Here is a 288,358-nt window from a genome sequence, read left to right on the forward strand (position 1 = left end):
GAATTGCTCTCTGGTGCCCTCACCTTTCCGAAAGCCAACTGATCGTCATCTAATACGTCCTCAGTTTTATTTTCCATTCTACAGTATATTATTCTTGTAAGCAACCTGGATGCTCGAGATGTTGAGCTGATTGTGCGATAATTCTAATACTGGTCAGCTCTTGCGGTCTTCGGAATTGTGCGGATGATTTTTTTCGAAAGTATATCATCAGACTCATACATTCTGCACACCAGTGTGAATGGTCTTTTTGTTGCCAATTCCCTCAATGATTTTAGAAATTCTGACGGAATATTATCTATCCCTTCTGCCTTATTTGATTTTAAGTCCTCCAAAGCTCTCTTAAGTCCTGATCCTTATATTGGGTCCCCAATTTCTTCTAAATCGACTCCTGTTTCTTCTTCTGTCACATCAGACAAGTCTTCCCCCTCACAGAGGCCTTTAATGTACTCATTTCACCTGTCCACTCTTTCCTCTGCATTTAACAGTGGAATTCCCGTTCCACTCTTAATGTTACCACCCTTGCTTTTAATGTCACCGAAGATTGTTTTGTCTTTCCTGTATGCTGAGACTGCCCTTCCGACAATCATTTCTTTTTCGATTTCTTCACACTTTTCATGCAGCCATTTCGTCTTAGCTTCCCTATACTTTCTATTTATTCATTCCTCAGCGACTTGCATTTCTGAATTTCTGAATTTCCCTGAACATTTTTGTACTTCTTTCTTTCATAGATCAACTGAAATATTTCCTTTGTTGCCCGTGGTTTCTCCGCAGTTACCTTCTTTGTACCTATGTTTTTCTTTTTAACTTCTGTGATGGCCCTTTTTAGAGATTTCCAGTCCTCTTCAACTGCACTGCCTACTGGGCTATTCCTTATTGCTGTTTCCATAGCCTTAGTACTTCCGTATCACACTTCTTTGCGTATTGATTCTCCTTTACTGATATTTTAAATTTCAGCCTTCTCTTCATCACTACTATATTGTGATCTGAGTCTATATCTTCTCCTGGGCACTCATTACAACCCAGTATCTGATTTCGGAATCTCTGTGTGACCATGATGTGATCTAACTGAAACATACCCGTATCACCCGGCCTTTTCCAAGTATGACTGCCTCCTCTTGTGATTATTGACCATTATTTATTTAGCGTATGGCTAATACAGACATATCATAAAATTTAATTACATATACATATGTACATATTTACATACAAGAAACTTAAGTTTGTCTTACAACTGAATATCCATCGTTCAATCCAGCGCACTGTATCTGGAGTTGCTAGCAGAAGTCCCCTTCGGCTCCGCGATAGGCTCGAATCCTGCATTCACTGACACTGTGGTGAACAGTCTGGTATGGAACCCCGCAGTCACAGGCTGGTTTAGACAGCTTCTTCCATTTAGAGAGCATCCCTACATCGGCCATGGCCGGTACAGAATCTGTTGACGGTAGTCCAGGTCTTGCGTGGTAGCTCGAATTCACTTGGAAGTTTAGCACCTGAGAAGATGTTATGCAGGCACACATCAGTCAGTGTTTCCCACCGACATTTCTGTTCTTCAAGGGGTTTGAAATCCTTAGCAACCATGTCAGCAGCATCGCACAGAGATGGATGGCGTGATTTCAGTCTGTTACGATTTAAAAGTGGCAAGTCGCTATGAATGGGTAGGTTAGAATTCCTTGAGATATTGTGGAATGCCCTCAAAAGGGCAGTACATCTGCGTAGATCAGGAGGCATCATACCGGTTAACAGTGGAGGCCAATAAACTATGGTGGATCTGATTGCGCCAGATGTTATGTGCATTGTCATATTCAGCTGGGTGTCAACAAGCCTTGTATGATGACTGTTCATCCAAACTGGTGCACAATACTCAGCACTTGAGTACAACATACCAAGACCTGAAGATCGCAGGGTGGTTGCTGAAGATCCCCAGCTATTTCCGCTTAGCTTATGGAGGATGTTATTTAGAGTCCTCAGCTTTTGAGTTAAGTTAAGAAGGCGTTGCTTGAAGCATAGTGTACGGTCCAGCATGACACCAATATATTTTGGGTTCCCATTATGACGAAGAATTCTGTCTCTGAAACTTACTTCCAGTTTTACGTTCGCCAGCCGATTATTTAAATAGAAGCAACACACTTCTGCTTTACTCACACTGGGTTGGAGTCTCCAGATTTTGAAGTAATTGTCTAATACAGACAGGACAGTGGTTAGAATATTTTCTGTTGTCATCATTTCCTGGTGTTGTACAGCTAAAGACAGGCATAGGCGTAGCAGAATTTTCAGGACGAAGTGTCAGGTAGATCAGATATATATAGATTGAACAGTAATGGTGGGAGACCTGATCCTTGGGGCAATCCGCTGTTTAGCTTTCTCTCCTTACTTATTTCGCTTCCCATGAGTACCTCGAACTTCCGATCGCTTAGCATGCTGTTAACCAGTCGAACCATTGTTCTGCAGGGTATAATGCGGAGAAATTGGTAGATAAGGCGTTCCGTCCACACAGTGTCGAAGGCGGCAGTTAGGTCAACAAACGCCACAGATGTTTTCTGCTTCATTTGGTATCCTGACTCGATGAGAGATGTGAGAGACAATACTTGGTCAACGCCCTGGTCTGAAGCGTGCCTGATCAACTGGAACATTCTCTAGGATAGCGCAACTTATTCTGTTATGTACTAGCCTTTCAAAAAACTTTTAGCTATGCAGCAGCTAAGTAGGGCATTGGGGAGATAGCTTTCTACCACGCTGCTGGGTTAGCCAGGTTTCAGAACATATATTATCTTCGCCTTTTTAAACTCCAATGGAAGCTGACCAGTCATTAGGCTGTGAGTGAAGAATTCTGCCAGACATTTCTTAGATTTTCCTCCCATATGCATTAGGAATTCTGGATGGATACCACCGAATCCAGGCACACTAAAAGGTTTGAGGTCCTTGAGTCCAGAGTCAGTACCTGAAACTGTGAAGAGACGGGCATACTCAGATGAGCAAGATGCCGTCTTTTTCAGGTCACGAAGCTGTCGTCTGATATGTCTTGCATGTTTCTTGTCGGGAGGCACTATTGAGGTAGTAACGATGTGGGAAGCAATTTGGTCTGATTGTTTCTGCATACTGGTGCACTTTCTCGCAGTCTTCTCAGAAGGCTCCATGCTCCCTGCTCGAGTGGGTGAAGTCCATGTTTTCGACTGTTTCTGCCCATTTCTGCCTCCGAGACATGTCCAAGCTGGACAATACTTCCGTGCGTCTGTCTCTGGGTCACCACTTTGCTGGAAGTGTTGGTACAATGTTTCACTTTCATCATTCCATCCTGGAACATATTCTTTTCGGTATCCTCTTGGCACACACTTTTTAGGTGTTGCTGTTACTGAACCAATGAAGCGTTGATAGTTCTTATGTGGTCGAGGGATCCAGCAAATGGTCTTCTCCAGCCCGGTCGCAAACTTCGTCCAGTCAGCTTCATGGAAATTCCATCGAGTATGCGGGGTTGATCGTATGACAAGAACCGTGCAGCCAGTTTGTATTGTTACAGGTCTGTGTTGGCTGTGAGGAAAGGCATCTACCACTTTTCTTGTGGCGTTGATGGGAAAGCCACTTTCGTTGCAGCTAACAAAGCATAAGTCAAGATCTTAATCCTTGCTCCAAGCAGCTGACTTGAAAGTACCTTGATCTTTGGCAACAAACACTAGATGAAGATTATTCACTTCAACCTATTCTGCAAGCATATTCCCATTTTCATCATTCCGTGAGTACTTCCAAAGTTCATGGTGACTGTTGAAGTCTCCTGTGTAAATTGCAGGATGTTCTGCTGAGTGTAGGACAAAATCGGGACATGTTGTTTTGGGCAGTTTGTAAACATTTGTAATAGTATTACGTGCAATTTATGACAACTGTATGTATATCTGCCTCCACACTTACAGAAATCAGTGAAGCTTCGTTTATGTTGTTACGGACATACATAGCATTTCCATACACCAAGTGTAGAATATCCAGGAATTCGACCTCGGCTTCGAAATATTTCTTTGCTGGAAATGCGAGTTTCCTGAATGGCGACGACATCGATATTGTTGTCGAGCAAAAATGTTGATAGGTAGTCTTGCCCTGCTAATGCTTTCGATATTCAGTTGATAGTTGGTTCAATGTTTCTTATTAATGGGCTTTGGAAAGAGTTTTTTCTCCAATTTAGTTGATATGTCATTTCCAGGAGATCCTATGGACAGTCTGGCAGCCTGTATTCACAGTTGCTCAATTAGCACCACCCAGGAGGCACGTGTAGGGTATTTTAAGGTTGAACTAGGGACGTGAGCAACGCTACCTCCCATTCTTGAACAGAGTATTCGCTATTACTAGCTGAAATTTATTGCAGAACTCAATTAGTCTTTCTTATCTCTCATTCCTTGTCCCAAGCCCATATTGTCTTGTAACCTTTTCTTCTTCTCCTTTCTCAACAGCTGGATTCCTGTCCTCCATGAGTATTAGACTTTCATCTCTCTTTACGTACTGTATTACCCTTTCAACATCCTTATATAGTTTCTCTAACTCTTCATCTTCAGCATAACGTCGGAATGAATACATTTTCTATCATTGTCGTTGTTTGCTGTAGAACATCGTATCACTGAACTGTTCGCAGTAACACACTCTCTATCCTACCATCCTATTCATAACGAATCATACTAGCGTTGTACCATTTTCTGCTGCTGTTGATAGTACCCTTTTCTTTCTGACCAGAAATACTTCTCTTCTTTCCATTTCATTTGACTGAGCCCTAACATATCAAGATTGAGCATTTGCATTTCCCTTTTCAGATTTTTTAGCTACCCTACCCCACTATCAAGCTTCTGACATTCCACGTACCGACTTGTAGAACGTTATCCTTTCATTGATTATTCAATCTGTTTCTCATGGTCACCTCCCCTTTAGCTGTCCCCTCCCGAAGATCCGAATAGGGGTCTATTCCGGAATCTTTTGCCATTGGATAGATCATCATGACACTTTTTCAGTTACAGGCCAGATGCCCTGTCTTTAATGCAGCGGTTTCCATTGCCCTCTGCATCTCATGCCTTTGATCGTCAGTGATGAACAGAGCCTTAGCTACTGTCCCAATCCAAAGAGGAAGACAATCCATAATTTCCTCCGGGTGTGCCAAGTGCAACTGAAGCCACTCATATATCAATAGATCCCATTATGATACCAAAGCATTTCACCACATCCACAGAGAGAACCTCTGTTCAGTAACGAAGAAAATAATTTTCCTCAGGTACCTGATAAAAGTATGTAGATGTGTATGTGTGATGGTTATACATAAAGTGAACCTGTTCATAGAGATGCAGTGTGGTAGTGACGCTTGGTAGATATTGTAATACGTTAACGCAGAACTGATTTACCATGGAAGAAAGTTACTATCAATTACGGCCACGAGGTGCAAATCTGGCGCAGTGAATGTAAGAGAGATGTATAGTAATATTTCCACATTTCGTGGATTAGGAACAGGACATAGGCGGAAGAAGTCAAACCAGTGAGAAAGGCACAATATTGATCTTATTATTAACTGCAGTCGCACAGTTTTTTCAATACAAGCACCAGAGACGTCGATTAGATGCTGTACACTGCAAGATTTGCGCCTGGTGACCAAAATCAGAACTATTTTTTTCCAGATGATTTGGCTCCATGTTAACGCATTAGCATATCCATGAAGTTTCGCTACCATCCGATAGTTACACCCCACATGGGACCTCCATGGATATCTGCACTTTAATTATACACTCCTGGAAATTGAAATAAGAACACCGTGAATTCCTTGTCCCAGGAAGGGGAAACTTTATTGACACATTCCTGGGGTCAGATACATCACATGATCACACTGACAGAACCACAGGCACATAGACACAGGCAACAGAACATGCACAATGTCGGCACTAGTACAGTGTATATCCACCTTTCGCAGCAATGCAGGCTGCTATTCTCCCATGGAGACGATCGTAGAGATGCTGGATGTAGTCCTGTGGAACGGCTTGCCATGCCATTTCCACCTGGCGCCTCAGTTGGACCAGCGTTCGTGCTGGACTTGCAGACCGCGTGAGACGACGCTTCATCCAGTCCCAAACATGCTCAATGGGGGACAGATCCGGAGATCTCGCTGGCCAGGGTAGTTGACTTACACCTTCTAGAGCACGTTGGGTGGCACGGGATACATGCGGACGTGCATTGTCCTGTTGGAACAGCAAGTTCCCTTGCCGGTCTAGGAATGGTAGAACGATGGGTTCGATGACGGTTTGGATGTACCGTGCACTATTCAGTGTCCCCTCGACGATCACCAGTGGTGTACGGCCAGTGTAGGAGATCGCTCCCCACACCATGATGCCGGGTGTTGGCCCTGTGTGCCTCGGTCGTATGCAGTCCTGATTGTGGCGCTCACCTGCACGGCGCCAAACACGCATACGACCATCATTGGCACCAAGGCAGAAGCGACTCTCATCGCTGAAGACGACACGTCTCCATTCGTCCCTCCATTCACGCCGGTCGCGACACCACTGGAGGCGGGCTGCACGATGTTGGGGCGTTAGCGGAAGACGGCCTAACGGTGTGCGGGACCGTAGCCCAGCTTCATGGAGACGGTTGCGAATGGTCCTCGCCGATACCCCAGGAGCAACAGTGTCCCTAATTTGCTGGGAAGTGGCGGTGCGGTCCCCTACGGCACTGCGTAGGATCCTACGGTCTTGGCGTGCATCCGTGCGTCGCTGCGGTCCGGTCCCAGGTCGACGGGCACGTGCACCTTCCGCCGACCACTGGCGACAACATCGATGTACTGTGGAGACCTCACGCCCCACGTGTTGAGCAATTCGGCGGTACGTCCACCCGGCCTCCCGCATGCCCACTATACGCCCTCGCTCAAAGTCCGTCAACTGCACATACGGTTCACGTCCACGCTGTCGCGGCATGCTACCAGTGTTAAAGACTGCGATGGAGCTCCGTATGCCACGGCAAACTGGCTGACACTGACGGCGGCGGTGCACAAATGCTGCGCAGCTAGCGCCATTCGACGGCCAACACCGCGGTTCCTGGTGTGTCCGCTGTGCCGTGCGTGTGATCATTGCTTGTACAGCCCTCTCGCAGTGTCCGGAGCAAGTATGGTGGGTCTGACACACCGGTGTCAATGTGTTCTTTTTTCCATTTCCAGGAGTGTATAAAACGAACTAAAAACTAAATTACGTCCGAACAGGCCATAAAGGCCCAACGGTACATACTGGCCGCCGTATCATCCTCAGCCCACAGGTGTCACTGAATGCTAATATGGAGGGATGTGTGGACAGCACAGCGCTCTCCCAGCCGTATGTGAGTTTACGAGACCAGAGCCGCTACTTCTCAATCAAGTAGCTCCTCAGTTTGCCTCACAAGGGCTGAGTGCACCCCGCTTTCCAACAGAGCTGGGCAGACGATGGTCACCCATCCGACAGCGCGTAACTTCGTTGATCTGATGGGAATCGGTGTTACCACTGCGGCAAGGCCTTTGGCTTTAACTGTATCGACCCTGAATAAAAACAGCAAAATAACAATAAATACTGGGAAAGATCTCACACACCGGTATTGACAGTTTTTCAATTGATCACACCCAGAATGCTGCATGCTGCTAAGGACAATGAGAGAGATGCGCATCGCCAGGCAAGACCACCCTTCCATCACGCACTCTCTCCGATGAGGTGTGCCACGCATATACAGCACCAGAGAGCTCTCAAATTACATGATCTCAGTGCACGAACACCTGATTGGCTTTTGCATCTCTTAGGCAGCCGCAATTCTGACTCCCCCTCCCCATAGCCCATTCCCTCCCCCTCCCCCCCCCTCCAGATAAAGTGCATCTGTAGTTTTATGAACATTAGTATGGGAGACTGCAGTAAGGATCATTACATCTAAGGAGCATGATGTTACTAGGTATTATTAATATTCAGAAATTTATACAGGCTTGTAGGGGTATAGGTACAGATATTGTGAATACTCATTCGTCAATATGTACGCACTTCAGTATGTTACTTGTTTTTTATTTGTGTCTAACAGTCTTCCCGCAGACACATCACATAATTTACGACTCGATATTTTCTGCATGGTCGTAACTGTGCCACGAAGTGAACTACACTTGTCTGTATAGACCTCCCGTTTTGCTTCCACGCATCCGTCCTTCAGAAAAAATGGCTCTGAGCACTATGGGACTTAACTTCTGAAGTCATCAGTCCCCTAGAACTTAGAACTACTTAAACCTAACTAACCTAAGGACATCACACACATCCATGCCCGAGGCAGGATTCGAACGTGCGATCTTAGCGGTCGCGCGGTTCCACACTGAAGCGCCTAGAACCGCTCGGCCACACCGGCCGGCTCGTCCTTCAGAACCTGTCCTGCTACGCAGGAGAAAATAAACATTTATGGCTTGCTTGTGCGTTGCATACTTACAGGCACTAACTATACTGAAAACATACCACTCATAACAGCTACAATGATGAGTCTGTAAATTAAGGAAATACCGATGTAAAGTTGTTTGGTGTACTGCCAGTCATCAATAGATATTCCATACTTATACCCCTGACACCATGTATATGTGAATCAGTATTCAAGATTATTTTGTCTACAAAAGACGTAAGATCATTATACAAGTCCATCATCATTATCATTAATCAGTGCAGTTGTCCCTCTTGATCGCTATTATATCTATATTTTACTTCTTTATTTATTCACTTTTTAAGTACACCTTAACGCATTTTGACCGTCGCTACCTCAGAATCACATTTAAAAGCTCGATACGCTGTATCCCGTCGGTTGTACATGCACGTGTACCATATATACTGGCGTCCATAATTAAAGTTCCAGTTTCAAAACGCTGTAGAAAGAGGTCCACAACTCAAAATTACGTCAGATTTGAACGCTTGTTATTGACACGGGGGGAAACGTCACGGAAAAGAAGATGCGAAAATTTAAGCAATAGAGAGCGCTGCCTGCGTCAGAGTATGCACACTAACAGAAGCACGGCACATCACTTTGCCTTCTGAGATACTTGAAATGACTGTCTCCACAAAGGAGCGGGTGCTGCTGATAAGAACGGTGATTGTGAGCCAGTAAACCTGAAGAAGTTCTGGACATTCAAGGGTACAAAGAAATACATTTGTCCAATGTCTGTTAAGGATCTGAAGAAAATGATTAGAAAATTCTAAAAGACATGTTCCTTTGAAGTGCAAGGGAACAGAGGAAGGAAAGCAGTTGATGCGACTTCTGTCGAAGATGTGGCCGCAGCATTGCAGGAAGAGTCGTGTGGTGATGAACAAATATGCAGTGCATGGATAATTGCCCGGATGTTTGACATGCCTGGGAGTATGGCGCATAAAATGCTACGCAACATGCTTCATTACTATCCATAAAAAATTACCAATGTTCAGGAGTTGCTTCCTGCTGACCAAGTCGATTTCTTGCTCGCATGGAAGTGGACAGTGAATGGCCATGGAACATTTTGTGGACAGATGAAGTCCATTCCCATATATGGGCAAAGGAAAATCTGAACGCACACCGACCGGTACCACATCATTCTGCAAAAGTGGCTATGGTGCGGTTTGACGGCACAGCTTTTTGTAAGGCAATATTTTTTGGAGGAGATGAGTCCTGCAGATCCTGCTACCTGTACCGTCACTGGTAAACCCAATGAGAGTCTTTTGCGCATCAAAGTCATTCCAATCCTCGACCAGCGTGGATGTCTGGGTAGAATAATCTTTATGCAATATGGCGCTTCCCCGCACATTGCACAGCCAGTGAAGCACCTTCTACAGATGCATTTCGTAAACTCTAGAATTACCAGCCACCATTGCCCTAAAGGAAAATCCATATCACCTGCTCTTCATCGGTGTGTCTTATGGTTGTGGGTTTATCTTTTCACTGCTCCAAGTATGATCGTAGCTGAACTGAAGGCACGCATTGAGCAACAGATTCTCAACGTTACCCCCTAGACACACCATTCGGAACATATATGAAATTTTTAGTCTCTTTTTCTGAGCACTCTGTATTAGATATATGCAGGTTATTGGGTAGTTTATTCACTGAAATACAGATGAAATGACGAAAGAGACAGAGGAAGTGTTGGGAGCGAGGCAGCGGCAGATCACGTCCATGAATTCTTCTACTGGGATGAGAGAGCGGGATTAATAACCTGTCCTCCCCGCTCCCAACTACATAGCTATTTAATGACAGCGGAACAGATTTTGGCTTTGAAGGCTCAATGCGATATGAAACAGACCAGACATCGACACAGCGAAGACGTCGGATGTACTGTGACAGAGTTCGCTTCCTATTGTGTAATTTCTTGGTGTTGATTTGATAATAGTCCCTGTTTTGTGAATTGAATTTTCAATGCAAAATTAGTACATTTTGTTTACCGATTTTCTTAATACAAATACAGTGAAGCTTTATTTGTAAATGAATTCTTTCCTCGTAAATGTACGTAATTCAAAAATTAACTGCTGTGTTTCGTAATCGCGGTAGGAAAAGAGAGAAAGTTGATGGCGAACCGAGGTTGACGGTTGTACTTCAGCGGAGGAGCGGTTCATGCAACGAGGAAGGACGCTATACTTTCATATAATATTTATAGTGTGCGTGGAACTACTTTAACGAAAAAGAGTTAAAGTGAATATATTTCAAGAAATTGCAGATGGCAGCAAAGTCAAGTTGAATTTTAAATAACTACCTGTACTCTGAAGACGTGTATACGAAAGGAATGAAACAAGAGTAAAACGACGAGTACGCTCACAAGTAAAACTTTATTTGTTTTAATTGTATGAAGGCAGTGTTGTGCAAATGCACTGTGACAGATCAACGAACTATTTATCTGAATCAGTGACTACTGTGTTTACTTCCGTAAATGATGGCCAATTTAGAACTTTTTCATCATTTGTGCGTCTCTGTCTGTGGAGTGCGAGGTTTCAATGAATGTGCACTTCGTTCACCAAATGTATCAATAGTGCGAGCGCTCATAGTTAGAAAATAACTTCTGTTTCACCGGTGTACTCCATCTAAATTCATTGTGAAGTATTCTCTGGCCCATTCAAGATGTCGATGTACATAAAAATATTGATGGGAGTGGAATCTTCACTGTACGAATTTTAAATAAATTTTGTTTATTTGAGCTGGAGACGCCGACATTTTCTCAGCTGTCTCCGGTCAGCGACGGAAGACTGGTTACGCTGAACCGCCGATCCTGTCGCAGCAACTCAGCAACGAAGTCTGCAGCAGGGGAAAGAAAGGCGATCTGCAGACCAACAGGCTTCACAACAGCCTAACCGTGTACCCAATATCGACGGTCCACCGCAGATCAAATTATAAGTTCTTTTCCTAGTTACTTGAAAAATCCATAAAGAAAAACATTAAGCTGTAGCAGACTCAACCTAGAAGATAAGGATGGACGCAGCAAAATTCACCAGTCCCTGTTGTTTAAAAGTTTTATAATAAAAAAATTTTTGACAGTTCAACAAAGTCACAGAGTTTCTGTATGTTCTTTGTGCGGTCTGACACTCCTTGCTATCTTTGCCAGAATAAATTGAAATTCTCCTAATTTTTCCTTAAATAATTAATTAATGTCACTAAAGAATCAATCTTGTTCTCATTTAATGAAATATTCCACTTTAAAACCGATATTCTTGACCACAATCGCCGATAAAGTTTTAAAACAGAATTTTAGTACACTTCACAGTATCGATTATTTTCAAAATATCAATACGTGTCGACTTCTCATTAATAAAACTTTAAACTAGTTAATTATTGAAGATCGTCCACACTCCTGAAAAAATTCTGCGAGAATCTCTTCAAGAAGTCTGACTTTTAATAAAATTTGCAAATTTCGCACATAAGTAATATTTACGATGTATGTCGTAACAACAGAGTCAACTGACTGTTTTATCTTCCAACTCGAAGTTTATTTAACAGTTGATAACCAATTGACATCCAATTACAGACTTTATCATTCCACATTCAACATTGAACTCCCTTTTCTTTTATAAAAAAACATAAAACATATTTTAATAATGGTCAGCATGATGTTTCAACGGTTCTTCCAGCCGCCGGCCGTCGACTACTATGCAATAGTGGTTAGCTCTCGTCGTCCGCCGCGTCTGGAGTCCCCACTGGATCATCTCAAGCGGTAAAGAAACGCGATGTTTCCTGATTAGATTTTTGAAACACCACATGGTCCAGAGATACACCACACGGCATCCTGCTACAGTCAACTGTCGTCAGTTAGAGGTAGGAGCTTCACAGGAATGCATCTTTGTCAGCAGACTGATAACGACAATAAAACCATATTTACGATGATTCCCAACATTGCGATCGTCACTAAATCAGTCTGGCTCAACGAATTAACTGCGCCTCAAAATATTATGCAGCCCGAAATGAAATAATAAAAATGAATTAAACTTACAGTACAAAACATTGAAAATAGGCTCCGATTAACAGCAGCCAATCCAACTTCAGTAGTGTGAGTGTAACGGCAGCCGCCAAGCCGAGAGGACGCGCAGTAGAGAAGCAGCAGCGCTTGTCTGATGAACTGTAGATTAATTCAGTCTTTGTTTTCTTGTTCACCTACTTCTACAAAGAAGTAAATTGTACTTGTGTATTTTACTGTGTAGATTAATGGTTAGAAAATTAATCGTTGTTTCTCTTGTTGCATAAGTCTTGTGTATATCCTTGCGTAGGGCGGATTGGTTCAAATGGCTCTAAGAACTATGGGACTTAACATCTGAGGTCATCAGTCCCCTAGACCTAGAACTACTTAAACCTAATTAACCTAAGGACATCACACACATCCATGCCCGAGGCAGGATTCGAACCTGCGACCGTAGAAGCAGCGTGATTCCGGACTGAAGCTCCTAGAACCGCTCGGAAACAGCGGCCGATGTAGGGCGGATTGCTAGCGTAAATTTTCCCGTCGCCAGAAACTCCGCCTCGCCACTGAGTTTTAATTTTGTGCTAGTAGGCAGCATACAGTTTAGATCAGTGCATTCTAGTTTGAATGTTTATCTCGTGCAGTAGCTTTTCGGCAAACAGGATTTCAAATAACAGGTATGTGTAAATACATCAACTTCAGCAGAGATATTTATTTCTGTTTAATAAAAAACGTTTCAAATGGCTCTGAGCACTATGGGACTTAACTTCTGAGGTCATCCGTCCCTTAGAACTTAGAACTACTTAAGCCTAACGAACCTAAGGACATCACAAACATCAATGCCCGTGGCAGGATTCGAACCTGCGACCGTAGCGGTCGCGCGGTTCCAGACTGTAGCGCCTAGAACCGCTCGGCCACTCCGGCCGGCTCTGTCCAATAGCTTGCGGTCGCAGAGTACAGTGATAAATCTGCACACCAACTTTTAGTGTTACTTTATTCTCCTTTTGTATATTTTCAAAATCAGTAGCGCCATTTGAGACCTTATATCTCTTTTGTACACAGTACGATATGGCTAGGGACTGTGATTGTTGTGAGCGGACTTCAAGGAGAGCTTGCTGCTGTCCATAAACAGCTGCAGGCTGCGTTGGCTACCGTCGACGAGCTTCTAGCTAATGCTCAAAGTTGCGGTGACGTCGGGGCGCCATTGACGAGACCTGCGATACCTTTGGTGCCAATGAAATACCCTGTGATCCGGACGTCGCTATGGCTTACGATAAGCGACATCTGACCGGCCCGTCCTCACTCCAGAGTGGGTGGCAGACAGTGGTGGGTTCGACTGGGCGGAAGGCGAAAGAGGGAGCAGGCCGTGCGGCTGGCTCCCTACGTCTTAGCAACAGGTACGAGGTGCTTCCCAGTGTTGATGATAACTCTGAGCCAGCACGGGATGCCTCTCCAGAGGGTGGGTGTGTTAGTCATTGGGAGCTCCAATGTTAGGCAGGTGATGGAGCCCCTCAGGGAGATAGCAGAGAAGGAGAGAAAAAATTCTAGTGTGCATTCGATATTTTTGCCGGGAGGTCTCATCTGTGATGTAGAGGAGGCCCGGCCGGCGGCTATCGAGCGCACAGGGTGCAGCCGGCTGCGTGTAGTGGCACATGTCGGCACGAATGAGGCCTGCCGCTTGGGTTCTGAGGCCATCCTCGGCTCCTTTCAGTGGTTGGCTGATTTGGTGAAGGCAACTACCAATGCATGCGGGGTGCAGGCTAAGCTGTGTATTTGTAGCATCGTAGCCAAGGTTGATCGCGATCCTCTAGTTTGGAGCAGAGTGGAAGGTCTAAACCAGAGGTTCAGACGACTCTGCGACTCTGCGAATTTCTCGACCTCCTCAATCGGGTGCAGAATTGTAGGGAAGAGGCTACTAGGGTAGCGGAGTACGTGTGGTATGCACACGGGACTGTTTTAGGTTAGAGAACCCCTCCCTTGGGAGCAAACACGATTTGACTGTTAAATCAGCCACGGCGACCTCAGAGAATCTTGGTACTCGCAGATCTGAGATAGAAAAGGTTAATATGATTTTAGTAAACTGCAGGAGCATCCAAGGAAAGGTCCCAGAACTAGTATCGCTTGTTGAAGGTTGTAATTGACAGATGGTATTGGGAACAGCAAGCTGGTTGGAACCAGACGTCAGTGACAACGAAATCCTAAGTACAGACTTGAATGTTTATCGTTAGGATAAGTTAGTCGCCACTGGTGGCAGCGTCTTTATTGCAGTAAAAAATTCGATAAAAATCTATCGAGGTTATCATGGATTCCGAATGTGAATCAATCTGGGCGCAACTGAGTATAAAAGAACGGTCAAAAATGGTGATCGGATGCTTTTATAGACCAGCTGGGTCAGGATCTGTAATTGTAGAGCTCAGAATATCATTAGTAATTTTGTAAGTAGGCTGTTTAGGTTTTTATGTTGGTAATGCCATGTAGCGCTCTATATGAAAATCACTGACTGTGCTATGTGCAGTCTGTGGCTGGTTTGCATTGTTGGAATTTGCTAATTTAGTGTTGGGCAGTTGGCTGTTAACAGCGCGTAGCGTTGCGCAGTTGGGGGTGAGCCGCCAGCAGTGGTGGATGTGGGGAGTTTTGAGAGCGGATGATCTGGACGTGTGTCCATCAGAGAGAGTAAATTGATAAGACTGTATGTCATGAACTGATATATATATTATGACTTTTGAACACTATTAAGGTAAATACATTGTCCGTTCTCTATCAAAATCTTTCATTTGCTGACTACGCCAATCAGTAGTTAGTGCCTTCAGTAGTTAGAATCTTTTATTCAACTGGCAGTATTGGCGCACGCTGTATTGCAGTAGTTTTGAGTACCGAAGATTTTTGTGAGGTAAGTGATTCATGAAAGCTATAGGTTATTGTAAGTCAGGGCCATTCTTTTGTAGGGTTTTTTGAAAGTCAGATTGCGTTGCGCTAGAAATATTGTGTACCAGTTTAAACACAGTCATTTATAATTTTTCTAAGGGGACGTTTCACATGTCAACCCTTAGTCGAGGGTTTGTGTAATTAGTGTAGCTATTGTTTATTGCTAGAGTGTAATTATAGAGAGAATTTCCTTTGAGTTGTAGTATTTCACTATTGTACAGTAAAACAGTTGTGGCATGCATGTAGATTTGCACCAGTTATTTCGCAGCTGCGTTTGCAATTAACTAGATATTATTTTAAGTGCTATGTTAATGTGTTTTCTTATTTTTGCTCTTCAAATTGTGCTTTTCTAGTTATCGTGTGATAATTATGGCGTGTAAAAAACGTTACACTAGGCTCCAAAGTAAATTGAGAAATTATAGTGATGATGAGAGTAGCTTATCAGCACCACCGTGTAATGAATTAACAGACGGGCGGCCGGAATGGCCGTGCGGTTCTAGGCGCTACAGTCTGGAGCCGAGCGACCGCTCCAGTCGCAGGTTCGAATCCTGCCTCGGGCATGGATGTGTGTGATGTCCTTAGGTTAGTTAGGTTTAATTAGTTCTAAGTTCTAGGCGACTGATGACCTCAGAAGTTAAGTCGCATAGTGCTCAGAGCCATTTGAACCAATTAACAGACATTCAAAGTAGTAATTTGGTAATTGTGCATAAGGAAATGGAGCGGGCGGCAAATAATGGTGTACACAGTGAATCAATTAGTGAATAGGGAAGCATTATCGATCGATCGGTCGGCAACAGCTCGCCTCACGATTCCGAAATGACAGGACAGAATCTTGCAAATACTGTAGATTCAGGTTTTGCGTCCTCACCGTTTTCTCAAATAAGTCAAGACACCTTTTCTGCTTTTCGAAATGCTAGTAATGCCGGTTCAAATGCACTGCCGAATAGCCCTGCCGAACATGTTTCAGACACCAGTGCGTTGTTATTACAATTAATGCAACAAATGGGACAAAAGCTTCAAAAGTTAGACACAATGGAACAAAATCTTCAAAAGTTAGACACGATGGAACAAAACCAGAGACAAACACAGCAACAGCTTGAAAAGTTAGACTCAATGGAACATACGCTTGAACAAACACGTGAAGGTTTAACTGCTGAGTTACTTAAAATCGAATCGAAATGTCAAAAAGTCTGTAATGACGTAAAAACACAAATTTGTGAACATTTTCATCCTATTTTTTCGCGTCATGAAAATGTATTATAGAATCACGAAGCGGCCATAAAGGAACTGTAAACTATTGTTCATGAAAATCACGACAATATGGGAACCAACATAATTATTATCAAGTGAGACAGAACAATTTCAGATGCAGCGGTCCACCGCACGGCTACGATTCCGGGAGAAATTCTCCACCATTTGACCGACTAGAAAGAAACTATGGAAACTACCGACATAACGAAAGATCTGAATGTCATCAGAACTGGCGGGATTCAAACAGGGCAGGGCCCTCTGGACAAGCTGAATTTGTAGAAGTTAGGTCTCCAAATCCCAATAATGACGCACGCCAACAAAGAGACTGTAGGCAATGACTCACACCGCTGGCAGCCACAAAACGTACTTATGAAGCTGACGACGTAGCTGTGGTGGCTAGTAATTACGTAAAAATGGAAGACATTAGGGACATCTTACTCCAGGAACACGACATATAACATAACAACATCGCATATCCTGTAATTCACATTACAGTAAATGACGTAAAATTTACGGCAGTACTTGACTCTGGCAGTCCCATTTCAGTAATTAGTGAAACAGCCTTTAGCAAATGCAACAAATCGAACGATTGCCCCATACTTCCGTTACATAAGATTAAATTACAAGGTGCAATCGTTGGAAAAAGTGTAGATGTACGCCAACAAACGAACTTAGAATTCTTTTGTCAAAGCCACAGTTTCTCTATGAACTTTCTTGTTGTTCCATTACTGTCGACGGATATTATACTGGGAGTAGACTTTTTGAATGAATACAATTTCACGATGCTTAAATAAGTTTAGAGAAAGAAGGTAAGTCAATAGCTTTGAAATCTGAAGACTGGCTCTCAAACCATGACGAGGAAATTAATCGGCTTTTCCTTCTGTTAGACAACAGTTCGGAATTTTCGACGTAACTAGACACTAACAATCACTCTGCAAGTACTGACAGGGATGATATCGACGGGGTATTTGATACTAATGAGTTAATTCAGAATAAAATTCAAACAACTGAGAATTGTAAAGACACCGATAGGAAGGACCTTTTTGAGATTTTACAAGCACATTCCACAGTTTTTATTCACAAAACATGAACAATCAAGGGATTTCAATACCAATTTCGTGTTCGTGAGCATATTAAATTTTGTGTTAGACCATACGTAATTACGGCACATTATGGGGGCCGTGTTAGAACATAAATACAATCTATGCTTGACGAGGGCATTATTGAGCTAAGCTCATACAACAATACATTACATGTTGTTGAGAACAAAAATGGATCAATCAGGCTTGTCTTAGATTCGAGACAAATCAATACTATCATCATTCCTGAAACAGACAGGCCGCAAACGTTGGAAGAACTTTTTCAAAATTTTATTGGTGTAAAAGTGTTGTCTTCTATTGATATCAGATCCAGCTTTTTTCAGATCGAACTTCATCCAGAATGTAGAAAATGTACAGCTTTCCTTTGCTTCGGCGTTTGTTATCAATTTCGGGAACTTCCTTTTGGTTTGAACATTTCTTCGGCAGCATTCATTCGCAGGCTAAATTCCATATTACCAGTGTTCTTAAAACGTCACATCACCTTATATGTGGACGATATTCTAATAGCAGAAGCCTCATGGGAACGACATAATCGCATCCTCAACAGTGTGTTACATATTTTTGCAGTATCTGGACTTACAGTTAACTTGGAAAAGTCTGAATTCGGTAGGTCAAAGGTGAGGCTTTTGGGACATATTATTTCTTCTAAAGGCATTCAGCCGGATCCTGAAAAGTTAGAAGCAATCAGAACCATTCCACTTCCATCCACAAAAAAACAAGTCCGCAGTTTTCTAGGTCTCGTAAATTTTTACCGCCGTTTTCTGAATATCCAAATTCTAGTTACACCAAAACTTTGTTCTCTCACTGGAAAAAAATACTATTTGGAACTGGGACGAACAAGCACAGTTGGAATTCAATTCTTTGAAAGAAGCGCTACTTAACGCGCCAATAGTAGCTCATCCAGATCTGTCACAAGATTCTTCTAAAGTCAGTCTTGGTGCCCATTTATTTCAAGAAGGCATAGAAAATGACACTACTGTTCAGAAAACCAATGCTTTTGCTAGCTGAGTGCTAACAAAATCTGAAAAAAATTATTCCGTTTCTGAATTAGAAGCTTTAGCTATCGTTTGGGCATTTAACAAATTCCGTTTCTTTCTTTGTGGGAAGCACGTAAAAGTATACAGTAATCATCGTGCATTACAATTTATTATGTCTTCAAAATTAAATCATGACAGGTTAAAACGTTGGGCATTGTTTCTGCAAGAATTCCACTTCACAATAGTCTACATTGCCGGCAAGGAGAACATTGTTGCGGACGCACTGTTACGCGCACCGGATGGACTTGAGAAAAGTAACACAGAAGGCAACCTCGAGAAAAATGTCAGTGTTCTTCACATTCAGAAAGTCGCCTTTGAAAACTTCATCACCACATTTTTAAAGAACATTGCTCATGAACAAGATAAAGATCCGATTTGGAAAGACATCAAAAATAAATGGCATGAAAAGACACACACACAAATTCGGCATTATTATCTGGTTAGAAACAACATACTCTTCAAACGCTGCACTGTTGATGACAAGCTATGGGTACTTTGCATTCCTGAACATTTTGTTAATTAGCTCATTTGGTACATTCATTTCAGCTACGCACATTTTGGTCCACGAAAATGTTATCGTATTCTTCGGACGACTTGTTATTTTAACAATATAGAAAAGAGAATTCGAAGAGTCTTGTCTATTTGTAAACTTTGTCAAAAAGTTAAACCATCTACCATCTCACATCGTGCTCCGTTGTTTCCTATCATTCCTTCTAAATTAAAAGAATTTGCTGCTGTTGATCTCTTGGGACCCCTTGTCAGAACATTTAATGAATTTTCGTACGTTCTAGTCGCTGTTGAACTTACTTCAAAATTTGTTTCTTTCACACCGTTACGTAGAGCCACTGGACGGTCTGTATCCAATGCCTTTGTTAAAAGTTTCTTACGTGAAGTTGGACACGTTGGTAAAGTCATTTCAGATAACGGACCGCATTTCAGGTCTGCTGTCTGTCACGCATGCTTCAGAATCATAAAATCAAACCTGTTTTTATTTCATTGTACTCACCACATTGTAACCCGTCTGAACGGATTATGAAAGAAATCAATAAGCTTTGCAGACTTTATTGTCACAGAAAGCATCAGCATTGGGACAGATATTTACACTTATTTCAAAACGTGCTGAATGAAATGCCTCATGACTCCACTGCTTTACCACCTATTCTTGTACTGAAGAATGAAGAACCACCGAACAGAATCAGATAGCTAGTACCTTTTCCGAATACACGTAAACTTCGACACAAAGACATAATTGATTTGGCTATTAAAAATATAAATTCGGCTGCAGACAAAAGGAGAAAACTACACGGTAAAGCAAATGCAAAGAAATTATATATTTGTCAGAGAGTTCTCATTAAAGCTCATTCACTGTCACGTAAGAAGAAACACTTGAGTCACAAATTCTTTCTGATTTACGATGGAGCTTACAGAATACGACGTATACCGCATGATAATTGCGTTGAAGTTGAAACTCTGCGTACTAGGAAGAGTAAAAGATTGCACCACATTTCACATGTAAAACCGTTTATTGAGAGATAATCTGTTTTTTTTTTAAATTTAGTCTTTGCTATAAAATTTTTCACTTCACATTACTAGTACGCTTTGACACACTTTGTTAACATTCAACAATGATTTAAAGTTAACTATCCAGTCAAGAACCTAGGCAACTTATTTAGAAAGTAATTACGAATGTATTTTTGTAGTGAACAGACGACACAGTGTTGTTGTGTCTACATTCTTCCTTGTTCATTGCATGATTACGTAACAACTATAAGGCTTACATACTTAGAACATATACCGGTACTGCTAATGAGATTTTAATGCAACATTTTGGTTTACTTGAAATTACATTCTGGATTTAAAGTACTTTCTGAGAGATACCAGATGACACAGTGGTTAGTTTATTTGATAGCTACATGATCACATCACGATGCTACTAATGTGTGACACAATTTACATTGTTGCTTTTGCGGTGTACCTGTTTTATACCTGCACAGTTTTTCTGAATTCTTCTGGAAAGGAAAACATGTTTTAGTAGTAACTTTTGTGGTATAGCTACAATGAGACAGCCTTTTTCGTAGCACAACAATACATTACAGTATAATACTTTTTTGATCACGGTACTGTACGTAATAACTACGATATCTATATGCATAGCATTTAGCTTTTGTTTATTACGAGGTAAGTACATTGACTTCTACAGAATTTTGCTTATGGTTGACGATAATTACGACACTTGGCACATTTATTTATCCTTAAGTAATGACAGAGATTATCTTACAACAAGACGCACAGTTTAGCGCCACAGTACACGTATTTGAGTGATTAATTTTGTACTTAAAACATTTATTTGTAAAGATTTTTGAATTACAAGGATACAAAGGTTTTCTGTGATACATTTCACTCCATTGCTGTAATCTGTAACACCTGAGGTTATAATCACATTAATCCTCAGGGTATAATTACATTAATCCTACTTTGTGTACTAAGTGTGTAGCGAGTGCTAGGAGCCCTAGCTAATATGGTATTTGCTTATACACCTTTACACATCGGTACCATATTTCTGTAACACAGAATTACACAGCTATCTGATCATTTAACTGAGACAGACAAACGTTTTTTTAACTAGTTCAGAGACACATGGTTACGCAATTATACAGTTGGATAACTTCAAACTTATGAAATTGTATTTTGTCTGTACTTTGTGAACTGTTCATATTTTTTTTGGAACCATTGTGATACTATGAGAGCTTTGAATGATGTATTTGGTATGGGATCATGATTTTTAATGTACCTTTGAGGTAGATGACACTATTGAAATGAGCAGAGAATATATTTTTTAGGTTTTGAAATTACTGCAGAAAGCTACGACGTTTTTGAGATTTGACTGTGGTGTTATGATGTTATTATTATGACGACGATGCGTATTATGCTGTTGAGGTATGTTTATCATCAATAAGCTGATGCTATACAAGGAATTTGATAATGCTACATATTTGTTATGATGAAATTTTGAAGAAGTGTCGACGAATATGTGTATGTGTAATAAGGTAAGGAATAATGAGTAGTGGTTAGGGACTCTGGTTTGTGAAAAAGGATGTTGGAAACCAAGAATCGTACTTTAAGAGTTATGACTTGTGTGTTCATGTGTGAATGTATCATAACACTGCTAATCATGAGATTTCGTTTCTTCGCATTTCTACTGTAATTTTTCGATGTGTCAATTTTTTTGATATGAGAATGTCAATGTAGCGGGAACTGCTGTCGTAAGTATTTCGGTAAGAAAGTTAAGTGACCTTCACGTAATGCGTTGTGGGTGCCCAGTTGTCCCTGTTGCCTGGAGAAAAAGCCATTAGGTGGGGAAAAAAGAGGCCATTAACCTCGCTATTGACATTCCTTTGTAGAAAGCATCGCAAATATGACAAACTATTACTTGGAAACATATGATTTTACCGTGGAGCACGTACTTTGTGCTACTTGCTGAAATACTTATGAATTGATGGGAAATATTCTTACATCTACACACCTGATAATGACAAGTGTCTTTCTACGAGAGTTGAGAGAATTTCTACTGACTTATGAAACGCCACATGGCTATTGAATGATGTTTTTATGCTTTGCTTTACATAGTTTTTTATTTCATTTGATATCTGGTTTCCAGCTGTGTTGCAGCATTGATTTTATAAAATAAAATTAAATGCGTTTGCTAATGTGAACACTTTCTGTCAACAGATCTATTAAATAATAATTTTATGATCCACATCCTTCGAGAAAGGAACACTTGGAAAGGAAAGAACTCTAAGAAGGGACTAATAACAGTAACTGCATACATAATTTTCTTTTCAACTACTTAGTAATTTTTTTGATAGAATAAGTTGTTGTGGTGCACCACTTTAATGACATAGACACCAAGATGTGAATAGACGTTTCCCTTATCTCCATTGTTGTCTTTAGTGTACTATTTTTTCTGCTTGAGCTATGTCATATTTAGGTATAAGTTATTGCATTTGCTGCTGCTGCTTGCCAGGCATAGTGCTACTGAATTTCACTTTGTATTACTCTGTTAAGCCAGTTTTACTACTGATTTATTTTTATTGTTGCTGCACATTGGCTCATATTAGTTGTAATGTTGCATTTGCTTTGCTAATTTAGATATAATGCTGCTTGCTTTGCCAATTTGCATTTTTTGTCATCTCTGTTTGTGTTAATTGTTTTGTGGTGCTGCATTGCCCTGTCCCTTAGTTTATACATCTGAGCTCAGTAGATTTAGGTTAGCTTAAGAGGGGTAGGCTATATAAGAAAATGAGTTGCGATGAATTGGAAGAAATGCATTGGAAAGTTATACGAAAAAAGTTTTTTTTAAAAAAAGGGTACTTTACAATGAAGAATAATTATTTTGGAAAAGGATATGAATAGATTACAGAAAGCAGGTATAGATAGGACTTTTTGGGAATAATGATGAACGAAGGGAGATCTCTAAGAAGTAAAGAAAGTTTTGTTTGCAAAATGCTGCAGTAAAACAAACCCTGTCCTTTCCTTTCCGCTATGTGTTTGTGTACCCTTGTGTATTTGTGTTCTTCCTGTCCTTATGTATTTATCTGATAAGAGTTATGTTGTAGAATTTTTCTAATAATATGTTATTTAATTTGTAAAGATGTTTAGATGTTATCTGTTCTGCTTTAATGCCCAAGTGTGAAATTAATGTTTCAAAAACTACTCTCATTATTTTATTTATTTACTTATCTCACGTGAGGCAATACTGACCTTACGACTTACCTTAGAAGAAAGATTAAGGAAAGGCAAACCTACATTTCTAGCATTTGTAGACTTAGAGAAAGCTTTTGACAATGTTGACTGGAATACTCTCTTTCAAATTCTAAAGATGGCAGGGGTAAAATACAGGGAGCGAAAGGCTATTTACAATTTGTACAGAAACTAGATGGCAGTTAGAAGAGTCGAGGGGCATGAAAGGGAAGCAGTGGTTGGGAAGGGAGTGAGACAGGGTTGTAGCCTATCCCCGATGTTATTCAATCTGTATATTGAGCAAGCAGTAAAGGAAACAAAAGAAAAATTTGGAGTAGGTATTAAAATCCAGGGAGAAGAAATAAAAACTTTGAGGTTCGCCGATGTCATTGTAATTCTGTCAGAGACAGCAAAGGACTTGGAAGAGCAGTTGAACAGAATGGACAGTGTCTTTAAAGGAGGCTATAAGATGAACATCAACAAAAGCAAAACGAGGATAATGGAATGTAGTCGAATTAAGTCGGGTGATGCTGAGGGAATTAGATTAGGAAATGAGACACTTAAAGTAGTAAAGGAGTTTTGCTATTTGGGGAGCAAACTAACTGATGATGGTCGAAGTAGAGAGGATATAAAATGTAGACTGACAATGGAAAGGAAAGCGTTTCTAAAGAATAGAAATTTGTTAACATCGAGTATAGATTTCAGTGTCAGGAAGTCGTTTCTGAAAGTTTTGTATGGAGTGTAGCCATGTATGGAAGTGAAACATGGACAATAAATAGTTTGGACAAGAAGAGAATAGAAGCTTTTGAAATGTGGTGCTACAGAAGAATGTTGAAGATTAGGTGGGTAGATCATGTAACTAATGAGGAGGTATTGAATAGGATTGGGGAGAAGAGAAGTTTGTGGCACAACTTGACTAGAAGAAGGGATCGGTTGGTAGGACATGTCCTGAGGCATCAGGGGATCACAAATTTAGCACTGGAGGGCAGCGTGGAGGGTAAAAATCGTAGAGGGAGACCAAGAGATGAATACTCTAAGCAGATTGAGAAGGATGTGGGTTGCAGTAAGTACTGGGAGATGAAGAAGCTTGCACAGGATAGAGTAGCATGGAGAGCTGCATCAATCCGGTCTCAGGATTGAAGACCACAACAACAAAAAACTTATCTCATAATTCCTGTAACACTGATGTACATGTTTTGTAATGCCTGTATTACTAAGAATATTATCTGTATTATTATGTTCTTTAATGATGTATTTTGTACCTTTGTAATTGTATGCTTATGTTGTAAATTTATAGTTGTATAGACACCAGTTCTTCAAATAAAGTTGCATTTCACTGCACACGTTTCTGTTGGTCATAGTATATGCACAATATGTGAGATGTTGGGACTATTAGTGTTCGCACATGTGTTAATAATTCAGCAAGGGACTGGTTAACAGCATTGCTGGTTCTAAGGACAATTCTAAAAACTTTGTGAGTGCACAAGTGGAGGTAAATGGACTTGCTATAGTGTCTGCAATACTCTTTGATGGTGATTGTGCACCTGCACAGTCGCAACAGATGGCTGCTGCCCGTCTCTACAGTGGGTCTGCATCTTCGATGGCCCACCAGTACCATTATTTCTACAAGGACTGAAGTGGGTCTGCACCTCTGATGGCCCACCAATACCGTAATCTCTAACAGGACTACAGGGATCTGCTCTGTGATGACCTACCTACCAATATTCTTTAACTTCGACTGACTCTGCTGTGGGTTTGCTCTGTTGTGGACCATTACCTGTCTGCATGTCAAGAGTCAGCATTACCTTTCTGTTCAAAGAACAACACTACTTCGTCAAGACTGCATGGAAATCCACTACTTCCGTGTGCATTTTCTTTTACTGCTCAGACTTTGTGCATAAAATTGTAATTCATACTGTGATGAATGATCAGGATTGTCTTTATGGACTGTGAGAAAATTTTAGCTTTTGACCAACATTGTATCGATAAGTGTATGCATTTGATATATTTGTTAGCGTTAATATAAATTTTTTTAACAAATATGTATTGTCCAGTGCCCAAAACAATTTGTAAAATTTTTTGTGGGGAGCATGGGGGCTATGTAAGTAGGCTGTTTAGGTTTTTATATTGGTAACGCCACGTAGCGCTCTGTATGAAAATCACTGGCTGTGCTGTGTGCAGTCTGTGGCTGGTTGGCATTGTTGTAATATTCGCTATTGTAGTGTTGGGCAGTTGGATGTGAACAGCGCGTAGCGTTGCTGAGTTGGAGGTGAGCTGCCAGCAGTGGTGGATGTGGGGAGAGAGATGGCAGAATTTTGAGAGCGGATGATATGGACTGTGTCCATCAGAGAGAGTAAATTGATAAGACTGGATGTCATGAACTGATATATATATATATATATATATATATATATATATATATATATATATATATATATTATGACTTTTGAACACTATTAAGGTAAATACATTGTCTGTTCTCTATCAAAATCTTTCATTTGCTAACTATGCCTATCAGTAGTTTGTGCCTTCAGTAGTTAGAATCCTTTATTTAGCTGGCAATATTGTCGCTCGCTTTATTGCAGTAGTTCGAGTAACGAAGATTTTTGTGAGGTAAGTGATTCATGAAAGGTATAGGTTATTGTTCGTCAGGGCCATTCTTTTGTAGAGATTATTGAAAGTCAGATTGCGTTGCGCTAAAAAGATTGTGTGTCAGTTTAGTGATGATCAGAATAAGTAAAGAGAGAGATGTCTGAGTACGTTCAGTTTTGCTCAGCTGTTCGAAAATCAAACAACGTAAGGGATTTATCAGTACAATCATTCATAAATTTTTCTAAGGGGATGTTTCAAAGTATTAGAGAAGTTTGTTTTCCAGTGTATGTTGTTATTGTTATGTATACGTGAGCAAAGTGATACAGGGGCCTAGTGGCATTCAAATGGATTACAGACAATAACCTATTTAAGTTTACTTAAAATACAGTGTAGAAGCAGTTGAGTGCCTCAGAGAGCTATGTCATAATTAAGCATAGTAAAGAGTACATAGATATGTATAGAGTGACGACTGGGTCGAGGTAAGACAGAGAAGGAACGACGCTTCTTATTTATTTGATGAAACGGTGGTAGTTCTGTTAGTCGTTAGCACATTTTACCATCATTTTAGTACCAGATGTTCTTCTACAGCTATGAATTGATGACAGGTATTGAGGAGTCCGATGATTAAGAAACTGAAGAAGAACATATAGAATGTATGGTAGCATTTTGCTTCACTGAGTGTAAGGACTAACGCGATCAACCAATGAACGAACGAAATGTAACACTAATGTCGTACTTGAGCATTCAAGAGTAGCTTCAAGGTTAAATACTTTTCACTTTGGAGTTTGAGGGTCGATAATAATGCAAATATTTTGTTTCCTTTGGTCAAAAAGATTTCGCTGATAGCTCGTCCTCATCAGTGGACATACTCTAATTCTTTTGTTTTACATTTCTTACGTGTCACTGCTTTAGCTCTCTGTTGCTCATATCTGATACAGAATATGATTTATTGGCCATTATTTGCTATGTGTCACCTTTGGAAACATACCACCGAGAGCTCTGGTGTGGGCAGTGTAAGGTAGTGGTTAGCAGCGATGGTGGGCATGCTGCTGGTCACCAGTTCAAATCCAACCACTAGGAATTATTAGTTAGATAGTAATTAAGATTTCTGGAACACATGTCTGAAAAGGCTGCCACAGAATCGCGGTTTTTTTTTTTTTTGGGGGGGGGGGTCTTGGTGCTCGGTTCATATTTGAGCTAGGAACATGGGGTAAAAAGTTTCTGGCTTAGCCCTGATCAGCGGCCATATGTACAATCATTAGAACATATCTCTTAATATAGCTATGTTAAGTATACTAAATAAGTTTTGAACGACCAACCGGTGCTGACGCCCGGACAAACTGCACGAATCGATTAACTTATTTTCCAAAAGATTTGAATTTGGATGAAATTGAGCAGCGAGTGGCACCATCTGTATGTCCACCGTTCGGATTTTACGTGCAAAAACAGTCACCCTTAAATAACTCCGGACTGGAGCGAGACTGATAGATGATCTTTGGTCCACCGTGATTGGGACCTTGGTCTAAGATACGTTTTACCCATCTGGAATAAAACCTTATTTTGTTTGGGTTTTACGTGCAAAAAACGCGTTTTCCTGGAAGGTTTTTGGAGCGCGCCACTTCTTTAAACTTTTAAGAATCGGTTCACACTTTGTACGGAGACAGGTAAATGGATCATGTTAAAACAACATTTATTATCCAATAATCTTTATCCGTTTCGAGATACGATGGTTTAATGTTTTTCTGGGAGATTTTCGAAGCGCACCATTTCCATACTTTAAATTTGTACGTTTCTGTTTAAACTTTGCCCGTGTGTAGATAAATGGGAACAGTCAAAATGAAATTTTTTATCCAATGGTTTTCATCCGTTGTCGAGATACGATGGTTTAACGTCGAGCTAAATGTAGCAGGAAGCATTCTTATTACGTGAACTGAATGTATGGAAACACTTTAAAGTGAATCAAATCAATAAAACATGCATTCTTACAACAAAATTAAAATTTCACTTTCAGGTATGTTACTTCATTCGGGTTTTACCTGCAAAATCCATTTTCTTTCTTTTTGTTTCGTGCACCACATACATGTTTCAGACGTGTAGGAATCGGTTCAAATTTTATAAGAAGGTAGGCAAAGACCTGTAATTAATGTTCGTCCTTTGGATATGTGAAAGCGTTATCCACTACCACGCTATAAGCAATAAAAAAAGAATGTCGTGTGACGAGGGCCTCCTGTCGGATAGACCGTTCGCCTGGTGCACGTCTTTCGATTTGACGCCACTTCGGTGACTTACGCGTCGATGGGGATGAAATGATGATGAGTAGGACAACTCAACACCCACTCCCTGAGAGGAGAAAATCTCCGACCCAGCCGGGAATCGAACCCGGGCCCTTAGGATTGACGTTCTGCCGCGCTGACCACTCAGCTACCGGGGGCGGACGCTATAAGCAATAAAAGCCAATAAAAGATGTATACCGGATCAGTCGTCGCCTGAGTCAACAAAAATCTACAGTGATTGTCAATCTATGGTGGTCTAATGTCAAAATTGTTGTAGAGTAATAATGGAGAACCAGAATGAAAAATGCTCCTAACGCAGCACAAGAAAGACGGATATGTCCTGGGCAGAAGAGGAATGTTTTGTTTTAAATGTCTTTGAAGCTGCCAGATAAGTCGGAAAGCTAGTTCCCTTCTTTTACATCCAGAACTCTTCCCAGGACATATACGCCTCTTTTTGTGCTACGATAGGAGAATTTTTCATTCTGGTGTTTGCATATCCCTGAATTTTCTATCTTTAAACAAATATAAGGATTCTGTCATTCTCTATGTTTGTGTAAATAGCCATACTCTCTTACCAGGAGGTCAATTCTGTTCTGGCTGTACGGTGGTGTTAATAATAGTGCTTTCAGAAGTGTTTTCGGTTTTAAGTGTTGCACTGCCCTGATGAACCTGCCTTCAGTTTTGGATTTGATTGTGGTTTCGATGTGTCAGTATACTGTAAGTATAAGCAGTGCTGAACAGTTATCTCTTACCGCAACTGTTTGCATGCCTATCACGTCTTTTGCTCTTCTTTCTGTGTCTGAAAATGTCGTTGTTAAGCTTTGTTTAGTTGATACCTGCACGTCTTTTCGATTATTGATAAACGTTCCGCTATTATACCATTTTCTTTTCGGTATACGTGAAAATAACAAGACAACGGAACAGTCGAAAGATTGGTATGTTACTGTCGACGAAACAGTATGGAATAGAGATGAACTGGAGATTTGATGGCAAATTTACTAAGACAGTGACGGTAGACTACTGCATTTTTTGTAATAATGAACAACAAACATTTCAACCTGATGGGGTAGAACATTTTATAAAACAACGCAAGAGGGCTTGAATTCGTACATGTGTTGGTTAAAGAATGTACAGAGATCTGGAGATGCCCTTTTCAAAGCAATGGCTGCAATATGTATGGGAGTAATACTGATACGTAGGAAACTAATTATATTCTCGGAAAGTGATTTTCAGGAAACAATACGCAAGATGAATGAACGAACAGAAGCATTGGGAATAAAATAAAACTTAAATAAACTTGTTAAGGATGTAATAGATTTTGGGCTCGTAACCATCACGGAACGTCTGCTTTTACTTTCCCAAATTTGCATATGTCCAGGAAAATTTTAAATTTATGTGTCGATCTTCAATTATACGTAGTCATGAAAAATGTGATTCGAAGGTCCAGTCACCTGTCATCCTATAAAATAGCGATTTTCTTGGAGAAACTAAAGAGGCAAACAACGCAAAGCTCTCTGCACATTATTTATTAATTCTTGGACAATGTTTTAGGGTTTCTGTCCAAAATGAGACGTATGTACGACGGAAGTCACACGGTCAGCAAATTTTCTCTTAAATCAAAGAACGAAAAATTTTCTTAATCTATAGAATATCGCGGACGGTGTAAGAGAACAATTTTTTTCAAATTTGAAAAAAAGATATTAAAATGACGGTCGTTTGAAACAAAATTGTGGTTTTGTCGTGCGTCTTTGGTCGCGTTTTCTGCAATAACTAGTGAATAAATTAAAGTGGCTCTGAGCACTATGGGATTTGAACATCGCCTAGAACTTAGAACTACTTACACCTAACTAACCTAAGGACATCACACACATCCATGCCCGAGGCAGGACTCGAACCTGCGACCGTAGCAGCAGCGCGGTTTCGCAATGAAGCGCGTAGAACCGCTCGGCCACCGCGACCGGCTAAATTAAAATAAAAAATTAAGATATTACTACTTGCGGACATGCCCCAAGAGTAATTTAGCTACCTTTCAGAAAGATATCTTTATTACTGTGCCCACAATCCATTGCGCCAGCTTGAAGTACACTGATTTTCAAGTTGACAGAATGAACTGCGGGCACGATAATTGAACGGATGGTGGCTTACTCAGGATAACTCATCATAACAAAGCTACTGATGTGAGAGGTGTAGCTCGACCTGCTTGTATAGCGCAACACGTAGTGTGATAGTTCGCGAAACAGAAAGGTGATTCACACCCGGATCGAATCTGTGCGGTGGGTTAACTACCGCTACCGATGCACTGGCCGGGCAAAGTGTGGCAAATGCTGGGCTGGTCCCCACTTTCCACCTCAGAAAATACGACACACGAACACACGGACCGAAATTCCCGCAGTTTACAGACAATCGGCGTATAAGACTTCATGCCCTAAGGTAACTGACGAGTGCGATGACAGAAAGGGTATCAGGCTGCAGAAATAAATAAAATAAATTTACCAAAACTTGAGTACAGTGGAATCCATACTAGACGTTGACGAGAAGAAGCATTATAATTTCGCAGCACGGTGTGTCAGTGCGAAGCTAATTAAAGTGACATTTCCGAAAACGACTGTCACAGCAGTTGCCTTCGTATCCGGCAGGCTCCCTGTCGAGGCTCCAGCCCCAAGTTTACCGCCGACGGCGTCTCTGGCAACGGCGACGCCCATGGCGACGGCGACGGCTATGCCGATGGCGCAGACAGCGGAGCGCAGCATCGGAAGCATTAGCCCCCGCCGTTTGTTTTTATGCGACGCTTCCTGCGGCGCCGTGCCTGCTTTATGCGCCACTCGACGCCGGCGTTGTATCCAGACGAATGGTCGAGCGCTCATTGGTCGGCACTATATGCAGTAGCTGGACCGCCGTCAACCCAAGCAAATCACACTCTGTAAGAACGTTGCTGGTTTTATGCAAGCCCACTGGCTTCCATAAATTGGGCTAATACTGAGGAAGAAAATAACAACAGAGGGCAGGAAACATATGAAACATTGATACTGGGCTTATGCAAGCTGCTACCACATCATTACAGCAGAACTGACTGTGCAAATTGCATCATTCTTTTGGAGACACTTGAAGATTTAGCTTCTGAAGAGCAATGGGTAATTAGTTCGTTTCACATTTAACTGCTAAGACGCAAAGAGTCATGTTGGAGAGCCCACGGAACTCTCACGACGAATCTCCTTCTGAATATGGACGAATTACTGCTGGCTTTCCACAGGGTTCAATTCTGGAACCACTTCTGTTCTTTCCACATATAAATGGCATACGAGGTTACACTGACAAAGCAGAACTAGTGCCATCATAATCAAGTCCAACAGAGCTACAAATAGAAGGAGCGAAATTAAATATTCAAAAGTGCTGTTGACTCGTTTTCGGTAAACGACTAATCACTTAATTTAAAAATAAAAACGGTTCACTCAGTTCTTCACGAGGCGAGATGTCCAATTATTAGTAAAAGTACGTCACGTACGAAACAAGAAATGCAAAAGTGGCTCTTCAAAATTCTTGGGTGTGTATACTGATCGGAACAGGAATAGGAAATCTCAAATGACATATGTTCTGAAACGCTTTAGTTCGGCAACATTTGCACTAATTTAGATTTATAATTATCGTGATAGAACATTAGTGAATTACCTTAGCTTGCCTGCTTCCCTTCATTGACGTCAAATGAAATAATACTCGTAGCCAACTGTACAAAGATACAAAAAAGTCAGTGAACAGAAATTTGATGTAAGGATAGTATCTACCGTCCATACTCTAACACCAAACTTCTGAAGTTTGTTGTGACGAATGAGATGCAACTTGAAAGTAATCAGAACATTCCTAATAATACAATTAGGCACAAAAATATTCTCCATTACACACAACTGAAGCCTACTCTCGCACAAAAGCTAAAGTTATTACATTTATATATGTATTTTTTTATTAAGACGAAAAATAAATCCAGCGTGTACTCATGCTTTCACAGAGAAACCTGCTGAAACGTTCTACATTATGAATCACGGGAAATGTAAAGTGTAAAGTGTAAAGTGCTAAACTAAATCAAAACAGAACTAAATACTCAGCGCTGGGGTTCTCACGTACCGTCATCTGAGGTTGGGAAGGTAGATGATGGCGTCGGAATGAGACACCGAGAATAGCCAACTTTGTCGAATGTGACCATTTACTGTACGACAACATACTGAATCTTAGACGTGGCCAAACCCAGGCAGAGATCAGATAATTACATTCTCGTTCTTTAACTGGTCAGAATACGAAAACAATTTTTAATCATGCATTCTATGAGCAGCAGATTCAATTAAGGAGGACTAAGAGCCACGAAATTAGTCGACAATAGGTATTTTCTATTATCTTACTTTATTGGTTTCAGGAAAAGCCATTTTGAAGAGATACACTGCTACTTTTCCTGTGGATCTACCTAAGGGGCTAAGAGCTAGCCTAAGAGAACAATATTCAGTAATTTTTAAAACATTGTATAGTATATTTGATCCCTCGTTATTTATTTATCTCATTCTATTGCAATAATACGTATTTCAAAGGGCAGGAACCATAGTTTGGGAACGTACTAAGTATAACGGTACTCATTCGACAAACTCAAACAGTCTCAAAAGTAACAGTGTCTTTCGTCGTGAGGTCACCTTAAAATACCTGAGGTCGTATGAAGCCTCAAAACCACCTGCCTTTGGTGTTATGCTCCTGAAGTTACAATTGCTTGCTTGTGAGTGTACTTTCGTCAGCTGGTCAGCGAATTCGCTAGTATTTATACCAACACTGTATCCACTGAAGGCGAATCAGTTTATGTGGTTCCTCTGATCTGTTAGGACTTCTCAGCGTATCGTGTGCCACAGATTTTTACACTTTAGTCTCAGGGTACCTTCGTTACAGACTGTAGGCTTCTCACAGAGCCGACATACTTGACTTGTAAATCAATTGCATACATAATACTTTGAGGAACTGCGGACAACTCCAAAGCTGCTAATGACGTTACTGCAGGTAATAACAAGGGTTTGAAACACTAATTTCTTCTCCTCATCGGAGATTTCGTGTCGTCGTTTCAAGTCACTGGTGGCAGTCTGCAAAGATAAACTCTTACCTGCGTCCCTATTTTTCTAGCACTTTGATACAGATATTGTTAACTTTAAGCATTTCCGCGTCCTAACTAGTTCGAGGATTTCAAGTCCATAAAACCGAGCAAGGTGGCGCAGTGGTTAGCACAATGGACTCACATTCGGGAGGACGACGGTTGATACCCGCGTCCAGCCATCATGATTTAAGTTTTCAGTGATTTCCCTAAATCGCATCAGGCAAATGCCGGGATGGTTCCTTTAAAAAGCCACGGCTGACTTCCTTCCCCATCCTCCCCTAATCCAATGGGACCAGTGACCTAGCTGTTTGGTCTCCTCCCCCAAATCAACCAACGAAGTACATAAAGTTGTAAAACTATTAAAATACTAAAACATTTTAAGTATGTGGTTGTAAAAAATCTTAATAAATCAGCGGAAGAAACGTCTTGTGCGTTGAAAGGGCTACCAGTAGTCCAGGCAGTCTGGATGCCTGGAAACAAGTGATTTTGAAGGATGAATCACTATTCGCTGTAGAAACTTACTATTGTGTAAACACGACTCGTCTAAGTCGCTAGCTGGCAGATTAACTAAAATAAATAAAAATAAAATCGCCAGTGCGTCCTTAGGCACTTAAATGTCAGAGGTATTACCTTCATTGTGGGTGTTTGTGTAGTATGACGTCGAAAACTATGTACGTGCCACTTCGGTACCTCAGTGCATACACGTAGCTACTCAAAAGAAATGGAACTGTTCGGCGATCTAAATCGCTGACTGGTTACCAATTCGGCGGCAACACCATTTCACACAGGACGCTACTTTGAACGATCGGAAACTGATACAAAGCCCTGCATGAATGGAGGCAGGAGATACTATTCGAGCATCTTGTTGCACTTGATAAGTTGAGTGCAGCTTTTAACATTTTAAATGTTCGGATAATAAGTTGCCGTCTCTTTAATCTAAGAATAGATTATCAATGCAGCTAGCCGCTATCTCTTTGTAATGTCTTGTCTGTATAGACGTGTATCTGTTGTCTTCAAGATCCCTTCACTTTCACACATAAGTCTATACAGTAAAGTAAGGCCCTCCCAGTTCTTGGCTGATCCGTGATAAGACAGGCGAAAAATTAGACTAATGGAGGATTATTAGTATTATCTCTATTTTCATTCGCTCTTTCTCTTTCTCTCCTTTATCTATGTATAGTTTTTAATATAAGATTTCATTACGTGATAAAACAAACAGTTGCTGGAAATACATCTTCTGCTATCATCTACGTTATCGCCTACCGACTGGAATAAGATCGACAGAATCACTCACCTGCAAGCGTATGCAGCTAGTGAAACCGCCGCCATTCGCCAGAAGAAGAAATTTGAGCAGCTAGCAAAGACAACACGGAACACTACGCCTCGACTGGATACGTCTCGAACAGTGGTGAACCTCTCTTCTCATCCCATCAGCAACGCAGCTACAGAAGCACTAGCTAAAGGACTAAACTTTGCCGTCACACCTGAGCGGATTCCCAAGGAAGAAATTATCGAATCCGTGGAAACAGCACTCCGGCACACATCTGCGATAGAAGCTGAGAAAATTAGACAGGAAACCGTTCTAGTCCTACTACGTGCCAAGCCACAGAAACACAACCTTAACAGAGAGGAAAGAGCAGCTATCAGGGAACTGAAGAAATTGTGATATTAACAGCAGACAAAGGCAATGCTACTGTCATCTTAGACACCTTGCAGTATGAAGACAAGATGAAAGAATTATTAAATGATCCCATCTACAAACAACTAAGGGCGGACTCTACGGCGAAGATAATTCTAATGACGCAGGCCGCGATTAAGGACTCGAGAATTGACGCTGACACAGCCAAGGGTCTTATTCCCAGAATACCAGTCTCTCCTAGAATTTGCGGTGTTCCAAAGATACATAAGGAAAGTTGCCCTTTGTGGTCAATAGTGAATGGGATCAATTCGCCTACTTACAACTTGGCAAAGTACCTAGCCTGCAAACTAAGACGTCTAGTTGACAAGACGGACTCTTATGTGAAGAGCTCGACACACTTTATAGAACGCCTAAATGGAGAAACAATTTTACCTACGGACGTCATGGTCAGCTTTGACGTGAAATCACTGTTTCCGAACGTGCCAGTAGATGAAACCATCCACATCCTTCAGGAGCATGTCCCGCCAGACATGGTTGAGTTATGCCTGACTTCAACGTACTTCAAATGGCAGGGAAAATACTACGAGCAGACAGACGGCGTAGCAATGGGGTCTCCCCTAACTCAGCTGGCAGCCGACATATTCATGGAAGCCTTTGAAGCAACGGCCCTCAGTTCAGCTCCTTTACGACCACGTTGCTGGTTTAGATACGTGGACGACACGTTCGCTATATGGCCTCATGGTGAAACGGAGCTACACAAGTTCCACGAATATCTGAACAGTATGCATGGGAAGATGCAGTTCACGCTGGAAGTAGAGATGAATGGTACTATCCCGTTTCTAGACGTCGAAGTGTACAGGAGAACGGAGGGCACACTGGGGCACAAAGTATGTCGTAAGCCTACACATACTGACAGGTATCTGCACGCCCAGTCCTACCACCACCCAGCGCAGAAGAACTCTGTCATCCGCTCTTTGGCAATCCGTGCTCAGCGCCTAAGTGATGCTCAAAACATCACACCTGAGCTCAAAAGGTTACGCACAACGTTTTTAGCCAATGGCTACAGCCGTAAGTCGATAAACACAGCCTTGTTGACCAACACAAGCATGAAAGATAAGCAGGAAATAGGCAAACTGCAGCCAGCAGTACGCTTACCGTATGTGAAAAACGTCACTGACCGAATAGGCAAACACCTTCGCCGCGTTGGAGTGCAGCCTGTCTTCTATAGTGGTCGTAGGATCCAGGACGTGCTAGGCTCCACCAAGGACAAGGTGGATGCATTACACACTGCAGGCGTTTACAAGGTGGAATGCGAATGTCGAGAGGCATACATCGGCGAGACTGGTAGGCCAATAGCAACGCGCATTCTGAAGCACGAGTGTTACATTCTTCTAGGGCAGCACAATAAATCCGCAGTGGCAGAACATCACCAAGACTGCGGAAAAGAAATAAAATTCAGCGAAGCCTGTGTGTTGGCCAAGCAGCCAATTATGACGAAACACAAAATCAGAGAGGCCATCGAAATTCTGAAACACCCTAACAACATGAACAGGGACGATGGACTCAGGCTTGCCCCATCTTGGCTGCCAGCAATCAGAGCCCAACAGACCGCACTGTCAGCACGAGGCACGAGCACTACCGACGAGTAACTGCCGCCACGCGGCCGACGTCCAGCAGTTGGAAAACAACAGCAAACTTCTCATTCGACACTGCATAGCTAGAACGCACCATTAGACCCAGAAGAAGGCCGCTGCAATCGTGGCCGAAACGTTGGCTTTTCTATAGCAGCAGTAGTTTTTACATTATGACGCGGTACCAAACCCAGAAAACTTTTATGTCGACTGACTCTGGTCGCGGAAGCCTACGCAATTATAAAAGTTATATGTGTTCGAGTGTAACTGACAGCCATTCATTTTTGGCCCCTTTCCACAATTCCAACTACCTGTTCTGCCCTGCGGATTTAACCAGGCGTTTCGCACCTATTAATGTAATTTGGTATGTGATGTGTCCACCCTTTTCCTTTATCACAATTTTAACGTTGGTGAGGGCACTTTCAATGTGGTGTCTGAACGTCTGTGGACGAATGACAACCCATTCTTCCTCAAGATTCTAAACCATAGAGGGTAGTTAAGTTAGACGCTGGGGCTGGAGCGAAGACGACATTCTGAGTCATCCAAAAGATGTTCCATTGGCGTCAGATCAGAACTCTGGGCAGGCCAGTCCATTTCAGGAATGTTATCGGCCACAAACTACTGCCTCACAGTTGCTGCGTAATGACGTGGTGAAGTGTCAGCCTGTTACAAACTATCGTCATCCCTGAATTGTTCCTGTAATGTTCACAATACGTAATGCTGTAAAAGTATTCATATCCTTCCGCATTTAGCATTCCATTAAGCGCTTAAGAGTACCACCCCCTAACTACGAAAAACATGCCAGTACCATAACATTACCCACTCCTCCTCGCTACAGATTGTGGAATGTAACGTTCTCCAGGCAACCGACAAACTCAGACCCTTCTGCTGGATTGCTACAGGATATAGCGTGGTTCATCACCCCATATCATTTGTTTCTGTTAGTCCATTGTGGACGTGGGACAGCGAATGGTCAAATATTTAACAAAGAAATTCTCCAAACAGTAGCGCAAATTAAGATGATATTTTATTTTGTTTTCGCAACCAGTTTCGGAAATTAAAGCCCCCTATACGCCCCTAAAAAATTATCGATATTGGCATGTTGGGGCCGTCTGTTTCTGGATGTCATGAATTGTTGCCTGAAGCGCTTCCTTCGAAGACTTGACTTGCAACTGCACTGGAGGTAAGAACTCACGACATCCAGAAACAGATGGCGCCAGCATGCCGACATCGGTAATTTTTGAGAGGCACATCTGGAACCTGAAGATGGCATATTGAATTTCCGAAACTGGTAGTGAAAATAAAATAACTTCTCGATTTGCACGGCTGTTTGGCGAATTTCTTTGTTAAATCACTCATTTCCAGTCATCCACTGGCCAGTGGCGTCGGTCTTTACGTCATCGGTTACAGAAATATATGGCTTGTGAGGGGCTGCTGGACAGCTGTGCACTATTCTAATTAAATCCCTGCGCCCAAGTATTGCACTAGCTGGACTACTGGTAGCCCTCTGAAGTCACAATACATTCTTCCCGCTTTTTTACAGCTACCGTCTGCAGTGCTCAATGGTCAATGTTCCTCAGTACATGAGGTTTGCCTGCCCTTGATCTAGCTGTGATAGTTCCTTAGAACATCCACTTCACAGTCTCATCACCAACAGTCGAATTGGGCAGCTTTAGAAGGGTTGCAGTATCCCTGATGGATCTGTTACTCAGATGATCTCCGGTAACCATTCCACATTCGAAGTTACTGTGCTCTCCTGACCGACTCATTATGCAGCTACTGTTTCTCCACTGGCAACGAAGCACTCTCCACTTTCTTTTATAGTGGCGGATCAACCGCTCGTGACATCTAGCGGTGAATTTTGTATTTCGTAGGACCACTTTTGATCAGACAGTGCAGACCTGAATGAGATTTTCACTCTGCAGTGGAGTGTACGCTGGTGTGAAACTTCCTGGCAGATTAAAACTGTGTGGCTGTCGGAGACTCGAACTCGGGACCTATGCCTTTCGCGGGCAAGTGCTCTATCATCTGAGCTACACAAGCAAGACTCACGCCCCGTCTTCACAGCTTTACTTCCGCCAGTACCTCGTCTCCTACCTTCCAAACTTCCAGGAATGCTAGTTCTGCAAGGTTCGCAGGAGAGCTTCTGTGAAGTTTCGAAAGTAGGAGACGAGGTACTGGCGGAAGTTCAGGTGCGAGGACGGGGCGTGAGTCGTGCTTGAGTAGCTCAGATGGTAGAGCAGTTGCCCGCGAAAGGCAGAGATCCCGAGTTCGAGTCTCGGTCTGTCACACAGTTTTAATCTACCAGGAAGTTCCAGTGCAGACCTCTTTCGTCTTTATAATGTGTGAGAGCTTAAGGCGGATCAGATTATAAAACAAGTCACATACGTTAGTGACCGACTTTTCCATGGTGTCGGTCATCTAGTTGCCCTTTTACTTAATGATGATAGCGACTGTACTTATGGAAGAAGAGTGGGTAAAGATTTTCGAATGTTATCGTCTGTTACGAGACGTTCTGAACTATGTTACTGCGCTCGATCACAAGCTTCTCGAAGCTGAGAAACTGGTGAATATTGGTTCAGCACACATCACGGTATTGTGTTAATCGTATATTGAGACGCAGAAGCATTTTTACTATGATCGAAACCGATTTGGTGTAAGGAACAGTGGCGGAGGAGTATATCGTGCTTTAGCAATCAAACACTGAATAACACTTGGAGGGTGTTGTGATTATTGTACTATTAAAATAACTACACGTTAAACAGAAGAAAAAAAACCACGACTGAATGTGCAACTGCAATATGTTAGAAAATTTTTATGTTAAAAACTTGTTCACTCGTCGTCGGCAGAACACACTTCACTCCCCGGAACTAGGAAAGGAACCGTGCGACCGCTACGGTCGCAGGTTCGAATCGTGCTTCGGGCTTGGATGTGTGTGATGTCCTTAGGTTTAAGTAGTTCTAATTTCTAGGGGACTGATGACCACAGATGTTAAGTCCGATAGTGCTCAGAGCCATTTGAACCATTCAGCCGCTAACCACTCAACTACGAAGGGGTATTCTAGATCAACAAGTGTTATAAACTGCGATAAATCGTGGGCTCAGTAGGCCTAACCCAAGCTGATCTTTCCCAACATCTGCCTTTACCAGTATAGAAGCGCAGCACTCGTCCATGGTGATTAGGCTGCTAACGAAGCTACCTGGACTGGCCTAACGCAGCTGCAAAATTTCCGCTACTGACTCGATTCGGCGAGCTGTGAGCTGTTGCGGAACCCTACTGTTACGGTGCTCGCTTATTTCCAAGTCCGTATCGATCTTAGTGCTGAGTTTTCACTCAGGCGGCGCTTTGGCGTTAGGCGGTTGTTTCCATGTGTGATCGCTGGCCGGAGCTTAGCTGGAGGCGTGTGATGAGGTTGTAATGTTGTTGCATTAACTTGTTCTGCAAGCGGTGCTGATGTTCAAGACCATAAAAGTGGGTTAAAAGCTGTGAGCTATCTGAGGAAGTTAACCTTGCATTACTGCGCAACTGTTTCACCAGGTATCCAGTGTAGCTTACCAAATTCCCAACCAGACTAACATTAATTATAATCTTTTAGTACTCATCTTATGATAACCGGTGATATATAGATAAAAAGACAATTTAAATAAAAAGAAATAAATCAGTTTATATTTGGACATTTATTTTAATATTGATCATTGTTCCGTTAAAATTTCACCATATCAAACTTGATTCATAACTGAACTCGTGCCTTATTTAGGATTGTGTAAATGTGAGTTTGTAATCTTACGAAACACATCAAATAGGGAGCCAAGATTGGGATACTACATACATCACTGCATTCATAAAATATCACACGAAGAACGTTGAAACATATGCAAGAGGAAATTAACCACAACCAACCGATTCAATTTTCACCCAAAGAAGTTATGTTGGTAGCGCAATCCTGTCCGTCATGAAATTACCATATACTGGTATACTAAATTCATACTAACTCTCTGTGAAATCTTCCCGAAAAGAATAGCTGAGGGCTACTTTGATGCTTACACCACATGCTTCACGTGGTCAACTTGGTTTACACAAAGAGTGTAACTCCACAATAATTTTGATAATTAAAATAAATTACATCGAAACGCAATTTACAAAAGAAAAACATCGAACTGATTACTATCGTCTTACTATTAACCTGATGGGTCAAACAATTGTATAAGCACGTGCTACTGGTCTCACAAAGTACACCCCACGTGGGTTGAACATAAAGAAAAGTTGCTATATTGAAAAATATTGTCAAGACGTGACGTTATAATCTCATGCACATTCGCATTTAAGATTGATGATCTTAGTTAGAGTTATTGATCAACACGTGGGTCCACTTTACTCACAAAGTAGTGACAAAGCAACTACCGGAAGATATTCTGAACTTCACACTGGAATTACACTGCGTTGCAATTTAAGATAACATTAGATATTTTAGAGCTAAACCTGAAATAAAAAAAAATGGTACAAATGGCTCTGAGCACTATGGGTCTCAACTGCTGAGGTCATTAGTCCCCTAGAACTTAGAACTAGTTAAACCTAACTAACCTAAGGACATCACACACATCCATGCCCGAGGCAGGATTCGAACCTGCGACCGTAGCGGTCTCGCGGTTCCAGACTGCAGCGCCAGAACCGCGCGGCCACTTCGGCCGGGCCTGAAATAAAGGTGATTAAATTTTCAGTTAGGCTGAACTTAAGAAATCCATTGTCTTACGGACTTCGCAGACACGCGCTTAGCCGGAGATCTTACCACTTCAGACGCTCGCCGCGGACAGACTGACCTGGGCCCCTACTGAGCGTGCTTAACAGATACAAACGGAAGTGACCAGAGAGGCAGCTTGCTATACCAACATGACAAGGGACGGACAGGACCATACTAAGAATAGAAACCTCTCTGCTTTTAGAAAGCGTAGCTACCTGTTCCAACTTTGGTCCTACTGTTCTCTAGCAGACAGGCTTGTCTGCTACCATCAAGCAAGCAACTAGAAATACATTTGCTCATTCATCCTCTCACACAGAAGGGAACGGGATGACAGTTCAAAATGGTTCAAATGACTCTGAGCACTATGCGACTTAACTTCTGAGGTCATCAGTCGCCTAGAACTTAGAACTAATTAAACCTAACTAACCTAAGGACATCCCACATCCATGCCCGAGGCAGGATTCGAACCTGCGACCGTAGCGGTCACGCGGTTCCAGACTGAAGCGCCTTTAACCGCACGGCCACATCGGCCGGCCGGGGATGACGGTATCTTATCATATACAGTATATAAAAGAAAGCGGATGTAGGTTCTGTATGAGACTGTGTGACATGAATTACATATAAACTGTGTTTTAAAGTGTAGTAGTGTGACAGATCTTTCTGTTTATGTGTAAAAGTAACACGTTTCACTGCCCAGCCTCCTCCCAGATAGTCAGAAACACCACAGTAAATTTAGAAGAGGAATTTATGCCGTAAATGACAACAGATTTAAGAAATTAACGTGAAAGGAATCCAAGAGACCTTTCAAGGTACGAGGTGGCGGCCTTGTACTTGTGTTGGTAGCCCACACCACCTACAACAACGGATTTTGTCATGTTCAAAATGCATTGGAAGATGTTGTAAAATTGCTGATTTTCAGTTCTTCCATTACAGCTTCGATTGCGATACGGTGGTTTTAGAGCACTTCGGCCTCCATTTATTTTGCGGTTTCCTACATTTCACAAATGGTCCGCCAGTTCATTCTTCGTCATTGACACTTTTCTGACCACAGTGGAAACGCTGTGGCACCTAACCACTGCGTCACACAACGGTCGGACAAAAATGTGGAAACACCGTGAGTAATGCATACTGAACATAAATGCCGGAGCTAGCCAAACGTGCATGTGGCGCTGCTGTATTTGAACACGAATGGCATCTGAGCAATTTTCTCAGTACGTCCCAAGCGACAGTCATGATAAGAACGGCGTTGTGTGAAGTTGTGAGTGCTTTATGACGGTTATGATGGAGTTCACACGAGGCAAATAGTTGATGCTAGAATGGTGTGTGCTTCCATAACCAAGATAGGCGAAGTGGTTGATGTTTCAAATGGTTCAAATGGCTCTGAGCACTATGCGACTTAACTTCTGAGGTCATGAGTCCCCTAGAACTTAGAACTACTTAAACCTAACTAACCTAAGGACATCACACACATCCATGCCCGAGGCAGCATTCGAACCTGCGACCGTATCGGTCGCGCGGTTCCAGACTGAAGCGCCTAGAACCGCTCGGCCACAGCGGCCGGCGCAGTATTTTCAGCATTTCCAAGTACGTTTTACGATATGGGGTCGAGCACCGTCATGCTGCAAAATCACGTCTCATTTCTATTGCCGTACTGTGGCTGTTCGCCTTTCAGTGCTCTGATCAAACGCATTAATTGCTTTCGACGTCAGAATCACAGTTTTTGAAGGGTAGAGACTATGCTCTACCCATTATTTCACTAACAGGTGTCTCATCATAGGTTTCACCTAAAATTTAATGAGCCTCAGTCGCAGATTTCTTGATATCAAAGCAGGAAATTTAAAATTCCCAAAAATGATGAGAACTGGGCTCGTAAGGGACATACTAAACTCGAGAATAACTTGATGACGCAATCATAAAACGGCTAATATTTGATTGCCGTTATGTTTAAAAATTCCTAAACTTACTGTATGACACTTACGACGTACCACGTGCACCACCTTTGCCGCTACTGCCATCTGTTGCAAAACGGGGAAGCAGAGTTGGTTGACCTACAGGATGTCAATTTGTAAGTTACTCATGTTGACAGCTGTTCTTGACGGAATTCTGGAATACTATATTCGTCTTTTTTGGTGAAGATGTTTCGGAAAAGCCGTGTTCAGTAACTCCACTTTAGTGGAGCTCTCATCAGTGACATTACCTTCGCTATCGCGCAATGAAGGTATTGATTGTGTCTTGCCGCTGGTGAACTTTACTTACAACCAGAATCTCTTCGGATCTTCTGTAAGATTTCGAGGTACAGTTTGGTTGTGGAAACTATTAAAAACATCTACCAATGACGTGTGCTCTAAGGTTTGAGTTTCAGTAAAACGCCGCTAATCTCGGAGATTTTCGGTTCTTTTAAACTTGGCATGCATGAATGCACGTATGTCAAACTACACTCTAAGACAAAAAAAAAAAAAAAAAAAAGAAAAAGAAAAAAACGAAGGACAACGGAGGAATTATCCGAATGGGAGGGAAATCGGTACATACGACGGACATGTAGAAACGAACAAGTAGTTACATTTCGGAAAAATTTGATGATTTATTCAAAAGACAGAGCTTGACAATTGGCGCATGTCAAGAGTGCACTCGTTCACCTCTGGCCTTATGCGTGCAGCTATTCGTCTTGGGATTTATTGCTAGAGTTGTTGGATGTCCTCCTGAGAGATATCGTGTCAAAATCTTTCCAACTGTCGCGTTGGATCGTCAAAATCCTGAGCTACTTGGAAGGCCCTGACCATACTGCTCCAAATGTTCCCAATTGGGGAGAGACTTGCTGACCGAGTTAGGCCTTGGCAAGCACAAATAAAAGCAGTAGAAATTCTCCACGTGTGCGGGAGGGCATTATCTTGCTGAAATGCACGCCCAGTGCCACAAAGGGCAACAAAACGGGTGTAGAATATCGTCGACGAACCGCTGTGCTGTAAGGGTGCCACAGATTAGAACGAAATGGACCCTGCAATGTAATTAAGTGACACCCTAGACCATCACTCCTGCTTACTGGGACTTATGGTGGATGACAGTCTGTTTAGTATCCCACCACTATCTGGGACGTCGCCACATACATCGCTGAAACTTCCTGGCAGATTAAAGCTGTGTGCCGGACCGAGACTCGAACTCGGGGCCTTTGCCTTTCGCGGGCAAGTGCTCTACACACATCGCTGGACTTCAGGAGTCATTTCGAAGCGGGAACCATCACTGAAGACAATTCTACTCCATTTAATGAGATTCCAGGCCCCGATTACGAGCGAAAGCGTGTCTGAAGATTCCCCAGACATTGGTGGGTTGAGAACGTTTGGAGTGTTATGTGCAGGGCCCTCCAAACAGCTCTGAATTTTCACAGTCTAACGCACCAGTTGGACAAAATTTGGCACGATATCTCCCAGGAGGACATCCAGGAACTCTGTCATTCAATTCAAGCCGAATAACTGCTTGTATAAGGGCCAGAGGTGGATCAGCGCATTATTGACTTTCTCAGTTTGTGAATTTCTTTCTCTTGAAAAAAAGTTCCATTTTTCTGAACTTGTCATCATTTGTTTATTTGTACACGTACGTGATATGTACCGATTTCTGTCCCATTCGGGTAATTCCTTCGTTGTGCGTCGGTATTTTTTTATTCTTTTACTGTTTATTCACGTATATTCGGGGTAAAATGGATATCTTGATTCATATGTGCATTGTGCATATAGTGTGAGTGATGGAGCTATAGACGTCTCCACACCATCCTACACAAACACTTGTGGCGTGAGTGATACCGTCGTGTATCACCAAGCACGTTCCAGACATCAAGGCGTTCCACAACTCACGCCGAAAAGCAGAGAAATTTTGCGAAGTTCAAGAGGTCCGAGTTCGGGAAACAGCTGTACGTCCGTCGCGGGCTGTTCTGCGGAGAAGTATGCGCGAACTTTGGTCCGGCACCATCTGCGGCGCGGCCGGACTGACTGCGGCGGCTCAGCGCTGGCGGCTGAGTTATCCTCGCGGCCGGCGGCGGCAGCTGCCTCTCTCTCGCATTGTGGCCGCGCAACAGCGCGGAACACCGCCCACGGCGACGAGTCCCGCGGCTGGGAATAACAGCCGCGATAAATCAGCGCCGCCCCGGGGGCGGAGGACGAGGGCCTGAATTATAGACGCGCGGGTTGCGTCGGCGCCGCCGCCAGGCGCACGACACCCCCGACAAAACCGGCGGCGCCAATCATAAACAGCGCGCCCTCTCCACAGGCGCCGCCGGGATATAAATTTGTTGACAATCTCTTAGCCAAGTGTATTTTTTCGCCCGCTCCGGCAAACCTCTGCTCTCTCCGTCGAGCTAGCACCGCCCCCTCCCCTTCCCCCCTACTTCTGAACTGCTTCTCTTTCCCTGGCAGTGCCAGTTTCTTGCACTCTCGGTGTCCCTGCAATTCTCTCTCTCTCTCTCTCTCTCTTCCTCTGTCCTTATCTCAAAAACACACACACATACACGCACACACACTACCCTCCACGAGACCCAGCGACCCATCTTCCCACCCCCTTCCCACCAGGGCAGTAATTTCCTCAGAACATTTCTTCGCCCGCTCGCTACGTGTCTGTGTGGGTGAGAGAGGGAGTACGGAGAGGAAAGAAAATAAGGAAACCGCTGCATCACCGAGACGGAGGAGAAAGAACAGCAGGCCAAGGCGCAGGAGGAGGAGGAGCAGCAGGAAGCGAGAAGGGAAGGCGGTGGCAGTTTCTCGTGGGGTGGCTGGTCCGTTTTCCCCAGCGCCATTCCAGAGGCGTTCTTTTTGCCACTCGGGTCCGGGCGCCGCCGCCGGCCCAGTGGCTTTTATTATCTGGAGCTGACGGGAAACCCCCGAGAGCGGCGGCGTCGGTCGTATTTTTTATTTGTAGCGCAGCGACGCCGGACTCCGGTTGGACGGCGGCGGGGGCGGCGGCGGCGGCGGGCGCAGCCGACCGTGGCGACATCTGTGCGTGAAGGCGGCAGTTACAGCGCCCTGCCCGGCGCCGCCAGGAGACGACGTCACGTCCGGGGGGAGAAAAAGCGACGTCTCTGGCCGGTCTGTGGCGGCGCGCGGGGTTGGACGCGGCACGTCTTCTCTTCCCCTCGGACCTGAGGGAAAAGAAAGGGACACTGTGACGCACTGCAGCTCTAGCAGTTCTGCAGTTCCACGGTCAACATGCCTATCTGTACCGAAAATTAACACTTGCAGAGCGAAGTTAGACTAGGTTTATTCAGTTGGACGTTCATAGGACAGGGCATAAAATAATATCTGAGAAATATGCGGTTGTTCATAAGCACCTCTGTGGTTTCAGAAGATGAATGTGTGAAAACAAGGAATAGAAAAATTACAGTTACCAGTAGACAGAACTTAGCTACAACCTTTGATTAGTAATACGCGCCATGGCGCAGCTCCACTAGTGTTAGAGCTGTCAGAACATGTACACAATCTGATCAAAAGTCCCTGGACATTCCTATGTAACGAAGAATGGACCAATATATGGAGGGTGGGGCAGACTAGCCAATGTAAAAGACCAGAACAGTATTTTTACTGTCAATAATAGCAGAGTGCGTCAGTCAGGAAAGCATATGAACTTCACACTTAGTCACTGCAAGTCACCTATCAAATCTGTCAGACACATTCCAACCCATCTGATTCTGCCAAAGTCCACTGTTTATGATGTCAGTAGAGAAGATGTTACAGCAGAATGGTTTTGTCCCGGGAGTTTGGTGAGTCATTCGATATCAGCTGAGTAATAGATCCGTCACGGACATTTCAAACCATCTAAAACAGTTGCCGATGTGATTTTCAAATGGAAACGCAAAGGTACAATAACACTTAAACCGAGTCCAGATCTCATGTACCTGACAGACAGGGAACGCTGAACATTGCTGAAGGTGATGGTTAAAGATCACTTGCAGTCAGCAGGAGTCGCTCGTGAGCTCCAAAGTGCTACCAGTGGTCTGGGTAGCACAACGATTGCGCATAGAGAGATAAAAGGAATGGGATACAATAACAGAGCAGCTCGCCGTACGCCACAGTATGAGGGTATCTTTTCATGATTGTGGTCTCCTTATTCTGCTTAAGAAAACTCTAAAGGAAGGAGACGAACATATTATATCGCACTGCATACAGCACAGGATCAGTTCGGAGAGGATGACTGTGTGGATACGAATGACAGTGCAATGTACCATAAAGCAGCATCTGTGAGGCTTCCCTTTCGGCTGTCTGAAAAGACGAGTCAACTCTAATACGTAATTAGTGAAATGTTGCGCTCAGAAAGAGAATAAGACGTTATTATTCGTTGCAGACCTTTGGAGTAAAGTTTTCCATAAAAAAGTGTGAGGGTATATTGAGAATGACAGAGATATTTTATTGTTACTTACTTGTCTTGCACTTTACCAAACCTCTACTCTCTGTTATCTGTGTTATTCTTCACTGAATAGGATTTAGTAGTTAACAAATCTTTTTTAACTGCATGGTTTTCATAAGGTATTTAATCTCCTTGCGCAATTTATAGCATAACTTTTGTCCTTGGTCGAAAGTGCCGTTTTGAGTTTTAGGTTTAGTACATGTTTCTCTACATGGTGAAGGACAGTAACTGTCAACTACTTAACGATATATTTATGTTCATAAGTGAATGTTAATTGTAGTCACATGGTCCAGATAAAATCTTCATTGTTTCAAACAGATAATTATAAGTGAGATCAATCATTATTTTTGGTTATGAATCTTATTGCCCTTTTCTGTCGTTTGGAAAATATATTTGCATTTTGTATATTTCGTCCTCAGAAAAGAATCTCGTAAATAATAACTGAGTGTACATACTCGTATGATGAGTATGTAACTGAAAACACTATTTATTACACACTGGTAACAGGACTGTAACTCCATGACAAGCTGAAACATTCTATTTGGATGTTTATTCACACTACTTCAACTTAAAATCAATTTTCATTCCTAGAAGATTTGTGTCCATAATGCATGTTACAGAGGTACCACCTACATTTTATTTAATTCTGTAATTTTCTCTCCTACACTGAAATTCATGCCATGTAAAGAAACTAGTAAAAAAACTATACTTTATTGCATCAGTTGCAAACGACGATGAGGATTTCATTTGCTTTCTTCACAAGGAGTTTACTAGGGTTTTTTCCATATAATGTTGCCGTCATTACCAATGAGAACTTTTCATCGTGAGTGTCTCTATTTGGGAGCGAAAGTGACGTACTTGAGGACATCCCCGCCTCTGTCCTTTCTACGTCCCCTCCCTCCTCTTCCTGTCAATCTCCTCCCCTTCTCTATCTATGTCCTCTCCTTCTCTATGTCCGTCTCCTCCTTTCGTCATATCTCCTGAAATATGTATGATACAATGATATAATTTTATAAGTACATTTTCATTGTGATAAATATTTCGCTTGAAGGTTAGCCTTATTCAGTGTTTGTGTTATCTCGACTCTTTTTAACCCATGTGTCAAGCAGAATCGGGCCAGTCGTTAGCTACACTTTCTATTCCTAGTGATTCCAATTTATTTAAGAGACTCTTAGGGTCAACCGTACCAAAAGGCTTGGTCGCATCTGACAGTGTACACACTCATCTTTTTCAATTAACACTTTTGAAAATCCTGTAATACATGATTCTGTGCTTCTATCACTTCAGAGCCAAATTTGTGATCAATTTAGAGGTTCTGTTTATTAAAGTTATTCATTAATTTACCTTTTATAATTGTGCCTGTTATTTTTTGGAGTCCCTGCTGCTGTGCTGAAAAAAGAGCTATGAAAGAAAAGCTTTTTTAGGTTTAGAAACATCGAACGCTTGAGTTCTTAAGTGGCAGTTCATCAATGACATCTACTATACGAGTATTTACCTTGAAAGTTGATTTAGTAGATTCTGTAACTACCATTGAATATACACTCCTGGAAATGGAAAAAAGAACACATTGACACCGGTGTGTCAGACCCACCATACTTGCTCCGGACACTGCGAGAGGGCTGTACAAGCAATGATCACACGCACGGCACAGCGGACACACCAGGAACCGCGGTGTTGGCCGTCGAATGGCGCTAGCTGCGCAGCATTTGTGCACCGCCGCCGTCAGTGTCAGCCAGTTTGCCGTGGCATACGGAGCTCCATCGCAGTCTTTAACACTGGTAGCATGCCGCGACAGCGTGGACGTGAACCGTATGTGCAGTTGACGGACTTTGAGCGAGGGCGTATAGTGGGCATGCGGGAGGCCGGGTGGACGTTCCGCCGAATTGCTCAACACGTGGGGCGTGAGGTCTCTACAGTACATCGATGTTGTCGCCAGTGGTCGGCGGAAGGTGCACGTGCCCGTCGACCTGGGACCGGACCGCAGCGACGCACGGATGCACGCCAAGACCGTAGGATCCTACGCAGTGCCGTAGGGGACCGCACCGCCACTTCCCAGCAAATTAGGGACACTGTTGCTCCTGGGGTATCGGCGAGGACCATTCGCAACCGTCTCCATGAAGCTGGGCTACGGTCCCGCACACCGTTAGGCCGTCTTCCGCTCACGCCCCAACATCGTGCAGCCCGCCTCCAGTGGTGTCGCGACAGGCGTGAATGGAGGGACGAATGGAGACGTGTCGTCTTCAGCGATGAGAGTCGCTTCTGCCTTGGTGCCAATGATGGTCGTATGCGTGTTTGGCGCCGTGCCTGTGAGCGCCACAATCAGGACTGCATACGACCGAGGCACACAGGGCCAACACCCGGCATCATGGTGTGGGGAGCGATCTCCTACACTGGCCGTACACCACTGGTGATCGTCGAGGGGACACTGAATAGTGCACGGTACATCCAAACCGTCGTCGAACCCATCGTTCTACCATTCCTAGACCGGCAAGGGAACTTGCTGTTCCAACAGGACAATGCACGTCCGCATGTATCCCGTGCCACCCAACGTGCTCTAGAAGGTGTAAGGCAACTACTCTGGCCAGCAAGATCTCCGGATCTGTCCCCCATTGAGCATGTTTGGGACTGGATGAAGCGTCGTCTCACGCGGTCTGCACGTCCAGCACGAACGCTGGTCCAACTGAGGTGCCAGGTGGAAATGGCATGGCAAGCCGTTCCACAGGACTACATCCAGCATCTCTACGATCGTCTCCATGGGAGAATAGCAGCCTGCATTGCTGCGAAAGGTGGATATACACTGTACTAGTGTCGACATTGTGCATGCTCTGTTGCCTGTGTCTATGTGCCTGTGGTTCTGTCAGTGTGATCATGTGATGTATCTGACCCCAGGAATGTGTCAATAAAGTTTCCCCTTCCTGGGACAATGAATTCACGGTGTTCTTATTTCAATTTCCAGGAGTGTATTTCGCGACTTAGCTAAAGTTTATGATACCCTAATACAAAACTTTAAATATTATGGAACTAGCTGTGCACCTAGCATTGCCCTGTTACGTACTCATTTCTATACTATTACTCCATCTCCACTTTCTCCCTCTCTCTCTCTCTCCATTTCCTCTGCCCCCGCCTCCCCTTCTCTGTCCATCTCCTAATCCCCCTCTTTCCGTCTCTCACAACTTCTGTCCTATCTGTCTGCACTTCCCCGCCTCTTTCTGTCCATCTTCTTCCTTTTCTCTTTCCATCCACTTCTCCCCCTCTCTCTGTTCATGTGGTCCTTCCCTAATTTTTCTGAACTATGGGTCGTAGAATGATATAATTTTGTAGATATATTCAGAAGCATATGTGGATACTGCTAAGTGCGTTGCAAACAGAGTTCTTAGCAAAGAAACATAAAATGTAAATGTCAAGGCGTCACTCCCGACTCAACAGTTTTACTGTATGAACAGCGAAAATGTAGTAAGCGATAAACTTTTTTTTTTGGTCATTTTATGGGGATTGTCAGCGAGAAAAAGTTTCGTAAAGGTCTCAAACTATGTGTAAAGTTTGTGACAGGTCACTAAGTTCTCTTGTTATGAAGCACAGGACAGAGCGCTAAGTAGCTATACACTACGCAATGTGTGTCTTTTGCAGCAAATATTATGGAAGTATGGAATAAACACGTTGAAGATTCTATATGTATTGTTTTCATTACTTTGAATCGTATCACGTAGCACATTTGAAAAAAAGATAAGCATTTTCACAATTATGATAAAGTTCAAAAGACAAACAGTAAATAGCTTTTTCAGAGAGTAAGTATTTATTCTTAATTCACGTAATATTCTTCGAATCAATATATTGTGCTGAATACTTTCGAAAGTAGCCCGGTTTCTTTCTAACGGCTCTAACTATCTTCTTAACAAATTTTATCGAAACGCTACTGCGGGCTAGTAATAATAAATGTAACTCGTCATGCAATATGTGGCACTTCTTCACGCATCTCAGTGTTCATGACGTCATATATCATGAACTATCTGCCATACACATATGTAGTTTTGCAAGTTCATTCAGTGGTGTATGCAAACAGTGGTTCAAAATGGTTCAAATGGCTCTCAGCACTATGGGACTTAACATTTGAGGTCATCAGTCCCCTGCAAACAGTGTCTGCAAAATGTGTCGAGAGAACAGTTAGTAGTAAAGAGGTAATAAAACGGTTTGCCTTCTACATCTACATCTACATTTATACTCCGCAAGCCACCCAAAGGTGTGTGGCGGAGGGCATTTTACGTGCCACTGTCATTACCTCCCTTTCCTGTTACAGTCGCGTATGGTTCGCGGGAAGAACGACTGTCTGAAAGCCTCCGTGCGCGCTCTAATCTCTCTAATTTTACATTCGTGATCTCCTCGGGAGGTATAGGTAGGGGGAAGCAATATATTCGATACCTCATCCAGAAACGCACCCTCTCGAAACCTGGCGAGCAATCTACACCGCGATGCAGAGCGCCTTTCTTGCAGAGTCTGCCACTTGAGTTTATTAAACATCTCCGTAACGCTATCACGGTTACCAAATAACCCTGTGACGAAACGCGCCGCTCTTCTTTGGATATTCTCTATCTCCTGTGTCAACTCGACCTGGTACGGATCCCACACTGATGAGCAATACTCAAGTATAGGTCGAACGAGAGTTTTGTAAGCCACCTTCTTTGTTGATGGACTACACTCTCCCAATGAATCTCAACCTGGTACCCGCCTTACCAACAATTAATTTTATATGATCATTCCACTTCAAATCGTTCCGCACGCATACTCCCAGATATTTTACAGAAGTAACTGCTACCAGTGTTTGTTCCGCTATCATATAATCATACAATAAAGGATCCTTCTTTCTATGTATTCGCAATACATTACATTTGTCTATGTTAAGGGTCAGTTGCCACTCCCTGCACCAAGTGCCTATCCGCTGCAGATCTTCCTGCATTTCGCTACAATTTTCTAATGCTGCAACTTCTCTGTATACTACAGCATCATCCGCGAAAAGCCGCATGGAACTTCCGACACTATCTACTAGGTCATTTATATATATTATGAAAAGCAATGGTCCCATAACACTCCCCTGTGGCACGCCAGAGGTTACTTTAACGTCTGTAGACGTCTCTCCATTGATAACAACATGCTGTGTTCTGTTTGCTAAAAACTCTTCAATCCAGCCACACAGCTGGTCTGATATTCCGTAGGCTCTTACTTTGTTTATCAGGCGACAGTGCGGAACTGTATCGAACGCCTTCCGGAAGTCAAGAAAAATAGCATCTACCTGGGAGCCTGTATCTAATATTTTCTGGGTCTCATGAACAAATAAAGTGAGTTGGGTCTTACACGCTCGCTGTTTCCGGAATCCATGTTGATTCCTACATAGTAGATTCTGGGTTTCCAGAAACGACATGATACTCGAGCAAAAAACATGTTCTAAAATTCTACAACAGATCGACGTCAGAGAGATAGGTCTATAGTTTTGCGCAACTGCTCGACGACCCTTCTTGAAGACTGGGACTACCTGTGCTCTTTTCCAATCATTTGGAACCCTCCGTTCCTCTAGAGACTTGCGGTACACGGCTGTTAGAAGGGGGGCAAGTTCTTTGGCGTACTCTGTGTAGAATCGAATTGGTATCCCATCAGGTCCAGCGGCCTTTCCTCTTTTGAGCGATTTTAATTGTTTTTCTATCCCTCTGTCATCTGTTTCGATATCTACCATTTTGTCATCTGTGCTACAATCTAGAGACGGAACTACAGTGCAGTCTTCCTCTGTGAAACAGCTTTGGAAAAAGACATTTAGTATTTCGGCCTTAGTCTGTCATCCTCTGTTTCAGTACCATTTTGGGCACAGAGTGTCTGGACAGTTTGTTTTGGTCCAACTATCACTTTGACATAAGACCAAAATTTCTTAGGATTTTCTGCCAAGTCAGTACATAGAACTTTACTTTCGAATTCACTGAACGCCTCTCGCACAGCCCTCCTCATAGCCCTGTGCAGTGGCTAATCTGTCGCTTTCGTTAAACTGTGATCTTACAATGTTAATCACTTAAATATGTTAGCTAGACAAACATATTCTCGAAATTTCACTACTCTGGATTAATTATTTTTTGATGTCTGCCCCCGGTAGCTGAGTGGTGGGGAGCAAATAGCTCTGATTACAAGAACATCCCCTGAGTATATATCGCTGTCATTGATACACAGGCCTGAAGCACGCTATTTTCCAGAAGCAAAAAATAACGCTGAGTACTGGTTGCTGGGAAATTTTGTTAACTACGTCCTTAACAAATTAGGATCCGATGGCATAGTTCAAGGTACACATGCTGTGTGAGTTCCACAAAATTAGAAGCTATTCGAATCACAAGGAAAAGTTCGGTAATATGTTAAAAATTGTATTTGAAAGAATAGGCATTGGTTAATATAAAAAAGAAGACTGTGTTCACAGTGATGTATTGTAGTTACCTTAAGGATACTATTTAAGATTTTACAGTATATTTATGATGTGTGCATTTTCTACTTCGGAGAGTAGATTTTGCAATTTGTAAGATAATGCACAGAACTTATGTGACATTGAGATTGTGTGTCTAATAGTGTCAAAACACAAAATATTAAAGGTACATTATTGGTTTATACTAGAAATTTGGAAATAGACAGTTTTTATAGAAATGTCCTTATCGATTGGTTAAAACCATAAGATTCTATCTGATAAATGTAATATTCAATGGGTGTCACATTGACCTGTTCATTTTTGCACTGTGATGTGTAAGCCAGTTTCGCAGTGAAAGACTGACTATATAGATCTGATCCAGTGGAAGACTGATAATATAGATCTGACCACTTCAGATACTTAAGATTTAATTAATGTCCAGAAAGTGTAGTTGGATGGCTAGTCAACTTTATTATATATCTCCTTTCCGCCATTCTCAAGTATTTCAGAAATTGTCTAATATGATTATTAAATTGTTTTATATTTGAAATTATCCCACCAACTTGCTGATATACATCATAAAGAAATTATGCTTATGTAAAGATTGCAGCTCATGTAATTCAAAGTGCAGATTTTACTTCTTCAGCTTGAAGTTTGAATGTCTTTAAAAATTTTTTTCTTGATGTTTAACTTAATTCTTTCTGGTAATTAGTCAGTAACACAATCTTCTGTTGCCTTTCCTTAATGTCAGCGTAATTGAAATGATCAGACCGTTTTGTTTAAATAACTTCATGTATGTATAACTTAGTATGTAGAGTGTAACATTGTATTTTTAATAAACGTTAAAAAAAAGTGGTCAGCGTGACGGACTGTCAATCCTAAGGGCCCGGGTTCGATTCCCTGCTGGACGGAGATTTTTTCCGCTAAGGGACTGGGTGTTGTGTTGTCTTAATCATCATCATTTCATCCCGATCGACGCGCAAGTCTCCGAAGTGGCGTCAAATCGAAAGACTTGCACCAGGCGAGCGGTCTACCCGACCGGAGGCCCTAGTCACACGCCATTATTATTATTATTATTATTATTTTTTGATGGTTGGTATTTTTTTCGTCAGCGTAGTTTAACGCCTTTAGCGGCGCGCTGTAGTACTGTGGCGGGAATCGGGATCAGGTGTGGGGGGCTGAAGTACGAGTTGAGAGTGTACAGGGTGTTACAAAAAGGTACGGCCAAACTTTCAGGAAACATTCCTCACACACAGAGAAAGAAAATATGTTATGTGGACATGTATCCGGAAACGCTTACTTTCCATGTTAGAGCTCATTTTATTACTTCTCTTCAAATTACATTAATCATGGAATGGAAACACACAGCAACAGAACGTACCAGAGTGACTTCAAACACTTTGTTACAGGAAATGTTCAAAATGTCCTCCGTTAGCGAGGATACATGCATCCACCCTCCGTCGTATGGAATCCCTGATGCGCTGATGCAGCCCTGGAGAATGGCGTATTGTATCACAGCCGTCCACAATACAAGCACGAAGAGTCTCTACATTTGGTACCGGGGTTGCGTAGACAAGAGCTTTCAAATGCCCCCATAAATGAAAGTCAAGAGGGTTGAGGTCAGGAGAGCGTGGAGGCTATGGAATTGGTCCGCCTCTACCAATCCATCGGTCACCGAATCTGTTGTTGAGAAGCGTACGAACACTTCGACTGAAACGTGCAGGAGCTCCATCGTGCATGAACCACATGCTGTGTCGTACTTGTAAAGGCACATGTTCTAGCAGCACAGATAGAGTATCCCGTATGAAATCATGATAACGTGCTCCATTGAGCGTAGGTGTAAGAACATGGGACCCAATCAAGACATCACGAACAATGCCTGCCCAAACGTTCACAGAAAATCTGTGTTGATGACGTGATTGCACAATTGCGTGCGGATTCTCGTCAGCCCACACATGTTGATTGTGAAAATTTACAATTTCATCACGTTGGAATGAAACCTCATCCGTAAAGAGAACATTTGCACTGAAATGAGGATTGACAGATTGTTGGATGAACCATTCGCAGAAGTGTACCCGTGGAGGCCAATCAGCTGCTGATAGTGCCTGCACACGCTGTACACGGTACGGAAACAACTGGTTCTCCCGTAGCACTCTCCATACAGTGACGTGGTCAACGTTACCTTGTACAGCAGCAACTTCTCTGACGCTGACATTAGGGTTATCGTCATCTGCACGAAGAATTGCCTCGTCCATTGCAGGTGTCCTCGTCGTTCTAGGTCTTCCCCAGTCGCGAGTCATAGGCTGGAATGTTCCGTGCTCTCTAAGACGCCGATCAATTGCTTCGAACGTCTTTCTGTCGGGACACCTTCGTTCTGGAAATCTGTCTCGATACAAACGTACCGCGCCACGGCTATTGCCCCGTGCTAATCCATACATCAAATGGGCATCTGCCAACTCCGCATTTGTAAACATTGCACTGACTGCAAAACCACGTTCATGATGAACACTAACCTGTTGATGCTACGTACTGTTGTGCTTGATGCTAGTACTGTAGAGCAATGAGTCGCATGTCAACACAAGCACCGAAGTCAACATTACTTTCCTTCAATTGGGCCAACTGGCTGCGAATCTAGGAAGTACAGTACATACTGACGAAACTAAAATGAGCTCTGACATGGAAATTAAGCTTTTCCGGACACATGTCCACATAACTTCTTTTCTTTATTTGTGTGTGAGGAATGTTTCCTGAAAGTTTGGCCGTACCTTTTTGTAACACCCTGTATAAGGACCGCTGACATGTAGCTAGAAACAACGAAAAAATTTAATTACGCTACTTTATTATTTCGATGTGGTATTTCAAACTGTATGAATATCCCTCGTGCAAGGGATCAATGCATGTATGGGGTTTAAAAAATAAATAAATAAAGTAAAATAAAAAATAGTAAAAAAATAAAAGAATCACATCTTTCACTGCCAGGAAGAGACGTTTCTACGTTGTCCTCATAGGTAATTTGGCCTTACCGCTGGGGTAGGAGGAGGCTGCCGGTAGGGGCCGCACGTGCGCCCGCCAGCGCGGCTCGGCGCAGCGCAGGGCAGGGTCGGCGACTGGACCGGACCGGACACGTCCCTTGCTGTGTGTGGCGCCAGGCCGCATTCCCACGGCCGTAGGCGCCGTCTGGAGGGCCCTCCACTCAATAGCGGCGTCTGGACAGCGCGCCGCTCTCACGTTAACCAGAGGAGCAGGAGGAGGAGGAGCAGGGGCCGCGTCAGCTAGGGCAGCAGAGTGTCCAGGCTGCCTAACAATACCACCACTTGCAAAGTAGCTTAGAAATCAGATTAATAATGAAACTTCCTGGCAGATTAAAACTGTGTGCCCGACCGAGACTCGACCTCGGGACCTTTGCCTTCCGCGGGCAAGTGCTCTACCACCTGAGCTCCCGAAGCAGTGCTAGTTCTGCAAGGTTCGCAGGAGAGTTCCTGTAAAGTTTGGAAGGTAGGAGACGAGATACTGGCAGAAGTAAAGCTGTGAGGACCGGGCCTGAGTCGTGCTTCGGGAGCTCAGATGGTAGAGCACTTGCCCGCGAAAGGCAAAGGTCCCGAGTTCGAGTCTCGGTCGGGCACATAGTTTTAATCTGCCAGGAAGTTTCATATCAGCGCACACTCCGCTGCAGAGTGAAAATCTCATTTTGCAGATTAACAATGTTGCTCACGCAGCGTATGTTGGCTTTATCGGGCAACAACAAAGTTATTGACTGTGGATGGTATCGTCAGAATGGAAATAATGAAGTCACTGCAAAAAAGTCATCACTTTTGGCCCTTATCTTGAATGGATTCCCACGTAGATTTCGTCGAAGTTGTTATGGCTCATCTTGTTGATTCTAGGGTAATTCCACTTTTCCTGCTAGAAGGTCCAGATCTGTATTTTAGCAATATTTGAAGACCTAACAAATGCGTTTTTCAGGAAATTCTTAATGATCAAACAATCCCAGATCAGAACAATGGTATGGTCGAAATAATTTTTGACTTGGTGTTCACGATCCACAATTTTATTAAACTTCTTGTAAATTCACATGTACTTCTTCTTAACTGTCATATCACCAAGAAAACAGTTTTGTATCAATCTTCATATATTTAATTTCCACTTTAACCAAACACAAGCTTTGACTGTTCTTTTACAAAGCGAAATAACAACTTTAGTTGTGCAAAGTGAATCAAAGACTGCTCTGTGCGCATTCGCGCCAAAACGGTTACAAGTAAGTCAAAGATAATGACAGTCTTACAGAAATGAATACACACAAGAACCATATCACTATAATATATCGATACATCGGAGTACCTGTACAGTAATAAAACCAAATGCGAATACTGTCACAAAAATATGTCTGTTACTTCGCACAAAAGTAGTACGATATTACTGGTATCGGGAAGTGGGGTTGGAGTGCCGTAATGGCCACGTAAATAAAGAACCATTACAGCTGGCACAGCCACAAGTAGCGCCAGCCTCGCAATACGCTGTCCATCGCCAGTACATGTCCGAAGAGCATTTGACTCAGAACCACACCAGCACTTAGTAGCGATAGTATGGTCGTTTTGGGCGTCGGGGGAAATTTGTGACAGGATTAATGATTTCCTGCTAGGGAGGACGCAGTAGTTTATGGAGTCGTCGAGAGATGTGGAAGTAACTTCAGATGTGCGTTACGTAAATGGTTTGAGACTCAAACTGTTCTCGTTCTGTATTAATGATCTGTCAGGCAACTTAGACTTTACGTAGAAGTTTCAGTTACCTACGAGGGACGTTCAAAATAGTAAGACAACACATTTCTTTTTCTGAAAGCCGTTTGGTTTCATTCAGGGTTCCGACAGACCATATTACTTATCAGCCTTTTGGCGACAAAACTATATTTTTCAACATAGTGTCCGTTCTGTGCGACCGCTTACGCCACTGCACTGCGAGGGCCTCTATGCCCGCATGCTACAACTCTAATAGTTGACGTCGGAACCAACGTTCTGCTGCATCAATAATCTCATCACTCGCTCACTCCTTCCCACGGAATGCATCCTTCATTGGACCGAACAGATGGAAGTCGGAAAGCGGAAGATCGAACGGGTTTGCGTGACGTTGTTGCGATGATGACAGACGTCTTGCCCAACGAGTCGCCATGGTTTTGTTCACTGACAGGTCTAATCAGATACTCTGCTAGCACCTATCAATATCTACGATGTTCTTATTTTCCGCCAAAAGAAAGTCATTGACAGCTCTCTGCTTGGAACGTACCTCCATTGCAGTCGCCGTTTTGAAGGCTACATATAACGTCGGGGATGACGGTATGCATGTATACAGATGGCGGTAGTATCGCGTACACAAGGCATAAAAAGGGTAGTGGAAAGTTATCCCGTCGTTGGTTATTCCATCTTTTTCTCATAGTCACCTCTCTTTTGGCAGTCCTCTCGCAGAGATTCGAATGGGGGATTATCAGGAATCCCGTGCGGGATTAGCCGAGCGGTCTGAGGCAGTGCAGCCATGGACTGTGCGGCTGATCCCGGCGGAAGTTCGAGTCCTCCCTTGGGCTTGCGTGTGTGTGTTTGTCCTTAGGATGATTTAGGTTAAGTAGTGTGTAAGCTTAGGGACTGATGACCTTAGCAGTTAAGTCCCATAAGATGTAACACACTTTTGAACATGTTATCAGGAATCTTTTGCCAATGGGTAGATTATCCACAGACCACGTGTCCTGTCGATATACATGTGGAAACGCTTCCGACAGTGGTTATGGCGGCGTGACTGGAATTAGCGGACTTTGAATGCGAAATGGTAGTTCGAGCTAGATGGATGGGACATTCCATTTCGGAAATCGATAGGGAATTCAATAATCAGAGATCCAAAGTGTCAAAAGTGTGCCGAGAATACCGAATTATAGGCATTGCCTCTCACCGCTGACAACACAGTGGCCACCGGCCTTTACTTAACGAGTGGGAGCAGCGGCGTTTGAGTAGAATTGTCAGTGCTAAGAGACAAGCAACACTGCGGGGAATAATCGCAGAAATCAATGTGGGACGTACGGCGAACGTATCCGTTAGTATAGTGTGGCGAAATTTGGACTTATGGACTATGGCAGTGCCTTTGCTGACAGCGCGACATCGCGTGCAGTACCTCTCCGGGGCTTCTTAACTATATAAGCTGGACCCTAGACGACTGGAAACCTGTGTCCTGGTCACATGAATACTGATTTCAGTTGGTAAGATCTGATGGTAGAGTTCGACTGTGGCGCAGCCCCCACGAAGCCATGAACCCAGGTTGTCGACAAGGCACTGTACACGCTAATGGTGGCTCCATAGTGATGTGTGGCAGTGTGTGCTTGGAACGGACTGGGTCCTAGTTATGTTCGGCTACTTGGAGAGCATTTTCAGCCATTGATTGACTTTATATTCACGAACAACGATTGCATTTTTACGGATGACTATGTTCGCGATTGGCTTGAAGAACATTCTGTACAATTCAAGCGAATGATCTGGCTACCCATCGAACATTTATGAGACCGAATATACTTCCAACCAAAAACCGATTCTAGTAGCTGGAGCCGGAGGTTTTCGTTAACCATGCCTTTTGAGTTCTTGTGGTGACACTTCCAAAGAAAGTTATAACCCTTAGCACATATTTCTTTTTTTGTAACCGAAAAGTCAAATACCGATATTCATAGGAGATTTAGCTTTCAAAAGGTTATAATATAACGAAATATTTTCATAAAAATTTTCGTCCTGTATTTCACCCCCTTAGGTCTTCAGTGTCCAGAAACAATGGAAACCTAATTTTTTCCTTTCTAATATAGAAATCACCTACAAATTTTCATATATTTAGCTTCAATACTTTCAAACTGAAATATTTCCATAAAAACTTTCATCATCTGCTTCACTCCCATAGGGTTGAATTTCCAGAAAAACGGAAACAGTATTTATTTCTAACCGAGAAACCGAACTCCAATTTTCATAGATGTATCTTAATTAGGTGAAAAAAATGGTGAGAATAGTTCAAATGAAAAAGCCATGCAGTGCATGGAAGAGCCAGTTTTGAGGAGCCCTAGTCAGGTTAATTTTCATCTAAAAACCTCTTGTGAAATAAGGAAAATCAATAAATATTTGAAAAATGAATGTTCTGTTGGAGTTGATGACATCTCTAACATTATGTTACAGAAACTACAATTCCATGGTATAAATGGAACAGAATATGAGTGGTTTTTATGTCATAGCTACAGAACAGGAAGCAAAAAGTTTCTTTATATGGTTTAAGTGATTTAAGGAAGTTTCCCACTTCATCTAATTGGGGTGAAATTACATTAGGTGTTTCACAGGGTTCGATCATTGGTCCTCTTCTGTTCTTGATGTACGTGAATGACCTTCCTTCTTATCTGAAACAAGAAGGTAAAATGACACTGTTTTCTGATGATACAAGCATCATTATTAATTCAGTGAAACAAACTCCAATAGTAAATGGTACAAATAATGTCTTTGGAAAAGTTATTAATTGGCTTTCTGCCAATGGGCTTCTTCTGAACTTCGAAAAAACACCTAACATCAGATTTTCTACTGCAAGAAATACTGTTCCTTCAAAAAATATAACACATCAACAGAAATCAGTAGCCAGGGTACAGCATTCTAAGTTTTTGGGTGTACATATAGATGACAATCTTTATTGGAAAATTCATATTTTGGATCTCCTAAAGCGACTAGGTTCAGCAACTTTTGCAAGTAGAATAATTGCTAATTTTGAGGATACAGAAATTACTAATCTAACATACTTTGCCTACTTTCACTCCCTGGTGTCATACGGAATAATATTTTGGGGTAACTCAATACTTAGGCAAAAAGTATTTACTTCTCAAAAGAAAGTGGTTAGAATAATGTGTGGGGCTCATAGTCGCACATCTTGTAGGCACCTCTTTGAAAGGTTAGGAACCCCTGCAAAAGCCTCACAGTACATTTACTCAGTAATGAAATTTGTTCTCAACAACATGGACCAGATTTAAAAACAACAGTGGCATTCATGATTGTAATACCACAAGAAAGAAAGACTTACACTGTACTCTACATAGTTAGCCTGTCTTTGGCACAGAAAGGGGTAAAATATGCTGCTGTAAAACTTTTTGATCGATTACGAGATGAAATAAAATGTCTGACAGACAGCAGTAAGAGTTTTAAAAATAAACTGGAATCATATCTCCTTCACAACTCCTTCCATACCATAGATGAATTTTTAAATAGAAATAAATAAATCTATGTATTTTGAGCCATTTAAAGGCATGGGGTAGGTAACAAAAATCTTAAGCTTTAAAAAAAAGAAAAACTTCAGTCATGTGTGCATTTCTTATGCACTTGACACGTTCCACATCACAACGATTACATTGAGATTGATCAATGGAACACGTAACTAGCTAACTAAATACTGCAGTATTTCATTAAGAATGCTTTATTTTTTTAAAAAGTCCACCAAATATTAAACTCCTTAGTGTTTGAACTGCCAAAGTTCGGAAACACTTATTTTTTAAATTTCTGACCGAGAAACCAAATTTAAGTTTTCGTAATTCTAGCTTCAAAAGTGTCTCATCAGGTGGGCCTTTTGCGCCAAATATTCACGTGTTTCCAGTAGGCTAATAGTGTGTTCCTTTTGTTGGCTACATGTAAGATTTCTGTGTTTATCATTCATCTGTGACCTTCCCACAGCATATATTGAACAAATGTGGAGTCTGACTTTTGTAATCTTATGTACTGGTACACTTTTTCATCATGTTTCATGGGACGTGTGCAAACGTGTTCAACCATGGAAAGAGTCAAACAAAACTAGTTTCCGACTGCAAATTAAAAAAAATAGAGCAAGGAACCCCATGCCTTATACAAAACATTAATAATGGTAATTGAAGAAGAACATAACGAAAATAATGAGCTTTCAAAAGTGGACCCAGGTGAGGTATGTCATGTCATTAGAGGCATGAAGAAAAGGAAAGGAACAATAGGAGATGGCGTTTTAATAGAATTAGTTAAAGCTGAAAGAAAAATTTTGCCAAAGTAACTATCAGTATTGTTTACACAATGTTGTGAGAGGAGACAACTAGGAAGGAATCGTCAGATACGAAGGGAGTCACCGGTCTACCTCAAGGCAGTGTCATAAAGTTGGTGTTCACGACTTCAAATGGCTCTAAGCACTATGAGACTTAACATCTGAGGTCATCAGTCCCCGAGACTTTTCAAATGATTCTAAGGACTATGGGATTTAACATCTGAGGTCATCAGTCCCCTAGACTTAGAACTGCTTAAACCTAATTAACCTAACTGCCTGAAAAAAAGTAGAGCATCAAAGGGCAGAAGGAAACGAAATTAAACTTCAAGGGTTGAGAGGGTATATGATGTTATTTCAGTGATTACAATATCCACTTTCCAAAGGACTTGGCAGTATGAGGATCCTTATCAGTGTGACGTTGCACCCGGTCTGCGTTGGATGCATGCACTGATCGGTTAGGAAGTTATCACAAAAGCCACTGTATCCTGTCCTGAGGCTATCTGGCCAACACAAGTTGTACCTGGTCCAAGATATACTGAGTACTGGCAACGAGGCGGAGTTGAGTCTGAGCTAGTGCCATATATGTTCTGTCGGAAATAGTTCTGGGGATGGGGACAATTCTGGGGATGGGGACAGTTCTGGGGATCTTACTAGTTAGACGAGTAGATCAACATCAGGCAGACAGTACATAGAGCCACAAACCAATTGTGGACGACCATTGTCCTGGCACCAAGATATTGCAACATGAGAGGTAAAAAATGAAGGTACAGGATGCCCGTGAACTACTGTTGTGCTATCAGAGTTCCCTTAATAACCAGCAGGCGTGCCCTGCAGTCACACCCTATGGATTTCCACGTCATGATGCCACGAGTAACGTAGCTGTGCATCTCCAAACCACTGGAAAAATGGGACCTCTCCCTAGGCTGCCACCATACTCGTCGACGGTGGTCATCCGTGGTAATGTATGAACGCGATTCATCGCTGAATACTATGTCATGCCATTCATGAGCAGTCCATGCTTCCTGGTCACGACATAACTCCAAACGCAGCCGTTTGTGTTGTAGAGTTAACAGCATACTATGCGGGGGACAGTAATTCCATAGTACGGCTACTGCTAGTCTACGGTCAGTGGTGTGGGATAAAAAATAACTTTGCAAGGAGTCTATCGCTTGTTCTCGGATGGGAGGCGCAGATGTGAAGGAGTGACTTTGTGCTTGGCACGGTGTGCTCGGTACTCAGTACGGTGGTTCTCCCTCGTGATAGTCAGACGTTTTCGGCCAGAGCCTTGAAAACCACTATGCCTGGCCTCACGCACATTTGAATTCCAACATCTGACCCCTGTCGCACCCGAATGCCCCACAAATTTGGATACCGCGCGATTCGACCAATCGGCCAAATGAAAACTCACAGTAAGGCCTCATACGAGTACAGTGCATCTCCGAGTCCCTCACAGCGATCAACATCTGGTGCTGGACACTGGTGCCTGTTCTACCTGTCACACAGAATTGCACCTGTAATGATTTTTACACCCGCCGATGGTACGTGCGTTCACGACGTTACATTGAGATCTGACCATGTCTTCTTGGTGCTTCACTATTTTGTCGATTTGACAATTTTAGAACCTTATTACAAAATACAGAGAGATTTTGAGATGATCAGCATGTGATGCAAAGATTGACAGCTGACCTTCAACATAATTGCAGCGCAAAACAAACGTATAGAGTCGATATAGTATAATTTCACGATCGGTGATTAATCACCGGAAACAACCACTATCGCCAAATATCTAGGAGTATATGTGTGTTTTGATTGATTTAAAAGGGAATAATCGGTTACGCTTCCTAGCTGGGTAGGTATACGTCATAGATTCATTGGAAGAATTGCAAGTAAGTATAACTGACAAACGAAGTTAGTAACTAATTAAGTCCCTATTTGACCAATTTTTACGTGTTATTCCTTTCTATGGGTGCATTAAGTATCTGAATTAATTGAGCAAGGTGGGGAGCCTTACTTAAAAGTTCCTGTAGGCCATGTATCGCCGGTCGCTATGGCCGAGCGGTTCTAGGTACTTCGGTTCGGAACCGCGCTACTGCTACGGTCGCAGGTTCGAATCCTGTCCCGGGCATGGATATGTGTGATGTCCTTAGGTTAGTTAGGTTTAAGTAGTTCTAAGTCTAGGGGACTGATGACCTCAGGTGTTAAGTCCCATAGTGCTTAGAGCCTTTTGAACCATTTGAACCAAGCATCAGTCAGCGACAATAAACGCATTTATTCCTCTGACGAATATCTCTCGTAATTACTATGAGGGTAAAACTGTAGAAATTTGACGTTTATAAAGCAATACTGACAGTCGTTTCCCCAACAGAAATCCACTATTCTAAATTTTGGCGGCCGATGGATGAATGCGTGGCGCTGCAAAGCAGTTTCACCGCTCAACTGGCTAGGATATTAAACAGGGGACATGTCGATACCAGGGCATAAAGTCTTTGCGACTTTCAGTCCATGTATTTAATTGGAGAGTAATTAAGCCTCGCAGATTGGCGCGTGAACAGTGTTTCTGGGCTCAAGGCGACGGTCGAAGTGATAGGGGAACTGCTCTATATACGAGTAAAAGCGATGCCCGTAATCGACGATGATGGCAGGAATGGGTGAACCATGGCCGAAAACAGCGTGAAGAAGGAGGCAGCCGACCTTGGGAGACAACAGAACCTGAAGGTCGAGCAAACACCAGAGAGACACTCAAAACCCGAATTCACCTTTATCATCGATCAGACGTCCAACGAGTGCTTGAGCGACCACAAGGACCATTCAATAGGCGGCTGACAAAGAGGGTGCTGAGCCCACCGTGTCCCTTGCGCCGACTACCATTGATGCCTGTACAACAACAAGCCCATTTGCAGAGGTGTCGGGCACAGTCGGCCTAAAATCTCATTGATTGGAGCAGAATTGTCTTTAGTGATGAGTCTTGCTTCGAACTGAAACCCAATTATGAGCGACGTCGTCTCTGGAGACACCCGAAACATCGACGAGATACCAACCTGACTGCCGCCCGCCTTATGGCTCGACAGCCGGGAGTGATGGTCTGGGATGCCATTTCGTTTCATAGTAGGATCCCATCTCACATCAAGTCGACGATATTTTACGCCACGTTTTGTTGCCCTTCATGGCAAGCCATCTTGGGCTTACACTTCAGCAAGATAATGCCCGTTCACACACGGCGAGAGTTTCTACAGCTTGTCTTCGTGCTTGGCCGGATTCTGCACAACTGAGAACGTCTGGAGCATTATGGACAGAGCTCTCCAACCAGCTCGGAATTTTAACGATCTAAGGCACCAATTGGACACATTTTGGCACCATATCCTATCAGGAAGACATCCAACAACTCTAGCAATTATTGCCAAGCCGAATAACTACTTGCATAAGCTCCAGAGATCGACCAGCCCGCTATTGACTTGCTCAATCAGTGAAGCTCTTTCTCGTGGAGAAGCCATCAAAATGCTCTGAATTTGTAATCATTTGTTTGTCTATATATGTGCATCACATCTCTCGATCTCCGTCCCATTCGGATAATTCCTTAGCGGTGCGTGGTCCTTTCTTTTTCGTCGTGACGTGTATTCAATATATAACTGTGAATTATATCTTGTTGATGTTGTGATCTTCAGTCCAGAGACTGGTTTGTTCAAAAATGGTTCAAATGGCTCTAAGCACTATGGGACGTAACATCGGAGGTCATCAGTCGCCTAGAACTACTTAAACCTAAGTAACCTAATGACATCACGCACATCCATGCCTGAGGCAGGATTCGAACCAGCTACCGTGGCAGCAGCACGGTTCCAGACTGAAGCCCTAGAACAGCTCGGCCACAGCGGCCGGCTTGGTTTGATGCAGCTCTCCATGCTGCTCTACCCTGTGCAAGATTCTTCATCTCCCAGTACCTACTGCAACCTACATCCTTCTGAATCTGCTAGGTGTATTCATCTCTTGGTCTCCCTCTACGACTTTTACCCTCCACACTGCCCTCCAGTACTAAATTGGTGATCCCTTGACGCCTCAGAACATATCCTATCAACCGATCAATTCTTCTAGTCAAGTTGCCCTTAGATTTCTCTTCTCCCCAATTCTTTTCAATACCTCGTCATTAGTTAGTGTTCTACCCATCTAATCTTCAGCATTCTTCTGTAGCACCAAATTTCGAAAGCTTCTATTCTCTTCTTGTCCAAACTATTTATCGTCCATGTTTCACTTCCATACATGGCTACACTCCATACAAATACTTTCAGAAACGACTTCCTGACACTTTAACCTATACTCGATGTTAACAAATTTCTGTTCTTTAGAAACGGTTTCCTTGCCAATGCCAGTCGACATTTTATATCCATTCTACTTCGGCCATCATCAGTTATTTTGCTCCCCAAACAGCAAAACTATTTACTACTTTAAGTTTCTCATTTCCTAATCTAATTTCCTGAGCGTCACCCGACTTAATTCGACTACATTCCACTATCCTCGTTTAGCTTTTATTGATGTTCATCTTACATCCTACTTTCAAGACACTGTCCATTCCGTTCAACTGCTCTTCCAGGTCCTTCGCTGTTTATGACAGAATTACAATGTCATCGGCGAAACTCGAAGTTTTTATTTCTTCTCCATGGATTTTAATTCCTACTCCAAACTTTTCTTTTGCTTCCCTTACTGCTTGCTCGATATACAGATTGAATAACATCTGGGATAGGCTAAAACCCTATCTCATTCCCTCCACAATCACTGCTTCCCTTTCATGCCCCTCGACTCATATAACTGTCAGCTGGTTTCTGTACAAATTGTGAATAGTCTTTCGCTGCCTGTATTTTACCCCTGCCACCTTCAGAATTTGAAAGAGAGTATTCCAGTCAACATTGTCAAAAGATTCTCGAAGTCTACAAATGCTAGAAACGTTGGTTTGCCTTTCCTTAATTTATGTTCTAAGATAAGTCGTAGTTTTAGTATTGCCTCACGTGTTCCAGTATTTCTACGGAATAAAAACTGATCTTCCCCCAAGGTCGGCTTCTCCCAGTTTTACGATTCGTCTGTAAAGAACTCTTGTTAGTATTTTGCAGACGTGGCATATTAAAATGATATATATATATATATATATATATATATATATATATATATATATATATATATATAAATCGCCAATTCTTGTTTCATTGGAATATGTCAGTTGAGTCCTGTTACAGTCAGTGAACAGTACGTAGAATATTTATGAACTGCCGCTCTGAACTACATGTTCTTTGTTTCGGTAATTAGAGAAAAAGGAAGACTGAGTCGCTATCCAGCAAGTAATTTTCTACGCAACGCGTGTCATATACCATTACTTCAATTATGCCGCCAACAAGAAACTAGATGTGAACCTGAAGATGTATCAGTTCACGTATACGTTAAAAAACGACTTGGGTTACGAAGTACTGTACGTAAAATTCCAACAGTTAATTATTACTTGATAATGACACAATCGACCGAACCTGACCTCATAATCAAGTACGCGACAGCACGTAAAAATTGTCCAACTCGCATATACGTTTCAAAACTTGAAGACATCTCACAATACGTTTCATTATGGATTGAACTGCGTAACTTTCTCTCTGTGTTCGAAGAGGACCGGCATTGTGTGACATCGTTTTAGTTTTCAGTGAAAACAACGGCTTCCGCTTTGGGTGTCAGAAACTTTTATACTCGAGCTATCCAGGTGTACATTTACTTATTGACCGAACGCGTACAAGGAGAAATGAAATATAAATCAGTCGCAACAGGAGAAGGCTGTTATTTGGAGAGCGAAAAATAACAGTAATACTTACGGTGTAATAACAGCGTCGAGCGTGTGTTTCGCTCGGTATTTAGACCTTGGTGATTAAGGGTTTCATGCATAAATAACAGCCGCATACGGGATTCACGAGAGAGATTTCTTCGTTCTTAGCAAGGGTTGGATTACAGTAATTTGAACTGGGGCGTGTAAATCAATTCTCGTAAGAGTGTTGTTGGATCTCGTTTTTGCGTTCCATTTGGGATGCAACCTTTTAGAAATCTGTATAAGATTGCAATATAGGCCAATTACATTTTTGTCGGAGTAACTTCGGCAGATTGAAGAACTGCTTTCTCCTATTATTTCTCCTGGTATCATTGTGTCTAATTTTCTTAAAAACTTATATTGTGCTCACCGAAGAATCTTCATCAATTACTTAATTATAGTAATGTATTACATATTTATGACGCAGCTATGTTCGATGGAAGGAACGCTGTTGTATCATAACTTCTTCATTCCAGATCAGTTGTTGCTGATTTCCGTTCCACTACTAAATTCAGTTACGAAGTGTCTTCAAGTTCTAAGGAGTCCAACTTTCTTTCACCAAAAGTTACACAAAAGTTTGAAACTTCTGTCATTCCTCTATGTAATAACCCTGGAACAGTACCCACTTTACACAACGTCCGTCACGGAGATATTCCTGTTATATAATTCCTGTGTGTTAATTTGACAGTGGACTTTGTTTTATTAATTGTATTTGCTTCTAACGTAAAGTTAATGCATATTTCTTTACAGATTTTTGTTCATAAAAAATATAATGTTAGCGAATGTATCATGTTAAATTAAACTTAATTTGTAAACTTATTCTTTTCTTGTAAAGTTATACAATGTAATTTTTGTTATACGTGTAGCAAATACTATGACCGTTATGTCAGAATTAATATTTGTATCCTGTAATCGAGGCAGAAGGCGGTGAGAGTAGACAGTGAGGATGATGGAAGTTCGTTAGTCCGGGGATAGTGATGTAATGTGGTGAAGAAGAAGTATTTTGAAGTAATATTTAGACTATGAAGCGACGAGAAGTGTATAGGCTGTAACATTGCAACAAGAAGCAGATGGAGCGATGTTGTTTTAAGACTTTGTCAGTAAAGTGAAAAGAGTCCCGGAGGCTTTGTAATTGGTGAGTGTGTTAGCGAGTTTCTAGTCGGACGTTACGTACAGATGACGTAGTCAGAACCCATGGAGGCGGATCAATAAAGAAGACCGACGGATCGACAGACGGGAAAAGGAAATGAGTTTATTTGACGGAGATGATTTTCATGAAGGAAGAAAAGAAGGGAAGAGCTCGGAATTTCATTTAATGGTTTACAACATCTACTCCAAGTCTGAGGAAGATTGGTTACTTATTGAGAATGTGTGGGCGGGAGGAGTGAAAGAAGCGTCGTCCACTGGAATTACTATTCATTTTATTCATCAGTGAAGAGGAAGGCTTACGTGGGAATTTTGGAAAAGGAACGAACCGTATTTATAAGGACTTGGAATGTTATGAAGACTTTGGTATTAGGCACACAAATTAGATTGGGCTTTAGTATTTGTGAGGACATAGCACGCGATTTTGTGTGCGAAAAGTGCAAGTGCTTCAGTAAGTGTGTACTTCACCTGGGATAATGCAATAATAGTGCAGATGCTCATCCTTAGAAGGGAAACATTTTGTTTCAACCAAATGCCTCATAAAAAACCAATCCATAATCTTACCCTGAATTATTCAAGGTATTGCAAGTGCATAAAACTGTCGTATGGAGTGGAGTGTAAAATGTATTAATTTTCAGCTTAATTTAACTAAATGAAGTTGGAGGCTCCGTCACAGGAATCTCTCCTTTGGTTGCCGGCAATAAACAATTGTACGATACGAACATTTTAATTTTCATAAAGACGGTTTCAGCAAGTTAAGTGAAAGATTCTGAATCAGTAGATTCAGCTGAAGAACGAACAGCAGTTCAATGAAGTTAGATTGTGAAATATAGACCACTTTGACAATAACAGGTAAATTGGCATGTTGTTGTGAAAGCATTACGTAGTCACGCTCGCAGTTGGCTTTGAATTATTTATGTTATTATTCGATGAATTCTACCGCACACTTATACAATTCGTGTTTTTCATACCATAGTCAATAACCTTTCCTTGTTTCTGTATCAAAAAAGGAAAGCGATACATTCACTTAAAAAATTATGTGCAGAATACAGAATAAATTTAAATGTTAGGTAGTATTCTTCTTACTTCACATAAACTTGGGTACAAAATCAAGGTCATAGGTACACACAACTACTGAGGAAATATAGCTCGCTACATTTTATAATTACTTTGAACTTGTTTTATGTTTTGCATGCAAGGGTTGTTTGAGGGAGTGTGTGTGTACATACTTGTGTTGTCTATGAAGATAGTGTAGCGCAATTCAGTATCAGAGGAGCTTGCTTATCAATTGACGTTGTTATCGATTAGATGGATGTGAGAAAAGTGGTATTATGTTTTTTAAGTTCTAAAGAAACAACAATCCAATTAAGTTCGGTGAAAATACAATATCTTGGCAGTTGAATACTGCAGGGAGCAACGTCGGTATCATGCGTTGTAAAGAATACATTGAAACATACAGTGAATCAAGTAGTAACTTAGTAGAGGAAAATATCAGTAAAAACTGTGAGGATAGTATCAAGATAGTACATAGATCGAACAGCGCTTTTCACTTATTTGATAAAACGTTGATTATCATCGTTAAACGTGGACTCCATGATTCCACAGCCATTGCGAGCGCTTCTTAACAAAGTGTTTTGTTAGATACTGAGCATCCAGCACTGCCCCAGTAAGTATTTTTTCCAATCTTCTATTAGTCCATATACACCACCCCCTTTCCTTGTCCCTGTCCTCCACCCCCCCCCCCTTCTCTGGGATCTCCTCCTCCTCCCGCCTCTGTTTCTCTGCTCCTTCCACCTCTGTCCATCTACTCCTGCCCCCTCTGTCTGTCAATCGATTCCTCTCCTCTGTCCAGCAGCTCATTTCTCTTTTGACCAGCTTATCCTCTGCCCTCTAACTCCATTTTCTCCTTCCCTTGTCAGTCTCCTCCTTCCCCTGCCACTGTTCATCTTCTGCTCCCCCTTTCACTGTTCATCTCCTCCCCTCTTCTTTCTGTGTCCATCTCCTCCTATACTTTTCTGTGTTCTCTTGCTTTTCTCTGTCCATTTCCTCTTCTCGTTCCCCCTCCTCTATCTCTGCCCAACTCCTCCTCCTTCTATTTGTGTTTATCTCCTCCTTCGCCTCCTAGTCCTACCCTTTCTCTCCACGATATCACGCTCACCATAGTAGGGGGCTGGTGGTTCTTACTCCTACAGTATTTCTTTCCAGATTGTAACTAATGTATGTATTTGTTGAAATCGTTCCATGGGTTTAGCATGTGGTTTTTGTCTGTGGCTTTGCTCGCATATGCACATGTCACACATGTTTCACACATTTGTAACATAATAGTTCAGAAGATTCTACGTGTTTATGACCTCATACCTCCTGAACTGTGTTCTGTACAATGATATAATTCCACAGGTACATCCAGTCGTATATGCGCCTACCGTTTGCGAAATTTGATGCGAATAGAGTTAGTAGCAAAGAAAGAACAAATTGAAACGTCATGCATGATGTGGCAGTTTCATATGCATCTCAGTGTTTACGACGTCATTTTTCCTGAACTATGTGTCGTACAGTGATACATTGTTCTAGGTACACTCAACGGCATGTACGGATACGGTCTGCGAAATGTATTGCGATTAGAGTTAGTAATAAAGTAGTAATATATTAAATGTCATTCATGATTCGGCAGTTTGTCCTGGCATCATCATCTGACATCATATTTCCTGAAGCATGTGGATACTGCCTGCGACAAGTTTTGCGAATAGAGTGAGAAGCAACGAAGTAATAAGTTTAAACGTTTTGCGTGATGCGGTACCTTTCCCCCTCTCAGCGTTTATGACGTCGTATCTTCTGAACTAAGCGTTGTATGAAATTGGAAGGAAGGGCGGCATTGGCCGTGATTTTGACGATTTATTAACAGCAAAATCGATTTTCGATCACATAATGATCATCTTCAGTGCTTTAGCGTACAAACTAAAGCTCGTAGGCACTGGTGTCTAGTTATTAGCGGTAACAGACGCTATGAAACGATCACAAGTTGTACGCTAAAGCACTCAAGAGGATCATTATGTGATCTAAAATCGATTATGCTGTTAATAAATCATCAGAATTACGGCCAATGCTGACCTTTCTTCTAATTTTATTTATCATATGGTCGTTGTGCACACAGCACTCTATGGAGTCGCCAATCAAGCGTTGTATAATTATATAATTTTCCTGGTAAATTTAGTGACATCAACATCATCATCATAAGTCTTTGTGTTCATTGCTGAGCGTCGTGAGCCCATGAACCAAGCGTATCCATCCCGGACGGTCACCAGCTTCTCTTAGTGCCTGCTGAAGGGGTAGACCGGAGTTCTTCTTGATTTGATCTGTCCATCTGCTCGCTGCTCTTCCTCTTGGTGTCGTGCCCTCGATCTTTCCTTGCAAGATTATTTTCTCTAGGTTTTCTCCGTCTCTTCTCCCAATATGGCCAAAGAACTGGAGAATTTTTTCGGTGACTCGAGAAGAAAGGCATCTGTTGATATCGAGTTATTCAATAATGGACACATTTGTTCTTCTTTCGGTCCATATTATGCATAGAATCCTACTCCAGCACCAGAGCTCAAACGCATCAATGCGCTGCTTGTCTCTGGTCTTGTGTGTCCATGTTTCGCAACCATAAAAGAAGAGAGAAAACACGAGTGTTTCAATTAGCGGGATCTTTGTGCTATTTGTTATTGCTCTGCTCTGCCAGATCTTGGCGAGCTTCTTCATAGTCACTCGCCCTCGCGTGATCCGTATTCTTATCTCATCTTCACAAATTGCAGTGCTGCAGATGGTTGACCCAAGGTAGATGAAGGAATGCACGTTTACCAGTTCCTTTAATGGACCTGTGAGCTGGACCTGTTCTTCTCGATCAATTATCACGAGTTTGGACTTGCTGAGGTTGATGTCTATTCCATAAGCTAGACTAATGTCCTTTATTGTTGTTAGTAGCTCAGCAAGTCCATCTTCGCTGTTGGCTAAAGGCGCAGTGTCTTCAGCAAAATGGAGGCTGATAGTTCTCCCACCAACTGAGATGCCTTTGGTCCAACCATCAAGAGATTTCCTAATGACATGTTCTGTATAGATGTTGTACAATTGTGGGGATAGGACACAACCCTTTCTCACACCTTTTGATACTTTGAAGGAATCAGACGTGCCAGCACTTGTCTTTACAACTGCGAAGGGATTATTGTGTAGACTTTTGATCAATGCTATCAAGTGGGGTGGGACACCGAACTCTGCAAGCACCTGCCACAACTTTTCGCAGACAACACTGTCAAAGGCTTTCCTATAGCGGAGGAAGCAGATGAAAACAGGAACACAGAACTCCCGCGATTTTTCTGTTATTTGTCTTGAGGATCCGTTCACGCGTTCCTTTCCCTTCAACAGATCCTATTTGTTCTGTGGATATGCGAGGCTGAATGCACGGCTTCAAACGTTGGTTCAGGATGTAGAGCAAAATTTTAGTTGCGTGAGATGTGAGGACAATAATTCGGTAGTTGGAACAGTTCCTGATAGACCGTTTCTTGTGTTAGAGGATGAAGAGAGACTTTGACCAGTCATTCGGCCACACCCAAGTTTCCCATATTCTTTTACACAATGAATGCAGCACACCAATACCTTCCTGTCACATTTCTTTGATAATTTCTCCAGATATACCGTCTACACCAGGGGCTTTACAATTCTTCAGGTGTTAAATCGCATTCTCTATTTCACTGCGTAAAATTGTATGTTCCAAAGTAAGTTGCTCAACTGCTTGATCGTCCTTACTGTTGTTAATTCCAGAGTAAAGCCATGGGGTTCTCACGGGAAAAGTATCAGTGGTGCTTCCCTGCTGCCTTCACTGATCTATCTCCAATTCCCGTCTGCTCACCGACTCAGTCTGCCGCTGGGGTTGGTTACCCAACCGTCCTCTGAGTTGTTCGGCTTAACAGGGGCACCATGTGTAGGTAGGAAGTTGGAGAATTGAGGTGACAGAGGCTAAGAGACCTCTCTGGCTGAGTTCTTGTAATTGCGTATCACCCCCATTGTTTTGCCAGGGTCTTAAGGTGTTCGCAGAGACTCCCCCAGGTCATCTCCTGGGCCCAGTAGCATATGTGAATTTTAGTTACAAAATTTGTCACACGTGCAATTATTAGTGAAGAAGTAATAAATTAGAACGTCATGCTACATGTGGCAAGTTTACCGCATGATTAGCGAAAATGAAGTAAGAAACTTTTTTCTTTCGGCATTTTGTGGGGGTCGAGAGCAAAAAAAAGTTTTGTAAAGGTTTGAAGATATGTGTAAAGTTTGTTGCAATTATCTAAGTGCTCTCAATCTCAAATTCTGGATGACTAAGTTACGGGTATTCTGGGGTTGTGGCCTATACTGAATTTTCGCTGTCAACCACGACCCTTTGTCGATTTCAACTTCTTACCCACTCACATCAGATGATCTACTTAAGATGAAAAAAAAGGGGCTAGGAAATTATTGCGCTATTTAATTTCCTAGGAGTCTGTTTTGATCACTGGAAAATTGCTGATGCAGTAGCGGCACGGAAGGAGAATTTCCAACCACGGAGTTTGTCTTTATTGCCGGATACACGCAGAAATCACAAAGAGGCAAATCAGGAGTTTAAGAAGAACGAGAAACGTTTTCAAAGTTATTTTCATCAAAAGGCTCCTGTGTCATGCTCGCCTTGTGCGCGGGTGCACTGTCTTGTTGAAGTAGCGCGAGTTTCTCTCACAATGCCGGAAGGAGCTCGTACAACAGAAAATCTTAGTAGCACGTACCTGTCCGCGGAATGGCCTCAGGCGATCTTCCAAAACATCCGTCATCACTCGTGTGACCATGTTGTTCAGATTTCTTTGCCACACGGCGTTCGAATTTCTTTCAACTGTCGCACTCACGAACGCACGTTCTTGACATTCTTGACACCATCACCATGCCCTTCGCTCAGCTGGCTATATGTGTGCAAAGGATGTCACATCACGCAAGCGGAGAGAAAGAATTGTTATTCGCTGTTTATGAATGAAAACTTCGCCACTGAAAGCGCCAAAATCACTCCTCACTCTCGCCACAGCCTCCAAAATTCTGTGTGTCGTACAGTGCTGACATCTGTGTCAAGAATATACAGAGAGTTCGGCGTATTTTAAGTCAAGTCGCTCTCTTATCATGCAGTTTTATTGTCTGCTAGGTTTTTTCCCCGTAAATGTAAGACACCTTGCTCTTGTTCCATGATAAATGCAGCAAATAATGTGATGATTGTTGGTGCTCTTTTTACTGTGAATGACATGTTGGTAGATGAACTCAAATGGCACAGTTAGAATCACCAGCTGTTTAAGCAGGTTCTTATAGTGAGTCCAGTTAGTAATTTTAGTTATTATTCTTCCGGTAGTTTCTTGTTGTTTGAAACTCGTGTCTGTCTTCTGTGAAGTGGATTCCCAAAAAGACTCCATATCTAAGAATGTAATACTCTACGAGTAGTGTGAAGAAAATCAATATTTGCATTTAAAATTTGTGTTTGGTATAGTACATCGTCCATATTTCATTTTACAGAATTATTTACTCATTTTAAACAGACTTGTTGTTTGTTATGCTTATGTTCAGTCTTAGTCTAGCGCAAGTTGATCAACTGTAAACATCATTGATGGTTTCATTTGTCTTCCCCATCAAGAGTCCTGATGCCTTTGTCTGTGATTATGATGATGCTTTCATTAGCAAATAGGGTTTTCCTCCATGCGACGTTGTCGGTGGAGTCGCTAACTCAACTTTGGCCTGGAGATTGTTCCCTCAAGAACGCTTGTTGTGATATACTCTGTATTTGATAAGCATTTCACTAAAAAATTCGCTCTATTTTAAGTCTATGTTATTTCTACTCTCTATACCGTATTCCCAAATACGTTTGGGACATCTCTTACTCCTAGTGGCCCTAAAGTTTTTAGGCCTTGGAGAAATGTACTGCGGTCCAGTCTTGAGTACTGTTCGAGTGTTTGAGATTCCGAATAGATTGAAGTAATTGAAAATATCGAAACAGTTCAGAGGAGTGGTGCTAGGGTTGTTGCCAGTAGACTCGATCATCAAGCGAGTGTTACAGAGATGCTTTGTGAATTCAAATTGGAATCTTTGAAGGGAAGACACCATTCTTTTCACGAGATACTTCTGACAAGGGACCATTCCCAAAAATCAATGAACGATCTTGAAGAAACAAAATGCAATACGTATGTTTTTGTTTGTGCCTAATTTGACTTTTAAGTGGTTAGAGACACCCCAAAAACTAATTTGGCATATCTATATCTACATAGATACTCTGCAAATCACACTTAAGTGCCCAACAGAGGGTTCATCGAAGCACCTTGGCAGCTGTTCCTGATTCGAATTCTGGAATATTTACATCTTCTCTGGTGAAGTGATTTTATATAAAACTGACTTATTTAAGCTGAAGAATTGGTTAATACGTACAGCTATCCTCCTGTTTTTGTTTGGTGTTGCTATTGATTTGGATACTTTTGAAAGTATTGCCTGTAATGTATTTAAAATGTTGTGTAGGACTCACAGTATTTTGCAGCTATATTACTTGTGCAGGCACATCCAGTTTTGGTACAATGACGATTTTGCAACATTGTGAATAGATCTACTATAGGCTTGCAACTTTTGTAGTATCTAAACCAGCTTTTATTATTTGACAAAAATGATCTGAATGTCCATGTTGATAATACTAATCTCCTTCCAGCTTCCTGAGTTCAACTGTTTCCTAATTATAGACAGATATTGTCAGAGGGATTTAGACTGACAAGTTAGAAGGTTTTAAATATGCTATGCAAAATTCAGCAGGGTGCTGATGTTAGCTGAAAGGGTGTGTGAATAATGCATGTAATTCAGTGCAGGCCTTTAATGGTGATGAAATATGAGTGAATGGTATAATATTACTTTTGCTTTTATCACCTTACTAGTTTGCAAGGATGTAAGTGCAGCTACTCCATAGCTTGCTAGTTTGCAATGATGTAAGTGAATTACCCAAAGCTTATAAACCTTAGTGAAATAAGACTACTTAATTGTGTGTCTTATTTTCACATCAGAGGTGAATACTGTATGTGTGACTATAGGAGCACAATCATTAACTTCATGTCCTTATTAGACATCTGTTATGTCACTCTATATTTCAGGTAGTAGACTATTCATTTTATGCATGTAGTTTTATTGAATGCTTACCACCAGATCTAAGCTAACGTGAAAACTCTGAATGTCAGTACAACTTAAGTCTGTTACTGTAACTTCATTCTGTTATTTATAGATGATCTGAGAAATTCAGAGCTTTGACAAAAGTAAAGACAACTGTTTGTCATGAATGATGAACATTAACGCTGCCACCTACATAAAAGGCCCTTTAATGGCTTATATTCATTAACACAAAAAACATATAAGGAGCCTACTGTTTTCTTCACAACAGTTTTTTTCAAGAGCCAGAAGGGGGTCAATCTGTACAACAAATTTATCGTTGCATTTCAGAATTTCGCTGTGGTTTTGTGAAACTCTCACAAAATTACTGTTTTGGACAACCTATCATAAGCGCGTCAGAGAGAACAAATTATCTGAGAGATTCATGTGGGCATTCTGAAAAATTGTAAAGGGGAAAAAGGGAAAGGGAATCTCCCACAGCTTACACTTTTGCTTGATATACCGATTCCCTAATTGTAGATTTCTGAAAAAAAAAATCATCACTTTGACTAATAGAAAGCCTTTGAAATATCCCACTTGTGACAGATTAAAATTTAAGATGGGTGGATTAGCACACCTGTCCTGTTTTAAAAATGGTGTGAAAATTTAAGACGACAGGAAGAATCAAACTTCTGCCAAGCAAAACATCGAACTAATTGATTTAGGTCACTTGTTCTATAATGCGAAATTCAAAATATGTCAAACAAAAATGGTGGAAAGTAAACCATTTGTGCTATGTTAAGTGGATTAGAAAAAAATGGTATAAACTGGTCTCTTTCACTATAATATTACATTTGCTGCGTTTTCCTTCCATAATATGTTTGAACCTTTTCTATATCATTCTATGCTATTCAGCCCTGAACCGGACACCTGGCTGAAAATGACTTACAAGTTCATGGCGGCCACCAGCGGTAACGCTGAAATTCAGTATTGTGTTGGCCCACCCTTAACTTTCATGGCAGCTTCCACTCTCCCAGGCATACGTTCAATCAGTGCTGGAAGTTTGCTTGGGGAATGGCAGCCCATTCTTCACGGAGTGCTGCACTGAGAAGAGGTATAAATGTCGGGCGCTGAAGTCTGGCACATTTTGGCGTTCCGAAACATCCCAAAGGTGTCCTACAGGATTCAGGTCAGGGCTCTATGCAGGCCCGTCCATTACAGGGATGTTATTGTCGTGTAACGACTCCGCCACTGGCCATGTGTTATGAACACGTGCTCGATCGTGTTGAAAGATGCAATCGCCATCCCCGAATTGCTCTTCAACAGTGGGAAGCAACAAGGCGCTTAAAACATCAATGTAGGCCTGTGCTGCGATAGTACCACGCAAAACAACAAGGGGTGCAAGCCCCCCTCCATGAAAAACACGGCCACACCGTAACACCACCGCCTCTGAATTTTACAGTTGGCACTACACACGCTGGCAGATGACGTTCACCGGGCATTCGCCGTACCCACACCCTGCCATCGGATCGCCACGTTGTGTACCGTATTTCGTCACTCCACACAACGTTTTTCCACTGTTCAATCGTACAATGTTTACGCTCCTTACACCAAGCGAGGTGTCGTGTGGCATTTACCGGCGTGATGTGTGACTTATGAGCTGCCGCTCGACCATGAAATCCAAGTTTACTCTCCTCCCGCCTAACTGTCAAAGTACTTGCAGTGGATCCTGATGCAGTGTGGAATTTCTTTGTGATGGTCTGGATAGATATCTGCCTATTACACATTACGACCCTCTTCAAGTATCGGCGGTCTCTGTCAGTCAACAGACGAGGTCGGCCTGTACGATTTTGTGCTGTACGTGTCTCTTCACATTTCCATTTCACTATCACATCGGAAGCAGTGGACTTAGAGATGTTTAGGAGTGTGGAAATCTCGCATACAGACGTATGACACAAGTGACACCCAATCATCTGACACGTTCGAAGTACGTGAGTTCCGCGGAGCGCCCCATTCTGCTCTCTCACGATGTCTAATGACTACTGAGGTTGCTGATATGGAGTACCTGGCAGTACGTGGCAGCACAATGCACCTAATATGAAAAACGTATGTTTTTGGGGGTGTCCGGGTACTTTTGATCACATAGTGTACTAATATCATTCCTTGACAAGTCTATTACGACATGATGGAATTATACTTTAGTTGGTATTATGCCTATTACAATGAAGTGGTTTAGGCTTTATTGGTAAACTGCACGAAGTAAAAGGAAGGAGTATATTAAAATTCTTTATTTGTTCCTTAGTCGTTCCATTTACTGTGAGATGTCTGATATTCAAGAAAGGGTTTTCGTTGTTCCAAAACCAAGGATAAATAATTAGGTAAACGAATTTTTTTTCATCATCAAATATTGAATACGTATACAGTTCCTTTCATTGCCAGTCTTCATTAATATTTATAGAATAGAAACTGGAGATCACAGAATGTTCGCAGCAGAATTACAAAATAGACTTTCTTCACCAATAAAAAAAAAACAGCCTTTTTCTTTCTCATAGTGTATTTGCTAGTCACAAAATGAGATGCATGTTTCTATCCAGTGTCTCTCTGTTCAGGCCACAGCTGTTAATCACTTTCATAATGATAACATCTCTAACTGTATTTGTTCGACTAGTTACTCTTTCTGTTCACATCGCTGGCAAAATTTTCATTTTTACAGGTTTGGTTGCCCTTCTAGAATCCTACACAGTAAGATTTTACAAACTCGTCACATACATTTGTACAGGTTCCTTTAAAATGGTAGTCCAATGTTCCTACAGAAAACAGTAGAGGTGAAAGTAGAAACAAGATCTATAGACGAATGTTCAGAAACATAAAGTACTTGTTAATGTAAGTTTATAAGCAGCGCCTGTTAATTTTTCTGCTAAGGTGTGTGGATCCACGTCTTTGGCTACCACAGCACCTGCTTACTCACTGACACTAAAATGAACCTGATGCATTTCTTCCATGATTACTCAGGGTTTAGCACCTGCTTACTCACTGACACTAAAATGAACCTGATGCATTTCTTCCATGATTACTCAGGGTTTAGCATCTACCCATACATAGTTATCATGCTGATTTATTAGACAATTGGTGTGAATCATGCTCCACCCGCTTTAAAAATAAATGGTGTGACTGCACACTCTGTCTTACAACATTTTTTAAATTAAAGTTTTAATATTATCTTACAAACTTTATGTAGTTAATTCGATATGGTAAAAGGTAAAGGATTTGACACTTAGTACAGTTCATTGTAGCTAGGTGTTACTCGGAGGCTGACTGCGTAGAGAGATACTTCTCTCATCCGGCTTTTGCTTGTCTTGATGTTCATAGGAGCCACCCAGTTTGTTGTTGTTAACCAGTTTTTTGACCGACGCAGTTGCCGACATTCGCTAGAAATTTTTTGAAGTCTATGTCTAATGCAATGATTACAACATTCATAAAAATTTCTTCATGTTTTGATATTTCCCTTGTCTTCCTACGTCGGCCACATAGATAAGTAAGAAATTGTAATCTCTCAGTGCGCCTCTGGTTAAAAAACCCTGTGCATGCTTATAATGTTTACGCTGATCCAGGAAGTTAATCGACAGCTGGACACACCTTTGAGACCCAAGCTGAAATTATTGAGCACAACAGAAGTATTAACATGAAGAATTTATGGCCCTAGCACTGGGTTCTAAAGTGGAGAATTGCGTAGTATTAAGTATGATATTGATGGAAGAAAGATGGAAGAAACGAGTTTTAGATGAACATGTTAATTTATTCAATTAAAACATACATTAAACGAATCTGATTTTTATGAAAATCAAGCGTTTTCAGGCCAAGCAACTGTCCTCACATTAGAAGTTCTCTGAAAGTAACAACTGCTCCCTTGGCTAGACTCTTACTTTTCTGGAAACCGTGTTTCTTTAGGTAAATGTCAGATCGTTATCTGCTGAAGGCACTCTTCAGAACGCGGCAAAGTTCCAATCTCCCGGAGATAAAGTTTCACCCCTAGCCTGTGCTCGGCCACAGGGTTGCGGGCACCACAATAGCTCCAATCCCCTGGAGCTCGCCTGGTGCGGTGACACTCACGGAGACGACGCCTGAGACTGCCAGCCTGTGCTGATGTCGAAGACTCTTTTCTTCATTACGTCGGACACTGCTATGCCTGTCTCAGATCCAGTGTTCCACCCACGCACTCTCAAAAGTAAGAGAAAAGAAGGCCCTCACCATGTTAAATGTAGTTCCCTCATTACCCTCTGAGTGGAGTGTTCTCGTATTAAATGAAGAGGGACATGCCAGGTGGCTTGCCACTTTTCAAGGTGACAGATGGAGTGCTCTGTGTGAGCTATTTTCAATGTGGTGCCGATCTCTTGCAGACTTAAAGTCTGGTGCCATGATTGTTATTGCCGCGAAACGGTTTTATGCGGTTCTGTTTATCAGGTTGAGTGTTTGTTTACTAGTTTTCCAAACGTCTGCGACAGTCTGCGCCTGCTAACTTTTCATTGGTCGGTATCATCCTGTTAACAAACTTGTCCCACGGACTGGTGTTGATAGAAAACGTGCTGAGACATTAGTCACACAATGTTCCAACGCCGGACGATGGTGGCCGAGCGGTTCTAGGCGCTTCAGTCTGGAACCGCGCGACCACTAGGTCGCAGGTTCGAATCCTGCCTCGGGCATAGATGTGTGTGATGTCCTTAGGTTAGTTAGGTTTAAGTAGTTCTAAGTTCTAGGGGACTGATGACCTCAGTGCTAAGAGCCAATGTTCCAACGGTAGTGCAGAAAATTAGACTCAACGGAATCCTTAAGTGGATTAGCTTCTAATAGGGTAGAGCGCGCTTCCTGTTATGTAGCTCTTTTGGATGTAGTACATTCCATCACAATTTCTAAAATCATTGGAGGAAGTGGCAACAAAACGACTATTCACGTCGGTGTGTAGAATATATGAGTCTGGCGATATACCACCCGACTTTCGGAAAAGCATCATCCACACAATTCCGAAGACGGCAAGAGCTGACAAGTGCGAGAATTATAGCACAATCAGCTTAACAGCTCATGCATCGAAGCTGCTTACAAGAATAATATACAGAAGAATGGAAAAGAAAATTGATAATGCGCTAGGTGACGATCAGTTTGGCTTTAGGAAAAGTAAAGGGACGAGAGGGGCAATTCTGACGTTACCGCTAATAATGGAAGCAAGGCTAAAGAAAAATCAAGACACTTTCATAGGATTTGTCGACCTGGAAAAAGCGTTCGACAATATAAAATGGTGCAAGCTGTTCGAGATTCTGAAAAAAGTAGGGGTAACCTATAGGGAGAGACGGGTCATATACAATATGTACAACAACCAAGAGGGAATAATAAGAGTGGACGATCAAGAACACAGTGCTCGTACTAAGAAGGGTGTAAGACAAGGCTGTAGCCTTTCGCCCCTACTCTTCAATCTGTACATCGAGGAAGCAATGATGGAAATAAAAGAAAGGTTCAGGAGTGGAATTAAAATACAAGGTGAAAGGATATCAATGACACGATTCGCTGATGACATTGCTATCCTGAGTGAAAGTGAAGAAGAATTAAATGATCTGCTGAACGGAATGAACAGTCTAATGAGTACACAGTATGGTTTGAGAGTAAATCGGAGAAAGACGAAGGTAATGAGAAGTAGTAGAAATGAGAACAGTGAGAAACTTAACATCAGGATTGATGGTCACGAAGTCAATGAAGTTAAGGAATTCTGCTACCTAGGCAGTAAAATAACCAATGACGGACGGAGCAAGGAGAACATCAAAAGCAGACTCGCTATGGCAAAAAAGGCATTTCTGGCCAAGAGAAGTCTATTAATATCAAATACCGGCCTTAATTTGAGGAAGAAATTTCTGAGGATGTACGTCTGGAGTACAGCATTGTATGGTAGTGAAACATGGACTGTGGGAAAACCGGAACAGAAGAGAATCGAAGCATTTGAGATGTGGTGCTATAGACGAATGTTGAAAATTAGGTGGACTGATAAGGTAAGGAATGAGGAGGTTCTACGCAGAATCGGAGAGGAAAGGAATATGTGGAAAACACTGATAAGGAGAAGGGACAGGATGATAGGACATCTGCTAAGACATGAGGGAATGACTTCCATGGTACTAGAGGGAGCTGTAGAGGGCAAAAACTGTAGAGCAAGACAGAGATTGGAATACGTCAAGCAAATAATTGAGGACGTAGGTTGCAAGTGCTACTCTGAGATGAAGAGGTTAGCACAGGAAAGGAAATCGTGGCGGGCCGCATCAAACCAGCCAGTAGACTGATGACAAAAAAAAAAAAAAAAAAAAAAACTGTAGCATGTAGCCGAGTGTAAACAGAATCTTGTGTGATCTATGGACGCTGTTTGGGACACTGGTCTGTGTTTGTCGAACAAGACTGAAACACTGCTAATCCCGCAGGACGGGACACATAGTATAAATTGTGGAAAGGGGCAAAAATAAGGGCTGTCAGTTACGCTCGAACAAACAACTTTATTATTTGGTCATACATTACAAGATCGCAAAAGAATTTTTTTTTTAGAAACACAGAACTTTGATCCTTGGGACTTAATTACCGGCTGAAAGCCGCTTTAATTTAAAAACGGCTGAAGACCAATAATTTAAAATGCTAGCATAATCAGAAATTTAACAGGCAAGCCTTATCTTAAAACTGTTCTTTAGTTAAGCTGAAGTAAACAAATTAAATTCAAATCAGCTGAAGGCCTAACACTTAAAACCCCATAACGTGAAACAGTTCTTTAATTTCGGCTGAAGGCCTTAAGAGCAAAAGAAATCAATCACAAAATCGGCTGAAGGCCCAAGACTTAAAATTCAACAACATTAAAAGTTTCAAAATGACAAAGGGTTTACGTGAAACAGTACTTTAAACTAGGTTGAAGGTCTTAAGAGCAAAAGAACTCCAATTCAGAAAATAATCGGCTGAAGCCATACAAGTACAAACAACAACAACAAACTTTTTTTAAAAAAAAGCGCAGTAGACCCAAGGGCGCTCAGATGTTCGAGGGTCGGCCTGTAATTCAATCACTAACACTTGCTTAGGTGAGACAGGCAGTCGGGCCAGCCATTCACGATTCGACGACAACCCAACCGGCAAACAGTGGCTCTGAGCACTATGGGACTTAACATCTATGGTCATCAGTCCCCGATAACTTAGAACTACTTAAACCTAACTAACCTAAGGACATCACACAACACCCAGTCATCACGAGGCAGAGAAAATTCCTGACCCCGCCGGGAATCGAACCCGGGAACCCGGGCGTGGGAAGCGAGAACGCTACCGCACGACCACGAGCTGCGGACCGGCAAACAGTCAGCAGACCAATGATCAAGATCAGTTCCGCTCCACACTTGCACCTAAACTCAAACGATGCTGACAGCGGAGACCGGAACAACAACCACTACGGATCACAGACAACCCATAAACGTCGGTCGACCCAAAACTACATCGCCTATTCAGACGACCGATCAAACGGCCAAGCAAGGTCGTTGCCACTGAAACGTGTGTGTCGGCAATCGTCGGGCGAGTGACGCGGGTGATGGCCTTCCTCGATACTCCACACCAGCCGACCAACTCAGAGCCAGTGCGCCGACAACATGTAAATTAACTTGTCAGTCAAAATCACACAAACTACACCCAGTTTCACCAACACTTGCACGACGAACTGGACGGTGCTAACGGCAGTAACAGTGCAATAACAAGGACGAACCACGAGTCGGCACACACAGCCAACCCATAAACGATCGCCGGCCAAATAGACGTCGTCGGACAAGACGTCCCCACTCAAATCATGTGTATCGGCAATGATCTGGCGAGCGCTGGCTATCCGCGCTTCCCTGGCGCTGAATGCCCCACCGGTGCTATAACTGGACAGTCGACATCACCAGCTACACAAAATTTCACAAACGCTAGGACGAAGAACGCGATCAATGCTAAGAGCAGTGACTGTGCAATCACTAGAACGAACCACAAGTTGAGAAACACACCGCCAACCCATAAGCGATCGGCGAGCAAATACGCGTCGTCCGGTAGGACGACCAATCGACTATCAACCAAGACCGTCCCTAGCCATTTGTGCCGGCAAAGGTCGGGCGAATCATGGCGGTTCGAACCTCACTGCCTCTCCAACCCGACCGAACTTCTGCCGCGTCCGAACTGTCCGACTGCCATGTCCGAACTCCATTGCTGGCGCGTTCCAACTGACTTCATTGCCCGGTCCGAATTGCACTGCTGGCGCTTTCCAACACCTTGGACGATACACGACGGCCAGGGAGTAATAGCAGTCCAGCAAAAATAATACGGCAGGGCCTATATCGATAAGTGCTGCTGCTGCCGCTCACGGGCAGGCAAGGCAGCAACTTCGTGACACCAGTAATTGAAAATTAACATAACGACGTTAAGTAAGAGATGGAACAAACACGAGCCACGTACGGCTCAAAGACAGATGTGAGACTGAGGCTGGGTAGGTTGTTTTTTTATGATTTTGGATGTGTTGTGGATCAGCAACACTGTTCACTTCGACATAAAATCTATTAGGCTGACGCCTCCTCCTTCTGTTTTTCTCCACACCACACTATCCAGGAGGGCTATGGGACTTAACATCTGATGTCATCAGTCCCGTAGAACTTAGAACTACTTAAACCTAACTAACCTAAGGACATCACACACATCCATGCCCTAGGCAGGATTCGAACCTGCGACAGTAGCAGTCGCGCGGTTCCGGACTGAAGCGCCTAGAACCGCTCGGCCACCGAGGGCACTAGCTAGGAGACCACTCGTTTTATAGCTCGACCCAATTCTTTAGGCAGGTTTAGAATTTGAGCCATAAACCAAGATTTTGAAAGTGAATGTGGATGTATTAACGTCAGCTTCTCTGTCAATGTCAGATTTCTTGATGAGTTCGCAGTAGTTAGTACTCTGGAAGAAAGTAGTATTTTTCGGCAGATGTAAGCTGTCATTTTTTGCTTATTATCTTGTACATGTACTCCGAGGATATTATATGTCTCTTTCATTGCTTGCCAAGGCGATGGTATTGTCTTGTATTTGTAGACATAGGCGTGGACACCGTTTTCTTATTGTTTATTGCTGCACCCGATGCTCTTTCGTATAGATTTAAATTTTTCTTTATCTTGTCCAAGTCCTGGACATCTATATTAAATGTCCCTAGATCATCTGCGTAAACTTTAAATCTGTGCGTGAGTTTCCTACGCTCAGATCCAAGCAGGATAAGGAAATTTTGAGGAGTAATGCACCGAACGATAAGAGGAATAGTGCCTGCCACAGGTAATGGATTTCCTAGTTTTACTGAGCACTTGACAGGAATTGAATCTTGCTTCTCCGTTCACCATCACTCGAAATTAGGAATTTGTCAGTGAATTAAAGTTTGTGGCACTACATTTATGTTGAAATCCTACAACATTCTTCGCTGTCGAAACATACTTATGAGTGATCCTGTGGAATGCCTTTTTGAAATTCGCTGATGTTATTTCTATGGGAGTGTGCGTGGCTGTAGCTTATCCAATGGAGACGCGATGTGTCAGAACTGGGTCGAATATCGATATGCATTGTACGGCAAAAGTTTGGCTCGCATTAATAATCCGGTTTATCACCATGTTGAGGCATCTGGCGAAGCATTGGTCTCCGATTTTATAGTCGCAGTTTAGAAACGTAATAGGCCGAAGATTTTCGATTTTGTACTTATTTTTTCTTATTGGGATTGGGAAAATTCGACCAAAGGGGTATTGTGCTGGGACATATCTTCCATGTGGACTTAATTAGTGATTTGGAGAGAGATATCTTTCATGATGTCCAAGAATTGTCGTCGAGTTCCACTGGCTGGCCATCAGTTACGGGTGACTTTCACCTTGGGCTCTCCTTCAGTTGTCGTGAAGTTCGTCATCAGTGAAACGTTCGTTGAGTTGATGTCTGTTCATGTCCGTAAGGATTCATGGCATGTTGGGCAGGAGACAGATAGCCGCCTTTTTTCCAGAAATTTTATTCTGAAAGAGTTCCATAGAATATTCCTGTATTTCATATTTAATGCCGTGCAGTGTCTCGCTACATTCTCTGTTTGATCGGCGTAGGTCGGTGGTTTTCTTTTGTTACTGCCTGTTCTCTCATGATCAAAGTGGTATATCGATACGTCTTTTTCGTCAAAGGAACTGAGAGGTACACTTCTAAGTGTCATCCCCTGTGTTTCCGATTTTTTGATATGTAACAGTCTTGTCTCGTTCTTCTTGTGTTAGAGGATAAGGACAGATGATTGATTTCAAGGTAGTTGTGCCATCTCTGAAGTAGCGTCACAGTCAGAGGACTAAGTACAACGTCAGCCCATGAGGAGTGAGCAACGGACGTCGACAGGGAAACGCACTGTTGTCGAGACAACTTAACTGGCGCATATCATAACAAGTATTCATTTCCGGACATACATTTAGAAGACTTACTAATTGGGACCAGTACTACATTCAGTAAGAATATACACTGAAGTGCCAAAGAAACTGGTATACGTATGCGTATTCAAATACAGAGATATGCAAACAGGCAGAATATACACTGAAGTGCCAAAGAAACTGGTATACGTATGCGTATTCAAATACAGAGATATGCAAACAGGCAGAATAAACACTGAAGTGCCAAAGAAACTGGTATACGTATGCGTATTCAAATACAGAGATACGCAAACAGGCAGAATACGGCGCTGCGGTCGGCAACGCCTATGTAAGACAACAAGTGTCTCGTGCAGATGTTAGATCGGCTACTGCTGCTACAATGGCAGCTTATTAAGATTTAAGTGAGTTTGAACGTGACGTTATAGTCGGCGCTCGAGCGATGGGAGATGGCATGTTCAAAAGTGGCGATGAAGTGGAGCCTTTTCTGTGCGACCATTTCACGAGTATGCAGTGAATATCAGGAATCCGGTAAAATATCAAATCTCCGACATCGCTACGGCCGGAGAAGCATCTTGCGAGAAAGGAACTGACGACGACTGAAGAGAATCGTTCAGCTGAACAGAAGTGCAACCCTTCCGCAAATTGTTGCAGATTTCAGTGCTGGGAGATCAACAAGTGTCAGCGTGCGAACAATTTAACGAAACATCATCGATATGGACTTCTGGACCCGAAGGCCCACTCGTGTACCCTTGACGACTGCAAGACGCAAAGCTTTACGTCTCGCCTGGGCCCGTCACCACCGACATTGGACTGTTGATGACTGGAAACATGTTGCCTGGTTGGACGAGTTTCGTTTCAAATTGTATCGAGCGGATGGACGTGTACGGGTATGGAGACCACCTCATGAATTCATGGACCCTGCATGTAAGCAGGGTACTGTTCGAACTGGTGGAGGCTGTTTAATGGTGTGAGTCATGTGCAGTTGGAGCGCTATGGGACCACTGATACGTCTAGATACGACTTTGACGGGTGACAGGTACGTAAGCATCCTGTCTGATCACCTGCATTCATTCATGTTATTGAGCATTCCAACCGATTTGGGCAATTCCAGCAGGACAATGCGACACTCCACACGTACAAAATTGATACAGAATGGCTCCAGGAACACTCTTGTGAGTTTAAACACTTCCGCTGGCCATAAAACTCTCCAGACATGAACATTATTGAGCATATCTGCGATGCCTTGCAACGTGCTGTTCAGAAGAGATCTCAACCCTTTTGTACTCTTACAGATTTATTGACAGCCCTGCAGGACTCATGGTTTCATTTCCCTCCTGCACTACTTAGGACATTAGTCGAGTCCATGGCACGTCGTGTTGCGGAACTTCTGTGTGCTTGCGGGGGCCTTGCACGATATTAGGGAGGTGTACCAGTTTCCTTAGCTCTTCAGTGTATATTCTTTTGGAAAGCACCTTGTATACTATAGCAACAACGCCAGATGCCGAGAGAAGCGAGGGGTACGGTAAGAGGAAAATGCCCTCTGCACATGCGCGTTGCGAGCAGCCAAGCCCTGGCGGGAAACACCAATCGTTGATAGTGTGATAAGTGGGCTGATATTGGTTGCTCAGGTATGGAAGCGTGTTCGCCAGCTGACATGCCTACAAGCTGCTACGACATGGATACTACATGTCAGAAACAGTCTGGAAAGCTTTAGTGGGTGTTGTAGAGTAAGTTGCGCTGAGAAATAATTGCTAGAAGCACTTAAGAAATCCAATCTGGCCTTTGTGAGCGCAAATTCAAGCGTTCTACAAGAGACGGCTTCGCTGAACGTGTTCTTCGTTTCGTTTCCTAAAACAGAACTAGAGGGTGATACAAAAGTAAGACATGGGACGGTAGTAAGAGCCGAACACGAGCCAAACGCTGAGCAGTCTCCTGCGCTATCACCTACGCTATGGGAACAACTGACACTAATTGTATCTGGCGGGTTGCTTGAATTTGCGCGCACAACGGATAGATTGGTTAACTTCAATGCTAATTAAGTCGGAAACAACGCAACGTATCAAGTTTCTATCTTAACAACTATTTCTCAGCACAACCTGACGACCGTTACAAGCTTTTCAGACTGTTTGTGACCACCCTGAATAGTCATTCTGAAAGCTTTCAGTTATATTTTCGTAACTGACGGTTGCAAAACACTAACACGAAGTAGGTGCAGAATAAAGGAATAACTCGTAGAAGCCGATCTCTGGGAAGATCAGTTTGGATTTCGAAAAAATGTAGCACGCGTGGCAATACTGACTCAACGACTTATCTTAGAAGTTAGGTTAAAGACAGTCAAACCCACATTTATGGCTTTAGTAGATTTAAAGAAAACTTTTGACAACGTTGACTGTAGCCCACTCTTTGAAATTCTGAAGGTAGTAGGGAGAAAACACAGGGAGCGAAGGGGTATATACTACAACTTGAACAGAAACCAGACGGTTGTTATAAGAGTCGAAGAACTTGAAAGGGAAGCTGTAGTTGAGAAGGGAGTGAGAGAGGCTGTAGCCTATCCCCAATGTTATTCTATCTCTACATTATTCAGGGAGTAAAGGTAGCCAAAGAAAATTTTCGAGAAGGTAAGATCATGGAGAAGAAATGAAAACTTCGAAGTTTGCCGACGATGTTGTAATTCTATCAAAAGGTCTTGGAAGTGCAGTTGAACCGAATGGACAGTGTCTTCAAAGAGGACAGAAGATAAACATTAACAAAAGCAGAAAAGGATATTGGGATGTGGTCTAATTAAATCAGGCGACGCTAAGGGAATTAAATTATGAAAGGAGACGCTAAAAATATGAGTTGCCATTTGGGCAGTAAAATGTCTGATGATGGTCGAAGTAAAGAGAATGTAAAATTTAGACAGCCACCCACAAGAAAAGTGATTTGTGACATAACTTGACTAAAAAAAAAGATGATCACTTGATGGGACATATTCTGAGACATCAAGGAATCCTCGATTTAGAACTAATAAAAATTAGATAGGAAACCGAGGCACGAGTACAACAAGCAGGTTCAAACGGAAATGGTTTGCAGTAGTTATTTGCAAATGAAGAGGCTTTCACGGCAAAGAATAGCGTGGAGAGCTGTATAAAACCAGTCTTCGGACTGGAAGAGGGGACAACATATAAAGGGTGTTTCAAAAAAAATGGTTCAAATGGCTCTGAGCACTATGGGACTCAACTGCTGAGGTCATTAGTCCCCTAGAACTTAGAACTAGTTAAACCTAACTAACCTAAGGACATCACAAACATACGTGCCCGAGGCAGGATTCGAACCTGCGACCGTAGCGGTCTTGCGGTTCCAGACTGCAGCGCCTTTAACCGCACCGCCACTTCGGCCGGCGGTGTTTCAAAAAGTGAGACATATTCCTACAGGAGGTTCTGTTCATGAAAAGTAAAAGAAAAGTTCCTATGATCAGCTATGATAACTCTTGAGATATAGGACACAGTGTCCTTTCTCTCAGTCTGTTAGGCTGAAGTACTAAGCTATCTCCTGTGAGCCTACCTTCATCTTCAGATACTACTCTTTATTCGTCACAAGTTAAACTGTCCACATCTTGACATATATTGGTTTCCGAAGGTACAATTACAGAAACTGTTACTCTAGTTTTGACCACGAGTACAGGCTGTACAAATATGAGACGAACGTTTTCAAACACTCTGCATACCTATGTACGTAGAATGCGAGAGAGTTCTACGAAATATGTTAGAAAGGCACCCAACACATTTAAAATCCACTAAAAAGTCTCTACTCCTCGATCTTTTTTCAAAAATCTTTTTATTTTCTACCAGTGACGACACTAATTTCTGTCATTTTGTGATACTGTTAAGAAATAAAACTATCATCAACCCAAAAGACTGTTTTGACAACCAGTGCGCTATGTTATGTGCGCTTCAATAGGGGTGGCAGCCGTGGCCTTCCTCTGGAATTTGAAGCTAGTTACCTACCAAGTGATTGGAATACATCAGCGCAAATCAGCGCACACTCCGCTGCAGAGTGAAAATCTCATTCTGGAATACATACAGTTCAACCTGGATCCAGAACCACGGTGTGTCTTCAACATTTTTCGCCTTTGCAAATTACTGGAGTAGATTAAATTAACAATGGTACTATATACACTAACGGAGAAAACCACAGCACCAAAAAATAATTAATATAGGGTAACGAAATTTCGGGTATACATTTACCTAGGTAGCATATTTGATTAACATTGCAACATCAGTGGTTACTGCAAGCGCGAAATACGCCACTGCAAAATGTGAAACACTGGTACATTAGTAACTGATGTAACTGCCAGAATGTGGAATGTAAGCATACAATTTGCATTCATTGTGTTGTACAGGTGCCGCATGTCAGTTTGCAGGACGGAGTTCCATGTCTGTTGCACTTCGTCGGTCAATATAGGGACGATTAGCGCTTGTTGTTGATGTCGCGATGTCCCATATGTGCTCTATTGGAGACAGACCTGGTGATCGAGCAGGCCAGGGCAACACGTCGACACTCTGTAGAGCATGTAGGGCTACAATAACAGTATGCGGGTGTGTATTATCTAGTTGAAAAATACCCCATGGAAGCTGTTCACAACAGGTCGAATCGGCAGATCGACGTGCAAATTTGCAGTCAGGGTGCATGGAATAACCACGATAGCGCTCCAGCTACATCTACATCTACATTTCTAATCTGCAAGCCATCCAACGGTGTGTGGCGGAGGGCACTTTATGTGCCACTGTCATTACCTCCCTTTCCTGTTCCAGTCGCGTATGGTTCGCGGGAAGAACGACTGCCGCAAAGCCTCCGTGCGCCCTCGAATCTCTCTAATTTTACATTCGTGATCTCTTCGGGAGGGGGAAGCCATATATTCGATACCTCATCCAGAAACGCACCCTCTCGAAACCTGGACAGCAAGCTACAACGCGATGCAAAGCGCCTCTCTTGTAGAGTCTGCCACCTGAGTTTGCTAAACATCTCCGTAACGCTATCACGCTTACCAAATAACCCTGTGACGAAACGCGTCGCTCTTGGATCTTCTCTGACTCCTCTTTCAACCTGACCTGGTACGAATCCCACACTGATGAGCAATACTCAAGTATAGGTCGAACGAGTGTTTTGTAAGCCACCTCCATTGTTGATGGACTACATTTTCTAAGGACTCTCCCAATGAACCTCAACCTGGCACCCGCCTTACCAATAATTAATTTTATATGATCATTCCACTTCGGAGTGGCCGAGCGGTTCTAGGCGCTACATTCTGGAACCGTGCGACCGCTACGGTCGCAGGTTCGAATCCTGCCTCGGGCATGGGTGTGCGTGGTGTCCTTAGGTTAGTTAGGTTTAAGTTCTAGGGGACTGATGACCTCAGAAGTTAAGTCCCATAGTGCTCAGAGCCATTTGAACCATATTGAAACATTCCACTTCAAATCGTTCCGTACGCATACTCCCAGACATTTTACAGAAGTAACTGCTACCAGTGTTTGTTCTGCTATCATATAATCGTACAATAAAGGAGCCTTCTTTCTTCATACGAAATCCCACCCAGACCATAACTGCAGGTGTGGGTACAGAGTGCCTTTCACGCAGACAGATTGGTTCCAGGCCCTCAAATGGCCTATTTGTAACCAATACACGGCCATCACTGGCACAGAGGCATCAGAAAACACAACAGACCTCGACCCTGCCCTGAAATGAACTCTGCTTGACGCCACTGAAGCCGCAAATGGCGGTTCTTTGGGGTCAGTGGCATGCAAGCTACAGGGCGTCTGTCTCTGATCTGTGCTTGAATTAACCGATTTGTAACAGTTCACTGCGGTGACAAATGCTGGCCAGCTTGCTGCCGCAGATGTAGCACGATGCGACAGAGCTATACGCCGAACACGATGGTCTTCCCTCTCGATAGAGCCACATGGCCGTCCGAAGCTCGGTCTTCTATGACCGTACATTCCCGTGACCACAGGTGCCAAAAGTCATGTACAGTGGCTACATTCCTGCCTTTGTGCAATGTCGGAGAAATATCCAGATTCTCGCAGCCCTCTTACACGATCTCGTTCAAATTGAATGAGATGTTAACAACAGCGTCTTTGGTTCAAATGGCTCTGAGCACTAAGGGACTTAACATCTGAGGTTATCAGTCCTCTAGAACTTAGAACCACTTAAACCTAACTAACCTAAGGACATCACACACATCCATGCCCGAGGCAGGATTCGAACCTGCGACCGTAGCGGTCGCGCGGTTCCAGACTGAAGCGCCTAGAACCGCTGGGCCACATCGGCCGGCAATAGCGTCTTTGTCGCCTGAAAGGTATTCTTGACCAACATCAACTCATCACGTCCATTCTCAAAGGTAACTAACTTTCACGACCGTTACAGTGTGTTTTTGTAGCAAAACTGACTGGCATCCTCATAGTGGATGCAACTGTCGTGAAATTGGAATAGAAATCCTCTTTGAAGTGTGGAAACATGCCTATTCCTGGTATTGCCATTTTTTTCGTCAGTGTATATTTTTTTAGGATCGCCCTACAAGTTCCCCCTAACAGGAATGCGAGACGCGGAAAATGGAGTGTATAGTTGAGTGGAGCAGTTTTCGGAATCGTGTAGCGCTAATGAAGAGGCGGAGAGACGCGTAGAGGACACCAGCAGCAGTGCCTGCCTGTTGTGTTACTGCTGGGCGCCCCACGCTGGTGTGCTTAATGAACGCATTGTGCGCGGCCCGCAATCAGTGGCACGACACAGCGGCTTGCAGGCTTCGATGGGCCTCGACCGTAAGAGCGGACAAGCTTACAGCAGTATTCGTCTACATTCTGCCTGCAGGGCACGACCGACTTGATCACCAGATTTTCAACAGCAACGAGTGTTTCGGCTGGTGTATCCGCAAATAGCGCGCTCGCGAGGGCGATTGTAACGGAAATAATCCAAACACAGGATAAGTACTCACTGCGAAAGTCGAATGTTCTGTTTCGCTATGCTTGTCATGGTATCGATTATTCAAAAGGATGACGGAGTTAGCGAAAATGCTTCTGAAATTTGACGGTCGTGAGAATAACTGGTGCTATAGAATATGACGAAAAAAAGGACCTGAGTGTTTTCAGTTTAACGATTCATTTGCAAGAGTGATTCGGAGAAATTTTTTAATTTACTGTAATACGTCTATTTTTCGCTCACCTCAACCCAGTTTTTCTTTCGCTATCATAACTCCTCCAACAAATTTTGTGCAGGTGGTATCCCATAGCTCGCAAGTATATTTTAACCGCCATGAGCGGCTGATATATAATTCTTTATCTAAAAGAGTTTAGAAATTACGATCACCTCAGGGTACTACAGTTATGTACAACAGCCTGCGTTACAGAGTTAACACTGTAGAATATAATAAAATAAAACCCCTTCTGCGTTACGGCCGACAATAGTGAAACTTTACTTGGCACCATAGCATTAATGTTGAAGCGTGGACGATTCTAAATGACTTTAAAATTCCTGAAGATGGTCTGAAGATCGAAACAAAACGCAAATTAATAATTATTTATCAGCATTTTTCTGTACCACCGTACTCTCGTTTGATATGATCGTTCTCGTTCCAATTTCACGCAAAGCTAGCTTCCAGACAAACACAATGGTGAGCAAAACTTAGGGTCGAAAGTAAGTTTAGCACGACGTGTCACTGCCAAATAACATAGCTCTACGAAACTTGGACCGTACAGAGAAAGAACTGTTACAGTATAGTACAGACCTTGCCGAAAGAAATATGAAAAGAGAAGGACACAAATGACACTTTTATTCCAAGACGATTATTACACTGAAGTCAGGGCGATTTATGATGGTTCGCTGGACATTACGAAAGGCGGGTCGTGGCTCCAGTAGGATGTGTGATTGCCACGGAGCTACGTTACTTGGTAGTGAGACATCATGCGAAATTGCCTTTGACTCTTACGTTTCGCACATCATTGCATCTTCGGTAAAGGCCCAACACTTAAATTTATACTAGATATTGCCAAATTCTTCTGTTTCAAAAGAGATTTCCATGCTATAGCCGGTCGATATTTTATATCCAATCTACATCGGTCAGCATCACTTTTATTACACAAACAAACTAAGCTGAAATTATTGTAAGAGGCACAGCAACATAGAAACTGGAGCGTATATCAATGGTCCGAGGTTTTATTCACGAACGAATCCAAATCTGAAGTATTTGGAAGCCATGGCCAGATGTTTGTTCATCTACTTCGTGGAGCACTCAAGAAGACACAGTGTATGACGTCAACGTCGTAGGATGGTGGAGGGTCGATCATGGTGTAGGGATGTTTTACGGATGATGAAGTCTGTGATATAGTGCGAATTTACGGAATATTAAAGAAGGAAGATGCAGTACCACCCGGCAAAAGACTTTATCAGCCGTGGGTTTGTTCTATAGCAGCACAATGATCCCAAACGTGCTTCTAAATTGTGCAGACGTTATGCCGATAAAAAGAGATATGTGGATACTGAAGAATATGATTTGGCCACGTCAGTAACCTGAGATAAATCCCATTGAACTCGTATGAAATGAACGCGACAGCGAGGCCAGAAAACTGAGGCGTCTGATATTAAAGATCCACGAAATGGTTTACAGATATGTTGAACTGCAATATCTTCAAACATCCAACAAAATCTTTCCAAAATTCCACGCGTTTGTGTAACTGTTCTGAGAGCAACGGATAGATACTCTGAAGAGGCTAAAACCTAAACCATATTGTATTGTACATAGTGATGGTCTATTCAGATTGAAAGACATATTTCTACATTAAAATAAACTATATAGCTCTTTTCATGGGTGATCGAAAACTCTTCACTGCTGCTGTTTGTCCCCAAATACATCTCTTGCCTAAGCGAGCATGGATTTATAAAAACTGTTGTATTTCACCAACTCGGAGAAAAAGGAGGCGCAATCCTCGTAAAAGAGTAGGTAAACAAGAGAGTAATAACAGAAGACCAGAAAATGGAAACATTAACTGGCAAGGAACATTTACGGCGCAAAAATTTCGAGAAAAGATTTGCAGTGAAATTGCTTTCCTTTACGTCACCAAAATTCCATTGAATTTGTTTAAAACGCCGGCCGAAGTGGCCGTGCGGTTAAAGGCGCTGCAGTCTGGAACCGCAAGACCGCTACGGTCGCAGGTTCGAATCCTGCCTCGGGCATGGATGTTTGTGATGTCCTTAGGTTAGTTAGGTTTACCTAGTTCTAAGTTCTAGGGGACTAATGACCTCAGCAGTTGAGTCCCATAGTGCTCAGAGCCATTTGAACCATTTTGTTTAAATATATCATCTTTTAATATTGCTCAGTTTAATAGGACCCATTTACCGTTCCTTAGGTTCAACAATTCCTCATCTGTAGAATTCACCGCCTTACCAGGCAAGTTTTGTCTTGTGAAAACAAGGCAGACCCACATAAGTGGCGCTGATGTAAGTGAATTTCATGTCAGTAAATGTTGCGCAGTAAAGAAAGATATCAGCTTCATTTTAATGTATTTTTGTGGCTTTTTTACGTATTCGTACATGTTTCGCTTTATAGAGACATAGTATACCTCGCACACACCCCCATCTTTGCAGTCTCGTCACGTGAGGCGTGGAATAAAGCCAGGGTTTTGTTATTACTTGGTGTGTGAAATGGAGCTAACAGTTACTGTTGTTCTTATATATATAGCAATGATTTTAACATTTCATTGACTCTGGGTCCAGGTAGAGCCACTAATTGGTGGTTAGATCCCGCTGACCTACCAAACTGCAGGGACGTTGGTTGCTGAATTTTACCCGCAGTTAAAATAGTCAGACATTTTCTACGGGATTAAGATTAATTACCGGGCCAGTCGAGGAACTTGAAGGTGGCTGAGTGTTCGTCAAGACGAATGCGTGAAGGCCTTAAACACGGCTGTTGTCATCTCGTAAGAAGGCGTAGTTATCAGCATACTCTTCATAAAGATGTAGGAGAAAACTCACTGAGAAAGTTGAAAAAACATCCTGGTACAAGATGTAGCGTTTATACTTAAAATGTCCGCAGCTCGTGGTCGTGCGGTAGCGTTCTCGCTTCCCACGCCCCGGTTCCCGGGTTCGACTCCCGGCTGGGTCAGGGATTTTCTCTGCCTCGTGATGACTGGGTGTTGTGTGAAGTCCTTAGGTTAGTTAGGTTTAAGTAGTTCTAAGTTCTAGGGGACTGATGCCATAGATGTTAAGTCCCATAGCGCTCAGAGCCATTTGAACCATTTTTTTTTACTTAAAAAAAAAAAGGTTTAGGTTTGATGTTGTGAACCAAAACTTGAACTGTACTGGTTTCCTACTCTTTATAACTTCGTGTGTGTATGTCTTGTAATTCATAACAATGCAAGTGGTGTAATTACGTAAACGATTTCTGATAAGGAGAGTCGCCAGAACTGTCTGCAACTGTATAACTGTATTTGAATTAACTTTTAAGAAAATGTGAGAAAACGTAAAATTGTGTACTAACAAGCTGTCCTATGAAATTCTGTATTGTTAAGTCCAGTGAACAGTGCTACAGAGCGTGATGTCACAGTTCGTGGCATACAGTTCCAATAGTCAAAGCTAGTAGAACAAAAATTCAATATAAAATTACAAAACGCGTTTGGCAAGAATCTTTTACGAAGGTGGTGATGTACAGCTTTGATGAATGTTAAGAACCGCATTACGCAATGAGCAGCTGTAACGGTATATTTTATTACAGACTATCCTACACCGGAAACGATTGTCTGTAATAAAATATACCATACAGCTGTGTATTGCGTAACGCAGTTCTTGAAAAAATCTCCTTCTTCCTCTTCTTCTTTCTTTCTTCCTAGGTAAATCCTGTTCCCTTGAATACCCGTCACACTACCCTTATGTTATAACTTCATTTTTTTCCTAGATTTCTAATATTTCTTATGTCAGCTGATGATTCATTTCTTTCGACTTTCACAGTCTTCCGTCCATCCTTCCAATGTGTTCGCTCCATTCATGTTTTCTCTTATGTGCCCACTCATTAATGGAGTCCGCTTTACATCATTTTCTAATGCTTTCCTTCCCTCTATGTCTCTCAGTGCAGGGCGGGGTAGCCGCGCTGTCTAGGGCGTCTTGTGACGGCGCGGCTCCCTCCGATAGAGCTCCAAGTCCTCCGTCTGGCATGGGTGTGTGGTGTGTTGTCCTTGCGTAAGTTAGTTTAAGTTAGACTAAAACAGTGTGTAAGCTTAGGCACCGATGTCCTCAGCAGTTCCGTGCCATAAGATCTTACCACAAATTTCCAATTTTGTCTCTCAGCATCTTCCTTGTATTCCTCAGCAGAATTATCAGCTCCATAGTTTCCAAGAGTCTTTTTGTTTTTGATGTTTCCGGCCTTGTCTCAGCTGTGTATGCCATTACGGGATTAAGATCGGATTAATTACCGTGCCAGTCGATCAACTATTCTTGTCTTTGTATGTTTTCCTGTTTGGTGTTTTATTCTTTTTTTTTCAGACGGCATATTTAAACACCCTACCACTTTGTTTGCTTCTACTACCTGTTCTCTAACTTCTTTTTCGACATTACCACTGCTGGACAGTTCAATATCAAGATATTAAAATGTCATTTCCTGTTGAATAATTTCCACAGATGCGGCCATACATTTGGTTTTTGAGTAGATATCATGTATAGATTTTTGGCTGCCACGTTAAATACATGCAAAAGTTTCTGCAGGTTATTTTTACCTTTTGCCAGCAGAACGGCATCGTCAGCATAACAAATGATTTTTATTTATTTATTGGTCCCCCATTCTATAGCAACTACCAGCCAATACTGTCTCTATCACCTCGTCCATTACTGTATTATCTACTGAGGAAGTGCAGTGGTTAGCACACTGGACTCGCTTTCGGAAGGACGACGGTTCAAACCCGCGTCCAGCCATCCTGGTTTAGGTTTTCCGAGATTTCCATGAATCGTTTCAGGCAAATGCCGAGATGGTTCCTTTGAAAGGGCACGGGCGACTTCCTTCCTCATCCTTCCCTAATCCGTTGGGTTCAATGTGCTCGCTGTTTGGTCCCCTCCCCCGAATCAACCAACCAGCCATGACTGCACTAAAAAGCACCGCTTTTAAATCTTAAGCAACTAAATAACCAGGAAACAACTTTTGCCTGGGTCTAGTTGTTGGAATAACCTGGCCTGCAATAGAGGGACTCCTTCCAACTTAATAAAAACAATTGAAGAATTGTTTTTATTAAATGGTTCAAGTGGCTCTGAGCACTATGGGACTTAACTTCTGAGGTCATCAGTCCCCTAGAACTTAGAACTACTTAAACCTAACCAACCTAAGGACATCACACACATCCGTGCCCGAGGCAGGATTCAAACCTGCAACCGTAGCGGTCGTGCGGTTCCAGATTGTTGTGCCTAGAACCGCTCGGCCACCCCGGCCGGCTGTTTTTATTAAGTTGGAAGGAATCCTTCAAGTGCAGAGCAGGTTTAAAACATCTTTTACCTGAATACTATCTAAACCCTTCTGTAAATCAATAAAACCAAGATAATCGCTACAACCTGTGCATGACCTACCAGATCCAAAACCATACTGCTTCTCTGCAAGGGTTGTAACGCTTTTTATTTTTCTTCTGTTATTTTTATTATAAGTTTAAGAACTGAACTCAGTGGGTTTATCCCTCTGTAGTTGAATAGGTCTTTCTTATCTCCTTCTTCGTACATAGGAATTGCAAATAAGATAAATGTTTCTGTAAAAATGCCCTATGGTTTTACATACACAAATTGATGAAATGAAATTCCAAGCATTAGATAATACACATGTAAATAGAACACTGTGCTGTAAGATTGAGTCTGTTTGAAAAAGTAAATGAAATGTGAAGTGATCTGTACCTAAACTGAAACTGACATTAATTTTAAAATGCAAAACTTAACTTCGAATGACTATTATTTCTTAACTGATTTTAAATCGGCCCCAGTAAATTTTCGTGGTTTACCTGTAGGACTGGAAACTTTGTATGGCTCGTGAGTGATGAACACCAAAGTGCAGTGCTACTGCAAACCAGTTAAACAAAAGAAAGCCTTGTGCTAGTGCAATGCAAAGACGTGCAGCTATGCTACACACATGAAGCTTTAATTTTAGCCACTGTGTTCCGCGAAGCGTAATGTGTCGACAAACAATTATCGAACATTCTTTTCGAGAGGAGACAGTGGAGAATATTGCATTTGCTAAATGGTGCAGAAGAGAATAGGATTCAAAAACTATATTGAAACTCTGATTTCTTAACAATGGCAATTATCTTTACAGCAAAATCATTCTTTTTATAAAACTATGACTCCGTTACGAAATAAGTTAATAGAATGGTAAACGAGTGCTAGCACGGTTTATGCGAGCAGATAACTTTATTAAGCACATCTGAACAATCAAAGTAACTGAACCAATAAAGAAAAATACTTAAACCTTGCCTTTTCAAATACACCATAAATTACACTCCAGCAAGCAACGCAGCGACATTATCTGAGTATTTTCACACTTTTCAAATTACTCTTTACAAAATCATATTTTGAAAATACAGAATCCTCTGCGTTTGCATCTCTGTGCTGTGCTAGAAATTTTCAGACGGCTTGTTAGCACGGCCAGCAGCCCACTCTCTCACATTACTTCTCACATAACGTTACTGGAACCGACAATGCTGTTGACAGCCAACGATTACAAAATGGTTCAAATGGCTCTGAGCACTATGGGACTTAACATCTGTGGTCATCAGTCCCCTAGAACTTACAACTACTTAAACTTAACTAACCTAAGGACATCACACACATCCATGCCCGAGGCAGGATTCGAACCTGCGACCGTAGCGGTCACGCGGTTCCAGACTGAAGCGCCTAGAACCGCACGGCCACACCGGCCGGCCAAAGATTACACTGCTTGTACTTCAAAACTTCGTGGCGGTAACGTATCGACTATTGACGACTTCTGTGTGAAAAATATTAATTGTATAGATATGAAGTATGACACATCGAATGAAAATAGAGCTCATATCACTTTCATTGGATACCAGGAATAAGCTAGAAATCTTACATATTAGACGATAATTTGGATGACTGGGCCCAACTCACGTTACGAAAAGCACCCACACATCATCATGGAACAACCCCCGACTTAAACTACATCCTTCACACGGGTTAAACGTCTCATTCGACTTTCGGTGCATCAATTTAAAAGAGACAGAACCGCAACTCGCTGGACTGCATTACACGTCTCCAGTCAGCTACTGTCTACTTTATGTGTTGTTTGGCCCATTAGAGACGCACAACTTTATGTTTTGCTGTCAACAATAGCTTTTTACGAGGAACCGACACGAATGTCCAGTGCATGTAGCTCCCTTCTCAGTGGGACAGACACTGACTGACAGGAGCAGTTCCTGTCGGCTTTGAATCCTGTTGTCATGACGGTCGTCCGCTTTGATACACCATTCAGAATGTGACCATGGGCTCGTCTAGTCGCAATAGCTCCTCTTCGCCATTCCGTCACGTCTCCAAGACTAACTGTCATACTGCACTGACTACTTACAAGCGGCTGTGTCATACACACCGTTTCAATGTTGTGATTTATGTCTGCAGTAGCGGTCGCATCATCGTGAGCTGCTACGTATGGTAGTTGTAGCAGAAACAGTCGGTTTTCGGCTATACCGGTTCTTTTTCTCTCCAGTTACCATGACTGTAAAATTAACCGGTTTCTGAAGAAACAAATTTTCTGTTTTTTATTGCTGTTATTTCCAAATAATAAACGGAGACTCTGAAAAAAGAACGAATAATTTTAATGAAGGTGAAGGAATAAGAAATCTCAACCGATATGAGTTGAGACTGTGGTAGACATCGGCCTCATAATCTCCACTAAAGGTGACGAAGATGAAGGAGACGGGCATGATGATGGCCAGAGGGAATGGACACATGTTGATAACTTTCCCGCATAGTCATTTTTGGATGGTATCAATGTTTCGCTATGAAGCAATGGCAAAATTAAGGGTTCAGTTATCGCAAGTTCATAGCACGTCGGTAATACTACAGGTATATCAATCGAATTTACTTTCTCTTCTTGGGAACATTGTGAATGTTTTCTCCTTGTAGGTTATAGTAAGTTTGTTGTGACTCCCCGTGTTTTTAATTTTTTAAAGCATCGTCCTTCATTGCTACCACACTTTGTAAAATACTTCCATACTTGGTGCACAGTGCCATTCTGCAACATAACCTATGTCGTAGGACGACAGCAAGAAACTGCTGTGTAGACAAGGTGGGGGTGAATCTTGCACATAGCAGGTATACGCATCTTGTGTAATAGGCCACTGCGGGCGGCAACAAGTATGTCGTTGTCTCTGCAATGCTGTATCGATCCTAATGTCAAGACTTTGTTGTTAGTTCTTAACTGATGTCGTTGTTATTAAAATAACACTTATCACTTTTAGTAGTATTTCAAAGCAATGGAAGTATAACGAATAAACACTGTCATTAAAAAAATATTTAAAAAACAAAAACTTTAGCTCTGCTTCTATTGCAAATGCTGATTTTTAGCCAGTTATTAGTAAAAAATGAAAAAAACTTTTATAAAAGAGATTAAACAAATAGCGAAAAATAGTGGTTATTCAGAGCTGTAATACTGGTATCGGTTTTAACTGGTCGATTTTCCCCATCCTTACACAATACTAATTGTAAACAAACTACAGCGCTGCAAGACGGCCAGTATGCACTTTTCACTCCATGAGTAATATTTTGCCCCGTGATCTCAATACGACTGTGATAATCACACCACTTACTGAGTGGCACACTCAATCAAAGTTTTTCTCATAGATTTATACACTAGCTGAACCAAATTTCAGCCTAACATTGTTTCAGATAGAATGAAACTGTAAGTTCAAGGGACTCAAATTCATGCACAATGGTTTTCAGTGCTGTTATGTCGATAGAAGTACAAATAAAGTACAAATTACTTTTATATATAGGATGCAGATGGCACTTCTTGTGTTTTTATCTGAATTGGTAGTTTCTCTTCTTTTCCTTACGTGCTAAATACGGAGGGTAAAATGTGAGTAGTTGATGGTACAACGTGTGGCTTCAGTTTCCTTACGATGCCAAAGCCCTCAGTGACAAAATATTTGTGCGAAAAATGTTTGCTGCATAGCGTTCAGTACACACTTCTTTGAAAGTTCAGCTGCACTGCGTTATCTTGTGGTGTAACTGAGTTGACTGACACACAGGTATGTAGGAGCTCGAGCCGATGTAACATCAACACGTGGCTCGTGACCACTTTTTATGATACTTCTTCAGAAGTATCGTGAGGATATTCTATCTTCTTTTGACACCCACAACTGAAAAACACCGTAATTAATTAGAAACTGTGATTGATAAATGTAAATGATTGCTTATTATGTACTAACCAATACCTTAATTATTGGCAAATGTTAGTTTCATGACAGTAACGCTCATCAGCTGTTGCCATGTCACTGTTAAAGCTCGGCTGCTGCGAGTGACACAGATTAGGAGAACGATTCCTCAAGTTGAATCTCGTACCCACGATTCTTGTCTGTTGTCAACACAATGGAATTCATTCTTAACCGTCATCCTAAGTCAGAAAAGCCTGCTGAAAGATTTGCAAATAAAGAGGTTTTCGAACTGTGACAGTAGTGTCTATGGGATCAGAATGAAGATCATGGATCAAATTACTGGTGTTATTTGAATATTAATTCTTTAGTTTCGTTAAATGTACGTAAAATACTGAGTAATGAATTGGAAGCAGGCCTGTTAGAATTACTTTAGATATGCTGACTCATACTTACATTTATTTCTTGTTTCGTAAGAGTGTTTTGTTGCCGTACCAGCGGTTCAGAGGTGTGGTGTTCGATACCCAACCAGTCATAGGATTTTTGTCTGCCACTTATCACTTCTTTCACCTTTTACGATGTTTTTAATGTCAAAATGTCTAGTTGCTCCGGAGTCCACTTTGAACTACAGTGCCTCCTATAACCTTGCATAAATTGAGATATTGTCTTTCTCGGGAAAAACCCTCAATCAATGGTCGTACAATCACTGTTATTGTAGCAAAGACACTTCTCGGGATTACCGCCGAATTGTATTGTGCAAATCGCACAATATTTCATTAGTGCAACTGCTGGACAGCTTCAGACGCGACATCAGTCACATGTTGCTGCAGTGACAACAGCAACTACCAACACCTCAACGTATCGAGCAGTTGCTACAGTAATACATTGTGGGATTTACACGTTAAGATCCGGTGGCAAACCCGAGAAGTGCATTTGCAACAGATACATTGGGAAAGCCGCCTGAAAAGTCACAATGTTACTGTATTTCCAAAATGGTTACCGGTTTTGATCCTATCGAACGATCTTTACTTCTGAATACGTTGGCTAAGTGGGTAACTGGTCAAAGTTATCGATAAACACGTAAAGGGCCCAATAAAGGGCTGTCGTGTTCAAATAGACCTTGGGATTGATGACTGCTTTACGTTTGGGGCCACTGTAATACGTTGCACAGTTATGGAACATTTCATAACATTAAGAGAGTAATGAAAATATTGATGAGAATACATAAGGTATTATTTTCAAACTTCTAGTAATGAAACGGAATGAGAAGGAAGATATAATAGACTATTGTTAGGGTCCACCTTGACACTTACTTAGAATGATTTCGGAAAGTCATGGATGAGCGAAAACGGGATACCTGTTAGGATTGAAAATACTGTGTACAGTGACAGCAACAATAGGAGCTTCCGCAATTCAACTCGAAAATACTACGTGAATCCTACGTAATACTGAACTCTCTGTCAGACTGAACATCCATTTAATCACAAAGAGAACTAAGAGACCTCCGAAATATATACAATGTGAACCAGAAATCCAGAACCTGTTCAGGGATACCTTCAGAATATTTTGGTATGCGGGACCCACGGGGAACAATGGTCTCCTGTGGCTCGTTAGGGAGTAGTAATGCAATTATAGACACAACGCATAACAGAGACTTTAGTCATCAATAATATAGCCTCCTTCACTATTTCCAACAGGTTGTCAACGCTGGAGTAGCTTTTCAATTCCGCAGCTATAGAAATCATATGATTTGGAGGCGATGAACTAGTGGAGTCATTTTCGGAGCGCATTTTCATCCGGAAGAGAAGCTCCTTCAAGGCTATTCGATACAGAGCGGAAAAGGTGAAAAGCTGAGGGAGCAAGATCAGGTGAAAAAGGTGGGTGCGGGATGACTTCGCTATCCAACTCCTGCATAGTGTTTTTTGTCAATCTAGCAGAATGCGGGCGGGAGTTATCGTGGAGTAGCATCACTTCACATGGTCTTCCTGGTAATTGCTCTTGGATTGCGTCTGCAAAGATCTCATTTGTTGACGACAAATGTCAGCAGTAATGGTTTCACCTTGGGGAAGCTAGTCATAGTACAGCACACTGTCTCTGTCCCGCCAGATGCATAACATTAACTTTTGTGGTTGCGCACAGGTATGGGGAGTTACTGGTTTGTTTGGGATCAACCATTCCTTTCTTTTCCTTACGTTAGGGAAAAAAAGCCATTTCTCGTTACCAGTAACGATACAGGAGATGGAGTGTCGTTGTTGTTCACGAGCCAATGGAGCAAGCAAACATATGACCACCCACGGAGTTTTGTGATTTTGACTTAGAGCATACGGGACACATGCAGCCGATTTTGATCCACCCCCATCGCATGAAAATGTCACGCTATGGTGAGATGATTACAATTAATCACATTCACCAGTTCTCGATGTGAATAATTGTTGATTAATGCACCTAAATGATCTCCATCAATTTGTGAAGGTCTTCCTAAACTAGAGAGTCATTAATATCGAAACGATCTTTCTTAAAACGAGAAAATCGTTTTCTTTCTGTGCTCTGTCTAAAGGCGTTATCTCTACACACGTCGTTAATGTTTCTGGCTATCTCCATTGCTGTCACCCTTCTATATAACTCAGACAGAAGAACATACTGATCAGCCAGAACATTGTGACCACCTACCTACTAGCCGGTATGTCCATCTTTGGTACGGATAACAGCGGTGACGCGTCGTGGCATGTAAGCAGTGAGGCCTTGGTAGGTCGCTGGAGGGCGTTGGCACCTCATTTGTAGACACAAGTCATCTGACACCATGCTCAATCACATCCCAGACGTGTCCGATCGGGTTCATATCTTACGAGTTGGGGTGACAGGGGTAGCACATCAATTGGAACTCGCTACCGTATTCCTCGAATTACTCCATCACACTTCTGGCCTTGCGACATGGCGCATTATCTTGCTGAAAGTGCCACTGCCGTCCGGGAACATGATCGTCATTAAAGGGCCAGCTTGTCTCCGACCCGCACATCTGTTTTCATTCAGATGTTCATGGATGTAACTATCAGGCTATAGAGGACAACTTGTAACGAAGAAATGCAGGAGAGAAGCTGATGGTTAGGTACAGTAAACAGATAACACCATTTAACATCGACACTAGGGATGGCGGTTATCGCTGAAACAATCGGTTTTCAGTTATACCTGTCTTTCTCCATCTCCAGCTTGACTTTCAAACAGCTTAAAACAAACGGTTTCAGAAATAAACGATTTTCCAGTTTTGATTGCTATCATTTTCAGTAATAAATGTAGGCCAAAACTGAAAAATTTTAATCGTCCATCAGGCTTTTGTATTATACAGCTCAAGACACGTTGAATCAAAATATCAAACAAAATACTCATAGGTAACTAAAGGAAAACTTAGTCCGTCCAACGTTCACTGCTTTTATCGAAAAGCATGAAGTGTTGAACACTATAAGAAGTTACCAGTATTCTGCCAATCATAAGATTTAAAACGCTGCTCAAAAAGCCGGTCGCCGTGGCCTAACGGTTCTAGGCCTTTCAGTCCGGAACCGCGTGACTGCTACGGTCGCAGGTTCGAATCCTGCCTCGGGCACGGATGTATGTGATGTCCTTAGGTTAGTTAGGTTTAAGTATTTCTAAGTTCTAGGGGACTGATGACCTTAGATGTTAAGTCCCATAGTGCTCAGAGCCATTTGAACCATTTTGAACTACTACAGACATCAGTCGAGTCCATGTCACGTCGTGTTGCGGCACTTCTGCCTGCTCGCGGGGCCGTACACGATATTAGGGAGGTGTATCAGTTCCTTTCACTCTTCAGTGTATACGACTAAATGATTTTAGCGATGTTGGTAGTTGAACATTTATTCAGTGTCCACAGCAGTACAGATTGCTCCACATTATGACGATGTGAGAAGTGTATATCGGTTATTCGGAATCAAAATACCGGTATCTTTTTCAGCCGGTCGATATCCTCCATTCCTAGACCACGGACGTGTAAGTGAGCAGTGGAGCCGAATAAACGGTAGGTAGAATTTGCTCGTCATTGATCTACACAGATAAAAACAGGCGTGTGTGGAGGTCGGTGAGGCGATACGAGCACGGCGTTGGCGTGGGCCCCACGGCGTGAAGGCGCGCGCGCTCGTGCGACCGTGCCTGCGGCCGCGGGAGGAAGCGGGGCCGAGCGCTGGCGCCGCAGCCAGCCAAGCAGGAAAGCGCTAATAAAAGCAGACGCCCACCGCCCACCACCCACCACCAGCGCCGCCGCCGCCGCCACCAGCACCAGTCCTGCGGGCCGGCAGTAATAGATTTTTAATGGCAGGAAGCGGCCGGCCCCGCCGACCGGCCACGGACCGGGCATCGCAGGCGCCGGGCAGGCGCCACGGGAACCGCGGGCGTACGGCACGGCGCGCAGAGGCGCGGGGAAGAGGCGCCCGACTCAGCTGCGGAAATCGTGGAGCCCCACGTCACGGCACGCTTCGGCACTTTTGGGTGTGTTCTGCATTGGGCAGAGGAAAATCGCGTAGGGTAGCAGCAAATCGGCGGCATTGTAGTAGAAAAGCTGTTAGTCACTATGTGGTAAGTTCTCTCGGCTTGATCGATTGATGGTACGTTTTGGGGTTTGCTACGATATTAAAACGCGCCAGAGCATTCAGATCTAAAAAAGGAAAGCGAAAAATGTCGCATGACCCAAAAGTATCCGTACATCCATTACTGGTCATTTCGGCGTCATAACGACTTGTACTTTCCCCGGGGACATTTTCAAGGAGGTATCTCAGTGTCTGTGGAGCAATGGGAGCCCATTCTTCCTCAAGAGCCGAAACCAGATAGTGTGAAATTACAATGAAATGGACACCCTTAGCTGCTTACAGGCGTTGACATACGTCAACGGGGACAGATGAAAATGTGTGCCCCGACCGGCACTCGAACTCGGGAACTCCTGCTTACATGGCAGACGCTCTATCCATCTGAGCCACCGAGGACACAGAGGATAGTGGGACTGCAGGGATTTATCTCTGGCACGCCTCCCGCGAACGTATTGTCCCGCACTACATTCGTAGTGCCCCTGCCCATTATACTCATTACTCGCAGCGCCTTGCCGATTCCCGTAAGAACAGATACCATCTTAGTATATATATATATGTATAGTTAAGACTCACCGGCCACTTGACCATCTTCTTCTTTTGTGCGAATGCACAAACAGTGCCCGAACTCTTACGGGAATCGGCACCGCACCGCGAGTAATGAGTATAATGGGCGGGGGCACTACGAATGTAGTGCGGGACAATACGTTGAGAATGTGGGTTTCGCGGGAGGCGTGCCAGAGATAAATCCCTGCAGTCGCGCTATCCTCTGTGTCCTCGGTGGCTCAGATGGATAGAGCGTCTGCCATGTAAGCAGGGGCCGGCCCGAGTGGCCGTGCGGTTCTAGGCGCTCCAGAACAGATACCATCTTAGTATATATATCGAGATAGTGTATTGATGTCGGACGTGGGGTCTGGTGCGACGACGCTCTAACTCGTCCCAAAGATGTTCCACTGGGTTCAGGTCGGACTCTGGACGGCCCGTTGCATTTCAGGAATGTTATTGTCCAAAAACCATTGAAAATGTACTGTCATGATAATACAAGCGTGTTTTTTTTAGTAAGTACCGTTTTTAAATTAAATAAAGACGTGATAAGATATATCAATAATTTTGTTTTTACCTTAATCTACAGACGCTTTATGATTTCCTCCTTGCGAGATTACTTTCCTAATGTTTCTCATAGTGTTTTGTATGGCACGTGACCGAGCACTTGAATTACCGAAAATTGTGCGCAAGTTGGGTACCGAAAATGTTGACGGATGTGCACAAAACCAAACGTTTAGACAGTTCGCTGACATTCCTCGAGCGGTACCACAACGACGGTGATGATTTCTTAAGCCAAATTGTTACGGGCGATGAAACATGGGTGGCCTACGTCACATCAGAATCAAAGCAACAGTCCATGGAAGTTGAGCAAGGGTATCGTTTTGCTGCAAGTCAATGCCCGTCCGCATTTGTCGAATCAGACCAAAGATCTCATCACATCTTTTCGATGGGAAACTCTAGATCATCCTCCGTACAGCCCCGATCTTGCGCCCAGTGACTACCATATGTTCCTGCACTTGAAGAAACACCTGGGCGGTCAACTTCTTCATGACGATGACGAAGTCAAAACAGTGGTGATGAAGTAGTTAACAAGTCAGGCGACAGACTTCTATGAGAAGCGTATTCAAAAACTGATACAACGTTATGACAAGTGCCTCAATATTGACGGAAATTATGTAGAAAAGTAGATTAAGATAAAGGCTTTCATGTAAAAAAAAAAATTATTGCGATATCTTAGCACGTCTTTTTTTAAATTTCAAAACGGTACTTACTTAAAAAAACACGCCTCGTATAATCGTCGTCACCGAACTGTTCCTCTACAGAGCGCAGTGCACAAAGGTGTAGAATGTCTTCATATCGTTCCTCATTCAGCGTTCTCTTAAACGCAATGTGGGAGCCACATACTGATTACCAGAAACACATCCTCCGTACCTCATTGTTGTCACTACACATACTGGCAGGCATAGTCGCCTACCACGGATACCTCATCGAGCATACCTCACTGAAAATCATAGTATTATCTTTTCTTTACATTACTATTCTGGAAAAAAAGACGTTTTCGTTGTATCAAACAGGCACCACAAAGATTTGCTTCTTGAAAGTAATCAAAATCGACTCACTCATCGCATTGATGGGCGGCTGGCCTTTATAACACACCGCTATAAAACGGTTGTCTTAAGACAAACGGCTAATTGAAATCGTAGGAATTAAAATCCACGTTGACATATGAGCGAAGGACCCGTTTTCTGAAAAGTCCTATGTTAAGAGAATGCTCCTTGTTAAGTCAATAATGTAAACTGAAGGCGGTAACCTTCAGTTATTATTATTACTGTATTAAATAATTAGAAATGAAATTGGTTGGGTACCGTACGATGAAAACGTTTATACTACGAAGTACGAATGTAGTTAGCGGTCCCTTTTAAGATAACATTTTAACACAACCACATACGTTACCAATGAGGCGACATACCTTCTGCGAAGATTGCCTCATCCCTCCTAGTTAAAACATTCGGCAAATGGACAGTACGTATAAAAACTTGTCGAAGTTCTTTGTGCTTTAATTGCTAACTCTGCAATAATCACGAAACGCTACAGCCAACGAGAGATTTCTTCTTGTGAAATCATGTTGGATACAGTGTAAGTTAAAATGACTTTGAATTTCCAGACATAAACAACTGAACAAACAACCAAGTCGCCAGAATTCAGATGTGTAGACCGTTAGACCTTAGGTTGTGTTGTGTTTGCCCTGTGGCACCTGTGCTTGGAATTATGTTATGCCTCCACCTTTTTTGTGTCAAAATCGTTAAAATGGGTAGGGTTATAGTGACATGCAAAAGGAATTCGCCTCATAATCGTGATGATGATGGTGGTATCGAATCGACAGAGTGTAGCAGTAAAAGTGATTCGTCTTCGGCAGCTTGTGATAATGAAGTCCCTGGGACGAAATTTTCACTCTGCAGCGGAATGTGCGCTGATATGAAATTTGCTGTCAGATTAAAACTGTGTGCCAGGAAGTTTCGTATCAACGCAGACTCCGCTGCAGAGTGAAAATTTCATTCTGGAAACATCCCCCAGGCTGTGACTAAGTCATGTCTTCGCAATATTCTTTCTTTTAGGAGTGCTAGTCTTGCAAGTTTCGGAGGTGAGCTTCTGTGAAATTTGGAAGTTAGGAGACATGGTAATGGCGGAAGAAAAGCTGTGAGGGCTGATCGTAAGTCGTGCTTGTGTAGCTCAGTTGGTAGAGGACTTACCCGCGAAAGGCAAAGGTCCTGAATTTGAGTCTCGGTCCTTCACACGGTTTTAATCTGCGAGGAAGTTTCAATTAAATCCCTGTTACTATTTCCGGTAATTCCACGACAAATAATACCGTTACTGAAAGTGGCAACCGCTGGAGCAGGACTTTTCAAAAACATTGGGTAAAAACATATATATGGATTCAGTATGACGAAAAAGATCACAGAGTTTATTCTTTTTTGTGTAGGTCTCTGTGTGAAAACAAGAGATTGCCTCCAAAAACTGTAATGCATTCGTTAAGTACGGCTTTAAGAACTGGTCCGTTGCTCTAAAACGATTCAAATCCCATGAAAAAAGTAATTAGGATACGTGTTCATCTAATAAAAATAATACTATGGAGAAGGAAGTAAATATTCTGTCATCAGTTAGGTATTATAAAGCAAAAGAAATGCAGGCAGCCACTTTTTGCTTAAGGAAAATTTTTACTTCAGTAGTGTTCTTGGTTTGACATGGATTGGCCTTAGAGTTGTCACGATGATGATTCTTCTAATTTTGTCAATATTCTGAAATTACCATCCGTGAATGTGCCACAACTGAAACTATGACTTAATGAGATTAGTTACAGGTGGATATCTCATGACATAATTTATAAAATTATAACATTGATAAGCATGTCTCATCAGAGAATTTTGATTCAGTAAATTATAGAATATGACTTATGTGCATTAATGTTGAACGAGACATCCGGTATATCACATAGACAACAGACGTCTATCTGTTTCCGTACTGTTGTCAAAAATGTTGGTGTCCATGAGTTCTCCTGTGGTTTTTATGTGCTCCCTTTAACTGAGTCAGATACCTTTTTTAAATCTATGAAGGATATATTATTAAGGTATTCTGTTGCTGCGAACTATTATCGTGGGCAATGCTATGACGGCGTAACAAACGTTAGCTTTTGTCTGCAAGGATTACAGTTACTGATAAAAGAAATTGAAAGCAGGGCTATTTACATTCACTGCTTGGCTCATTCCCTAAATTTAGGTGTTCAAAGCTAATTTAATGACATTCCAGTATTAACAGATATTCTATCAATTCTCATAGATTTGATTTCATTCATTCGTGCTTCACCCAAGAGGCTATAAGAATTCGGAAATCTTAAACAATTGCTTTCAGGTTCTCATGACATTGAAGCAGATCAAGGTATTAGACTTTTCTGTCCAGAGAAATAGTGCGTGGGTGTTGTGTCTCTGTTGTGCAGTTCTTTTGCAGTTTCTTAATGATACGCAAGATTAAAGAAATGATGCTGGTGCAACTCTGTTTCACATCAAGACGGCAATTTTTGTATTGCAAAGAATAGAAAAACTTAAAGTAGTACTTCAAAAAGTTTCATTGAATTTCCGCCTTGCTAGTAATTCTGTAGATGCTATTTTGTTTTCAGTAGAATGAGCCAGAATACAGATACATTTTCTTCATTTTGGTAACATGCTAAAGAAAAGTGTGATGCATTGCAATTAAGTCCTCCCACTGTTTCACGCCCCAGAAAATTGTCATTACAATTAGGAGCTGGTGAGAAGCATAATTAGACATTCAAGAAATGTTGCGAGTTTCATTTTTTGAGGTAATTGGTAAAAGAGTAAGCAGCTTTAAAAGCAGATTTTCACCCGAAACAGTGTCACACCTTGTCAAAACAGAACAATTTTTGTTAGGCAAAGAAGATAGCAGTTACGATACTTCTTTTTACGATGACGATTTCGACTGTATAAGACTGACTCTTCGTAGGGATAATTTGTTGGATGTGGTAAAACAGCATAATGTTACACTGGATAGCTTTGAAAATGTAATGCAATATTTGAGTAGGACAGAGGACGACAAGTGTGTAGATCTGAAGAAGATGATACCAGAATACGTAAAATTATTGCGACTTATTTTAACGATACGTGTATCCACGTGTACTGCAGAACGTTCGTTTTCTGCACTTCTAAAACTGAAAACTTACTCCAGAGCCACCATGAACTAACATCGGTTAAATCATGTAGGATTATTGAACATCCATTCCGATCTCGTAAGGGAATTGAACCTGGAACCTCTGATCAACGAATTCATCAGCAAAACAACTATCAGGAGGAGCTGGCTCCAGTCTCTTCCTGTTTAGGTGAATAATCATGAATTTTAAGCTACTTTTGTAGCATTTACATTTACTGTAATTATTAGGGGGTAATTATGAGTTTTAAAGTGTAACATGATCAGTATACCCCAAGATTTTCAAAAGTCGGGACATATACCAGCAGGTGAAGTGCTAAGGGCGTTTGTCTAGTATAAACGTTTCCATCGTAATGTCACCCGTTATAGCGTGATTCATCACTCCAAATTACTCATTTCCAGACATCAACTGCCCAGTAATGTCGCTCTTTACACCACCTCAAGCGGCGCTCATCATAGACTACAGAAATATATGGCTGACAGGGAGCTGCTTGACAGTTGTATCCCTTTCTTTGTAACTCCATATGCACAGTCAGTATTCTAGCTAGACTGCTGATAACACTTTGGAACTTACGCGTGATTTCTTCCTCTGGTCTCATGCGATGTTTTGAAACCTCCCTCCGCAATGTTCGGCAGTCTCTGGCCGTTAGTATAGGAGGTCTATCTAATCTTGACTGAGCTGTGATAGTTTCTCGAGTATTTACTTGTGACTCTTCCTTTTTGTAGTCTTTCGTGTGTTCTAAATGGTAGTTTATTAAGTTGGTGGGCGACGATGTCTTCGGTCGCCAGGGTCGTGTTCAGTTTATTTTCATATAAAGCTTGGAGGATGAGTCACAAACTTCATTAAAATCTCTTCAAACAGTTACAGCGGACGTACTTTAGCTTGACATCGTCGTAAATTGTTTATTCACTAGCCCTGTTATTAAGCAAGCCCAGTCTAATTCGGCGAACAAACACTATTTGTTTTTAATGAAAATTAATTTCAAGCACCCAGAATTGAAAATAAATGTCTTGACTTCTTATATTCGTCGTAATTAAGTTTTCACGTCAGAGTACACGCTGAAAGTCAGAGAAGTTCCTGCAATGTAGTCGGTAAAATTCTTCAAATAAATGACAGTCAGCCGATCGCTCTGTGCTGCGATCGTAAGTTAATTTTTTCATGAAAATTGTTTAACTGCTGTTGATTGCGACTGACTTCAAAATTATAGTAAGTGCAGGCTAGTATTTTTTAAATCAGTCAGCCTTAGATGTAAAATCGCAATACTTCAGTAATTGCACATGTTTAAATCCATAAATAACGAAGCTGAACCAGAGATTACTTTTGATTTTTGTTTTATTCGTACCTCGTACGAAACGAAACGTTCACATAACACTTTTCAACGGTAATCATAAATGTAACCGCCGGCCGATGTGGCCGAGCGGTTCTAGGCGCTTCAGTCTGGAACCGCGCGACCGCTACGGTCGCAGGTTCGAATCCTGCCTCGGGCATGGATGTGTGTGATGTCTTTAGGTTAGTTAGGTTTAAGTAGTTCAAAGTTCTCGGGGACTGATAACCTCAGATGTTAAGTCCCATAGTGCTCAGAGCCATTTGAACCATAAATGTAGCCGAAATTCCAGCTGAGAGAGAGGTAACAGAACAGAACTACTAAAAACAAAACATTGAATAATGTAACACCTACTTGTTATTCTGAAGCCTTTAGCTTCCTTGAAAAATCTAAATAAAAATTGACATAATAACTGATATAAATAACTCAAATTAAATGAAAATAAATATTTCAATTGCTATACTACGAAAGAGTGGCTTCACACTTTACAAACACAACACCAGCAGTCGACTTGGTTTAGGAGGTTTAAAATGTTCCTGATGGATTTGTTATTCGGGAGACATCCAGTGATTACTCCACGTTCAAAGTCATTGTGCTTTCCTGTTCGTTTCATTCTACACTCACAATAAAATACTTCTCGCCTACTTTTATGTTGCTGGATATAGAGCTTTTAGCCAATTCTTGGAAATCTATGACTTTGTACAACGCTAGCGACAATGTGTGAGATTATGAAGTATATGAAGCAGCAAAAGCAAATGACAGACTTGTTTGCAGGATGCTAACAAGCTGCATATTACCCACGAAAGAGATTTGTTGTAAAACACTTGTTTTAGAACGAGTACGCTTCGAGAGTGTTGTGAATCGTTACTGCCTTATATGACTCGCATGGTCTTGATGAGAGCCAATTAGGTTTTCACACAAAACCATCTCAGTAAATTTCAGGAACTGGCTTTGAGGGCAAAAACTATAGGTAGTGTTCAGCTCCCTAAGCACAGATCCAGTGAAACTGTCATTAAAATGAAATATGTACAAAGAGATGTAATTGGTATTACTCTGTTCACTGTACAGTGAAAAGTTGTTGTTGTTGTGGTCTTCAGTCCAGAGACTGGCTTGATGCAGCTCTCCATGCTACCCTATCCTGCGTAAACTTCTTCATCTCTAAGTACTTACTGGGAACTATATCCTTCTGAATCTGCCTAGTGTATTCATCTCTTGGTCTCCCTCTACGATTTTACCCTCCACGCTGCCCTCCAATACGAAGAGAAGGAAATCTGCTACACAGCACAACAAAAAGAGCATTCTTTCGCCCACTTTTCTGCTATTTGCGAATTTTTGGTTGTGAGCTCACGTGTTTAATAATGATAGCTGGCCGTGGCCGATGGCAGTTTTGCTCACTGAGCGATCCTATTTCAGATAAGCAGTTATGAAACAGAAAAAAGCCTTTCTTAAATTGCGCTCTGAACAGCAGCTAGAATCAGCCCTTAAAAACACGTATTTTAAGTATCTGACTTCCGGTTTTCAGCCGAGTTGATGGTGTTATTTTTTTATGTTCTTTAAATGATTTCCGTGTGATACCATTCAGCAACCCACACAAATAACAGAGCTATTTGGTGCCCAAATAGCAATTCCTGTCTGCTTCTTTTAGTGTCTCATTTCCTAATCTAATTCACTCTAAATTAGCTTATTTAATTGGACTATATTCCAAAATCCTTGCTTTAATTTTATTGATATTCATTCTCTTTAAGACACTAACCATTCTATTCAACTGTTCTTCCACAGCCTTTGCCGTCTCCATCAAAATTATTATGTCATTGTCAAACCTTAAAGCTTTCGTTTCTTCTCTCCGCACTTTAATCCCCTTTCCAAATTTCTCCTTGGTTTCCTTCACTGCTTGCTCAAAGTACGTACTGTATAACATCGGGCGCGACAACAGTCCTGGCTTCACTGCTTCCTTTTCATATTCCTATATTCTTAAAACTGCAATCTGGTTTCTGTACAAATTGTAAATAACCTATCACTCCGTGTATTTTATCGCTGCTACCTTCAAAATATCAGGGTGTGTATACCAGTCAATACTGTCAAAAGCTTTCTCTAAATCTAGGAATGCTATAAATATAGATTTATCATTCTCTAACTTATAAGTCGTAGGGTCAGTACTGCTTCGTGTGTTCGTACATTTCTCTGGAGCCCATGCTGTACTTCTTCTGTAAACAATTCGTGTCAATAATTGGCGAGGCTGTATTCACTCCTTCAGCACCTGTCTTGTTTTGAATAGAAATTGTTACATTCTTACTGAAGTCTGGTGGTATGTCGTCTGTGTGATATACACTCTAAGAAGAAGAAGAAGAAGAAGAAGAAGAAGAAGAAGTGCGCTCCCAGAAGGACTAATCCTACTGAGACGGAATTCCATAGATATGATGCACATAATTTCAGAAAAATTGGATGATTTATTCAAGAGAAAGAGCTCCACAAATTGAGCACGTCAGCAACGCGCTGGTCCACCTCTGGTGATTACACGAGCAGTTACTCGGCTTGGTAGTATTGACAGAGCTGTTGGATGCCCTCCTGAGGGATATCGTGCCAAATTCTGTCCAATTGCAGCATCAGATCGTCAGAATCCCGAGCTGGTTGAAGGGCCTTTCCCATAATACTCCAAACATTCTCAGTTGGGAAAAGAGCTTGCTGGACAACGTAGGGTTTGGAAAGCATGAAGACAAGCAGTACAAGTTCTCGTCGTGTGCGGACGGACATTATCTCGTTGAATTGTAAGACCGGCATGGCTTGCCTAGAAGGGCAACAAAACGGGACGTAGAATATAGTCGAGTTATTGCTGTTCTGTAAGGGTGGCGCAGATGACCACCAAAGGGGTCCTGCTAAGCAAAGCAATGGCACCTAAGACCGTCAATCCTAGTTGTCAGGCCATATATGGCGGGCGTCAATCAGGTTCGTTTCCCACCGCTGTCTGGGGCGTCTCCAGACATGTCTTCACTGGTTATCGGAGCTCAGTTCGAAGCGGAAGTCATCACTTCATTTATTTAATCGTATGGCTAGAGCCCCCCGCGGAACAGACCGTTCGCCAAGTGACAGTCTTTCGATTTGACGCGACTTTGGCGACCTGCAGTCGATGAGGATGATAGGATGACGGAATAACACCCAGTCCCTGGGCGGAGAAAATTCCCCGACCCAACCGGGAATCGAACGCCGTCCCAGATGATAGTCACGCTGACCATTCAGCTACCGGGGGGCGGATGAAGTCATCGCATTCTATTCAGTTAAAGAGATTCCAGACCGAATATGCCCGACACCACTGTAAACGACCTTGTTGGTGTACAAAGGTCAATGGTAGTTGGTGCAAGGTGCGCCGTGAGCTCAGACCGCTTTCTGTGAGCTGCCTATTAATGGTCCTTGTGGTCACCGAAGCACCAGTTGTACGTCAGATAGACGATAATGATGAAAACGGGGATCTGAGTGCCTCTCTGACGATTGTTCATTCTATCGTCTCTCTAGGTCGATCGCTTCGCTATTGACGCTGTGTTCAGCAGTGATTCACATGCCAACAACATCGAATACTGGTATCGCTCCTATTCAAATATCGATCTATTCGCCGATTACTCTAACCTGCATGTTTGACCCCCAACTACATGCCCTCTCTCAAATGCTGGCATATGCGTATACTGTTCGCGAGCCTGTCTGCTAGGCAAATGTTTGAAAATTCCTGAGGGACTCAACTGCTGAGGTCATCGGTCCCTAGGCCTACACACTACTTCAACTAACTTAAACTAATTGATGCTAAGAACAGCACACACACCCATGCCCGAAGTAGGACTCGAATCTACGGTTGGAGAGGCCGCGCAATCCGCGACATGGCGCCTCAAATCGCGCGGCTACTCCGCGGCTAGGCATAGTTACTATCCAACTGAGTGCATAGAATGAAATACGCAAAGATTTTATGTCCTGGTATCGAAATGTCCCCTGTTTACTACCCTTGCCAGCTGCGTGGTGAAATTGCAACTACAGCTTCACACATTCGTCCATCGGTCACCAATGTTTACAGTTTTGCGGTTTGCGTTGATACCTATTGAATATCAATTTGTGAACATTTTTCACGACTTCTTGGTGGCGTGTCTTTCTTTTTTCTATGTCTTAGAGTGTACCTCGCACAGAAGCTGGAACAATTAAAAGATGGCTCTTGCAAGGGTCTCAAAAAATCTATGGGAAAGTCGCCTACACCAGGAAGCCTCGTTTCGACCTAGGTCTTTAAGAGCTATGCTAAATTCTTCTCACAATGTCCCATCTCATCTTCGTTTACTTTTCATTCCATACCATTGCCTTCAAGTTCATTTTCTTGTATGACTATAGCTCTTCTATATATAAACAAGAAATGTAAGCCATAAAGACACACAGGAGGGAGGCGACTATGTTTAATAATTTACATAGTCTACAGTTTGCTGAACTGGTCGCAGGTGAAGCAAGTGCAATGCAGAGAAATCGAGAAACCAGTATTCTTTCATTTATTGATCCTTTTTTTACGTATTTTGACGTTAACCATCACCAGTATCCTGGTTCAGATAAAAACCGGAGGATTACGATGTTACATGGTTGACTTGCGACGAACATAATCAGACTCATCTCAGACGAAGACAAGTCTGCTCATGTTCATTGCAAGTCAACCATGTAACTTTTTAATCCTCTGTTTTTTGTCTGAACCAGGATTCTAATAACGCGGAAACACGTAAAAATGGATTAATAAATGAAGGAATACTGGTTTCTCGTTTTCCCTGCATTGCAATTCCTTCATCAGCGACCCATTCCGTAAACTGCAGATTACGTAAAAAGCTCTTCTGTATATTCCTTCCACCTTTCAGCTGTCTCTTCTTTTATTAGTACTGGCATGTCATTTGAGCTCAAACAGCTGCTTCTCTTTTCTTCTAAGGTCAGTATATTTATGTAGGTGTCCTCTATCTTTTCCTATATTCCACAAGTATATCATATAGTAAATTACGCTTAGGCTAAGTAGAGAAGTGTTCTATATATTGTAATGTGACTTGATGCCAAGAGCTCAGAGAGAGAGGTGGGTAGCCGGTATTTGCGACAGCTGATGTTACTTGGTGATGCAGTTGCACTGTCCTTGTTGAATACGCGGCGAAAAAATCGTGACTTACGGCTTTCACTTCACAGCAGTCGCACAACTGAAATGTTATATGATGCGATTGAGGTGTTGTTTTCGAATTGACCATGTCTGAACATCAAGCAGCATATAATGGCTGAGACTGTCCATCCATGGTACGAAGGTCTTAATGATATCGTCGGAGTTATCTCTATTCAGTTTCCTCTTCTTGTAGCTTGTAACTTTCTGCTCACTTTTCTCAATTTTTTCTTACTTTTTTACAACTGTACCCTCACATCTAACACACTAGCATCGTACTTCCCTCGATTATGAATTTCCTGCTGGATATCCCCGCTTTCCTGGTGCGATTCAACACTGTGTAACAAAGTTGGCATCACGACGATTGACGCAACACCTAACTAATATACGATTTCTTATACACTGAAGATAATAACACAAATATTGGTAACTGTGTGCCTTTCACTTCCTAAAATGTATAAAAGCTTCTGGCAATCGCTTCGGCGATATGTTAGTACTCTTTTTTACAGGGTAAATGGTCCTGAATTCGCATAATTTAATTTGAAAACACAGTTGTTATTAATTTCAAAACCAAATGATGATGATAACACAGATATGGATGAGTAATTGAATAATAAAACAAAAAAATGTTCTGAACGCCAATACTAAAAAACTTTGTAATTACCGCCTGGAGTAGCTAATAAAACTGTTTATTTCACAACCAGATTCTGTCGACAGACCATCCTGTGACAAAATGAGACTAATTACAGTTAGCATAGAAGAGCTTAAGCAGTCGCTCTTTTCGTGGTCCATACGTGAGAGAAGTGGGAAAGAGCCCTAGTAGCTTATGCAGTGGGACGTTGTTGTTGTTGTGGTCCTCAGTCCTGAGACTGGTTTGATGCAGCTCTCCATGCTACTCTATCCTGTGCAAGCTTCTCCATCTCCCAGTACCTACTGCAGCCTACATCCTTCTGAATCTGCTTAGTGTATTCATCTCTTGGTCTCCCTCTACGCTTTTTACCCTCCACGCTGCCCTCCAATACTAAATTGGTGATCCCACGATGTCTCAGAACATGTCCTACCAACCGATCCCTTCTTCTACTCAAGTTGTGCCATAAGCTCCTCTTCTCCCCAATTCTATTCAATACCTCCTCATTAGTTATGTGGTCTACCCATCTGATCTTCAGCATTCTTCTGTAGCACCACATTTCGAAAGCTTCTATTCTCTTCCTGTCGAAACTAGTTATCGTCCACGTTTCACTTCCATACATGGCTACACTCCATACAAATACTTTCAGAAATGACTTCCTGACATTTAAATCTGTACTCGATGTTAACATATTTCTCTTCTTCAGAAACGCTTTCCTTGCCATTGCCAATCTACATTTTATATCCTCTCTACTTCGACCGTCATCAGTTATTTTGCTCCCCAAATAGCAAAACTCCTTTACTACTTTAAGTAGACTTAATTCGACTACATTCCATTATCTTCGTTTTGCTTTTGTTGATGTTCATCTTATACCCTCCTTTCAAGACACTGTCCATTCCGTTCAACTGCTCTTCCAAGTTCTTTGCTGTCTCTGACAGAATTACAATATCATCGGCGAACCTCAAAGTTTTTATTTCCTCTCCATGGATTTTAATACCACTCGGAACTTTTCTTTTGTTTCCTTTATTGCTTGCTCAATATACAGATTGAAGAACATCGGGGATAGGCTACAACCCTGTCTCACTCCCTTCCCAACCACTGCTTCCCTTTCATACCCCTCGACTCTTATAACTGCCATCTGCTTTCTGTACAAATTGTAAAATGACTTTCGCTCCCTGTATTTTACCCCTGCAACCTTCAGAATTTGAAAGAGAATATTCCACTCAACATTGTCAAAAGCTTTCTCTAAGTCTACAAATGCTAGAAACGTAGGTTTGACTGTTCTTAATCTTTCTTCTAAGATAAGTCGTAGGGTCAGTATTGCCTCACGTGTTCCAACATTTCTACGGAATCCAAACTGATCTTCCCCGAGGTCGGCTTCTATCAGTTTTTCCATTCGTTTGTGGGACGTAGCCTCTGCCAAAAAGCGGGGTGCAGAGTACTGATGTAAATGTAGATTAGAGATTATACGAAGTTGGTGAAATGTGCAAATTTGGACGGGCTGTATGTAGTAAAATACGGGTCAGTTTGAAATTTTTGTCACTTGTTTTACAGTTTTTAAACGATACTGGTCCACCGGTAGATGACGTCAAAGCTGCAGAAGTGTGTGTGTGTGTTGATACCTGGAGGCCGCAGATCTGCGGTGACGGCAGCTGTCTGCGGGCGCTGCCGCAGCGGCTGTCCTGGACGCGGGCAGAGCCGGGCGGGGTCTGCGGCCGTGGTCTGGCCTGCGGTGTCATTAATGACGGCGTATTAATGACGTCCTGCGGTCTGTGCGGCGCACACCCCAAAACTGCGCCCGCTGCGGCTGCGGCTGCGGCGGCCCCGCCCCCCTCTGCTCTGATCGGAACGGCACAGACCAGCACCCCGCAGTGACAACACATCAGGCCACAGGCCGCCTGCCTGCACGTGATACTGTACCCTCCCACTCTGGCCGAGGCAAACGCCACACGGAGTTGTCTTCCAGATGACGGTGACATCGGATTTGCTTTGGTTTCTTGTGGTGCATTCGTTTCTGTTGCTCGGTTACATAGTTTTCTGCGCAAAGTGTTGAGACGTTGAGCGAATCGACAAGTCGCGCTACGCTTCGCAATAGCTAATCTTTACAGTGATGGCAGCACAGTTGGCTACGTCACGAGGTGGGGAGTAAATCCCACGAGAAAGACGGGCAGTGACGCTTACGTCGCAGCACGTGACACTGCAGGTCTTACGAGAACCAGCAGCCGCCTCCGGCGGGGACCGAGTAACTATTTCAGACGAATTTAGTAATTATTAACTGCGCCTTTACGTGCGTGTAAGTTCTCGATAGCACACGAAAAAATTAAGATCTATAGCGGGTACCTTTTCAACTAAATTTCGATTTCTGATGGACCCTGCACGAAGTCGAGCGTTCATGAAGTGTGACGGGCAAGCCTACTAGTGTGACGTCACAAGTTTGTTGCGGGTACCGTGTAACTCATGGCCCAGGTGCGGAGTCGATATGAACCAACGCGACTAGTGACGAGGTCTGAGATGGCTTTTAGCACGCGAGAATAGTCAGTTTTGAGTTCGGCGTACATGCTGGTGGTGGGGCCACATGTTGCGGATCCTACGGTTCATTGGTGATTTGTCTCCTGTACATGCTGCGCCTGTTTCCAAGGAGGACGTGGGGAAGGTAACCCAGCGGATCGATGCGGGCACTCTCTGAGAGGACTAGGAGGAAGCTGTTTGCTGCACTGCACAAGCTTTGGATGACAACGGGAGTTATTCGTAAGCTGACATCTGTTGCAGCCACATGTAGTAAGCGTTGCTTCACGCAGTGGAGAATGGCAAAACAGAGACACGCCGGCGACCGAGGCGTTGCGAAGTAGGCAAGCACAGATAGCATCGCTGACAGCAGCAGTCTGCCAACAGGCTGACGCAAGGACGCACACAGACCGAGCGCCGAGCGAAGCCTGGAGAGTGATGAGTAAGGGGAAGTGAGGCCAGCATGCTAAATTACGCTGCAGTATACTGTGGGAGTAATAACAAAAAGCTACCACCGAGGGCAAGAAACGTCCTCCTGCCGGATATAAATAGTGGAGCGCAGGCAGCAACAGGCAGAAGCCATTAGGAAGCAGTTCGGATTTGAGGACGGACGGGGTTCGTGTCCGAATGTTCAGTTCGTAGGTGACGATTCCAGAAGTCTGTTCCAGCTCGCAGGAGTCATCTGTTCACCGCCAGATGTCAACTTCAGCTCTGGAGGTCGGCCCGAGTTCGGTCGGCACTATGGCTGACTAGCTACAGCGAGAACTTCCAGCAGGACCGGCTGCAGCGCGGTCTTGGTCACAGGCGCCGCTGGGGACTGACGCCCGGACTTCACGGCAACCCGGCCCACGGTGCGTGCTCAGACCATGACAGGACCTCGCGGACATCGCGACTGACGGCTTCCCAGCCGCTGGTGCAGCAGGCGTCGGTAGCTGACCTCACGGCGACGCGGTTCCTTGGGCGTGCCCGTACTGGGGCGCCGAGCGGCGACGAGTTCATCTCAACCACAGGGCATCCTGGCTTCAGCGGAGCACTGGTGGCCTGAGGCTCCCGAGTGTGATCAGCGGCGCGCGTTGCGCGCATTGTCGGAGAATCTACACAGCAGCAGCCAGGAGGAGGGATCCGCAGGGCTGGACAGCGACGACAAGGGAGAAATTGTAAAGAAAGTTCAATAAATAATTGTAAAACTCCACGCCGTCTCAGTCTTTGGCGCAGCCACTGTCTCTGCTGCTAAAAAGTGGTGCAGAAGGCGTAACACGTCTCACAATATCTCCCCAGTGAGCACGTTTGTGAACTCTGATATTTCTCTTCTCTGGCTATATCCGAGCGGCGATCGCGTCTCAGTGACTGGTGTTATTAGTGTTCTTTTTGCACTAGGAGACTCTGCTTTACTCTCTACTCCGTGACTTGACGTGCCGATGTGCGTTGCCGTAGAGTTCATGCTTCAGCTCAGACTTCGGGGTTAGAATTGCTTGATGGCTACCTGTGTACTGTCTCCAAATTTGTATGTAACGCCCTGTATTATCGTACGTGCCACTTGTAATCGCCTTCCCATGGGCCACCCTAGCGTCGCATTTGCCTTGGAGTCTAACAAGTTACCGCATAAAAATTTGTTAAATTTTTATGCCTTTCCTGTTTACTTATGTTTAATGTATTGTTATTGAACATTTGTTATATTCCCAGCTGGAACTGACATGTGTCTTGAGACTTAAGTCTCATGGCTTTCTACAGTAATTTGGTGAACCATTAATTACTACCGCCCGGTTTAGAAGCTTTCTGGCACGGCTCGTAGCAAGTTCTCTAGATAACCTTCGATTGTATTTACATGCACGAGTTGAGTCTGTTCCGCATGCCTATACACGAATTCGTTTCGGTCCCGCATTAGGGCATAGTATCTGACTTTGGTTAACTGTTGGCGTCTGAAATTATTCTGGTCTGCAGAGACGAAGCGGAAGAGATCCTTTCTAACCTCTTAAATTTGCTACCTCGGTTGGAGAGGTTCTTATTAGAGATTAATCTAAGTGCACTGCTGTGCTTTATTTATTTATTTATTATTATTGATGGTGTTCACTGATTGTACAGCCCACGAGCAGTATCTCGCTACGATTCAGTGACTTTGTGCTAAATTTGCAATTATTATATCAGCGTTCCTATACAACTGCACAACTGCCTTGGACGTTTTAGTGCAACTTGACGCAGCCTCTCCTGTCTTCCTCTCCCGCTAATTTCAGCTTGTCTAATTGTCAATTATAGCCGGCCGATAAGGCCGAGCGGTTCTAGGCGCTTCAGTCTGGAATCGCTGCGGTCGCAGGTTCGAATCCTGCCTCGGGCATGGATGTGTGTGATGTCCTTAGGTTAGTTAGGTTTAAGTAGTTCTAAGTTCTAGGGGACTGATGATTTCTGCTGTTAAGTTCCATAGTGCTCAGAGCCATTTGAACCATTTTGTCAATTATATTATGTACGTGGGCAATCATATGTGTCTACTTCATGGTTTCAGAAGGCGGGAGATGTCTGATTTGTTAACTATCCTGATTTTGGACCACTGGCCACTGGGACTGATGGCCAATTGTCTTGTATTGTCATTCCATCAGCTGATCATTGACATAAAGCTCTATGTCTCTTTCCTTTGCAAGTTAGAGCAGAAAATAATTTTTTGAAAGGTAGTGGTTCATTGTGTGTTGTCTCCCAGAGTTGAGAATGATCTGGTAATCCAATATTTCTTTTGGGTCCAACATGTTGGTGAGACTTCAATGGAATACACTCGTAAAGTGCAAACGGCAGCTGTTTCTTTCGATCTGGACTTAACTCGTGGTGAAATTGCGGCCACCATTTTGCAGGCGATAAAGCCAGAGGGCTGTTCGCAGGTGCTATTTGCTGAAAAGCCAAAAACCTATGGCGACTTGGACAGATTATTCATGACTGTAGAGGGGATTAAACAAGCCAGTCAGAGCAGAGGACAATGAGCCGTGGGTCCCAGCCAGGGTGCAAAGTCAGCTGGTAATACTAATTTTGCTAAAGGTGGTTGCTGTTGCTGAGGTCGGCAAGATCGTGTTGCTCGTCAGTTCTGGCCAAACAGAAAGACGCGCTCTGTTAACTGATGCCAGAGGGGCTGACGGCGTTGTCCAGATCCACGTTGCCGAGGATTTGTTACAGAGTCAGTTGACCAGCATTAATCAAGAGTCGCTGCGTGCTTTATTGGATTCTGGCAGTAGTATTTAATTACTGAGCTGCAGGTGGTATTCTAGATGTAGGACGATTTGCAAATTCCCTAATACAGAGGATGGGTATGCTAGTCATTAGGGGCTCCAAAGTCAGGCGGATTATAGAGCCCCTCAGGGAGATAGCAGGCAAGGCGAGAAAGAATTCCAGTGTGCCTTCGGTGTGTTTGTCGGGAGGTCTCATCCGCGATGTGGAGAAGGCCCTGCCGGTGGCTATTGAGCACACTGGGTGCAACCGGCTGCGTGTAGTGGTACACGTTGGCACGAATGACGCCTGCCACTTGGGTTTTGAGGCCATCCTCGGTTCCTTTCGGCGGCTGGCTCCTTTCGGGGGCTGGCAACTAGCAACGCACGCGAGGTGCAGGCTAAGCTGTCTATTTGTAGCATCGTACCCAGGGTTGATCGCCGTCCTCTGGTTTGGAGCATATTGGAAGGTCTAAACCAGAGGCTCGGACGGCTCTGCGACGGTATCGGATGCGAATTTCTCGACCTCCGCTATGGGGTGCAGAATAATAGGGATCCCCTTAATAGGTCAGGAGTGTACTACACGCAGGAAGCGGCTACTAGGGTAGCGGAGTACGTGTGGCGTACACATGGGGCTATTTTAGGTTAGAGAACCCCTCCCTTGGGAGCAAAGTCGATTTGCCTGTTAAATCAGCACACCGACCTCAGAGAATCTTGGACCTCGTAGATCAGAGATAGAAAAGATTAATACGTATTCAGTAAACTGCAGGAGCATCCAAGAAAGGGCCCAGAACTAATATCGCTTTCTGAGTGTTATAATACACAGATAGTATTGGGAACAGGAAGCTGGTTGGAACCAGACGTTAATGATAACGAAATCCTAAGTTCAGACTTGAATGTTCCTCGTAAGGATATTTTAGTCGCCAATGGTGGCGGCGTTTTTATTGCACTAAAAAATTCTATAAAATCTAGCGACGTTATCATGGGTTCCGAATGCGAGTTAATCTGGGTGAAATTGAGTATCAAAGAACGGTCAAAAATGGTGATCGGGTGCTTTTATAGGCCACCTGGGTCAGGATCTGTAGTTGTAGAGCGCTTCAGACAGAGCTTGCAGAATATCATTAGTAATTTTACTGATCATGCCGTTTAATAGGGGGTGACATCAACTTGACAGATACAGATTGAGAGTGTTATGCCACCAAAACTGGTGCCAGACACAAGGAATCGGGTGGCATTGTTCTGAATGTCTTGTCCAAAAATTACCTTCAGAAGATAGTTAGAGAACCAACTCGTGAGGGTAACGTCTTAGACCTCCTGGTGACGAACAGAACTGAACTTATCGATTCAGTTAACGTAGAGGAAGGTATCAGTGATCATTAGGCTGTGACAGCATCTAAGACGACGGACCCTCCAAGGAATGTTAAGAAAGGTAGGAAGATATACTCGCTCAGCAAGGGTGACAGGATACAAATTTCAGAATATCTAACCAGTCAGCATCAAATATTCTGTGATGAGGACGAAGATGTGGAATGGAAAAAAAATTCAAAGGCATCGTTCAATATGCGCTAGACAAGTATGTTACCAGTAAGGTTTTAAGTGATGGAAAAGATCCACCATGGTTTAATAGCCGTGTTAGAAAAGCGCTACCTAAACAAAGAGCACTTCATCTCAGATTCAAGAGAAGTAAAAACCTAGCTGACAAACAAAAGCTGAACGAAGCGAAAATGAGCGTAAGGAGAGCAATGAGAGAGGCGTTCAATGATTTCGAAAGTATGACGTTGTCAGTTGATCTGAATAAAAACCTTAAGAGATTTTGGTCGTATGTGAAAACAGTAAGTGGGTCAGAATCATCTATTCATTCTCTGAGCGACCACATCGCCACCGAAACGGAAGATAATAGAGAGAAGGCCGAGATAATGATTTCGATCTTCCGAAGTTATTTCATCGTGGAATATCGTAACACTGTCCCTCCTTTCAATCGTCGTGCGAACGTCGCAATGGCAGATATTGTGATAACCGATCGCGGAACTGAAAAGCAGCTACAATCGCTTAGTAGTGAAAAGGCTTCAGGACCAGATGAGATGCCTGTAAGATTCTATAACGATTATGCGAAAGAACTTGCTCCCCTAGTAGCCGTAATTTATCATAGATCGCCTGAGCAACGAAAGTTACGTAACAACTGGAAAAAAGCGCAGGTCATTTCCGTTTTTAAGAAAGGCTGTAAGACAGATCCGCACAATTACAGATCTATATCGTTGACGTCAATCTGTTGTAGAATCATGGAACATGTTTTATGCTCACGAATTATGTCGTTCTTGGAAAATGAACAGCTCCTCTATAAAAATCAACATGGAGTCCGCAAACAGAGATCCTGCGAAACTCAGCTCGCTCTGTTCCTCCATGAGATCCACAGCACAGTGGCCAACGGCGCTCTGGCTGATGCCGTGTTCCTTGATTTCAGTAAGGCATTTGACAGCGCCTAGCATTGCAGATTAATGAAAAAAAAACCAGCTTACGGAGTATCGGAACAGACCTGCGATTGGATTCAAGACTTTCTTGGAGATAGAACTCAACACGTTGCTCTTAACGGAACTAAATCGACAGATGTAAAGGGAATATCCGGAGTACCACAAGGAAGTGTGATAGGAGTGTTCCTGTTCGCAATATATGTAAATGATCTAGCAGAAAGCGTCGGATGCTCTTTAAGGCTATTCGCAGATGATGCAGTTGCTTATACCAAAGTAGCAACGCCAGAAGGTAGTAAGAATTTGCAGAACAACCTGCAGAAAATTGGTGAATGGTGCAGACTGTGGCAGTTGACCCTGAACGTAAATGAATGTAACATGTTGCTATACATAGGAGAAGAAATCCACTACTGTACAGCTACACTACTGATGACAAAGAGTTGGAGACAGCGTCTGCCGTAAAATATGTAGCCGTAACTATCCAGAGCAACCTTAAGTGGAATGACCATATAAAACATCTAGTGCGAAAGGCAGACAAAAGACTCAGATTCATTAGAAGAATTTTAAGGAAATGTAATTCATCCACGAAGGAAGTGGCTCATAAGGCGCTTGTTCGCCCGATTCTTGAATACTGTTCATCTATCTGGGATCCCTATCAGGTAGAGCTGATAGAGGAGATAGAGAAGATCCAACGAAGAGTGGCGCGTTTCGTCAGGGGATCGTTTAGCTGGCGACAGAGCGTTACGGAGATGCTAAACAAACACCCACTGGCAGACGTTACAAGAGAGACGCTGTGCATCACGGAGAGATTTACTATTGAAATTTCGAGACAGCACAGTTCAGGAGGAGTCAAACGACATATTACTTCCCCCCCACGTACGTCTAGCATAACGACCACGAGGAGAAAATTCGAGAAATTAGAGCCAATACAGAGGCTTACCGACAATCATTCTTCCCATGCCACTATTCGCGAGTGGAACAGGGTTGGTGGGATCAGGTAATAGTACCGAAAGTACCCTCCGCCACACACCATTAGGTGGCTTGCGAAGTATGATTTAGATGTAATTTAAAGCCCATGAACAAAACTTGCAAAACTCTTAACAGCTGGTATCTGCCCTTGGTGGGATCGATACGTATTTTTTGTCGCATTGAGGCGTTTTCTTGGCCACTGAGAATGTTGGGATGTGGTTGGTTGGTTGGTTTGGGGAAGAAGACCAGACAGCGTGGTCATCGGTCTCATCGGATTAGGGAAGGATGGGGAAGGAAGTCGGCCGTGCCCTTTCAGAGGAACCATCCCGGCATTTGCCTGGAGTGATTTAGGGAAATCACGGAAAACCTAAATCAGGATGGCCGGACGCGGGATTGAACCGTCGTCGTTCCGAATGCGAGTCCAGTGTCTAACCACTGCGCCACCTCGCTCGGTGTTGGGATGTGACCTTGTATATAAGTCAGGGCTGATTTTTGATTTTGATGGGTGGAAATTGTATTTCAGGTTTCGACGTGAGCTTAAGTTTAGATTGTGTCGACATTCTGGGTGACCTGAGGTTTTTACTGTGGACACCAGGAGCGGGGAATCCGTAATGAGGCTTGTAATGCGGCATTTAGCATCTGTTGAGGCCCAACCTCCTCTTGATGTTTTGCGGGGATTTCCCAAAGCATTTACCAACTACCTGTGAATGGCCAACCGAACAGAGTATTGGATTCTACCAGGTGCCTGTCAGACAATCTTCGTACCATCTATTTCTCCCAGAGATGAAGGTTCTGTGTAAATTAGTGGACAAGATGTTGGATGAGGGTGCCGTTAGGCCACCGATACGTCCCCAAATGCATCACAAATATTTTTGGTCGCCAAGGCCAATTTTGGTGGGGTGAGGGGGGGGGGGGGGGGGGAAGAACGGGTTCAGACTGGTGGTTGTTTGCTGACAACAGAACCGTAAGGTCGTTCTAATGCCTCTTGCCAAAAAAAGCAAGGCGAACACCACACTTGTTATCGACTGGAAATTATATGAGTTCAGTCGGGTGGCCATTGTTCTGTCAACTGGAGCGACTGTCTTTTCATGTTCGATGCCATACTCTTAGATGTAAAAATTAAGTTCGTATATAATTATCTGGACGACGTCGTGATACAGAGTGCGTCGTTTGGTGAACATTAGGAACATTTGCACCAGGTTTTAGAGCCGCTGAGATTGGCGAGTTTAGCTTTCCAGCTATTCAGGATTACTCTAGAGTGTCGCGAGATTTCCTTTTAGGATCATTTGGTGTCTGTTGAGGCAGTCAGGATTGACCAACCTATAACTCGGGCTATTTACAGCTTTCGCTCATCCAAGAAAGAACAGTTGTGTGTCGATCTCTGCTACTTAAGGGGGTTACGAAAACGTTTTGATCTTTAATTCACGTCCGGTGCATAATCTCTGTTTGTCTAACTGTTATGATTACAAGTACCTTTAACGTATCAAAATTAATTGAGGTAAACATTATGCGCCTCACCCTCTATACCAACTGCGTCTATAGCTCCATAGAATCACGCAGGGGGTTCATGGAGGAAACACAGCGAGGGAGGAGGCAATATATCCAGAACATTAGTGTATTAGTGCATTAATGTCGAGGTAAGGAAGCTAACATCTCGGAAGTGGTTCTAAATTTCGAACAACACATTATTTGTATTTATTGTGTCATTTATTTGGTGCATCACTTAAAGAAATAGGAAAATGAGTCACTGCAACTATGAAATGAAAAACTTGTAAAATAGCGTATGGATTGAAATGTCTCTTGCTTCTTACGTCGCTTATCCTGGGCAAGACATGATGTCCCAGCTAACACTGGCAATCGAAGGAAGCCAGTATATCTTTGCATACATACGTTTCGAGAAACTGGTAATAGGAAATAGATAGCTATTAAGACTACATAGTTAGTAGTTTTGGACCTCCCATTTGGCCAACACAGATCAAATACTTTGCTCATGTACCTGTTAGTCATTGACGAATGAACAAGATGAAAGTTTATTACTTGTTAAAGACATGATTTATGTATTCTTAGCTGAATGGAATATACACTAACCACCCAGTTTCTCTCGGACCCTCATAATCCACCATCTCGCTTACTACATACGGCTACCCTCCTGTCCCCTAATGCCTCATCATCTCATCAATTTTCCCTCACTTTTCCCATATGCCTTACACATCCCGAAAACTCGACTTCAAAAATCTATTTTACCGCTTGTTACCAACTGTGGTACGCTGCCGATCCAGTACCAATACATCTCACTTAATCTACACCAACACACTTCTGTTTCCTATCCTAACGCATATTCATCAGCCTCCACGTCCCACATAATGAATCCGCCCTTACAGTTATTCGTCTTCCTAGATCTAACCAATCCCACCCTATTCTTCTTCACATCTGATTTTTTCTTAACCATCTTGTACCTGTGTCGACTCATCATACCCATAACCATGGGTATAACCTTCATCTTACCTATCCCTGTCACACTGCAGTCACCTCAATTCCCCCTTACATAAATTCCTTTACCATCCCATTCTGCACACCAGATGACTCACGCACTCTCAACCTGCCGTCCCCAGTGCGAATCCGACAGCTTCCACCTCCACCGTCAGATTTTCGTGCCGTATAGTGAAGCACTTCATTCCCATTACAAAGATTACGTGAACACTAAAATCTAGGTGTTTCCACTGTATTCAACGTGTATCTTACTTTTTTCCTTAATTAAAAATGTGTTTTATCATTGAAATATTTTAAAGCTACATTTGCATTTAAATTTTATTTAAAATGCTTTTGGCTGAAGAGTGGGAAATTTACAGCTGCTATTTCACCCTCGCAAAAATTTCAACCACTGGACGTAATCTCTCAGCTGCAACTTTTTTTTTAGTTAGATTGCCTTTGTCCTTTTTATTTGAGAAAATATGATAGATGTTTGTTGCTTTTCACACGATAGATTCCTACCTACTCTGAAACTTCGTAACCAAGAATACACTTGTTATCATTACGTTAGCGGTGTCATCACTAGTATTATTTTAAATTACTAGTGAAATACTCAGTTGAAAATATGAGGAAATGGCAGGAAAACTCAGAGATGAGGATAGCCGTATTCTCTCAAAGTATCTGTAAAACGTGGACTTAACGATATGGCGACACAAGTCTTCTTTATACGGTGGGTAACCTTGTAAGTATTTTACGACGCTCGGTTATTTACAGCGCTTTTCGCTTCCTGTGACAGTAATCCTTGCTCCAGCACCCAAAGAACGTGAGACACGATAGGCGACTATATTTTCACAACCCTGTATTATAACTTTTACTTCTCTTTGCTCAACAGATACTCTAACAGAACTCCATATTTACTTTACACATTCACAATGACTCTCCTTCGTCTTTCAGTGGGTACCTGCACCATTTATACATTAGGATATGATGCTTATAGTTCCAGAATTTCGAGATTGTTCAGTGTTGATAGACTGACACTCTATGTCTCAACATGAACTGGAAATCTATAGCAACGGATATACACCCTTTGCTGTTCCTTACCTATATAAACGATTTGGGAGACAATTTGAGCAGCCGTCTTAGGTTGTTTGCAGATGACGCTGTCGTTTGTCGACTAATAAAGTCATCAGAAGATCAAAACAAATTGCAAAACGATTTAGAAAATATATCTGAATGGTGCGAAAATTGGCAGTAGACCCTAAATAACGAAAAGTGTGAGATCATCCACATGAGTGCTGCAAGGAATTCGTTAATCTTCGGTTATACGATAAATCAGTCCAATCTAAAAGTCGTAAAATCAACTAAATACCTAGGTATTACAATTACGAACAACTTAAATTGGAAGGAACACATAGAACATGTTGCGGGGAAGGCCATCCAAAGAGTGCGTTTTATTGACAGGACTTTTAGAAAACGTAACATCTACAAAAGAGACTGCCTACACTACGCTTGTCCGTCCTCTTTTGGAATACTGCTGCGCGGTGTGTGATCCTTACCGGATAGGACTGACGGAGTACATCGAAAAAGTTCAAAGAAGGGCAGCACGTTTTGTATTATCGCGGAATATGGGAGAGAATGTCACAGAAATGCTACAGGATTTGGGCTGGACATCGTTAAAAGAAAGGCGTTTTTCGTTGAAACGGAATCTTCTCACGAACTTCCAATCACCAACTTTCTCCTCCGAATGCGAAAATATTTTGTTGACACCGACTTACATAGGGAGAAACGATCACCACGATAAAATAAGGGAAATCAGAGCTCGTACGGGAAGATATAGGTGTTCGTTCTTTCCGCGCGCTATACGAGATTGGAATAATAGAGAATTGTGAAGGTGGTTCGATGAACCCTCTGCCAGGCACTTATATGTGATTTGCACAGTATCCATGTAGATGCAGATGTACACAGGGTGTTTCACAATTTCTTTTACAGGTTTCTAGGAATTGTAATGGCGGCGTAGAAGGTAAAGTTTTGACAAGGAATACATGTCCGAGAATGTACCGTTTGGATATAAAATGAGTATGAAGATCGAATCACTTTCAAACCTCCCTCTTCTCTGTGTGCACATGGCGGAGACGCAGGTGTAGGGACTTATACTTAGTTTTTAATTTCCATTTCACTTCCAGGTCATTAGAGACAGAGCTCAAGCTCGGATTCAGGAGGGGTAGGGAAGAAAATCGGGTTACCCATTCAGGGGAACCATCCCGACAAATGTCTAAAGCGGTTTAGGGAAATAACTGAAAATCTAAGTCAGGATGGCCAGATGGGGATTTGAACTGTCGTCCTCCCGAATGCGAGTCCAGTGTGCTGACCACTGGGCCGTCTCGGCTGGCTCGGAGACAAAAAGCTCTGACCTGCTAGATAAGTCCATGGCATGGACTGACATGTGTTCCCTACAGGAGCCCATGCCTGGGACTCTTTTACTAATACTGTTTTCCTGCTTTTGGGTCATCGTCTGCATAAGCTGCAAAACATCCTTTATCTCAAGTTCGGTAATAATATTTAAAAGGGGAGAGTTTTGGATTAGTCCGCTTTTATGTTAAAGCTGATAGGTTCCAATCCTCATTCACCGAGCCAAGAAATAATCACATACAGTTAGGTCCGGTGACCTTGAAGGCCAGTAATGTACGGCTGAGTGGACCGATCCATTGTTCGGTAATCCTTTGATTTAAAAATTCCCGCACTTCCGGATGTCAGTGTGGCGGTGCCCCATCCTGCTGGTAAATGAAGTCGTTCGAATCAGTCTCCAACAGTGGGAAAAGAAAATTCTCAAGCATATCGAGATATGTGCTTCCTGTAACTATGGCGGATGCGTTCGACTTCTGTGTCAGACACTCGGGGACTGCCCGGCGACTTGCCTTTACACAAATAGCCTGTTTCTCGGAATTGTTCATATCATCGCCTAATGCTCTTTGCCGTAGGAGGATGCACACCATACTTAGTATAAAAGTCACACTGCACAAAACGTAGAATACAAAACGCTTTCTGTTGTCCCTACACCGTTTTTACTACAACTGAAGTGGACGCACGCTGCTGCTGCCGAGCGGGAACCATGTAAATCTCGAGAGTCTACTCATTCCTCAGTACGTTGTTCAAGCACGTATCTCAAATAACATAATAGTTACGATTTTTTTAAATCGGATGTTTCTTTTTGACGCACCCAGCATAATGAACCCTCGCACACGACGAGAGATTTTACTGCTTGTCTTCGTACTTGGCAAATTCTACCTTGGCCAGTAAGGTCACCGGATGCTCCCCAGCTGAGAACGTTTGGAGCATTATGGGCACGGGCCTCTAACCAGCTCTGGATTTTGACCATCTAGCGCTCCAGTTGTATAGAACTTGGCGCGGTATCCCTCGAGAAGAGATTCTACAACTCTCTCAGCATGTGCCAAACCGAGGAACTGCTTTCATAAGGGCCAGGGTGGATAGACGCCTTATTGAGCTGTGCAATTTGTCAAGCTCTATCTCTTGAATGTATTATCCAGTTTTTCTGAGATTGCAATCATTTGTTTGTTCATGTACATCACATCTATCTACCGTTTACAAAAGACTCTGTTTATGGGCCTCCGTTACCATCAACAATGAACGAACTGAGACATCTCAGCCGCGCGGGATTAGCCGAGCGGTGTACTGCGCTGCAGTCATCGACTGTGCGGCTGTTCCCGGCGGAGGTTCGAGTCCTCCCTTGGGGGTGGATGTGTGTGTTTGTCCTTAGGATAATTTAGGTTAAGTAGTGTGTAAGCTTAGGGACTGATGACCTTAGCAGTTAAGTCCCATAAGATTTCATACACATCTGAACATTTAATTTGAGACATCTCATGAACCGTAACTCAAGACATGCTCGTTGCAATGTGGGAACAATTTCAATACCATATTGAAATATGCCGTGCATCTCAAGGGGGGCGCATTGAACGCCTTTGAAAAGCTATGAAAAAACACTTTTTGGGTTTCTCGTTCATCAAAACACAAAATTCATTGTATATGTCTGTTAGTTTCAGAAATATGGACGTGCCAAATCGGATGATTCATCTGACATGTAAGCCCAGGATGACTTGCAACCAAAGGCATCAAAACTGGGCGCAGAATGTCGCCGACTTATCGCTATGCTGTAAGGGTACCGCGGATGAAAACCAAAGAGGTCCTACTATGAAAAGATATGTCACTCCAGACCATCACTCCTGGTTGTCAGGCCGTAAGGCGGATGACAGTCAGGTTGGTGTCTCACCGCTGTCTGTGGCGTCTCGAGACACGTCAGACAATTCTATTCCATTCAATGAGAGTCCACGCTGAAGACGTGTCTGGAGACGCCATGGACAGCGGTGGGATATCTACCCGACTGTCGTCCGTCACACGGACCAGCAACCACGAATGATGGTCTTTGGCGCCTTTTCATTTCATGGTGGGTCCATTTCGGTTGTCATCCGCGGCGCTCTTACACCACAACGGTACTTCGACGAAATTCTAAGCTCCATTTTGTTGCCCTTCACGCCAAGCTATCCTCGGCTTGTACACTCCTGGAAATGGAAAAAAGAACACATTGACACCGGTGTGTCAGTCCCACCATACTTGCTCCGGACACTGCGAGAGGGCTGTACAAGCAATGATCACACGCACGGCACAGCGGACACACCAGGAACCGCGGTGTTGGCCGTCGAATGGCGCTAGCTGCGCAGCATTTGTGCACCGCCGCCGTCAGTGTCAGCCAGTTTGCCGTGGCATACGGAGCTCCATCGCAGTCTATAACACTGGTAGCATGCCGCGACAGCGTGGACGTGAACCGTATGTGCAGTTGACGGACTTTGAGCGAGGGCGTATAGTGGGCATGCGGGAGGCCGGGTGGACGTACCGCCAAATTGCTCAACACGTGGGGCGTGAGGTCTCCACAGTACATCGATGTTGTCGCCAGTGGTCGGCGGAAGGTGCACGTGCCCGTCGACCTGGGACTGGACCGCAGCGACGCACGGATGCACGCCAAGACCGTAGGATCCTACGCAGTGCCGTAGGGGACCGCACCGCCACTTCCCAGCAAATTAGGGACACTGTCGCTCCTGGGGTATCGGCGAGGACCATTCGCAACCGTCTCCATGAAGCTGGGCTACGGTCCCGCACACCGTTAGGCCGTCTTCCGCTCACGCCCCAACATCGTGCAGCCCGCCTCCAGTGGTGTCGCGACAGGCGTGAATGGAGGGACGAATGGAGACGTGTCGTCTTCAGCGATGAGAGTCGCTTCTGCCTTGGTGCCAATGATGGTCGTATGCGTGTTTGGCGCCGTGCAGGTGAGCGCCACAATCAGGACTGCATACGACCGAGGCACACAGGGCCAACACCTGGCATCATGGTGTGGGGAGCGATCTCCTACACTGGCCGTACACCACTGGTGATCGTCGAGGGGACACTGAATAGTGCACGGTACATCCAAACCGTCATCGAACCCATCGTTCTACCATTCCTAGACCGGCAAGGGAACTTGCTGTTCCAACAGGACAATGCACGTCCGCATGTATCCCGTGCCACCCAACGTGCTCTAGAAGGTGTAAGTCAACTACCCTGGCCAGCAAGATCTCCGGATCTGTCCCCCATTGAGCATGTTTGGGACTGGATGAAGCGTCGTCTCACGCGGTCTGCACGTCCAGCACGAACGCTGGTCCAACTGAGGCGCCAGGTGGAAATGGCATGGCAAGCCGTTCCACAGGACTACATCCAGCATCTCTACGATCGTCTCCATGGGAGAATAACAGCCTGCATTGCTGCGAAAGGTGGATATACACTGTACTAGTGCCGAAATTGTGCATGCTCTGTTGCCTGTGTCTATGTGCCTGTGGTTCTGTCAGTGTGATCATGTGATGTATCTGACCCCAGGAATGTGTCAATAAAGTTTCCCCTTCCTGGGACAATGAATTCACGGTGTTCTTATTTCAGTTTCCAGGAGTGTACATCACTTCTATCTACCGTTTATAAAAGACTCTGTTTATGGGCCTCCGTTACCAACAACAATGAACGAACTGAGATATCTCAGCCGCGCGGGATTAGCCGAGCGGTCTACTGGGCTGCAGTCATCGACTGTGCGGCTGTTCCCGGCGGAGGTTCGAGTCCTCCCTCGGGGGTGGATGTGTGTGTTTGTCCTTAGGATAATTTAGGTTAAGTAGTGTGTAAGTTTAGGGACTGATGACCTTAGCAGTTAAGTCCTATAAGATTTCATACACATCTGAACATTTAATTTGAGACATCTCATGAACCGTAACTCAAGACATGCTCGTTGCAATGTGGGAACAATTTCAATACCATATTGACATATGCCGTGCATCTCAAGGGGGGCGCATTGAACGCCTATGAAAAGCTATGAAAAAACACTTTTTGAGTTTCTCGTTCATCAAAACACAAAATTCATCGTATATGTCTGTTAGTTTCAGAAATATGGACGTGCCAAATCGGATGATTCATCTGACATGTAAGCCCAGGATGACTTGCAACCAAAGACAACAAAACTGGGTGCAGAATGTCGCCGACTTATCGCTGTGCTGTAAGGGTACCGCGGATGAAAACCAAAGAGGTCCTACTATGAAAAGATATGTCACTCCAGACCATCACTCCTGGTTGTCAGGCCGTAAGGTGGATGACAGTCAGGTTGGTGTCTCACCGCTGTCTGTGGCGTCTCGAGACACGTCAGACAATTCAACTCCATTCAATGAGAGTCCACGCTGAAGACGTGTCTGGAGACGCCATGGACAGCGGTGGGATATCAACCCGACTGTCGTCCGTCACACGGACCAGCAACCACGAATGATGGTCTTTGGCGCCTTTTCATTTCATGGCGGGACCATTTCGGCTGTCATCCGCGGCCCTCTTACACCACAACGGTACTTCGACGAAATTCTAAGCTCCATTTTGTTGCCCTTCATGCCAAGCTATCCTGGGCTTGTATTTCAGCAAAAAAATACGGTGAGATATTCTATTGATTGTCTTGGTGCTTGCCAAATCAGACCTTGGCCAGCAAGGTCGCCGAATCTCTCCGAAACTCAGAACGTCTGGAGCACTATAGGCAGGGCCCTTCAATCAGCTTGAGTTTTTGACGATCTAACTCTTCAATTGGACAGAATATGGCATGATATCTCTCAGGAGCACACCCGACAACTCTGTCAGTTAATTCCATACCGAATAGCTGCTTGCCTGATGTGGACCAAAGCGTTATTGGCTTCCTCAATTTGTGAAGCTCTTTCTCTTGAATAAATCATCCATTTTTTCTGAAGTTTTAATCATCTGTTTTTCTGTACGTCACATCTACCGATTTCCGTCCCACTCAGACAATTCCTTCACGATGCTTCACTTTTTTCTTTTTGTCTTAGAGTGTATTTATTTAGCGCCGTTAAAAGAATATCAAATGCCCACAGCAGCCAAATAAATGAAGTCTCTGTTTTCGGAGTGACTGTACTGTGAGTCATGGCATAGTCTAGCGATGAAGTTGATTTGTATTTAACCTGAACGGATATTGGTGACGATGACTTTCTACTTGAGAGGTGAAGCTGTCACTTGGGCAGCGTGTCACCTGTCTTTTCCACCGGCTTGCATCGCTACAGAAGCGTATGCAGTTCTACAAGATATGGTAAACAAAAGACCGCAAAGTGGCACAAACGCTACAGGACCACAGGTACCGTATACCTAAATTCTAAGAAAAATCACTAAACAATATCCGAAATTTTGTATAAATCCACAGGTTTTTGTGGCTGCTGTCGTTAATAGTAAAATCTTATAAGACTGCACCTTCCTTTTTAAACTTCTAGAAGATCAAACATTTTGTGTTTTTCATAATTCAAGATTTCATGGAGTGTTAATGTCTTTTGTTTTTACTATCGAGGCCGTGTAGTTGAGGCTGCACAGATACTTAGTCAAAGGATACAATGGAGCAGTTCTGTTTCATTTCCTTTGAAATCAGTAGCCTCCTTCCTTGGCCCTTACCAAGTCGCTTATGATTCTCAATAAACACATTTTACCGTCTTTCTAAATAAACCGATTTCAACGTTTATCTTTAGACTCCTTGTTTAATTGTAAGGTACTAAATACACTGAAGTGAGTATAACGAATCCTTGTAAGAATGATAATCGCTCCCTGCTCAGATTTTATCGGAATAATCAGGTGTTGCTATGTGCGAGGAAAGTGTTTCTCCTACCTTTGTGGGACTGATCATTCAGGACGAATCCACCCCAATCCTTTTCTTAAGTTGCAAAGCATCAAATCCCGCAGTTCATTTAATTAACTATACTAATACTTCTTGTGCGAGGTACCTTAGTGAACCTATCGTCTGTTCGTGATGTAATGAACGTTTCTGATATGGAGAGAGAATTATTTGTGATAGATGTTCAATTGCTGGAACTGATTCCTATGTGAGTCACGTTTTTCATGGTCTCCACTCTTTTAATACTGCCATATATGTAAAATGATTATGCAATACATTCCCAAAGAGACATTTCTGGCGTAAGAGCATCCGAAAAATATATTGTTCCTTAGTGTGAGGAATGAGTCCAAAGAGAAAAGAACCGATGGAACAGCCAGTCAATGGGTATAGCATAGAGAAATTTGCTACCGTATGGTCTTACAGAATCCCAAACTTTCTACCCGTTGTGTGACTTAATCTCTCCGTTACCGGCCGGCTGCTGTGGACGATCGGTTGTAGGAACTTCAGTCCGAACCGCACTGCTGCTACGGTCGCAGGTTCGAATCCTGCCTCGGGCATGGATGTGTGTGATATCCGTAGCTTAGTTAGGTTTCAGTAGTTCTAAGTCTAGGGTACTGATGACCTGATGAGGTTTTATTTAATCACTGCTTTCCCGCCTAATGAACGTTATTTTGTTAAGAAATCTCCACCTCGAAACGTGTAGCAATGTTGTCTGTCAAGCAGTGTAAATGTCGCTAAGATCATTCACAAAAGTAATCATTTATAACAAACAAACTAAATGTATGATAAGTAATCTGAACTAAACAAGAGTAATGATTTTTAGCAATTTCAGTGCTGTTGTTTAAAAGATTCTTTGCTAGTTGCAGATCGTTTATCAAAATTAACGCTACGGTTATCTCGAGCTGGCAACACTTTTCTTTAAGCAAAATGAACAGTTTTGTGACACAATATCAGACGTACACAACACTAATGTATCTTCCTGTCGAAATATTTCATAAAAGTTGTTACGAAATTACCAGGCTTCAGACGTCAGCAGATAAGAATTTAAATCACGTAAGATGCTGTTTGCATTCGTAGAAGTTATTAGATATGTTCACAATCTAACTGGAATTTATTAGCTCAAGGTGGGTCCTTGGCCACTAGTAGACAATTATTATTGCAATTATAACCAACAACATTTAAGTCTGTATATAAAATAAGTTTAAAACTACCGCTGTAATATTTCACTAAGATGGCGGCTAACATAACACAAACACTTATCGATTCTGCTTCAGACTGTATCTTGCTCGTGATAAATAATATATATGAAATCTTTTCTCACGCTCAATAACTGCATTAACATTTGAAAATATTTCTCAATGTTTCGTGATACATTAATATTCACTATTTGCCAATAAACTACGCTGTAGATCAACAGCGCTAATGACTGAGCCCTTTGCTAGCTGAGCAGGAAATTTAACATTTATATAGGACCAGAATTACAATGAAATAAAACTCCAAACATAGAAGATTCATTTCAATTACACATAATCTCTATTTTCAAATTCCAGTTAGCAACATAACAATACTTTAGTACAGCTTTATTACTGACCTCTGTGTTACGAGACATCAGTACAACAGTTCGAACAAGAAGAAGGATTTTTCTACAAAAATCACATTAACAAAAGATTGAGATTTTCATTATCTTTTTACATGGGTATTGTCTGAGATATGATTTTTTACAAAATATTAAGTTATTTATTTTATTAACGCTGAAGTCCCTTTTATCAGTATCACGAGAGTACGATCGTAGTTCAGTCACATTCCACATACAAAACTGTCGCGAATATTATTTTGAATAAAATATAGGCGTGGTTATCACCAAGTAAATAAGTTCTGTTTGTCACCGTCTTTTCTACCATCAGATTAGAAGAACCTGATCTGATGACGTGCTGCTCTCTCGACCGAGATGGCGTCAGATTCATCTTCTAGGACTGTAGGCTCTGGCTCTGAGCACTATGGGACTTAACACCTGAGATCATCAGTCCCTTAAACTTAGAACTACTTAAACCTGACTAACCTAAGGACATCACCCACATCCATGCCCGAGGCAGGATTCGAACCTGCGACAGTAGCGGTCGCGCGGTTCCGACTGTAGCGCCTAGAACCACTCGGCCACTACGGCCGGCCTAGTACTGTAGGGATTTCGACTGCCGATGGAAATTAATTGGTTAATAAAGAGAACAGGGGTAGCCTACAGCCCAGTTTTGGGAACAATTTTTGACTGTGCAGGCGATCAGCAGTCTTGCTGTGGGCCAAGCCACAAGTACGTGGGAAGACATAAAATGTGAAAAAGATACGATAGCTATTCCAGTCCCCAGAGAAAGTTCTGGTGCAGCTAAAAAAAAGGTGAACCCGAGGATTCGAATCACAAGTTATGGTAAAGAGCCATGAGCGGAAACACATTGTCAGTACACGGATAGGGGCAAAACGACAAAGGCTACTGAATTAACATTGATTTCTTGCGGTGCAAACCGAATATTTGCATCTCCAAAAAATGTTCAAATGTGTGTGAAATCTTATGGTTCTTAACTGATAAGGTCATCATCCCTAAGCTTACACACTACTTAACCTAAATTATCCAAAGGACAAACACACACACCCATGCCCGGGGGAGGACTCGAACCTCCGCCGGGATCAGCCGCACAGTCTATGACTGCAGCGCGTTAGACCGCTCGGCTAATCCCGCGCGGCCTGCATCTCCAACACGGTCGCTTCGCTGTGGGGGTTCTACCGTGAATGACTTAAAAACCGAGTGTAACTGTGCCTGGTTGCTTTGTGGCGTTGGAAACAGAACCACGAAGCCCCAAATATCGGATACCGTCGCGCGACCAAGCACTGCAACGAATTGAGCATACTAAGCACTGCCACATGCTGAGCCTACCAAACACTGCAACGAACTGACGGTGACTCTCAATAGCCCTGTGTGCTTCCTCCGAGAGCCAAAGGTCCCTTCGGCCAAGATGAGCGTGGGTGGTAATGTCGCCGGTCGCCTGGACCTTCAGCCGAGGGGTGTACGGCCCTCCCACTCACAGGTTGGCGTTAATGGGGTGGCGCCAGGCGTATGGCCGTCGGAGAGGCCGGTGATCCTCCGAGCAATCGTCGCCTTGGTGTGGGTCTTCTGCACTTCTACATCATTTTGAGGTATTTCTGAGTTAACTGACAGGTGAACCCAGAATTTCTTCTGTCCCCACCACTTCTTAGCCCTGTACACAGGCAGGCTATCAGTGGTTACAGTTGGCTTGAGAAAATCACTTTTAATGCATAACTAAACGAAATAAATTCAACACTTTTTCAGAAAAGAGGTTGGAGCCATGTGCCTACTGCCACCGAATTCTCAGTTGTACAAGAACCCCGAATCTGTGATTGAAACTGCACTTGTAATTCTATTTTATCCCCTCTGTTTATGTAAGGACTGAGTTGGACCGCTATAGAGACTTCGACACGTGCTCTCGCTGCACATACGATGACCGACGGTACTGCTTATACGATGTGTATGAGAAAAGCAGTGGGACTGTCAACACTACGAGCCATCTGGCAGAGCTGTGTGTTTCTACTTGTGTAGACCAGTGTGTTCATCGCTTCTAGACGCTCGATTCGATTTTCAGCTCCGTACAGCCATCACGTGATTTTTGAGAGCGCTATCAGGGAAGCTGTGTTTTTGTTGTGTGTTATGAAAATGCAACAGCAGAATTTAGAGCAACGTTATGCCATCAAGTTATGTATTAAACTTGGGGAATCCCCGAGTGCGACCTTTGAAAAATCGAAACAGACCTATGGGTAACATTCGTTATCAAGAGCACAAGTTTTTCGCTGGCACAAATCATTTTTGATAGGCCGACAACACTCTGAAGATGGATCTCTCTCAGAGACATCTTTAAGTTTAAAAAAAAGACGAAAACGTCTAACACGTGCGTGCTCTTGAGTGATCGAACTGAGAAGGATGATGGGTGATCTGTCAAAATTTAACCAGATTCGGGAGGAACGTGAATCGACTAAGACTAGACATTGCAGAGAAGTGAATGCGGCATCATGACAACGCCCCATGCCACTCGGCCACATAAATCACGGAATTTTTGACTTCAAAAAGAATTCCTGTTGTTCCAGACTCCCCGCAGCCCCCATTCACCTGATCGGAGTCCTTGTGACTTTTTTTCTTTTCACGAAACTGAAAAATGTCTTAAAATGACACCATTTGGGACTCTAGAGAACATTCAAAAGAATATAATCGACATGTTAAAGACCTTACCAGTTGAAGCCTTTCAGCGATGCTACCAAGATTGGGAACAACGATTCATCCAGTGTACAGCTGCCGAAGAGGACTACTTTCAAGCGGACAATACTGTTGTAAAAAAAATAGTAAAACTATGGTAAATCAAGTATCAGTCTCATCACTTTTTTCACACACCTCGTACAAGAGGTACAGAAATAAAACATTTTATCACGATTGCCTAAATAACATCACCTCATCCATTCAATGTGGTGAAAGAGTAGCGCCCTCAACAGGATAGTTAAACCAATTTTTGCGACCTCAGTGTTACCTTTAAGCAAATAGTAAACTTTTCCTCCTTCACAATCATTAATGTATCGGCTTCGAAAAGTAAGGGACCTCTTTTCCCCTCTGCTGCGGTGGCTCAACATCTACGGATACCAGAAGAATCCAGAAGGAGATCCTAATAGAAAATCGAAACGCCGAGTCTCTTAGACGTTTGGAAAGGTATATGGCGTTGCTTAACAAACTCTGTAGAATAACCGAAATTTTGTCAATGGAGTTAAGGATCACTTTGTATTTAGGAGCGAAACTTCACGAGACGAATCTGGCTTACTGCAGAAAATGCGGATAAGAGCGAGTGGGGCTCGCGCATCGAGGGTCCTGTAAGTACTTAATCGTGTATACAGATAGTTCATCCACTCCGGGAATGGTGATTCTCGACGATTTTTGCCTGTTATCTCTATCGACAAGCAAGATATACGTCTACCCATTTCCGAGAAAAAGGAATCTTAACTGAAGGACGGGCAGACAGCCGGATAACAAATGAAAAAATAAATAAAAATAAAAAGAAGGAAAAAAGACGTTCGATATTTTTTTTTCGTGCGATATAATTACAAATTAACAATTTCTGGATTTTTTTCCTTTGCTTCTACTGAGAAATCCTGCTTCTTGCCAAACATCATGATTGTACGTTAAAGGAAAATATCCTACTGGTTTTGATCAGTGAGTTTGCGAGTATAAAATATGACGTAAATGGCCTTATCTTTTGACTACGTTGACGTAGAACCTTAAAAGTGTTTACAGCACCAAGGCACCATAGAGTTTAGTACGTGGCATAAATTTCAACTTGATTACGTCTACCGGTTCCTGAGAAAAAGGGGTTTAACAGTGTGACAGAAAGTAGGAAAACGAATGATTAAAATATATTTTCTCTCGTGTGCTTTAATTACAGATTAACACTTTTCGGATTTTTTTCACTTACTCTTACTGTGAAACTATGTTGTTTTGCCAAATTTCAGGACCGTAGGTCAATGCGAAGTACACTATAGGCTTTGAGTTTACGAGCATCAAAATATGTCACATAAATGGCCGTATCCATTAATTGCATTCACTTAGAAGCTTACATTTAATAGATCGCCAAGGGAATTTGAACCCGATACGTCAACCCGTTCCTGAGAATAGGGTGACGTAACAGAAGGACGGACGGCAGACAGTTAACAGACAGTTAAATGACCAAAAACATTTTTTCGGGTGTTATAATTACAAATAAACTATTTTCGGATTTTTTTCCTATAGTTGTGCTACGAAACTTTGTTTCTTGCCAATATTAATGATTGATTCTGATGAGTGAGTCTTCGAGTAACAAAATATGTGGCCGTATCTTTTGATTGCGCTGACCTAGAACTTGAGTTTCTTACACCATCAAAGGACCGTAGACCTTCATATGTGACATATAGTTCAACTTGATCCGTCAACAGATTCTTTAGAGAAGGGATTTTTAAAAGGCGGACAGACAGAAAAACAGACAAACAACAAAGAGATGCCATAATGTTTCCGTTTTTACAGACTGAGGTACAGAACCCTAAAAATGGTAGTGCGGGAGGTACAGGTGATCTTGTAGATGTTTCTCACGAATGGTTAAGTTTTACAGTTCGCTTTCAGAGTTTATCATCTCGTCAGCTGTGATGGCTGACTATAACAGACAACAAGCGAGAGACGTTTTAATTAGCAACAAGACTGCGCCCTAGTGCCGTTCCTGTAGGCCGTATCTCAGTGCTCGGTTTAAGCGCTGGCGCGGCGCCGTGTTGTGAGACTTAATCTCTGCCCCGGACACAGACGATTGCGGCCTGCGCACAGGTGCGCGACGTCCACCTGTGAGGTCCGCGCTTTACAGCCGCCGTAAACAAAGCGCCGGATTAATGAACACTCATTGGCTGGACCGTGTCGGGGAATCCCCGGACAGCGACGCCCGCGAGACGACGTCCCGGCGCGACCCCGGGGCGTAAACCGTAATCAGGTGAGGCTAGAGGTGGGAGCGCTGCTTTTACAGCCGGCCAGCCGCCGCGGCAATTTGTTTGGGCGTCGAGGAGATCAACGGCGCCCGGACTGAGATAGCGCCAATGCCAGCGGCGGTTCCGTGAACGTTACGTCACAGTCTAGCAGTGCGCCCCAACAGCCTCTCTCAACTCCTACCGTTTCCTTTAAGCGTCATTTCCATAAAAGTGTCATTTACGAGACTAACTAGGTGCAGGACGATAAACACACTGACAGAAAAAAAAATGCTGCTCCGAGAGGGAGTTGTGCAACATAAACAAAAGTTGGTAGGCGTGTTTCTAGAATTGAAACGTGACGTATACAGGGTCGTCCATTGACAGTGACAGGGCCAAATATCTCACAAAGTAAGCATCAAACGAAAAATCTGAAAAGAACGAAACTCGTCTAGCTTGAAGAGGGAAACGAGATGGCGCTATGGTTGCCCCGCTAGATGGTGCTGCCATACGTCAAACGGATATCAACAACGTTTTTTTTTAAAAAATAGGAGCCCCCATTTTTTATTACATATTCGTGTAGTACGTAAAGAAATATGAATGTTTTAGTTGGACCACTTTTTTCGCTTTGTGATAGATGGCGCTGTAATAGTCACAAACGTTTAAGTACGGGGTATTACGTAACATTCCGCCAGTGCTGGCGGTATTTGCTTCGTGATACATTACCCGTGTTAAAATCGATCGTTTACCAACTGCGGAAAAGGTCGATATCGTGTTGATGTATGGCTATTGTGATCAAAATGCCCAACGGGCGTGTGCTATGTATGCTCCTCGGTATCCTGGACGACATCATCCAAGTGTTCGGACCGTTCGCCAGATAGTTACGTTATTTAAGGAAACAGGAAGTGTTCGGGCACATGTGAAACGTCAGCCACGACCTGCAACAAATGATGATGCTCAAGTAGGGGTTTTAGCTGCTGTCGTGGCTAATCCGCACATCAGTAGCAGACAAATTGCGCGAGAATTGGGAATCTCAAAAACGTCGGTGTTGAGAATGCTACATCAATATCGATTGCACCCGTACCATATTTCTATGCACCAGGAATTGCATAGCGACGACTTTGAACGTCGTGTTCAGTTCTGCCACTGGGCACGAGAGAAATTACGGGACGATGACAGATTTTTTGCACGCGATCTTTTTAGTGACGAAGCGTCATTCACCAACAGCGGTAACGTAAACCGGCATAATATGCACTACTGGGCAACGGAAAATCCACGATGGATGCGATAAGTGGAACATCAGCGATCTTGGCAGGTTAATGTATGGTGCGGCATTATGGGAGGAAGGATAATGGGCCCCATTTTATCGATGGCAATCTAAATGGTGCAATGTATGCTGATTTCCTATGTAATGTTCTACCGATGTTACTACAAGACGTTTCACTGCATGACGGTATGGCGATGTACTTCCAACATGATGGGTGCCCGGCACATCGCTCGCGTTCGGCTGAAGCGATATTGAATAGCGTATTTCATGACAGGTGGATTGGTCATCGAAGCACCATACCATGGCCCGCACGTTCACCTGATCTGACGTCCCCGGATTTCTTTCTGTGGGGAAAGTTGAAGGATATTTGCTATCGTGATCCACCGACAACGCCTGACAACATGCGTCAGCACATTATCAATGCATGTGCGTGCGAACATTACGGAAGGCGAATTACTCGATGTTGCGAGGAATGTCGTTACAGGCATTGCCAAATGGATTGAGGTTGACGGATATCATTTTGAGCATTTATTGCATTAATGTGGTATTTATAGGTAATTACGCTGTAACAATATGCGTTCTCAAAAATGATATGTTCACAAAGGTACATGTTTCACAATGGAACAACCAAAATAAAATGTTCAAACATACCTACGTTCTGTATTTTAATTTAAGAAACCTGCCTGTTACCAATCGTTGCTCTAAAATTATGAGCCACATGTTTGTGACTATTACAACGCCATCTATCACAAAGCGAAAAAAGGGGTCCAACTAAAACATTCATATTTCTTTACGTAATACACAAATATGTAATAAAAATGGGGGTTCCTATTTTTAAAAAACGCAGTTGATATCCGTTTGACCTATGGCAGCGCCATCTAGCGCGCCAACCATAGCGCCATCTGGTTTCCACCTTCAAGCTAGACAAGTTTGGTTCTTTGTAGTTTTTTCATTTGACCCTTATTTCGTGAGATATTTGGCCCGGTCACGATCAATGGACCAATCTGTATTAGAATTTCGCGTTAGTCGCATAAGAATGGCGCAAGTAGCGCCAATACGAGGATAAAATCAGGTTTGCTTTAAATAAACGCTCTAACGGTCTTGAACGTTAGTTATTGCTGAGACTGGAAGTAGTTAGCCAAGAACGCCTTCAAGGTAACAAAGTCGCCATTATCAACACCTTGCTGAGTTGAACGAGGTCGTGTAATGCAGCTACGGGAAGCTGGGTGTCTCTTCTGCGATATTATAGAAAGACTTGGCAGTAATGTAGTCAACGGACATGACTGCAGGCAGCGATAGTCTCAAGATTGTACGGTCGCAAGAACGCTGATCTCCGGACGACCAGATGGCATTATCGAGAGGGAAGTCCATCGTGTTCGGCGTATGGCTCTACAGCATCGTACTGGATCTGCAGGAGTTGGCACCACATAGGTACAACGAACTATAAAAAACGGTTACTTCAAGGTTCAAATGGTTCAAATGGCTCTGAGAACTATGGGATTTAACATCTGAGGTCATAAGTCCCCTAGACTTAGAGCTACTTAAACCTAACTAACCTAAGGACATCACACACATCCATGACCGAGGCAGGATTCGAACCTGCGACCGTAGCGGTCGCGCGGTTCCTGACTGAAGGGCCCAGAACCGCTCGGCCACACCGGCCGGCTACTTGTCCGACTCTGTTGCGTGCATTCCACTGACCCAGACCATCGCCATCAGTGACTTCAGCGGCGCCAAGCGAGAGCTCATTGGAGAGAAGGGTAGAGGTCTGTTATGTTTTCTGATGAAAGTTGTTTCTACCCCGGTTCCGGGATGGCTATGTGTTGGTTAGAAGGAAGCCAATTGAGGGATTGCAACCAACCTTTCTGAGTGCTAGACACACTGCAACTACATATGAGATTATGGTCTGAGATGCGATTTCGTATGGGGGCAGGAGCACTCTCGTGATTATCCCATGCACCTTGACAGCAAAAGTGTACGTTAGTTTGGTGGTTCAACCCGTTGAACTGCATGAACAGCATTCCAGAGGATGTAATCCAAAACGATTACACTCGTCCACTTACCGCTCTTGTAATCCATAATTCTCTACAGAGTGTTGACATGTTGCATTGGCCTGCTCGATCAGCAAGTCTGTCTGCAATCCAGCACATGTGTGACGTGTGGACAGCGTCATCCACAAACAGCTTTAACCGTTCATGTATTGACTGACCAAGTGCAACTGGCGTGGAACTACATCTCGCAGACTGACACCCGGCACCGGTACACAACCCATGTGTATTTGCAAGTTTTCATTCAGCATTCTGGTGAGTGCACCGGTTATTAGCGTACCAGTATTTTACATATGCAATTGATTATCTCGTGCTTACATTAACTTGTGGTCTTTCAATGTTAATCACGCATGTATGTTACCTAGACAAATTTCTTCGAAATTTCAGTATTCTACGTTAGTTTTTGGTTTTGCGACTTTTTTCCGTCAGTGTACGTAGAAAGTGGTTCAAATGGCTCTGAGCACTATGGGACTTAACTGCTGAGGTCATCTGCCCCTTAGAACTTAGAACTACTTAAACCTAACTAACCTAAGGACAGCACACACATCCATGCCCGAGGCAGGACTCGACCCTGCGACCGTAGCGGTCTCGCGGTTCCAGAGTGTAGCGCCTAGAACCGCTGGGCCACCCCGGCCGGCTGTGTACGTAGATTTACGAGGGTCAGTGGGATGATTATCAACCCGAAAAAATAAAGCTGTGACTGTGGAATTTGGTCGACGATTTTGTTGCTTTTATGGCGGAAGCTCTATCCATATGAGCCAGCGAGGGAACGATGATTTTCTTGATTTTATGCACGAGAGTAGGCTGAAAAGTAATTTACACATGCTTGTAGGACGCGATATAAATGACCCTGAGAAAAGCGCGACGTGTAATGTGGAAGGTTACTTCCCCCTTTTTCCGCATGCGCAGTTTGAATTCGCTTCATTTATACAGTGTGTTTTGAGTAGCGGAAGCATGGAGACGAGTTCTAGTGCTGTCTCAAGGATTAAGCATTGTACTGTTATCGACTTTTTAACTGTCAAGTAAGTGACTCCTAGTGTGGTTAATTGTCATTTAAGGGCTTTTTGTGGTCTCGGGGCTACTGGTAGGTTTACTGTAACTTGATGGGTAATAAAATTTCGTGGTTGCGAGCGTGGTAAAGCCTTAACTGTTGATGAAACACGCTGCGGACGTCTGGTCACTGCGACAGACGATAAACAGCGCAAATTGGTCGACGATTTGGTTCAAAACGACTTCAAAATGACCTGCGATTCTCTCAAAAGCGTATCGGAAATCATACTGGAATATTCAACGAACGTGTCGACCTCACTATTGAACAGTTAGGATACCGTTAAGTCTAGGGTATCATGCCGTATCACAGACAAACAGCCTCGACTGGAATGCTGCAAAAAACTTTTGAAGCACTACCGTGACAAGGGAGACTACTTCCTTTGGAATACTACGACGGTGAACGAGTTTGGGTCCATCATTACGACCCATAAGAGAAAAGACGTGGCGCTGAACATCGAATCCTTCTCTTTTGGCGAAGAAGTTCAAAAGAACGACCCGAAAAAAAAGAAATTCTTTTGACTGTGTTTTGGGATGCTCACAGATCTTATGTGACTGATTATGTAGTACGAAGGGCAAAGGTAAATTATTCTCGGTACATCATCATCATCATCTTCTTCTTCTTCTTCACTTCAAGCATTAGGCCTTTTTTTGTTTTGCCTGTTACGGTACCCGTCGCTTCCACAGTATTCCTTGACTTTCTCTCTTAACTGGCTTAAATACTCTTATTTGGATCCACTCACTCTTGCGAGATGTTCAGTTTCTCCTATTTCCTTGTATTTTATTGAGGATGTTATATACATTCAGTTCTTCCCTACTTTCTGAATCTCGAAATGTCGGCTCTTACGCATCTCTTTACCGCTCCTAGATACCTCATCTCTGTTGCCTATATGCGACATTCTTGAGGTCTGCTTTTAACTCACGATTCATTTCAATAAACAAGCATTGCAGCTCCCATTCTGTTATAGAATTTCTACCTTGTTTCTTTCCTCGCTTTATTTTTTTGGATATCTGTTTATTGTTCCAGATATATTCTCAAACTTTGCTTATTTATTGTCGTCGTCGTCGTACTCATATGTGACGTCACAACCTAAATAGTTCAAATGTTTGATCTGTTCTACTGTTGGTCTTATCTTTTTTCCACACAGGGGATCGCCGATGTCATTGTAATTCTGTCAGAGACAGCAAAGGACTTGGAAGAGCAGTTGAACGGAATGGACAGCGTCTTGAAAGGAGGGTATAAGATGAACATCAACAAAAGCAAAACGAGGATAATGGAATGTAGTCGAATTAAATCGGGTGATGCTGCGGGAATTAGATTAGGAAATGAGACACTTAAAGTAGCAAAGGAGTTTTGCTATTTGGGGAGCAAAATAACTGATGATGTTCGAAGTAGAGAGGATATAAAATGTTAATTGGCAATGGCGAGGAAAGCGTTTCTGAAGAAGAGAAATCTGTTAACATCGAGAATAGATTTGAGTCTCAGGAAGTCGTTTCTGATAGTATTTGTATGGAGTGTAGCCATGTATGGAAGTGAAACATGGACGACAAATAGTTTAGACAAGAAGAGAATAGAAGCTTTCGAAATATGGTGCTATAGAAGAATGCTGAAGATTAGATGGGTAGATCACATAACTAACGAGGAGATATTGAATAGAATTGGGGAGAAGAGGAGTTTGTGGCACAACTTGACTAGAAGAAGGGATCGGTTGGTAGGACATGTTCTGAGGCATCAAGGGATCACCAATTTAGTACTGGAGGGCAGCGTAGTGGGTAAAAATCGTAGAGGGAGACCAAGAGATGAATACACTAAGCAGATTCAGAAGGATGTAGGCTGCAGTAGGTACTAGGAGATGAAGAGGCTTGCAAAGGATAGAGTAGCATGGAGAGCTGCATCAAACCAGTCTCAGGACTGAAGACCACAACAACAACAACAACAACAACAGGAGATTTCCCTTTAAAGTCTTCTTCTCTGAAATCGTCAAATGGTACTCTTCACAAACCTTATCTAATAAATATATTCTCCTTTGCCGGCCATTTTCATTCTCACAAAGTAGTGTGGCGTCGTCTGCATACAACAGACAATTCAAGCGGGAATTATTGCTAATTTGAAACCCTTCATTAAACACGTCCTTCCATTTCTCAATTGCCTCATCTAAATACATATTAAAAAGTGTGGGTGAAATGCTGCACCCTGATTTACGCCTTTGCTTATGGCTACAGGCCGTGTTCGAGTGTTTCGTTATATCCAAAATTATAGTCGTATATTTGCAAAGAGTTTTAAAGGCCTTTATTAACTATTGTGTTTTCTTCCTTCCCTCACAATTTTCCACAGTTTCTTTTTATTAACAATATCGAATGCCTTAATAAAGTCAGTGAACGCTAAATAGGTTTCCGAGCTATACTCTCGCTCTTTTACGATTATTTACTTGATTGTAAATGCTGTATCTGTTTTCGATCTGCCCCTTCGAAATCCCATTTGTTCTTCGCATAATAAACTTTAATCTCTTGTTCACTAGTCTTATATAAACTTTGTATGCCGAATCTAGTAAACGATTCCTCTATAGCTTTCACACCTATTGAACTCTCCTCCTTTAGATAGTGTTGCTTCTACACAGAGTACGCGAAAGAACTTGCCCCCCCCCCCCCCCCCCTTCTAACAGCCATGTACCGCAAGGATCTAGAGGAAAGGAAGGTTCCAAATGATTGGAAAAGAGCATAGGTAGTTCCAGTTTTCAAGAAGGGTCGTCGAGAAGATGCGCAAAACAATAGGCCTATATCTCTGACGTCGATCTGTTGTAGAATTTCAGAACATGTTTTTTGCTCGCGTATCATGTCATTTCTGGAAACTCAGAATCTACTCTGTAGGAATCAACATGGATTCCGGAAACAGCGATCGTGTGAGACCCAACTCGCTTTATTTGTTCATGAGACCCAGAAAATATTAGACACAGGCTCCCAGGTAGATGCCATTTTCCCTGACTTCGGGAAGGCGTTCAATACAGTCCGTACTGTCGCCTGATAAACAAAGTAAGAGCTTACGGAATATCAGACCAGCCGTGTGGCTGCATTGAAGAGTTTTAGCAAACAGAACACAGCATGGTGTTCTCAATGGAGAGACGTCTACAGACGTTAAAGTAACCAACCTCTGGCGTGCCACGGGGGAGTGTTATGGGACCATTGCTTTTCACAATATACAGTATATAAATGACCTAGTAGCTAGCGTCGTAAGTTTCATGCGGCTTTTCGCGGATGATACTGTAGTATACAGAGAAGTTGCAGCATTAGAAAATTGCAGCGAAATGCAGGACGATCTGCAGGGTACAGGCACTTGGTGCGGGAAGTGGCAACTGTTGTGGATTGGCAAGACAGCCAACCCACTATGAGAGGAAGCCGAAAGGCACGCGTTTTAGCTCACGCAGGCTGGCGTCAGGTCTGGAACAGGTCAAGGAAATGAGACTAACAAAAAACGTACGTAGCTGCTGGAATACTTAACTTTAATCCATAATTGGTGAACATCGCTCTTGACGGTACATGTTTTACAGCATCAATAGTAACTGGTAATGGCGCTTTGCTAGGTCGTAGCAAATGACGTAGCTGAAGGCTATGCTAACTATCGTCTCGGCAAATGAGAGCGTAATTTGTCAGTGAACCATCGCTAGCAAAGTTGGCTGTACAACTGGGGCGAGTGCTAGGAAGTCTCTCTAGTCCTGCCGTGTGGCGGCGCTCGGTCTGCAATCACTGATTCGGGCGACACGCGGGTCCGACGTATACTAACGGACCGTGGCCGATTTAAAGGCTACCACCTAGCATGTGTGGTGTCTGGCGGTGACACCACAGCAACTGACCCTTAACATAGACAAATGTAATGTATTTCGAATAGATAGAAAGAAGGATCCTTTATTGTATGATTATATGATAGCGGAACAAACACTGGCAGCAGTTACTTCTGTAAAATATCTGGGAGTATGCGTACGGAACGATTTGAAGTGGAATGATCATATAAAATTGATTGTTGGTAAGGCGGGTACCAGGTTGAGATTCATTGGGAGAGTCCTTAGAAAATGTAGTCCATCAACAAAGGAGGTGGCTTACAAAACACTCGTTCGCCCTATACTTGAGTATTGCTCATCAGTGTGGGATCCGTACCAGGTGGAGTTGACACAGGAGATAGAGAAGATCCAAAGAAGAGCGGCGCGTTTCGTCACAGAGTTATTTGGTAAGCGTGCTATCGTTACGGAGATGGTTAACAAACTCAAGCGGCAGACTCTGCAAGAGAGGCGCTCTGAATCGCGGTGTAGCTTGCTGTCCATGTTTCGAGAGGGTGCGTTCCTGGATGAGGTATCGAACATATTGCTTCCCCCTACTTATACCTCGCGAGGAGATCACGAATGCAAAATTAGAGAGATTCGAGCACGCACGGAGGCTCTCCGACAGTCGTGCTTCCCGCGAACCATACGCGACTGGAACAGGAAAGGGAGGTAATGACAGTGGCACGTAAAGTGGACTCCGCCACACACCGTTGGGTGGCTTGCGGAGTATAAATGTAGATGTAGATGTAGATGTACTTCTGTAATAGCTTCCATCCTACAGCACCTATTAAATAAATATAGCAATCTCTTTTGTGGCAGGGTGCCTCCGTATTTTAACAGTTCAAAGTTTATACCATCCATACCTGCAGCTTTTCTCTTGTTTGGAAGTTGAGGGCTTCTCATAATTTTGTGTTGCTCGCTACGAAAGTAATGGTTCTCCTCTCCGCCAGCAGAACACCGAGTTATGCCACATCGTTTGGCCGTTGCAAACACGAAACATAAAATCAAGTAATCCAAGCCCTTAGCACCTCCATCTGACGAACACACCTAACATAGTTGCGGCCGCTCAGATACGGTGATCATAATGCAATATAGAGTTCAACTTGGATGTGAGAGATCATTGGTGGTCGATAAAGTTATTTTGCTCGTGCAAAAAACTTGAAATATTTCACAAGGCGCGCAATGGCAAACAGCCATTTCCGATTTTATAGCCAAGTATTGCGGTTTAGTGATCAAGAGTGTGCTCAGTGGGAAGAAAGCCTCGGAATATTGCTGAACGCAGGTTGTTGGCTGCGGGGCAGTTATTAGTGGTGCGGGAGTAGTGAAAAGTTTAACCCCTAAGCGAAGGCTTTCAACTGTTATTTAGACAGACTGATTTTGCAATTGTAGCAATACAGAGAGTCGAACTGGATCCACGAATAGATGTTTCCGAGTAAATCTGCGAAGTAATACGTCACTAAATTTATCTTGTGCGCCGCACGTCACAGTTTGCATATCTGTCCGCTTCGACGGCTGTGAGGTCAGCGCATTAGATTGCTAACCGAAGGGACCAGGGTTCTATTCTCGACCGGGGCGCAGATTTTCCCCTCTCGTTGGCTGGGTGTTGTATTGTCCTTACCTCTGTACCGTCATAAATAACATGAAAATAGCACGCATGACACCATATGACAAGCCTAAGCTTATGTAAATTCGTACCAGTGTACGCCTTAGCCCTAAGAAATGTTCTGAGCTGTCTGAACACACTGGTGCATCTTCCACTGTTGAGATGGATTTTGGCTGTGGCTTCGAGTACGATCCCCGTAATGCCACAGAATCCCCTAGTCAGATAATTCCACGACGTACACAGTTTATCGGATAATGTTTACCTCGAAGCTGTTGCTGTGAACTAACGTTGCAGCCAACACTGTTTACAAAAATCACCCCGGTGACAGCCACACGCAGCTGTTGCCAGTAAACACCTCCCGGACGCCGGAACCATCCCCGAGATAAAGGGTTCGTTACAAGTGCCCGTCACCAATAAGTGTACGTCTGCTGTTCTTTTCTGCAGGGAACAGGCCTGCTGAGTAGCGAATGTGTCGGGGCCGTACGGTGAGCCGAGACAAGTCTTTATATGGCTCTGCATTTGCAATTGAGATGCTCAAAACGCCGGGCGAATAAGGCAGGCACCCGCGCGATTTGTTCGTTTCCAAGTGCGTGTCTCCTTTTTCTCTGCGATGGTCGTCACTTTCTGGTCCCGTCACCGTGCCGCAAACTCAAAAGGAATCGACTGCACGCGCAGATGCTGCACGTGGTACTGGCAGCTGATACATTCATTTTTGCTCACTCAGTTATTACAGAAAGTTCTTTTTTTGTCTGTGGTTCACTTATTACACAAGATAACTTCGCAGCTGTCATCTTTCATTACATGGTGTTGATCATTTTGGAAATTTGTGCTAAGATCTTATGGGACCAAATTGCTGAGGTCATCGGTCCCTAAGCTTACACACTATCTTGTCTAACTTAAACTAACTTACGCTAAGGACAACATACACGCTCATGCCGAGGGAGGACTCGAACCTCCGTCGGAGGGAACCGTGTGGACCCCGACCATGTGCGGTGTTGATCATATATATTAGGTTTGTGCATCAGTTAGTAGTGTTTTTCCATGAGTTGAATAAACACAACAGGTACACATAACAGAGACTTCAGTTGTCAGTAATATATTCTCCTTCATTGTTTACGACAATCTGCCGACGCTGAGGTAACTTTCGGTTACGCAACTGTAGAAATCACGTGGTTCTGGTGCAAAGAACTCGTCATTTTCGGAACGCATTTTCATCCCGAAAGGAAGTCCCTTGAAGGTTGTTTGATAGAGAGTGGGAAAGGTGTTCTCCGCGGGTTGTATTAGAAGTGTAAGAGAGTTAAACACTCGGCGGAGTAACACATTGGAAACAGAAATGTTGGCTGCGGCCTTTCTGCCATACGTTCCAAGAGCGACGCTCTCTCAGAATCGGCCGCATATTACGCGAACGCATTTATAAAGCAACAAAGAATATCAAAGAATGTCTCAGATCGGCAAAGGAGAAAAGGGCTGACTTGCAATGTCGGGGATATACCGCACACCATGTACACGCGAAAAAGTTTATGTTGGAACGACCGCACGATCAATAAACACCAGGATTACAGAATATAAGCGGCATTGCAGATGGTGCAGATGGAGAAATCGAACGTGGCAGAGAACGCGCTGTGTAAGGCAGGCAACACAGTAAAATTCGCCGACACAGATGTTCTGGCTTTGGAGAAGAGCTGTCACACCCATTTGTTCAGAGAAACTACAGAAATAACCAAGCACAAGAAGAAAGCCTCAAGGTGAACGGATCCTGCTGCAGTGAACGACCGTTGCAGGTAGCAAGAGGAGAACAGCGCCGGAAATGACCACAGAAAAGCCTATGGACGTCGGCGCGCCAGGTACACATGATCTGCAGCCCCGAGCTCGGCTCCAATCCACTACCAGCAATGGTAGACAACATCTTTTGCCTTAGCAGTATGGAGCACCTTGGTTGCGCTCCCCAATTGGACAGACAGTTTTCTGTGTTTCGTCAAATTTGAATACACAACATGCATATGGACAATTCTCACTCCCAAGCGTGTCACCCGCCCTATATTAGACAAGTAATATAGGAACAGGATTGTGAGACCAACTCCAAATTTTGGGTGTTGCAGCCCCAAACATCAGACGAAGACGGGCAGCAGAAGTCGAGAAGAAGAAACAGCAAAATATTGACGGTCATCCCCTGTTTAGATGGTAAACCTGACCCTCTAATCTCAGACCAACAGCGATCTGCGTGTATACAATGGAACAAATTCGGATTATCGCAGGTCCCGCCGAATAACATTCTAACAGCCGGATATCAGTTTGGCATATAATTCGTTCTGGGCGTGATTTGACCAAATTCACATGGAAGAGACTGTAATAACTATAGAACGGAGTTTGACTGTGCAAGAAGACTTAAAACGGTAAGAATGCATCTACTGTACTATGTAACATTCTTTTTCAGTTTTTTTCAGTATTGGCGCACCGCTATGTAAATAATGTACAATGTTTGGGCTATTATGACAGGCAGCAGTTATCAGTTTGCTTACTTCGATTGTGACTTCAGCCGATGGGAGGCACTCCAGAAGACCACACGTCCCTCTCAGTACCGCAGCACCTTCACTCCGAGGTCAATATAGCGTCGAGCATACGAGAGTTCTCCCAAATTCGAGGCCTCAGCTACAACAGTTATCATCATCATTTAGGACACTTAAAGTTTCTGATAGAAATGTACTTTCCTAAATACGGAACCTTGAACTGAAAGCGAACAGTTTGTTAACCTGGGCATCAAGTGATGCTTCCATAGTCAGTGAGAGTAATAAATTAACAAGCAACCCTATGGAACTTTATGTGTTCTAGTTTTACGAGGCTTCCCCCAGGGCAATAAAAGAACCCACAGTTACGGCCCACGACACTAGTTTCGTTTGGTCACAAAATTTTCCGTTATTGCAATTTCTTTCTCTAATTCTGAGGAGTGAAGGTGGGCTCATAGCGAACATTTGCCACTCTTCAGTCACAAACATTAAGATAAATTCATCAGACGAAATATTACTCTCACAATGAAGCACTTTCGATTATGTAGAACTGGTACTGACTACCGCTGTTGTAAGTGACGGCAGTGAAATGATGTGTGTTTTCAAGTTGGTTGCATGAAATCAGGACAATACGGTGAATCAACGTGGAGACGTGACAGGGTGGTAGACGGAGATATCGTGTTTGGACGTACCAACGACCACAACATGAATGAAGTTGCTCGATTTGCTGACGTATCGATGTGGCTTGTGAAATATGTCTAGAAAGTACGGTGTACCACTCACAGCCATTAACACGGTAATAGAAAATAAATTTCGTCACCTGTAGGGACTGGAACCGAGAGCCACAACTTTTCAGTGACAATGGGTGTCAAATACAACAGGAAATGCTGTCAATGAACGCAGATCGATCTCAACCAATTTAAGAGAGAAAACTGCGAAGTCATCTGTATACGTATAATGGACGTTCGGAGCTGGGTATCTTGCAAAGTCATCTCTCTCAGCAGTACGTAAATCTGCACGCCGTCATTGGACCAAACCATACAGAAACTGGGCAGTAGATGACTGGAGGAGTGTAGCGGGGACCGACCAGTCTGGAGTTTGCCTCTTTTCAAATACAAAGCCGTATCACACGAATGGCTGGGAGACCCGAAGGGCAGGTTCAGCCGCCCAGTTGGAAAGGTTTTCACTGTCCTCTACGCCTGCAGACATCTTTCCTTCGCGAAGTATAAGAGCTGAGTGGGTAAGTGTATCCGTTTACTACAGGTGAGCGTAGTGGTTACAGTTGCGCTCTACCAAAACTATGGTTCGGTAGGTTTAGTACACTACATAGATGACTTAGCACAATTTTAAGCACAGCTGTGGGGTAGCAACCGTACAAGAATCTGATTTATATAATACAGCGTAACGGTTGCAACAGGATTTGACTTGACCTGGTTTCGACACCGACTGTGCGTGCCTTCATTGTCACGTAAAATAGTTCTTCAAATTATGTTTAAAACCATATAAAAATTACAGGCATTGAAACCGACATAGGAATGGTACTTGTAAACAAAAATTATAGGTACATGACGTAGCGCTAAGGACTGTACGAGGAAACAAGTACTGGAGGTGACGAGAGCATTTTGTTCGCAAATCTGCTTTCAGCTGTCTCTACATGTAACTGTTTTTGTTTTTTTCTGATAAAGACACCGGGTCAAGTTAAATGTCACTGCAACCAGTTGGCTGGATTAAACAAATCAATGACGTAGTAAACAGTAGGATTAACGGTAGTTTTGGTAGAATTGGTAGCGAAAGAAACACAAATGAATGAGTAAGAGAGAAAATGGCAGCCGACGACTTCTCTTTTTGTTTGGTTGTTTGTTCTGCACATAATTAGAACCGCGCATCATTCATTGTTAGTCTCTTGTGTATTTTATGTCCTTACAGAATACAAACTGCATTTTATAAGTAATAAAAATTAGCTGATCACCTAACTTTTGCGCTTTTATTTAACCAAAACAATTACTTTCGATGCAAGTACATTTTACATCCACAAACATAATATATATATAAAATAATAGAATAGCTGTTATTATTTCGTACTCAATATGATGTTCTTCATCCTGATCAAAGGAAGAGTTTCCTGTTATTAGTGGTAAATGAGAAAGTTGTTTATGAATAACAGAGAGATATTTTATGTAAGTTCGACGAAGTATTGAAGTGATATATACATAAATTAATTTTGCCTTTGTGTTGAGGCAACTATTTTTTAGCTCTGTATGACTGTATGACAAATCTGTATTGTTTCTTTTGTGTTTACTACTACGTCCCTCTGTTTTACGTTACAAATCAATAATTTTCGATTAAAACATGAACTAAACATTGACAATTTCAGATTTTCTATAAATGCTGTTTATTCTTAAGTAACAGACAAGAGGATGACTATGCAGAATAAAAATGTTCGGTAGGTCGGTAGGTTCCCAGCCCATTATCCGTCCTCACTCAGCTTCTACACGGTTCACCGCTTCCGGTTCTTAGGGGAATCTAATAAGACACTGATCGCATGTGTAAAGAAAGCGATCGTTATGAGATAGCGCCCGATAGGTATGCAACACATCCAATGTCGAGGTACCACGGGTACTATCTTGAATGACCAAAGGTATCAAGAAAGCTGCCACAGTCTGCGCTTACTTACGATAGTCTACAGCAGCTTACGGTAATTTTACTAGTAATGTGTGTGTGTGTTTTGTGTAGTGTCATATTCGTGCTGGAGGTGATGAGAGAAGAGGGAGGGCGCAGAGAAATTCAACCTGGCACATTGGCGCAAAGCCTTATGGCACCTTCCCTCGTGTCCCATATGCCATAAAGGAAAAAAGATAAAATTGTCAACAGCACGAGGATTACCCAGATGGTTACCCATCCAACTATTGGCCACGCTCGGTGGTGCTTAGTTACGATGATCTGATTGGAACCTGTGTACCTACCTCGTGACGTCTTCGACTCTTTCCAGTCGATGCAAGATGTCGAGTGTACCAACGGCCCAAAGAAGCGTTTAATTGCTTGTAGGACGGAATTGGTTGGAGACTGTTTCCTTTTGGGAATCTTTTCCGTACCTTAACTTGGGCCCACGTATTTAGGTTACCATAGATGTGAACCAGGATGTTTATTTCAACATTCTCAGTGACCAACCTCCCAGTAAAAAGGCGCAAGACCGTCGCATTTAACTGATATTATGTTGAAAAATAGGCGTTTTTAGCCTGTGGACTGTGGTATAATATAATGCATTGGTCGCCTGGATAGAACCAACCTGCTTGCAGAAAAAAAGTGTATTGCATTACTTTTTGGACGGTCCTCGGACAATTGTGAAAGGTCTGTAAAATATCCCATCAGTGTCGTCTCAGACCTCTTCATTGGACTGTTAGCGGTGGGTATGTTTGACAGTCAGACAGTGGAAAAATCTCCGTAGCAGACAGGAACTGGCGGGGGAAATGCTGTGATGATGGATCGTGAATCGTGTTGGGATAGTTCCACCAGTAGAGCATTTTCCCACGAAAGGAAGAGGTCCTAGTTTCTAATCCCGGTCCGACATACAAATTAGCACACTAGGAAGCTTAAAATATCGCACATTCCACGTCGAATTCATCGTCAACGAGTAAATTTTTGAATGAGACATTTAACGTGTTCATTGTTTCCAAGATTGCCCGCAGCCGCTCGTGATAATATTCACATCGTCGACTCACGTGGAGAGGCTAAAAAACATCTAGATGACACAGTAATACCGGATACAAGTACGGCCATCTAGATTTATGTCTTCTTTTTTTCCTGAATCAGTTGAGACAAATGCGGGGATGGTTACTGTTAACATAACATGCCTAACGTCATTTGTCATTTCTTCCCACTACGATTTGGAGATCCACCTCTAACGACCCCTTGTCGGCGGGTTGATATATCCAACTCTTTCCTCAAACAGAAAAACTAACTGCATTTGAAATGAAACAGTTCGTTTACATTTTAACTTTTTTAAAAAGAATCGCTGCTGTCTCAGCCATGCTACGTAATTCTTAGATTGCTGCGCAAGCGAATGTCGGCTTGGGACTGCACATCAATTGTTTATATTTTAGGTTACGCAAATGCACTATTACTCACAAGAATGAGTCATGAATCACAAATATATTGTAATATCTAGGCTAAATTCGCCTAGTTTGCCTGCAAAGGCGATATAGCGAAGGTACGTGTGTACTGACGTCTTCTTAATGTTTGAGCTGCAAGTTAGTCGAAAATCGTCTTAGTAGATTTTATTATTATTATTATTATTATAAACAGAATTAAAAATGCTCCTGTCACAGCACAAAAACAGACGAGTATGTAATGGGCAGAATTAGGGATGTAAAAGGGAACTAGCTATTCGCCTTATCTGATATCTTCAAAAACATTTCAATAAAAACATCTTGCAATATTCACGGTTTTAATTCGTGTCCAGAAAGTTTTTCTCTCCACAAAATCTTCTTTAGCTATTTCATGTATGCTCTTCGTCAATATGATATTATCAGAATATATATAATTTTTAGTGTGTAGAAAAAATCCGTTACCAGTCAGAGTAAAAGGTTATTTGTTTGTCACACGACCGGTTTCGGGATTGCGCCGATCCTCAGGTGTTTATACATTCATGTACATGTTTATACTGTTGAAGATCACTGTATAAACACAAAAAAATTATTTGCTGGTGACTACACAGATACAAGTGGGACAATTGTAAGTGGTAAGGCAGCATTTGACGAAAATATATCTGTACTTACTTAAAAATGAAGCACCATTATTACAGTTACGCTGTGGTGACAGTTTTGCCGCTTAGTTACACACTTATCATTTTCAAAAAAATGGTTCAAATGGCTCTGAGCACTATGGGACTTAACATCTGTGGTCATCAGTCCCCTAGAACTGAGAACTACTTAAACCTAACTAACCTAAGGATATCACACACATCCATGCCCGAGGCAGGATTCGAACCTGCGACCGTAGCAGTCGCGCGGTTCCGGACTGAGCGCCTAGAACCGCTAGACCACCGCGGCCGGCTTATCATTTTCACTTCCATATTTCAGTTTTACCAAGTATAGCTTCATATTTCACTATTACGATGTGCACTCGTGAAATACACTATGTATACATACAAACATGTGGGCTGTGGTCAAAGAACTTAGATGTAGCAGATGTAAAGATGTTGCTGATGCAGAAACTTGTAGGTTATGGTTAAAGAACTTAGCCACAGGAAGTGCAAGGGTGTTGCATATATAGAAACTTAAAAAGCTATGATAGACCGCGACGCTTTTTTGATAAACATTATGAAATTTATTTGATAGACATTTTTGTTGGAGAACTTAGATCTAGGAAGTACAATGACGTTATATATCTGAAATTACTCAAAGCTATTACAAATTAAAAAATGGCAGCTAGAACTGTTTTGAGCCACACTGTAGTCAGAGAACTTAGATCTAGGAGGTACAATAATGTTACACACATGAAATTTTGAAACCTATTACACATTATACAATGACAATTACAGCTTGTGTTTACAATATGACTATTACAAATTACGGTAATGACACTTAGACTGTTGTATGACTGCTACATCGAATTTCCATTGAATATTACTGTGTTATTATATCAGAGGATAATTAGTTTCTGGCTTTGAATATTTCATGAAATATGTGTAGATAGGATTTGTTTGCAAGCTCCACTTGTTCGTTGAGAATAATGTCTGGTGAGCTAGAGCTGCGGATATAAATTTCTAGCTCTTCAAGCAGATTCATTTTTTTCCTTTGTTCACAGTGTGTAGTATTAGTAGGTTTTCTGTAATGGCTGTGGCTGAGTGACCATGGTCTTTTAGGTGAATTGAAAAGGTGGATTTATCAAAATTATTTAGCCGGAAGGCATTAATATGCTCACGGTATCTTATAGTGCAACTCCTTCCACTTTGGCCTATGTAGAACTGCGGGCAATTGTCACTTAAAAGTTTGTAAATACCTGATTTGTGGTGGCATTGGTTGTTTGTATAACTGTTGTGTATGATGTGCTGTTGTAGCTTTTTTATTGTTAAGTTTATCAATTACATCTGCGTTGCATCCATTTCTCCGTGCAGTTTCTTTTATAATGTTCATTTCCTTTTCTTCATCATGGGGGCTGAGTGGGATTTAATGTATTTTTTACTATGGCTGGCGGATCTCCTGGATTTTGGGTACCTGATATGGAAATTTGGACTATAAATTTCCTGATGCAGGTGTGCCAACGCCTTGCAGCTGAGAGAGCTCACTACATCGGGGAAGTGAGGTTAAATCATCGAGAATAACCAATATGTCAAGAAGTTTTCATTTGAATTTCTTTGAAGCTGCTACATAAATCCAAAAGCTAGTTTCCTTCTTTTACGTCCCTAACTCCGCTCGCTAACTCTGACTCCTACATATTCCTTTATTGTGCAACGATAGGAGCATTTTTCATTCTGCTTCCCGGATTTTCCTCTACCACAATTTCGACGTTACACTGCCACACTTGGCACCATGCAAATTTTTGTTGACTCGTGCAACGACTCAGCCGTTATAGGCTTTTTATTGCGTTTCGAACGTGTGTTTGCCTACCTTCTTACAAAATTTGAAACGATTATCATCATTTTAAAACATAAAAGTGCCGTGCGCAATAAACCTCACAAAAAAGTGTTTTTTGGATGTAAAATCCTAATGAAGCTAGATTTTTGAAAGCAAGTTTTCAATTTTATCGTAAGAATGCGTGTCTTTTATTATTTTGATGCACTTTAAACCGTTTACGTGCATTCAGCTCACATAAGGACGAATTTTAATTGCTACATTTGGTCGACTTTAAATCGTCGATCTCGACAACGGATAAAGATTATCGGACAAAAACTTTCGTTTTGACTTATCTACTTTCGTGCAAAGTTTGATCAGATGCGTACAAGTTTATGGTACAAAAGTGGTGCGCTTCAGAAACCTCCTTGAAAATGTGTGTTTTTCTCGTAAAATCCAAACAAAGCAAGAATTTTTCAAACGGTTAAAATTTATCTTAGACCACTGTCCGATAACCGGTGGACGAAATTTCATGGATATTTGTTACAACGCTTCTGCCCTACCACGATTATTATTTATCAGTATTGGCAAAGTTAGGAGAGAGGATTAATACATGTGCCACACTTTACTGAATACATGTACAAAGAGGTTACTTGCACATACTATCTTCTCTCTGGCACTGCAATACCACGATGTAAGACAATATCTATGGAATGGGCGCAGCTTACCAATTGTGAGGCGTTTCTATGCTCCGTTGTTTACGTTTTTCGCTAGGACTTAAACTTTAGGTTTCCACGTGTTTTCTGTTTTTCCACTCGTTTATTAGTAATAGCAATGATGCTGGACAGTTGGTGCTGTGGATGCAAATCGTAATTCGCCGAAGGAAGACAAGTATTTTTTTGCCTAAGTACAGCAAAGGTGCTGTCAAAGTTAACTTACTAGTAAGAGGTGGTAATTAAATCATAAAATCTTACTGTAGAGTTATTTGACAAGTGCTAGACAATACGGTTGTTGGGAGTGTGCTGCCAGTCAATCTGTTGTACGAATAAGCATTTCGATCAGTATTCGGATGCAGATAACATTTATATATGACAGTTTATATACGCCAGTCTCCCTCCCCCATTTCACACAGAATTCAGCAACAATGTGCTTATTTTGAAGTAGGCACTGTGGGAACATAGTCTACTACAAATATTCCCTGTGACGTGGAGAACAACTATAGGAGATTAATGTTTTATTTTCCATATCCTGAGAGGTTCAGAGGGAGCACTGGACTACGACTGACTGAAACAGGGGGAAACATACAGTAGAAGACGAGTGGCTAGCTATGAGAGATGAAACAGTGACGGCAGCAAAGGATCAAGAAGGTAAAAAGATAAAGCCTGACAGAGTTCCTTAGATTACACAGGAGGTATTGAATTTAACTGAAGAAAGGTGAAAACATAAAAATCCAGTAAATGAGAGTGGCATAAAGCGAAAATGCCTTAGCAAGGATGGCTAGATGACAAATGCAAGACCGTAGAAGCATGTATAAGGTAGATTGGTAAGGCCACAAGGGAGATAAAAGACACATCTGGAGAAAAGAGAAGCAACAGTATGAATATAAAGAGCTCATATGGCATGTCACTATTAAGCAAAGAAGGGAACTCTGAAAGGTGGAAGCAATATATGGAATGCTATTGAAAGGAAATGAATCTGAAGATAGTATTAGAGTAAGGAATAGATGAAGATGAGTTGGGAGATAGGATACTGAAAGAAGAATTTGACAAAACATTGGAAGATCTCTGTCGAAACGAGACCGCTGCTGTCGACGACATACCCTCAGATTAACTGATATTCTTCGGAGAGTCACCCATGACATAATTATTCTACTGGTGTGCAAGTTACATTAGACAGGCGAAATACCCTCAGACTTCAGGAAGAATGTAATAATTTCTATTTCAAACAAAGCAGATGCTGACAGGAGTGAATATTTCCGAAACGTCGGTTTCAAATGTCTTACCTGCAAAATACTGAAACGAATTATTTGGAGAATGGGAAACTAGAAGAAACTACCCTCGAAGAATATCAGTTGGGTTTCTGGAGAAACGTAGGAACACGTGAGGTAACAGTCATTCACTCTGGAATTTATTTAAGAAGATACTGTTAAAGTAAAGCAAACCTACGTTTACCTACGTTTATAACATTTGTAGACTTACAGGGAGTTTTTAATAATGTTAACTGGAATACACTCTTTGAAACTGTGAGGGTAGCAGGAATAAAATACACGGAACGAAAGGTTATCTGAAACTAGTACAGAAACCAGAATGCAGCAATCTGTCGAAGAACATGGAAGGGAAGCGGTAGACGAGAAGAGAGCGAGGTAGGGTTTATCCTCAGTGTTATCCAATACGCCCATGTGTACAAACAGTAAAGGAAACCAAAGAGAAATTTTGGAAAAGAAATTGCAGTTCAGGGAGAAGAAGTAAGTACCTAGAGGTTTGTCAATGATACGGGAATGGGCTTGGAAGAGCAATTAAATGAAATGTACAGTGTCTTGAAACGAAGTTATGTGATGAATATTAACAAAAATTAAACACCGATAATGAAATGTAGCTAAATTAAATCAGGTGATGCTGAGTGAAATAGGTTATGAAATGAGACACTAAAAGCAGTAGACGGGCTTTTACTATTTCGACAGCTGATGATGGCCCAAATAGAGAGGATACAAAAAGCAGACTGCAAACGGCAAGAAAAGCATTTCTGAAAAATGGTAGTTCGTTAAAACCAAATATAATTTTAAGCGTTAGCAAGTTTAGAGCGTAGCATTTTCGGAAGTGAAACATGACAGATAAGCAGGTCAAAAAAGAAGTGAATAGAAGCTTTTGAAATGTGGTCCTAAAGGAGATGCTGAAGGTTAGATTGATACACCGCGTGTCTGATGAGCAGTTAGTGAATTGTACTTGGAAAAAGGAAATGTATGGAATAAGATGACTAAAAGATGGTATGGGTTGATAGGACACATCGTATTATATCAAGGACTGGTCAGTTTTGTAACAGAAGGAAGTGTGGGGAGTAAATTTGTATACGGACACTAGGGGATAAATGCAGTAAGCAGATTCAGATGGATGTAGGTTGCAGTAGTTATTTGGAGATGAACTGCATGCACAGGATAGAATAGTATGGAGAGCTGCATCAAACAATTCTTTCTATTGAAGACGACAACGAGAAGAAGAATAGAACAGCCAAATTAAATATTTGGAATCAGAATTTAAAAACGAAAGGACTGAACCCTGAAAAATATTTCGAAATATATATAATCGCAAATTTTCTGCGTATTAGTTCCAAAGTCATTTTTTCGGGTCACTTTCATTTTCCGTACTAGGAAGCAATTTCGCGATGACACCGTAGGATAGTTTATTAAAACAGAGACTCGGAAATACGATGAAATACAGGACTAAATCTAAAAGTATTAGTGGGTATCCTTTTACTATCGACTTACGAGCTGTGATACTTATCGCAAACGAACGAAGTACCAATGCATTTATTAGTTCCCAGCTTCAAGCCAGATTCGTTTAAGATATGGAATTCCGCTTCTTAGGATGCCAATGGCACCTGTGTAAAATAGTCACAGAACATTTGAATGAGATCAGTCTGTACTATTGACGTAATGAGATTTAAAATCACCAGAATGCTCATCGACTATCTTTTCACCGTACCAGTCACATGAAGTTTGGAGTCAACGTGTGGTGGCTGCAACAATTATGTTCCACGCAACTGAATGCTCACACCACAGATATTCTTATTGTTTGTCACACGTACAGTCGCGTCACTCCAAGTCATTTTCGTTACACGCTGCGATAACAATGCGCCAGGCCGTCAGAAAGCCGAGTTGTTGACGAAGGTGTATAGTGAGTGCGATCGTATCATCATTTACAATGGCTTTGAAAGTCGGGAGAGTGTGTAGCGTAATAGACTGAGTAAACAGCGAACCAACTCATTAAAAAATTAATGTTTTATACAGTCGAGATCAATGATTATCAGCATAAGCTAATTAGCCACACAGCCGACCGGGGTGACCGAGCGGTTCTAGGCGCTACAATTTGGAATCGCGCGACCGCTACGGTCGCAGGTTCGAATCCTGCCTCGGGCAGTAGTTCTAAGTTCTAGGGGACTGATGACCTCAGAAGTTAAGTTCTATAGTGCTCAGAGCCATTTGAACCATTTTTTAATTAGCCACATTATCATTAAAACATTACTATATACAGAAATAAAAGTGCATCTGTTTGAATGACCGTTAAACCAAACCTTCTGCTCATATATTGTCTTAAAAACAAATAAATCTGTGGTGTGTTTCTCTCCAATTGCGGAATAAGATTTTAGTTCACGTTTAGTACGACATCTACAATGTGGTGGCTCTCGTAATCTTGATATTTCTTGGCTAGTTGGTAGTGGTTAATCGTCTTTAATATTGGTTTCTTTCTGATCTCAGGGCGTGGTAATTGTTAATTTTCTTTGTGAGAAGACGCCACAATACACTCTCTCTAAAATTCGTCTTAAAAGAGAGTTCGTAGTGGAACTGAGTATTTCTTAGTATCTTTCGCTCTTTAACTTTGATGGATTAATCAGTGAATAAAGACGTTAATATCTGAACAAGTCCTGTGCAAATTAATTTCACACTCTTGCAAGTAAGTCACATTCTCGTCAAAAGTTTTTTTGCAAGTTATTGTAAAGTAATTGTTCATTAATGCTGCTATTCAAAAATCGTTTGCATATGTTAACTTTCGTTCGATTTGATGAAAAAATGACGATTGCTGTGCTGCACTGTGTAATGTAGCGGTCTAGAACAATAGAAGTTCCCACATTTTCAATTTTGAATTAATTTCCCTTCACTGAAACTCCGTATTTCAGTTTCCTGAATTCGCTTAAAAATTAAGTATCAATCCTTTTTAATAATAAACTTTTCCCTTTCACAAAGGTTACTACTTTCAAATAAGATGGAAGGTACTTCTGAAATTAAAGTTTTGAATGTTTTCACCATATTTATTTTCATAATTAAAAGTCACAAGCGCACACACGAGCTAACGCAATACAGACAGCATGAGCTAAGATGAGTTGAGACAAAATGAGAAAATGAGAGCGAGACGCTTTTGTCTCGAATATTTATAGGCTTACTCAAAATAAATTTGACGTAAGTATAAGTTCTTGCGTCTAGAAGTTCTTACTATACTACTTATTCTCTTGAAATGGTTATCCTTAAATAATTCACAATTATACAAAAACATTAACGAAATTATTTAAAGTCATGGCTTATGGCCGTTATGAATGGTTTCAACAACTAGTTGTATTTACCGTTGGTTCCACGTCCCTTACAATTGCAACAGATCCTTTGCCTTTAAGCATTTTTATGGTTCTCGCCTCTCTGTCAAACAGGATATTATTGTACTACATGTATGATGTTATTTTGGTTTTGCCACATGCTTCCGGTCGCTGTCAACAACTTACTAGTATTTTTATCTTTCAAGTCCATTCATTTATTAGTCCCGTCAGTTTAAAAAGCTTCGGGATTGGATTAACAAAAAAATAGAGAAAAATTCAGATGGCACTTTTAATGATTCATGTGTTCCACATAGTGTCCTCCCACTCGAGTGTAACGCACTGAACAATCATACAACCATCTGAAACTGTAATAAAGGGCCTTCTTTGGGACATTGTATGATTCGTGCGTCACATTCGCATCTTACTCGGTCTTGGCCGTTGTGCACTTCGCCTTTTTGTGGTAGGTCCGTGTTGGTAACACAAGTCTCATCACCCGCGATGGTTTTTTTCCGGAAAAGAACTGTTCGCGTTCTACATTTCAGTCAAGTGCCGGCAGGCGTCCACTTGTCGTTCTCTGGCGAATGGCTATGGCACTGGATGTACAGATGTTGCCCCACTGTGATTTGTAACAGCTGAAATCTAAAGCATTACGACGGCACGTCCACTACTTCACACTCATTGCTCACAACTGACTGCTCGAATGCACATCTGTTGCTTACAGTTGTTAGTTCAAACTGCCACCACCCGTAGTTACTACGCTGACGTCGCTTACATGTCAGGAACAACATCGGTCTTGGAACATTTTGGACGGACGGCGTACATGACGGCATGTGTCTTTAACTGGGGTTCGGGTTTATGCGGACTTATTTTAACTCCCCACCCCCAGCACTGCCCCTGCACTTCGGTGCTTTATGCATTAAAAGGCGCTATGCTTTCACTAAGGCACTCACTTGTTTTCTATGCATCTTCTGTTGAATATGGCTCTTTGTTCATAATTCTAGACAATGACATTGCGTTGCCCGGATCCTTTCCAGAGGCAAGTTTATAGGCTTCAGATTCATTGCCTTTCCGAGGAAATCATCTAACAGACTGAAGTATCTTAATAAAATTTAAGATGCCTTTTACCCTCTCACTACTTTACCTCCTCCAGCACTTCTCTCCTACTTTGCAAAGTACACAGAAGTTCCCGTGCATAATTTGCGGTATTAGAAGTCCTGGAAGAAAAGGTATTGTGAAGAAGTGGCTTGGCCAGTTACTAGGGAACTGTTCCCAGAATAAAGTTTTTCATTCTGTAGAGGAGTGAACACTGTTTAGAAACTTCGAAATAGATTGTGTTCTCGACCGGGACTCGAACCTGCAACCATGCTTTCCGGGACAAAGCTCTTGTCGACTGAGCTATCCATCGGCGACTCATAATCCCGAAGGGCAAGATTCCGGGTTCGAGTGGAGGCCCAGACAGATTTTCAATCTGGCCGGAAATTTCAGGATAGTATACGACTGTAAAAATCTTAAGTATTGTCTTCGTCTAAAGTGTGATTAGTAGCAAGTCTCAGCTACTGAAAACGCTTTTTTTAAAGTATTTAGAGCATTCAGACTCGATGGGAGGGTCTGCGTACAAGTGTTTCCAAAACGAATGTAGAGCGAATACCTTTCTCCTGGCTGGTGCATAAATTCACAATTTTATTGTCGAGTTACGCTTGTTCACCAGCGATTAAAATGCCTTCAGAATTCGGTCGATAGGAAATTATGACTCGTGACCTCTATTTCTCCCTGCGGACGCAGTCAGCCGGTGAATAATTCCAGTCTTAGGGTCGGGCAATGACAGGGTCGGTCACCAGAACAGAACGCGCGCCGGGAGTAGTACCGGCAATTGTAACCAGGCGGCGCGCGCGTCGTGTTCCAGCGGCGCCTTTCGGTGTTCGAGGCTGAATATTAAGGCGACCAGCCAGCTAAACGCTGTCGCCACCGCCGTGGCTGCCGACGTGAATATTTTACGATCCATGAAAATGTCGCTCCGCATTGCCGTAAACTCTCCGGAAAGGCCCATTAAATAAAACGCGCCTCTTTAGTAATTACTTCTGATTGTCTGAGGTCTATTCATAAATGTTCACTCCTCTTTCCATTACTTCTCTCCTTCTATGTTTTCGTTATTTCCTTCTGGCGCGATCGGAAGCGTATGAAACGCGACGACTTATCTATTGATATCCTTTGTAGCACTGGAAATAGGTCCGAGATGAAAGTGCTGTGCCGGCCGGAGTGGCCGTGCGGTTCTAGGCGCTACAGTCTGGAGCCGAGCGACCGATACGGTCGCAGGTTCGAATCCTGCCTCGGGCATGGATGTGTGTGATGTCCTTAGGTTAGTTAGGTTTAATTAGTTCTAAGTTCTAGGCGACTGATGACCTCAGAAGTTAAGTCGCATAGTGCTCAGAGCCATTTGAACCATTTTTTGAAAGTGCTGTGATCACAGCCAAGACGAATTTGAAGAGCGTTAGGAGAAACAAGTACGACCAGTGAACAAAATAATGCGTGCATCGGGTATAAACAACATATTTCCGAAGCTACCTTTCTGACTTGAATGAAATACAGTGACTGTAAGTCTCCTCCACTTCACCATTGTAGCATACACTGAGGTAACAAAAGTCATGGGATAAAGATATGCACATATCACTGTAGTATCACTCTGGATAGGGACTGCAACTGCTGTGTTCGGATGCAGGCTGAGTTGGCATCCCTTCGCTCCCAGCTTCAGGCAGTGTTGGCTTCGGTCACACAGCTTGAGGCCGTTGCCAATGGGCATCACTGTGGGGGTCCGGATGGGGGTTTGTCGGGGACGGCCAACTCGTCCCACGCATCCCCCGATCGGACTACGACTCTGGTTGCCCGGGATACTGCCCGCATTGAGGCTGATCCCTCACCTGTGGTAGAGTGGGAGGTCGTCTCAAGGTGTGGCAGGGGGCGAAAGACATTCTGGAGGGCTGAACGGAAGGCCTCTCGAGTTTGTCTGTCGAACCGGTTTCAGGCTCTGTCTCAGGCTGATACTCATCTTCGGCCTGACATGGCTGCTTGTCCTGTTCCAGAGGTTGCCCCTCAGTCTACAAGATCCGGGCGGTCGCAGAGGGTGGGCTTACTGGTAGTTGGGGGGTCCAACTTCAGGCGCGTAATGGGGCCCCTTAGGGAAATGGCAGCAAGAGAGGGGAAGAAAACCAATGTGCGCTCCGTGTGCATACCGGGGAGAGTCATTCCACATGTGGAAAGGGTCCTTCTGGATGCCATGAATGGTACAGGGTGCACCCATCTGCAGGTGGTCGCTCATGTCGGCACCAATGATGTGTGTCGCTATGGATCGGAGAAAATCCTCTCTGGCTTCCGGCGGCTATCTGATTTGGTGAAGACTGCCAGTCTCGCTAGCGGGATGAAAGCAGAGCTCACCATCTGCAGCATCGTCGACAGGACTGACTGTGGACCTTTGGTACAGAGCCGAGTGGAGGGTCTGAATCAGAGGCTGAGACGGTTCTGCGACCGTGTGGGCTGCAGATTCCTCGACTTGCGCCATAGGGTGGTGGGGTTTCGGGTTCCGCTGGATAGGTCAGGAGTCCACTACACGCAACAAGCGGCTACACGGGTAGCAGGGGTTGTGTGGCGAGGGCTGGGCGGTTTTTTAGGTTAGATGGCCTTGGGCAAGTACAGAAAGGGCAAGAGCCTCAACGGGTGCGAGGCAAAGTCAGGACATGCGGGGACCAAGCAGCAATCGGTATTGTAATTGTAAACTGTCGAAGCTGCGTTGGTAAAGTACCGGAACTTCAAGCGCTGACAGAAAGCACCGAAGCTGAAATCGTTATAGGTACAGAAAGCTGGCTGAAGCCAGAGATAAATTCTGCCGAAATTTTTACAAAGGTACAGACGGTGTTTAGAAAGGATAGATTGCATGCAACCGATGGTGGAGTGTTCGTCGCTGTTAGTAGTAGTTTATCCTGTAGTGAAGTAGAAGTGGATAGTTCCTGTGAATTATTATGGGTGGAGGTTACACTCAACAACCGAGCTAGGTTAATAATTGGCTCCTTTTACCGACCTGCCGACTCAGCAGCATTAGTGGCAGAACAACTGAGAGAAAATTTGGAATACATTTCACATAAATTTTCTCAGCATGTTGTAGTCTTAGGTGGAGATTTCAATTTACCAGATATAGACTGGGACACTCAGATGTTTAGGACGGGTGTTAGGGACAGAGCATCGAGTGACATTATACTGATTGCACAATCCGAAAATTATCTCGAGCAATTAAACAGAGAACCGACTTGTGGAGATAACATCCCGGACCTACTGATAACAAGCAGACCCGAACTTTTCGACTCTGTATGTGCAGAACAGGGAATCAGTGATCATAAGGCCGTTGCAGCATCCCTGAATATGGAAGTTAATAGGAATGTAAAAAAAAGAGAGGAAGGTTTATCTGTTTAGCAAGAGTAATAGAAGGCAGATTTCAGACTACCTGACAGATCAAAACGAAAATTTCTGTTCCGACACTGACAATGTTGAGTGTTTATGGAAAAAGTTCAAGGCAGTCGTAAAATGCGTTTTAGGCAGGTACGTACCGAGTAAAACTGTGAGGGACGGGAAAAACCCACCGTGGTACAACAACAATGTTAGGAAACTACTGCGAAAGCAAAGAGAGCTTCACTCCAAGTTTAAACGCAGCCAAAACCTCTCAGACAAACAGGAGCTAAACGATTTCAAAGTTAGCGTAAGGAGGGCTATGCGTGAAGCGTTCAGTGAATTCGAAAGTAAAATTCTATGTACCGACTTGACAGAAAATCCTAGGAAGTTCTGGTCTTACGTTAAATCAGTAAGTGGCTCGAAACAGCATATTCAGACACTCCGGGATGAAGATGGCATTGAAACAGAGGATGACACGCGTAAACCTGAAATACTAAACACCTTTTTCCAAAGCTGTTTCACAGATGAAGACCGCACTGCAGTTCCTTCTCTAAATCCTCGCACAAACGAAAAAAATGGCTGACATCTAAATAAGTGCGCAAGAAATAGAAAAGCAACTGGAATCACTCAACAGAGGACAGTCCACTGGACCTGACGGGATACCAATTCGATTCTACACAGAGTACGCGAAAGAACTTGCCCCCCTTCTAACAGCCGTGTGCCGCAAGTCTCTAGAGGAACGGAAGATTCCAAATGATTGGAAAAGAGCACAGGTAGTCCCAGTCTTCAAGAAGGGTCGTCGAGCAGATGCGCAAAACTATAGACCTATATCTCTGACGTCGATGTTGTAGAATTTAAGAACATGTTTTTTGCTCGAGTATCACGTCGTTTTTGGAAACCCAGAATCTACTATGTAGGAATCAACATGGATTCCGGAAACAGCGATCGTGTGAGACCCAACTCGCTTTATTTGTTCATGAGACCCAGAAAATATTAGATACAGGCTCCCAGGTAGATGCTATTTTTCTTGACTTCCGGAAGGCGTTCGATACAGTTCCGCACTGTCGCCTGATAAACAAAGTAAGAGCCTACGGAATATCAGACCAGCTGTGTGGCTGGATTGAAGAGTTTTTAGCAAATAGAACACAGCATGTTGTTATCAATGGAGAGACGTCTACAGAAATTAAAGTAACCTCTGGCGTGCCACAGGGGAGTGTTATGGGACCATTGCTTTTCACAATATATATAAATGACCTAGTAGATAATGTCGGAAGTTCCATGCGGCTTTTCGCGGATGATGCTGTAGTATACAGAGAAGTTGCAGCATTAGAAAATTGTAGCGAAATGCAGGAAGATCTGCAGCGGATAGGCACTTGGTGCAGGGAGTGGCAACTGACCCTTAACATAGACAAATGTTATGTATTGTAAATATATAGAAAGAAAGATCCTTTATTGTATGATTATATGATAGCGGAACAAACACTGGTAGCAGTTACTTCTGAAAAATATCTGGGAGTATGCGTGCGGAACGATTTGAAGTGGAATGATCATATAAAATTAATTGTTGGTAAGGCGGGTACCAGGTTGAGATTCATTGGGAGAGTCCTTAGAAAATGTAGTCCATCAACAAAGGAGGTGGCTTACAAAACACTCGTTCGACCTATACTTGAGTATTGCTCATCGGTGTGGGATCCGTGCCAGATTGGGTTGACACAAGAGATAGAGAAGATCCAAAGAAGAGCGGCGCGTTTCGTCACAGGGTTATTAGGTAACCGTGATAGCAATACGAAGATGTTTAACAAACTCAAGTGGCAGACTCTGCAAGAGAGGCGCTCTGCATCGCGGTGTACCTTGCTGTCCAGGTTTATAGAGGGTGCGTTTCTGGATGAGGTATCAAATATATTGATTCCCCCTACTTATACCTCCCGAGGAGATCACGAATGTAAAATTATAGAGATTAGAGCGCGCACGGAGGCTTTCAGACAGTCGTTCTTCCCGCGAACCATGCGCGACTGGAACAGGAAAGGGATGTAATGACAGTGGCACGTAAAGTGCCCTCCGCCACACACCGTTGGGTGGCTTGCGGAGTATAAATGTAGAATGTAGATGTAGATGTAGCGGCCTACATAAGTCCATTCGCGGAGCTGTCATTTGTTCTTTGGTGATTCATATGAAAAGTTTCCAACATGATTATGGCCGCAAGACGGGAATTAACAGACTCCGAACGCGGAATGATAATTGGAGCAAGAGGCATCGAACATTCCATTTCGGAAATTGTTACGGAACTGAATATTCCTCTGTCCACAGTGTCAAGAGTGTGCGGAGAATACATTTCAGGCATTACCTCTCACCATGGTCGACACACTGGCCGACGGCCTTCTCTTAATGACCGAGGGCAACTGCGTTTGCATTGAGTTGTCAGTGCTAACAGACAAGCAACACTTCGTGAAATAACCGTAGATATCAACGTGCGACGTACGCCGAACGTATCCTTTAGGACACCGCGGCACAGTTCGGCGTTGATGGACCACGGCAGCAAACAGGCGACGTGAGAGCCCTTGCTAACCGTACGACATCGCCTGCAGCGCCTCTCCTGGAACACTAGACGACTGGACATCCGTGGCCGGGTCGGGTGAGACCCGGTTTAAGTTGGTGGGAGCTAATGGCAAGGTTCGATTGTGTCACAGACCGCACGAGGTCATGGGTACAGGTTGGTAACAAGACAATGTGGAAGTTGGTGGTGCCTACATAATGGTGTGGGCTGTGTTTACATGTAATGAACGGATCCAAATGGTTCAAATGGCTCGGAGCACTATGGGACTTAACATCTGAGGTCATCAGTCCCCTGGACTCAGAACTACTTAAACCTAACTAACCTAAGGACACCACACACATCCATGCCCGAGGCAGGATTCAAACCTGCGACTGTAGCGGTCGCGCGCTTCCAGACTGAAGCGTCTAGAACTGCTCGGCCACACCGGCCGGCTGAACGGATCCTCTGGATGTTCGGCTACTAGGAGACCATTTGCAGCCATTCATGGACGTCGCTTTCCCCAACAACAATGGAATTTTTATGGTTGAAAATGGGCATGTCACCGAGCCACACCCGTCCGTTATTGATTTGAAGAACATTCGGGACAATTTGGGCGAATGATCTGGCCAGCCAGATCGACAGACGTGAGTCCCGTCGACCATTTATGGGACATAATCGAGAGGTCAGTTCGTGCACAAAATCGTACCAGGGCAACACTTCCGCAGTTATGGTTGGCTATAAAGGCAGCATGGCCTAATATTTCCGCAGGGGATTTCCAACGACATGTTGAATTTGTACCACTTCGAACTGCTATAAAAGAAAATCCGATATATTAGGAGGTATCCGATGACTTTTGTCACCTGAACGTAATATCACTGGAGATGCATCTGAGCGTCCCGCACTGCCCTTATGACCAACATAAGACCGAATTAGTCACGTGACTTTAATATGACGCTGCTGTTAACATTTTGCTCCAAAGCCAAAACTTATATTACGCGTATTCGCCCGATTTTCTCACATTTATCTGTTATTGACAATAATGAATCTGACTTGTTGGTACTATAGATGAAAATCAACATTTTTCAACGGAGGGAAAGTTACTTTTCATAGGTAAGTACCACAAAGGACTAATTACAGTTACCGCACTAGTAATGGGCACTTGACATGTTGATTAATATCGAGACACTGTGTAATGATGGCATAAAATTATATGGCCAATTTACATAATTGTGTGGGAATGCACTGATGAGCCAGAACATTATGAGTTCTGTTCAGTAGCTCGTTGATATATTTTTCTAAAATAATAAAGCAGTGATTATGCTCAGTGTGGATTCGACAAGTCCTTGGCAGGTTTCCGGAGGTATACGATACCATATGGCTCCTCTCAGATCAGGCACTCTCCGTAAATTAGGGGCCGGTCGTGTGCGTGTGCGCAGCTGACGCCCGATGTACCGGGTGATCAAAAAGTCAGTATAAATTTGAAAACTTAATAAACCACGGAATAATATAGATAGAGAAGTAAAAATTGACACACGTGCTTGGAATGACATGTGGTTTTATTAGAACCACCCCATATTGCTAGACGAGTGAAAGATCTCTTGCGCGCGTCGTTTGGTGATGATCGTGTGCTCAGCCGCCACTTTCGTCATGCTTGGCCTCCCAGGTCCCCAGACCTCAGTCCGTGGGATTATTGGCTTTGGGGTTACCTGAAGTCGCAAGTTATCGTGATCGACTGACATCTCTAGGGATGATGAAAGACAACATCCGACGCCAGTGCCTCACCATAACTCCGGACATGCTTTATAGTGCTGTTCACAACATTATTCCTCGACTACCGTTATTGTTGAGGAATGATGGTGGACATATTGAGCATTTCCTGCAAAGAACGTCATCTTTGCTTTGTCTTACTTTGTTATGCTAATTATTGCTATTCTGATCAGATGAAGCGCCTTCTGTCGGACATTTTTCGAACTTTTGTATTTTTTTGGTTCTAATAAAACCCCATGTCATTCCAAGTATGTGTGACAATTTGTACCTCTCTATCTACATTATTCCATGATTTATTCAGTTTTCAAATTTATACTGACTTTTTGATCACCCGGTATGTTCGAGTGGACACAGATCAGGGACATATGCTGGCCGAGACATCATGGGACTTCACTATCATGCTCCTCAGATCACTGCAGCATGATTCTGACGTTGTGAAAAGGACAATTATCCTACTGGAAGATGTAATTGCCATCAGAGGATACTTCAACCATGAAGGAATACAGATGGTCCGCAATAATGTTCACGTGGTTCACTGCTGTAATGGTGCTTCCGATTGCTAGCACACGTCCCCTTTAAGCCCAACTCAGCGTATCCCATCTCATAAATCTGCCCTTACCAACCTACATCTGTGGCGCTGTGCATGCTTCAAGCAGTATTCGCCTGCATGACGGCGTGTAAGAACAAAACCATCTAGTATAACAAGAAATGCGATTCATTCGACCAGGCGACCCGTGTCTATTAACCCACGGTGAAAGCTCAGTGATACTGTGCCCACTGCAATCGTCATTGACGATGTCGTTAGGTCAACGTGGGAACAAGTAGGGGTCGCGTGCTGTGAAGCTCAATTTTCAACAATGACCTTTGAACGGTGTGCTCCAAAAGACATGTGCCTGCACCAGCATTGCATTCTGTCTGCCACAGATCGCTGCCTATCCTACTTTACACAGCAGGCAATCCTCCGGTCACCACGCTTTGTTATGAGACGTGGCCGCCCAGTGCCATTGGCCTACTCTTGTTTTCATCATCCTTCAGTAATTTTGCATATATGCTCAAGACAGTAGTACGCGAACACCCGACCAGCTTCACCGTTTCAGAGATTCAGGCTTTGACCCATAACAATCAGACCTTTGTCAAAGTCGCTTATATCAGTGGATTTCCGCAACTGCGGTCCGTTTCTTCGCTATAACGACTACCTGTTCGTCTCTGTTCTGCTTGTATTCTTTGCTCACTGCGTCACGTGACCGTTACGCTACGAGAAGGCATTCTGTCTCGCGATGGACGGTGTTCATAATGTTTAGGCACATCAGTGTATATTTATGAGATAAACGTTAGACCATGTCGGCAATGTAGGGCTGTGCTGACAGTCAATCCATCGTATACGCATTTCGAACAATGTTCACTTACAGATAAGTTTTATACATGACAGTCCTGGTGATTTTCTTCATATTGTTGAGTGTTCGGAACCGTTGTGTGTCTAATATTAACAAAGTTTCTACGATGCGGTGAATGACTGTGTGCAATTCATATTTCAGTCTATGCAAGACTGAGTCCACCTCCGTGGCTCAGTGGTCAGTGTGTGAGGTTGCTATGCGGAGGATCGGGGTTCGATTCCGGGAACCACCAAGGATTTTTCGTCAGTCGGAGGACTTGAACGGGGTGCACTCTGCCTCGTGCTGCGGGCTGAAGAAAGGCAGTGGCTCGACGGTCAACAAAAGCGACAGCGGCCTGAGAGCTGTTTGCTACCCAATGTTCGACCGTACCGCGTCCAATAACGTCGTTAGCACAGTATGACACGGTGATCGGCACGTCGGGCCCAGAAGGCGCAAGCCTGCTATAAAAATGAACAAGAGTTACAAAGACAGTACCAGAAACTAAAAAAGAATGAATGTCGTCCCTAAAAATATTTAAAAATGTGATAAAGCGCTAACCATAGCTCCATATTTGAAGATTTTCTGCCAGTTTCACTTCGGGGTATTAGGAAGCCATTTCGCGTGTCTCCGCAGCTTAGTACATTGGAATTCAGCAATGTCTGGAAGAACAGACACCATATCCATACAAGTATATAGTTCTGGCAATACCATATAAGTATATAGTTCTGGCAATACTGGCCATTACGTTCTTCTTCTGTGCGGATGCACACATATTACCTGAACTCTTATGGGACTTCGTAAGAATGTCTTCCACGAGTAATGAGTGTGTTGGGTAGGGACACTACGAATGTAACGTGTGGACATATAAGGTGAGAATGTGGGGCTCGCGGGAGGCGTGCGCGAGACAGTCCCTGCAGTCGCACTGTCCTCTGTGCCCTCGGTGGCTCAGATGCGTAGAGAGTCTGCCATGTAAGCAGGAGATCCAAGATTCGAGTCCCGGTCGGGGCACACACGTTCACCTGCCCCCGTTGATATATATCAACGCCCGCCAGCAGCTGAAGGTATTAATATATAATTCTAATTTTGAAAATAGAACAGTGATGGCTATCCCTTCTTTTCCGTGGCAAAAATGTGACTCGTGAACATTGAACAAAGCAAAGGAAATGCCGTTCATTTTATCTCTTCATAGCTTGTTGCCAAGTTCATTCTAGACATCAAATGCGATTTGTTAAGATTCCTATTAACCACGTGTACAACACCCATGAAACTTTTGAATAGGACCTGTATGTAGCAGCAATGTAACGATCAGAATTTGCAGAGCGCTTAGGGGCAAACTTCACTGCTTACCAAGCTCACGTGACTTTAAGAATCAATGTATGTTAGCTACAAAATTTCGTTCCGCGTATCTGAAAGTTCAATGAGTAGATATTTTCAACATAGGATTATATTGTAGATATTCCTACTCTATGTGGTGTTTTGCCGAAGTGCCATCATACAGCACATTCCAATACTCCAAAGAGTGTAGGCATAAGGATGCACTTATGCAGTGAATTAGTGGCGGTCGAGAACCTGTTGTTAGACATGTGGAAATAGATCATACAGTGAACGATTTTATATAGAATTTATAGGGAAACTTAGTGTGGAGAACACAACAGCGGAAGAAGAATTGAAGTGACTGATAGAAAGAAGAGGTCATTTAACAGATAGGCACCTCAGTGAAAAAGATGCCGCTGCCATGAAATTTACAGGTGAACTTAAAACTAAAGATCGAAGCATGAACAAAATATTCGCCATGTAGTTGGTGCAGCTAAACCTACTGTAAATCAAAACAGTGTTCAAGCAGCTATTTGGAGGGTAGCAAAGGTACGGACACACATTTTATGACATGGGCCTAGAACTGCTTTATTTCCACGTTAGCTTTGATGGAAATGGCTCTGAGCACTATGGGACTTAACATCTATGGTCATCAGTCCCCTAGAACTTAGAACTACTTAAACCTAATTAACCTAAGGACATCACACAACACCCAGTCATCACGAGGCAGAGAAAATCCCTGACCCCGCCGGGAATCGAACCCGGTAACCCAGGCGCGGGAAGCGAGAACTCTACCGCACGACCACGAGCTGCGGACATATTAGCTTTGATGCTGGCGCAACTCTCCGTAGCAGATTAATCATGATAAAACAAGAACAGAAAGCACCACAATAACAGCTAAAACTCTTTCTTACGTGAAATTTTCAAAACATGCTCTTGGCTGCACTCTAAGACAAAAAAGAAAGGACGCACTAAGAAGGAATTACCCGAATGGGACGGAAATCGGCAGCAGCTCGTAGTGAAATTGCGTGATTGTGGAATATCGTCTCAATTATGTGACTGGGTTTGTGATTTCCTGTCAGAGAGGTCACAGTTCGTAGTAATTAATGGAAAGTCGTCGAGTAAAACAGAAGTTAATTTCTGGTGTTCCCCAAAGTAGTGTTATAGGCCCTTTGCTGTTCCTTATCTATATAAACGATTTGGGGGACAATCTGAGTAGCAGTCTTCGGTTGTTTGCAGATGACGCTGTCGTTTATCCACTAATAAAGTCGTCAGAAGATCAAAACAAACTGCAAAACGATTTAGAAAAGATATCTGAATGGTGTGAAAAATGGCAGTTGACCCTAAATAACGAAAAGTGTGAGGTCATCCATATGAGTGCTAAAACTTCGGTTACACGATAGATCAGTCTAATCTAAAAGCCGTAAATTTAACTAAATACCTAGGTATTACAATTACGGACAACTTAAATTGAAAGGAACACATAGAACATGTTATGTGGGAGGCTAACCAAAGACTGCGTGTTATTGGCAGGACACTTAGAAAATGAAACAGACCTACAAAGGAGAGTGCCTACACCTCACTTTTCTGTCCTCTTTTAGAATACTGCTGCGCGGTGTGGGATCCTTACCAGATAGGACTGACGGAACACATCGAAAAAGTTCAAAGGAACGCAGCACGTTTTGTATTATAGCGAAATGTGGGAGAGAGTGTCACAGAATCGATACAGGATTTGGGCTGGGCATCATTAAAAGAATGACGGAATCTTCTCTCGAAATTCCAATCACCAACTTTCTCCTCCGAATGCCAAAATATGTTGTTTAGATCGACCTACATAGGGAGGAACGATCACCACGATAAAATAAGGGAAATCATAGCTCGTACGGAAAGATATAGGTGTTCGTTCTTTCCGGGCGCTATACGAGATTGGAATAATAGAGAATTGTAAAGGTGGTTCGATGAACGCTCTGCCAAGCACTTAAATGTGATTTGCAGCAGGCCGAAGTGTCCGAGCGGCTCTAGGCGCTCAGTCTGGAACTGCGTGACCGCTACGGTCGCAGGTTCGAATCCTGCCTCGGGCATGGCTGTGTGTGATGTCCTTCGGTTAGTTAGGTTTACGTAGTTCTAAGTTCTAGGGGACTGATGACCTCAGACGTTAAGTCCCATAGTGCTCAGAGGCATTTGAACCTTTTTTTGTGATTTGCAGAGTATCCATGTAGATGTAGATGCAAATATGATACACACATACAAACAAAGAAATGATTACAATTTCAGAAAAAATGGATAGTTCATTCAAGAGAAAGAGTTTCACAAACCGAGCAAATTAATAAGGCTTTGGTCCATCTCTGGCCCTTTTGGAAGCAGTTATTGAGTTTGGAATTGACTGACATAGTTGTCGGATGTTCCCTTGAGGGATATCTGGCCAACTGACGAGTTAGATCGTCAGAATCGCAAGCTGCCTGGAGGACCCTGCCCATAATGCTTCAAACGTTCTCAGTTGAGGAGAGATCTGGCGACCTTGCTGATTAAGGTAGAGTCTACCAAGCAAGAAGACAGTCAGTAGAATCGCCGTTTGAGTGCTTCATTATCTTGAAATGTAAGCCCAGGATGGCTTGCCTTGGAGGGTAACAAAACGGGGTGTAGAAAATCGTCGAAGTACCGCCGTGCTTTAGGGCTCCCGTGGATGACAATCAAAGGGGTTCTGCTATGAAAAGGAATGCCACCTGAGACCATCGGAGCTGGTTGTTGGCTCACATGGCATCTCACTGATGTCTGGGGCGTCTCCATATATGTCTTCGCTTGTCATCGGTGCCTGGAATCTCATTGGCTGGAGTGGAATTGTTTCGTAATGACCCTCGAGGACCATCTAAGACTTTTCTGAAGACGCCATGGATAGTGGTGTGATACCAACCTGACGGTCACCCGCCATATGGCGCGACAACGAGGAGTGATGGACTGGTTCAAAAATGGTTCAAATGGCTCTAAGCACAATGGGACTTAACATCTGAGGTCATCAGTCCCCTAGAACTTAGAACTACTTAAACCTAACTAACCTGAGGAAATCACACACATCCATACCCGAGGCAAGATTCGAACCTGCGACCGTAGCGGTCACGCGGTTCCAGTCAAGCGCCTAGAACCGATCGGTCACAACGGCCGGCTGATGGATTGGGATCCTATTGCTTTTAACAGCAGGCCCCTTTGGTTGCCATCCGCGGCACCATTACAGCGTAGGGTACGTCGACGATATTGCTCACCCCCTATTGTTGACATTCACGGTAAGCTGTCCCGGGATTGCATTTTAGCGAGATAATGCCCGCTCCCACACTACGAGCGTTTTTAATGATTGCATTCGTGCTTGCCAAACCATAAGCTTGGCCTGCAAAGTCACCAGATCTCTCGTCAGCTGAGAACTTTGAATTATATGGACGGGGCCCTGCAATCATCACATTCAAAGATCTGCCTCCTGCCGAAAATATCAGGCAACAGTGCTGTTGAGGAAGTTGAGAAGACCGGCATTTGCGACCGACTGCACAATAATCCTGCTGCCACAAACACAGTTCAGCTAAGGACCGCGAAGACTTGATTTGAGAATAGGGAAGCATGTAGATAGTCATTTTTCCCTCGCTCCACTTCCAAGTGGAACAGAAAAGGAAACGACTAGTAGCGGCATAAGATACCCTCCGCCATACACCGTATGGCCGTTTTTGCGGAGTATATATGTAGAAGTAACACGAATTGGGTTAAAATTTCACCCAATGCCTATATTAACATGAGGTACAGTACTACTTCAGCATGTTACATGTTACAAATCACTGAACTCTCGTGCTTGTCCGCCCGCAACCGCTGGTCAAAGCGACAGACATATATGTGGGGGATCCGGTTTCGATTTCCGGTACTGCAACGGATGTTTTTCTTGGTGAGAGGTCTGGACCGGGATGCTCTCAGCCTCGTGAAGTCAATTGAGGAGCTATGAGAATGACAGGTAGCATCTTCAAGGTCGAAATGTCAACTTCGCCGGGGAGTGCGATGTGCCCAGGCCCCTCCATTAAGCAGCCGATGATGATCGACTGAGGATGACACTACTTTATGTCGCCTATCACGTAGGCTTCAGAGCCTGATCGCAGGGTTTCCCTTTATTCTTTCGCACATGTCAAAGGCGTTCCACGTATCGTCTTCGTAGGTGTTTCCTGTACTCCACTCGTCCTTGTAGTCAGTTAAGATTTTTTTTCTAGCACCTCTGTATTATCTCGTACATCTTGATAAGAAGGTGTATTTCGCTGCACCATTTCTCCAACTGAATTAACGAACGGAGTGTCTGTACACTTTAGTTTTGTGATGATCCCAGACGAGTGAGGTCAGTTAGTCTTGGAGACCCCGCTCCTCCTACCATGCCGGGCAATATTGGTGCGTTATACGTGTTCTTACATCAGCATTAGACTTTCACAGTGCTTCAGCATGTATCTTCCACATTCACCAATGCTGCGCAAGAGTTACATTCTGAAACAATACTGGAGAAACCCGCCACAGAAACGGAAGGTCTTCTCATCCATAAAATGTTCTTGGAAGAGTGATTGGTCCAATGAGACGATCATCTAGTGCCCCTAACAAGACATTCACTGACGAAAGTTGCTGATACGGTGACTCATGAATACCATGTTGGTTTTCGCCAAACTTGTGCCCCATTAGGTAAGGAATTAATCAGAAAGTTTGTATTTCAAGTAGATTTGAATTAACTCGGGCAATATTTCAAACGAAAGTCCATGGCGCCACGTAACCACACATTCATCATATTGCAAATGTATATTTTCCAGTCCCATGTTTACGAGAAAATTTTCGCTTTGTATGTGTTTGTCTGAAGCACAAACAAACAATAATACGTCAAAAATTTCTGACGGAGACAAAAGGCAGTCTTCTGTATCGCCCTATTTGAAGTTATCGTTCTTCTTCCCAAGCCCGAAGAAGACGTAACTAATACTAAAATGGTATGAAATATCTATCTCAGGGAGAAACGCTCCGTGATCAGGGGCACTGGAGATGATAGCGACGGGCTGGTTAGTATTCGATCAAAACTTTCATGTGTCTCATCAGTCTGTGATCAGAAACAGACAGAATTGACAGAGAAAATAGGGAAGATCGAAAGAAGAGTTACGCGTTGCGTCACAGCTTTAGTTAGTAAACGCGAAAGCTTCACAGAGATGTTCCGACATATCCAGCGCTAAAGCGGCGGGGAGCTGGTTGGGAGTGGAATGATACTGGGGTTACCAAATATAAGTATATTTTAACAATAATTTATTAAAACAACCAAAATCCTTGCAATGATAATACAACAATGGAAAAATAGCAACGAGGAAGTTTAAAATTATAAAATAACTTTTGATATAGTAGTAAACAAGAAATCGGATAAAAAAATCAAATTAAAAGCTTATGGGCAAATAACAAGTGCTCTGCACGACAGCCAAAGCCCTAATAGTGACAGTAAAAAAATTAATTGCCAGTCAAATTGCTCTTAAATAGTTAACTGGCTTATGGCTTAGTTCATAGACAGGTTAAAGTACCAAATGACAAACTTGGCAAAAGCAAAATTGGTTTAAGGTCCAATTAAAGATATATTTTATCAGAAACCCAAAAAATTGTTACCAGCAGTTACAGTTAAGAAGATGAAGGTACAAAGCAAATAAAAATATTCTTAATGATTGCGCAAACGGCTTAAGGCCAAATTAAAAACATTATAATAAGATATAAAAATACAAGGAAGAACTCGGGATTAAAAATGTGAAGAAATTGAAATCAATGATTTACAGTTGACAACTGTATCCAAGGCATGTGGTTTAACAAACCATCTAACTACTATCAAAGCAACTCCGCGAATTAATTTTGACAAACACTTAGCTTCTGTAGTGTTTGAATAAGTTACAGCATATACGCAATAACTAAATTCACTGTCAGTGAAAAACAAAACCAACTTACAGTTTGGGTAGGTGCTTCAAGGTCAGCCTGAAACTCTCCTTGAATGGGGAAAAATCCATTAGCAAACTGCGCAAGCAAAGTAGGCTGATCTAAATAACAGATTGTCTCTTAATCCGTGTTTCTTTACTTAATCCACAACAGTGACGGTAACAAGAACAGTTAAACTTGCATTCTAAAAGTATTGCTAGAATCAAATTTTAAGACCTACAGTGAATTTTTACCGTACTTTAAAAGAAAGATATCCACTGAGTTTACAGCCGTCGCCCACTTAAACTAGCTTTATGATTGGCAGGGGCAGTATTTGCCCTGAAATCAGACAAAAACACAAGGCGTATAGAAGCAATTATATCACAAGACTTTTCGGCTCAAAGGCCAAGTACAGTAGTAATCTAGGTTTGTATCACGGGACGCCCTTAACTTCAGGGGCGTAAATTAATAGCCAGAGAGCTATTTCAAAAATAATAAATTGCAAGTAACACGGATCTAATATACTCAGCTGGCCAGATTGCTTACCGAAACAGAGCAGTACAAAGGAACATACTGCTAATTCTGCTTGACATCTGTCACAGCAGTACGTAACGCATACAGTGAGGTCTCTCACAATGAAGCTTTAGTAGTGGAATACGTCTCCCGCAACATGCAGGTGAAATTTAATACTACGGAATTCGAAGCTGTTGCGTAAGATAAGTTTAACGCTCAGTTAAGGCATCAGCAAAACTAATTAAATAACACTATTTGCATAAAACGAGGGGCACTGAATAACAAGTGGGACAGCCAAATATAACTAACCTTATCAGTAGGCACAAATACTCATATTGACATCATGAGATGGAGAACAGAAACAGTAAACTACTGAAGTACATGACGGGAAACAACCTTTTTCACGCACCACAAAGCAGCCATGGGGCTCAATAAATAACAGATTTACACCGTTGATGCACGATCGCTACAAATCACGAATACGTGCACTGGGCTATTAGGAAAGTAAGATCTGATCGTTCGTGAAATGGAAACCACTATGAAAATACGAGGGTGGTTTGAAAAGTTCTCGGAACAGAGTAGAAAAAAAAGTACTTACATCACTGAAACTTTTTTTATTTTTCAATGTGGTCTCCTCGTAGATTAATGCACTTCGTCCAGCGATGTTCCAGTGCCTTGATCCCAACTCGTAAATGAGTTTACTCCAGCCCTGCAAAATAGTAGTCAACTCTGCGTATCAATTCTTCGTTTGAAGTGAATCTTCGCTCACCAAGAAAAATTTTCAGTTTTGGGAAGAGACTGAAGTCTGACGGAGCTGTATCAGGTGAATAAGGCGGGTGTGGCAACAATTCATACGTTAGGTCGGGTAGTTTTGTCATGGCGACTGCACAGGTGTGCGGGCGCGGATTGTCTTGACGGAAGATAACTTTCTTCCTTGTTAAACCTGGATTTTTTTTCACGTGTCTTTTGTTGCAGTTTGTCCAGGAGGTTAGCATAGTATTTTCCAGTAATTGTTTGCTCAGTGGGGAGAATCCACAAACAGAAACCCCTTCGCATCCCATTCTTCGCTTTCTTAGGTGGCGGAGAATCAGCATGTTTCCACTGCTTTGATCGTAGTTTTGTCTCTGGGGTACAGTAGTGCACATAAGTTTCATCTGTGGTCCCAAACAGGCGCAAAAAAATTTGTTTGTTTCTCCTAAAACGGGCCAAATATGTCCATTCTCGCCCGCATCTCGTGGTCGTGCGGTAGCGTTCTCGCTTCCCACGCCCGGGTTCGATTCCCGGCGGGGTCAGGGATTTTCTCTGCCTCGTGATGGCTGGGTGGTGTGTACTGTCCTTAGGTTACTTAGGTTTAAGTAGTTCTAAGTTCTAGGGGACTGATGACCATAGATGTTAAGTCCTATAGTGCTCAGAGCCATTTGAACCATTTGTCCATTCTCATTCGTTTTTGATCCAGCTTCCAGAGTTGCGGCACCCATCTTGCAGATAATTTTTTCATTTATAATTCTTCAGTTGTAATGTGACATACGGTTTCAGATGACGTTTGGCAAGCATGAACAATTTCACGCACTTTCAATCGGCGATCCTCCATGACCATTGAGACCTTCCCGTCTCCTCTATATCTCTCTCTCTTTTTTTTTTTTTTTAAGCAACCTTCCCTTCTACCTATGAAACCTTTCCTTATTTGGCTCTGAGCACTATGGGACTTAACATCTATGGTCATCAGTCCCCTAGGACTTAGAACTACTTAAACCTAACCAACCTAAGGACATCACACAACACCCAGCCATCACGAGGCAGAGAAAATCCCTGACCCCGCCGGGAATCGAACCCGGGAACCCGCGGGTGGGAAGCGAGAACGCTACCGCACGAGCACGAGATGCGGGCAAAAAAACCTTTCCTTAGGATTTCTATCTCTTGCTTAGTAATAACAAATGAAATCTCCCCTTTGAAATTTATTCTCTTTCTCAATCTTCGCATACAAATTGAATTGCTGCTCATTAAAAGTGATCGTCGTGGCCCTCAGTCGTTACCTGCAATAACCCAAAACTGTTCCTTACCTTTTTTACTGTTGCTGGATCGCCATCTGACTGCTGCATCGAACTGCGACATGAATATACTTACCCTGGTTTACTATATCTATTAACTACTGGTGGGCTGTCATAATAAGTGGCTGTATTTATTACCAAAGCTCACGTTATTCTTTAATAGCAAAGCTGACGTTATTCTTTAATTAATTTGACTTTAGTTACGTAATTCATAGTTACACTTTTTCTTGACAACAATAAAATTTTTGCAAAGTTTTACGCTGGTGGTTTTCGGGATGGCTTGTAATCAGTAATGCAACATTGCTGGCAAAAATTAATCATATTCTGAAAACGCTTCAGATATTTACTGTTGCTAATGAAATGATTTTACAAACGTTCAAATGGGACTTACTTCTTACAATAATGTTACAACTAGCGTTGCGCAAACATACCTTCAGTAGTCTTGAGTTTCGCAAAGAAAATAATTCAATAATATTAGCTCCTCTTATGATAATAGTTAGTTGATGTCTCTGTACATCCGTTTATAATCTCTTGTAAATCATAGCTGGTGGCTGGCAGGCACACTGCTCCTCTCAACCTCTCCCTTCAGACCTGCTACCAACTCGCTTCACATCTCGCTTACTACTGACTTCCTACGAACGCTAATGCGCGGTCTCTCCTGCCAACAATGCTTTCTGGTGCAGACAATCCCTGCTACCATTACAAAATGTATCAATGCGCGGTCTTTCCCGCTCTTTTCTTAAAGTGAAAGCATACGCGGTCTCTCCCGCCCTTTTTAAAATTATATAAATTTGCGGTCTCTCTTGCCAACAATACTTTGGTGCAGACATTCCCTGCTACCACAATTATTTCCAACGTGACAAATATTAATTATTCCTACTTAGTCCTGTTAATAAAATATAAACATCTTTCATAAATTGTGGTTTGACAGTAGCCAATAGAAACCATTTAGTGCACTTTTGCAATGATTTCTGGAGTAGTTACACATCAGCAGACCACTGCGCGGATCATCATCTAAGCTCTCTCGACCAAATTTAAATTCATCTGTCCACTTGGTAACAGTTGAATACGAAGAGGCAAAATCCCCCAGTGTATTCCGGAAACCGGTATGAATGTCCTTTGCTTTCATACCTATCTTTACTAAGTAATTAGTCACTGCTCAAATTACGATTTTTTCCATCTTCGCAAATCACTACGCGGTAACCGCCACCGCTCTCTTTCAAGAGCACTGACGTGGCACGTGTTTACAGGCAACAGTCCAATGAATATCACGTGAACAACTCGCTGCGCTAGCGCTGACCTCTCGTGATGATTCCGAGAACTTTTCAATCCACCATCGTACAATGAAGTTTCGCACAGATGTGCTGAGCAGTGTCTCTGGTATGCTCGTCCATCGCGTCGCGTCGCACTTTTCAGTTCTGAGTGCACAGTGGGCACGTATAAATGCCTAGGAAATAGCGTCTGCTGCCAAGTGTGAGAGACTGGTGAGAGATTTCGCCTGATGTCGTGCAGCCCACGTAACACAACTGTCTTGTGATTCATTCTTCATGATAGTGTCCGCCACGATAGCTGAGTGGTCAGCGTGACGGATGGCTGCCCTACGTGCCCGCTTTCGCTTCCCGGCTGGGTCGGAGATTTTTTCCGCTGAGGCACTGGGTGTTGTGTTGTCTTCGTCATCATTTCATCCCCACCCGGCGCGCAGGTCGCCCATTGTGGCGTCGAATGTAATAAGACCTGTACCAAGGCGGCAGGACCTGCCCCGCAAGGGGCCTCCCGCCCAATGACGTCAAACGCTCATTTCCATTTCGTGATAGTTCTCGTCCGCACTCTGCAGTGACAATGAAGATTCTCCTGCAGCATTCGATGGGAAGTGTTTGATCAGCCACAATGCAGCTCGAAACTGGCTCCCCCTGAGTTTCATCTCTGCTTTACTTTCAACCAAAACTACTCCGTTTCCAACTAAAACTTCATTTAATTCTCGCCCACCTCCCTTTGTTTCCATAAAAAAAAATCATATTTATCTGTATTTAACCAAAACTACTTCATTTCATTTTCCAAAATAATTAATCCTCGTGATATAATACTTTTTGGCCAAACCTTTCCCCTGTAGCTTTTCAATGCATTTCTTCCCAACTAATCATAACTAATTTTCATATTTAGCATATCCCCTGTTAAGCTAACTTTAGACTACTGAGCTCAGACACAAACTAGAGAACGAGTAATGAACCAGCACAAAACAATTAGCACAAACAACAATGAAAAAACGCAAATTGGTGAAGTACACAGCAGCATATCTAAATTGGCAAAAACAAATGCAACGTAACAACTAATATAAGGCAATATGCAGCTAACAAGAGAAATAAATCAGTGGTAAAACTGGCTTATCACAGTAATAAAAAGTAAAACTCAGTAGGACATTGCCAAACAAATAGCTGCAGCAAATTTAGTAACTTATACCTAAACATGAGAAAGCACAAGCAGAAAAAATATTACAGTAAAGACAGCAATGCAGATAAGGGATATATGTGTATGCTAACAATAACATGTGTGCATCTGTGACTATCAAAACTATGCAAAGCGCCATCACAAAGAACAAGATCCATTTTATCTCCCATGTGAAATGCAAAGATTCTTTGTCACATCTTAACACTAAAGTGGTGCACCACAGCAAATTATTCTGCCAAAAAATTACCAGGTTCTTCAAAAGAAAAATATGTATGCAGTTTCTGTAACTAGTCCCTTCTCCTTATTGTTCTTTCCTTTCCAATCATAAAATTATTATTTAATGGATCTGTTGACAGAAAGTGTTCACATTAGCAAATGTATTGAATTTTATTTTATAAAACCTATGCTGCAGCGCAGCTAGAAAGCAGATATCAAACAAAATAAGCAATTACCTAGAAAGCAAAACATATAAAAACATCATTTAACAGCCATGTGGCATTTCATAAGTCAGTAGAAATTCTCTCAACTCTCATAAAGAGACTCTCCTCATAATTAGGTGTGTAAATGTAACAATATTTCTCATCAATTCGTAAGCATTTCAGTAAGTAGCATAAAGTACAAACTCCAAAGTGTAATCATATGTTTACAAGTAATAGTGTATGTTGTGTTTGTGGTGTGTTCTGCAAGAAAATGTCAATAGCGAGGTCAACGGCCCCTCTTTTCTGCAGCTGTGCGAGCGCTTGAGGGAGTGCAGTGAGCTTAAAAGCAGCTGAAGCGACACCATAAAAGTGGACAGGCAACACAACAATGGGTTTTCCCTGCTGGTTAGCGGGCAGCCCAGCGCAGCAGGGGCTTACATCAAGGTCACGTACAACATACATCACTCAATGCTCTGTATCACAATGGTTCCTAAAGTAAAAGTGAACAGTTCATAAAATGCAGAGAAAGTACAATTGAAGTAATCCCACTGTGTAATTACGTAGACATGTGTCAGAGATGTAGTAAAAATGTTTATTTCTCTCAAATAAATGACCAGATAGCTGTGTAATTCTGTGTTAGAAAAATATGGCCCTCATGTATAAAACTGTATAAGCAAATACCATATTAGCCGGGGCTCCTTGCAGGTGCCACACACATGGTACACAAAGTAGGTGTACCTCCATGAGAGATAATGTAATTATACCTCATATCTTACAGACTAAAACTGCCGGATGAAATGCATCACCGAAAAGCTCCTCTGTATCATTGTAGTTCAAAAATGTTTCTAAAAATCTTCCAAGTACAAAAGAAATTACGCAAATGCGTGTCACATAGCGCAGAACTACACTCCTTGCTGTAAGAAAATTTCTATCGTTGCTTAACGGTCGCCGTTCATAAGCAACATTCTCGTAAAATCGATGTACTTACCTTGTCATACACAAAAGTAGAGTGCTATGCGTATAAATGTCGTAGTTATTACGTTCATTGCCGTGACCTTGAAAGAACTGTACTGTGCAGACATAAAAAAGATACAGCGTAAAAGCAATAATGAAAATTGTGTCACTCATAAGTAGCGTCATAATATGATCGTGTAGCTGTTAAACAAACCAAATACTGTCATCTGTGACCTCTCGGAAACTACTTTAAATAAAAAATATTTTTTTCAAGTAAACCAAAATGTTGCAATAAAACCTCATTAGCAGTATATGTTCCAAGATTGTGAACCATACAGTCGTGACTTAATCGTGCAACTAACAAGCAAAAATGTACACACAATAAGACTGTTTCGTCTGTTCTCTATAAAAGTGAACTCGCAAAATTACTGTCTTAATGTGTTCCGTAGGTTTTTGACTAGATAGTTAACTTCAAAACATCGCTGCATGCTAAATGAGACAAAGCGTGATAGTAACTTGAAGTGAAAAATTTAATAGCAAAGACTATGTCAGAAGCAAATTATTTCTCAATAAACGGTTTTACATGAGAAATTATCATGCGGTATACGTCGGATACTGTAAGGTCCAGCGCAAATCAGAAAGAATTTGTGACTCAAACGTTTCTTCTTATGTAGCAATGAATGGGCTTTAGTGAGAACTTTCTGACCAATGTGTAGTTTCCTTGCATTTGTCTTATCGTGTAGTTTTCTCCTTTTGTCTGCAGCAGAATTTATATTTTTAACAGCCAAATCAATTACGTCTTGATGTCGAAGTTTAGGTATACTCGGAAAAGGTACAAACTCTCTGATTCTGTTCGGTCGTTCCTCATTCTTCAGTTCGAGAGTAGGTGATGAAGCAGTGGAGTCATGAGGCATTTCATCCAGTACGTTTTGAAATAAGCTCAAGTACCTGTCCCAATACTGATGCTTCCTGTAACAATAAAGTCTGTAAAGCTTATTAATTTGGTTCATAATGCGTTCAGATGGGTTACAATTTGGAGAGTACAATGAAATAAAAATAGGTTTGATTTTACGATTACGAAGCGTGCGTAACCAAATATCAAAAAAATGGCTCTGAGCACTATGGGACTCAACTGCTAAGGTCATTAGTCCCCTAGAACTTAGAACTAGTTAAACCTAACTAACCTAAGGACATCACAAACATCCATGCCCGAGGCAGGATTCGAACCTGCGACCGTAGCGGTCTTGCGGTTCCAGACTGCAGCGCCTTTAACCGCACGGCCACTTCGGCTGGCACCAAATATCAGATCTGAATTGCGGTCCGTTATCTGAAATGACCTTATCAACGTGTCCAACTTCACGTAAGAAAATTTTTAACAAAGGCGTTGGATATAGAACGTCCAGTGGCTTTACGTAACAGTGTGAGAAAAACAAATTTTTAAAGAAGTTCAACAGCGACGAAAATGTAAGAAAATCCATTCAATGTTTTAACAAGGGGTCCCAGAAGATCAACGGCAGCTAATTATTTTAATCTAGTAGGAATAATAGCAAGCAATGTGGTATGATGTGAGATGGTAGACGGTTTAGCTTTTCGAGAAAGTTTGCAAATACACAGAACTCTCCTAATTATATTCTCCACTGTGTTAAAATAACAAGTTGTCTGAAGAATATGATAAAATCTTCGTGGACCAAAATGTGCGTAGCTGAAATGAATGTACCAGATGAGCTTATTAACAAAATCGTCAGGAATACAAAATACCCATAGCTTGTCATCAACAGTGCAACGTTTGAAGAGTATGTTGTTTCTAACCAGATAACAATGACGAATCTGCGTGTGTGTCTTTTCATTCCATTTACTTTTAATACCTTTCCAAATCGCGTCCTTGTCTTGCTAATGAGCAATGTCCTTTAAAGATGCAATGACGAAGTTTTTAAAAGCTACTTTTTCATTGTAAAGAATACTGAAATTTTCCTCAAGATTAGCTTCTGTGTTGCTTTCCTCAAGGCCAGCCGGTGCACGTGACAGTGCGTCCGCAACAATGTTTTCCGTACCAGGAATGTAGATTATTCTAATGCGGAATTCTTGCAGAAACAATGCACAACGTTTCAACCTGTCATGATTTAATTTTGTTGACATAAGAAATTGTAATTCTTGATGATCACTATAAACTTTTACATGTTTGCCGGAAAGAACGAAACGAAATTTGTCAAATGCCCAAACGATAGCTAAAGCTTCCACTTCAGTGACAGAATAATTTTTCTCAGGTTTTGTTAACACGCGGCTATCAAAAGCGACGGTTCTCTGAACAGTAATGTCATTTTCTATAGCTTCTTGAAATAAATGGGCACCAAGACCAACTTTAAAAGAATCCGTGCTAAGGCAAAAATCTTGTGGCAGATGTGAATTATTCGATTGTTAAGTAGCGCTTCTTTCAAAGAAACAAGTTCCAACTGTGCCTGTTCGTTGCAGTTCGAAATAGTGCTTCTTCCAGTGAGAGAACAAAGTTTTGGTTTTACTGTTGTGGATGGAACTGGAATGGCACTGATTGCTTCTAACTTTTAAGGATCTGGCAGAATGCCCTCAGAAGAAATAACGTGATCCAAAAATCTGACCTTTGTCCTACCGAATTCAGATTTTTCCAACTTAACTGTAACTCCAGATACAGCAAAAATACGTAACAAACTGTTGACGATTAGATTAGATAAGCCAAGAGGCTTCTGCTATTAAAATATCGTCCACGTATGAGGTGATGCGTTTTTTTAAGGACTGAGGTAATATGGAATTTAGCCCACGAATGAATGCTGTCGAAGAAATGTTCAAACCAAAAGGAAGTTTCCGAAATTGATAACAAACACCGAAACAAAAAAACCGTATATTTTCTACGTTCTGGATGAAGTTCAATTTGATAAAAGCTGGATCTGAGATCAGTAGAAGACAACACTTTTACGCCATTGAAATTTTGAAGAAGTTCCTCCAACGTTGGGGGCCTGTCTGTTTCAGGAATGATTATGGTATGGAATATAAAACAAGCCTGATCGATCCGTTTTTCTTCTCAACAACATGTAATGGATTATTGTATGAGCTTACCGCTGGTTCAATAATGCCCTTATCAAGCATAGATTGTATCTTCGTTCTAACACGGTCCTATAATGTGCCGGTATTACGCATGGTCTGACGCAAAATTTTGTATGCTCACGAACACGAAATTAGTACTGAAATCCTTTAGCTGTTCCTGTTTTTTGAGTAAAAACTGTGTAATGTGACTGTAAGAATTCAAAAAGGTCATGACTATTAGTGTCATCACAGTTCTCAATTGTCTGAATTTTTTCTGAATTAAATCGTTAGTGTGTGATAAGTCATCAATATCATCCTTGTCGGTACTTGAAAAGTGATGATTAGTGCCAAATTCCATCGAAAGTTCGAAACTGTGATCTGACAAAAAGTAAAATTGATTGATTTCCTCGTCATAGTTTGAAAGCCAGTCTTCAAATTTCAAAGTTATTGACTTACTTTCTTTCTCTAAACTGATTTCAGCATCATGAAAGTTTAAAATTGATTTATACTCATTCAAAAAGTCTACGCCTAATACAATCTCCGTCGACAGTAACGGAACCATAACAAAATTCATAATAAATCTGTGGCTTTGACAAAAGAATTCTAAGCTAGTTTGTTGGCGTACATCTACACTTTTTCCAAAAATTGCACCTTGTTATTTAATCTTACGTAAAGGAAGCGTGGGGCAATCGTTCGATTTGTGGCATTTACTGAAAGTTGTTTCACTAAGTGCTGAAATAGGACTGCCAGAGTCAAGAACTGCCGTAAATTTTATGTCATTTGTTGCGATGTGAATTATAGGATATGGAATATTATTCTGTTTCATGTCATGTTCCTGGAGTAAGATGTCCCTGCCCTGGCCGAGCGATTCTAGGCGCTTCAGTCCGGAACCGCGCTGCTTCTACGGATGCTGGTTCGAATCCTGCTTTGGGCATGGATGTGTGTAATGTCCTTAAGTTAGTTAGGTTTCTAAGTCTAAGGGACTGATGACCTCAGATGTTAAGTCCCATAGTGCTTAGAGCCATTTGAACCATTTGAAGATGTTCCTAATGCCTTCCATTTTCAGGTAGTTGATAGTCATGGCAGCTACGTCGTCAGCTTCATAGCTACGTTTTGTAGCTGCCTGCGGTGTGAGTCATTGTCTACTATCTCTTTGTTGTCGCGCGTCGTCACTGGTATTTGGAGGTCTAATGTCTACAATATCAGCTTGTCGAGAGAGCCCTGCCCTATTTGAATCACAACAGTTCTGATTAAATTCAGGTCTGTTGGTATGACTATAGCGTCTGTCGTCTTGTCGGTAATTTCTTTCTTCTCGATTAAGTGGAGGAGAATTTCTTCCGGAATCGTAATTACGAGGTGGATTGTTCTGTCTGAAGTCACTTTATCTCCCTTGATAATAATTATTCGGGTTCGCATATTGTCTATTTCTACGGTTGTCTCTGACATAGTCATTATCATGGAAAGGTGATCTTTCTCTGTAACTATTGTTATTCTGCCAATGCGATTTGCGTTATAGCAGAAGCCTTGTCGTGTCCGGGTATTATTTCTGTCGTCACGAAATTGTCATGGATGTGACCCGTAATTGTTGTCGTTTTCCTGTTTTCGCATCATGCGATTGACTGTGTCGATTTCCAGTTCTTGCGAAAGTCCCTGAAAAGCTTCGATATCATCTTTACAACGTCTAGCCAAAACAATATGTCTTAAGTGTTCAGGCAACTTAATTACACAAATGCGAATAAGTTCCGAGGGGTGTACGGGTTTAAAAAATACTGATTCTTGTGTAACGTATCTTCAAAATATTTTACCGGGCTGGAAAGTTCAGACTGTCCGAAATGCTTCATCTTTATAATACTGTGCATTACTCGATCTTGAGTAGCCTGAGACCAATATGCAGAAAGGAAGGCATGATAAAAATCTGCTTCACTGTGAGACTGTGACCGATCACATTCTTCGTTTTCTAAATAACCACACATAAATTCTAATCTGTGCTCTAATGATCAATCAGGAGCAAAACAGTGAGAAAACTGATGAAGCCAAGTTTGTGGATGTGTGTCATTACTAGAATTCTTGAATGTTTTAAATTTATGCGTTGTGATGAAGAGCTTATAGTCAAAGTCATCGTGACGCCGAGTCGCAAATCGGTCATTGTTACGTCTTGCTGGTGGTTCCATCTCAAAGCTCCGTGCACCATGCCGACTCCCTTCAAGACCTCCAGAATACCATGTATTTTTATCGCATGACTTTTCCGTATTTCTAAATCCCTCCTCCCGTGTCGGAGAGCGAGTATCTTCTGAAATTCTTGTACCACTTGTGCCAACTGATCTTGTTGTGTTGCGTATTAATTTGTTTCTGACTCTCTTTAAATTTCCTAATTTGCTCGTACTCCTCTGTGTCAGCAAAGGGTACCGGTCTTGTTTCAATTAATCATCTACCTTTGTAGATGAATTTGTTAACCGATCCGAAAGTTCGGCTACTTTTTCCGATAATGTGCTGATTTCCTCCGTGTGCTTTTCTGAGCCAAGTTTTAGAGTGCCTATTTGTGTCGTAATCGTATCTACTGTGTCCTTTACGTTTTCCTGATTTTAGACAAGTTTCGCGAGCGTATCGGTAGATGCAACAGAGTCAATTTCAGCCTGCAATGTATCTTGATTTTCCTGTACAATGATCTATAGTTCCATTATGGCTGCTTCATGATTCTGTACTGTGTTCTTATGTCGTGAAAAAATAGGCTGAAAATGCTTACATATTTTTGTGTTTTTACATCTTCAGAAATTTTTTGATATTTCGATTAGATTTATAGTATCTCAGCGGTTAAATCTACGCGTATTTGTTTAATTTCGTCAATAATGTCTAACTTTTGAAGTTGTTGCTGTGTTTGTTTCTGATTGTGTTCCATTTGTTGCTGTAGTCAAATGGTTCAAATGGCTCTGAGCACTATGGGACTTAACTTCTCAGGTCATCAGTCCCCTAGATCTTAGAACTACTTAAACCTACATAACCTAAGGACATCACACATATCCATGCCCGAGGCAGGATTCGAACCTGCAACCGCAGCGGTCACGCGGTTCCAGAGTGTAGCGCCTAGAACCGCTAGGCCACCCCGGCCGGCTTGCTGTAGTCGTTCCTGATTTTGTACCATTTGTTGATGTATTCGTTCCTGATTTTGTTCCATTTGTTGCTGTGTTTGTTTTTCTGGTTGATCAAATGTTTTAATTGATTGCAATAACAATGCATTAGTGACTGAAACATGTTCCTTTGTGGTTTTCGTCAGTGTGTTTGCACCGGAAATATTCGTATGTTGAAAAGCAGAGAGAGTGTCTTGACTTAATTGAGAAAAGTGTATTGACGCAAAACCTGAATCTACGGTATTTGCAAGATTTTGTTCTGTTATTTCGCATTCCTGAAGCGAACTGTTACTGACCTATCGATCGACAGTTGTTCCCTGTTCACTGATTGTTTCAGTTTCTACCACTTTATTTACTGTCTGGTCCATGTCCCTATGCACTATTACCAAAGTATTGTCTTGAACATGAGTCAGTTCATTACTAGGTGGTGCTAACAAGGTACGCTCGTCGTCGCTGTCATTTCCCTCTTTGCTTTGCAGCCTAGGTTTACCCTTTTTACTCGCCATGATTATCACACTTTTTCACACAATAACACACAAAAAACAATTTTAAAAGCAAAAATAGGTAGACATGCTGAAAACAATCAATATCTAATTATTTGCAAAAGCGACTGCGAGATACTTGGTGCTAATCCACATGCATGCCACAACTGCTTTGCACATTACAATATAGTACAACAATAAGAAACTACAACTACAAAGGAAATTCCATATATACAATTACGCACTCGCGGTCAAGAATAACTAATATCCAATCATGCGTTCCGGCCGTTGTGGCCGAGCCGTTCTAGGCGCTTTAGTCCGGAACCGCGCTGCTGCTGCAGTCGCAAGTTCGAATCTTGTCTCGGGCATGGATATGTGTGATGTCCTTAGGTTGGTTACGTGTAAGTAGTTCTAAGGCTAGGGGACGGATGACCTCAGATGTTAAGTCTGACAGTGCTTAGAGCCATTTAAACCATTTGAATTCAATCATGCACTAATTATTCAAACTGTAAGAAAATCAGAAAATTCCTGTGAAGCATCCTCGGCTAAAGGTCGACAGTTGAAACTTCTTTGTTTGTATCTACTGAAATAACTGATTGCGTGAATCTTCTTAGTTTCTATTGAAACTGCTGAATGCAACTGAACCTACTGTCTCGTTACTTATTTTTACCATTACAACACTGACCTACAGAATTTTCCCTGGCAAGGACGACTCAAACTTAGCCTATTCATTAGTTACCCACAATATACAAGCGCAACGCAATCTGACTGCTCTGTAATGACGACATGACTTCAAATAATTAACTCAAAATGGCTCTGAGCACTATGCGACTAAACTTCTGAGGTCATCAGTCGCCTAGAACTTAGAACTAATTAAACCTAACTAACCTAACATCCATGCCCGAGGCAGGATTCGAACCTGCGACCGTAGCGGTCGTTCGGCTCCAGACTGTAGCGCCTAGAACCGCAATGCCACTCCGGCCGGCAATTAACTCAAACGAATGGCCCTGAATTAGAAGAAATCCTAACAATAACCTCTACACTTCATAAGCCGCTTACCTCAGAAAATTTTCATAACATGAACCAAAGCGGTTACAGCAAGCAGCAGCTACTGCTAACTGAATAAAAAGATTATAACTACTATAGGCTCTAATTCCTAGTAGGCATATGGTTAATAAAAGGAAGATTTTGTTGAAGAGCAAACAATGTTTTTAGCAATTTCACCTTACTCATGTGACATCCAATTCCAAAAATTATATAATTGTCAATAATTCCACTACCCAAACATTAGCAATACGTCAATCATCATTTAACAATTCATGTCCTACCAACACTGAATCTCCATGAGGGATATACATCCTAAACCGTCCGCTCGCTAACTGCTAACCGCTAACTGCTAACGGCAAGTCCGTCTAACCACAGAGTCTCTTACCGAGGGCACAGAGTGCTGTCAGCGATATTAATTACAGTCTATAGCGCTGCCAATATACAAACATATAAAGAGGCTACTTGCAACACGTCCTCCATCATAAAGATCTATAAACGACCGCTGCCACAAGCCAGCCCCCACCGTCAGCCAAGCATCAGAATATAGCCCGACACCGGCTGTTGATGCGCACCATCCAGCGGGCCTGCGTCCATGCTGTTGCGTAGCAACGGCCAGAGAGAAAGCTAGAGCGAGTAGGATCGATACCACCAAAGATATGATACACATACAGTACAGCTACAAGAGAGACGTTGGACGTTGCGGTGTGGTTTACTGTTAAACTGCACGGAGCGTAAATTCCTAGAAGAGTCAACACCGTTCCTCGCAAGCGGCTTTTATTTAAATTGCGTGTCTATGGATATCGTCTCAGCTGCGTGACTGGATTCGTAATTTTCTACCAGAAAGATCACAGCACGCAATAACTGACGGGAAGTCTTCGAGTAAAACAGAATTAATATCTGGCGTTCCTCGAGGAAGTGTTATAGCCTTTCTGTTGCTCTTGATCTACGTAAATGACTTAGGAGGTAATCTGAGCAGTCCTCTTAATTTGTTTGCAGACGATGCTGTTATTTATCGTCATGTAAAGCCATCAGATGATCAAAGCGAATTGCAAAATGCTTTATACATGATGTCTGTATGATGCAAAGATGGTAGCTGACTCTAAATCACGAAAAGTGTGAAGTCATCCACATGAACACTAAAAAGAATCCGCTAAATTTCAGTTACGCGATAAATCACACAAATCTAAAAGTTGTAGCCTCACCTAAATACTTAGGGATTACAATTATGAATTGGAACGGACACATAGACGATGTTGTGGGGAAAGCAAAGTAAAGACTAAAATTTATTGGCAGAAGACTTAGAGAATGTAACAGGCTACTAAAGAGACTGCTTGCACTATCCTTGTCTGCCCTCTTCTGGAGTACTGCTGTGCGTTGTGGAATCTGCATCAGATAGCACTGACGGAGGACATCGAAAAAGTTCAAAGAAGGGCAGTTCATTTTGTATTATCGCGAAAAAGGGAGAGAGCGCAACTAATATGGTACACGATTGCGGTGGCAGTCATTAAAACAAAGGTGTTTCTCTCTGCTACCTTCCTGTGAAATTTCAGGCACCAACTTTGTTCTCAGAATGTGAAAATATTTTGTTGGCGTCCACCTACATAGGGAGAAATTATCATCACAATAAAATGAGAAAAATCAGAGCACGCACAGAAAGATTTAAGTGTACGTTTTCTCTGCGCGTTGTTCGACAGTAAAGCGATAGTAGCTCAGAGGTGGTTCGATGAACCCTCTGCCAGCCACTTCATTGAGGATTGCAGAGTAATCATATAGACGTAGTCGTATATACATTGCACCCGTTATCATATAGACGTAGTTGTACATACGTTGCTCCCTTCAATGTACAGGGTGGCGCAGGGGAACGAGAATTTTGAACATTACAGTTGGCAGCACTGTAGCGCCGTCAGATGTTCGAAACTTTGCACAATTGATGTGAACGCATTGCCATTTAGTAATCATGGAGAATTGGACTGGTGCGGAACGTGCAGTAGCTGTGAGAGCGTTTTACAAAAATGGTGATAGTGCGACTGCCGCGCAGAGAACATTTCGACAGCATTACCAGCTTGGACGTCATGGACGTGTCCCATCTGCGCATGCGATTACAACGTGGGTGCGTAATTCTGAAGAAACAGGATCTGCCTTGAAAAAGAAACCTCCAGGTGGCATTCCAACGGTACGTACCCCAGTGAACATTGCAGCTGCTAGAGCTGCAATCGAGAGAAGTCCTCGCCGCTCCGTTCGACAGCATGCATCTTCGCTAGGGATTAAGCGACGAAGCTTACAAAGAATACTGCACGAATTAGACTTCCATCCCTATAAGTTGCAGACTGTGCAACACTTACATTAACGAGACCCAGCGTCACGTATGGAGTTTAGTAGCCAGATATTGGCTAAAATCAACGAGGATGCGAATTTCCTTGGTAACTTATGGATATCAGACGAAGCCCATTTCCACCTGAACAGATTCGTGAACAAACAGAATTTTCGTTACTGGGCACAGGACAATCCTTGTGAGTTTCACCAGCGACCACTACATAGCGCCAAGGTCACAATATCGTGTGCTGTATCATGTCATGGTGTTATCGGCCCTTATTTTTTTGAACGTGAGGATGGTAGCGCAGTGACAGTAACATCCGCTCGATATGTTGAAATGCTTCAAATATTCTTTGCACCGAGACTGTACGAGCTTAATCTTAACGTCGAAAACATGTGGTTTCAGCAGGATGGAGCCACGTCACACACTGCTCGACAATCGATGGCAGCAGTTCGTCAATTGTTTGGAAGACGCATTATTTCACGTAACGGTGACATTGCATGGCCTGCGAGATCCCCTGATCTTAGTGTGTGCGACTTCTTCCTGTGGGGATATCTTAAAGTCAAGGTGTACCGTACACGTCCTGCAACAATCCATGAACTGAAGGAGAACATTGAAAACGAAATCACTGCCATTCCCCAAGATTTGCTGCACCGCGCATTCCAGAGTTTTCATAACAGGCTGTCAGAGTGTGAACGCCGAATGGGAGCACATCTTTCCGATGTCATCTTTAAAAAGTAAGGAGACACTATTGGACATTTTGATTGTAAAGACCTACTGAATAATGGCATACTGAATACATTCACTTTCGTTAATAAATTACTAGTTTTATGAATTTATTCATGGAAATGACGTTATTTTGAAATTTCCCGTTTCCCTGCGCCACCCTGTATATCTCGCGAAAAGAACAGGAAGGTAAACATAGAGGCACTGGAACTCACACGGAGGCTTATCAACGACCATTCCTCCCGCAGACCATTCGCGACTGAAAGACGAAAAAATGGAAGTGACTATGTCACACTTAGTATCCCCCGCCACACACCATAAAATGGCTCTGCGAAATATAGACGTACAAGTTAACCAAGTGAATCTTCCCCGGTAAATAATTTTGGCAGAAATTCGATGACTTCAAATTGCCAGTTTTATGTGTCGGACCACTACCACTAATAAAAATACACACATCAAAAAAGTTTTGCATCACCTCGGTTCCGAGAGTTCCGGAACCTGTACCGGAAATTGGAATAGAGATCAGCATAATCATCATTTCCGCCCTTTTTGTTGCTCATGAAAACCACACATTGCATGTCATACCACCATACAGCGAGACCTCCAGAGGTGGTGGTCCAGATTGCTGTTCACACCGGTACCTCTAATACCCAGTAGCACTCCTCTTGCATTGATGCATGCCTGTATTCGTCGTGGCGTACTAACCACAAGTTCATCAAGGCATTGTTGGTCCAGATTGTCCCACCCTTCAACGGCGATTCGGCGTAGATCCCTCAGAGTGGCAAGTTGGTCACGTCATCCACAAACAGCCCTTTTCAATCTATCCCAGGCATGTTCGATAGGTTTCATGTCTGGAGAACATGCTGGCCACTCTAGTCGAGCGATGTTGCTATCCTGATGGATAAGATGTGCACGTTGGAGGCGCGAATTGTCTTCCATGAAGATTAATGTCTCACCAATATGCTGCCGATATGGTTGCACTATTGGTCAGAGGACGGCATTCACGTATCGTACAACCGTGGCGGCTTACGTCGACCCCACATAATGCCACCCAAAAACATCAGGGAACCTCCACCTTCTAGCACTCGCTGGACAGTATGTCTAAGGCGTTCAGACTGACCAGGTTGCCCCCAAACAAGTCTCCGACGATTGTCTGGTTGAAGGCACATGCAATACTCATCGGTGAAGAGAACGTGATGTCAATCCTGAGCGATCCATTTGGCATGTTGTTGGGCCCATATGTATCGCGCTGCAAGGTGTCGTTGTTGCAAAGATGGACCTCGCCATGGACGTCGGGAGTGAAGTTGCGCATCATGCAACCTACTGCGCACAGTTTGAGTCATAACACTTCATCCTGTGGCCGCACGAAATGCATTTTTCAACAAGGCGGCTTGGCTGTCAGGAGTCCTCCGAGCCATAACCCGTAGTAGTAGCCCTTGGGCGGCCTGAGCGAGACGTCTCATCGACAGTTCCTCTCTCTCTGTATTTATTCTATGTCCGAATAACATCTCTTTGGTTCACTCCGAGACGCCTGGACACTTCCCTTCTTGAGAGCCCTTCCTGGCACAAAGTAACAATGCGGACGCGATCGACCCGCTGTATTGACCGTCAACGACAGACAACACGAGCCGTGTACCTCCATCCTGGTGGAATGACTGGAACTGATCGGCTGTCGGACCCTCCCACCCCCACCCTCCGTCTAATAAGCGCTGCTCATGGACGATTGTTTACATCTTTGGGCGGGTTTAGTGACACCCCTGAACAATCAAAGAGACTGTGTCTGTGACAGAATATCCATAGTCAACATCTATCCTCAGGAGTTCTGGGAACTACGGTGATAGAAAACCTGTTTTGATGTGTGTAGTAGCACTGTATCAACGAAAATATAGTTCGACAGATACAAAGTTTATTCACCAAGCGGTGGCACAAGAAACACATTTAAAAAGTATGGAAACGTCGAAGATTTCAGAGCCAGTGAGTCCTTCCCGTGGCAGAAAGGATGAAGTGGCAGAAAGAGGTGTGAAGAGAAAGTACCTGTGACTTTTAGGAAATAGGGAGAGTCCCCTTTCTTCTTCGTTCTTAACAGGTTGTGTGATCACCTCTGCAGCGTGCTCCCTTACTGCTCATCAGGTTGGTAAGAAGTTCTTGAGATAGGGCGTTCCATACCTCCACCAGTTGACAATTGTCATTCGATCATTGGTGCAGGTGGACGGGCTGCAATACGTTCCCCAACGCACTCCGTATGTGTTAGATGGGATTTAAGTCTGGAAAATGGGCGGGCTAGTCCATTCACCGTATATCCTCTCATTCGAAGAGCTTCTCCGCCTAAACAGATCGAGGCGGTCGTGCAATTTTAATTTTTAATTTCTCGGTTAAAGTCTTCAATACTGTTTATTTGGTATATCCTAAGGGACCTCATCCAAAATATAAAGCTTTCTGCTTATTAATAAATTTTCGTGGCTGTCTGACGTTAGTAAATATTTATAGCATTTCTATCACAGATTCTTTTGAAGAATACAGGTAACATAAATTTAAAACTATTCTGGCAACAGCCTCTTGCATAGAGGTATAAAGTCATTTGGTGTGATTTTAAATATACTTAACTATGAAAATTTCTTAATCGAGTTTACTGCAGATGTAATGGTCTTAGGTTTTGAATTTGGACTGCATTAATTAACTGTTGTGTGTTTTTTCATATTTTCTGACTGCATCTGTGTTGCACACTGGACCCGAAGAATTGTCAAATAATTGTTATATGATAGGATTATTTTGTAATTTCCACTGGGTTCAGTTCATATCCATTTTCCAACTCGCTCCCTGTCTTTTCAGCTAAATCCGACGAGTCTTGGCAATCAGAAATTAATTCGATGTTTTGTTCCGTCCATTTATCAGTTTTCTCACTTGTGGTGTGACAATTGGAATTTTTACAATTAAAATCAAAGTTTTCCGTTGCTTATCCTGATCGATGACTGGTGACAAATAAATTGAATACCATCCGGTGTCCACTGGTCATCGATCCTCTAAAGCAGTGGCTGCCAAACTAAGGAAAACGAATACTTCTGAGGAGTGGAAACAAAAGCGTTCAAATTGTTTCAGTCACGAAACGACATTATTTTTGTAGGTCATTTATATCATCATCATTTCCTAAGACTATAATACTGATTATATAAGTCACCTACAGCTACATTTCGATCAAATGTGCTTAAGGTTACAGGCTGTAAAACGAATGTATAAAGTGTAAGAACCTTCAACATCGTAGCGCGTCAGCAATCGTTGGTTAATATATTAAAAAACTAGGCGGGTTTCTAGTTTTTTAATAAATGTATAAAGTTATTCCTCGCACAGTCCACCCACTACGCACAGACTTTGTAGCTTGTACCATGAATCTAAGAGACTAAAATTGTGACATACAGAACACATCTGGTCAATAGTATCCGGACATCCCCTGCGTAATGCGGAATTGACCTCTAAATCTCATGATTGACGGACTGCCACTATTAAAGCGGGCGGCGAGTATTGTAACAGCATAAAGGGAACAAATTCGGACGTAGACGAATAATTGGATTTCACATGTATAACACATCCAACAGAGACATTTCAACCCTTCTCAGGCTACTGAAGTCGACTTTTGGCGACGTGACTGTGAAGTGGAATCGCGAAAGGACAAACATAGGTAAACCGAAACAAAGGAGGTCTTGTGTACTGATGGAGAACGACCGCCTAGCATCGTGGAGGGTGGTTGTAAGAAATCGCATGAGATTAGTGGAAGGAATCACACGCTGTTTCCAAAGGGCTGCAAGCAGTCCAGCCAGCACAGCGACTGTGAGAATGGCGTGCAACGGTCGAGCAACGCATGTTTACTAGGACGCTTGAGGTGGTGTCAAGAGCGAAGTCGCTGCACAGTGGGTGTCTGAAAATGAGTGATTAGGAATGAAGGGTCATGCTGTACTCTGTGGCAATCCGATAGAAGTCGTTTGGGATTAGCGAATGCGCGTAGCGTAGAATGTTATCTGCCATCAAGTGTACTCGTAACATCGAGGTGATGAGGAGACGGTGTTACTGTATTTTGCGTGGTTAGGGTGTGGTCCCCTTACTGCGCTTATGAAAACACTAACTGCGGAAGGATGTGAACACATTTTATAGTATTGTGTAGTATGCACATTAAGAGAACTGTTCAGAGACGACGATTGTTTGTATTAGCATGGCCGGCCACTGTGACCGTGCGGTTGTAGGTGCTTCAGTCCGGAACCGCGCTGCTGCTACGTTCGCAGGTTCGAATCCTGCCTCGGGCATGGATGTCTGTGATGTCCTTAGGTTAGTTAGGTTTAAGTAGTTCTAAGTTGTCGGGGACTGATGACCTCAGATGTTTAGTCCCATAGTGCTCAGAGCCATTTGAACCATTTGTATTAGCATGATAGTGCAACCCGTGTGTAAAGCAGCATTTGTGAGGGAATGGTTTGCAAACAATAACATTCCTGAAATGAACTGGCCTGCTCCGACTCCCAACCTGAATCCATCGTCACACTTTCGGGATGAGTTAGATCGTCGGATTCGCTACAGAACCCAGCACAATCCTTCTCTGCTTTCTGCTCTTGAGGAAGAAAGGCCTGGAATTTCTCCATATATACTTAGACACCTCATGAAACTGCACCTAGCAGAGTTCAACCTGTCATATAAAAGGGCACAGTTCATCACCGTTTTCAAGAAGGGACGTCGAACAGTTGTGCAGAACTATAGACCTATATCTCTAACGTCTATCAGTTGTAGAATTTTGGAACACGTACTACGTTCGAGTATTATGACTTTTCTGGAGACTAGAAATCTACTCTGTAGGAATCAGTATGGGTTTCGAAAAAGTTGATCGTGTGAAACCCAGCTCGCGCTGTTCGTCCACGAGACTCAGAGGGCCATAGACACGGGTGCCCAGGTAGATGCCGTGTTTCTTGACTTCCGCAAGGTGTTCGATACAGTTCCCCACAGTCGTTTAATGAACAAAGTATGAGCATATGGACTATCAGACCAATTGTGTGATTGGATTGAAGAGTTCCTAGATAACAGAACGCAGCATGTCATTCTCAATGGAGAGAAGTCTTCCGAAGTAAGAGTGATTTCAGGAGTGCCGCAGGGGAGTGTCGTAGGACCGTTACTATTCACAATATACATAAATGACCTTGTTGATGACATCGGAAGTTCACTGAGGCTCTTTCCGGATGATGCTTTGGTATATCGAGAGGTTATAACAATGGAAAATTGTATTGAAATGCAGGAGGATCTGCAGCGAATTGACGCATGGCGCAGGGAATGGCAGTTCAATCTCAATGTAGACAAATGTAATGTGCTGCTAATACATAGAAAGAAAGATCCCTTATCATTTAGCTACAATATAGCAGGTCAGCAATTAGAAGCAGTTAATTCCATAAATTATCTGGGAGTAGGCATTAGGAGTGATTTAAAATGGAATGATCAAATAAAGTTGATCGTCGGTAAAGCAGATGCTAGACTGAGATTCATTGGAAGAATCCTAAGGAAATGCAATCCGAAAACAAAGGAAGTAGGTTACAGTACGTTTGTTCGCCCACTGCTTGAACACTGCTCAGCATTGTGGGATCCGTACCAGATAGGGTTGGTAGAAGAGAGAGAGAAGATCCAACGGAGAGCAGCACGCTTCGTTACAGGATCATTTAGTAATCGCAAAAGCGTTACGGAGATGATAGATAAACTCCAGTGGAAGACTCTGCAGCAGAGACGCTCAGTAGCTCAGTAGGTGCTTTTGTTGATGTTTCGAAAACACACATTCACCGAGGAGTCAAGCAGTACATTGTTCCCTCCTACGCATATCTCGCGAAGAGACCATGAGGATAAAATCAGAGAGATTAGAGCCAACACAGAGGCATACCGACAATCCTTCTTTCCACGAAGAATACGAGACTGGATTAGAAGGGAGAACCGGTAGAGGTACTCTAGGTACCTTCCGGCACACACCGTCAGGTGGCTTGCGGAGTATGGATGTAGATGTAGATGTAGATGTAAGCGAAGGATGGACACACAAGTATTAATATCCACTCATAGATGTCCGGATACGTTTGGTCAGATAGTGCGGGCTTGAACATCTCATGAAAGCTCTACCGAGTTGCACGTAGTTCCAGCAAGAGGCCAGAAAATGGTTATTCGTTTCAGAACAGTAAATGAACAAACTGGGAGGACAACAGCTGGCCTATGTGATAAGTACTGGCTGTCTCTGAGCACTATGGGACTTAACATCTGTGGCCATGATTCCCCTAGAACGTAGAACTGCTTAAACCTAACTAACCTATCGACATCACACACATCCATGCCCGAGACAGGATTCGAACCTGCGACCTTAGCGGTCACGCTGTTCCAGACTGAAGCGCCTAGAACCGCCCGGCTGTTTTATGGTCTACACGGAATTACAATCGTTATTAGTGGCGGTGGTCAGACACAAAGAAGTGGCCGTCTTCAGCCTTTCTGTTTCCGCCATTTTCAGAAGTAAAAAGTCCATTTACAAACGGATTTTAACTTGATTGACATTAAATGGGGGTGCAGCGTTTGGGTAAAAGAATCGTCGCTAGGGAGAGGACTGGTACGGAGGAAGGACGCTTTATAATATTTATCCTGGATTGCAGCTTTCTTTTATGAGAAGCAGGTGTAGGTACCATCAGCGATTCACTGGAATCTGCTTCATTATGCTATAAAAATAGGTTATCTTATATATCTTATAATAAAATTGTTATTAGAAAGAAGCAGTACTAATTTTCTGGTTGAGTCATTTGTTCGTGGTTTACCAAAACACCTATAAAAACTACATTTATCTTATGTCGTTTAGAAAAGTAAAACCGTTAAACGAAAATTATTTTTCATTGTAAAGTTTTGTTAGACGCTTATTGATAACAGTGAGGTGCTGGGGGCTGGGGGGCGGGGGGGGGGGGGGGGGAGGACTAACTGATTGCACTCAGGGTAATGGTCTCAGAAAGGCTACGACCCACCGCTCTGAAGTAATGGTTACAGCATGTCTAACGTCACCAAAGAAACAGGTGAGCTACGATGATGAAACAGAGAATGCAGAAACAAAGGAAAAGGATGGGAGGGAATTCGTGACTTCCAGCTTCACAGGCCGCTGTGGTAGTGCAATGGTGAAGCCGAAAAGAGAACTCGAACTCCGATTTACCGCCTCTCATGAGCGGCTGCCTTAAGCGCTTCGGTCGTCCTTACACGGTGCCTAACCGACTCAAGGCTTCCAACTTACCGCACTCTGCACTGCAGAGTCCCTCGTCCATTAACCCCCTACTCGTAAACTGTTGATTCTCATAGGTGTTTGGACGATATTAGTGCTGCCGCACTGAAACAAGGGTCAGGTAGTAGCGCTCTTGCAGAAACATATATGAGTATATATTTCTTGTTAGAAGGCTGTATGCAGACTTTGTATTTCCTCCGTTGATTGTTTTTTAGCGTTTCCTTACAACATCTGCCATCGCCTGTTTCTTAGCTTCGATCGAATTGCACGGAATTCATCGGGGCCAGATCTTTTTCAAAGCAACTAAATGTTGATGCAAAACCAGTTGGACTGTAGTACGAGATATGCCGAAGGATACGTTTCTTTCGCGGTAACTCTCATGCCTATAATCTTCAATTATGACAAACGTGAACATGATCCATAGTAGGCTGTAATGCGATGCTTATTTAATCGTGCGATCAGATAATTTCGACAAAGCGTCATTGTCAAGCAGATTTGTAACATCTGCATTTCATAGCATTTTCAAATCTCTCTTCATTACAAGTAAAAGTACCCATATTCCGTCATTCCAGTCATGTCCGCCCACGGCGTAGGCAGCTTTTTTTCGGAACAGCAATCGATTATAGTCGACCTTCACGAAATTCAACACCCACATAACCTCAATCACGACGATATCTTGCAAACCAACTGTAAACAGCTTTTTTTCTGAGGGTGACTGTTCGAGAAAAATTAAACGAAGTGATTCAAGAGATTGTCGTTGGTGTAGGACTTTGCGAAAATCATAAAATAATCATCTAATGCAAACCTTTATGCGAATGTTCCATTTATTCACAATTCCGTTTCATCGAATGCTTACTGTAAACAGTCTACTCGGCTATTTTCTCAGCTTTCGCTGTATTACAGCGAAAAGTGACAAATTTTAAAACAGTAGTAATGTCGCACCCCAATGGCTCCATCAGGTGATCGTTTCTATAAGCTTCAAAGAATACGCTCGCCACCCAGCCGCAGTAATAGTAGTTAAGCAGTCAGAGGAAGTAGTGTTTAACTTCGTTTATATAGGACGAACAGAACTCCACCGACAAAATTTCACATGTTGTTCAGGGAGGTTTCCTGAATATTTTGGTACCCCTACTCTCCGGCTACGTCCGTTCCCTCCCCCCCCCCCCCCCCTTCCCCACGGAAAACTACCTTTCTGCAGATTTTTCTACAGAGATATAGCAAATTTTACAATTTGTACGGTAGGCTTAAAAAAATGAAATGCTATTAAAAAATACTACTTAAATGTGACATATAGACGAAAAATGTTGCAATCAACAAATTGAATGTATCGTTGTAGTAAGTGAATTACAATTACCAATTTTGTAAAAGAATTAGAAGTAAAACAAAATCTATGTCTTATTTTTGTGGCAGCTTCTGCATTTTCACATTATCTTGATGTATGTGATGTATGATATGGAAATGAAGCCCCATGCTTCTAAACAGATCGTAGGGGAACGATGAGGGAGACCCGCACCGCCGTACTAGGCAAGGTCCTAGTGGGGATGGTTTGCCGTTGCCTTCCTCCGACCATAATGGGGATGAATGATGATGATGATGACACAACACCCAGTCATCTCGAGGCAGGTGAAAATCCCTGACCCCGCGCTCGGGAGGCGAGAACGCTACCGCGAGACCACGAACTGCTGATGATGCAAGATAAAGAACAGATTTTATTTACTCCTACTAAAATATTAACAGTGTATGAATGATTGACAGAAAATAAAAGAAAAATGGCTCAATTAAATACTGAGAACACGTTCCTTTCCAAGAATTGTGTTCCTATCATAGTTTTACTTTGCATTTCCTTGCCGGCCGCGGTGGTCTAGCGGTTCTAGACGCGCAGTCCGGAACCGCGCGACTGCTACGGTCGCAGGTTCGAATCCTGCCTCGGGCATGGATGTGTGTGATGTCCTTAGGTTAGTTAGGTTTAAGTAGTTCTAGGTTCTAGGGGACTGATGACCACAGTAGTTAAGTCCCATAGTGCTCAGAGCCATTTTTTTGCATTTCCTTGCTTCGCGCGCGGAAAGCTCATAACGAAATCAATGAAGTCAAATTTAGCAGGTTTGTCGTACTCTGTCAACAAGATAGCTGCATTTAACAGTCTGCTTCACCTACACTCGACTTTAAGTTGTTTCTTATCATTTTTAATTTGCTGAAACTGCTTTAAAATTGTAATAAGTACCTTTTGAGCTATTTCGATGTCCCGACCAGCATCTTGTAACCCATATTTCGAAAGAAATTCAGAATATCCAAATGGGAATCTGTGTCAGTGCTAAAGCTCTTCCTACTGGAGTCTGAAAGCAGCTGTTCCGTTTACTAGCTCAGCTGCATCGATACATGTTATAATTGGCACCTAAATCTGCTGTACATTTTTCAAAATAAGATACAGAACCCTCATTTATATATGCGTTATATGAGAGATCTGTTTCCCATTTTGCTTATTATTGTGTGAAATATTTTGAGGCAGCCCAGCTTAAACAGTTTTTCACCAATCCTCAGTTGACATAAGTCGGCCAAAGAAGAAAGCGTTCAGTTAAAACAGCATATTGTTTGCTTCAAGACCCACTGGCCAACCTTTGAGATCCTCCAATACCGTAGTAAATTAGCAGCAAAAACTCCATTGTTGAACTTGAGCTAGCTGTATAAACAGCAGCTGTATGAACCACGCTAACTTGTTAATACAAGTAGAGGGGCGAAATGCAATGTCTGCTGCGTGACCTTTTTAAAATTTCAAGAAAAAAATTTCAAATTTTATGAATTAAGTGCCATTCATGATATCTGTTATAAACTAGAATATTCGTAGACCTGAAACCATTGTTACCAAGACTTTTGTGTATTTTATCGGCACGATGTCAGTTTTGAAACTCAAATTGAAGAAAACTATGAAAAAATATATTTTAGCATAATTAATAACATTAATGGTTTATTCTATCTTCTGAATTAACAGTGTAGAAACGTAAGTCGTTATACAAGTTTAGGAACTAAGATAATGATGCTTTTTGTTATGGTTTCCTTGTGCAGGTCTTTGTTCATACATTTTGTCATCCGCATCTGTATTCACATTTTGAATAACTTTCCTGTTTTCAATCAAACGTTTCTAGTACCGCATTCTGGTATCATTTGCCCATTGCTCACTAAAATGCTTCACCAAAAGTTTTCGAACGTCAACCACCTTTGATTGTGCAACAGGATTGTCAATTGGCAATGGGTTTGGAAGCATAGAAGACCTTGTTGTGCATTTACTTAAAATATGGTTGTCGAAGTTGTTTCTACACTTCGCCTGGGCTAGGTTGTGTAGCAGTTCTCGTGCTGTCCATCTTGGCTGTCAACATACTCAGTACTCAGAACTACAGCTCACAGGAGAGAAATTGATGTTTGTTCCATCATCCTAGAAACAAGGCAGCGAGAATGGCTCGACCTGACGCAAAGCATTATGGTTGGCGCATAAAGGTTGTAGGTTATGAAAGGGCAAAAAAAAAAAAAAAAAAAAATTAAAAGTTTTGTTCACGTTCAGGATTTGAAACATACTTCAATACACAAACCATTATGTTACAGAAAGTGGGTGACTTATGCAAGATTTTTTTCAGGACCTGGTAGAGTTCTGCAATGATAACCAATGGCATGCATAGCTCAGGATGACAGAAACTTGCCCCTCATATGGCATATGAGGCCTGCTCGGGAGTAATCATTTCTTTACGTGCTACTTGGACGAAATGACATTTGATACCACGGTGCATTTACAGTCTCATGCCGAGGGTACAACTGTTTCTCGCTGGCAGAAGATAGGAACACGTGAGGCAGGGAATTCACTTGCCTCTCCCGGTTAATTGTTAGTCTCTGTAGGTTTTTTTACTTTTTATTTTATTTCATTTTATTTTTTTTGTGCCCCCTCTGTGTTTGCGCAGGTACCAATCTCGCCATCTTTGTACATATATTGCACTGAAAATATATGAGTAACACTCCATGTACTGCGGATCTTCTCTAGAAACACTTGTTCCATTCACTCATGATACCTGTTGTTGACAACAGCAAACTCCAATTTTCTCTTAAACCTCAAAACTGCGTTCTGTCTTTTTTTTTTTTTTTTGGCTGTGTTAGTTGCTCTCCAACAATGACAAACGGCAGTGCGGACAGATTTGCCTGTGGGGAGTTGCACCGCCTGTTGTGAGTTCACTGAATGCAATGGAGTAGCTGCAGAATGACGCATGCTGAGGTGATCACTTATCGACGGTAACCCTATTACACTACTTTTGCATCTTTTTGTAGGTCGTTGCAGTACTCTGTGTATTGTGTTGTCGTATTACAGACGTTTTCACTATTATAAAGGTTTTTGTCATAAATAAAGATAAGTTGGGTGGCAAACTGAATAAATCTTAATTACATCATCTCTTTTTAACGAGACACCGCAGACCAAAGGTCCTCATACTAAAACACTCAGAAATTATCCCGTGACAACCTCCGAAATTTTGTCAGTGGAGATTTGGTTCACCTTGCAGAACGCTTTGTTGGTGAAGTTGGCACTCTGAGTATACAACCTGTTATACTACTTATGTCATAAACAAATCGAGAAAAGTTTTTTAGCACATGGGTTTGAGGCGAGTCTGCTAACCGACCAGGGTAATTTCACCGTGCTGCTCTATATGCTTTTTCCAGTGGGACTCTAATTGCACAAGACAAATACAGGGTGAATATTAAGAAAACCGAGAAACTGTATGGACGGATTCCTAACTGGCAAATGGAATGAATAAGGTCGTATGAACATGTGTCCAGAAAAGCATCATTGCCACGATAGATGGCTCTGACGAATGAAGTTCCTCTGACCGCGCGCCGCGTTCCTCGCGTGTTACAGGCTGTGTGATTGAGCGAGCGTAGTGTAAGCAGCAGAATGGTCTGGAATTCATGTCGGGAAGAAGGCGAGATGGCGTTAACGTTCGGCCAAGCAGATGAAAACGGCTGACAGGCAGCATAGATATACCAAAACAAGTACTCTCACAGACACCAACCACACCACACAACATTTCAAGCCCTTTTTGGGCGCTTATTTTATCATGAGTCCATTCAAACAGATGACGTGCGGGGCGAACTGTGCGTACACAAGATTTTGAGGGCCGGTTTTTACAGAATACTGAGAAGCACCCTGGTACAAGCTCCAGATAAGTGGCCCGCCAACATGGTGTAAGCAAAAGTACGATTATCCTTACACCATCTCTATCACCTGCAACAAGTGCAAGGATTATCAGCAGCGGATTTCCCTCCATGGGAAGGATTTTGTCGACGTTTTTTGAACCAGTCTGTCACAATTACCGGATTTCTGCCATTAATCCTCTTTACCGAGGCCGGCCGCTGTGGTAGAGCGGTTCTGGGCGCTTCAGTCCGGAACCGCGCTGCTGCTACGGTCGCAGGTTCGAATCATGCCTCGGGCATGGATGTGTGTGATGTCCTTAGGTTAGTTAGGTTTAAATAGTTCTAAGTCTAGCGGATTGATGACCTCAGATGTTAAGTCCCATAGTGCTTACAGCCATTTGAATCATTTTCTAGGGGACTGATGACCTCAGATGTTAAGTCCCACAGCGCTTAGAGCCATTTGAAGCATTTGAACCTCTCTACCGACAAAGCAACCTTTACCGGAAATGACATCATCAATCTGCATAATCGTTATCTGTGGGCTGCAAACAATCCTCGGTGGATGGCTGAGGCGTCTCATCAGCATCAGTTCAGCAGTAGTGTGTGGGTAGCAATTCTCGGCGACACATACTCGGAGATGTTATTATTTTACAACGCCTCGACGGAGGAACATACCTGGACTTCCTGTGGAGTAGTCTGCCTCGGCTGCGTGAGAAGGTGCTTTTGGCAATGCGACAGATTATATGGTGCCTGCATGACGGAGCACCGCCCCACTTCCGCATTACAGTTCGCCGACACCTCAACAACATCTCCCCGGACGTTGGATAGGACGCGGAAGCTCTGTAGCATGGGCTGCTATATCAACTGATTTAAACCCCTTGGGATATTACCTCTGCGGGAATATGTACAGCGTTGCGCATGCTGAACCAGTTCCTGAGGTGCAGACCCTTCAACGGCGTGTTCACGACGCTTGTGAAGCTATTCGGAGAGAGGTCGGAAAGTGCGAAAGATTGCGGCAGTCCTTCCTTAATGCGACGTGTGAACGAGTGCATTTAATTCTATGGAGGCCATTTTGAACATCTGTTGTTGTTGTGACCCCAACTGAATGCAGCTCTGTACTGTGTTCCGGGACGATTTGTTGTTGTACGCACACCGTCCATTTCCGGACATATATTCATAGGACCTTTTTTCCTGCATTTCCAGTGAGGAATGCGTCCCTGCAGTTTGTCATTTTTATTAAAGTTCACCCCGTATAGTTTGTGTGGCTGTATGAACGGAGATCTTAATAACAGATATTTTGGCAGAAAAGACAACGGACTTGATACCTGCTTAACTTCAGTTGGACTTCACTCTTCAGTAACTAAACTACCAATACGGCTAGGATGATATGATTTTGAGGAATTTCGAAGTTACACGTGTTTCACATAGATAGGGTGTTAATAAATACAGGAAGCTGATACTGAATGGCAATCGAAATATGTAAGCATCGATCGAATGTGAATGCCTGGAACTGTTATTCCGGCATTTGCCTTGTTACTGAATATATATATATATATATATATATATATATATATATATATATATATATATATATATATATATGTGTGTGTGTGTGTGTGTGTCTTCTAAGTCCTCGGTCCTCGAGTGTAACAACAGACATGTGCGAGACGACATTGAATAACTTGTAATTTTAAAGTATTTCCCTTACCAAACACTTTCGTTTTCATGTACCCACCAAGTCCCCATAACGTCCTGGATGATTGACAGCTTCGGATGTGCCACGTCCCTGCAGTTGAGGTTCATTTGTCTGAAGGCAATCCGAGCCTCCATAACCAGTCAACTCTTCATTCATTTAGAGGTTCGTTCATTCGCAATTTTGATTAAATCCACTGATTATCTCTACGTAAATCATTTCTCTGTCAATTCTACAATATCGTTTTGAGAGTGCTTCAGAATTCCAATTTATATGTAACAAGAGTGAGTAATATCATTTACTTTTGGCATATTTGAGAGTGCAAGATATTATATGACTGTAGTATAGTGAAATTTACATTTCAACAAATAATTTTCCTCTATTTTCTTTCTCCTCTTTTTACAACAGGTGTAGGTGTGCATCCTAAGCAAATTAAATTTATTTCATAATGTCAAACAAACATTTATTTTTTTAGCATTATTTTACGAGATCAATATTTAAATTTTTCTTTAGGAGTCTGTTGAAATTGTCATTATTTTTCTCGCGAAACTACATGCATTGTCAAAACAGTATTTATGTGTTTTGCTACTGGCGTACAGAGAAAAATAAGGTAAGCACATTTATTTTCTCTCTTCTTCTTTTGAGAATAAGTGTTTCTTTGATGTTAAACATGGGTAAATTCTCTTTCGATGAAAGTAGTGATGGTCCACAACCATTATTTTGCTTTTCAATCATTTTGTGATTCTGATGTTGCTTTTTGATGCTACGGTTAAATATTCGGTTAGTACATAGGACTATTCACATAATAAAAGAAAGCAATTACCGCCTTGCATTTCTTTATAGTATCTATTGTGTGACGCGCCTTAAGACGCCGTCAGATTTTATTAACATATTTATTTCACCTGATTTTGTCTTAACACATTTTTTTAAAATTGATTTTCTGGAAATTCACGACTTCGAAACATATGAGTAGAAGCAAACTGTTTAAATGCTTTACCTAAATTTCCACTTTAACACCTTTAGTGTCAGCCGTACATGACAGACCACGTTGTGTGTGTGTGTGGTGTGTGTGTGTGTGTGTGTGTGTGTGTGTGTGTGTGTGTGTGTGTGCGTGCGTGCGTGTGTACGTGTGTTATTTTGCTGTAAAAATAAAATTTAGCTCATGCAGGCTCCTGCAGGCTGCACGGTTACCAAATTTGCAGTTTTGGCGGAATATTGAACAGTAGAATTTTGACTGTCGCGTTTCGCACTTTATCGTTAAAAGCTCTCGCGCGAGCGGAAACACGTTAATTATACATGACATAAACGAATAGTACTGGTAAAGAAGGCGACGTGGAACATCTGTTAAGCTGCTATGATTTTCTGCGTCCGGATGCTGTGTTGCGACACTTATCTGGCAGCCGGAAGATAAACAAACTAAATAAATTCACTGTGTGCGTACCGTGATGTGGTAATTGGATCTAGCAGGTCATAAGAATAATACCGACCGCCACGTGTGCACAGGTGCGTAAATAGAAGTGACGTACATTAATTAAGTTCTCAAAATAATTAGCAGTGAACTTGTACGTTGCAGGCAGGATTAATGAACTAAGAGGACGGCTGACATGGATCTGAGTTACGACAACACAGATGTACCGATGCGAGTGCAGCTACGTCTGCGTTAGAGAAGTTACTGTGCGGTGTTCGGAGGGGGGTACATTTTCACAATCTGATTCACCTTCTTACCCTATGTTATTCACAAATGATCCGAGGAAAGTGACAATGGTTGGGCGTCGCATCACGACTCTAGTATATTTTCATAACGGAAATCAAGGAATTCTCCCATATCTCTGCAGCTGCACAACTGGAGGGGAGAGTAATGCATAGTGGCATTGAAAATCAGATCACTTAAGTGGAGAACAATTTGCAGTGATTGTTGGAGAATAGAAGCCGTGAATATTCACAAAAAACGAACTTATTCACAGCACTACAGCCCTGTATCTGTATGAGAGTTCTACAACATATTTCGAGTTTAAGCATCTGGCTTACCTAGCACCAACAGACTTTCTATGAGGCAGTCAACTTTGATTTCGGAAGAAAATGTCAAATGTTACTTGTCCTCATCAAATTGTGTTCTAAGAGCCATGGATAAAGACAGTTTATTATTACACCGATACCTGAGAATGGAAACACGTCCGCAGGAGAGAAAATCTAAATGCAATGGAACTCGAAATGCAGTACGCACAGAGTTGTCTCACGCGTTATGATCGGACTCATATTTCGCCGTTCTATATTTTAGATCAACTTTTTTAGGAATTTGCCGTTAGAAGCTGATATCACGACAAGTAACTCAGCGGCGTATTTTGTGCTAAGTGAATGCATAACTACTCGGAAAGACGCTGGGGCGATTTCACTCTAAGGCACCGCGGTAAAAAAAAAAAAAAAAAAAAAAAATACAGTAGATGATCAATAATTCGCATTATAAATGTACAGCAGCCATTTGCTTTGGTTGGAAGCTGGTAATAGCATCGTGCAATAAGGTGATTTAAATACATCAGTATAGGGTTTGAGGGTTTGGTTGTAGCCTACGTTATACGAACTCCAGTTGTGGTATCCTCAGAATGTCATGTATTGACAAATTAGCTTTAGAATACTTGATGTCTGCCACACTCTTTACAATGAGTTTCGTAATACGTTTAAATTTGCTTGCAACTTTGATATCTTGACAACAACGTTCGACTGTTAACGCGTGAGCTCAAATATTTTCTTCGGCTGGCTTCTGGAAACAGATTTTTGAAACTTCAAGAATAGTCTTCTTGCGATACATGTCATCTCTTTTTCATTGTTTAGCACCATTTCAGTGAACGATGTTGCAGTGTCCCTCCGCTGAAAAAAAATTTGCCGTTTTTCTTTGAATCTACTGTATGTGTTCATGCATTCCGGACACGTTTAACAGTTCTCCGCAATTGCTGAAACGAAAACTTCTGACGCAACCTCTTTCGTCAACATGCTGCACTTCTTCGCAAAGCTCCAAACAAACGGCAGTCTTACCTTTGCCTCATTTGTCACCTGTTTCTGTCCTTTTTCTGTCATATATGGCTTGTAATTTAGTAGTCATCCTTAGATATTTAATGTGGTAGATTTTGGACGTGCACAAACGATATCGAAAATATTCATCTACTCATGTAAATTCCTTTGTATTTATGTTCGATGGATAAAACGCCAAGTTACAACAGCAATCAAGGACTTACTCGGTAAGTTTCCCGGTTCAGTAAAAAAAATTCTCGGGATACCACTCCTTTTGAAAACGATTGCAATGTAGCTTGTGACTTCCTGTCGACAGCGGGGTCATTTAGAGACGCATCAGCAGCTCATCTGCGGAAAAATAAAAGAGGGAATCGACCCTGGAATTATAGAAAAAATCACCTTGGTATTTGCTTGAATGTCGAGGAATACTGCAATCAACAAGCTGCTTCAGGGAGTGACGTTTGTTATCTCCATGTCATTTATGTGTGTTATGCAGCTAACAGCTCCATCACACGTTGTAGAGCCAATTTTACTTCTGAGAATGTCTCAGAACGATACACTGTGATTGCTTATCTGGACCGATTTACGACAAGCACATAACTTTTCTATTGAATATAAATACGGTGAACAAGACAAAAACAGTTTCTTACATGGAAGATTCACGTGCTTTGAAAAAGCGTCGAAGCACAAAAATTACGGATTTTTTGTTCGTCGTTAATTAGATCAGAAGTGTTCCTTCACGGCATATCTATTGCCATCGAAGTATTCTATGCTGTAAAGTAATATTATTTCTTCTGAGAGAGGTGATCAAAAAGGACTAAAATCAACAGTAGATTATATTTTTGGACAAGGTGTTAAATGATAAGAGGAATAAGGATGGAATCGTATCGTTTTGTGCGAAACCAGCGACACTGAAATAAAACCACGAACACAGGATTTCTCATAGAGATAAGAAAAATATTTTAATGTAAAGCATCATCCAGCCACTATCGCTTCTGCCTGATTTCGTTGCCTCTTTTTGCATGCGCGTTGTCCTAGGAATATAAACAGTTTGAACAGACTTACAAAAAGTGATTGATAACCACGTTATGGATGGTTGCTGCATTCCACCAACAACATTCTGTGTTACACAACCAACCCCCACAGTTCTCAAGAAGTAACATTCACAACATGGCAGAGATTCTGCTGACAGTAAACGGACGCATGGAAAGAGAACTGTAGATATGTAGTTGCAAGAAAATGTTGCCTAATACTGACACAGAAGGTACACACTAACATTTTTTTGAGGATAAAGAGTACAGCGACCTAGTGTTGAACAAAACTTAGCACAAAGAATAATATACTAAGCTAATACTATAAAGATGCTAGGAATGGAATTTTTTACCTATTTGATTTTTTTCCTATCAATGGCGTCAGTTCAGCTCTTCTTGATCCAATACATGTTTCGTAGTGGTATGTACGCGGTAACTCAGTTTACTAACAAACTTTAGTTAGGCGAAATAATACTCATGGTTCGTTAAATAGAAGCCATTATTTTAGGTTTCTTTCAGATGAGAGTCTTTGTGAACAAAATTACTAGATCGATATCACTATCCGTATATTCGTAATACGCACTCATACCACTTTTGTTTTTTCCTTTCTTTACCCTGACCAAATTATGGGCCTAAGGGTGTCTCAGACTGCGAATCATCGTCTCGGATGTATCAAATATTTTAAATCGTAACCGATGTTTAACAGCGATGGTTAAAGAATTATTACATTATTTAATTTGTCTTTTTCTTGGTACCGTGTGGCGAGGAATGAGATAGGAAAGTTCGTCAAATTATGGGGATGTTGTCAAATCAGGCGATAAAGAATTAGATGATGAAATCAGACACTAGTCGTAGTCAACAGAATAGCTGACGATGGCTGAATTAGAGAGGATGTAAAATGCAAATTGGCAACAGGAAGTAGAGCGTTTCTGGAAAAGACACATATTTTTGACAATGTATATAAATTTATTTATTTTATTTTATTTGTTTATTTATTGAACCTGATCAGATCAGAGCCTTCAGACCTTCTCTTACATCGGAGGAGACTTTCATACTTGCAGTAACTTCTTTACGTCTTAGTTACTTAAGAAATGACGATAATTTTAATATGACAAATAGTAACGATATGATTTGAATATCTGTAGATGCAATGTGAATAGATAGTACTGACTAAGGGCTGATAAAGATAATACCAGCAGTAGTTCAGCAATAATAATAATAATAATAATAATAGTGGTAGAGATAAAAGAATTTAAGTGTCAGGAAGTCATTTCCGAAACTAATTATCTGAAGTGTAGTCTTGTACCGAAGTGAAACGTGGGTGATAAGTTCAGACAAGAAAAAAACAGTAGCTTTTGATACGTGATGTTACGGAAGGATTTTTATTATTTGATAGATAGATCGGATAGATAACAGATATTTCGAACTGATGAGAAAAGAAATTTATGTTTCAGATTGACTAAAAAGAAGGGACCAGGTGACAGGACACATCTTAAGCCATTAAGGAATTGTCAGTATGATAAAGCAGGACGCATCGGGGAGGGGGGGGGGGGGGGGGGGGGAAGGTACGTATAGTAAGAGGGTGATCTAGGTTTGATCGCACTAAGCATCTTCAAGTGGATGTGCAACTATTCCTACATAACTTTAGGCAACCCAGAGTAGCTACATTTGCGATTTGAATGCAAATGTGTTCTTTAATGTTTTGATACAATAGTTGCAAGAGAAAACAAATTAACGTACAATAATAAGAAGAAACAGCAGCTTCGGAGTGGAATGCTTGATTGAGCCGTGTTTTATAAATAATATGGACCAACGACAAAACTGGATTTAGCATTAGCAATCACATACAGTGACAAATACTCAAGGCACGCTTTTCGAAAACAGTCGACGAATATAACTTTATCCGTTCCATTACGCATTTCTCTGCTCCGGTGACAGCCTGTCGATATTGTATAGTCTTTGCACGCGTAGATCTTAACTTCAGCGTTAGTGTGACACGGTACTCGCACTCGAGGGGATAGCGATTCGGAGTTACTTATTGCCATTCGGATTTAGGTATTCCTGGGCCTCCCTAACTCACTTAAAGACAACTACCGGCATTGTTCTTTTGAACAGGACACGACCGATTTCTTTCCTCATCCATCCTCAATCCAACCATGTCTACGACGTGACGTTAAATCCTAAACTTCCAGCCTTGATTTTTCTAGCTATGACGAAAACAACCTTGTTATTCGAAAAGTGCTCACTCCTGTAAATGGTAATACTAATATTGATCACATGTGTAAAGGATGACTAACTGGTTACATTTTCTTGAAGATTGCACTATGTATGTCACAAATAAGATTAGGCCTCTTTCCATTGACTGACGTTGTTCATCCCATACTTACTGAGAAGATATTACTTTGCATCCCGTTTAGAACATTTATTAAAGAAAAGGTGTCCATAAAGTCCTGCTGTCACTTCAAAAAATCTGAACTCGGAAACTATTAGAGCTAAAGAATCGTGGTTTGTTATAAAATGTCTAACAACTCTCTAAGACTTTGTTTTTGCTTGTCCACTGCTGCAGATTTGGCTTGGAATGCATCAAAATGACGACGAACAGGAGAATGCGAATTGTCTATGCCAGTACTGAAGAACACCAACGGTAAAAGCAAGCATCATGAGACAGAATGTCGTGGTGGTCCCATCACATGACCCCATCACATGACCCTTTGCGCTCTCCCGAAGTCACGTCTTTAGACTTTTTTATTGGGGGGGGGGGGGGGGGTGTTTACCCGTACGTCAAAGATCGCATATACAGGCCAGTCAATTTAGGAATCAGGACTGCTACTTGCTACTGTTGCAAGGCTGGCAGGTGCACTCGAATGTCACCCTGTTCTTCTACAAGCGACAAGTGGGTCACACTCTGAAATTCAGATTTACCAGAAAAAAAGTTTGAGAGCTGCCAAACGTTTCGCAACAAACCGCAATGCTCTATTTCTAATAATTTCGAAGTTCCGATTTTTTAAAATGGTAGTGCGACTTTATGGGCATATAACTAGCATGATCCGCCCAGGAAGTAAAGATTGACATGATACTTATTTGATAACGGAAGACTAGAGTAAAAATGTAACTATAATATTGTAAATCAGGTATCTCATTTGTGCTAAGAGACACAAGAGCAGACATATATGCGTTTATCGTCTGACAGACTGCCATGTCAAAAATGGGCATACATAGCAATTTCAAAGTTATGAAAAGTACATTAAAACGAAAGTCATTTAGGAGCCAGTGTGAAATTACTAATTTCTCGAATAAGCAAGCTACTGATATTGAACGATACATTCCGCGCTTTATCCATGGTTTATTTAATTTGCAAATCAATAGAAGAACATGAGGCTGAAGACATACAAAAGCACTGCCAGTGATGTCCTATTGAAACATAGTTTGTACTTTTACTCTCATCTTAATATAACGTTAATGCTATATGCAGTTGTTCTGTGAGAAGAAATGTTTTTAATACGGGAAAGGAGGGGCGCTCCTCACAAGGAAAAGTGTAAAAGCTGTAGCAGACGATGAAATAACTTCAGCTTTGTTTAATATAACAAAGGCAACGTAGGGGAACTCACGATGGTCATAAACACTGTAGTCTTTAGAAGTAATAGTCATGATGTCCATTGCTTGTGTCATATAATTTCGTTTTGATCCTTGCTTACTTGCAGACAATTTTGAATAACATTTCGCTCTTTGACAGTGTATAATGTTTATCAATATTAAATATAATAGCCTCTGGCTGGCAGCCCTATCTTAATTCCCCAAATCGATCATGTACTGAAAAAAAATACACAATGGTTACCCCGTGATTCACTAAGTTTTTGTCAAAGAGGTGATCCTGTTATCTCTTCGTCGTTCGTATTTATATTTGGGCAGTAAACTACTGTTCTTTCCGAAGGTCATTTATTTTTGTCAAGGGAAAGGTTCTCCGAGAGACAACGCCGAACCGTACTGTTTATTGCCGTAACTCTGAAAGGTGGCTCGCATTGTGAAATACGTGTAACAAAGCCGAGATGTACAATGACCAAATATACTTGCACCATCCAAAGAGTTCTCCAAAGCAATGGTAAGATTCTTTAATTTCAAATCTATATTTTACTGTATAAAATAAGATTTATTTCCTTACACAAAAAAAGGAAATCGTTTTCAGGTGCACCTAGCACTCGAAGGTTCAAGTATTATGCTCGCAACTTGAGATAGCAGGCGCGTTGAGAACCCCTTATTGATTGCAGTGTACGTTACATCTCGATAATTATGTAGCAATAAATTCTTATGCCTAAGAAAAATTATTTACAGATATTTGAAGAAATATTTTCTTAAAAAAGGAATAACGTAGAACATTTAATACCGGATTTCCAAGAAAACAAAAAATTAAGATAGTTAATGAAAAATATATATTTCCTTCATAAAAACATAAAATTATACAAGATATAATCCTTTGATAACGTCAGCACCTTTCGATAAAGGTGTAAATACGAATGTTAAACCAGCTGGTAGGATTTCACAGTTATGACAACGTACAAAGCGAACTTCCCCTTTTTTTTCCACTGATACGACAGTGCAACAGTTTCGAAGTACGTGGTACAGTTATTACTCGGTTAAAAATAAATTGTCCTTGCTTGCTGGTACTTCGCTGCTTTCTTTTGTCGTAATAGCAGCAGGCACTCTGAAGGCACGTATTATGAATACGCCACCAGATGCCGTGCCTAGATAATTACAGAGTACAAAGTCGTAAAGCATTCCTTTCATATTGTCTGTCGACTGACTGTTCATTCGTGAGAAGCATATTGCGACTAAAAAATAATACTGCACGCTAGTGTTCCTTTTTCTTATGGAAAATAATAATATGACACTGACCTGTGATCCCTTTCACGTGACCCTTGCGCTTATATCATTCGCAGGTTTCCAGAACAATAATATCGTAACTCTGCTTAGAAAAGCGAACATCTACGTGGCCACTACTGAGTTCCGACAATAGAAGCAGTGGAAAAAATCGCAGAGATCGTACGATATTTCTACGTTGTTATACATCCATTGAGACGTATAAAAATCTTTTCAAGATATTTCTTTCAGTTCTTCTCTTTGCATCTCCAGTACTTTAAGATGTGTAAAGTGTCCCCTTCTTCTGCCCCCCCCCCACCCCCCTCCCCACCAACTCACCATCAAGAGTGACTAACCGAAGTTCTAAGTTGACACAATGCCAGTAAAAGAGAAAGGAAAATATTGAAGTATTTTAATCTGTTAAGTATGCAGTTGATCTGTTGTTAATACCAGAAAGGTGGAAGACATATCGCATATGATTTAAAAACATTTATATCCTGTATGAACTAGTGTGGAGGAAACTTTAGGACTGGCTGTGAGACAAATGAGAAGAATATGGTATAACTTCTAAGATTTTGAAAGATATCTGACTTACTTCCTAAACGGTAAGAAAGAAGATTTTAATGTTTTATCAAGCTGGTTATCTCAGCCTGGTGTTTTGTAATTGATCAGCCAATCAGACTTCCCCGAACTATTTTTTAACCTTTGTTCTATATCTCAGTTGCGATATTAATCGTGCATTTTAATATCGGCTAAGACGGCTGGATGAATTTTACTGAATATGAGAGAGAGTATCGTTTTAAGAGAAATTCTGCTTTACGCACTTTGGTTTCAAGTTTTAACTGCAGTCGTCTCGTACCATTCTAGTCAGGACACCAGTTTCCACGGTACTGAGCGAGCTAAATCCACAAACAAACAAAGGCACACACACACACACACACACACACACACACACACACACACAGAGGTACGTACATACATACACTTTCTAGGTCGGTTGCTGACTACAGCTACTTCCGTAGTACCAGAGAATTTATTTTAAAACATCAAGCAAAGTGAAACTTACTCGAAGCCACATGCACACACACACACACACACACACACACACACACATACACATACACACCGAAAGCGTTACACGTTAGACCACTGCTGTGTTCCTTGAATCTCGACACGATACTGTAATCTGTCCACGAAACTCACCTGTGGATAACGAAGACAATTTTTTTCACGGCCGCCACGCCGCGATCATTTCGCAACGGCTGCTTGTGAACTGGCCGGCTGGCGGCGGTGGATACCGCACAAAGGAAGCGGACAACGGATGTGATCCTCGCGTAATCGTGGTGGGAGAGGCGGGGCCGGGACTGTGATCGACCCCGGGTTCGACCCCCGCGGACGCCTTATTAAGTGGCGCCACTGGAGAATTGTATGCACGGGAGGTGTACCCCGCGGGCGGGCGGAAAACACCGATATCTGTAATGGCAGGAGTGTGAGGAGAAGGGAGGAATGCAGGAGAGAATGGAAGTTGAAAGGGTGGCGAGGGGTTGGGGAGGGGAGGGAAGGTGCCTCGGGGTACATAGGCGACCACGCACGGCACCGATCTGATCACGTATACAATGCCGCACGGCGCATCCAGGCAGCTACGTACGATTCGGCCACTCTGTGCTGCTAGCAGGACTATTCACTCATTCACACACACACACACACACACACACACACACAGACGCAAACACACATACATGCAGAGACGACGGAGGACGCGCAGCACGGTCTCTAGAATGTGTCTTTCCCCTGTGTGTGTCTGAGGTCCGGCGCAAGCGGAATAACAAGAGCGCGCAGTGAGTGGGGGAACGGGTACGTACGCTGTGGGTGGGGAAGGGGGAGTGACGGCCCCACCTCCCCTCCCGGCGGGTTTGAAACAAAACGCTCTGGGCCCGCCCGCCTCGACGCGAGGGAGGTGGGAGGGGGGGACGGCGAGGCCGGGTGGAGGGGGTCGGGGGTACCGCCCCCTCGCCGCGCTGGTTGGCGGGTAACTACCGCGAGAAAAGGATTGAGTGCGTGAGTGCGTGGCTGCGTGCCTGCGCTGCGTGAGCAGCGGGGAAGGCCTCCCCCACACCACGCGGCCACTTCAGCGTGTGTGGCCTGCCAGACCGCCCACATACTCGGCGCCACCTGCGCACGTACGTGTATACGCGGGAGGCGTGTGGGATAGATACACATGAGCGTGGGTGGAGCGGCTGAGGAGGGGGGGATGGGGAGAGAAGTTACTATTTTTTTGCCTAGGCTGGAGCGGCGTGCCCAAGTATGCCGTCACTAACGCCCGTACTCTCGTATTTTCCTGCTTATTATTATTAAAGGGGAAGAAAGGGAAAAAGGGAAGGGTTGAGTCGCACGGAGTATGGGTGAGAGAGCGAATGAGGGGAAGGCGAAGAATGAAGACGAGCGCTGACTGCGTGTAATAAGGTGGAGGGGGGCGTGACGGGAGGGTTGGGAGGCACTGTGGTCTGTGGGCGGAGCCGACCGCAGCGCCGCCGTACTGCGTCACAAAAGGCGTCGTGCTATTTATAATAAGCGAGCATCGCTGCGCCTCGGCGCCACGCATATGTTTTGTTCTGGACTCCTCCGTGCGTGCGTGCGTGTGTGTGTGTGTGTGTGTGTGTGTGTGTGTGTGTGCGCGCTTCTCTCAGCCCCGGTGGTCTTGTTGTGGAGGTGGATGGAATGGATGAGGGAGAGCAGAGTGGGGCGGGGAGGGGGGCATGTATAATGAATGAGAGCAGACGCCACGTCGTGTCCCGGCAATCACTCCGAACGGAGAGGACTGGCCACGCACGGCGGCCACTAAAAAAGCGAACCGCGCTCGCGCGGAAATATTTTTTTATTAAATATGTTTAAGACTGGGAGAGAGAAAGATGATCCTACCGGCCCTGTGCCGCTGCCTAATTTGGTACCCCTGGTGGACCTAAAGTCGACCTTCCCGTGTCCCTTCCTTTTTTCATTTGCCTCCTTCCACCTTCCCCCTATACGCCGGCGCCCTTATCTGCGCGCGCGGGCGGGTCGGACGCGACGAATCGCGGCGCTCACGAGGGAATGCGGCGCCGCCAAAGTCCTTTCTACCGGCGCGCGGCGGCGCCGCGGCCGAAAATTTACGACCGCGTCCGTCTCTCCGCTGTCTGATGCCGGTACGGTGGGGAGAGAGAGAAAAAGAAAGGGAGAGAGAGTAAGAGTGAGAGAGACATAGAGAGCACTCACACGTTTGGCGGCTAGCTGCCATGCAGGGGTATGCGCACGCGCTTCGTGTCGCAGAGTTAGAAAAAAGAGTAGGACTTAAAAATAAAATTTAATACACACACACACACACACACACACACACACACACACACACACACAATAAGAAGAATGTCGTGAAAATATGCTGTTTAGCTTGAACGTTCAGGGAGAAGAAAAGAACACTTTAAGGTTTGCCGACGATATATTAATTCTGTCCGACACGTTAAGAGACAGCATTAGTTAAATGGAACGGATAGCACATTGAAACTGGCAGAAGCCAATTTCGGGGAAGATTAGTATGGCTTCCGCAGAATTGCAGGAACACGCGAGGCCATCCTGACCCCACTACTTAGAATGCAGGCTGAGAACGGAAAACCTACGATTGTAATATCTGTTGACTCAGAGAAAGGTTTTGACAGTCTCGAACACACGTTTTGGAATTTTGAAGGTGGCAGGACTACACGATCACCATCATCATCGTCATCACCTTTCTTTCAGGGATTAGGCTGTTGCCTGTTCCGAACTCACAAACAACATTATTCCAAATTTTTTTCGAATTATTCCACTATTTCTTTTCCCATTCGGGGAGACAGACGTTTACTAGCGTAATCAAGAAGAACAGAGAGAAAACTCTTACACAAAATACTTAGCCCAAATCGTAAGAACGGGTCCAAACTAAGAAGAAATTCAAAACAAGAAATAATTTCTAAGACAAACAAAATTACGTACTAAATGAGAGAAACACATTTCGGTTTGTGGACACGTAAGGAGAATGAATTATAACAAAAAGAACGTATCTTCAGTACCATTCTGACTTAAACCGAAAACTAAATTACCGTGGTACATGGGCATCAAAATAGATGTAGAAGAAAGTGGTATACTACCAGAAGTCTCGTAAAACCAAGACAGCAGTTGTACTGACAGCCGGGACTTTTCAGAGATGAGAGGTGAACAACTTGTGGTAAATGGTCACATGAGCGTCGCACCACACACAATGGACTGATGAAAAAAATTAGAGAAACTGAGAGGAATTGTCGTAACGGTTGTGAACCTACCGTGGAACTTGGATGTTCGAAAAACGAAATAAATCAAAATGAAAAATATGTAAAGACCACTGATCTCTGAAGACAAAGAGCTCTGCCCGAATATGAGACGTGTTGTCCGAACCGCATCTGAAGATTTTCTGTCGGCATCCACGGATATCCGTACTTTGTAATCCACTTTACATGGTTCAGAATGCCGAAGTAATGCGGAACGATTGCTGCTAGGCTAAATTTTTGTCTGCTGAATTCGGGCCCCGTAGTTCGTCGACGAGAAACGTAGGAACCAGACATGACCACATTTTAACAAAACATAGACTGCCACGTTCATAAGTGTGCTGCATTTTAACAAAACATAGACTGCCATGTTCTTAATATTCTCCATAAATTACAACTTTCAAGCGTAATTAATGAAAACAAACTTTGTGGGATTTTCCTCATCAGGTATCAGAAAAAATACGATGTCACATGTAGTCGTTTTACAACTTATGTCTCTTATCACACAGTGATTAAAGTTATCATTAATTCCTTGTAATGTTAAATCATCTTAACCTTGGAGGCTTCTCACATAATAACTGTTGTGTTGTGTAGTTCAGGTGAAACGTTGATAGAATCACTATTGCCATACCGAACATTATTTGTGATGTATACGAAGGTCAAACAAGAGACCGGCTATGAAACAAAGATTCCAGTGGAAAAGTATCCAAAAAGAACCGTCAGGTAACTTTGTGTCAGTGTCCCGTAATTGTGTCTCATTTTCGTATCTAATTCTATCAGCATCATTTGGCGACATTTCGCTCATTCAGTTACCCTTGTTTTGCTTTAGTTGATGTTATTCTTAAAGCTCCTTTAAAGACACTATTTATTCCGTTCAACTACTCTTCGAAGGCGTTTGCTATCTCTGACAGAATTACGTCGTCAGTAAGTTCTTAGTTCTTCTCCGTGAACTTTAATTTCCTTCGCAAATTTCTCCTTCTACATCTACATCTACATCTACATCCATACTCTGCAAGCCACCTGACGGTGTGTGGCGGAGGGTACCTTGAGTAGCTCTATCGGATCTCCCTTCTATTCCAGTCTCGTGTTGTTCGTGGAAAGTAGGATTGTCGGTATGCTTCTGTGTGGGCTCTAATCTCTCTGATTTTATTCTCATAGCCCCTTCGCGAGATATACGTAGGAGGGAGCAATATACTACTTGTCTCTTCGGTGAAGGTATGTTCTCGAAACTTCAACAAAAGCCCGTACCGAGCTACTGAGCGTCTCACCTGCAGAGTCTTCCACTGGAGTTTATCTATCATCTTCGTAACGCTTTCGCGATTACTAAATGATCCTGTAACGAAGCGCGCTGCTCTCCGTTGGATCTTCTCTATCTCTTCTACCAACCCTATCTGGTACGGATCCCACACTGCTGAGCAGTATTCAAGCAGTGGGCGAACAAGCGTACTGTAACCTACTTCCTATGTTTTCGGATTGCATTTTCTTAGGGTTCTTCCAATGCATCTCAGTCTGGCATCTGCTTTACCAACGATCAACTTTATATGATCATTCCATTTTAAATCACTCCTAATGCGTACTCCCAGATAATTTATGGAATTAACTGCTTCCAGTTCTGACCTGCTATTTTGTAGCTAAATGATAAGAGCTCTATCTTTCTATGTATTCGCAGCACATTACACTTGTCTACATTGAGATTCAATTGCCGTTCCCTGCACCATGCGTCAATTCGCTGCAGATCCTCCTGCATTTCAGTACAATTTTCCATTGTTACAACCTCTCGATATACCACAGTATCATCCGCAAAAAGCCTCAGTGAACTTCCGATGTCATCCACAAGATCATTTATGTATATTGTGAATAGCAACGGTCCTACGACACTCACCTGCGGCACACCTGAAATCACTCTTACTTCGGAAGACTTCTCTCCATTGAGAATGACATGCTGCGTTCTGTTATCTAGGAACCCTTCAATCCAATCACACAATTTGTCTGATATTCCATATGCTCTTACTTCATTCATTAAACGACTGTGGGGAACTGTATCGAACGCCTTGCGGAAGTCAAGAAACACGGCATCTACCTGGGCACCCGTGTCTATGGCCCTCTGAGTCTCGTGGACGAATAGCGCGAGCTGGATTTCACACGACCGTCTTTTTCGTAACCCATGCTGATTCCTACAGAGTAGATTTATAGTCTCCAGAAAAGTCATTATACTGACTCCTTGTGTCACTTATTACTTGCTCAAAGTAATTTTTACAGGGTGAGTTACATTGAGGACACGCTAACAGCCCTATGTCACTGCTTTCTAAACTGCGATTTCTCTTTCATGTCCTTCGACATTTATAACAGCAGTGCAGCTTCCTAAAAGCTGCACATTTTCGCTCCCTCTATTTTGATACCGCTACTATTAGAATTGCAAAGAGTGTATTCCAATCAGCGTTATCGAAGGCTTTCTGTAAATCTACAGCTGCTATAAAATGGCATTATCTTTCTGTAGCCTACGTTCTAAGATAACCTTTGCGTCAGTATTACGTCTAATGTTCCTACAGTTCTCTAGAAATAAAATTGATATTCCCAGTGGTCGGCTCATTGTGCATATGTCCACGGACATCCGCAAACACGCACACCTCTAAACACAGTTACAGCCTTTATTGACTTTAAGAAGGCCTCTAACCCTATTGATGGATAAATTCTAGATAACGTGATAGTGAATTTAATGTTAAAACTAAATTAGCAAATCGAATGAGTGAAACGCTTACAGGCACTACCTCAAAAGTAATGTTCACGTGCGAAATTTTTAAGCAGATTAAAATAAATACAGGTGTAAGACGAGGATTACCTCCAGTCTTCTTCAAATGTGTGCTGGGGTAGCAAGTACATGGATTGAAAAATAAAAAAAATATCAAGAGTCTGCGATTAAACTGAGCAGAAAGCAACAGCGCATAGAAGTAAATTGCTTGGCATTCGTAGACGCTTTTGCTGCACTATCTTAAAATCTAACACATCCAGAAATGCGAGTCACTCTCCTTGAACAGACGGCCAGCAGATTAAGTTTAAGAATCTCTGCAGAGAGAACCAAATTTATTGACAGCATAAAAAAATTTACTAAGATTTTTACAGTTTGGTCAAGTACGAAAGGTCAGACAGTAAAAGTTTCTATAAGAGATTATTTAAGAAAACGGTTTAGAAAAGTCTGTCATAAATGAAAGGATACACGAAGTGGGCATCGCAAATGGAATAAAAAATAATATTATTAATAAAAAGTGGCTATTAGGACACGTGAAAATAATGCGTTGCAGCATGGTGATGAAACTAGAGTGCCTCTGTCCAAGAAGTACACTATGTAAATGCAGAGGAAGCAGCAGAAAGAGTTGTTTCCAGAAGAGAACTGTTAAATTTGGAAAAATTTTAAGAATAAAGAACGAAGAGATTGGATGTGAAATGGTCTGAAGAAATAAAAAAGAAACACGACTAAAAGGTTAAACAAGATTGAAGGATAAGAAAGGAACAAATGAGGAAGAACCGAAACTGTCACATGGTCGCTACTTAATTTAAATCGAAAAAAAAGAAAAGAAAGAAGATCTGGCATTGAAAAGGCAAGCGCAGCTCATGAAAGCAAGGAACTTGAAGGATTAATGTCCTGTCGATGTCATTTTAAACGGAACACAGAATTTAAGTGGACAAGGTGGAAATTGGTCCTTTTTAACATGAGATCTATCGTATTTAGGGCCAATTGGAGCCTAAACTCCATACGACAACGCTCTTAAGACAGTAGCATTTGTTCGTACTTAACGGTGCGGTATGACGCCATTTTCTTTCTGTTATGCGTACACGACTAATTTTTCATTTCATAATTTTCACCTTCGTCTTGTAAGAGACGTTTTCAGAAACGTATTGCAGAGAAAGAAGATAAATTGACAACTTAAAACATTTGTAAACGTACTTCCATTTTCCTTCACACATTTTCACATTCAAGACAGCTTTCAACGAGACATACACAAACAATTGTGATGGGTACTAAAAACTGTAATGCTCTATGCTTAAAAACGTACCACACCATACCATGTTACCGCGAGGCCTCGCGCATGCAGTGTGGTGTAGTTGTTAGCATTGCGGCTGCAGATTTGGTTTTGTGAACCTGAGTAACTTATAGCACTCGACAAAAACTTTACATTTTAACTGTGCATCTCGAATGACGACTGGAGCTGGAATAGTTGATGTTGGTGGGATAACTTCTTCTACGGCGAACATGGTCTCAGAGCATACTTTGTTATATGTGCTTGTCAGAATAGTTTCTGCAGTCTGGAGCCGTTTTCTTCCAGTCTGCGATTGCTTGTGATGCCTGCAAGAAGCCTCATCCGACAATGACATCATAACTACAATCTGTCAGAACAACACCTTAGAAAGGCTGTGTTGTGTCAGTGATTCTTGCAATATACGTTCCTACCGGCCCGACTTATTTCTCATTTGCGACCGTCAGAAAAATCGTTTCTGTATCACGGAACATGGTTTTATTTAGCTGGCGACAAGAAGCAATTAACATTATAGACAAGGAAACCCCTAAGTGGACTAGCGCCCAGATTGGCAGGCTTCGGTGATAACGTCGACGAGTTTTCCTGTCATCTCGGACACTGTTGTCTATGGATAGTTTTCATCTGAGGCGGCCTCATCTCCATAAATGCTCGCCCCAGATTGTAGTGAAAACAGTGTTACAGTGTATAAACCATCTCATCAAAGCTTTCAGTTCTTTATTTTTGTATGATGATGTGCCACATATTATGAAAAAAAAACGAAAAACATGCAGCACGCGTTGTCGTTGTTGGTCAGAATGGAAATAGACTAACACATTATTTTTCTTGTCCGTTTTATATACACTTTTACATGTGTGAGACTGGAGATAGATAGCCTTTTTCCTATACCATTCGTGGTTTGTGTGCGGGAAGGACCACTATTCAAACACATCTGTATGAAGCTGCAGATCTCTAATTATAGCGTCATCAACGTTAAACAAAAAACAGTTTTAAAGGGAGCTCTAGGCAACGACTGACTGAAACAGGGTAAGGAACAAACTAGAAGACGAATGGGGCACCTTTGATAGATGAAACAATGAAGGTAGTAGAGGAAAAACTAGGCAAAAAGATAAAGCCCAGTAGAAATCATTAGATAATGCACGAGATATTGAAGCTAATTCACAGACGGAGAAAATATAAAATGAAGCAAATGATATAGGCAAAATGCAATCATTGGTGTAAAAAACGAGACTGACATGAAGTGCAAAATCCCAAAGCAGGAATTGCTAGACGAGAATTGAAAGATCGTAGAAACGTACATACCTAGGGGAAAGAAAGGCAGATCCCACTTGTAGGAAAATTGAAGAGGCAGAAGAGAAAAAGAAATGTATGAATATCAAGAGCTCAGATGGAAATCCATTACTAAGCAAAAAAGGCAATCTGAAAGTTGGAAGGAATGTAAAGAAGGGCTATTCAAGGGAAATGTACTTGAAGCAACATTATGGAGAGGGAAGAGGAAATAGATGAAGATAACTCTGCAGAGACCATCCTGCGAGAAGAATTAGACCGAGCGCTGCAAGGAGTCGAAACAATGTCATTAGAGTAGACATTATTCTTGGGAGAGGCAGCTGTGATAAAACTACTTCATCTGATGTGAAAAATACGTGAGACAGGTAAAACACTCTCAGACTAATAATTCCAGTTCCAAAGGTGATAGATTTTGACAGGTACAAACATTACCGAACTGCTACTTTAATAAGTCAGCCATGCAAATTCTGGCACGAGTTATTTGTAGAAGGGAAAAAATGGTGGATGCCGACCTCGGGGAAGATCAGGTTGAGTTTTGGAGATATGTAGAAACACGCGAGAAAAATACTGACCCTATGACTTATCTTAGAAGCCGGGCTTATAGCATTCCCAGATTTAGAGAAAGCTTTTGGCAATGTTGAGTGGAGGAGACTCTTTGAAATCATGAAGCTATTCTTTCCTGAAGGTTTTTGTCTGGAGAGTCAACCTGTACGGAAGTGAAACTTGGATGGTACATAGTTCAGCCAGTCAGAAAAAAGAATCTATTAAAATGTGTTTCTGCACTGGAATTCTGAAGAGTAGACGGGTGCGTCGAATAACTGATGACGAGTTACTGAATAGAACAGTGGAAAAACTAAGTTTATAGGACAACTTGACTAAAAGAAGGGGTTGGGTTATCGGACACATTATGCGACACGAAGTATTATCAATTTGGTAATAGTGAAAGGTGTGCAGGATAAAAATTGTAGAAGGATACAATGGTTTAATGGATGTAGGCTGTGGTAGTTTATTCGGAGACGGAGAGGCTTGCCAATGATAGTGGAGAACTGCATAAACCAGCCTCTGGACTGAATACCACAACAGCAACAAATGTTAGACATTTATTCGCCGAAGTATACTGTTTCTGAACTCGTCTTGCTACGCCTATTCTTGTAATTTTAGAAAATCTTTCCGCAATGCACGATGTCTTTCCAACAGCGTCAGTGGTGTTGACTGAGCACTGTTGTGACCCTTACACGGGAGTTAAAAGAAATCCGACATGCTGTCCCAAGGATCAACAGCTATTCTATGGTACTCTATTAATGTGGCTTCTGTAACCTCCCCCTTCTCTGCCTCGTGATGGCTGGGTGTTCTGTGATGTCCTTAGGTTAGTTAGGTTTAAGTAGTTCTAAGTTCTAGGGGACTGATGACCATAGATGTTAAGTCCCATAGTGCTCAGAGCCATTTTGTAACCTCCCCCTCACTTATCGACTTTAATGAAAGTGAAAAATTAAACCGCGTGTACCTAATGGAAATTTGGGAAAAGCAATCGTCACCGAAGTTAATCTGTCGGTAAAGAGGGAGGAAAGGGTTACATCTAAATGAAAGGTAAACTGCAAATGAAACTGGTGGAAATTAATTTTAAAAAGGGGTAAAGTTAATAAAGAAAGTAAATGTGCGGCCGTTACGTTAACAATTAACTAGCGGTAATTAGATATTTGAGATTTGGGGGAAATTACGGTCGCCAGTCCTATGGACAATTACTATAGTAACTGAAAAAGAAAGGTTATTACACACATAATTAGCACTAGAAGCGTGGCAACTGAAGGTTGACGCATGTAGTGTGAAAACTGAAAGTTTGTCAGAAGTAATAAATTTCGCTACACTCTGACTTAATTTAGCAAAAGAATTAATAAAACCGGAAAATTGAAAGTTAATTTAGTGACTGAAATTAATAGTGAGCTTTGTTTCTGAAGCACATCGAAATTCAGTAAAATACGGTTAGTCTTGGGCTACCTCAACAATCATTTCAAAAGCTACTTGAATCTACGCAATTTAGAAATAAGAGATTTAACTTTGAACTTGAATCAAATGATTCTGGACAATTAACAATAGTAACATTCAGTACGTACCAAGCTGAGCTGCAGTCACAGGTAAGCTAAAATATGCTAACAAAACTCGCACCCTTAATTTGTGTTTGTGTAATCTAAATATTGTAGCCAGCTATGAATACCTTAACTGAACTTTGAAATTAAAGCAGTAAAATGGAATGATATTACTTTAATGCTGACGTCTGAATTTCAACGACACTCGGGTTCATTTCGGAAAAGGAAGGAACCCTGCTTGGTAATGCAATTGGGACAATGAGCAACAAAGGTTCAAGCTAAGTTGCTGTAATTTTGTGATGCAACAATTTTATAAGCTGAGGTCTGCCATACAGTTCTAAAACTTTACGTGCTTCCAGTCCTCCTTGTTTGTTGATTGAAGGTTTGAAGTCGTCGATCGACGAGGTGGCGACAGTCACTCATTGTCGGCCGTCGCTGTTGCAGAAGCTGGACGTTGGCGCGCCTTCTTCTCGACACGGTCTCCAGCCGAAACGGGCTCTTGATGTGTGCCAGCTAACGCTTCCCGTCCGCGACACCATGTCAGAAACTAACATAGCAAGTCGAGCGCAATTACATGCTGCCAAACCCCGAAAGCGCGGCAACTCGCGGGAGCGTCACACAACACACCTGCTCCACTGCCCTCCTCCAGCCAGACTCCCCTCTGCCCGTGCTCCACGCGACAGAGTTAACACTACCAAAGATCCTAAACACTTTGGTTCTCCACACGACTTATCGATGTATTCGATAGCATAGTTTTCCCTAGGCAAGACCCAGCGTAAAAATACAAATAATATTTACAAAACAAACCAATTATACATCGACATAAATGCATAAATATATATATATACAAATAGTAAAACAATTACAATATATAAAGACACAGAAATGTTATATATTCAGGTAACAAAAATAAGGAAAACAAATTTATAGTACAATAGATGGAAATAGGAGTATATGCATTTTCGGCGTTACACTTCCTCACCGTATGCATCTTCGGCGAATGCGATCATTCTCAAAAATGTACTTATTTTTTCTGCCAGGGAACTGAGGCACCCCAGCACACCTTTTACTGCAGATGATTTCTCTCAGTTCGTAACAATGCGCACAGTGCAACTGCTAAGAAATCTTCCCTCCGACAGTAGGCTTGCTCAGCTGTTCCGTAATAATTTATTTTGTTCACAAGTTGGCAGTGAAAACTGTATCTAAATCTTTCCAAGGTGAAGTATTTAGCACCAGATTACAACTGTGTGCCGAATCGGAATCCGGAATCTTATCTTCACAAATATTTCACGTCCCGACTTGATTATCCAAGGGCAACTCACGACAAACCATTAACAGTGTCTATACCTCCCTCTTATGTTTAAAACTTCACGGGACCTCTCCCTCATATCTTGCTGGACTAGTATTTCTAGAAGACAGGCTATCGTGGAGAACTGGCTAATATCTGCCTGAGGGTTGTCCTCTTTATTAATTTTTTTAATCTGAAAGGGAGTGTGACATAATTTGAAACTTTCTTTCGCTTGGCATTACTATTTTCACTTGCTAAGAAGTATCAAAACAGTGCCCACTTTCCTGCAGAGTGAGTTATTCATTCCGTAACTTCGCACAAATTTGGACTTCGGTTTTTGCAACCTTTTGTATCTTGCGAACAAAACGATCTGGTTGGACCGTACACTATTGGCTGCAAGTATATCTTTTAATGATTCTTAAAAAGTAATTGTTCGGTCTTCGAAGCAGTTACATGATGCGATGACAACAAATGATACTTAATTCTGGTAAAACAGCAAATCAGAGTGAATCTTCAAGACTTTTCTTTATCTCGCCTGAGAAAGTGGTTCAGAAACCGCAGGATTACCTGTGCATATTACAATGCAGTCGACAGAACGGTAAAGAGAAGAACTAGAAGCCTGTAGCATGCATAACATAGAAATTGTTGTGGGGAATGAGAACTAGAGACTGCTCTTTATCGGCAGAATGCTTAGAAGATGCAACAAATCTACTAACGGGACTGCGTCCACGATGCTTCACTGTCTTTTGGAGTATTGTTGCTTACCTGACATGACTGTCGGAGGATACTGAAAAAGATCGAAGAAGAGCAGTTCGTTTTGTATTATCTGAGGGAGAAAATGTAGAGGGTATGATAAGGGGGTTGGGGTGGCAGTAATTATATCAGAGGCATTTCAGTAACCAAATTTCTCAACCGAAAGCCGAAATAGTTTGTTGACTTCCACCTACACACGGAGGAATGACCATTTTGATAAAATAAGAAAGATCAAAGCTCGCACAGAAAGATTTAGGTGCTGTTCGAGAATGAGACAGTTGAGAAAGTGATCTATGAACATTTGAATATGAATAGCAAAGTAGTCGTACAACTGTAGATGCTTACATAGGAGACTAATTGCGCATAAAAAGTTATAGGAAGTATCATCACCCATTTGTGGCCACGATGAGATGTAACGAATTAAAGGGCTGAAAATTCGATCATCACAAAAACAACAACCTGAGATTGGTTGTACTTAACCGTGACTAAGCGGTAAGCGCTTGCTCAAATTTCAGGCAAGTGCGAAACCTCTACCATATTTTCTCTGCTTCACAGATCTCGGAAATGACGGATACTCTAAAAAGAACTAAGCAAGAGGGAAACGACGAGTCATTAGGTACAGAGCACAGTAGAACTGGGGAAAGATGAGGAAGGGAACCGGCCGGGTCCTTTAAAAGGAACCATCCCGGCATTTGCCTCAGTCGATTTACGGAAACGACGGAAAACCTGGATCTGGTAGCCGGACGGTTATTTATCGTCCTTCTAAGGATAGATCCAGGGTGTCATTACTGCGCCACTACGTTCGGAAAAAACCCTAGGTACGTCTCGAATACTCGCCAGCTGGCCGCCAAGATAACAAGTACAGTTTTGCAAAGTGCCACGACAAAAAAAACAAGGGTTGTCCATAATCACAACCACGAACAGTAAAACGAGTCTGCGAGAAAAAAAATAAATCAAAACTACACAAACTCATGAGAAAAGAAAGATAGTCTCCATGTTTGTAAATTTGCCTTACTTGAAATCACTAGCTGCTATGTTCTACGGTGTGGAAACCTTGAGGAAGAAATAAACGTTCGCATGATTTGTCAATTTGGAGTAGCATAGCTCGTTGAAAAATTGGATCATACCTAGAAAGAACTGCTACCGTATAGCACTGAAGGCAACTTAGAGAAATGTACGATGAGACGAACAGAAATGACACGTTAATTCAAAGACAATAAGCACACTAAAGTCACCGTAATTTATGACAGTCCCATGGGAATTACAAAGGCGGGACATGATTTTAATAGGAGAGATTACAATAGACAGCAGTGCATGCTCCACAACGTGCTGCCATGTCGGCCACAAGGTTGGTAAAGAGCTCTCGTGGAAGAGCGCTCCATTCCTCCACCAGCGTAGTTGACAACTGCTGGTGGTCTTTGGTGCTTGTGGACCCAATGCTACACGTCTCCCCAACGCATTCCAAATGTCTCGATGGCATTCAAGCAGAATAAACGGGCAGACCAGTGCATTCACCAAATAGCCTCTCTTTCCAAGAGCTTCACCACCTACACTCTTCAATGTGGTAGAGCATGGTCACCCATTAAGCCAGGGCGGAAGGTACCAATGAAAAGATGCACGTGGGGAAGGATGCGGTTTCACAATTACGTTGAGTGGCGAGTGTAACGTGTTCAGATGTCTGGAGAGCAGTACGCCCATGCAGCATTATGCCTCCTCACACCATGACACCTGGACAACCAGAACGATCATGTTCTGCAACGTTCCTGGATGTATTACGAGTTTCCACAACTCGCCGTTTGAAGGTACATCATGTGATCAAAAGTATCCGGACACCTGGGTGAAAATGACGTACAAGTTCGAAGTCGGCGTTCCAAAACACCCCAAAGGTGTCCTAGAGGATTCAGGTCAGGACTCTGTGTAGACCAGTCCATTACAGGGATGTTATTGTCGTGTAACACAGGCGGTGCATTATGAACAGGTGCTCGATCGTCCTGAAAGGTGCAATCACCATCCCCGAATTGCTCTTCAACAATGGGAAGCAAGAAGGTGCTTAAAACATCAACGTAGGCCTGTGCTGTGATACTGCCACGCTAAACAAGGGATGCAAGCCCCCTCCATGAAAAACACTACCACACCTAAACACTAGCACCTCCGAATTTTACTGTTGGCACTAAACACGCCTGCAGATGACGTTCAGGGGCCATTTTCCATACCCACACCCTGCCACCGCATCGCCACATTGTGTACCGTGATTCTTCACTCCACACAACGTTTCTCCACTGTTCAGTCGTCCAAAGTTTAGGCTCCTTACACGAAGCGAAGCGTCGTCTGGCATTTACAGGCGTGATGTGTGGCTTATAAGTAGCCGCTCGACCATGAAATCCAAGTTTTCTCACCTCCCGCCTAACTATTATAGAACTTTCAGTGGATCCTGATGCTGTCTGGAATTCCTGATTGATGCTGTTACACATTACGACCTCTTCAACTGTGGGCGGTCTCTGTCAGTCAACAGACGAGGTCGGCCTGTACGCTTTTGTGCTGTGCGCGTCCCTTCACGTTTCCACTTCACTATCACATCGGAAACAGTGGATCTAGGTGTGTCTAGGAGTGTGGAAATCTCGCGTACAGATGTATGACACAAGTGACACTCAATTACCTGACCACGTTCGAATTCCGTGAGTTTCGCGGAGCGCTCCATTCTGCTCTCTCACGATGCCTAACGACTACTGAGGTCGCTGATGTGGAGTACCTGACAGTAGATGGCAGTACACTGCACCTAATATGAAAAACGTTTCTTTTGGGGATATCCAGATAGTTCTGATCACGTAGTGTACACCCACATACACTACTATGAACCTGCTCTCACCAGAGAAGAGCAGGCGACCCCACTTCTCTTTGGTCCAGTCCCCATGCTCTTAGTACAGTCGCAAGCGGTACTGCCGCCGATATGCGGAATGCAACGTACTGGTCGTCGGGCAGACAGCCCCCCCCCCCCCCCCCCCCCAACACACACACAGCCATTTTGCCACTGTGCAGGTGAGATTACGTGCCTTGCATCAGCTGTTTGACGTGGGTCTCTTCTTCCCTGTTGTACAGCGTAGTGGTCATCTGCTGCTGTAGTTGTCCGTCGTCGACCACCTCCTCTCTTTCGCCAGCAGTGTCTGTAGTTCGGAACGCTCCCTATGCACGTTTGTATACAATGCTGTGAGCAATATCAAACTCCTGGGCTACACTCGTCACACTTAGTCCTTCTTCCAGTTTCCCGACGATTCTTGCCCGTGCGAAGTCGTCCAGAAGTTGTCTACGGGCGTTGTTGTAATGGAGAACAACACCCAGTGCACGTAGCTTGATGACAGAGTCATCTTTTTCCACTCACGTTTAGTCACGCTGAACTCAGACCGTGTCAAGTATATTTTTTGTGCATGGCTGGGAGGTCTCTGACAACATGCTCCCACACACGCCTTCATTTCCACTGTGTAATTAATATATTATGTTCCTCTATCTCGTTTTTAAGTTTTGCAAAGCAATGTAGTTAAGGCACTAGATTCCTGTTCTGCCAGCTACTTTGATGGCTACTTTACTTTTCTTGCCCAACTGTGCTACCACACAGCCTATAATGATTTTGATACAGACGAAACGTTGAGCTCGTAAGCTTCCTTCTTCTTGCTTGGGAACCAGCGATCGGGTTAATCAAGAGTAAATCGAGCAAACGTATAGTTGTGACGACCACGGTGGACAGAGCCATCACACCGACGTCATCTCAGACCCCGTCGCAATCTGTTCCACCGCGCGACTGTGGCGCGGGGCGCGGACGGCGGAGGGAGCGCGCCGCGGGCGGAGGGTATTTAAATCGGCCGCCGCCGCGACCGAACCCAGTTCCCTCTGAGCAGTCATAGCGTACGGATCTCCGTGCCGGCACGTTCACAGGAGCTCAGTCCGTCAGTTCACCTGATGATGGCGACATGTATGATCGCCGAAATATTGTGCCCGTTGGACACTATAGACCGGCAGCATACCCGTGGATATTTTGATTATCAAATACGCCGGGAGAAACTCAAGAATCACTTCCTTCTTCTTGTCGGCCGGACGGTGGCAAATAAAACCGACCGAAGAACCTTTGGAGGCACAAAAACGTTTGAGAGTAAGAAAAACACACACAGCTCATCGGGACAATACAAACAGAAGAATCTTTGCCCAAGAGCTGCTTTCAGACTACCAGTTTAAACTAATCTTTTGAAGGGAAAGCATAGCGGTGGAAGACTGTGTTTTCCAGGCCAAAACTCCATACATCCTTTTTTTAATGTGGTAGCGTTTTAGAAAAATGTTACTTGTCCTATATTTTTGCGGTGAACAGTTTCCGTACCTGAAATACGTACATATCAGATCGTTTTGGAAAACACACCTACAGCTGTTATAAAAGTGTCATTGAAAAGTTGTTGATTATGGGAACAGGTGAGAAATAAGAGGGTGAAACCTGTTAAACTGGATGGAAGTTGCAACGTTTCGTACTTACATTGCCTTAATTTTCCTGTGATAAAACTCTTCTGTGGATGTGGCATTGCCATGAAGAATGGTTTTTCATCTTTTATACAACCAGTTGATACAGAATATCCAGACAGTGTTTACAAAACAAAATTTAACTACATACAAGGTCATCTGTGAAAAGAATCTGATTTTCATTACAGGAAGCATTTTTGTTTTTTCGTTGAAATTCACCTGCTTCTACTCATTGCTCCACTATGATGGCAAGGTCGTGACGTAGTGGTCCCACGTCCCATCTGGAAACAAAATGGGAACACTAAATCAGTTGAATTCTTTGCAAAAACATCCGAACACATGGACAAATTTCTTTTATCATATGCATTTGGTCAGTATTCAACAAGTGCTGCACCATCTTTCACAGTTAATTATTCACGTAAAATGACCATATTCTTCCACTTCATACACTTATGGCGTCAGCTATTTCATTTTGTTATAGTCTTCCGTCAGAAGAATGTCTTGATTCTGCTTTCCATGTTAGTCTATCCTGTGAAAGACTCTTCATCTCTGCCTAACTACTGTAACCTACACCTCCTTAAATCTGATTGCTGTTGTCAAACCTTGGACACCACCTATAATTTTCACCCTCCAAACTTTCCTCCTACACCGAAATGAATGTTGCTTGGTGCTTTAGGATGTGCCATATCAACAGAACCATTGTTTTAATCAGATTGTGACACAGATTCATTTTCTTCTCAATTCGCTTTATACCTCTTCATTAGTTACGCTAACTGCCCATCTAATCTTTTTCTGTGGCACCTCATTTCAAAAACGTCTAGTCTCGGCTTGTTTGCATTGCTGATCGATTGTTTCAGTTCTTACTTTACTGGAGACTGCTTAATACTTAAATTTATATTCAATTTTATCAATTTTTTTTCTTTTTATGACTTTTTTTCCTGACACTGACAGTCTGCGTGTTATCCTCTCTACTTTGGCCTTCTTCGTTAACTTTACTACGTAGATAGCAAAAACCGTCTACTGCTCTATGTGTCTCGATTCCTCATTCAGTATGGCCTGATTTAATTTTATTACTCTCCGTTGACTATCTTTTACTCCCGTTCATGGTAGTCTTATAGCGTCTTTCGCAGACATAGCTATTACCTTATGTAACAAATTAGTTCAAATGGTTCAAATGGCTCTGAGCACTATTGGACTTAACATCTATAGTCAGCAGTCCCCTAGAACTTAGAACTACTTAAACCTAACTAGCCTAAGGACAGCACACAACACCCAGTCATCACGAGGCAGAGAAAATCCCTGACCCCGCCGGGAATCGAACCCGGGAACCCGGGCGTGGGAAGCGAGAACGCTACCGCACGACCACGAGCTGCGGACAACAAATTAGTATATCTCGCTTTGTCAGAAATCAAATTGTAATCTGTAACACTTGCGTCGCTCCTGGAATTTCGTGATTCATATTTTTCAGAATAATAATTAAGACATGTAAACTCTCCTTCTTTTTACCTTTTGTCTCTCTGCTGTCTTTATGTAAGAGTGCCTTCCGTTGCTTTCTGTAATTTTGGCTATAATAATAACGTTATCTGAGTTCAGTTATGTTTTTGTTTAGAAGCAGTAGGTCGATATTTCTTTACTAATTATGTTTACAAGCTCTGCTTATCTTTCAGCTGTTTAACTACATTGGCAAGCGACTGGTTTGGTTATGGCCAGCTTGGGTGCCATCAGGGCAGTTATATATGCATTTGGGTTTTTACAAGTCGAACCTCGAAATCTAAATTTCTTATCGCGAAGACCAATTAGTATTTCTGTGGAACGTAAATCGTTTGTTGCATTACATTTCATACTACCATGGTGCACCGTCATCAAGCTTTTCCGATGCCAAAGACGACACTGCACCTAAATCTAAAAGAAATCAAGAACAACTGCCAAGATGAGAAATATAGAATTAGATATCCTCGGAGTAACGAAGCAGCTTCAATCACTCGATAAAGGCAAGGCCTCCGGTCCTGACTGTAGACCAGTCAGGTTCCTCTCAGAGTTTGCTGATCAAATACCTCCGTATTTAGCAATTATATACAACCACTCGCTCACAGAAAGATCCGTACGTAAACACGGGAAAACTGCTCAAAGCAAACCAATACCCAAAAAGGGAAGTAGGAGTAATCCGAGGCCTATATCACTAACGTCGATTTGCAGTAGGGTTTTGGAACATATACTGTATTCGAACATCATGAAGTACCTCGAAGAAAACAATTTATTGACACATACTCAGCATGGTTTCAGAAAATATCGTTTTTGTGAAACAAAACTAGCTCTTTATAATCATGAAGTAATAAGTGCTATCGACAGGGAATGTCAAATTGATTCCATATTTTTAGATTTCCAGAAGGCTTTCGACACAGTTCCTCACAAGTGTCTTCTAGCCAAACTGCGTGCCTACGGAGTATCGCCTCAGTTGTGCGACTGGATTCGTGATTTCCTGTCAGAAAGGTCACAGTTCGTATTAATAGACGGAAAGTCGTTGTGTACAACAGAAGTAATATCCGGCGTTCCCCAAGGAAGTGTTATAGGCCCACTACTGCTCCTGATCTATATTAACGACATAGGAGACAATCTGAGTAGCCGTCTTAGATCGTTTGCAGATGATGCTGTCATTTACCGTCTTGTTAAGTCATCAGATGATCAAAAAGACTTGCAAAATGATTTAGATAAGATATCTGTATGGTGCGAAAAGTGGCAATTGACCCTGAATAAGGAAAAGTTTGAAGTTATTCACATGATTACTAAAAGAAATCAGCTAAATTTCGATTACGCCATAAGTCACACAAATCTGAAGGCTGTAAATTCAACTAAATACTTCGGGATTACAATTACAAATAACCTAAATTGGAAGGATCACATAGATAATATTGTGGGTAGAGCAAACCAGAGACTGTGATTCATTGGCAGAACACTTACAAGGTGTAACAGGTCTACCAAAGAGACTGCTTACACCACGCTTGTTCGCCCTATTCTGGAGTATTGTTGTGCGGTGTGGGATCCGCATAAGGTGGGACTGACGAATGACTTAGAAAAAGTACAAAGAACGGCAGCTCGTTTTGTATTATCGCGAAATAGGGGAGGTAGTGTCACAGACACGATACGTGAATTGGAGTGTCAATCATTAAAACAAAGGCGTTTTTCGTTGCGACTGGATCTTCTCATGAAATTTAAATCACCAGTTTTCTCCTCCGATTGCGGAAACGTTCTGTTGGCACCCACCTACATAGGGACAAATGATCATCACGGTAAAATTAGAGAAATCAAGGTTCGCACAGAAAAATTTAAGTGCTCGTTTTTCCCGCGTGCCGTACGAGAGTGGAAAGATAGAGAGACAGCTTGAAGGTGGATCATTGAACCCTCTGCCAGGCACTTTATTGTGAATAGCAGAGTAATCACGTAGACGTAGATGTAGATGAATCAGAAAATAGCAAGTAATTGAGCTCTCGCTGGCCTAATAGCAGTCTTAACATTAAAATTCTGGATATCTATCAATCCGAGGACAAAGTACAATCCTTTTATTCCAAATTCATTCGTCGAGGGATACGTTACAGTTAGTTACAGCTTTAATTACCGGTTGGCCATACGACACTACTCGTCAGTGGTTGCAGTTGTGGGACGTACATAAGAGAAACTATGGCCTCATTCCGATGAAGGGAAACTTTCCTCAAAGCCAAGTAAATTTCCGTGGGTGACAGAATGTGCAAATAAAAACTGTTATTGCTTCACAGTACTCCAGTTCATCCACTTGAAGAAAATACTCATAATATCTTTAGACGGCATTGTCCATGTTTCATTTCCACAGAGGTCTGGTCGCACACACTTTGAAAGGAGAATTATGGTTCGATCCAGTCAGCGGTGGTTTCATTGGACACGGAGTAGCGAGGATTTGAATTCCACACATCGTGGATACAATTACATCGCCTTGTTTACGTACGCTGGTAAACGACTTTCATAGAATCTACAGAACGAGGGCGAAGGCTGTCTTAACGGCCCTGGATTGCTATTTAGGAGGATAAAATCCTCCACCGCATATCTAGGTTTCGATTTTTTTGGAGGTTTCATACATCTATTAGGATGAAAACTTAGTTGGCTCTGAATCTAAGCATGTAATTTGTCTGTAATCACTTCGTGCGCTACGGGACATTGGACACTGTTCTTCCTCTTCGTATGTAGTGTGCATGGTGGAGAGTACTTCCCAAGGTTATCATTCCCATTTCTGAAGAAGGAAGCATAAAATTGAACTTAACATCGATATTGGAGGTGGCAGATGGGCTCAGACAAGAAATGATTGGCAAGGGATTATCCTAGCACCTCCCCCCCCGCCCCCCCAACATCATTCCGTCCGGTAGCAACTTTGTATATGCCTGGAGAAATTTAGGAAAATTGCGAAGCTCTTACGCAGGGGGGCCGGACTAGCATTTGTACCCTTCATAAATGATTTCAATATCCTAAGCACCTCTCTTTTCTTAAAAAAATTATCTTGCTATTAGTTTGATGCGGCTCGCCAAGATTCTTTTAAACTCTTCATCTCAGAGTAGAACCTACATCAATGTCCTCTGTAATTTGTTCGATGTAATGCAGTCTCTGTCTTCTCCTACGGCTGCCTATTGTGCCATGAAAGTTATCCTTGATGTGACTGAGGATTCTGTTATCGAGAAAATGGACGGAATGATCTATATTTAACCTGAGAAAACTTTTTATAGTCAAGAGAGCATTAATTAATACTTATTACTGACGACCCGTTTCGACAGTTGTAGCTGTCATTTTCTAATCTTCAAAAAATTTTTGATTATAAATTGTATTCCATCATGGGTTTGCCACACATGCTATGCTCTCAATATGGTGTAAAATATACAAAGTGCAGTACATTATGCAACGTTTATCAGAAGTAAAACGATATAAAGGAAAAAAATAGACATGTTTACACACATAGCACTCCACTGTGACTTGCTATTTCTTACTGTGGTCGATGTAAAGGAAAAGTGCGCATCTGTTAACTATACCGTATACTTCGACTGAGAAGTATCCATGATGTGTACACACAAGCCATGTAAAAGCAAAGACATATACAGATGTGCATTTTTGCTATATATTATGCACTGTAACGACTAACAAGCCTCAGTGGAATCCAAAGTGTGTGAACGTGCCCTTTTGCATAAGGTACATTCTAACTTTACGTGTTTTCTTTTTTGACGAACCTACCTATAATATGCTGTATATTCTCCACCATAACGAGGGCCTGACACGAGTGATAAACCCATAATGGTTCACGAGTTATAACAGAAACGTTTTTGAAGATCAGAAGATAATTTTAACTGTCGAAACTGTCATCAGTAATAAATATTAATTAATGCAATCTTGTCTATAAAAAGTTTTTTCAAGTTATCCTTGATGTCGTAATACATGTCATATTTTCCCGTTCCTTCTTTTAGTAAATGATTTCCGCATATAACTTTCTTCACCAATTCTGCGAAGAGCCGCTTCATTTATTACCAGTGCATCTAATTTCCAACATCATTCTACAGCACCATATACCAAACACGTCGAATTTCTCCTTTTCTGGGCTTCCCAGACTACGATTCACTACCAACAATGCTATGCTCGAAACGTGAATTCTCAGCAATTTTTTCCTCGTATTAGGGACGATGCTTGATGCTAATAAACTTCTTATACAGTTAAATTTCCTCTTTGTTGTTCTATTCTGTTTATTATATCCTCCTTGCTTCGTCTGTTATGCGTAGTTTTACTTCCAAGGAATCAGAATTCCTTCACATTGCCTACTTCATGGAATCTAATTTTTATGTTAGGTTTCTCTCTAATCTTTTTTTCTGCGACTTCCCTAAACTTTCTACTTTCTTCAGCGTACACTCAATGCGTGTACTGCGCTCGTTAGACCGTTCATTCCATTCAACAGATCCTGAAATTCTTGCTCACTTGCTCTGAGGCTAACAATCGTCGTCAGCGAATCTTATAACTAACTAAATTTTAATCAATTTTGGTAAACATTTTTGGAATACAGTGATCAATTAATTGTTATATTTAGATTAAAGTTCAGTCTTGATCACGTTATGTCTGTTTTAATGAGTAACCGGTTTCGGTTTTTTTTTCTATAAAACCATCATCAGACCCATTGGCTCCCTTGGGCTGGTAGGTGGAGCTCTCCTTGCTGCTGTGCAGTCAACTGATCAGTTGACTGCACAGCAGCAAGGAGAGCTCCACCTACCAACCCGAGGGAGCCAATGGGTCTGATGATGGTTTTATAGAAAAAAAAAACCGAAACCGGTTACTCATTAAAACAGACATAACGTGATCAAGACTGAACTTTAATCTAAATATAAATTTTAATCGCTTTCCCTTGACACCCCCCCCCCCCCCCCATTCCCACTCCAATGATAGTTGGATTCGGTCGTAAAAATACTGTAGGCGAATGGTGGGCGATTTTGCCCGCGTATTTCACCAAACAAGTTAGTGCTAGGCATTGTATGGCCTTTAAAAATGATGGGGTTTTTAATCCTGAAAATGAACATGAAATCAAGTGACGTTGCTGTCACTTGTGAAAGGAACAACTGATAGTGTTAAGTAAGACAGTAATTAATTTGTTGAAGCTTTAATTCTGGGAATGAAGCGTACAGTTGATGAACAGTCAGACTGGTCAGAAAAATGTATAACACTGGCAGAGATTGTGCGATATACATAAAGTCGGATTACATGTAGGTCAACAACAAGAAGTGCTGAGGTTTGTTCCACCCTCAAAATTGAATTGTCTCATGAGTACAGCCAGCAGCGTCGGTAGAAGGAAGGTAGAACTTATTTCTGCGGAGTATCAGAGTAACAAGTTTTGACGGAACTATCAGTTCCATTCTCATATACAGAATTACAATATGACAGTGGAACTTGTAGTTTCGTTAAGACTGGATACTCAGTAACTACGAGCAATGATCTAAAGATGGGTGACACTGCTCAAAATCGGTCGTGAAATAACAAAAATCAGCTTTAGAAAGACCGAAAATAAACCGAGTCATTCTTCTTTTAATTACTCCAGCAATTTGGGCAAAATTCTTTCATGGTGTTGGCCACTGTTGCATTCAAAAAGAAAAAAAAGAAAGGTCTTTGAACATACCTGGAAACTTGCGAAGCTCTCTCAGTACTTCCCATAGTACAGAATCTAGTCTTTAATGTTACCGTACGAAGATTATGTTATCTTGTCCGCTTCTTCGATTTTATAACTAACTTTTGTCGATGTCTGTTTTTCTGTGAGTAGCTTGAGAAGAGCACAGACAGGCTCTTACGTTGACTAAATATTGCCGGCTCTGGTTCCGTACCAAAACCTGACAAGGGAACCAAAGAAAGCCAAGTACTCATTCAGAACAAAATTTTGCGATGGCAATATAGTAAAATGGACACACTGCACGTATTGAACTCCATTTTGTACAAAGCGTAAACGTTACCGCTAGCTTAAAAATACCTTCCGAATAAAAGTACTTCCAACTGAAGCTCCTTGCTACATACTTTCTTTTCTGCAAAGACTTTTTATCTTCACTCTGTCGAATAGGGTGCTTTATGTAATGAATTAGTTTATTGAATTTTTTTTTCTAAAAGAGTAATATTCTTTCTAGCTTAACATTACTTCGCGACTGCAATATGGCTTCCTGAAGTCTTGTGGTCAGCGGCGAGGAGAGAGTCGCAAGTCCACTTCAATTTACTAAGATGGTAAGAGCAGTTTTGGGTAATTTGTGGAGTTCTGTTGTTGCAAAGTTGGCGTGTCTCTATAAAAATATTTGTTTGTTCGGCATACACCACTGCTTCAAGAAAGCGCGAGGATAATATTACATGAATAAAAATTCGGACGATAGTTCATTTTTAAATGACAAGTATTTTATGTCTGACACGATTAAAAGCACAGTCTGCTAGAAACCACCAACTGATCAGCATTATGAAGATGTTGGTCCTCAAATTTCCTCCAAACAATTGAACCCTCCTGCAAGGGTGATGTACGGCCCTTGCTGAATGTATGATTGTAATTAATACATCCTTTGTTTCGGAATATACTCTCCGTCCATCAGCAGGATATTCGCTCGGTGGTGCTCCAAATCATCCCTTCCTCCCCCCCCCCCCCCGCCTCTCCATCGCTCCCCAGAAAGCTCTCAGCAATCTACCCCTATTCTCCACTCCTATTTTTCCGCCCACTTACACGAAATGTAAATTCTTGCGGGTGTGCGGCGTCTGTCGTGCCTTTTAATTAAGAAGATTGCATTAAAACACTGTTTGCATCGCTTACTCGCTTTTGAGTCTCGTTTTACGGTAATAACCAACCCGCCGGCGGATCCTAATCAAACGAGAGTGGCGCCCGTCACGGGAGTTTCCATTACCCGATATTTAAACATGCCTCCGAAAAAGAGATTCGCCCGTTCATTCTTTCAGTGTATGAAAGCCGTGCGACTACCTTCACTCTTGACGACGTCGAATGTATCCGAAATTCCGAATCTGTCATGAGCCCTGCAATGTTGGAATATACAGAGATGTGACAAAAATGATGAATTCCCAGATATATAACTTACTCTCATAGAGTATTTAATTCACAAAAATGTGATTTACTTTCCTAGAGTACTTATCACAGTAATTTTAGACAGATACGATGAATTCCGTTTTCATTTTTGTGATGATGATCAGCGACGTTGTCTGAAATTGATTATTTGCTATGTTTAGGCCCTGAAAACCGAAAAATTTCACCGAGAAGTGGGAGAGCTCAGTTTAGCATAATCGACGTTTCTGAAGTTCTTGCTTATTGGATTTAGGTTATTTTGTATCCAGCAGTTAAAGTACTTGAACTCAGAATCTGTGTAGCATTCTGCTACAGATAGATGTCAGTGATTTTGATCGTTACCGCTGATGATCAGATCTATTTGATTCTTTTTACAAAGTTGTATAACATGCGGTCTTTTCCAATTACAAAGGAGCTTCTGAATTTTCATGTATTTAGGTAACCTTTCCAGAATAGCTATCTGATCTCTTAGCGAACTTCGTAGTCAATGTCTCATTACAACTTTACGTTATTGCAATAATGCGTTTTTCCAAATGACCCTACTACTATTTACAAAACAATTTTTGAAGCTTGCAATTCTGCTAGAAGTACCCGAATTTCCAATTTCAGAAACGTGGTAGCAAGTTTGTAAGTACAAGTCTTTGATGGATCCATAAACTCTAAGGGCAAAAGATTCTTCCTCACAGTACTGATCCGACATTGCAAGCACAGACTGGATCTTTTTGTCGGTGGAGAAAGAGAAACGGTACTCTCATTGTTTAGTCCTTTAACTTCTCGTATCGTGGGACCTTAGCTTGTATACTTACGGATACGAAAGCTTTTATTCTTATCTAATCTTTGAAATACCCTTTCTACGATAGATATACCCTTCTAATGGACCCCTTCGTACTGACACACAATCAATCTGCATATTACTGTGTATTTCTACGGTAGTTTCCGATTTTTCCAATGACGATCCATACCATTCTTTTGTTTTCATTCAGTTGTCTTGGCTGAAACTGTCATAGTTGTACAAAATTTTTTCCGTGCAATCTATATGACTTAATTTCTTTTATTGTAAATGTTTGTAATACAGTCTGCATGTTAACGAATAATAGTAGTTCCTAGCTTTTGGACATAAAATTAGACAAAGAAGAATATTGGTTTAGAAATACGAGCAACTGATATTGGCGACCCATTCAGTCTTTGAGTTAATGACTGCTCTTGTTACACAATACGATTTATTTGGTTTTACATTTGACAAAATATTAATTTAAACTATTCAGTTAACTCTAAATTTTGGGTCACTTCTCTCCAACACCCACTGTGATGAAGTGGTGATGACATATGTGATGTTTCCCTGTTTTCTAAAAGATATTACATATCTTGTTACTTCCTGGAACTTCTTTAATTACACAGTATTAATGATTCTTCTCATACCAGTCCCATTATTTGCATATATACCGTGTCTTAGTTACAAGAAAACTAGTTTTTCTTTCGTTTGAGATGGGTTATTTAATACTACAATGCTTAAGACGATCTCGGTTAACTTCATTAGAGTTCCGTGGGAGCGTGGCAAGATGCGAGGCGGTACTGATCCTACGACTTATCTAAGAAGCTCTCAGCTCACCGGTGGTTTCATTGGCTGGTATTGGTCTCCGAGATGCACTTTTTTTTCGGCTTGACGCGTGGTAATATCACAGGGTTCAATCATGCACCGTCGCTTTAAAGCCCATACAGTTAATATAAAAATGATTCTCAAACCATTTTGAGTAAGTAGACAAGTTATCGCACAATATCTAAATGTGCGAAACAACTGGATAAATCCTAAAGGATTAATGATGTTGACGAAACCAGAGGACCATAGTTTCAACCGAATAAATGTTTATCGAACAATATCCATGAACCATGGACCTTGCCGTTGATGGGGAGGCTTGCGTGCCTCAGCGATACAGATAGCCGTACCGTAGGTGCAACCACGACGGAGGGGTATCTGTTGAGAGGCCAGACAAACGTGTGGTTCCTGAAGAGGGGCAGCAGCCTTTTCAGTAGTTGCAAGGGCAACAGTCTGGATGATTGACTGATCTGGCCTTGTAACAATAACCAAAACGGCCTTGCTGTGCTGGTACTGCGAACGGCTGAAAGCAAGGGGAAACTACAGCCGTAATTTTTCCCGAGGGCATGCAGCTTTACTGTATGATTACATGATGATGGCGTCCTCTTGGGTAAAATATTCCGGAGGTAAAATAGTCCCCCATTCGGATCTCCGGGCGGGTACTACTCAAGAGGATGTCGTTATCAGGAGAAAGAAAACTGGCGTTCTACGGATCGGAGCGTGGAATGTCAGATCCCTTAATCGGGCAGGTAGGTTAGAAAATTTAAAAAGGGAAATGGATAGTTTGAAGTTAGATATAGTGGGAATTAGTGAAGTTCGGTGGCAGGAGGAACAAGACTTCTGGTCAGGTGACTACAGGGTTATAAACACAAAATCAAATAGGGGTAATGCAGGAGTAGGTTTAATAATGAATAGGAAAATAGGAACGCGGGTAAGCTACTACAAACAGCATAGTGAACGCATTATTGTGGCCAAGATAGATACGAAGCCCACACCTACTACAGTAGTATAAGTTTATACGCCAACTAGCTCTGCAGATGACGAAGAAATTGAAGAAATGTATGATGAAATAAAAGAAATTATTCAGATTGTGAAGGGAGACGAAAATTTAATAGTCATGGGTGACTGGAATTCGAGTGTAGGAAAAGGGAGAGAAGGAAACATAGTAGGTGAATATGGATTGGGGGACAGAAATGAAAGAGGAAGCCGCCTTGTAGAATTTTGCACAGAGCACAACATAATCATAACTAACACTTGGTTTAAGAATCATGAAAGAAGGTTGTATACATGGAAGAACCCTGGAGATACTAAAAGGTATCAGATAGATTATATAATGGTAAGACAGAGATTTAGGAACCAGGTTTTAAATTGTAAGACATTTCCAGGGGCAGATGTGGATTCTGACCACAATCTATTGGTTATGACCTATAGATTAAAACTGAAGAAACTGCAAAAAGGTGGGAATTTAAGGAGATGGGACCTGGATAAACTAAAAGAACCAGAGGTTGTACAGAGATTCAGGGAGAGCATAAGGGAGCAATTGACAGGAATGGGGGAAATAAATACAGTAGAAGAAGAATGGGTAGCTTTGAGGGATGAAGTAGTGAAGGCAGCAGAGGATCAAGTAGGTAAAAAGACGAGGGCTAGTAGAAATCCTTGGGTAACAGAAGAAATACTGAATTTAATTGATGAAAGGAGAAAATATAAAATAGCAGTAAATGAAGCAGGCAAAATGGAATACAAACGTCTCAAAAATGAGATCGACAGGAAGTGCAGGGATGGGTAGAGGACAAATGTAAGGATGTAGAGGCTTATCCCACTAGGGGTAAGATAGATACCGCCTACAGGAAAATTAAAGAGACCTTTGGAGATAAGAGAACGACTTGTATGAATATCAAGAGCTCAGATGGAAACCCAGTTCTAAGCAAAGAAGGGAAAGCAGAAAGGTGGAAGGAGTATATAGAGGGTCTATACAAGGGCGATGTACTTGAGGACAATATTATGGAAATGTAAGAGGATGTAGATGAAGATGAAATGGGAGATATGATACTGCGTGAAGAGTTTGACAGAGCACTGAAAGACCTGAGTCGAAACAAGGCCCCCGGAGTAGACAATATTCCATTGGAACTACTGACGGCCGTGGGAGAGCCAGTCCTGACAAAACTCTACCATCTGGTGAGCAAGATGTATGAAACAGGCGAAATACCCTCAGACTTCAAGAAGAGTATAATAATTCCAATCCCAAAGAAAGCAGGTGTTGACAGATGTGAAAATTACCGAACTATCAGCTTAATAAGTGACAGCTGCAAAATACTAACACGAATTCTTTACAGACGAATGGAAAAACTAGTAGAAGCCAACCTCGGGGAAGATCAGTTTGGATTCCGTAGAAACACTGGAACACGTGAGGCAATACTGACCTTACGACTTATCTTAGGAGAAAGATTAAGGAAAGGCAAACCTACGTTTCTAGCATTTGTAGACTTAGAGAAAGCTTTTGACAATGTTGACTGGAATACTCTCTTTCAAATTCTAAAGGTGGCAGGGGTAAAATACAGGGAGCGAAAGGCTATTTACAATTTGTACAGAAACCAGATGGCAGTTATAAGAGTCGAGGGACATGAAAGGGAAGCAGTGGTTGGGAAGGGAGTAAGACAGGTTTGTAGCCTCTCCCCGATGTTGTTCAATCTGTATATTGAGCAAGCAGTAAAGGAAACAAAAGAAAAATTCTTTCTGAAGAAGAGAAATTTGTTAACATCGAGTATAGATTTAAGTGTCAGGAAGTCGTTTCTGAAAATATTTGTATGGAGTGTAGCCATGTATGGAAGTGAAACATGGACGATAACTAGTTTGGACAAGAGAATAGAAGCTTTCGAAATGTGGTGCAACAGAAGAACGCCGAAGATAAGGTGGGTAGATCACGTAACTAATGAGGAGGTATTGAATAGGATTGGGGAGGAGAGAAGTTTGTGGCACAACTTGAGTAGAAGAAGGGATCGGTTGGTAGGACATGTTCTGAGGCATCAAGGGATCACCAATTTAGTATTGGAGGGCAGCGTGGAGGGTAAAAATCGTAGAGGGAGACCAAGAGATGAATACACTAAGCAGATTCAGAAGGATGTAGGCTGCAGTAGGTACTGGGAGATGAAAAAGCTTGCACAGGATAGAGTAGCATGGAGAGCTGCATCAAACCAGTCTCAGGACTGAAGACCACAACAACAACAACAACATCCAAACGTTGAAATCATGGCTCCATATAAATTGTGGATTCAAATGAAGAAAACAGTTAAACAATAATTAATCTATATAGTGCGAGAAGGGAATCGAATAATTTAACTGCACATTAATTCACGGAAATCAACAACACACACTCAAAGTCCGAAAGTGCAATTTCCCACCGTCAATCGCAACGATGAACTACGGGTTCATTACCCTGAATAACCACTGTGAAAATATGCAACAAGTCCATCACACAAGAATATACACTGAGGTTCCAAAAGTCATGGTAGACCTCCTAATACCTCGTCGGCCTCACTTTGCAAGGCGTAATGCGGCAACTCGACGTGGCATGGACTCAACAAGTCGATGGACGTCCCGTGCAGAAACACTGTGCCGTGCTGCCTCTGTGGCCCTCCATAACTGCGAAAGTGTTGTCAGTGCAGGATTTTGTGTACGAGTTGACCTCTCGATAATGTTCCATAAATTTCCGGTGGGATTCTTGTCGGGCGAGCTGGGTGGCCAGATCAGTCACTCGAATTGTAAGTAGCCAGACATAATGATTTCAATTCAGTGATCTATAAAGTTGCACCAAAGGACCCCGTCCGTTCCAGGTAAACACGGCCTACACCACTATTGGCCCATCACCAGCTTTCACACTGCCGTTGATGACAACTTGGGTTCATAGTGAAATGTCCGAACACAGGATGGACAAAGGATAGGAGACGTGGAAGGGAGAACATAGGCTGAGCACATCATTTTTCCTTAAGAAATTACAAATTTATTTCAAAATATGCCAACAATCAGAATGATAATTAAAACCACAGCCTTCTTTTGCACCTGATGTATGATAATGAACAGCAAGTATCTCTTACATAAGCAGTCTTTAAGACAAGAGAAATATCAGTTTCAACAACAAGCTTCAATTACACAAGCAAATTTAAATCGAAGAAAGAATAATTGAAATACCTACTGCTTATCAAAATCAGAAGGCCGAAGCTGCCATTAACTCGTAAAACTCAGTAGACAATAAGTTAAAGTAACCTAAAATATTAAGCGGCCATAAGGCCCTTAAATGAAACTCACACAAGTATAGCAGTGGAATTAAGTAAAATTTTCTAAATTAAATTACACAACAACCAAGAACAAAAATCAGTCCTCCGAGAAAGAGGGCAAATTTATAACTTTATTATATCTGGTAATTTTCCAATGTGTTACAATAAGTATGCACCAGCTTAGGCCAAGCTGGCCATCAAGATCCATGAGTTACAGATGGAATTAAAACATTCAAAAACTTAAGCACAGTGAAAGTTCGTTAAATACAGAAAATACACTGAAGAGCCAAAGAAACTGGTACACCTGCCTAATATAGTATAGGACTCCAGCGAGCACGCAGAAGTGCGGCAACACGACGTGGCAAAGACTCGACTAATGGCCGAAGTAGTGCTCGAGAGAAATGACACCATGAATCCTGCAGGGCTCTCCATAAATCTGTAAGGGTACGAGGGGTTGGAGATCTCTTCTGAACAGCACATTGCTAGGCATCCCTGATATGCTCAACAATGTTCATGTCTGGGGAGTCTGGTGGCCAGCGGAAGTGTTTAAACCCAGAAGAGTAGCCATTCTGAGCTTGTGGGGTATCGCATTGTCCTCCTGGAACTGCACAAGTACGGCGGAATGCACAATGGACTTGAATGGATGCAGGTGATGAGACAGGATGCTTACGTACGTGTCACCTGTCCGAGTCGTATCTAGACGTATCAGGGGTCCCTAATCACTCCAACTGAACACGCCCTACACCATTACAGAGCCCCCACCAGCTTGAACAGTCCCCTGCTGACGTGCAGGGTCCATGGATTCATGAGGTTGTCTCCATACACGTCCATCCGTTCGATACACTTTGAAACGAGACTCGTCCGACAAGGCAACATGTATACAGTCATCAACAGTCCAACGTTGGTTTTGACGGGTCCGGGAGAAGCGTAAAGCGTTATGTCATGCAGTCATCAAGGGTACACGAGTGGACCTTCGGCCATGTCGATGGTGTTTCGTTTAATGGTTCGCATGGTCACACTTGTTTATGGCCCACCTTTGAAATCTGCCGCAATTTGTGGAAGCGTTGCAGTTTTGTCGTGTTGAGCGATTCCCTTCACTCATCGTTGGTCCTGTTCTTGCAGGATCTTTTTTTCGGCAATGTCGGAGATTTAATGTTTTACCTGATTCCTGATATTCACGATACACTCGTGAACTAGTCGTACGGGAAAATCCCCGCTTCATCGCTACCTCGAAGATGCTATGTCCCATCGTTCGTGCGGTGACTATAACACCACGCTCAGATTCTCATCAATCTTGATAACCTACGATAGTAGCAGAAGTATCTGATCTAACAACTGCGCCAGACACTTGTTGTTGTCTCATATAGGCCTTGCCAACTGCAGCGCTGTATTCTATCTATTCACGTGTCTCTGTATGTTAATACACATGCCTATACCAGTTTCTTTGGTGCTTCCATGTAGATTGCTAGGTTTGTCACGATAGATCACAAGACAGGCAAGCTCGAAAAAGCAGTTACTTAAAACCATCAGTTACATAGAATATCCGGAAAACGTAATATGTTTAGTAGCTGCAGCTGGAATCCAATTTCGAGCGAGAGCTAACGGCGTCCGGGTACATGCACAGGCCGAAATACAGGAGTACGTACACGCAGACAAGCGCCACTTCTATTACAATGTTACTTCAATTATAGGCAGAAATTTCTATTACTGTTCTAAAACTGCTAACATAAAAGGATAAGACACTTGTGATAACTAGTAGCATATTTACCAACTGACATCGAATGATCTTTGGAAACCACAGAACAACAGATGCAACCTCACCCTGCTGGCATGGACTTTAGGCTGCTTCAGTTGGTGTCCCATCTAAGCAAACATTCATTTAAACCGAGACTAACTCGGAGGTTGTAACAGACCAGCTGATCGTAAGACACTTCTTATACACACATAAATAGAAATCACTAAACAAGTCAACAAAGTTACACTCGCAGCATCAAATAGGTTACAGTAGACTCCGAATACACCAAAAGGCCCCAACAGCCACTATGTCAACAGACTGGTTCCTCAGTCCGTAGCTTCTAGCACCTCGTACCAATACCAGCTCGCTAACCGCGGCATGGATCCCGTCTGTTCCTCATTCCGCTAACAGAGATAAACCGAGTGAATCAGTGCGGCATTCGGGACGCCAGTCAATCAGATGATCCGAAGATAGCACAACTCCGCCACGTCTCACATAGCTTCGTGGGGTCTGCGCCACACTCAACCTCTTACCAATTGAAATCGGGATTCATCTGGTCAGGCAACGGTTTTCCAGTCACCTGGGGTTCAACCGGTATGGTCACGAGTCCAGGAGAGGCACTGCAGGCGATGCCGTGCCGTTGGCAAAGGCATTCGCGGCGGTCGTCTGCTGCCGTACGCCGTTACCGGCAAATTTCGCAGCACTGACGTTCGTAGTACGTCCCACATTGATGTCTGCGCTTCTTTCACTCAGTGTTGCTTGTCTGTTAGCACTGACAACTCTATGCAAAACCCGCTGCCCTCAGTCGTTAGGTAAAGGCCATCGGCATTGTCCGTGGTGAGAGTTAATGCCCGAAATTTGGTATTCTCGAAACATTCTTGACACTGCGGATCCCGGAATACTGAATTCCTAACGACTTTCGAAACATAATGTCCCATACGTGTAGTTTCAACCACCATTCTGATTTCAGAGTCTATGCAGCCGCAATCACGCCAGAACCTTTTCAAATAAATAGCCTAAGTACAAATGCACTGCCACCTGTATATCGCTATCTGGTGACTTTCGTCACTTCAGTGTAAACTATATTTGTGAGTAGAATCATAATATAAATCTTTGGTCCTGAGTGATAACTAGACTAACATAATACTCTGAATAAAATAAATACTACAAGATTTACTTTGGGAGTTTGAAATAGAAGCATGAACGCTCTAGAGACATGGCCAGAAAGCTCGATATTACTCGTCATCTCGCCAGGCTACAGGAGACACTAGAGTTTGTCATTTTTGCTTTTTGGGAGAAAAGAAAACTGGATAGCTACAGCGTAACCGCAGTTACTCGACGTAAATTTAGGGTGTATTATTGTTGACAGCGAAAACTGATGAGGCTGAAAGTACGCAACTATAGCAGCAGCAACATTTGAGTCTTCGAACTACACTCCTGGAAATGGAAAAAAGAACACATTGACACCGGTGTGTCAGACCCACCATACTTGCTCCGGACACTGCGAGAGGGCTGTACAAGCAATGATCACACGCACGGCACAGCGGACACACCAGGAACCGCGGTGTTGGCCGTCGAATGGCGCTAGCTGCGCAGCATTTGTGCACCGCCGCCGTTAGTATCAGCCAGTTTGCCGTGGCATACGGAGGTCCATCGCAGTCTTTAACACTGGTAGCATGCCGCGACAGCATGGACGTGAACCCTATGTGCAGTTGACGGACTTTGAGCGAGGGCGTATAGTGGGCATGCGGGAGGCCGGGTGGACGTACCGCCGAATTGCTCAACACGTGGGGCGTGAGGTCTCCACAGTACATCGATGTTGTCGCCAGTGGTCGGCGGAAGGTGCACGTGCCCGTCGACCTGGGACCGGAGCGCAGCGACGCACGGATGCACGCCAAGACCGTAGGATCCTACGCAGTGCCGTAGGGGGCCGCACCGCCACTTCCCAGCAAATTAGGGACACTGTTGCTCCTGGGGTATCGGCGAGGACCATTCGCAACCGTCTCCATGAAGCTGGGCTACGGTCCCGCACACCGTTAGGCCGTCTTCCGCTTACGCCCCAACATCGTGCAGCCCGCCTCCAGTGGTGTCGCGACAGGCGTGAATGGAGGGACGAATGGAGACGTGTCGTCTTCAGCGATGAGAGTCGCTTCTGCCTTGGGGCCAATGATGGTCGTATGCGTGTTTGGCGCCGTGCAGGTGAGCGCCACAATCAGGACTGCATACGACTGAGGCACACAGGGCCAACACCCGGCATCATGGTGTGGGGAGCGATCTCCTACACTGGCCGTACACCACTGGTGATCGTCGAGGGGACACTGAATAATGCACGGTACATCCAAACCGTCATCGAACCCATCGTTCTACCATTCCTAGACCGGCAAGGGAACTTTCTGTTCCAACAGGACAATGCACGTCCGCATGTATCCCGTGCCACCCAACGTGCTCTAGAAGGTGTAAGTCAACTACCCTGGCCAGCAAGATCTCCGGATCTGTCCCCCATTGAGCATGTTTGGGACTGGATGAAGCGTCGTCTCACGCGGTCTGCACGTCCAGCACGAACTCTGGTCCAACTGAGGTGCCAGGTGGAAATGGCATGGCAAGCCGTTCCACAGGACTACATCCAGCATCTCTACGATCGTCTCCATGGGAGAATAGCAGCCTGCATTGCTGCGAAAGGTGGATATACACTGTACTAGTGCCGACATTGTGCATACTCTGTTGCCTGTGTCTATGTGCCTGTGGTTCTGTCAGTGTGATCATGTGATGTATCTGACCCCAGGAATGTGTCAATAAAGTTTCCCCTTCCTGGGACAATGAATTCACGGTGTTCTTATTTCAATTTCCAGGAGTGTATTTGTTCACGATATAGCTGCTAAAGTGCTTTTACGAGGTTGCAATGACTACAAGATTAAATATTATTCTTGATAGTGCAAACTTACATGGAATGTAAATTTCTCAATCAACTTTGTTTCGTATTGGGACATAGAAAGTGTCAATTTAAATAACATTATTTCAGAAGTTAAGCTGCGTCATTATGAAACACTGAAACAACTATACAACCTACGTTCCGACCGTCTTTGAAGCGGTCCTCTTCATTATGGCTAAACTGTTTAGGTGTAGTCACCCCGAAACATAACACTACAAAGATATTGGATATGTCGGCTGCATCCCATGGTTTCGTCTGCATATGCATCTCATACATGTATTAAACACACCTCCATCTCCCTCTCTCTGTGTCCACCTCTTCCTCCCTCTGTTTGTCCACCTCATTCTGCTGCCTCTGTCTGTCCATCTCCTCCTACTCACCCTGTCTCTTTATCTCCTCCTCCCCCTCTCTTCGCCCATTTCCTCCACTCAACCTCTCTTATCATATCTTTCTTCTCCCTCCCTCTGACCATATCCTCCATGCTTTTTCTCTCTCCACTTCTTCTTCCTCCCCTTCCTTTTCCACCTGTCCACTATCCCCCTGCACCTTCCATATGCCTCATGTACGTCCCCTTCACTCTGACCATCCCCTGCTCTGTCTATCTCAACCCGTCCTCAGCCATGTTCATCAGCACCTTTAGCTCCTGCAATACAGTTCAATAACAGAGGTCGCCAGTTATGCAAAATACCGTTTTTTCCAAGTTCCCAAACATGTTTCAGCACCTCTGTGCCATCATCATTGGGTTTCTGTTTTATTTAATCTTCACAATCAGTTTGCTTGGTTTTTCAGGACTACTTGTGCATTATTTATTACAGGTAGCTTGTCATGTTTTTGTGTGGCAAGCCCTTTTATTCTCAGCATCAAGGTGATGTGTTGTGAAGCACGCATAAACATAACACGTTTTTCACAAAGTAAGGTGGTAAGAGCACTTTACAATTACATAGTATTTTAGTGAAGCACTAAGTGCTTTTACGACCTTCTTTTGTGAAAATAAGTGTTGATACTGAGAATAAATGGGCTTGCCACACAAAACCAAGACAAGCTACGTGTAATAAATAATGCAAAACTGATTCTGAAAAATCTTGCAAACCTATTGTGAAGATTCAGTAAAACATAAAACCACTGATGATGTCACAGAGGTGCTGAAACATGTTTGGTAATTTGGAAAAAACGGCGTTTTGTATAACTGGTGGATCTTACATACAACAATTTTAACTGCAAACACAGTAAACACAAGGACCTGCAAAGCCACATGATGAATACTCCCACAATATCTATTATACAGAGCAGCCTACATTCTGGCGTCCAGAAAACTGTTCATTGTGTCTGATATATAGGTTGCCCTACAAAGCAGGTTGTTTTGGTAAGCAGATACTGTTCACGCCAGCAGACCTGTCATGCAGGGCAACTTATTTGACTGGGGCTGGAAAAACACGCTTTTGTCCATATTTTCACTGCTGTTGGAGCTAGGAAATTGTAAACTCCACTGTGGTGATAAATCTGGGAGATGATCTCGGACATATACATATAGATAAACTCTCATATATATATTCCTTGTGGCTTTGCTCACATGAATGTTCGACAAATGTAATGCAACGTCTCATCCTCCTTCTCCTGCCTCTCTCATTGTTCACATTCATTTTCCTTCCCTGTCTCTCTCTATATTTCTCATCCTCCAACGCTACCAGTCCATCTCTTCCTCCATTCCCTCTCTGTCTCTCCATATTCTCCTTCCCCTCTCGATCCATTTTGTCCACCTTGTCTCTTCGAATATATCTCCCTCTCTCCTCCCTCTATCCGTGTATTTTTCCCTCCCATCTCTGTCCATGTGCTCCTCCTTACCCCTCTTCCTACCCATCTTTTCGTCCCTCTCTTTCTGCCTTTCTCTTCATGCCCCTCTTCTCTTCCCCTTCTGTGTCTGTCCACCTCCTCTTCCCTCCCCTCTCTGACCATTGACTTTTCCTCCTGTTCTCCCTCTGTCCACCTCTCTCTTCTCTCTTTGTCCATCTCATCTGCCCCTGCTTCCTGTCTCCCCCTGCCCCTGTCCATACACCACCTCGCCACCTCATTTTGCTCATCTCCTACATCGATCTCCTCCTCCCTCTCCTTATCCATCTCCTGCTTTTGCCCCGGCGCCCCCCAGTTCCTTGGTGGAACTACTCTCTCTGTCCCCTCTCTTACTTTACTCTCTGCCCATCTCCTTCCCCTCTCTTTCTGTCCAACCACTTCTGTCCCTCTTTGTTGATCACGTCCTGCATTGCCCTATGTTCATCCCTTCCTACTTCCTCTATCCCTATCCATCTGCTCCTGCCCCTCTCTGCACATCCTTCCCCTCCTCCATCCATCCACAGATACAGCTCCTGCAAAAGAGGCCTGCAAGATAGGCTAATACTACTGTCAGAACACCCTCATCATGTCAGGCAGCCTACATGTCAGGACATGTACGATTATATAGAGCATATAACAGATAACGACAGTGCTTAACACACAAAATGAATTTACTCAAATTTTCGATTTGTTTCCCATGTAACAGGTCTCAAAATAAACCCGTGGCTCACCTCAACAAGAAATACGATGCTATTTCAGCATGTTACGTGTTATTATTTGCTGTACACCTGTATATGTTACTGGAGGTGCTGCACACGTCGTTGTCACTTTGCGGTGCAATGCTGCACTTACCTCCGCAGTAGTAAAGGACTCTTTCAAGTATCCCCAGGTCATCTTGCAGATCATGAAAAGATTCTACAATGTGATGATCCAGTTCTTCAACGTTTTCGACAGGAATGCCCTTTATTTACTTTTAATATTATTTGGATCATTTTGACCCTTTAGGATCACGGGTGACTTGTTTGCATGTCTTCTTTCTTCCCAACACTTCATTCTCTCGCTCCACTTACGACCACATTTCACTTCATAGATAACATCAGACAAAAAAGTCCAGGTAGTGAGGTCAGGTGATGGAATCCGAAATAAAGTCCGTGCTTGGCCTGTACGTCCTGGGCCATACTGACGCACTAGATATCGGCTTACATCAGCAGCAAATTGCACTAGAGCAGCATCATGCATGTTCCACATTTCACAAACCATGGGTCATGCGTGAAATTCGAACGCAGTTCGACGGGGACTTAACTAAATTCTTAAAACTTCTATTATATTCGTACTAAGTTGGACAAACGTTTATGCTAAAGTCGGAACCACACATTCGCAGTCATTTCTTAAATGGCTCTTTTGTGTATCCTTGTACACTTGAGCATTTTTGGTTCTTTAACTGTATACTATACTTCTGCCTGGGTCAGTTTCGTTACTTATCACGATGCACCCTGTATAGTCACATTAATCTGTCAATGGATGCCTATACTGGTGCACATTTGGAGCATTCGTCAAAATATCTGCGTAGACGAGACAAAAAGTATCCTCTTTCTCGGACTGGTGTGTGTACCATTCCAAAGACGGTATTATGCTAGGGAGCTAAAACGTACTCCTGACTGCGTTGCTCGTTAAAGCTGGCCTACCACGGGCGTACAGGTGCCTGGAACCTGAAAGACGGGCGCCAAGCGGCTTCTCCGTCCAGCGACGGAGATAAGAATCGCTATGCGCTGTCGGCAGCTCCGTGTCCAGACGCCACCATCGGTGTCTCCATCTGCGTCTGCAGGTGCCGCTCCACGGCTGCCAGAGTAGCGCGGCGTGAGAGCTGTAGGCGCGGTTCAGCTCCGTACGCTAGCAACCAAATGAAAAGACACACATAGGCAAAGAGGGGTTTCTTAGGCGAAAGAAGTCAGCTAGTATCAAACAAAGGCTTTAATATGAGGAGGAAATATCTGAGAATGTGCGGCATGTAAAGAATGTACTGCAGCATTAGCTTTATTTTTGGGTAGCTCCTTCTACTCCGGTGTTGAAGTGTAGCATTACAATGACAGATTGACCTTGCACCATGGAAGAATATTTATTACATCACATTTTTAGATTTTAAGGGACAGAACTACTTGCAATTTAATCGGAGACTAAAAAAACTTGTAAAGAAGAAACTGCAACATTTTAAAATATTTCGCGGCAGAGGTATGTTGACATTTATGTGGTCCACAGCAAGTGCAAAATGTTTTACTTGCAGAGGGCACAAGGTTTCATTCCATATACTGCAGAACTGGCAGTTCACAACTAAGCGTGAAGTAGTCCTACAGCTAGGTTTCTGCGTAATTGTACGACTGGAATTAGGACTGTAATACAATAGTCTCTCGGAATGTCAAGTCGTTACATCATATACCCTTAAATGTACGTAATTTTGACTTCTTTCCACACTTCAGAGAAGACTTTCCGCGGGAACAGTGGAATACAGCTAATGTGCAACGGCTTATTGATACAACAGTTTTACAGTTGGCGTTATACAAATAATAACGTTTCTAAGAGCTCTTGTATTACCACAGTCTGAATACATACTCATAAATTTTGTAATGGCCAAATATCTCAAGATTTTAATCTCAGTTATTCAGGTACACAAAATGGAGTTCAAGGTATCAAGCATTGGAAGAAATGGATAATTCAGTGAGTGTTGGTGGCATTAACGCCTTTGCTTTGCCTATTTTGTCACGATGGTACAAGAGACAGACGATGTCGGCAGACGAGCGGCTTGTACTAGAACGTGACATGAGTTTCTGCAGCTAACGTGTTTCCACGGCTCTGTACGTGACCCGACATCTAATGTGCCTATAGCGCAGTAAACCTCTCTGGCCGATCTATTAACTGCACGACTCTTAATTGAGAATATGTTTACTATTCAAGGAAGACTTCTGAGGAAAGCGACCGAGAATAAGTTCCTCGCATACACTACAAACGACCTTCATATGAAACCGGAAGTAACCTCAGCCGTTTCATAAGCGACGTTTCTCTCTTTTTCTGAAAATGGATATGATACAATATGATCTTTTCCGTAAAATTTAAATAAAATCTAAATGTACCATTTCAATGAAATTTGCCACTACACGAAGTGGAACAGGTTGGTACTTGGGCCATGAGTTTGGGTAGCTTGTTTTTCAGATTTAGCATGTTAATCAAATTTTCCGGGGCCCCAACGTCGGCAGCCAGGCGCTAACCATTGTACCAGACATTGCTGTAAAACATGTACCGCCCGACATTGTCAAGAGACAATGAAACTCTGCACTCCTACCCAGGCTGTCATATACCTCGTATACCAGAAAGATACTTCTTTGTGATAAGTCCAACGTTGTACTACAGAAGATTGCTACAAATCACAGCTCTCTCCATATTTTGATTATTTCGTAACAGGATCGGCTCATGGCAAAAGCATACTAATTTGTTGTCCTTAAGATAATAATTAGCTGACGGAAAAAAATCGCGATACCAAAAAACAGTTAATGTAGAGTAATCAGATTTCGGGAATACATTTGTCTACGTAACGTATTGAAATGATTAACATCGCAAATGTGTCTGGAGATTAATAACCAGTGTAAGCTCAAGAATGTTGAATCCAACCGTGAGAAACTATACGTGCATTGTGTTGTACATGTGTTGGATGTAGTTTGTGTTGCACTTGGTCTGTCAATAGGCGAATGACTATTGCTGTTTGTGGATGACACTGGTGTCGTCTGACGATGTTCAGCAGGCCAAGGCAACAGGTAGACACTGTGTAGAGCGTGCTGGTTTACAGCAGCGGTATTTGGGGAGCGTTGTTGTTGTTGTGGTCTTCAGTCCAGAGACTGGTTTGATGCAGCTCTCCATGCTACTCTATCCTGTGCAAGATTCTTCATCACCCAGTACCTACTGCAACCTGTATCCTTCTGAATCTGCTTAGTGTATTCATCTCTTGGTCTCCCTCTACGATTTTTACCCTCCGCTCTGCCCTCCAGTACTAAATTGCTGATCCCTTGATGCCTCAAAAAATGTCCTACCAACCGACCCCTTCTTCTAGTCAAGATGTGCCACAAATTTCTGTTCTCCTCAGTTCTAGCCAATACCTCCTCATTAGCTATGTGATCTATCCATCGAATCTTCAGCAGTCTTCTGTAGCACCACATTTCGAAAGCTTCTATTCTCTTTTTGTCTAAACTATTTATCGTCCACGTTCCACTTCCATACATGGCTACACTCCATACAAATACATTCAGAAAAGACTTCCTGACACTTAAATCTATACTCGATGTTAACAAATGTCTCTTCTTCAGAAACGCTTTCCTTACCATTGCCAGTCTCCATTCCTCTCCGATCATCATCAGTTATTTTGCTCCCCAAATAGCAAAACTCATTTACTACTTTGAGTGTCTCATGTCGTAATCTAATACCCCTAGCATCACCCGATTTAATTCGTCTACATTCCATGATCGTCGTTTTGCTTTTGTTGATGTTCATCTTATATCCTCCTTGCAAGAGACTGTCCATTCTGTTCAACTGCTCTTCCAAGTTCTTTGCTGTCTCTGACAGAATTACAATGCAATCGGCGAACCTCAAAGTTTTTATTTCTTCTCCATGGATTTTAATACCTACTCCGAATTTTTCTTTTGTTTCATTTACTGCTTGCTCAATATACAGATTGAATAACATCGGGGATAGGCTACAACCCTGTCTCACTCCCTTCCCAACCACTGCTTCCCTTTCATGCCCCTCGACTCTTATAACTGCCATCTGGTTTCTTTACAAATTGTAAATAGCCATTCGCTACCTGTATTTTACCCGTGCCACTTTCAGAATTTGAAGGAGAGTATTCCAGTCAACATTGTCAAAAGCTTTCTCTAAGTCTACAAATGCTAGAAACGTAGGTTTGGCTGTTCTTAATCTTTCTTCTAAGATAAGTCTGTAAAGAATTCGTTTTAGTATTTTGCAGCCGTCGCTTATTAAACTGATGGGTATATAATTTTCACATCTGTCAAGATCTGCTTTCTTTGGGATTCGAATTATTATGTCTTGTTGGAAAACACCCCCTGGAATTCTGCACATAAATGGCTGTACAACAGGGTGAATCGACAGACCGTCGTATCGATTTGCAGTTAGGTTGTATGGGATAACCATGAGAGCCCTCCTGCTATCGTACGAAATCGCATCCCAGATCATAACTTCATGTGCAGTCCCACTGCGTCCAGTACGCAGACGTGTTGGTAGCAGGCCATCAAATGGCTTCTTTCTAATGAAAACACTGGCACCGCGACAGAACCAGCATTCATCAGAAAACATAACAGTCTTCCACCGTGCCACACAGTGAGCTCTCGTTTGACACTACTTAAGTCGGAAATGGCGGTGGTTCGAGGTCAGTGAAATGCACTTTACAGGACATTTGGTTCGGAGACGTCCTTAAAGTAATCGATTTGTAGCAGTTCTTTGTGTCACTTTAGCGCCAACTGGTGCTCATATTGGTGCTATAGATGCAGTACGATGCTGCAGAGCCACACGCCGAACACGATGGCCTTCCGTCTCGTTAGTGCCACTTGGTCGTCCGGAGCCCCGTCTTTCTGCGACCGTACGTTCTGTGACCACCTCTGCCAGCAGTCATGTACACTGGCTACATTCCTGCCAAGTTTTTCTACAGTATCGCAGAAGGAACATCCACCTTCTCGTTGTCCTACAACACAACCTCGTTCAAACTGAGTGAGGTGTTGATAATAGCGTCTTTGTCGCCTTGAAGGCATTATTGACTTACATCAACTCACCACGTCCAGTCTCAAAGGTAACCAATGCTCACGAGCATTACAGCTTCTATTTAAAGCATACCTGATTTGCATACTCATAGTGTCCTATTAACGCCTCTCTTATGCGACTGGTATTTGATTAGACACCATCTTTCAGATTTAGAAAAGTGCGTACCAACTTTCTTTTGTGTCGTACAAATACTTTTTCAGATAGTATGAAAGTATCCATAGAAAATAATATTTCAAAAAACGAATAGTAAAAATGTAATAATGTGCCACTGTCATACAATGGAGGCTTTCACGACCGGATGTTTCAGCTGCCGAAAATTCTTCCGTGTTGTATGGCCGTGGTCCATGGAACTCTTCTATCCCTGTGCCACTGTGTTTCTATAACCATGCTATTTTCTGCACGTTTCAGGTTAAAAAACTCACTGATGATGGTGATATTTGTCGCCGAAACTAGTTTGGGAGAATGTGGAAATAAACGGATAGCAAGGTGTTTTCCATCAAGGCGGACTCAATTTCTGATATTGTTGTTTTTCTATGCAAACACGGACCAAATGGAAGAGTTCCAAGATAAAATTATTGTTGCGATTTTTTCCCGCCAGTGTTTAGTAAATATCCCTAAATGTTACGAACCTGCTGATGAATTCAAGTAACACCAAGTAACGGGATTATATGTAATTTAAGGATTAAGATATCAAGATGAACAAGAACTCGTTCCCTCAAGGAAAAATTTTTGCGTCTTATCGCGTAAAGTTATGCCACAGGAATACGTTGGCAGTGGCGAGTGGACGGTATTGTGAGGGCCTGAAAACTTCACTATATTACAATAACTTGCACTCGAGTCAATAAATAAACAGAACCTTATACCTTATTTGAAATGGCAACACGGTAAAAAACCCAACACTTAAATTCATATGCGTGTACAGTGGAAGGGAGAGCACAGGATAAATGAACAGGCTACTACGCGGTTTAATGAGGACCAAGTTAGATGTGCCAGTACCGGTACACTTCACGTTGTTTTCTTTATTATATGGTTTGGAACTTCGCAAGTTCGCTATGGTAGAAGTCAGTTTAAGGAAAGCAGTAAGCGACGCTTGTAAAGGGTTTGTGTAACTTAACTTGCATCCTTTGTTGACCAGAAATGAAATAATCATATGGCATTATTGGCCGAAATACCCATCTGAGTATTTACCGGAGTACGTCGGCGGCGGAAAGATCACCGAGTTAACTAGCACATCTCATGTTCGGCAGCTGACATAAGTGGTAACTTGTTTCCTTAGTGACTGTATGTTTATCCGTGCAATTGGCTACATTTCCCGTAGTATAGCGGTCGCAGCCAAATTTCGGCTCTGCGTCTCAACGTGACTTGCGTTGTGTTCCCCCGAGTGCTGATGAACTGTCTTAAACGTTGGAAGTGTCCATAGCTGTTGTTTTTAATGCTGCTCCTTAGGATCGGACACTTACTAAAATGGGAAACATTTTCCTGAACAAATGGTTCAAATGGCTCTGAGCACTATGGGACTTAACATCTATGGTCATCAGTCCCCTAGAACTTAGAACTACTTAAACCTAACTAACCTAAGGACAGCACACAACACCCAGCCATCACGAGGCAGAGAAAATCCCTGACCCCGCCGGGAATCGAACCCGGGAACCCGGGCGTGGGAAGCGAGAACGCTACCGCACGACCACGAGATGCGGGCTTTTACTGAACAACTTTTATTAAATGACATTCAGTGCGCAGTACAACTTCTTTTCAGACTTGATAAATGTAAGTAAACGTGTTACGACCTGTCTGTCTTTCTTTTCATTTTCTTTTGGAAATAATGAATCACTGTGGGTTCCGTCGCACTGGCGATATGGTATGCGAAGAGCGCAAGTAGGGGTTTACATCATCGATGTTCAGAGAATCAATGTTGATTTTCATGGGGAAGATAATTTTATTCCAGGTATTTTCGTTACGTATGAGCTCATATGTTGGATGGCAATTCTGTGGCTGAGTTCTGCCTACATATTTTTAATGGTCTCTTTAACACCCAAGGGACTATTTCTTTGCTAATTGGATCTGGGTGTCATTAGTAAGTGTGGGCTATGAATTTCCAGTTGGAAGGCTAAGTATAGCGTGCGAAAATGTTCCTACTACGCCAGGCATATTCGATCAAATGCTTTAGTTGATGATATATATTGTTAAAGGCGTGTACTTCCAACAATTCCTACAAGTTGTTTCTTTTTAGTGGTTACTTTTTCGGTCTCTTTTGGCGTTATCGGTTATCTTAATGGACAGTTCATGTTAGCTTTTAAATACACTGGCGGAAAAAGACGCAGCACCAAAAAATAGTTAATGTGAAGTAACGAAATATCGGTAATATTTGCCTGGTTAACATATTTAAGTAATTAACATTGCAATATAAAAGGTTAATGCAAGCGCAAGATAAGCCATTGCAAGTGTGGAAAGCTGGTATCTCAGTAACGGTGTAATTACCAGAATTTCGAATGCAAGCATGCAAACGTGCATGTATTGTGTTATACAGGTGCTGGATGCCAGTTTATGGGACGGAGTTCCATGCTGATTGCATTTCGTCGGTCAATACAGGAACGGTTAACCTACTTGTGGATGACGCTGGAGTTGCCGTCGGATGTCGTCCCGTTTGTGCCCGATTGGAGACAGATCTGGAGATCGAGCAGGCCAAGGCAACATGAAGACACACTGTACAGCATGTTGGATTACAACAGCAGTAAATGGGCGAGCGTTATTCTTTTGGAAAACGCTTCATGGAATGCTGTTCATGAATGGCACACAACAGGTCGAATCATCAGACTGATTTACAAATTTGCGCTCTTGGTGCTCCTACTGACGTTCGAGACTGCACCCTAGAGTAGAACTTCAAGTGTACGTCCAATGATCTAGCAGGCAGACAGGTTGTTTCCAGATCCTCAACTCTCCTCCTTCTAACCAACACACGGCCATCACTGGCACCGAGGCAGATCCAACTGTCTTCAGAAAACAACAACAACTTCTACTCTGCTATGCCAGTGAACTCTCGCTTGACACCACTCAAGTCGGAAACGGCGGTGGTTTGGGCTCAGTGGAATGCACGTTACAGGGCAGCTGTCTAGGAACTGTTTTTGAAGTAACCGATTTGTAACAGTTTGTTGTGTCACTTTTGTGCCAACTGCTGCTCAAACTGCTGCTGCAGATGCAGTACGATGCGGCAGTGCTATACGCCGAACACAATGGTCTTCCTCCTTGGCAGTGCCACGTGGCCATCGAGAGCCCGGCCGGCCGAAGTGGCCGTGCGGTTAAAGGCGCTGCAGTCTGGAACCGCAAGACCGCTACGGTCGCAGGTTCGAATCCTGCCTCGGGCATGGATGTTTGTGATGTCCTTAGGTTAGTTAGGTTTAACTAGTTCTAAGTTCGAGGGGACTAATGACCTCAGCAGTTGAGTCCCATAGTGCTCAGAGCCATCGAGAGCCCGGTCTTCCTGCGATCGTGGCCACCACCAGTTATCATGAACAGCGGCTATATTCCTACCAAGTCTTTTTCCAGTATCGCAGATGGACCTCGTTCAAACTAAGTGAGGTGTTGATAATGACGTCTTTGTCGCCTTGAAGGTATCAGTTCTCAAAGGTAAATAACGCTCCAAAATGTTCAAATGTGTGTGAAATCTTGTGGGACTTAACTGCTAAGGCCATCGGTCCCTAATCTTACACACTACTTAACCTAAATTATCATAACGACAAACACACACACCCATGCCCGAGGGAGGACTCGAACCTCTGCCGGGACGAGCCGCACAGTCCATGACTGCGGCGCCTGAGACCGCTCGGCTAATTCCGCGTGGCTAAATAACACTGTTACAGAGAGTATTTGAAGCATTCCTGATTTGCATCCTCAAAGCGGTGGTGTCTCAGCTCTTATGCGGCTGGTGCGAAATTTCAATGGACATTTGAATAGACATAGAAAATGATTTGAATAGGCAATGGAAACACGCCCACCAACTTTCGTTTATGTCACACAATTCCTTCTTGGTGTTGCGATTTTTTCAGTCAGTGTTTTTCTACTTCATCCCCTTTATTTGAATGGTAATTGTCGAATTTTCCCCACTAGCATGCCGTAAGTCCATTATGGATAATGATTAGGTAGCGCACCTCTTTCGTTCGATGGTTTTCATTGACGTTGGGTGACCTCCCGAACATTAATTTCTGATCTTAGTTTCGTCTTCTAGTGAGCCTCTACTGTAACATGAAGATTTTTGGTAGCATTTTATTGGGCCTCTGCATACCTCGATGGACAGAAAATACTAGAAATTTTGCTCGGAGTCCAATAGATCATACTGAATAGTAGAACAGGAACGAAAGAGAGCCGAATTCGATGTCATCCATTCGGGAACAAGGTTGTTAGCCAAGCACTCATAACGTAGCCCTATATCTGGTCGGGATAATTAAGCAATAAGCAAATAAATACATCATCTGATATAAACTTCTGCGACGTCTAGCCACAGGTGCCACATGAGTCAGGAGCAGCGTTAGACGAAGGCATTCCCTGGCAATTGTATAGTAAAGTTTTGGCAGAAAAGTGCTTCCAGGTTCACTAAAGAGCACTGTTGTATTATATGAGTGTTTTGATGTAATTACATAACACCACATCGCACAAATGAATGTGAATGAAGTCGGCTACGCAAATGAGCATCCTTAATTTCTTCCTAATTTTTTTGACACCATCAATATTTTTAAGATGAGAGCAAGGTGTCTTTTTGCTTCAAAGAATTCGTGTCGGTGCTAACGAGGGTGCTCACTGCATCAGCGAGCCCCTTCAGTTGGCATCGGGCGTTCGCAGACGTCATCAGAATCTTTCGTGAGTGGCATTATTTTTTTTTCCTTTTTACGGACATAACGAGATGTCCCACCGGCTGGATAGCTGTTGGCGCTGGTGAGCAGATGGGAGGGGAAGGGGGGGGGGGAGGGGGCGCTCGGCTCCCTTTGATACTGTGGACCGCCACTCCTCCTCGAGTGGTGTCTGATTTCACACTCTTCGTTGAAAAAAAGTATTCAGCAGTTCTTAATGAGCCGGCGATACTCGCCCCTTCAGGAACAAAGGTGGCGACAAAGCGGGAAGCTGGCGACCTTCAAAAGGACCGGCGAGACGAGGATTAATTCATTCCGCCTTCTTACCTCCAGCAAAGGACAATTTTTATTTTCGTAACTCAAAGAGTAATTCTTGGCTTCCGTAAGGTGGTTCTCAAGCGACGAGGAGGGATCACTGAAGTGTGAGAGTAGTAGAGAGAGGGAAAGTAGTCGCAAAACACAAATTATTTCCTTCCTTTCCTTCACGTCACTTGTAATACACAAAACCGTTGATAGAATTCCCGTGTATCGACGAGTGCCTTCTGCCACCCTCCCCTGCGCCCTCCCTCGCACAAACACTTTACATATAATTTTCCAGATCTCCTCCCAATCACTTACCACTGTCTTCTAGTGTTTTATTTGGTGTTACTTTCTAGTAATGCAATTAACTTCTAGGGTTTCATATAATTTAAGTAGTCAACCATCCACATGAGAGGCTGTGTGTCCTTAAGATGGTTTTCCAAAATCTTGGAAGACTTTAATAAATACGACATACATACAGGATGTACAAGGGGTATGTTGCAAGGTAGGTCGTTGGTAGATCGGTACCATGTGAGTATATTGTACTAATAAACTTACGTTCGAAAACGCTTCTTTTCGATGCTACTTTCTCTGATGTGTGGAAGAGGACGTAGACAGTACTGTCAGTAAATAACAGCTTAATTCAGCAGGATTACATACATCTGGTTTGAATCATACTTAACAAACAGATTGCAAAATCTTGTGTTGAAGAATTGAGACAATGTCGGAAAAGTAGAAAATTTTAGTGACTCAGAAAAAAAGTCATCGCAAAGAGAGTCCCACAGGGTTCAGTTTTGGGTCCATTCTTATTCCTTCTGTTTAACAGTCAACAAGCAAAATTTAAACTTCTTGCAGACGATACTAGTCTTATAATAAATCCCATTAGAGAAAAAGCAACATAACAGTTGGAAATCATATTTTCCAAGGAAACTGACTCTTTCTAAATTTTGAAAAAAAGAAGAAGAAATAAAGTCACGCCACATTCAGTTCTCTACAATACGTAGAGTCATACCGACAATTATTGTAGCACATGACCGTAAGTCAGTAAACAGGGTAGAATGTTCTAAATGTTAGGGTGTAAATATCGAAGAAAATATGAACTAGAAGAAGCAAATTACTGAGCTTCTCAAACAATTAAGTTCAGATACTTTTGATCTTTGAATAATAGCTAATCTTGGAAACAAAATTATCAACTTCGTGACATATTTTCCACATTTCCACTCAATAATGTCTTACAGAATAATTTTCTGGGGTAGCTAAACACTTACAAAGAAAGTATTGACTGCAGAAAAAAACGGTTCAAATGGCTCTGAGCACTATGAGACTTAACATCTGAGGTCATCAGTTCCCTAGAACTTAGAACTACTTAAACATAACTAACCTAAGGACATCACACACATCCATGCCCGAGGCAGGACTCGAACCTGCGACCGTAGCAGTCGCGTGGTTCCGGACTGAAGTGCCTAGAACCGCTCGGCTACCACGGCCGGCGACTGCAGAAGAGCGAGCATTAAGAATAATATGTGATGTTCACCAAAGGGCATGTAGATACCTCTTCGAGGTGCTAGGCATTTTAACTGCACCGTCACAATACATATATTCGTTAATGAAATTCGTCCTAATTAATCCTCCACAATTTGCGGAGAACAGTGATGTCTATACCTGCAATAGTAGAGGGAAATGATCTTTATTACCCAGTGTTAAGCTGTCAGTGGCTCAGAAAGAAGTTCAATAAGCAACATCAAAAACTTTTCATCATTTGCCCAATAAAATAAAAAGTCTGTCAGGTATCGAAACAAGTTTGAATTCTAATTTAAGATCATTTCTCCTCGAAAACTCCTTGTAACCCATTGACAAACTTCTATTTAAATAATGGTAGCCAGAAAAAAGTGTTGTTGCTTGAGCAGGTCTACGAATAATAATATGTTAACTAATGTTGACAACAATAATGTGTTCATTAATGTTAACACTAATCAATTATACGGATCCTGTAAACTGGCTTGTTCAACTTGGTTCGATAAAAGAATCATTCAAATGATCTATGGAACACGGAACCAACTAACTAACTTACAGGAGATGCTAAACAAGACCGTCACCAAATTCGATTTACTTCGGGTATTTCCCGATGATGTCTTGCCGAAACCTTGAAAAAATTCACTGCATATCCGGGAGACTCCAGTTGCTATCTGTATTTCTCGCACAATATCTTGTGAAAACGTGTTTATATTACTTGATAATAGTATCTAATTCATCGTTTTATCATTTGACGGCAATGACTGTATGTTTACCTAACACGAAGCTGCGAATACTTTTATGAACTTGATGATGGGCAGTCGACCGAAACTGGTTGCGTTAATGAAGAATTTTACCAGCGGCTCAACGCATAAACACGACTTTTTTCAAAAACAGGGTGTAACAGATATAAGTGCACATATGTCTATTGGTGACTGCGGGCTATGTACTCTACTGAACATCATCAGCACTTACGTCAGCCAACCAGTGGCAGGTATAAAGATTTATCAACAAACCTTGACCACAGTTTCAACAACTGCAAAGTGGTTTCAGAAGTACTTGGACACATGAAGTGTACTTCTGAAGAAGACAATTTTACAATTTTTGCAACTGTACCTGCAACTGGTTGGCTGATTTTCTCAAATTATTCATTTACATTCACCATTACCAAACGGCAAAATTTTATTACAAGTCGTATATTTTTAGGTTGGGTAGTACATTTAAGTACAAGTAGAAACAGCAAGCAGTTAATGCTTATATTTTTCTGGGCAGCAGATAAATTGCTGAAGCGTGGGTGCGTGGACGCAAAACGGTTAGTCTATACTGATAGGCATAGTCCACTTAGAGGTGCAGTTACGACTGTGTAGAAAACATCGGGTCGTAAAGTTTGTGACGTGTTTGTGGGAAGACTGTTTGACGCAGAAAGAAGACAACCAACACATTGATATTTGTGCATATTAAAGTACCGCATCTAGAAGTATCTCCAGCTGTGTACATACGAGCTCTGCAGCACTGTATCCTGAAAATATAACCAGTCATAGTTTTGATACATTCCGAAAGTGACTTCTGTCTCAGTTACTGAAATGAATTTCGATAGATTTTCTTTCAATGTTTCTGCAATACTTGGAAGTCCCATGAAGTCAAGTTGCATGTTGTCGTCACCTTTTGCATTCCGCTAAATATTAGTTGTGTAGCTCTTTATACAATTTACGTCAATACACCATATCGTTAAAGCATTTTAAGACGTTACATTTCTCAGTGACGCAAGTAATAAATCGTTCCGGGCTATTATGGATTTCACATTTAAACACGACGTTTCGTCCCCATCTGCAGAGGACATTTTCATTGGGAATCGTAGCTTCTTTGAGCGTCCGACTCACACGCTGGCTCGCTACTAACAGCATCAAAATTCAGTTTACAGGTGCTCCAGTCCAATGGCTTGATGTTACATCCTTTGAATACCTGAGCGCAATCGGCTGTTATCGGTTGCCGCCGTCCGCTGTTGCTATCACCCCTTGATGGAAGACTAGTACACATCTTCTTCGGCACAGAGATCCAAAGGTCATTCAGTTTCACGCCCTTATCCATCCTCTTGACGTTCCTGGGGTGTTCAACAATCTATATGGCTACATAAACACATAAAAAGCAGTGTAACTACAGGTTAGAGAAGGAATGCAATTATCTTCACAAGTTTATTGTATCTGTACTGATTCGTAAAGACATGATACACGTATGATACATATCAGTATTTGATACGACAGCACGATGATGGCTCATAATCGACACCTCACCAAACTTTCGCTTTCCAAAGAAATTAAGCTGAAAGATGTAATAAACTTGTACAGATATTTATTGATATTTAAGGTACATGTTCAATAAATACTAAGTAATTTAAAATAAGTAGCAGGATAATTTTTCATAATTAATTTAAAGCTATAAACAGGCGATCTAATATGCAACTAGACAGAACAAAAAGTCCGAAGGACTCTAAGGAACTTCCTTTGTCTCATATAAAAGAGCGACGAAATTATTCCATTAATTCGAGCACATCTAGTTCAAGGATGTACATATCTCTCTGCATGCTACTTAATCAAAAGGCAAAATTTAATTTGTTATGGCACTCTGGTGGGCGTTCTACCTGTCACAGTAAATTGCAACTGTAATCATTTACACACTCACCGCGGTGTCTACGTGTACGAAGATACACGGACTTACGATGTATGTGTTCCGAAAGAAAGACTATGGGTCACTTGATATCAGGTCAGCGTTCTCCAAGAAAAGGAAATGTGAAAATGTTGAACATTCACGAGATGAGCTACAGACAGCATTCCTTTCCGTTTGCGGTCCAACATCCAGCAAAGTAGAGAGAGTCCAGGGAAGATGAACTATCAGACCTCTTAAGAAGATAAAGCAGATACTACGCCATATTACCTGTTAAGAACAGTCTCGGCCTCAGGAGTTCTGGGATTTACAACACCCCACGTGAATGCGGAAGCAATTACATCGGTCAATCCATCCGCACCGTTTCCGACTGCTGTGCACAACATAAACGGCATATTAAATTTCGAGAACTGGAGAAATCTGCAGTTGCTGAGCACAGCCTCACAAACAAACACAAAACACTGTTTGAAGAAACAAAAGGCTTGTCCCAGGCTCCCGAATACTGGGTCCCAGTAATTAAAGACGCTGTAGAAATAAGGAGGTGTGAGAAAATCTTCGACTGTAATGGCGGATATAATATTAGCGGTGCATGGAAGCCAGCTCTCGATGAAGAGAAGAGCCATAGATATTCGTCGCTACGGCGCGAGCTGTGACGCCACCAGCGCAGACGTTGACATCATCTGCGACAGCATGATATAACTACCGATCAATCAGAAGTCTTCTCTGGGTTATATAAGGCCACCGCAACAGCAGTTTTGACAGTCAGTTGCTCCTGACGATGCTAGAAATCGTCGAAAGCTCGAGGCTTTATCCTGAACTGACGCGGCAAGAACTACGAGAAGTTTTATTCAACGTTGCGTCGCGAAAGACTTCGTTCTCAGGATTTCATCTATAATTTAAGCTAAGTGAAAGCATCGTAGACAAACAGAAGCTGCATGAAGTCAAAATGATTGTGACGTTAGTGATATGAGAAGAATTCAATGATTTTCAAAGTAAAAATTTATGTCAAACAATCTGAGTAAGAATATTAAGAAGTTTCCGTGTTAGGTAAAACCAATAAGCGGCCAGTAAGCGGATCTATTCAGTCGCTCAGTGACCATACCTGGTTCTGAAACAGAAAATGACACAGGGAAGGCTGACAGGCTGAATTCTGTTTCATGAAATTCTTTCAACGCCAAATATCATAATACGGTTCGTCCTTTTAACCACTGTAGGAATGTCGAAATTGCAGATATTGAGATAAGCGCTAACGGAACAGAGAATTAATCGGAACTGCTGAACAGTGGAAAGGCAAGAGGACCAGTGATATTACTGCAAGATCAAAAAATGGTTCAATTGGCTCTGAGCACTATGGGACTTAACATCTGAGGTCATCAGTCCCCTAGAACTTAGAACTACTTAAACCTAAGTAACCTAAGGACATCACACACGTCCATGCCCGAGTCAGGATTCGAACCTGCGACTGTAGCAGCCGCGTGGTTCCGGACTGAAGCGCCTAGAACCTCTCGGCCACCTGGGCCGGCACTGCCAGATCCTACCGAGATTATGTGAAATAATCTGCTGCCATTGTAGAAGTAGTGTATTGTAAGTCGTCGGTTGGAGGAAAGAGTTTCCAAGGGAGGTCAGACAGACTCGTATATGACACTTTTTCATGCTCACACTTCATGAGTTTTTTGGAGCACGAAAGTCTCTTCTATAAAAATCAGCTTGGATTTTGCAATTGAGAGCTTGCGAAACAGCTCTCTCGGGAGAAAGTCATGATCTATCGCCAAGAGCTCCTTAAAGACGAAAGTATATTTCGCTTGATGTATTACTGCCAAGTAACGTAGCTCGGTGACATCTGGATCCTTATTGAACAACGAGTTTCTGTCCACGGACCATCATCAGGTTCACAAAAGCATTTACAGTATCATTGAGGACAACACAAACGCCAGTAAAGAACCATGTCCCACATTTTGTAATGTCCTAGAGGCCGTCATAAATAGCGGTGACTTCAGAGTAATTATTGACTTTGAAAAAATGGCATTTCCGTTCGTGTAATCGCGTATTTCTTTCAGTTAACATCTGCAAGGTACTGCAGCAGTCATTTCTATGTACGATCCAGATGTCACCGAGCTACGTTGCTTGGCAGTGGTACATCAAGCAAAATATACTTTCGTCTTTAAGCTTTTCACATCCGTGTATTTACGTCTTATTAAGTAGGGTGAAGAATTAATTCATTTTATCACTAAGGCGTTGGCCTATCTTCTTGGTCCACATAACGACGGAGTCTGGCATGATGGCCATACTTTGCGGAATTTAATCCATAACACCCGATTCTGGTTGCCTTGATTGGCAGCTGTAACATATTTCTCGGATAGTTTTGTGGTAAGCCGGCAGGTGTGGCCGAGCGGTTCTAGGCACTTAAATCTGGAACCGCGCGACCGCTACGGTCGCAGGTTCGAATCCTGCCTCGGTCATGGATGTGTGTGATGTCCTTAGGTTAGTTAGGTTTAAGTAGTTCTAAGTTCTAGGGGACTAATGACCTCAGAAGTTAAGTCCCTTAGTGCTCAGAGCCATTTTGAACTTTTGCGGTAAATTTCACCGCCAACACTAACGAGCGTCAATTCGAGACCCTCAGAACGCCATTAAAAAAGCATATCGTTACAATAGGTAGTAAAAAATTAGTTATTTCAGTATTTCGGTTGATAGAAGTTTTAGGGTTTTTATCCATGCAGCAAAATTACCCGCCTCTCTGGACACTATCATTTGGCAAAACACTTGTTTTAATATATGGAAGTGGTGACGAAGTAAAAGGCGTAAGTTTGAGTTGATTTGCTCTATACAGACGTGGCACTGCTGTCTGTCACTGTTGTTGTTGTTCAGGACGTCTCCTGCAGCTCGGGAGGCGGTTTCCCTGCTAGGGGTGGATGCTGCCGCCCTTGGAGTGCCGACACATCGCAGAGGCGGAATGGCAGCACCGTGGCGGGCTGCGGCCGGCGACCGGCGGCGCCTCGGTGGCCGACGAGATGTTTGCCAGCCGGCGGCCCTACCTGCCGCAGCTAAGCCGCTTACAGCTGCCACCGGCTGCACGTGCCGCGGCGCTTCTGAGGACGGCCGGTTCCCGGTAATGGATACCGCGGCCCCCTACAGAGACAACCGGGCTCGCGAAGTTAACACGGACGCCGCCGCTGCTGCAAGCTTCGTTACCATAATCAGCCTCACTCATCACGCCAGATGCATGCTCGGACCAAACACTTCTACTTATTACGGCAAGGCGTCCAAAATTAGATCCCCAATTTGTTTTTGTTTTTAAAAAAACTAGAAAATAGTAAAATTATGTTTTAAAAGCATGTCATATTTACCTTACAATATCATGCACATCTATATTTTACTTTTAGCAAATATAAAAATTCTTCCACTCCATCTGTGGCATGAATCAGCAAACCAGTGTTTAGTTTTTTTATTTGTCAACTACGCGTTTCACCTTATTTAGGCGTCTTCAGGCTGATCTACATAGAAAACAGAGAACAAATACATCTATTTAAAGATCGCGGTCGCGTTGTGCTGACTTGGATAACCTAAAAGCTTGTATGAACAAATCAAATACTGAAAGAGCAAACACCTTTATTTGATATTTCTTAGGACGATCCGTTAGAGCGCGGGATTAGCCGAGCGGTCAGGGGCGCTGCAGTCATCGGCTGTGCGGCTGGTCCCGGCGGAGGTTCGAATCCTCCCTCGGGCATGGGTGTGTGTTTGTCTTTAGGATAATTTAGGTTAAGTAGTGTGTAAGCTTAGGGACTGATGACCTTAGCAGCTAAGTGCCATAAGATTTCACACACATTTGAACATTTTTTTTTTTTTTGATCCGTTAGACAGTGTAGCTGAGGGGCATCTTCGAGTGCATCAAGCCAACATCGCCTTCGTTAACCTCAATAAATACTAGAACTATGA

General features: G+C 42.6%; 1 protein-coding gene across 1 annotated transcript; it reads right to left on the reverse strand.

The window, feature by feature from the left end:
- Nucleotides 1–45,118: 45,118 nt before the first annotated feature.
- On the reverse strand, nucleotides 45,119–238,482 carry LOC126419460 (uncharacterized). The gene is made up of 3 exons (XM_050086647.1): nucleotides 238,470–238,482; nucleotides 231,317–231,512; nucleotides 45,119–46,552 (listed from the first exon to the last, which is right to left on the reverse strand). The coding sequence occupies exons 1-3, from the start codon at nucleotides 238,480–238,482 to the stop codon at nucleotides 46,087–46,089; spliced, it is 675 nt and encodes a 224-aa protein (XP_049942604.1). The 3' UTR covers nucleotides 45,119–46,086.
- Between the last annotated feature and the right edge of the window lie 49,876 nt (nucleotides 238,483–288,358).

The sequence above is a fragment of the Schistocerca serialis genome, chromosome 9 (genome assembly GCF_023864345.2).
Source record: "Schistocerca serialis cubense isolate TAMUIC-IGC-003099 chromosome 9, iqSchSeri2.2, whole genome shotgun sequence".
NCBI lineage: Eukaryota > Metazoa > Arthropoda > Insecta > Orthoptera > Acrididae > Schistocerca > Schistocerca serialis.

What these genes read in the sequence shown, in the direction of transcription:
- LOC126419460 (XM_050086647.1), bottom strand. An exon ending in ATTGTCTTCGTTATCCACAG is followed by an intron (nt 46,553 to 231,316) that starts GTGAGTTTCGTG and finishes CTTTTCCCTCAG; the next exon opens with GTCCGAGGGGAAGAGAAGAC.